Raw genomic sequence first — 288,358 nt, 5'->3', positions numbered from 1 at the left:
TCTAACACCCCCTCTGGCCTCAGAAGGCACTAGGCACACATGTGGTACACAGACATACGGGCAAACCAAACATTCATACACGTCAAGTAAAACGGAACATCTATTGTTGGCTTCTTCGGCACCCTGGTTGGCCACGTGCACACAGCATGCAGACAGCAGCCTCTACCTAATCCCTTGGGGGTGATGCCGCTGCGGTCCTGCGGATTCACTGCCCAGTAGTAGTACTTGAGTGTGTGCGTGATGAGCAGCACTGTCCCAACTCTCCGAATAGTGTTGTATATGTTGACTGTACCGATGAAGTCAGTGGACAGGTACGTGTAGAGCATCAGCTGAACCTACAGAAGCAAAATGCAGAGCACAGTCAAAGAAGGTCACTGGCACCTGTCCCACAGGCTGGGTTCTGGACTATAGTTATTCCAAAAAGTAAGATGCTGTGTTTGGTGACATCATATCAGACATCAAACCACACGAGCATACACACACAACTTATAAAGTAAACATCCAAAATATGGAACTTTCTGCTATATTATCCCATGGAAATAATTCTTTAATTCTTCTATCCCAATATAGTGAGCACCAACTTTTCACTAACATCTGTAAGTTTATAATAAATGTTTAAGCAATCGTTTTGTTTTGTGTGTTTTTCTAGGTCAACGGGTGGGTGGCTTTGTTTGTTTGTTTTAGACAGTCTCACTATGTTCCCCTGGCTGGTCTGGAACTCACTATGTACACCAGGCTGGCCTCAAACTCACAGGCATTCAACTGCCTCTATCCCCTGGGTCCTGAAATTTAAAACTTTAAGGGCCACCATGTCTGCCTTAAATAATTGCTTTGAGTATGTAGATGCTTTCAATATTTTACCAAAAAGTAGAAGCTGGGACAGGGAGAAGTCTTGGTGAGAAAGTGTGAGAAACTGCCTTTGGATCCCCAGAACCAATGTGCAGCCACACACAGTCTGTAATCAGCACGCCTACACAGGGGTGACATGGGAGGCTGAGAGGAGCCCAGACACCTGCAAGCTTGCGTGCACAGGAGCAGTAAACAAGAGACGCTATCTCAAAGGAAGCCAACTGTAAGCCTCATGCTGCAGAATGGCCTCTGGCTGCCACACGGGCTTACGGCACAAGGGCGCCCCGGTCACACAACAACATGCACGCACTTAGAGACATGCACATACAGGTTTTAAAAAGAAAAAGGCTGGTATGACTCAAAGAACAAAACACACAGAAATGTACGCATCTACATTCACTTCAAATGAAAGTTCTCACCGTATTAGAGAAAGTAAGAGCTTAGGTACTAACCCTCAGCACAGTTCATCTCCGCACAGTCTCAGCGACACCATGCTCTTCGGCAGCAGCTACCCTCAACACGTCCAGCAAAACCAGGACGACACTCGTTCTACTCCCACGCTGCACCCATCAACTCTTTATGTCTGGCTAGTGGGTGGATTTTATAAACTGAACAACTGCCGTCCAGCACACGCAATCTCCCCTAGACTAAGTCACATCCATGTGTTTGCAAGGGAGTGTTTACACTGCCTTCCTGGACACTAGGCATTTTATTTTCTTTTTTTAATTACTTTTTTGATTCACTTTACATCCTGACTGTAGCCCCACCCCGCTCCCCCTCCCAGCCCTTCCTCACCTTCCTCCTCCCCTATTCCTCAGAAAAGAGGAGCTCCCTTTCCCATCCACCCCAGCTCATCAAGCTACATCAGGACTGAGCATGACCTCTTCCCTTGTGGCCTGGCAAGGCAGTCCCACCAGGGGGAAATCATCTAAAAGCTGACAAATAAGTCTGTGTCCAATATTCCCTACTAGGGGACCCGCAGGGAGTATGAGCTGCTCATCTGCTACATCTCTGTAGAGGGACATAGGTCCAGTTCCTGCATGGTCCTTGGTTGATGCTTCAATCTCAGCATCTGGGCCCTGGCTAGTTGGCTGTTTGTCTTCTTGTGGAGCTCCTGTCACTTCCAGGTCCTTTTCTTTTTCCTCCCATTTTTCCACAAGACACCCAATGTTTGGCTGTGAGTCCTGGCACTGCTGGGTCGAGTCTCTCAGAGGACAACTCTGTCAGGCTCCTGTCTGCAAGCTTAGCAGAGTATCGTTCATAGTGTCAGGGGCTGTCTCTCCCCACGGGGTCGGTCCTGGGTTGGGCCAGGCACTGGCTGGGCATTCCCTCAATCTCTGCTCTTTCTCCCTGCCCAGCTCAGAGGCAGGGTGAATGTAGGGTTGAAGTTTTTGTGGCTGGGTTGGTGTTCCCCTCCCTTTACTGGAGGACTCGTCTGAAAAGGAGCCTCCTCAGTCTCTGCGGCCTCTGCGACTAGGAGTCCTTGAACCCCTCACGTCCTCCCAGGAGCCTGCCCTGGGAGTCTCCAGCTTGTCCCAGACGCCCCCACCCTCCGTTTCTCTCTTCTCTCCTGGGGACACAGAGAGTTAATATGGGGGAGAACAGACCTGGGGAAAGCAAGGGCAAGAGGACAGAAAGCATTTTTATTTTCAACTCTGTGCTGAGACTCACTGTTGCTGGGGAATTTGTCTAAACAAGCAAATACTAGGTCCAAATCCCTCGGATGCTCTATAAAGAACCAACCTTAAGCTCTAATCAGTAATCTCAGAGCAGATGTGCTAAAAACGGTGATGCTGAACCAGATAAAGCTGAGGTTTAGAAGACAACTGCACCCTAGAAAAGTCAAAACTATGCTGAGATTTCAGCTAGGCCGCTGCACGGTCACGTGTTTCTGTATTTGCTGATGTTAAAATGAGTGGCCTAAACTCTGTCACTAAAGCAAGACAATACTTCCTACAGCATCCTTCACATTCTTAAGCACTTTATGTCAGATCAGAAGTACTTCCCTGTACCTGTATCCACAGCACTGTGCTGTGGATTATAATGACACACACAGCCACCCCTCACACGAAAACACACTTAGAGATGAAAGGTACACAGCAATCCGAGCTATGAAAGCAGACATGAGCAGGCGTGGCAGGGTGGGCCAGCTGAGTAGTACGCCCTTGTGTGGCATGTGTGAAAGCACTGGGCTCAGTCACCAGCACCCTAAGGACACAACAACAACAAAAGGTCACAAAGCAAAACATAAGGAAGTGGCTCAGACTGCTGACATGGTGACTTCAGAGCCAGGAGCTTTGGAGATAAAGTGAGTCTGCAGGGAAAGCTCCATCAATCAGGAAGCATGAGGAAGACTTTGAAGGCAGGGAGCAGCGCAGGCAGACACCAGGAAAGGAAATTTCAACAAGAAAAACTGGTAGCTAAAAAGATGGTATCCTAGTTATGGAGCAGCCATTTTCCAAACTCACCTGTGCATGGAAGGACCCGAAAATCATTCTCTCTCTTTTTAATTATGAAGCATAAGTCATACTCCACACTCAAGAAACCGAAGTCTGCAGAGGACAGGGTAGGACTCTGCTGCACTTTTCTTTTTAAAGGCTTTTCTCCACTGACTGAGCAGCAGCCAAGACTGGGAACCACTGTGCCAGTGAATCCTTACAGCAACTGCTGTTGAACCAAGGATATCTGAATTCTACAAGACCTAGAGTTAGCAGAAAGGCTTAAAGCTCGCTGAAAGTCTAGCTCACTCTGAAAGTAACAGGAAAATGAGGTCTGAGAGACTGAGAAGGGCCCTGATGAGAATGGCCTGCCTGGAACATAAAGAACGTCCACTGTGGCGATGCTCACCTGTGATCCCAGAACTTGGGAGACAAAGGCAAGAGGATCCAGAGTCCAAGACTGGCAGGCCACAAAGAGAAACTGAGGCCAGTCAGGACTCACAGAGCTAGCTCTGTTTCAAAAACAACAACATATACAAGATTCCTTAAATAAAATTAAAATTAGATAGACAGTGGATAAAATCAGATAATATGAAGAATGACAGTATGGAAAGGAAAATGTGTTGGATTTAACAGCAACATACACTGATAAATGAAAGCACAGGCCTCCACATTAATTAGGAAGGAGCCTCCCTCACCTCTTCCACACATAACGCCATCGCCTGCCGGGCTCCCCACTCCACCCAGAACCACACAGTCACCCCGCAAACTCTTCGAATAAACAAAAGATTACTGCAGACCAAAGACTGACAGTTCCTTCAAGGCTACAGTGACATCACCTGGGAGCAGGTCTAAGGTGAGTGACACAAGAGGGCCTCGACCCCTGCCCGAGGCTAGCTCACACATCTGAGTCAGGAGCCAGAAGAGGGTCTCCTGACTCCAGGGAGGCCCACAGGCCCCTGCAAGCCGGCGTCTACATGCTCTGCCCCGAGCTTCCCAACAGCTCGCTGACCCCCCAAAAGCTTGCTGACCCCCCAACAGCTTGCTGACCCCCCAGCTACAGGGGCTGCCAGACAATCCGAGTGCGTCCATAACTGTGTTTACAACGGACTTAGAGCGAATAGAATTCCTTACGGACATGCCACGCAAACAGCTGACAGAGAGTGCTAACTTACGTCAATTATAAACTCTGAACAGGTATTTAAGGAGATTTAAAAGTATAAAAAAAAAGTGTGATAATAGTAGAAACATGGAGAAGCCATGTGATTATATTTAAAGTAAAAACCAGTCCTGTACAACTAGGTATGTAATGAGACACCACCTGACAACTTCAAAAGAGACACAAAGCCTTACAAATATGCTGGCTAGTAAGACAAAAAAAAAAAAATGTCTAGTAAAAGATTTTTAAAGTAACTTGAAACAATCTTTGAAAAGAAATAAGACTAAGGTCATGGAAAAGAAAGAGGTCAAATTTCACCTGGAGATAAAACGCTGCTGCCTCCAGCTGCCTCCTCTGATGATTTCCACATGGCAATCAGAGTCGGCAGCTGCGTTTCTCTTCACCGTTTGAAAAGACTGGCTGAAAATAAGATATTATGACCCGAGAAAAGAAAGTCTGCAGACATTTTTTCCTGACAATTAGAGTAAGTATGTGCTGTGATGGACACAGCAAGTGGGCAACGGGAGAGGGAAGTGGGAACTTGGGGTTAAAATAACACCATTTCTAACAAAAACTGGAAATTACACAACTTGGTAAAACTTTATTTCAAGTTAGGCTCAATATTAATTTTAGGACAACAGACCAGGGTTTGTTAAAGATTTTGTTCACAAACTCTGTAGTAACAAATCCACCTATGTTCAAATAGGAAGAGTCGCCTGTTGTCAAAGTACTACTAAGTTATTTGACAAACACATAAGAATTTTCTGTAAGTTAATGTTAAAACTAACATTTACTGAGACCACTATATTATGCCTTCAAGAAGAGGCAGCATTTCAGCTGTGGCTGTAAAATGACCCAGCAGCTCAGCACGCTGGCAGAAGCCCAGAGGAGGCAGACCACAGGAAGAAGGGGAGACGTGAGGAAATGGGGAGAAGAAGGAGAGAAAAAGGGAGGGAGAACATGTGTGTGTGTGTGTGTGTGTGTGTGTGCGCACACGACACTGTGCACACATTTACACCATGGCTCTATCAGTTCACAGCTAATAGAGAACTGTACATTGACTGGCAAATTTGCCTGAAAAGCATAACTACGCTTAATCAAAACTGGTCATCCACTGAAACCTTACCTATCATATGTAGAAGGAAAGACAATTCTCACACACAAAAGACTCAACAACAAAAGTAAAACGGGATCACTGTGCATCACCTTGGCTGGAGTGTGGATCCATATGGCGGGGTTGAGGAGAATGTGATCACACAGCTGTTTCAGGAGGGGCATGCCATTCTGCAGATTGCTCAAATACTTGGAAAACGCAAGGCAAAGTTCAAGTACTGCTCTGCTGACATGGGACTTGGAAGACTGTTGGGATTGAGGGGAGGAAAGAAGTTGAAAGGTTAGTACTAACTCAAAGGAAGGCAAGTAAATTACAAGCTGTCAGCACCAAAAGAGAAGTTGTCCACAAACTAGGCTCAAGGTTAAAGATGGCATTAGGCACTACCTCACTTCTGGAACAGAGGGCAGGAAGCAAGGGAAAACGCAACCACACTTTGACTTAAGTAAATTTCTATAGGCAAAGAAGACGTTCTTGCGGACAGAATTGGCTAACCACATAGAAGAACAAGGACATGGCCTGCAAACTAGTGAAGCTCTGGCATCACTTGCACTCACCTTCTCGAGGCTGCAGGACACCACTTGCACTCACCTTCTCAAGGCTGCAGGACATCACTTGCACTCACCTTCTCAAGGCTGCAGCCTATCACCAGGAAGCCCTTGCAAGCCAACATCTGCTCCTGCATGGCGAGGGAGCCCTTCAGCACCTCCATGACGAAAGCCAGCAAGGTCGTGCTAGAAAAGGACACAAGGCGACTGTCCGAGAAGGAACCCCGCAAGAAAATGTCACACTCAACACACTCATCTCAGCAAGACTTTCCTGGTCTCAGGCTGGGACGCAGCTCAGCAAGAGCGCTCACCTGGCAGGCACACTCCTTGGCTCAGTCAGGGGAAACACAGAGAAGCAAGTTCTACTGGTACTATCTCCAAGATGACTTCTGAACAAAGTACTGATTGCACGATCAAGGTTCACTCACTATTTCATGTATTTTATCACAAACATTAGTAACTTAGAAACAAACATGCAACATAGGAAAAAATGAACATTTGAAAACAAAAGATCTATGTGTCATGAAGGTATTAAGATCTTAACGAATATAGAGCTATAAAAAGGTAAAGGGGAAACTGGAATGATACGGAAAGGAATGGGAGGAACAGCACACCAGAGGCCTTCTGAAAAGCCTCATGGAAACCTGCTACTGAAGAAGCTTCCTAAAATGTGTACATACATGAAAGGAATTGAAATTAAGTCCCCATAAAAGGAAGACGACACTGCTCTAACTAGACATATTATGATGCCACCCAGCACCAGGAACGGCTTCTGTCTTGTTGAGTCACTGGCCATTGAGCCCTACCAAGGCTGGTGGTTACCTCTATAAGCTGACAGTAATGCCACATTGCTGGAAAAAACACAGATCACTAAACATGGAGAAATAAAGGGTCAACAAAGCTACAAAACCTGAGCCCAGGGTCCTGCAAAGACTGATGAACCAACCAAGGACCATGCATGGAGAGGACCTAGACCTCTCCTCAGATGTAGCCAATTGGCAGCTCAATGTTAATGTTGGTTCCTAATTATAGGGAGCAGGGGCTGCCTCTGACATGGCCTCAGTTGCCTGTTCTTTGATCACTCGCCCCTGGCGATTCGGTCTTGTTGGCCACAGAGGAAGAGGATCCAGGCAGTCCTGATGAGACTTGATAGGCTATGGGTAGATGGCAGGGGACGAGAACTCCCCATTTTAGTGGACTAGGGAAGGGGAGACGGGGGACGGGGGGAGATGAAGACAGGGTGGGACTGGGAGAAGTTGCGGGAGGGGGCTTCAATCAGGATATATAATGAATGAATTGTAAGAGTAAAAATAGCGATTAAAAAGATTCTTCAAAAGCTAGAGCCCGAGCAGAAGCCTCCCGACTACTCACTAGTACTCAGGGTGCTGGCAGGTACTCGCAGGCTGCCAGAAGAGATGCTGTCAGCACCATGTCACCAGTTACAGACCCTGCAGTTTACAACAGCACTCTGCCTGTAAGAGAGCCTCCTAAACAGCAGCACAAAGATTAGAAGAGGAACCAGCCACCTCTGAGATAGCCACTCCATGAGATGAACACTGCTAACGGGGCCAAGGACCTGAGACAGAGAAGTCCTGGCCTCGGAGGAACCTACTACTACTATTTTTGCTACGGGAACGTAAGAATAATGGCTTATTGTTATACCCAGAGATCAGAGCAGGACTCAGCACCCCCAGGCCGCTGGACATTGTGCAGAGAGTGACAGGCTTTGGCGAACTCAGCTCTGGATGAGCAGTCTTTATCAAACCCCTCCCCAAAGGCTCAGGGACCTACGTAGAGGAAGGAGGAGGTAGAAAGACTCTTAGAAGCCAGAGGTGGTGAATGATGGCAAGGAAACAGGGTCTTCCAGACACAGCAGGGGTGATAACACAGATAAACTCAGAGACACCATGACAGCATGCATAAGACCCACACAAACTGAAACCAGAAAAAAATCCCAGATGGAGAAAAATTGCATACAAAGTCCCACTCTAGATCAGGAAGCTTTTACAACTGATGGCTGGTGGAAAAGGGCACGTCAGTTTTCTCTAAGGGCACGTCACTGAGCAGAGTAGGCCCCATGCCCAGTGTTTGGCCAACAGAAAACAGACTCCATGGTTTTGGGTTGGTTTGGTTTTGCATTGGTTCGGTTTGTTTGTTTGTTTGTTTGTTTGCTTATCTCATTAAGGTTTTGTCTGTTTTCACTATCATTTTTTTGGTTCTTTGTTTTCCAAGAGAGAAAACATGAAGTGGGGTGAGTAGGGAGGTAGAGAGGATCTAGGGGGACTTGGGGAAGGGGAATGAGTATGATCATACTATATCCTATGAAAAAAAATTAAAGAAAGAGAAAAAATAAAAATTATTCTGAAATCAAAAAAGAAACATATGCATGTGTACAACCTTCAAAGAATCAATAAAAGTATTTTTAAAAAGGAATATGTGTAACAATATAATCAAGCATACTCATTTTTTCTAAGTTGGGGAGCAAAAGAAATTCAGAAGAGCAAGCAGGCCTTGCCAGCCCACAGGGAAAGAGGACGCACTCGGTCCGCTCAGTCCAGGTGCAGCCTGATGAGCCGGGCTGGCTGAGAAATGGGCTGCCCTTTTCTGAGGAAATGTAGAGAAAGGGAGGTGGTACTGGGAGGGGAGGAGGAATGGAACTACAACAATGATGTAAAGTAAATAAAAAATTATTAAAAAAAAAAAAAAAAAGAGCAAGCAGAATATGGTTTAAGTTCTCAAAATAAGCAGGGCTCCAGACTGGACAGAGTCTGCTCTTAGCAGGCATGGAGGTGCACACAGTTAATCCCAGCACCTGGGAGGCAGAGGCAGGAGGATTTCTGGGGGATGAAGGTCTACAGAGTGAGACTCTGTAGACCCAAAATTAAAAACTAAAACATAAACAATAAAAAAGTAGTTTGTTCCTCCTTTCCATAGGAAAGTCAAGATCCTTCAGTCTTGAATTTTAAAAGTGAACAGAGGACACAGCATTCTGCGCCACCCACAGCCCTTAGAAGCTCCCGAAAAGGCCAAACAGATGGAGGACTAGTGCCCACTGCTTTTTCAAGGGCTCCGAGGAGAGGCCACGGCAGACAGCAAGACCGGCCTTCGCCCTCAGAGCTGCGCGACACCGAAGACTCTGAAAGGATGGAAAAGGAAAACTAACCCTGCCGAAGCAATTACACTATGCTGAGTAATTAAATATTTTAAAGCCTGGTCAACACACCAGGTGCAGTGATGCACACATGCAATGGAAGGGGGGCATTTGTAAGTTCGAGGCCAGCCTGGGTAACACAGCAAATCCCCAAAAGACAAATAAATTATTTAACTTAATAGAGCTGGCAAATGCTAGATCTGATTCCAGCTTAGAAAAAAATCAGAAAACATTTGTTGCCTAAAAATCTGAAGACAACTGCCTCATCCTCAGTTCGGATACATGGGTCACAGATTTCAAGTCACATGTAGGAGAACTCAAAACAGAACAGAGAGCTCACTGAAATTTCTCAATAATGAATATAACCACGGACTATACATAACTTCACTGGACTATGCAGACACAAGAAATCCATTCATTCAGACAGCTCTCATCCTCTACAGTTTAACACAGACTTCACCTGCCTCTGCCTTTGTAACACTCAGCCCTAGAACACAGGAAATAAAATGTGCCAATTTACAACCTAATTTTTAAAAGAAGACAAAACCCCCTTGCCTACAACTAAAATTTTTAAGTTTCAATTATACAAATGGATGAGTAACAAACTAAAATATAAAAACCTTTATTCCTTGTCAAATAAAAATTTTTAGTATTTTAAAATTATATTAAACAGCGTGTGTGTGTGTGTGTGTGTGTGTGTGTGTTGTTTATTTTTTTCCATTTTTTACAGTAGGGTTTCTAAACAGCCCTTGCTGTCCCAGAACTCACTGTGTACGCAGGCTAAAATTCACGGTCATCTGCCTACTTCTTCCTCACAAGTGCGGGCCCTAAAGGCTTTGCCACCATGCCCAATCAAAATATACCACTCTGAATAAATCAACTATCACTATGTTGGCTTTATTTGGTAACATTTATTGTATTTTAGAGTTTCTCAATTTTTCTACTACTAAATTAGAATATATCAATAACAATATAATTCATGGAGATTTACAGTATTGTTTACACATAAATTTCTCTAGAATATTGTTACCCTACAACAAAATGAATGGCAAAGAAAACCCTATGCTTTTGCCATCATGAATAGGCCTGATGCTGCACACCTGTACTCCTGGCTTGTGAAAACAGAAAAGGTAGAAAGAGGGCAGGCTTGAGGTTATGTTGAGTTACAGGTGACCTGCAGGCCAGCAGGGTAAGGGACACACAGAAAAACCCTCTTAAAGACAACAATCAAAAAAAGAAGCCAAAACACTCACCAGATAGTCAGATCCACCTCATCAGATAAATATTGCTTATAATCCAGCTGTGCAAAAAGCGGAAACAAAACTTGCACTCCTCCAATTGAATGCATGGCACTTTGGATGGAATGTGTTAAAACTGCCTTTACATCCTGGGAAAACAAAACACAATAAAGGGTTCATGATTTCTCTTCTAAAGCCATTGAGAAGAAAATACAGTAGGAAATGTAGGAACACTAAAATATCGTATGCCGCATGTTTAACTCGCTGACACCCACTTGTATGTTATAAGGAGATCTGAGGAGTACCTGCAGCATGAGAGCGTGTGGAGAGTGAACAAAGATGGAAGGGTTGTCCTTGGGAGATGACTCGAGGCACAGCTGGGCATCTGTGGCCCTCGGATTATACGTGAAGGCGATGGCACTGGACAGCTTGCCATCGTACAATAAAAGTTTATGATGTTCAGCCAGGAAAAGGTCACTTTCTGCTTTAAATTTAAATGTACCCTGTTAATTTAAAAAGAAAAAAGAAAGTTAACATACACACTGCATAAGAAACTCTAAACACAAAGAACCCAACTACAAAATCTAACCCACCAGGTGAGCTGGCCACATCACGTGAGAACCCCCATGATTCGCCCTCCTGACACTGTTGCTGAATCACATCAAATTTCACTGTCCAGCTATCTCTTCGTCACCTGCTTCCACTCACTGATTGGTGAAGGGATTGCTGTCTAATCTCCACATGGAACAGATTTTTCCAAATTTTCTAGACTCATTTTATCAGTCACAAAAGTATATTCAGTGACTTCAATGCCTTCACTTACTGGCATGCTCTGTGGCCCAGCAGGCAGCCTGGCTTGAAGCCTCTCCCGTGCACTCCCAGGACGAATGTGCACTATGCTGCTGCCATAGTGCTCTGTACGGTGGTTCACCTGTTCTCCAGTTGTCCACATCCTGTTTTCTTGTGGACCTCAGTTACTGTTTGCTCTACCGACACTCAAAGTATACACTCAAGTTCCTACTATTATTGTATTGGCATCTGTGTGTTCCTTAGTGCAGTCAAAGATTACTTTATACAGTCACACATCACAAAACAATGTTTTGATCAGTGAAAGAAGGCATACAAGGGGCTGGAGAGATGGCCCAGTGCTTGAGAGCACTGGCTGCTCCTCCAGAAGCCCCAGGTTCAATTCCCAGCACCCACATTGCAGTTCATAACTGTGTATAACTCCAATTCCAGGAATCTGACCCCTCAAACAGACATACATGCAGGCAAAACACCAACCAATGCACATAAAATAAAAATAAACAAATCATTTTTTAGAAGCTAGAACGGCTCTACCCCAGTTATGTGAGTCGGGAATAGAAAAGAACCTGAAAAATGCCCAGAGAAAACGAAAAAAGAAAAAAAAGAGTTTGGGGGGGGTGGAACATTAGAGGATACTAATTGTCAACATCTATTCCAGCTCTTTAAAAAAAAAAAAAATCCCTTCTAGGTAATTTCTCAGGGTTCCGCTGCCTAATCACTGTGGTCCAACCACAGCTGTGACCATGGGAGGACACTGAAGAAGAAGAGGGTCCTCAAGCTCTTTACGAGGACACTACCTCATGTATGGGGATGAGCCTTCACGACCTAGTTACATCCCACAAATCTCAACTCTTGACATCACCTCCTTGAAAGTTAAGCTTCAATGAATTTTAGAGAAATACACAATCAGACCATACTACATAAGAGAGAAAAAAAATTAACCTTTACCTTACTTCATAAAAAAAGACAAATTCAAAATGAACCACAAAGTAACACAAAAATATTAAAATAATAAAACTAAGAAAATCTTTCTAATATTCTGGTCAAATATTTATAAGAACACAAAAAAGCAAAGAAAATGATTCTTGATAAAAATCAAACTCCTGAGCCAGGTATGGTAGAGCACACCTTTAATTCCAGTGCTTGGGAGGCAGAAGCAGGTGAATCTGAGTTCGAGGTCTACAGAGCTCCAGAACATCCAGAGCTACACAAAGAAACCCTGTCTCAAAAAAAAAAAAAAAAAAAAAAAAACCTCAGGAGAAATTTATAAAATTATGTTCACAATATTTACGGAACTCTTGAAACCCAGTAAGAATATCAATCACAAAAAAAGTGAAAACTCACAAATACATGGCTAGCACACAGCAGCACAGAGACCTTCAGTATGAAATCCAAATTACAACCACAGGGAGGCCAGCCACAGTGACAAACACCTATCATCCCTGTACTTGGGAGGTGGAGACAAGAGGACCAGGAATTCAAAGCCAGCATCAACTAGGTACAACTAGGTACAAGGCTGGCTTGGAATACTTAGGACCCTGTCTCAATAGAAGTGGGAGGAGGGAAGGAAAGCTATAAAAATTCCTCCAGTAGGAACAATCCCATTCCTGAGTATATATATCCAAGCAAATGAAACAATGATATCAAAGAGACACTTGCACTTCCATGATTATAACAACGTTATTCACAACTGCCATGAACTACAAATAAATACTTATTAGGAGATAAAAAAAATGGGCTGGGCACCATAGCACTTCCTTTAAATCCTTAACACTAGTGAGGCAGAAGTAGGAGGATCTCTGTGAGTTCAAAGCTAGCCTGGTCTGCACGCACGCACGCACGCACACACGCACAGAGAAAGAGGATGAAATACTATTTGGCCATTAAAATGAGTTAAATTATGTCAGTTTGACAATGTGGATAGAACTGGAAGACATATATTAAGTGAAATAACCCAAGACACAGGCAAATAATTGCCCCATGATCCCCTTCATACTAAGGGATCTAAGACTGTCAATATCTTACAAATTGGAAGCTGAACGATGGCCACTGGAGACCGAGGTGGTGGAGAGAATGGTCAATGGGTGCTAACTTACACAGACAAAAGAAAAAGTTGTAGTGCATGGCTGTACAGTGGAGTAACTATAAAAAGAATAATCTATATTTCAGAAAAGCAAAGGAAAAATAGGAACACTTTATCAAGAATGATAAATGCTTGAGGAGACAGATATGCTGATCCTGACTTAAACATAACACAATGCATACCTATATTTTGATATTACGACTATGCACAATTTCATGTCACCTTAAAGGAAGATTTGCCTTCGTTGAAGAAAAAGAGCATGAAGTAAAACTGAAAGTTGAGCTATAACTTTCCACACTCCCTCCCAGCAGCTTCAGGTATGCTGCAATCCTCTCAAAGTGTGAAGTACCCTTTGCCCCGTGCTCCCAGTGCCCTGGTATACACTATAACTGCTCAAGGTGCAGCTCCCTGGGTCTAAGCCAGCTTCAGATCCAGCCCAAACGGCTCTCAAACACCGAGCAGTGGACAGGAAGCTTGTACCTTGTACCCCAGGCCCAGCTGGTAAATGGCGAAGATCTGAGCAGCATTGAGAGCATCGCTGAAAAGGTAGACCGCAGTCATCTGACCACAGAACACCCGGTTGGCATCGGCCGTTTCTGATGAGCCCAGGAAGCACTTGTCAAAGGTCTATAAAAGAAAAGAGGCTTATTAAAGACAAACAGACAAACAAACAAAACATCATACACTCTAGGAGTGATAGACAGCACCTACAGAGGACAAAACACTCTCTGACCATTAAAATGAATTAAAAACTGTCATTTTGACAGTGTAGATAGAGCTGGGGTATATATTTTAAGTAAAAGAGCCAAGACACAGGCGGATAAATGCACATATGGATATCTGTGTTTCTAAACTATGTACGAAGAGAGTATAACAATTCATTTTGCACTTCACTCCTTCACACCTGAAGTGGGCATTGGGAACGGCATCTTGAAAATGGAAGAACACAAGTTTTCTAAGTTATCATAAATAAAACCTGTTAACAAGGAGACAACAGAAAGACTCAAACAAGCTGATGTGATACTAGTAGGTTAAACATCTCAGTTCAACAGAACGCTTCACATAGAGCAGGAAAATCATGAGTTTGGTTTGGGTCATGTGACCCTTCTCACTGCACCATTTTTACCATAAAAAGATTGGTGTTCCTCATTTACAAAGACTTGGAGACTAAGGAAGCTTATCTTGTCTCCCATCCCCACAGTGTCCTGTGATTCCATGTTTCATACTATTTTCAGGAGGAAAGTGAGCAAGATCATCCCTGAGGAGGTGAGAGACCAAGACTCAGAACCGCGTCTGACAGATCCCAAGCTCTTCAGGCTAACACTACCAACATTACAATGCTGGCTGAGTGGCACACTGTGAAGCAATTTCCTTAGTGGTTTTTACTGTTTCTATAAAAAGAAGGTTTGGATGAGAGAAATAAGATCATTGCTATTTCCATTCTAATCTCTGAATTCTAAAAACATAATAAAAACAATAGTATCAAAGCAGCTTTAAAGCGTATGCAAAGTGTGCGCATGCATCATCTAACTTATTACAAAATAATAATCTTTCCCTCTACCCAGAATATTTTAAGATAAAATATGAGAAATACCTTAGCTGATAAATCAACAAGTTCTATCAAAAAATTAACATAGTATAAAAATACATTATAGTGGTCAAAATGTATACGCAGATTTTAAAATATTCTCGTTTATAAATTTCATCTCTTCAAAATAATAGCTTTTCACAGTGTACTGATTAGTTCTGTCAGCACAAGCTGACGTCTGAAAGCTACCTCAGATGAGAAAATACCGTCAGGAGACTGGCCTGTAGACTGGCCTGTGCGGCAGTCTCTGGTCGATGATGGGCACGGAGGGTCCAGGCCTGTGAGCAGTACATGTGCCCAGGTATCCTGGGCTCTTGCAGGCTGAGCAAGGCCAGAGCCCCAAGCCAGGAGACAGTGGCCTCCATGGCCTGGCGTCAGTTCCTGCCCTGACTTCCTTCAATGATGAACAGTGACGTGGGAGTGCAAAGAACTTTCCCTGCCGAGCTGTTGTGGGTGCTTTACCTCAGCAATAGAAACCCTAAGAAGCACATCTTCAAAGTACTCACATCACTGGTGTTGACAAGCCATGTGATCTCCCCGTAGGACGCAAGCTCGCCGTTGACGTAACACCGAAGCTCGCTGTTCTTCCAGCGGTTGTAAATGTGCACTATAGTGACCATGTACCACTGAGCGAACAGAGACAGAGACTCCCTTAATACCACGGCCACCAAGGGTGGGGCTTTAATGAAACTTAGAAACAAAGTTGGAGTACTCTTACTAGTCCAACATTCAACCTCTAGAACAGCATTTATTCAGGGAAAACCTCAGCAGATTGATCCTAATCACTGATGATTTTTCCAAAGTAGCATTATGAAAATTTTGAAAGATAAACTGTCTTCTTTAAATGTTCACTATTTTCCCACCCTCGCTGAATACACCTGCGACCACCTTCTACAGACGTTAGTGCTGACTGACCTCTAACCTGCAGGGTGTACACACAGACAGCAGCGAAGCAGCTCTCTTTTTGCTCCTGGCATCTCTCATCAAATCTATAGATAACTGAATATTCAGTTATTCCACAACCCCAACCATGGAAGTTCACACTACCTTTCTAGGAAAGCGCCCACAGCCACAAAGCCAGCGGTTAACAGCACCTGGCAGGCTGCACAGCTTCTCAGAGGGGCAGGCTCAGGAGGTCACGTACCTTTTGTGGCTTGAAGTCAAACTTCACACAATGCTGAAAGCCTTTTCCTTTTGACTTTATTGATGTTATGATCAAACAGCCACCAACAAAGTGAGCAGAATAGCCGAGACCTTTGCTGGTTCTGAAACTATGAAGAGTAAGTTTTCATTTTACCTCTAAATGTTATCATTTTCAAAATAAGGTATTAGCACTAATCAATTCTACAGATACATACCAATACAAATATGGTTTATCCTTGTCAACATTAATATTATTTACAGGATCCATTCTAAGCCAGGTGTGAAATGTAAAGCCATTCTGGTAAGGCCATCTGGCTATAGGAGGTAGTGCAATAGCCTGAAGGAAAGAAATGTAGTCACTAACTTGCATGAAAAACTTTATTACTGAACTCATACAAATGAGACTTTACAATGCTATGTGTGTTTTGCCTGTCTTATGTTACTTTAAGTTATAAAAACATCTCAAAGCAGACTTTATTTGGAAGAAAACTTTTTTGCACTACTGAATTTTCCCAGATAAAAATTAGTAAATATTAATTAATAAAATGAAACATTCAGTGTAGCCTGCTGTGATCAAACGCATGTCTACTTCTTTTTTCACTACAGTCATAGCCAGAAAGATTCTAGTTTAAAGAAATAGTACTGAGATCAAACAAGAAATAAAAAAAAAGGACAGATGGAAAGAAGTTAAAAGGTTTAGTGTATGTTATTTCTGTAAACCACAAATATAAAACTAAACACGATTATTTCATACGTTTTTCAAAATGGTACTCATAGGCCACCTGAGACGGGGCTTTACCACTCAGTCTAAACGCTTTCAGCGCACCATCAACTGGGTGTGGCGGCACACGCCTTTAACCCGAGTACTCGAGAGGCATAAGCAAGTGCATCTCTGGAAGGTCAAGGCCAGCCTGGTCTACATGACGCGCGACAATTTAGTAAGGGCCACTACCGCAAATAAACCAACCAGACACTGAGGATGCTAAGGCAGAGGACTCTAAGCTGACCCTAAGTAGGACACTAGCTTGGGCAACAAGGTAAAATAAAAAATAAGATAAAATAAAAAGTCCCCAAACAACAAATCAAATATCACCAAAGTATTTAGTTTTGTTTTGTTTCATTTCCTCTTAATGAGACAGGGCCTCATGGAGCCCAAGCTGGCCTCAAATTCCCTAGGTAGCTGAAGATGACCTTGACCTACTGACCTTCCCACCTCCACTTCCACCTCCAAAATTTTTGAATTATAGGCATGAATCAACACACTACAAATGTCCTTCAAAAGTATATTCTTATCTTTTAGCAGACAGTGCCTAACTACACAACCAAAAAAGCAAGCAAGATTTTATAATTAGCAAAGTAATAAATGAATGAAAAACTAGCTCATAAAAAGAAAAGGTTGAAGACCGTCTAACAAACAATTTATTATAGACTGACTGATATAATAATGAATTGTTTGGAGACTCTACAAATAACACACCTACAGTACGTATTTGCACTCACAGCACGCTGCGGCACTGCAAGTGTCACTACCATGCATGGTGATCTTATTTATAAACAGGAACAGGGCAGACAAGGGGCTAAGGACGTGCCTCAGTGCCAGGCCTATTATGTACAGCTGTGGGGCATCCGGCTGAAAGCCCAGCACTGAAGAGGCGGGGCTTACTCAACAGACAGTAAGAGCTCCAGTCTGAGGCCAGCCTGGGCTATACCAAGAGTTTGTTATTAGCCTGAAACTGTACAGCAAGACCCTAGCTCAAAAAAATGTGTGCTAAAAAATATGTATATATATTTAGATTGAACCACCCACCAAAGAGCAGGCAGAAGCTGGACTTCGAACCCTACACATGTGTAGCGTGGTCATCATGTGGGTCCCCTAACAACAGAAGCAGGGGCTGTCTCTGACTCTGTGGCCTGCCTTTGGATCCTTTTCCCTTAGCTGCGTAGCCTTGCAAGGCCTCAGTGGGAGAGGATGCATTCAGTCCTGCTGTGACTGGAGGTGCCAGGGCGGGTTGGCACCCCTTGGGGGCCTCTCCTTCTCTGAGAAGTAGAAGAGAGGAAAATGAAGGAAGAGAGGCATGAAGGTATGACTGGGAGCAGAGGAGGGACAGGGTAGGATCAGGCTGTAAAGAGATTAAATAGAGGGCTAGAGAGATGGCTCAGTGCTTAAGAACACCCTCTGCTCTCCCAGAGGTTCTGAGTTCAATTCCCATCAACCATATTGGCTCACAACTATCTATACAGGGATCTGATACCCTCTTCTGGCATGCAAGTCTCTTACAGACAGAACAATCATATATGTAAAATAAATAAATCTAAAAAAAGAGATTAGATGATAGATAGATGGATAGATACATACATACATACATACATACATAAGTGGAAAAGAAAAGAATTCATTCCAAAGCAGGATTTTGAAGTGTTATTCTTTCTATATACCAGGAGTATTTAAAAAAGGCAAAAGAAATGATACATAAGGCTAAAAAAACAATTCAGAAAGACAGAAACTTACAGTGTTCCACATTACAGCTACAAAGATAAATTCACAGAATAGTGTAACTACAGATGAAAGGAAGGCTGTTATTCCTTTACTGAACCAAGCTTTGAGCAGGCAGCTTTCTCAAATGCTCTAAGCATCAATTTCTCTGTGTCGCAAACAGCGAGGAGAAAGGATTAAGTTCTAAGGATTAAGTAGACTCCTATGGAAAAGCCTCTGACTAACAGGGAACCTTGTGATGGCAGGGCTACACTTCCAGGAAGTATGGGAAGGGAGAGCTCGAGTGTGGGCCTCGTGCGTGTCTGTCTACTTACTGCAGCGCTCCGCCCTGGGAAGCTGAAGAAGGCATCAGGACCATCCTTCTGAGGCATATGCTTTAACACCGACAACAGCTTCCCAGCATGTGGAGGCTGTAAAATAATGGTTTATTAGTCACTCTGTTCTCCATGGAACAAACACACCCAAAGACAGTCACGCTTGAATATATACAAGAATGCCTGAATAATGCTATGAGCCAAAAGGTATAAGAGCAAACAATGCTATCTTCAAATAGCTTCACAATATAACGAATTCTGTGATTTTTTTTTCTGTAACAGTACACATTTGTTGTTAGTAAATATAATCTAATATTTTTCACACCTCAAATACTTCAAAAATTGAGCTTTAAAATTTACAAACTGTCACCAACTCTCTATACATCTTAACAAACACTAAATATGTTTCCATGCCAAAGGTGCTTTTAAAAAGTCACAATACTTCAACTTCACAAGCACCCTACATGGTGGCTGTGTTAACTCTCTGAGGCAGAGGCAGGCTTCGGGTCGTACAGTAACTGGTGGGGCCAGGGCGGAGCTCAGTCTGACTCTAGAGCCCGTGGTGTGGCCATGATGCTTTCAGCAGTTACATTTCGCCTTCACTCTCCTGTCTTTAGTAGAGACCACCTTTAAAATGGCCTGTCAGATCAGTCTGCATCTCCAACCTCATTTGGCTATCCTTGCCTCCTGGAAGCTACCCACATGCCTCCTCATAGAATCCTTCCCACAACACTGCCTTCATACAAGCTATTCCTTTTGTTTAAAACGTCCTCACTAAGCCTCCCTCACTCTACTGCCAACCAAGGAAATCCTTCAGACCCTTCAAAGCTTATCTTAAAGTCCACTTCATCAGGGCAGCCTTTTCTGCTTTCAAAGACGTGATTAAATTTCCCTAGCACATTTCATTTTACAATATGCCTCAAATACACAGCATATATAAAGAGCATATTATATTTCTTTCAATGTTTCTTTGACCCACAAAAATATTTAGTACATGAAACAATCAAGAACTAAAATAAAAATCTCATTAATATTTATAAGGTGAGCGAGGGGTAATCAGATACGTATTACCATCTTAATCAGTCTATAAGGAAATACAGTAAAAATATTTTAAAAAATAAGAACATTCACTCTTCTTTATTACAAGCTGAAAACAGTCTCAAACTACAGGTGAAATAATTGGTTTGCTCCCATCTTGTTTCGTTCACTATTCTAAGTTATTATTACTATGTAAAAGTTCAGTAGCCTTTTATCTTACTAGGAAATGGAAAAACTTCAATCTAAGAAATAATTTTAATCAACCACAAAAAGGTCTGCTTAATAAGAAGTAACTATAATCACAATCATTTTAAATATATTTCAAAGAAAAATAAACAAAAAAATAACTGCAACATCAAACACAACTAGAATATTATACCATTTCTATCAAAAAAAATCATTCCTCCAAATTCCCTTTCCTGTCAACAAATCAACAAAAGAACATAATGAGTTGATCCCACCCACAGACACTGTTGTAGCGTACCAGACTGGCAATCCTTTGAGGAAAAAAATGTTCTATTTCAAGATCCTTACAAATAGCCATGCTCATGAATGCCCTCATTCCACACGCACAATCGACAGTAAAAACCATAAGCGTGTGCGTGGACTTAGAAACAGGTCCTCTTCACTCTGCTCTCGCCATCAAAGCAGAAGCAGCTGCATGTGTGACTACAGAGAGCTGTGAGTGACTCTGTCAGTGGCGTCTCCTGGGCCTGCTCTACCCACTCACCGTGGACAGCTACCTCGACACATCTAGTTTGTCACGCAGTCTGTCCACAGGGTCTCTGAGCCTGTCAACAGGCTCAGCAGTTAAAGGTGCCACCACCAAGACTGACAACCAGGTTCAAGCCCAGAACACACATGGAAGGAGAGCCACCTCCTGCAGGCTGCCCTGTGCCTGGCAAACATCATAATGGCGCACGTGCTTGCACGCACACGCGCACACACGCGCACACAAATGTAAAAAAGTGTACTATTTTAGCATTTGAATGACTTTACATTACATATGTAATTCAGCTGATTCATTACTCTCTTCCTATACTTTCACATTGATTTATCTTTTCCATATAACATTTTTTTCCACACAATGTATTTTGACCATGTTTCCCCTCCCCCAACTTCTCCCTGGTCCTTTGCACCTCACTAACAACCTACGTCATGTGTTCTCAATGCCCCCATAACAAAAATCAAGAGAAAAAAAGTAAAATTAATAATAATAATAATGAAAATCAAAGCAAAAATAAACACCAAACTTCACACACACACAAAAGAGAGCTCGTCTTGTGCTAGCCACCTGCTCCTGGGTGTGGCGTCTCCCTGGAGCGTGCTGGCACACCCAGGGAGGGTCCTCTGGAGAAGCTTCCCTTCCCTTCCCCTTCCCAACAGACCTTCTCAGTGAGGGCGGCACTCCGCACCCCCCTCCTCTTTCCAGTTCTGTGCAGTGACTGTGAGCTGCTACACAGTATTTGACTCTGCATAACAGAGGGTCATGGGAGAAGCATGATCAGATCATATCATGTATGGAACTATTAAAGCGTAAGTGTTTGAAAATATCCAGTCCGGGCAGCCTGTCCTTGTGATGAGCATAGATCACAGATGCTGATGGTTCTCGGCTATCAAACTGGGGTTCTCAGGGGAAGGCGGGGGGTGTAGTGGAGGAAGTAAGATCAAAATACCTGGAATTAACATATTTTTTAAAAACAATGTTCAGATGAGCATCTTCATGTACATTTCCTTGTAGGACTATGGCTAGGCACTTAGAATTATTAATTCACTGGATACTGTATGTGACTGAGGCGTACCAGATTTCTCTTCACCCTTTACCCCACTTCAGTCCAAACACAACCACACAAAGTTTATCAACCATAGTTATCCAGCTGCTCATCACCACTGTATTTTAATAATACTATAGATAAAAGGTGACATGTCAATATTCTTTTTCATGAATATCCCATTAATTATCCTGGGTTCCTAGAGCTTCCATGTCTACAAATAAGTATCTGTCTATAACCTTTACGGTTTTTTTTATTTGCTTTTTTTATTAATCAGATATTCTAGATAAGTTATTTAAACAGTACAGGGCCTCTTCCTGACATAGCACAAACTGGGCCTACACTTAAAAACAGCACCAAAAACAAGATGAAAACGATACAATGTATGCAATAATCATTTTCAGACCTGAAGAAAGGCAGATTAACAATGCACCCTATCAGGAAAGAAAACACACTAACAGGCCTTTCTGAAGCCAACTCATCACTACACAGACAGGAACCCAAACAGCACATGAAGGAGTTACAGAGATTCAGAGAGAGAGCCCTGAGTGCAGCGAAAGCAGAGTGCCGCAGACTCTCTGGGGCTGTGCAGAGGAAAAGCCCAGATGCCTAGCTCAGCAACAGTGTCACAGCTAACAGGCAGAGAAGACACCGGCAGCTCCAAGTCAGAAGAGTCCTGACCTTCCCAGCTACAGACTCACAGTCCCCTCATGCTCCCCCGTCAGGCCCAGACTCTGGAACAGACAGGTTTCAGTAGTAAGGAGAACCAGCCCTAGTGCAACAAGCCATGCTACACCAGAAAGGGAAAAGGTAAAAAACAAAGGTTGTCCTGACGGAAGTCGCATGGGTGGCCTCACAAACGGTCTAATCACCTTAAGGAAACCAACAACATACACATCACTCTATCTTATCTAACTATGTCGTAAAAGGAACCTATAGCCAGGAAGAAACATCAATGTATAAAGTACTGTTCTGGAAAATGGTGAAAGTACAGAACCATAGAGATAAAAATACTTCTTGGGGCTGGAGAGATAGCTCAGCACATAAGAGCACTGTCTGCTCCTCCAGAGGTCCTGAGTTCAATTCCCAGCAACCACATGGTGGCTCACAACCATCTATAGTGAGATCTGGTACTCTCTTCAGATAGAGCACTCATACAAAATAAATAAATAAAATATTTTTTTAAAAAATAATTACTTGGTATTATCATTATCATCATTGTGATTTTTAACATTGTCAAGAAGCAAAATGAAAATATGAATATAAAAGAATGTTTAAGTGGAAGGAGGCTGGAGAGACAGGATAGTGAGGAAAGTGTTCAGAGCACAAGCACGGAGACCAGAGCTCAGGCCCCAGAATCCACATTTTAGAGGCAGGCATGGGGGCACACACCAGGCAGATTCCTGGGAGTTTGAGGCTAGCCTGGTCTACACAGTGAGTTTCAGGACTGCTACAATGAGACCTTGTCTTAAGAAAGTGAAGAGGGAGGGAGGGAGGAGGGAGGAAAGGAGGAAAAGAGAAAGGGAAGGAAGAAGGGAGGGGGAGGGAAGAAAGGAAAGGAGGGAGGGGGAGAGAAGGAAGGGAAGGAGGAAAGGAGAGAGAAGGAAGGGAAGGAGGGAGGGGGACAGAAGGAAGGGAAGGAGGGAGGGGGAGAGAAGGAAGAGAAGGAGGGAGGGGGACAGAAAGAAGGGAAGGAGGGAGGGGACAGAAGGAAGGGAAGGAGGGAGGGAGGGAGAAGGAGGGAGGGGGAGAGAAGGAAGGGAAGGAGGGAGGGGGAGAGAAGGAAGAGAAGGAGGGAGGGGGACAGAAAGAAGGGAAGGAGGGAGGGGACAGAAGGAAGGGAAGGAGGGAGGGGGAGAGAAGGAAGGGAAGGAGGGAGGGGGACAGAAGGAAGGGAAGGAGGGAGGGGGAGAGAAGGAAGGGAAGGAAGGAGGGGGAGAGAAGGAAGGAAGGAAGGAAGGAAGGAAGGAAGGAAGGAAGGAAGGAAGGAAGGAGAAAAGTGACCAGACCTCAGTGATCCGGGACAGTATCAAGAGATTTGACTTGGGCTCTAAAAATGTGCCAACATAGCTCATTAAAAAGGCACCTGTGTAAGCTATGGTCTTACACAATCCCAAGTAAAGACTATGAGGAAAAAAAAAGTTTCAAAAACATTTTTTAATTTAATAAAAACTAAAGTCACCTAAAGTTTGGTGCCCCAGATGAGGAGAAAAGGAAGAACAAAAGGAAGTAATATTGGGAAAAATAATGAATTTTTTTTCAAGATTTGATGAAAACTACAGAGTCACAAAGGAACAACTAGCAACGTAAATACATGCTAATCTACCCAGGACCATAACTAAGTGCATTTACCAGCCACAGGAAACATCTGGAGAGCACAGAGAGCTGGAGCTTACAAAATATCAGCTAAAAAATACAAATTTTAACATGACAAATTGCAGGGCACAAACATAAATTAAATTTGTAGATCTAAAAAATTATAAGGCAGCAGACTAAAGACAATAATCTCTGTAAGTCACTAATGGCTAGAAACAAAAATGGAACAAACATTTACTAGTATTCCTGTAAAAAAACAGCTAAGTGAAACTGCAAAAAGAAATGCTGTTGATAAGAGACCTGAGATTCAGGACAAGTTCACCAACACAAACTACAAAAACACCACCAAATTGCCCCTCAAGAGGAGAGCTCTAACCTGCAAAGGCTCTGCTCCCAGAATATGCTATCTCACTGAAGGGCCATTATCACTCAGAACAGAAGACTGGGTGCAACAGAACACATCCTGAACTCCAATAAATAACAAATATGTGGCTCTAAAGCACCAATTTAACAAGGATCAAATTACTAGTCTACCTAGCACACCCGAAACAACAACGCCCGCCCCTCAATCTGACATGTACCATGTGAACAGTGTCAGTCCCATTATAAGCTGCCAACGTGCCTGGGAGGGACCTTCAAATACCAGAGCATTTAGGGCTTGGGGTGTTTGTTTTCACTTGGTTTTTACCCAGTGTCCTTTATCTCCTTGAAGTTTGCTGAAGAAAAGCTTCAGTTCTCTAACTGTCAAATTATAGCTGGCCAGCACTCCCAACATGTCCACGAGAAGATCTGAGAAAAAGCAAACAATTGAATTGGTGAGAGATTAAATTTAGAGAGATGGAGAATTAAAACACATGTACGCACTTACATGTCTGGACACAAGAGGTACACACACATGCTATGAGGGCAAAGACACAGCTCAGTGGCTAAGAGCACATACAGCTCTTCCCAAGCACCTGAGCTAAGATAAACTCCAGCTCCAAGAATATTGCTACCTCTGCCTCTGCATGCATCACACTCCCTACAATCCTACACACACACACTCACAACTTTAAAATAATAAATAATTTTAAATAGATAATGTTATATAATCAAGTATTTGTTTTTTAAAAACATATTGCTAAGAGAATTTTTCAAATACTGTAAGAATCTCACTATTTCCTTTCACACATCTCTACAGAAAAGTCGTACCTGCAATCATACTGTCGGCTCTCTCTATCTTCCCAAGTACTCTCTCCACGAGGCCCACTTCTGCGCAGACGTAAAGGTTTCGGATGCTCTTCCTCAGAATGGCTGTGAACATGCTCCAGACCTCTGCCTGGCAAGTGATATCGCACTTCTCCAGTAAATCCAGCATGCAGACGACACTCTCACCTTCCTGGATGATGAAGTTCGTCTCCAGATCAAACTGGCCTCCCACCAGCTACCAGGGAAACAAACACAGTCCAAGACATCAGTCACCACCTGTTAACCACGGTTACTTCTCCTACACGTCAGATTAGCAATGACTTCCCATTGGCATCAGTCCCTAACCCCCAACAACAAAATGGTCAACTTTTAAAATAACAAATAGAGCGTAACTTAAGTAGACCACCATCAGCTGCATGAGGTGATAAGACAGTATTTTATAAATGTGAGAGGTGATGCTTTTCTCAGCTCTTAGGCCAGATGCCCGTAATCCCAGCGCTTGAGCAGTGGCAGGAAAATCAAGTGGTCGAGGGCAGGACTGGAGAGCTGGCTCTCAAGTGCAGAACCCTGTGTGCGGTCACAGAGGGTCTGGGCTGGGTCCCAGCACTCACAGGACAGCTTACACACAACCATCCTTAACTCCAAGTCAAAGCAATTCTCTTCTGGTCTGGGTTGGGTCCCCAGCACTCACAGGACAGCTTACACACAACCATCCTTAACTCCAATTGAAAGCAATTCTCTTCTGGTCTGGGCTGGGTCCCCAGCACTCACAGGACAGCTTACACACAACCATCCTTAACTCCAATTCAAAGCAATTCTCTTCTGGCCTCTGAGGGGACAAGGCACACACAGAGAATGCTTACATACATGCACATAAAAAACAGAAATAAACTAATTAAAAAAACAAAGAGCAGGCATGATGGTACAGCGCTATACCCTTCCAGCACCCAGAAGGAAGAGGCAGGCAGACCTCTGACCTAGCAAGCCCAGGCCAGCCAGACTCTAAAGTGAGACCCTATCTTTTTCTTGTCATTACTTTTCTTTTTTTTCTTTCTTTCTCTGTGTAGCCCTGGCTGTACTGGAATGCCACTCTCTAGACTCCCAGAGATCCTCCTGCCTCTGCCTCCAAAGTGCTGGGATTACTGGCGTATACCACCACCACCCAGTGAGACCCTATCTTTAAAAAAGAAGTTCAAGATGATCCATTGCTAAATAGTGAATTCAAAGCTAGCTTTGGGCCACTAGAGAACACAGGAAAAAAAAGATTTTGTTAAGATTTCTAGACTTCTCAAACTGAATTAATATAAATTAAAATTCTGAGCAGAGTCTATAGTTCACTGATAGAATGCTCACCCAGCATGTATAAGACTCTGAGCTTAAGCTTAAGTAATTAGGTGGAATAATTACTTCCGTAAGTAATTAAGTAATTAGGGAATTAAATGCATAAGCAAAAATATCATAAAATCAAAATATAATTATACACTAGAGAAAATAATTCATAATTCATAATATAAATAATTTCCTAAAAGAAAATTTAAAAAGTGATGTTTGGGACAAAGCAATGAATTTGACTCCAAATGACAACACAACATATGAAAACCTCAATTTTTTCACAAAATTAATATTAAAAACAAAAAATATATATATATACATCTTAAAAAATTCCAAATCCTTAATAATAATCAGATGCGCCATAGGCAAGGAGTGGAAACAGGTGTTCTCATACGTCAGTGTTGCTGAGGAAATGCGTATGGCATCTGCAGTAGTCCACACAGAGAGCAGAATGTAAAATTAGTAACTTCCTGATCATAGGAGTTTATTTTGATCAGAAAGTACTATACAGTTTCAGAAAGGCAGCAAATGAACAACAAATTTCCCCAGTCATAAAACACTAGTAACCCTATACAATGTTACATATAAGAACACATTACCCTAAAGTCACTGCTTAATGAGAGGAAAGCAGAAAGAGAAAAGGTTTTGTGAAAGTCCTTTCGACACACCAGTAAAGACAACTTCAGCAACATTTCCTATTAGGCACAAACTGAAAGTTTTCAACGGAGTCCAGAAAGGCACTGCCTCAAATGAACTCAAACATGCAGAAAAACCAACCAACATAAAGAAACAACTTGCTGCAAAAAAATAAATATGGAAAGAGTTCTAATACTGTGACATTTTCTTCAAAAATCATATGTCCTCTGGAAGAAATAACAGGATGAAAACCTCACTAACTGACTTGAGAGCCCTCACCTTCACCTTAACATTACCCACCTGCGTCCCTCATCCCGACCTGTATATCTGACCATCAGCAACCACCCTTCCAAGAAGCTACAGAATTAATTTGGAAAGTAATTTCCAAAAAGGCCCCAAATATTTTATCAGCTTCTAAACTGAGCTTATAGTGTGAAAGCAATATGCAGACAGGTGTTTTAAATGTTTTCCACTACATTAAATATTAGAAGATGCACCTCTCAAGAAGAAAATTGATGACTGAAATTTGTCCACATAAGTGTATGGCATATTTGATATACTGTATGCATGCATATCTGTTATATCTAAAAACCAAGCCAGGAGCCTACAGTGTCAGGTTAACCCTTTCTAATAGTTATTTGAAGCTGATCAACCTTCAAAACACAAATTTGTCTCCAACGACGGGGCTCACAGCCAGGCCAGGCATCGCGGGTTATTATCTGAGCGGCAGTAATGGCTCTGCACTCCAAAATGTAATCTTCCAAATGTCACAGGGAGTTATGAATATCTGAGCAGCCTAATGCACTTTACCAGCCATGAAATGTGAAAATGTAATCTTATTACCTTTTTATGGTTGTATTTTTTGAATAATGTAGCTTGGAAACTGATGTATAGTCTTTTCCTGCATTTTAGCATGATTTGGTCTCCTCTGCTATATAGAACGTTTTTCAAAACTCTCCATTTCAACATATTTTAGTCTTGCATGAACTTCATAAACAATTTTTATAGCAACCTTCAGGGTGGCATAACATGCATTACATAGGTCACAGTTTAATGTATATGATTATAGACTTTTTAAAGGATCTTATTCAAAGAATTCAAGTGAACCTTTACAACTTGTGCCTAGACCTTAATTTGAGCATGACAATTTCCTTCTTAATAGTTTTATTAATAAAGTGCCTTATCTTAAAATTGGTCACTAAACTGAGTCACTTACATGCTCAAAAAAAAAAATACAGGAACATGAAAAATAAGTCTCTTCTCTTGGAAAGATTTATAAAGCTGGAAGAGCATAAGTCAACACCCTGGGACCTGACAGGGGGCCGTGCTCACTCCGGACAACTCAATGTGAACTTGCTACGTTTCTCCTCAGACGAGACAAGAGCACCGCAGAGCAGGAAGCCTGGCAAAGTGTAAGCTCAGCTTCTACCACTAACCAGGTACTGCTGTTTCTCATGACATGTCCAAAAGTGCCCACACCACTTTTATCCTGAGTTTGTTTATATATAAAATGAACCCCCCAGAAAAGAGAAAATGAACTAATAAAATTTCTTCTCATGTAGAGTTACAGTCACACAGAAATGGGTCCTTGGGTAAAACTGAATACCTTGACATTAGCACTTTAAAAACCCGCCATATTTTTGAAAAGAGCAGGATGCCTAAAAAGACACTAACATGGTATAAACTCACTTATAAGTAGGTATTAGACATATAGGATAAACATACTAAAATCTGTTCACCTAAAGAAGCTAAGCAAGAAGGAAGACCCTGGGTAAGATGCTCAATCTTCATTCAGAAAAGCAAACGAGATGGACATCAGAAGAGGGAGAAAACAGGGGACTGGACAGGAGCCTACCATGGAGGGCCCTTGAAAGACTCTACCCAGCAGTGTGTCAAAGCAGATGCTGAGACTCATAGCCAAACTGCACAGAGTGCAGGGAATCTTAGGAAAATAGGGGGAGATAGAAAGACCTGGAGGGGACAGAAGCTCCACAAGGAGAGCAACAGAACCAAGAAATCTGGGCCCAGGGGTCTTTTCGGAGACTGATACTCCAAACAAGGACCATGCACGGAGATAACCTAGAAACCCTGCTCAGAAGTAGCCCATGGCAGCTCAGTGTCCAAGAGGGTTCCCCAATAATAGGAACAGGAACCATCTCTGACATGAACTCAGTGGCTGGCTCTTTGATCACCTCCCCTTGAGGGGAGAGCATCCTTACCAGGCCAGGGGAGGACAATGCAGCCAGTCCTGAGGAGACCTGATAAGCTAGGGTCAGATGGAAGGGGAGGAGGACCTCTCCTATGAGTGGACTGGGGGAGGGGCATGGGAAATAAGGGAGGGAGGGTGGTACTGGGAGAGGAGGGGGAGGGGGCTACAGTTGGGACACATAGTACATAAACTATAATTAATATTAAAAAAATACAATTTTTAAAAAGTATAACAGAAAAAGACACTAACAGAGTTAGGGAAAACAGAGTTCTAGCAAACACATTACTTTCCTAGGCTGACCTCAAAACCACAACCCTCCCAGCTAGGCCTTGGCATTATTCTTAGAAAATAAAATAGGAACGCTGGTCTTCCCGAATGTCCTCCTTCATGGTGCATAAGGTGCATGAACAGTGACAATAACTAGGGCCATCTCAGAGTAAGCACCAACCCATGGTGAAGATCCCGGCGCGACGACACACATGGACCCTGCGATGGAGTCTCTGCAGCCGGCTGCACGTCCCCCTCCAGAAGCCGCTGCTACAATGGCCTCTGCATTGTCCTGACTGAACTCGTCTGGTTCTAGTGAAGAGGGCCTACAGCTGAGAAAATAATCCCTGGAACTAGGTTTTATTAGGTTTTTTCACTCAGCGTGTACAGATTCATGGGTGCATGCACCAGGGACTCTAGGAAAAGTAACTGTCAGTAGAAATTAAAACACCTGACAATTTTTGCATCTTCCTTATATCAGAAATTCCTTCTAGATTGCTATTTGTTTTCAACCCTGAAAGGATGTTAGCTTTGGGGGAGGGAATTTTACGCAGTAATAGTTCTACAGAAAAAGTTCCAAGGACTCTAAGTGATGGCTATCCTGCCTGACTGACTTAGAAAAAGTTTTCTCTTTCTAAATCATATACTCACTGCACATTTCTAAAGAAAGCAAGTACATATTTTCTTGGAATCCAGAGGAGAAAGGGAGAGCATTTAATTTAAGAAGCTTTACAAGGCTGCTTCGTGGTCAACCCCACAATATTCTTTGACTTATTTGTCAGTAGCAAATCTTTGGGCTGCACTTTCTTCAAAATGTTTGCAGACAAAGCTCTAAGGAAAGCAGAGAGCTTCTGAATTGAAGGGAATGAATTTAGTTTAAGAGATTGTACTTGCAGATCTCTGTGAGTTCAAGGCCACAATAGTGTAGATAACAAGTCCAAATTACCCATGCCTACACAGTGAGAGCCTGTCTTTTAAAAACTGGGGGTGGGGACAGGGGATGTAGCTCCTCCAGAGGACCAGGCCCCATTCCTAACACTCACATGATGGCCTACCACCATGTGTAACTATAGTTCCAGGAGACCCATGCCTTCATGGGGCCCCAAAGGTGTACAGCATACACACAAGAAAAAGAGCCACACACATAAAAAGTTACTAATTTAAAAAGAGCTGCTGACTTCACAGGCTTACTCTGGGCTTCCGTGACAGGTTAACCTCAGATGCCACAACTACAATTAACCAGGACCGTCTGCCAGGAGAGAGCTGATGGCAGGGTGCAATCCTGGCACCTCATTCCTGAGGATGTAGGCTGAATGCCCAGACACACAGGTCAACTCACGACCGTCTGTAACTCCAGCTGCAGGGGTTCTGACCATGCCTGCCCTCTGCAGGCACTGCATACATGTGGTGCAGACAAAACCACCGTACACATATGATAAAAATAAATAAATCAAAAGATTTTAAGACATGAATATCTCAAAAATGTTCATTATCCTTAGCAGTAAGAGAAAAAAAAATCAAAATACCTTTGCTATTGCATCTTACTCCAAACAGAATGGCTAAGCTCAACAAAAAAACTGACAACATGCTGGAAGGGATATGAGGAAAGGGAATCCTTGTCATTGTTGATGTGACTGAAATGTGGTATAGCCGCTACTATGGAAATCAGTATGGAGAATTCTCAAAAGAAAGAAATCACGCATGCACGCACACAATTTAAATAAATTTATCTCATTTGGGATGAGAATGCTCCACCCAACAGCCATCGACTGACAAAACTGCAATATTAGGCATGAGAACCCCCTTTGGGGTTGCTGGTCAGGGAGTCCTGAGAGCTTCAAAGCGCACAGGCTGCTGGTGTTGCCCCTGGCTACCTCATAGGGGTTGAAGGTTAATCCTTTTGCTACTTCAGACAGGAGGCCTCAAGACAAATCTGACTTGAAAGCCTCCTCCCTGAACGCTCCCTTTCACAGTACTAGAACATGCCTCGCAAGCCAAGCACAGAGGTGCACCCTGTAATCCCAGCACTCGGGAGGCAGAGGCAGGTGGATCTCTGTGAGTTCTAGGCCACCCTGGTGTACAAAGTGAGTTCCAGCACAGCCAGGGCTACACAGAAAAACCCTGCCTCAAAAAAAAAGGGAAAAAAAAACGAATAAAGAAAGAAAAAAGTGCTAGGTAAGATTCCAAAGGAGGGGTTCAACCAATAGTCCTACCCAGCTGTGACACCACCAACTGCAACTACTGTATGGTTCAATAACCCTGAGAGGGCAAGAGTGGTCCTCATGTCTTGGTGGTAACCAACAGCTCTCTAACAAGACTTAAGACCCATTCAACGGGGGGGGGGGGGGGGGGGGGGGAATCATGCCTGGTACTGGAAACCTAGCCCAGTACCGAACCCAAACATTCCCTCATAGGAGAGAACCTGCTGCCACCTTATTAAACCAGCAGAATTCCTAACAGTGCTGTAATACCCAAAGATAAGTGTAACCATTGCCATTCTTCAAAGAAACTTCTCTCTGCCAGAGACCACCACAAAAACCCCACAACAGATACATATACAATGTAACTCCTGCCCCAAGGCTCAGAAAACATCATGGGGGGGCAACTGATTTTAAAAGCCAGAGGATCAGGAAATCGCTGTGAGAATATATCTCCTAGATACCTCAACAACATGGCTGCCTACACAAGGCCTGAAGAAGCACAGCATCAATGGAGAAGCCCCCCAGAAGAGAGAACCCTCATGGCCCCAGCCCTACAGCTGAAGAACGAGGGAATCCTGAGAGCATGAGAAAAAGTCTTCCCCAAGGATGAGGCGAGCCCCTAAACAGCTATGCAACACCCAGAGGTTGGCCCAAAACCATGCACACACACGTAACACTAAAGGGACTCAGGATTGAATATATTTAGGCATGTGTATATGTGTATGTGTCTGAGTGTGTCTGTGTGTGTCTATGTGTCTGTGTATTCATTTCTTGTGCTTTCTTTTTTTGTTAGTGTGACAGCTTTGTTTTATTCTAGGTTGTCTTTTTTATTTGCCTGTTTGAGAGAGAGAGACAGACGGAGTCACACACACACACAGAGGGAGGACGGGTCTGCAGAAATGACTCCGCAGTTAAGCACATGCACTGTTCTTATGAGGACCTGAGTTTGATTCCTAGCACCTACATCAGACAACTGACTGCTGCCTGGAACTCTAGCTGCAGGGAGCGAACACCTCTCTGACCTCCTTGACCCCTCATTGAGGGGCGAGGAGGTGGGGGGGATCTGGAGGAGATGAGAGAGGAAAAAATATGATCAAAATATATTGTATAAAAATAACTTTATTTTCAATTTTAAAAAAATGAAAACCTAGTTTTAAAAAAGGGAAAATTAGGCAGAAGAGAAAGAAGCAACAAAAGGTAAGAAATTAGCAAAGAACAGATACCAACACAACTGAAAGCAACAGAAAACTATCAGTGAAATAAAGAAAAAGTTATTGAATATACCAAAATAATTGAATAGCTTTGGCAAGATAAAGAAGCAAGCCAAAAATCACAAACTGCCAGTATCAGGAATGAAACAAGAGATTACTAAAACCTGTCTCAAAAACTTAAAAAATAAGGTGTGCTGGACAGGGGAGGGGCTTGAGAGAAAGAGTAAAATGGAATAACAAATTACTTCAAACACAGAATTTGACAATTTAGAGGGCATACATCAATTTACATAAAACAACAAGCTACCGTAACTTTCTCAACATAAAGCAGGAAATTTTAATAACCCTGTAATAGTATGGAAATATTTATAGCTTTAAACAAACAAAAAATGTTCTATGGCCACATAATTTCACTGGACGTCTATTAAGTGTTTGAAAATGAACGCTAATTTTATGCTTCTCAGCTCAAAGGTAGAAAAAAGATAAACTTGAGTCCAACCCACCAGCAACACACACGGGCTACCTCCCGTCAAACACCAGCATTATCAAAGCTAAGGTGTGACCTAGCGAGGTCAGAGGTGACAAGGACAAACACACAAGGCTTCAGACGTGGCTGCAGTGTCCTGTGCGTCAGCAGGTGGCAGACAGGAGGGAGGCTGTGCCTACACTTGCCACCTGTCAACATCTGTCAACACTCCCTGAAAAAGAGCCTGAGAAGACCACCAGGCTGGCACCACACAGGACGGGGGGGCAGACCACAGCCGAGATGGCCTTGCCAGGTACCATAACAACGGTGGGCAGAGAGCTCCTGAGACCACTCCTGACACTCAAGAGACCCCAGCACCGGCAGGATGAGCAGGTGGAGCAATGGAAGAGAGAGAAACAGAAGGGTGTGGGCACAATGGAGAGGGGCAGAACTGGAGACTCGAGGGTGGTGAGGAGCAGCCTGATGGGAATGGCCGTGGTGCCACCTGCAACCACAGTGGGGTCCTGGCCTGTGCTGCCGCCCGGAGCCACATCTGGTTTACAGCCCTGCAGCAGCAGGGGTCCGCTACCACCAAAGACCAGGTGGACGTCCCTGGTCTGGCTGCCATCTGACAGCTGTGCAGAACTGCCACACCTCTCCCCTGAGTGCTGTGGAGATCTGGCCCAGCCCTGACAGCAGCACCCTGCGGAGTGGACTGCTCACTGTGAGAGCTGCAGTGAGCCTGCCCAAAGGTGTGAGCGTGGCAGAGCTGGCACTACAGCTGGGCTACCATGCCACAGTATGGACAAGGGAGAGATGCCCTCTCCCCTCCCTCATCCCTTGCCATCGCTAGTCCCTGGGCCATGAAAATGGAGAACTGGCCCTGTCCCTCACCATCCATAATACTTGGGAGGGCCGGCCCTGCACCTCACCTGGGCAGCAGGGTAGATAGAGCTAGCCCGGGCTGCAGAGATTGCCGGTGAGAGCTGGCAGGCCGGCCAGCTCAGATACCTCGCAGGCCCAGGTCCAGGGCTTTGAATTGACCCACCCCAGCATCTACCCCATCGGTGAACTGCTGGAGTGCACGAAGCATCCGGTCCTACAGACCCAAAACTACAGGACCCCCATGACAGGACAACGGGATGTCCCAGAGGAGTCCCAGGGAGGCTCCCCTCTCGACAGAGCAGCCGAAGCCAGAGGCCTCACACCAGACCAAGGGGTCACTGCGGTGAACATCTGCAAGCACAGAGGTGTGGACAAAGGGTGCACTGTGGGACACACTGGGACACACTGCAGCCTCCACAGTGAGACTTTTTCCTCTGTTGGGGAGGACAAGGACGAGGGGAGGGGAGATGAGTGGGAGTGGGCGCATAATGTGAAATTCACAAAGAACTAATAACATTTACAAAAATAACAACTGACAATACAAGCAATGAAATCAAAGTGACAACACTTAATTGCTAGAAATACACAAACAATTTCACCACAAAAAACACCCAAATCCTGGAACTAGGGTGTTCAACCTCACTAAATGGAGAGCAGGTGTATGTTTATACAAGTCACCACTCCTCAAAAGTGATACAGATGCACCTACCAGTCGATCATAAACCCCGAAAGATCTCAACAGGTGGAGAAAATGATTATCGTAAGATTTATACAGAAGCAGCAAACGAACTATAACAGAAAAGCAATATTAAAAGGGAGGCAGTGGGAGGGATCTGCCTACCTAATTCGTGTTTCTCCACAGACACCGGGATCAAGACCGTGAGGAGCTAACAGGGCAGACACAGAAATCTGTGGGGCAGGACAGGGAGCGCAGGCACACACCCTCCACACTGATTGTGACAGCGATGCACAAAACCTCTTGGTGGTGACAGTCTCAGCACATGGCCTGCAGCAATCAGATCTCAATATGCAAAGAAATGAAAGCACACAGCGTCACACCTAATCCACAACAGCTCAATATGGATCACAGACTAAAACGTATGGTGTAAAACTTAGAAAGACAGCAACAGAAAATCCTCAGGGCTAATTTAAGAATTCTTAGACTTCACAACCAAAAGCAAATTCCAAAAGCAAAAAACTTATGAATTGGGCTTTATCAAAGATTACAAACTTTTGCTTACTAAAAAAAAAGAAAGACAACCTATATACAGACTGTATTTGTAAACCAAGTATTCGAGAAGAGGATATCTAAAATATACAAGGAATTCTCAAATACAAAAGCAGAAGAAAAACTAATTAGAAAATAAACCAAAGAGCAGAACACAGGTCACAAAAGAAGACACAACGAGCATATGGAAACAAATTCGGCATTCCTAGGTCTTAAGGAACCGCAAACCGCAGTAAGCAGTCAAATGGGTCAGTAAGAACAGTAGCAGCACTTCCCAGGGAGGCTGTGCTGAAGCTCCATCACTCAGATGCTGCTGTGTGAAATGACACGCCGCTGTAGAAAGAGTCTGGGAATTTCTTTCAAAAAGTAAACATGCCACTACTATTTGAACTAACAACTACACACCTTGCAATTTTCCCAAGTGAAAACAAAATAGCATGAATGTTTATAGGTACTTTCACAATAACAGCCTGAAAAAAGAAGAAGACCATCACCATACCCACTACGAAACAATAAGGATCAGACTACTCATGCGCACAACAATATAGATGACTCTTCAGAAAAGTATACTAGCCGGAAAACCCAGAAACTCATATACTATCCCATTTACCTAAAGTTCTTCAACTGGCAAAATAATGGGGAAAGACTGGTGGTTTCCGCTGTCCCCATGAGGAGCAGCAGAAGAAACAGGCTAGAAGGGCCTCGGGAGGCAGCCAGGGTGCTGGGAGTCTCCTCACCCTGACTTCATGGCTACCCACACCACAATGTTTCTGTCAATTTTTCGTATTAGAGGAAAGAAGGAGAAAACAAGAGTTCTCTTTTCAATTTCTTCAACTGCATGTGACTCTGTAAGGATCTAGAAAGAAGAGGTTTCATTTTAAAAGTGAGTGGATCTAGTTATGGTGCCTATGATCCTAGCCATGGTGGGGACAGGAGCCAAGTTCAAGGCAGCCTGGGCTCTCCACCACGGGCCTGCCTCAGAAGCCAACAAGCAGGCACAGACAGGCTATGTGGTAGGGGCACACCAGAGCCCCAGCAACTGGAATGACTGTCCTAAAAGAATAAATAAGAAGAAGCAACTGTGTGAAGTGAGAGCCTGGTAGAGGATTAGCTGTTCTGCTGGTGTTTTCCTATTGAGAGGAAAAACCATACTAAAAACTATATGAATTGCAACTTTGCAGGAAACAAAAAAAAAAAAAAAGAATCCAAGTTAAAGAGAAAGAAAGCTCATGTGAACACTAATTCTTAAGCCACTTAGAGACTACAATCTCCATTCCTTTAATTCTCCCTCAATCTCTATCCCAGAAAAAATAATAAGTGAGTGTATTTAATAACTTACCCTATGCATTTAAAAGGGTTGATATTGTAATACAACCTCAAAAATGTAAGCGATAGTATAATCAGAGTTTTACTATATATTCTATTGACTAAGCTCCAATACTTGCATTAAGAAAAAATATGCAAATTTAAACCTTCAAACAGGAAATGAAATTTTCTAAATCCGTTATATAACTTCAGACTCAGGAATGCATTGAAGGATAATAAATCATTTAAACCTTCATATACAGAACCTTTTTAAATTTGCATTTATCTACAGTAAATACAGCCATGTTCTTTAATAGATTACTGGTTCAATCTAGCAAACTAGTGATTTATAACTCTGTCATATTTTAAAAATCAGAAATCTGTCACTGGTGACAAGCAGTCAGAAGTCCACTGAACTTACATTAATGGACTGAAACACCACAGGATATGAGAGATAGCAAACGGCCATACACTGCATATTCAAATCAATCACCTCAGTAACTGTTTCTATGTGTTTACAACTGTAAAATTACATACTATTTACTATTCCTTTTGTTCAAGCATCCTACTTCTATTATCATTCCCTCAATACTTCCAAACCATTGTAAAATACATATTAAGTTTTCAGCTACTAATCTGGTCCTATTTTGAAGAACAGCAAGATTTGGAACACATAAAAGGATAACCTGTTCTCTCCACAAAGTATGAAGTGCTTTATGTTAGACTACAGACCCAAAATCAAATTACCTGGGGAAAACTAACGAATTAGACGTGATCAAAGTTACAAACTTTTAATACATGTAGTGTGTGTGTGTGTGTGTGTGTGTGTGTGTGTGTGTAAGTAAAATGGCAAACTACAGACTATATCTGAAAACCAAATATCTCACAAAAGGTTATCTACAGAGCTCTCAAATCCAAGTCAAGTAAAATCCTGTCTTAAGGAAAACAAAGAAAAACCTTGCCAACTTTGGTTTGATTGATCAAGAAAAAAAAAAAAAGACTCAAGGGGCTGAGATAGCTCAGTGGTTAAGAGCACTGTTTGCTCTTCCAGAGGTCCTGAGTTCAATTCCCAGCAACCACATAGTGGCTCACAACCATCTATAATGAGATCTGGTGCCCTTGTCTGTCACTTATATACATAAATTAAAAATATCTTAAAAAAAAAAAGAGAAGAGAAAAACTGTTCAAAGTCTTCCTTTAAAAAGGAATGAAGATGAGGCTGCAGGGATGCCTCTGTCAGTAAAATACCTGGGACCTGAGGTTTTTTTGTTTTTGTTTTTGTTTTTTTAAAAAGACTCAAATCATTAAAATGAGAAATGAAAGCACATTTCTACCAACCTTACAGAAAGAAAGAGATTACAAAGGAATACTCTAAACAGGGATACTCTGTCAATAACAAACAACTTTGATAAAAGGGACAAATTCTTAGAAAGCAATTTATTCCTGAAACTGGCTCTAGAAGAAAAAGTAAAGATAAACAGGCTAGAAACAATAAAGGGATAGTACTCAAATATCAACTCAAAAGCCAGGCACAGTGGCACACACCTATAATCTCAACACTCAGGGAGGTAGAGGCAGGCGGCAGGCGATCGCTATGAGTTGGAGGCCAGCCTGATGTACAAAGAGTCCAGGTCAGCCAAGGCCACAAAGAGAAACCCTGTCTCAAAAAAAAAACAAAAAAAAAAAACACTGAAGAGAACACTTCCCAACTCAGTCACTGAGGCCAGTGTTGCCTGTATTACACAAGCATGTAACAGAAAATATCACCTACATATGAAAACAAAAATATTAGCGAGATGTAGAAATCATCTTACCTAAAGCGAGTCAGATATACCCCAGAAACACAGGCTGGTCTAACACGGAGGTGTAAGCTGGACGGTGGGGCTGCACAAAGGCAGCCCCATACTCTGGAGACAGAGGCAGGCAGATCTCCGTGCATTCAAGGTCAATGTGGACAGGGCGTGTTCTGGGACACCCTGGGCTACGCAGAGAAACGAATGAATGAAGATGAGGCTGCAGGGATGCCTCCGTCAGTAAAATACCTGGGACCTGAGTTCAAGGAGCAGAACCCACCAAAGCCAAACAGTGGCGTCTGTTTTAGCGCCAGCCCTGGAGAAACAGACAACTGTATCCCTCAGGCTTGCAGCCCAGGCGGTCCAGGCTAGGAGAGTTCTAGGCCAGTGAGAGGGCATGGCTCAAAAAAAAACAAAACAGTAGACAGTGGATGCAAAACAACATATGAGGCTGAGTTCTGGCCTCCACATGCACACATGCACCTACACACACTCAGATACACAGGCACATGTACCCACAGCAAAAGCAAGAAATTGTATCACATGACCACCTCAATCAACACGGGGGAGCATCTGTCAAAATCTAACAGGCTTGAGGTGGATGCCACGCTCATGCTCTGATAGAATCCCAGCAAGTAACTCCTGACTACAAGGCTCCTAGGAACTTACAGGAGGATTATCTTTTGATGTTACACACAGATGCATGTGAACACGCACTCCAGTACACGAACCTGCAACTGGTATTGGCATGTGCAGCTCTGGCACTGGAAGCCACAGAGAACTAATGGTGTGCAGAGCACCAAAATGGCCGTTAAGTAGCACTTGTGACCAAAGAAAATCAGGGTTTCTTTTACCAACATCTGATCCAAGGCCTGGAGCCATGTATAACACTAATATCATCACATCAAGAGGTTCTGACAAAGAGGACTCGGGAATACCCTGCTGACCAATGACAAGGCAGTCTGTGGTTCACCGAGGAAAACAATGACAAGAAATCCACGTAAGCCCATCAGTTCATGAAACCTCTACAAATCCGCTGGTCTCCACTACAGTTCTCAACCCTCCTAAGGCTGAGACCCTTTAACCAATTTCTTATGTTGTGGTGACCCCCAAAGATAAAATTATCATTACTGCTTCATAACTGTAATTTTACTGTGATGAATCATAAAACAAATAAGTGATATTCAGTATTTTTGATGTGACCCTTGAGAACCACCGTTCTGGAAAGTGATAAAGCATAAATACTGCTACTGTGAAAATTAGTATATTAAAGGAAACAGTTATGCATTTATTTTGCCTTAGCACTAGGTAGCCAATTAATATTTCTTCATTGAAAGATCCCAGTTTAATACACACAAACAGCCCACAGTGAAAGAGAAAGACAGACACTCTCACCATTTTTATTGTTAGTTTTGTGTTTTGTTTTGTTTTGTTTTTCGATCTAAGCAAATAAATGCATTTAGATAATGAATACCAGGGCTGATAACATCACCCACAGAGAGAGGAGGCACAACTGCTTCCAGCGAAAGAACACAGCGCCACCTACAGCCTAGCCACAGAAACGGAGGCCGTCTGACCCCGCCTCCGGAATCTGCTGGAAGTGCAGGAAATGCAGAGGCCAAGGACGTGTCTAACTGCATCATGAGACTGCCGGGAACAAAGTCCAGACATGTTCCAGGTTCTTCCTAAGCAAATTCACCTGCTACTTTCAAGCACACTAGGCAAGGTGTGGTGGTAGACACCTGTAATTCTAGCACTTGGGAAGTCAGGGCAGAGGGAGCAGAACTTCAGGCCAGTCTCAGATACACAGCACGTTCAAGGCTACAATGGTACCTGTGTCAAAGAATCACATTAATTGGTTGGTTAATTAATTACAAACAAGCAAAAGCAAACTAAGCCAAGGATGTGTTGCTGTATGACAAAGAAATTTTTAATAGTTTTAAGACTACATTTAAGGAGGAAAAGCTGCAATTACAGAGACTCTAGGAAAGCTGAACATTGTACTGCTTCAACGGGATGACGATTTTCAGGCTACTCACCCTTCATTTTTATCTGTTTTGTTTCATGTTTATCTAACTTTATAAAAAACATTTTAATGTAAAGTGTGTTTTGACTGGTTAATTTATAGATTTAAAATACTCAAAATTTAATCACACGTTATACTATAAAACTGGCTTCTGTTGGTTTTAATTTTCAAATGTTTTAATTTTATGTGTACATTTGCCTGCGTGAGTACACGTGCACCAGAGCGTGACAGCTGCACACTCCAGCAAAGGGTGTCAGCACCCATGGAGCTCACTAGTCGACTGGGAGCCTCCACCGTGGGTGCTGAGGCCCAAGCCTGGGTCCTCTCCAAGAGCAACAAGGGATTTTAACCCCAGAGCCACCTCCCCTGTCTCCAGCTTCTTCACTAATATTCTTAACTATAAGGTAGTGAATAAATACCATAATTATTTCTTGCAATAATAGATTTTATTAGCTAATAAACTTTTAGTTCATTAATAAACTTTTGATGATTAGCCAGTCTCCACACTTCAGACACCTTAAATAACAACACTCACGGAATGCATTCTTGAATCGCTCTATACAATTTCTCTGATTAAAAAAAAAAAAAAGAGATGTCTCAAAATAATTCATATTTTCGGTCTTAGTCCTTTACCAAAAGTACTTAAAAATGCTCAGGAATAAGTATAACCTAGAAATATTGTTAAGATATTCATGATATCCCAAACATATTGGGATAGAACAGAAAGATAGTCTGTACAGGTCAATCAAGTTCATGACAAGAGACAAAAATTAGAAAAATAAATTGAGAAAGTATTAACTTCAAAAGAATTAGCAGTTACAGAAAATGAATTTAAAAAACAGAAAACACTATGTGTTTCTTTTAAAATTCTGCCTTTTTTCTTTCTATTGGAATTAGAAAAAAAAAATTCAATAGACCATCTTTGGAAAAAGTAACCAAACAAAAATGGCCAGGAAACATAAAAAAGAAACGATAGAAAAGAAGCTCTATCAGAAGATTAAACCATAATTCAAAACAGGCTTTTTTTTTTAAGTGTAATATCTACACATGAATGCCATCTAGACATTGATAACAATAGGAAATTCACAAAAAGACCAAAAGTAGAAAAAATTACCATAATAAAAGCCATTTTATTAATACTCTCTGTGTCAAGAACTAAGTTTGATATAGAAAGCAAGCTAGGAGGGCTCCTGGCTTTAAAGAAACATTGATTAAAATATGACAGATTGCAAGTAGAGTTACTTCTCAACTGGGCTTACCTAGCCTATCATCCGTCAACAATTATAAAACCATAAGCAATAATCCTCCTGCTATGACAATTGATAATAAGAACGCTAAAATATGAAACATTTATGGTCCATGGCATCTCTAAGGAGGAGCAGCCAATCTGCTGTTGATGTCAGAGAAAAGGGACCGGTCTCTTTAACCCATCTCTAAAGAATGAGTACTTTTAAAAACCATTAGTAAAATAAATATGGCAAAGGACATAGAATAATTCAATGAAAACATGTTGAATCTCAGTCAGAGAAAAGCAATCATCTTAGAAAGGAAAGAGAAGCGCTCTGCCACTGTTGCGGACACTAGGGAGGGAGAGGGTACTTCCCAGGGAAGACACTCAGGCGAGTCACTTGGCAATTCACATCCAACCTGTACACGGCTCCAATCTCTGACTCCTCGCTTCACTGCTAGGGCTTCAGCTCGTAGGCACAGCAACAAACGTGTGCGCTACATAAAGACGAGTTCACAGTGTTATTGCTAGTTACAAACGAATGGGAAGAAGCGCAATAAACAGCAGAGTCAGCCAAGGCCCATTCACACGATGAAAAAAGTCTGTGGCTTCTATGTTATAAAATAATAGAGCTATTTATGTTGCTTTCAAAAGACGCAGATGGAAAGCTAACAGTGAAGAAAAAGCAAGATGCAATTCTGAGGTAGAGTGTACCACCTCCTGTATGACAAAAGCATGGACTATGCAATAGCTACATCTGTTTATAAAAGCTTTAGGAAAATACAAAATTATATAGAAATGCTAATGACATTGTTTTCAGGGTTTCTTTATGTGTTAACTGTTGGGGGAGGTGGAGCAACAAGAAATACGGGTGCCTTGAAGACAGGGAGAAGAGAAGGACAGATACTACAGATGCTATTATTGTTTTTGAACTATGTTAATGCTTAATAAGGTATTAAATACATAAAAGCAGGAATATATATATATTTGATAGCCCAGAAAAATCCCAGAAAAGTACCACGCCATTGATCACTGACATTAGGTTGGAGATACAGATAACTATCAACAAAACGGTCTTTAGCAAATGATCCACTTCATTTTTTTGCCTTGTAAAGAATTATGTGGACTTTTTATGTCCAGAAAAGAGAAGTTATAACTTATAAAATAAATGCATTAAATAGAAGCAAAATATCTAAGCATTATTTTTATAGCCCCTTCTCTTAAGTGTCACTTTCCGCTGCTTATATTTTAATTCCCACTTCATTTTTGATTAGTCGAGCTAACTGAAAAGCACCAGGATGTTTCAGGATGGCTGGCTATAAAGCAGGACGACACCAAGCGTGGCAGCACATCCACAGCCCCAGCTCTTCAGGAGTCTGAGACGGAGAGGCTTGAGCCGCGGAGCTCAGGAGTGCAGCAGCAGCTGGTGGAGACAGTGGCAGACTTCCCACACAGGAGCACACTTAGGTCGGTGAGCCTGCAACACCTGGCGTCTGTCCTGCAAGTCCTGGGGTGGTTTGGTTGGTTGCTGTCTGTTTTGTGGTTTTGTGTACGTGTTGTGTTTCTGCATAGGGAGTATCAATTAATGTGGCTGGTGTCTCGTTGATGCATCTCTTGTGGATTTATCTGTGGCCAAGTGATGAACCCTGTGCTTCAGGCAGAGAAGACAGAGCACTGGGCTCTACCCCGACTCTAGAATGGATACTGATCTTCCTCAGAATCAGGAATCCCAAGCTAAGGCCCAGAGTGTAGCTCATGACCTTGAAATCTACACAAAATGGACACGGAGTCTTCATCAAAGCACTTTATTAGTGGAGATCTCCATGAAATTCCATGATCAACTAAGCACTTTCACTGAAAGACTGGCTTGATTTCAGTAACCAGGAGCTACCGTCAGTACGTCAAGGACTTAGGAAGCACTTGTCACTCACAAAGCCCCTGGTGAGTTCCAAACTGTAGGAGCTACACACCACTGCCAACACCAAAAGCTTCTCAAGGGCATTTCATCCCGGCATGATGTCCTGTGCCTTTAATCTCAGGACTGGGGAGGTAGAGGCAGGAGAATCTCAGTGAGCTCAAGGACGCTCTAGTCTACATTGTGAGTTCCGAAACAGCCAGGACTACCGAGAGAGATCCTAGCTTTAAGAAAAAAAAAATCATTTTATCTTCTTAGTGACCCCTATACCCACAGGTCCACATAACCTTCAGAACAAATGTCCCATCATTTGGTCCACTCTGCCACATCTATATTTATTTTAGTATTGGTATTTTATGCATCTGGGTGTTTAGCCAATGTATGTCTGAATATCATGTGTGTACCTAAAATCCACAGAAGTCAGTTCACCTAAAACTAGAATTACAGACCACTGTGAGCTGTCATGTGGTGCTGAAAATCAAGCCCAGGTCCTCTGTAAGAGCGGAAAGTGTTCTCCGGTGCTGAGGCCCCTCTGCAGGCTGCTGCCTCATTGTGGAACCCCTCACCTCCCATTTTCCCTCTATTCCTGACCCTTATCATGGTGTGGATATACAAGGGTCCCGGAGGCTGGTGTACAGAGGCTTGGTGATGCCTACTGGTGCTCTGACAGGGCATGGACCATACAGAAGTAAAGACTCTCCTCAACAGGTGGATAGGATTGAGGGATTAGTTAGAAGGCAGTTCTGACTGGAGGAAGTGTATCATCCATGACTCTATAGTGAACTGGAGAAGCCTAGACTACATGCGACCGGCACTTTAAGACAGAAAAAAGTGTTTAAGCAAAAAGAAGTATAATATTTCAGTCAATAGTCAAATAGCTTCAACAGATATTAGAGATATAAAATGATTCATGACTAAATCTAAACAATACAGAAGAGATAAGCGAGCAAACTGTCAAAAACAAACATACAAAGTGATATCACAATGCATCACAATAAAGTAGTGTGTATGTGTGTGTCACGATGAACAGAATATACATCACAATAAACCAGACTTTAAAAAACTTGGCATTTTTGAAAACTGTAAACCAACCCTTTCTCGTCATCAGTAACAGGTTGCCCACGGTTGGGGTAAGGGGCTCAGGCCACAAGTCAGGCCCTGGGTTGGGGAGCTGGACTATGGGGACCGAGACTTCGCCTTCTTCCTCTGGCAACTACGCAAAAGGATTTCTCACTCAAGAAAGGCCAAACACGCTTTTTTTTCTAGGTTCTCTACCCAGCCCCATTAAAATAAATGCATTTCCTAAAAGCAGTCATGTAAAATGTACTCAACTGGCCGCCACACACGGACAATGAAGCTCCTTCCTACCTGAAATTCTACCCAATCGCAACACACTCACAGAAACGTCTCCGTGTCATACTCTCCCTGGGCTTGGGTTACACGGATTCACTTTCCGTAAGTTAATAGTCTGACCAGGTATCTTTTTATAGTGTTAGGACTAACAAGCTTACAGAGCAAAAACTGCCATTCTAAGAAGATTGGTCAATAAATCTGTTTTGTTACCAAGTCAGATTTTCTTAGTGTAAACTCGTGTTTCAAAAGAATCAAAATATATAAGCCCATCATCGTTCTAGAAATGACAGGAATGGTTGGTGGCTAAAGTACTTACAGTGCAAACAGAAAGACAAATGTTCAGATCTCGAGCTCCTGTGTGCACACTGGGTGGGCGTGATGGGCCCTGTCTGTGCCAGCCACACTGCTGTGGTTAGTAGAGGGACTAACCACACTGCTGAGGGGGCTCGATCCAGAGACTCCGCCTCAAGGATAAGGCGGAAAGCAACCCAGGTGGGTTCTAGACATCAACCTCAGGCCTCTGCACCCAAGCAAACACACACACACACACACACACACACACGCAAACACGTCCAACATATATTACTATTTTTTAAAGGAAATTAAGTAATAGCTCATCTGGTGAATATTCAAACAAATTTTTATTTATAAATCTGTGAACATTTTGTTATTATTCTGTGTTGTGTGTGTCTGCATGATTTGTGATTGTGGACATGCATATGCCAGGGCATGTTTGTTGAGGTCAGAGGACAACTTTGTGACGTTGATTCTCTCTTCTCACTTTAAATGGGTTCTGGGGATCAGACTCAGCTTACCAGGCTAGTGTGACAAGAGCCTTTACTGTCTGAACAATTTTGTCTGCTCCTAGACACCCCTCCCTAGTTTCCATGTATATATGTATGTTTTCTTTGTGTATGTTTGCATGTTTGCATTTGTGGGTGCATATGTGTGTGTGCATGTGTGTGTGTGTGTGTGTCTGTGTGTGTGTGTGTGTATGGACTACGGTAAGGGTGTATATAGCACAGTGGTAGAGCATTTGCCTGCATATGCCAGGCCCTGGACTGCAGCCCAGTATCACAAAAATAAAAACAAACTCTCAGAAAAAAGAAAAGATGGAACACCTATCCTGCTCGTGCCTTCACTGAGTAGCCCAACGGCTCACTTGACAACACCTAGCCCACTGTGGAAAGAGACTGAGGGCGGAGACCATACCCTGAGTCGCACAATCATGTTCAGTTCGCTATCTGAAAGAACAACTCTATTGAAACTACACCGAGGACACAAGAAAATTTCATATTCGACTATAATGAACTGTATTTCAAAACTACAGCTTGTTTGTAAGAGTGATGAGTGGGGACTGGACAGGTGGCCCAGTGGTTAGGGACGCTTGTTGCTCTTCAGAGGACTCGGCTGCAGCACCCACACGAGACTCAGCTCTGGAACTCCAACTCCACAGGGTCTCACACCGTCCTCTGCCCTCCATGGGCAACCACGGCCAGACACATGGTACACACATACATGCAGGCAAAACTACTCACACAAATAAAATAAATAAAATAAAATAAAAATACTCACACAAATAAAATAAAATCATGCCTTTTTAAAAGAGTGGCTGACGATATTGTGGGTTAACTGTTTTGTTTGGAAAAGTCTTTATCCTTTAGAGACACACACTGACTGAAGTAGTCAGAAATAAAATAGAAGTGTAAGGAAAACACATTACTTATACATGACAACTAAGATACTTTAAAGGTAAAAATTAATAAAGACAAAGCCATGCTTTTTACCATTTTAAGTGAACATGAAACAAAATGTAAAAATATTACCAAGCTAATCAGGGCCACTAAGGAGAAGCCTAACCGTAAAATCCTTCACACAGCGCAATGTGACAGCTTTGACTAGTCTTTAATGGTACTAAATTAAAAATTAACCAAAATTACCTTTAGCCATCAATAGTGAAGAAAACGATAAAAGAGCAAATATGAGAGTGAATCACTGAGCCGGGCATGGTGGCGCACACCTGTAATCCCAGTGCTCAGGAGGCAGAGGCAGGTGGATCTCTGTGAATTCAAGCCCAGCCTGGTCTACAAAGAGAGTCCAGGACAGCCAAGGCTACACAGAGAAACCCTGTCTTGAGAAAAAAAAACAAAAAACCAGCAACTACAACCTACTACTTGCACAAGTGAATGAACTTCTATCAGGAGAACAATGTGTGCACATAGTGCAGATTTAAATATAACAGAGAACACAGACTAGGGAACGGAGGAATCATTGCACAAATCCCACTTTTTCATTCAAGAAAACAAGCGCTACCTCCTCAGAGCGAAAAGCGTGACGGGAAGTAAAGGGACACACTGAATTTTAAGCATCAGAATATCATAGTAGTTACGAAGTAAAAATAAATTTTGATCTTTGTGTAAAGGATTTTTTTTAAGCCAAATTATCGTTCAGTTCAATTTTCAAAACTTTGCCACTATTATAATTAGTAAACCTAAAGTCATTCAACCCACAAAGGGGGCGCAGCCCACAGGCTGACAACCATTGTTCAAGATACCACAGAAATTGTTACATTTTTTTCATTTTTGATGTTAAAACCATGCCCCAATTTTATTGACCCTTCTTTTTCTTAATATCTTCTTTATACAATTTCTAATAGAAAATATGTTAATTCCTCACCTGAAAAATATACAAGTAACTTTCCTAGGTGACAAAAATGTAAGTCTTATCATTACTCATTATATAATGAAGTACTTGAGTTTCCCAATTTATTCTAGATCCTGCAAACTATTTTATTCCCTACTGCAATTAGGCCAATTTAAAGTACTCAGAAGAGAGGTATCTGTAGGTCTGCAGGTCATCTCGTCCTGTTGCCTAAGGCTGGCCCTGGATCCCTGGGCTCAAATAATCTTCCCTTCCCATACTTAGAAAAGGCTAGGCCTCCAGGAGCACTCCACCACGTGTGAGAAGCACGTATGACCCTCTAGGCTTATTACTCCAAGTGTTCCAGGAAAGAAAGCTAGACAACAGGCTGAAAGAAGGAATGTCAAGATGAAGAGGCGGTCAGTAGCAGAGCGTGCGTCTGCACGCACAAGGTCCGTGCTGGCTAGTGCTTGGTCAACTTGATGCAAGCTGCCACAAATTCCAAAGAAAACACAAACAAAAATGGGGAGAAAGAAGGTAACATTACAGTCAATCTTGGGCTCAGAGTAGACTATAACTTCACCCTTAGGGAATCTCCTTCAGAATATAACACATGACGGGCTTGCCAGATTTTTCTTTACCAAAAGGTAAATGCACAGGATAAAAGCATATAGAAAGAGATTTCTTCGCCATTGCAGAATTCTTACCATCACATTTCCAGTTTGGGAAGGAGCAAGTAAGATCATCAAGATGGGTCAAATAAAGACTCTGGAAGACAAAAAGTGAACAAGCAGGCGACAGAATACAGAGCAGTGCCTGTCCAGTGGAAGCGGACGAATCAGGGGCTGGAGTGTAACCGAGTGCACTTGGACAGCTCGTCAGGCCGGGAGACAGCCTAAACGCCCACGATGCTACCTGTGCACTCGTGCAAAAGTGGGCTGCAAACCAGAAACTCTGAGAAAGTACCCCAGACCATTTCCCAAGAGCTATCCATTCTAAGGACTTTCTTCCACTTTGTTTTAAATGTTTCCATTTTGAATGTTGCTGGCACATGTGATTCTAAACTTTTTTTCTGTAAATGTCTTTGCTGAACCACCAATACAGAAACAGAACTGAAATGACATTGCCAATGAGTTTACTTCCAAATCAGCAAAAAATTAATTCTCCATAGGTGGATGCAGTATTGCCATATCTCAAAGTTCATTTCTAAGGTATTGAAAATTAAAATTTACAGTGTTACTCATTTTCTCTTTCCCATCAGGATGAAAATCATGTTCCAGGTGTGGCCAGGAACATCTATAACCCAGCATCTGGAGCCTGAGGGCGAAGAACTGCCACAACGCCTGGGCTACACAGTGAGACTGTCTCCACCCACAAAAGAGGCCTTTGGAGTGAGTACGGCCCTGCCCAACCTCAAAGTTAAACTTCCTTGGTACTAACAGCAGCGTGGGGACATTTTTTTTTTTTTAACCTCTAGAGTAAATAAATACTTCCCTGCCACTAACAAGACAACCTGAAAACAGCAGAGCTGAGAGGCAGGGTGAGGATCAGCCTGCACAGCACCAACCCATCAGGTTAGATATGGAGAATTTTAACAGGCCTTAGCCTTGACCAGCTACCCCAACCCAAACCTGGAGGATTACAATTTTATGGAATCTATAAAGAAGTGTAACTTTTTCCCAGCTCCCCTTCCTCATTCTTTCAATTTATGAGCACTTTCTGGCAGATACATACTAGTTTCTAAGGATATCAAGATTGTAAAACTGTGTCTTCAAGTGAAAACATGTAGACCTAAACGTATCCAAGTCCTCACACAGGACCACTCCACTAAACTGCTCTGTTATAGTCCTCTAAATTATGCCCTCCATCCTTCGCTATTCTTTGCCAGAGTTTTCAGAATATATAACCCCCAAGCCATACAATTTACCCTTGTAACATGTGCCATTCAAAGTTTTTGGTATAATCAACAGTGTGCAATCATCACCGTTACCTAAATTTGAGGTGTGTGTTTGTTTGTTTGTTTGTTTGTTTGTTTGTTTTTGAGGTAGGACCTAACTATGCAGCTTTGGCTAACCTGGAACTAGGTTCTGTCACTATGGATTTTCTTATTCTGAATATTTACTATAAAAGCTCATACAGACAGAATAAGCACAATGTCTTTGCAATGAGCTTTTTTCTTCACTTTGCATGTTTTCAAGCTTTGTTCGTGTGTCAATATTCTCCTTTTTATGCCAGTGTTTTCAGATAAAAGAAAACACTGGCATAAAACACTGCCATTCTACAGCATCAAATACTTTAGTACTCAAATCTGTATAGTTATCTTAGTCTTCAAAAAAAAAAATTAACAAGTCTAAAAAGTTAGTGTTTAAACTAGCAGCTTCTTAGTTCGACTTAGTTCTGTTGCTGTAATAAAAATAACCAAAAGCAACGTGGAGAAGGAAGAGGTTTGTTGGGCTTCCAGGGCACAGTTTACTATCAAAGGAAGCAGGAGGAGGGCTCAGCGCAGGAGCAGGGAGGCAAGAACTGAACCTGCTCGTCCTTCTAGATTGCACAACTACCTTTCTTACACAGCCCCACACACCTGCCCACAAAGGCAGGCAACGCCCATAGTGGGCAAGGCCTCACACCTCAATCAGCAATCAAGACAGCGCCCCACAGACTTGTCAAAGAACCAATCTGACAGATGCAATTTCCTCTCCTGAGAGTTCTCTTCCCAGATATACCTAGGTTTAAAATAAATATAACAATTAAATATGATTTTATGGATTATACTGATATAATTATATACAATATAGATTATATATTTTATGTTATATATACTATAAATATATAATTATATACATTAAAATAAATAATATAATTAATTTAAAATAAAAATTTAAGAATATAAAAGAAAATATTTCAGCCACATGTGATGGTGTACACCTTTAATCCCAGTACTTAGGAGGCAGAGGCAGGCTGATCTCTGAGTTTCAAGGCCAGCCTGGTCTACCAAGTGGGTTCCAGAACAGCCAGGGCTACTTAATGAGACCCTGTCTCAAAAACACTAAAAAAAAAAAAAAGGTGGGGGTGGCTCGTGGCTCTTTACTACTTCATATTTGCTCCAAGTAGTGACACCCAAGTCTGCAGAAATTTTTGAACTAGCAAACAAAATGTTGCAGCGTTGCAGCAAAAGGAATTTTAAAATCATGTGCAGGCCACCCAATAACAAACACTGACCCCAGCTGATCAAGACACCAGACACTGTCCGTCTAGGCGTGTCAAGGAGATTCTCCACACTAAAGATTTGTTCTAGATGCTCACGGCCTCCACTCAAAATCAGGTCAACTTACCACACTTCAGCAGATTACACTTTAATAGCCTTGCCTAACACAAAGAGCAGCATGAGAAAGTTGTCTGTGTGCATGTTTCAAAGATTCTTGCATGTGAGGAATCTGCCTGAACAAGCTCCACACGTGTGCTTTGGTGCCCACACTCCAGAAGAGGACATCAGTCCCAGTAGAACAGGCGTCACAGCCGGTTCTGAGCCACCAGGAAGGCGCTGGGAAGCAAACACAGGTTTCCCACAAATGCAGCAGTGCGCTTAACTGCTGAGCCTCCCGTCAGCCTCAGAAAGCGCTTCTCCACTCTTTTTTAAGCCTATACTTAGATCACTAATTTCTTGGAGGTGGCTAAGTAACAGAATGGCTGTCTGGTGAGACACAGGGTCCTGGCTTCCATCCTTAGACACACAAACACAACAAGAAAAGAATTAGAAATTTTTAATGTATCTTGTTTTTATCTGTATTCATTCATATTCATTCCCGTTCTTTCTCTCTCTCTCTCTCACTTCCTCTCTCTCCCTCTCTTTCTCTCCCCAAGTGGTCCTCCTATATCATTCTTTACAGGGTTTTTGAACATTAATTGAGGCTTTTTTTTTATCCTCATAAATTTCTTAACATCCTTTTGCTGGATATATATTTAACTAAATAGAGAGAAAAAGGGTTTTGCAAGCCTATGTTTTAAGTACATAGTCATGACTACCAGTGATAATAATAGTAATCATTTTCTTACTTCCTAATCTCAAGTATTATGGCCAAGACAATGCTGCATATCAGTATATATGCATATGAAAGTGTTTACAGAAGTGAGGCACTGTGAACTTAGTGAGCCTCCTGTCTCTGATTTACATCTTTAGGGCTCAGAGTAAGCATAGAGCATGGTTCACCCATGGAGAAGAGAGCACAGCTCTGTACATAAGCCATCTCGCCATCTCGCAATCTGCACCCGAGACATGACATGCAATAATATGGATGGGTCTGTAAAATCAGGAAGTGGTGAAAACAAAGGGGAAAGGTAGACTGGCAAAACAACTTCTTCCAAGCCGAGCCATAAAAATCACCAACGGTGCTGTAAGGGCTTCCGTTCCACTAGAGGCAGCATGAACAGTAGGAAAGCAAAACTGAGCCCTACCCACCAACCTGTTTAAACCTGAAAAGAGGGACTTTATAGCCTAGAAGACCACAGAGGCTTCCAGTTCCAAAAGAAGAGACTATAAAATTCAAGGGGGCAAAAAAAGGGAGCCCAGGGAACCACGCCTCCCTGCCCTAGGAAGACAAGGGGAAAGGAAATGTCAACCTGAGTTTAAAGCATAGCAAAATAATAATAATAATAATATAGGCTGTACCAATCAACTAACAATATACTCTGTGGAGGCAGAGAGCAGAGAAGCCAACTGAAAACATACTCATTAATCAAAATTTGACTTTCCTCAGGCAAAATTATCCTTCAAATTTTGATCTGTAGCAAGTTTTCACATTTTAATATTTATCTGGGACAGTTTTTTTTAATCCAGAATCAATCACATGGCATTTCCAAACAAATTAAGAACATAAAGATAGGGCTGGAGAGATGGCTCAGGGGTTAAGAGCACTGGCAGCTCTTTCAGAGGTCCTGAGTTCAATTCGCAGCAACCACATGGTGGCTCACAACCATCTACAATGAGATCTGGTGCCCTCTTCTGGCCTGCAGGCACACATGCAGGCAGAACACTTCATATATAATAGATAAGTTAAAAAAAAAAAAAAAAAAGAAGAAGAACATAAAGATTGTAACAGTTCTACCAATGTGCAGGCCAAGGCACTCTGATAGACTATAATTTGTGGTTAAAAGAATCTTTTACCCAGAATTCCAATGACAGGAGCTAAAACAAAAACACCGCAGTCCTTTCTCCAAACTAATAAAGTCTTAAGAAGCCTGTGTAAACACCTGTAGTGTCACAAAAGACAAGGAACTTACAGAATATACATGTAAGTCACAAGGTGGGACAAAAGCTCCCAACAAACAAGTTCACAAATCTGGTTAAAAGGTAACCGTGAGGCCATGGCAAATCAGCATCACAGATTATGGTTCCTATCAGACATGCAAGGTCAAACCCTATGTCTAAACCCACCTGGAGCAAGGAGACAAGCAAAACTCAGTAGATTGCTTGCCTAGGTATTCTAAACTGTACCCTGGATTACCATCATAAATAAGCCAGATGTGGGAGGATAAGGAGTTCAAGGCCATCCTCAGCTACACGGCAAGTTCAAGGCCAGGCTGGGAAACATGAGACCTTGAGAAAGAGAGTGAGTGAGAGTGAGAGAGTGACAGGCAATACAGGCAGAATGCTAAATTCTGGGTCATCCTCAGCTCTATGGCAAGCCTAGATTAACTAAGGAGCTCCAGGCCAGTAAGAGACCCTGTGTCAAAAAAACAACAGCTGAGTAACAATGCCCACGGTTGTCCTTTGGCCTTTACACACCCACCACCACGTCCTAGAGTTACTATGAGGATTAAACAATCTAAGGCTGGGAGTGCAGCATTCTAGTAAAGCACTTATGTGGCAGGCTGAAGCCCTGGGTTTAAGCTCCATCACTACAGGAGGGAGTGGGCGGGAGGGGTTAGCTGGTAGGTGAGAGGAGATATGAGTGAATCTCTATTTAGAGCACTCAGCACATCTACTCATCCAACATGTACTCACTTACTGAGCACTGCTCAGTGGTGGGTCGCTCTGCTGGGAATCTACAGTGAAATAACACAAGAGAAAGTCCCCATTCTCATAGAGCTTATGTGCCAACACAGAAAAATAAAGTACAGAAAAGTACAGTACAGTGAAGTACCTGAGGGAGTCACGCTAAGGACACAGAGAGAGCAACAAGAAGGGAACTGTTTTCATAGAAATAAAATATTCTTTACTAAGGGGACATCTGAACAAAAACTATAACAAAATGAAGGAGAGAATCAAATACAGAGAGCAAGGGGAAGAAGTCAGATCCATCTCTGACTTCTTACGGCACATTATATGTGCAGAAAAATGTTCACAATTCAAAACTCCAAAATTCCAGACGAGACCAGGCAAGGCTGAACCAAGGGACTGAAGTAAAAGGCCAACAGTTTTTACAGTGGGTGATGAGGAAGAAAGGACAGAGCTGGAGGCCTGGCAGGGTAAGCCACCTGAAGGCAACGTTCCCTGGGTGAACTAAAGTGAGAAAAGTACCAGCACACCTGGCATGGGAAGCATTTGGTACACTTGCTCTCAGGCCAACTGGAGAACAGAATCTAGAAACACTCAAACTGAAACTTCCGTTTCAAGGGTGTAAAAGACTGGAGCCCAACTGAGCAAACACCAATCCAGACAACAAGAACCCACTTTAAACTCATACCTCAAACCACATTCATAAATTAAAACCCATAGAACATGAACCCACAAGTTTCTTGTTTTGTACTAAAATCTATAGTCCTAAAGAAGCTAAACAACAAGGAGGACCCTAGGGAAGATGCTTAATCCTCACTCAGAAAGACTAACAGTATAGACGTCGAAAGTAGAAGACAGGGACCAAGACAGGAGCCTTCCACAGGGGGCCTCTAAAAGACTCTACCCATCAGGGTAACGAAGCAGATGCTGAGACTCACTGCCAAACTTTGAGCAGAGTACAGGAAATCTTATGGAAGAACAGGGAGAGAGAAAAACCTGGAGGGGACAAGAGCTCCACAAGGAGGGCAACAGAACCAAAAAAATCTGGGCCCAGGAGGGCCTGCAGAGACTGATGCTCCAAGCAAGGACCATGACCAAGAGAGGACCTAGATCCCTGCTCAGATGTGGACCTTATGTAGTTCGGTCTCCATGTGGGCTCCCTAGTAAGGGAAGCAGGGGCTGTCTCTGACATGGATAGACTCAGTGGCCAGCTCTTTGACCACCTCCCCCTGGTGAGGTATCCTAACTAGTCCACAGAGAAAGAGGATCCAGACAGTCCTGATGGGATCTGATAGGCTAGGGCCAGACAGTAGGGGAGGAGGACCGCCCCTATCAGTGGACTGGGGGAGGGACATAAGGGGAAAGAAAGAGGGTAGGACCAGGAGGAGATGAGGGAGGGGGCTACATGCAGGATACAAAGTGAATAAATTATAATTCATAATAATAATAAAAGTTTCTTGTTTTTTTTTTAAACTAGTAATTGAACTGGGAGCCACAAGTACAATGGAGCAACCCTCTAAGCCAGCGGTTTTCAAACTGTGAGTCATGACCCTTTGAGGTAGAAAGAGCCTTTTACAGGAGCCTAATATCAAATACCCTGCATATTTATTACATGTTTATATTATGATTCATAATAATAGCAAAATTACAGTTATGAAGTAGCAATGAAAATAATTTCATGGTTAGGGCCACCACACATGAAACTGTACGAAAGGGTCTCAGCGTTAGGAAGATTGAGAACCACCGCTCTAAGCCCGTACAGTCATAATGTTTTGTTTTGTTTAATTTCACAAAACAGGAGCCAGGTATGATGGCTGGTACCTATAATGGTAGTATTGGGGAGAATGAGGAAGGAGGATTGCCATGAGTATGTTCCAGAACGGCCTGGATTACACAGTTAAACATATAAACAAACAAACAAACAAGAAAAAGGCTCCCAAGAATGCACAGAGAGCGCCTTTCAGAAACTTACCTGTACAACTGAGGAACATAAAAATAATCAGACACCAAATATGCAAATGGGGGCTGGAGAGATGGCCCCTGTCTAGAGAATGCACAGCTCCAGGACTGGGGCTCCCAGCATCCACATGGTGGCTCACAACCATGCTCACCAGCTTCAGGGGGTCTGACACCCTCCTCTCGGGAACCAGGCACAAAACATACAATATACAATCAGGCAATACGTTTACAGACATTAAACAAATAAGACTAAAAGAACACATTTTAAATAAAACATGAAAATGTTAATATACTTTAAAAATAACATTAAAATGTGATTAAGAAAATGAAACTTAAAAACACAAAAATGAAAAATATCCAACCAAAGTTCTTGGTATAAAAATTGTAACCCAGAAAAAAAAAAAGATTGTAACCCACGCATGATGGCACACACCTTTAAGAGAGCAGAAGAGGCAGGCTGACCTCTGTGAGTTCAAGGCCAGCCTAGTCTACAGTGAGAGTTCCAGGAGAGCCAGGTCTACACAGAGAAACCCTGTCTCAAAAGAGTCACCCAAGAAAAAGTAACACATTTACATTTCTTAGTCTTTACAGCACATTTTGGTGTCTGAGAGACAGGAGTCTAAATGGGGCCTCAGAACAAACAATGTGCCCTGCTCTTCTTCCAGCAGAAAGAATCTTAGGCTGAAGTCGCAGTGCCAGGAAACGCCTTTGTAAGAACAAAGCTGCAAAGAAGGAAAACTATGTGAGTTAGAAGGTGAGTTTCCAGGGACAACCCTGGTCAGCAGCAGAGAGGTATCATTCTCCTGAACTGCCCCTTCATGGAGCAGACACCTCAAGATCCAGCACTGGTAATCAAGACATCCCCCAAAGCACTAGAAAATTCAAGACTGAAATAAGCATGTAAGGCTGGGCAGGGGCGGTACTCGCCTGGAATCCCAGCACTTGGGAGGCAGAAGAAGGCGAAGCTCTGTGAGTTTGAGGCCAGCCTGGTGTACAAAGGAAGTGCAGGATAGCCAAGGCTACACAGAGAAACCGTGTCTCGAAGAAAAAGAAAAGAAAACAAAACAACTTGGCCTTGTCAGGTGTGGTGGCACACCCCTCAATTCCAGCACTCCAGAGGCAGGTGACTCTGAGGGCAAAGGCAGCCTGGTCAGCATCGCACCTTCCAGCCTGGCCAGCATCACACCTTCCAAGCCAGCAGAAGAGTGAAGAGGCGGGGACACAAATAGTCAGATGTTCACTTTGGATAAAATACTCCAGGAACTAAATAAGCTTATTTGAAAGAAACTGAGACTCAAAGAGATGGAATAGGGGGAAAACAGTATTCTAAATGTACATGCAAAAAAAAAGAAAAAAAAGATTAAGTACCCAAACTAATACTGTATCACCAAAAATACACAGTGAAAATGTCTACTGAACAGTCAGCACTGTACACTGTACTTCCAAACACCAAATTTAAATTAATGACCCAGAGTCCCCACAGAAACAAAACACTGTGCTCAACACAGCAAAAGAGTGCAAAGCTTACAAGTAGAAAAAAAAAAAATGCACTAAAAATCCTTCCATATGGACTATCCCTACCAATGTAGGCAGAAAAAAATCAGAAACCAAACACCCCACAGAACTGCACTTAGACAAACACCCCACAGAACTGCACTTAAGACATTGGTACAAGAGTATCTGTGATGAGAACTTAGCTAGAGAAGAAGAATTCCTAATGAAAGATATATGAGGAACAGCACTGCATTCTCAGCCCTCAGTGTGGTCCCTAAACTAAAACTAAAAATAAAAACAAAAACCTAGTCTTCTATTTTCTAATGAACTCTAAAGACAGAAATAATAACTAGGTATATTTGTGAATTATTAGAAAACACATTGTGAGCCAAGTGTGGCGGCATTCACCTAGAATCCCATCACTTGGGAGGCAGAGGCAGGCAGATCTCTGTGAGTTCGAGGCCAGCCTGGTGTACAAAGTGAGTTCTAGGACAGCCAGGGCTACACAGAGAAACCCTATCTTAAAAAACCAAAACAAAAAAACCATGTGTTTGCTCAGAAAACAGCTGTTTTATAGTACTTGCTTAGCATACACTAGAGCCCGGGTTCAAGTACCACTACACACACACACATACACGCACGCACGCACACACACACACAGGAGAAGGTAAGAAAAGAAATCAAACCGAGGAATAGAGGCTATGGACTGAGTAGATGGGCTGCCTGGAAGCTAAACGATGTATGCTCTACGCTCCACACAGGCAAGCACCAAACTAACCTCGCTCATCGCTCCATCTCCTGCACCACTCTTCCCGTGACGGGCGCACACAACGGACATGTCTACTTGTTTCTTGAAACATAAAAAGAAAATCAAAGATCAAAACATAAACATTCTACTTTAAAATCTTTTTCACAGTTCATCCTTTGACTTCTTTTTTTTCTTTAGTTGTTTTGCTCTGTTTTGTTTGGGGTTGTTTGTTTTGTTTTTTGTTTTCTGAGACAGGGTTTCTCTGTGCAGCCTGTATGTCCTGGAACTGCCCTTGTAGACCAGGCTGGCCAGAACTAAACCAGAACTCACAGGGATCTGCCTGCCTCGGCCTCCCTGAGCGCGGGATTACAGCGGCCACATCCAGCTTCTTCCACTTCTTCAATTACTTCCCTGAACATTTAAATGCTGAATCCTGATTAAATCACATTCGAACCCAAAAGCACAATCCTGTGCACAAGACTGCACAGGTGTATCGTTCCTGAACAAATCCATCTAGACAGCCAGGGCTGCACAGAGAAACCCTGTCTCGGTGGGGAAACGGTGGGGAAAAAGTGAACCAGCCTCAAGGAGAGGCCATTTGGGTCATGGAGACCTATTTATGAGCTTCCAACAGTAACGGACACACACTATCTTCAACACCCGTCCTCTTCTGCTAATGTGCTCAACATGATCAACATATGAATTGTCATAAATTATTAGGGTTTCCCCCTTTGGTTTCCTGTGGTGCTTGAGCTCAAGCCCAGGTCTTCAAACATGCCAGGCAAATGCTTTGCCACTGAGCTTCATAGACCTCAGCTCAGATTCCATACTTACATGATGGACATTCAAGGTCATTTCAATACTGGAGGATAAATCTTTCCTTTTTCTAATTTGTGCTGGTGTTTTACCTGTATTTGTGCCTGGTGCCCTTGGAGACAAGAAAGAGTGTCAGATCCCCTACAATTTGAGCTACAGACAGTCCTGAGCTAAAATGTAGGTATTTGAGAACTGAGGATCCTCTGAAAAGAATAGCCAGTGCTCTTAACTGCTGGGCCATCTCTCCAGGCTTCTAACTAAATCCTAACCATAGAATAAAAGTCCAGGACTTGCACAATAATAAACTATATCACTGAGTCCACTCCATTGAAGTATTATATTCATTAAAACTACCCTTTTCCAAATACACATGCCTGAGTTCTTTAATGGAAAACCACTGACTGCTCAGACTACACCAGCCAAGTTAAACAACTTCGCTACCTTTCCAGACTCAACTGCAGAAGTCAGTTACATAATGAAGCACATGCTAAGCCCCTGTTAACATTCATGGTCTTACACACCACCAACGGCCGTGCTGAGAGCTCAGGTTCTTCATTTCTTTAATTTGAACCTCAAAGACTTGACTAGTATGATGGCTGAGTAAGAACGGCCCTCAGAGGCTCTTTTTTGAATGCTTTGTCATCAGAAAGCAGCACTGCTTGAGAAAGTTGGGCCTTGTTGGAGAAAGTGTGTCCCTTGGGGGGGGGGGTTTAGAGTTTCAGAAGCCCAGACTCAGTGGCTCTCTCTTCCTGCTGCCTCCAAGTCCAGATGGAGACATCTCAGCTGCTTCTCCAGCACCACGTCTGCCCGCCATGTGTCCAGTTATAAGGACAACTGAATAAAATGTCAGCCAGTCCCAATTAAACGCTTCCCTTTAAGCGGTGCCATGGCATGGTGTCTCTTCACAGCTACAGAACTGTGACGAAGACACCCAGAGACTTAGGTCACACTTGCTTTATGTCAGTTTCATCATGTATAAAGTGAATATGAAAATACAGTTTATAGCTTTGGTTTCAATTGCCTCCTACAGAACTATTAAAGAATAGTTTAACAGTGGCACACGCCTGTAGTCCCAGCACTCAGGGAAGAAGAGGCAGGAGGATATGTGAGTTCAAGGCCGGCCTGGTCTACAAACTCCAGATCTACAGAGTCTACATAAGTGAGTCCAGGACAGCTAAGGCTACACATTAAAAAGAGGAAGAAACAGAATAAAGCTGAGTGTGGTGGCACTTGTGTCGTGAGGAGGAGCAGAAGCTCAAGGTACTCCTCAGCTACACTGTGACCTCAACTCAGTCTGGGCTATGCAAGCCTTAGTAAAATGAAGAGCATAATGGGAATAATACAGCAGCGACATCAGGTCACACACAACGTCTAAGAAAACTCAGAGGAAAGCTACAGCCACAGATGAAGACCGTAAGAGACGAGAAACACAAAGCTGAGCAAGCAGCGCCTGCTTAAGCACTTCAAGAATCACCTTCCTTTCCTACTACATTAAGGGGTTACCTAGCTGCAACAGGCAAAGAAATTGTAACATTTCTTTTTGTACTTTGCTATACTAAACAAGTAAAGAATGCAGAAATCTATGCCTTAGATCAACTGTTCAGGACTAGTTTTCATTGTTTTGGTTTGGCTGCTGCTGTTTTTAATGCTCTCTAGCTGAAGCTAAAGAATGAGGTGTGAGCTCCAGGATGACTGTCACAGAAGTAAGGTAATGCCAAGGTGAACTCTCACTCGCACCCTTATCAGGATGGTTACTGAGCATCGTTGTCATTCTGGTTATAAAGTTCCACAGGTTTACAGTGGGCCAACCCAGTACTCTGCCCCAAAAGTTCTGGTATTTCAGCTCAATTGTGTAAAACACAGGGGTTAAGGTAGAAATATCAATATACATATCACTACAAAACTATAAGAAATAAAGCGAAATAATGCATGTGTCAAACAGATCACCACACACAGTAAACACTCACTAGATCTTAACCAGTGCGACTGTCTTAGCATCACAGTATCAACTTCAATTCAAAAGCACATCCGTCACCCAAATGCTTTTCTCTCACCCCAAGACCCACGAGAGTGCCTCACTACAAACTAGTGACCACAAGTTCACTACACGCCAGCAGCTCAAGCCACTCCCGCTGTAATCCCGGCTGTAGGCAATGACCACCACTGAAAGGAAACCACCAAATACAAGGAAATTTATTCTAAAGTTCTTTGGGTTTTCTGTCTATCTGAATATTAATTTCACAGTAATCGAAGAAAATGAGTTGGTGATAATATTAATATTTTCTAAGTAGCTTTTATCATCTTCACTAATGATTTGTAATTCTTTTGTGTTTTATGTTTTTGTTTGCGGTGTCAGCGTCTTGCTCCTGTAGCCCTGGCTAGCCTGGAATGTTACTGTGCAGAACCAGCTGATCTTGCCCTTGGACCTGCAACTATACTATGAAGAACAAGACTTGAACTTGGAGTGACTGACCTTCCTGCCTCTGCCTTTGCCTCTGTCTCCTGAAAGCTGGAACTGCCATCATGCCCAGGCTCTTGATCATCTTAAACACTAATGAACAACTTTAAATTAGTCCCTACTTTGTTTTTAAAACTATATGCTCACATCACATTTGAAATTGATTATCATATTATTATACATATTTCTTAATTTTTGAAAATTAACAGTACATCAGCAATTTTAAAAAAGATTTGTGCTTTAATGTTATATGTATTATGTATTACAAGCTCTGAGCTATTATTTAGGGTACTGAAACTCAAAGAACATAAAAACTGTAATATTTAATACATATATTACTTCATGAAAGAAGTATTTTTTTCGGTAGGAGAAAAACAAACATCTCATCAGTCTTATCAGAGGTAAAATTATTTTACATTTTTACAGCTTTACGAGACTCAATATAGTTTATAAGTAAAAGTGCCATCCCAATGAAGTCACTATGCGTTGAACAAAGATCTCTTTAGACAAGAGAACATCCTTTTCAGTTCCCAAACAACAGAACCACTCTAAAGAAACACAGTTGCCCAATGTGGTCACCCAGGCCAGCAATCCTACAGCTTGTGAGATAGAAGAAAGATCTGGAAGAGTTCAAGGGCATCCTTGGCTACAAAATGACTTAGAAATCAGTCTGAGCTACACAATACCCTGTCTGAACAAAATCAAACCATAAAATAAACTTATGAAATCATGAAATCATTCTCCCTTTTCTGTATGAACACACACATTCACACAAACAAATTATACATGGTGACACATGCCCTAGTAATGAGACAATAAATGGATGAATGAATGAATGAATAAATAAGCTTAGAAAAGGGAAAGACAGAAATACAGGGATAAAGCAGGGGAGAAAGAAAGAAGAGAAAAAAATATCAGTCCCTCGCCACTCTCTAAAACCAGGATTTCATACAAGAGACTGATGGGATATATCTGCTCAAGAGAAGCCTGAGAACCAAATGGAGACACCAAAGTGCAACAGGGACCACAAAATTACAGAACTAATATCACAGTCACAAAATCTTACAAGTCTCATGGTTCCTAACTTCATACGGAAAGTAAGAAATGCCCTATCAGGCGAGCACGTTCAACTACGTAAGTAAATTCTGGGTAAACACAATTACACACTTGAAAGAATCAAGAACAAAACGTACATCAGAAACAACCTTCATCTACAATAAATGTTTCAAGTCAATTGGAAATAATCTGAGGTAGGTGACAAGATGGTTAAGAGCACTTGCTGCTCTTTCAGGAAACCCAGCATCCACGTGATGGAGTCTTCTATAACTCCAGTTCCAGGGGGTTCAACACTTCCTTCCGATATATAGGGACTCCTGGCATGCATGTGGTGCACAAACGTACATACATACAATGTTTTAAATTAAAAAACAGTATCTCAAGAACTGGGGTACAGTTCAACGAGAAAGTTCTCTGCATATTCAAAGTCCCAGGCTCTGTCCCAAAAAAAAAAAAAAAAGGAGAGAGAATTTATATACTCTAGCACTTTTTTCTTTTTAACTTTTTACATGTAACTTCTAATTGACATGTTAGGACTGATAACTATACATTTATGGGGTACAGTGTGGCAATTCAATATGGATATGCAAAGCACAAGTATGAGACCACAGTTGAAAGCACTTCCATCTCAAGGGTCCTTCTGTTTTGGTTGGTTGGTTTTAGACAGGTGTCTGTACCTTTGGCTACTCCGGACCTTGCCATGTAGACCAGCTGGCCTCAAGCGCTGAGGTTCGCCTGGGTTAAGGGCACACAGCACCCTGCCTAGCTCTCTATCATTTGAAGTCTTCCTCAAGTTCTTCATAAAATACATAGTAATGAAGTCACCTTAACTCTAGAGCGCACTCCTACCTATCTCCTTAGGTCCACCTCCAGCCTGCACAACATGTTCGTATTTAATGGCATGATTAAACCCAGGTTTCTGAGTATGGTGGGTGAAGGAAAATAGTCCCCAGAGGCTCATATATTTGCAAGTTTAGTCCCCAGTTGATGAACTGTTTGGAAAGGATTAAGGGTGTGGCCTTGTTGGAGGAGGAGTGCACTGGGGACAGGCTGTGAGGCTTCTAAACCCACACCAGGCCCAGCGTCACACTCGCTCTCCCTGCGGCCTACGGATCAGATGCAAAGCTCTCAGCGACTGCTCCGGGTCCATGCCTGTCTTTTTCCTGCTACAGGCCAGACCCAATGAAACGCTTCCTTTTAAGAATTGCCTTGGTCATGGTGTCTCTTCACAGCAGTACAACAGTAACCAAGACAACCCCAGCTAGTCCGGAGGGGAAGGCTGAGGCACGAGAATGAGTCTGGGCAACTTAGGAAGACTCAGTATCAAAGCAGAATCAATGGGCTGGAGATAGCTCAGTCATGGGGAACTTACCTCCATACAAGAGGCCCCATGCTCAATACCAACCCCACCAACAATAAAAGGCAGGTTACAAGACTATTACAAGAAATTCATAAGATGCTGCAGAGACAGCTCAGCAGTGTAGAGCACGTGCTCTCTTGCAGAGGACCTAGGTTCAAGTCCCAGCACCCACACGGCTCACAACCATCCCTAACTCCAGTTCCAGAGATCTGACTCTCTCTTCTGAGCTCCACAGGCACCAGGCATGTACACAGTATACAAACAGGCTTGCAAACATTCACACACATAAATTAAATAAAGAAATAAAGCAACAGTTTTTTAAAGATAGCAAATTTGTGAAAATGCAAAAGGGATACTGAGATTACTCAAAGCTGTATGGTAACAAGCACGTCCGTGAGGCTAGCTAGTCAAGCACCTGCTGCACGAGCAGAACACTCTGAGCCTGGGTCCCCAGCACGCACGTCAGAGCACACACCAGTGTACAGCCCAGCACTGAGGAGGTGAAGGCAGGACACACCAGGCTTGCTGGCCAGCCACCCGGCCAAAGCGGCAAGTTCCAGCTTCCGTGAGAGGCCTTGCCTCAAAAAGTAAGATGGAAAGCCACAGAAAAACACACCTGCCATCAACATCAGCCTCCACACTTGCAGAAACAGGCAAGTGCACGCACGTGCACACACGTGCACACACTCATACACCTACACAATACGCACATATACACAAAAAACAAGTAAAATACATAGACAAGTGAATAAACACACCTAATAAAGCATTTTCATAAGGATGAGTTAGGCTTCTCAGTTCCTAGGTAAAAGGGCCAGTGTGGCATGGACTTGTAAGCCCAGTGCAAACGGGTGTAGAAACAGGAAGAGCCCTGGCGTTTACTGGCCAGCCAGTCCAGCTCAATAGTGAGCTCTAGGTCCCGTGACAGACTGTAAAGGTAGTTGAGGAAGACATGCATTGTCAACTTCCAGGACCCATGTGCACACAAACTCACACACAGGTACATACACAGACACACAAAAACACAACTGAACTACACGATGGTGCAAGCCCATAATACTAGTGCTAAGGAGGAGAAGGCAGCAGAAAAGTTGTGAGTTCAAGGCCTGCCTGGGCTACATAACAAAAGCCTGTTTTGAAAGGAAAAAATTAAGTCAGTGGTACACCATTTACCAGGCCAGAAAGTCCAGATCTCATGTGACAGAAGACACAAACAGGCAGGCAGAGAGGAGACAATTGGAGAGGGTGGAGAAAAACAGGGGAGGGAAGGAAGAGCAAGTTGCCCAATGAAATATAAAAGAAAAAACAAACATGCCTTGAGTTTTATTTACAGGACATAGCTTTTATATAAAAAGTAATAGGAACTAGACTCTCCAATGGTTACAGTTCATTTAATAAAAAGATTAAGACATCTGCATTTAGCCAAGACAAAGTCTGTATAGGTTGTCCAGGTGGCTGCAGTTTCCAGCCTCAAGGAATCAATCATCAAGCCTCACTCTCCTAAGCAAAGGGCACTAAGAGGCAGGCCGCACACAGCTTTAGCACACACTTTTAGAGGACGAAGCATTAGGAACATTTCTAGAGGCAAAGCCGAAACAATGTATGGTCCTCTGAAAGAGCTCTCAAACTGCTGGTGGTGACCTGGTGTCAAAAGACCCTTTCACAGGGGTCACCTAAGACCAGAAGATCTAATATCAGAAAACTCAACACTTACATTACAATTTATAACAGTACCAAAATTACAGTTATAAAGTAGCAATGAAAATAATTTTATGGTTGGGGGTCACCACAACATGAGAAATTGTATTAAAGAGTTGAAGCACTAGGAAGGTTAAGAATCACTGCTATATAATATTAGGAAAACAAAACTGTATTTAGGCACTTTTATTTCAAACATACAAAAACTACAGTGATTTTTTAAGGCCAGCCTAAACTATATGAGACAGACCAGAAAACCATGTAAATCTAAAAAGATTTTTTGTTGTTGTTTTTGTTTTTCAAAACAGGGTTTCTCTGTGTAGCCCTGGATGTCCTGGACTCACTTTGTATACCAGGCTGACCTTGAACTCACAGATATCTGCCTGTCCCTGCCTCCCTTAGTGCTGGGACTGAAAGCTTGTGCCACCACACCTGGCCTAAAAATATAGTCTATCAAACTTAAATATATTGGAACAGTCATCTAAATTAGTAAGAAAACTAAATTGCTTACGTACCTTTTCTGTTAACTATTTATTTATTTATTACAGTTTATTTACTCCGTATCCCAGCTGTAGCCCCCTCCCCATCACCTCTCAATCTCACCCTCCCTCCCTCTTCTTCTCCTATGCCCCTTCCCCAGTCCACCAATAGTGGAGGTTCTCCTCCCCTTCCCTCTGACACTAGCCTATCAGGTCTCATCAGGACTGGCTTCACTGTCTTCCTCTGTGGCCTGGTAAGGCTGCTCCTCCCTCAGGGGGAGGTAATCAAAGAGCTTGTCACTGAGTTCATATCAGAGACAGTCCCTGTTGCCCTTACTAGGGTACCCACTTGGATACTGAGCTGCCATGGGCTACATCTGTGCAGGAGTTCTAGGTTATATCCATGAATGGTCCTTGGTTGAAGTTAGGAAAGACCCCTGTGCCCAGATTTTTGGGTTCTGTTGCTCTCCTTGTGGAGCTCCTGCCCCCTCCAGGTCTTTCTATTTCTGTTAATTCTTAAACAGACAAAAATCCATTTTTAACTACCACAGTATTTCTCAGTTTAGAATAAAACAATTCAAGTAAGAACAAGGCTGCATATTTAAAAATGACTAAACTATCAAACAATTACATCTAGAAAATTATTAAAGTTTTTAAAGTGTCACCAATTTGCCATTTCACTTTTTTCAACATTAGCAATCACACGCTTGGACCTATTCTTCTTACAGAACTCTGAGTGCACAAAAATATCTGGAAACGGGACACAGTGGTACACATCTATAACCCAATATTCAGAAGGTTTCGGGGGACTACAAATCCGAAAACAAACAAATGAAAATTGCCAAGAGTCAGGAGAAGGCTCAATGGATAAACTGCTGTCTAAGAACCCACAAAAAGCCAAGTGCCCGCCCGCCTGTAATTCCAACTCTCCCTGGCTCAGAAGGCAGAGCCAAGCACTCTGCAGCAAGCTGGCCAGTTAGACTAGAAAACACAGAGACTCTGGGCTCTGAGTGAGACCCTATCTCAGTGAATGAGACAAAGAGCAAAAGAGATTGTCCATGTCAAGACCCAGACTGTACACATGGACAAATGCACCACACACACACACACACACACACACACACACACACACACACGCCAACAAATCACTACATGAAAGAAGAGATTAAAGAATGGAGACACTGTGCTCGTGCACTGAGCCAGCGTTCCTCACAGTGATCTAGAGGTTCAGCAGCCCCAACCAAGCCCCATGCTTGCTGGTGAGGGTAGTGGTGCACACCTTTAGTCCCAGTGCTCACGAAGCCAAGATAGATGGATCTCTGTGAGTTCAGGGCCAGCCTATGTCTACATGAGGTCCAGGACAGCCAGGGCTGTGTAGAGAGTGAGACCCTATCTCAGAACATGACAATTAAAAATTAAATTCCTGCTCAAATGTTCACAAACCTAATAACCTGAGCCTACAATTCACCTGGAAATGCAAAGAACCTAGAATGATTAAAATCATCTTGAAAATAGAGGAACACGGTAAGAGGTTGCATTCCCTCTTTCAAAACCTACTACAAAGCTGCAGTAATCAACAGTTTGGTAATAGTACAGAGAGACACACATATCCATGGGCATAAACTGAGGATGCAATTCAGTGATGTGGTCCACGGGTAGCACATGCACGGGCGCGCAAACACACACACATGCACACGCATAGCCCTGGGTTCCAGCTACAACTCTATACAATAGAAACATGAAATGTAGTGAGCCAGGCGAGAGCTCCATGGGTAAACTACTGTCCCTGTCCTAAGCATGCGGAACCGAGTACCGCCACCACCACCCGTGCCCATGTTAAAAAGCCATCAGCACCAGGGATGATGTGCATGGCTTATCCCAGCATTCCTGAGGTACAGGCAAGAGGATCTTTCTTGTTCAAGGCTAGCCTGGTCTACAGAGCAGTTCCAGGTCATCCGGTGGGACCCTGCCTAAAGGAAATGAATAAATCCCACATCTGTAAACTCATTCTGAGGAGCTTAAGAAAGGAAGGCCCCTAGGGCCTGCTTGCCAGCTAGTCTTGCCAAATGGGTTCAGTAAAAGCACATCTCAAAATATAAGGCGCCCACAGACATGTGTAACGTGTACCCTCGTCCAAGAAGCCTGTTTTCTCTGTGGACAGGTACTACAGAAAGCTGAAACCAGTCAAAGCACAGAGAACAACCAACTGTAGGGTACTCAGCTGCTGCTGATATATTTACACACAACCCTTACACCTGAGGCTCAGGGAACACTGCACCACTGGGTAGGGGAGTCTCAGAGCCCGAGGACCAGGCCATCTGCCACAAGAGGAATCCTCTAGGCACTACTAGGTACTAGGCACTAGGTAACTACTGCCATGAAATGGCAACAGTGTGGTGCTCAAACACACCAATGACAGCACCAGCTGACTGCCAACCTGACCGGAGTCATCACATGGGGTCCCACCCCTAGAAAGACCTTCAGGGAGTTAAAACCTGCTGAGAGTAGAGACCTGCTCTTCCCAGAGACAAGACCCTAAATGGTCATCCCATCCCAGCCACTCAGTCTCCTCCCAAAACGTCTTCACATATAACACTGCACACAATCCACAGGTCTCACCTGTGTGTGTGTGTGTGTGTGTGTGTGTGTGTGTTCACACACAGATATATATGTACAACAAAAACAAAGACTAAGACATGAATTTGAAAGGAAGCAAGGGGAAAAACATGAGAAGGCTTGGACAGAAGCAAAATGGGAGGGGAGGGCAAAAAATTAAATTTTAATTTAAAAAATGTTATCTGGAAAAAAAGGAGATCACAACGGATAGCAATGGAAGATAAGCAACCCTCAGCCTCTGACATCTGTGCACACACACAAGCACACATGCACGTCCCTGCACGCGCATGTACACACACAACTGTAACAAAAACAAAGAGTCAGGACAGTATTTACACTGACAGTCAACTAAGCTTCAGCAAAGGCACCAAGACAGAACAACACTGACAACAGCTTTTCAACAAGCAGCAATGAGGCAATCGGATAACCAAGGACAAACAAATCACACCCTACAACAGTTAACTCAGAACCACAGGTTAATTAAGAGGGAACCTATTTCAGTGTCTTGAACACAGAATGTAAATATTCCAAGATTAGATGAGAAAAATTACATAATAAGATTAAGCTGCAGCAGTGGCTGCAAAGCTCTATAAACTGACTTAAACGGAGTGAACTATGTAACGAGACATGCGTTTTGCTAATCAGCAGTGCATCGCACTGGCCAGTGATCCAGTTAGGTCAGAGCGTTCGGACAGACTCGCCACTAAAAGAATCATGACACAGTCCTTCCACTGCCGGCAACCATGCTACCACTGAGAGGAACACCAAGAGCTAAAGCGGGGAAAGCAAAGAGAAGCAAACGAAACTGCTACTCCAAGTCTCACCCACCTTTGACTCCAGGTAAGTAAGTCAATAAAGCCTTCTTCTTTTTTTTTTTTTTTCTTTTTTTGGTTTTATGGAAGACAGGGTTTGGCTATTTGGAACCCTCTCTGTAGACCACGCTGGCCTGAACTCAGAGATCTGCCTTCCCAGGGCTGGCATTACAGACCTACAGTTGAGTTTTGTCACTAACCAATTACAGAAAGATCATCAGCAAGAGCATTTCTAGAGCAGAGTACTCCCAATCCTTAAATGTATAGTTGCAGGTATTATGTAGGAGGTAACCTACATATTAACATGACAATAAACCCATTTGTTTACTGTGAGGCGGGACAACAGACTTCTCACCCAGATCTGTAAAGTAGGAAGACCTTTAATCCAGATATTTGTGGGGAGGGAGGAAGCTGGGAATACCCCCCTCTAATCTGGGCCACACCTTCCACTGGAAGCCTACATAAGGACGTGGAAAAGGCCGCTTTTGCTCTTTGCCGGCTTACCCGCACCTTGCTAGCAAGTCCACTCCTGCACTGGCATTAGAACGTACTTTTCCAGGATTCTGGCATAGAGTAAAGACCAGCTGAGACCCCCAGCCTCATGGACTGAACAGCTACTGCATTCTTGAACCTTCCACTTTATAGGCAGCCATTGCTGGATTAGCTGCACCAGTCATTCTAATCCATACACATATACATATATATGTGTGTACAGAGAGACTCATTCTATAAGCGCTGATACTCTAGAGAATCCTAATACAAAACCCTATCTCAAAAATAAATAAATAAATAAATAATTATTAAAACAAATCATGAAAACATATATTTGTCACTAGACCAAGAGAAACATTATTCAATTAAATACTACTAAATATCTTTACAAGAATAGTAGACATCATAAACTCTATAGCACATTCCTGAACTATGCCAAATATTAACTGTTCTGCATTCATAGTCTGATAAGTAAATGCAGCAATGAAGACAAAAGAAAATGGTTCTAAATTGCAACGTGAAAAATATAAAACCAGAGAAGTTTGAAATACTAGAATACACTACTATACTATTCATCAAGATTTAACTAAGAAACATACGCAAAAGAAAGTTCAAGAGACAGTAAATTTCAAATGAATTTATAACAGAATAGGTCAAGCTACATGAGCAAAGTTGGAAGGCAACAGTTTATGAAGTCCAACATCTGGCCTCGCATGGCCTCACCACTTACTATCTGGACAACTATGGAAAGACAGTTGTTTTTTAAGGTCAGAAACTTATTATATAAATTGACAAATGTTTACTCAGTTTTTAAAGGTTGTAGGACATGTTTTCAGCTGGTTACAGTGGCATGTGCCTTTAGTCATAGCTTCGGGGGAGGCTGGCACAGACCACTGTGAGTCCTGGAGAACGAGGCTAACCTGGACAACACATGGAGACCTACCTCATCCTCCCAAAACAGGGAAGAAAGAACGTATGTAGTCCTACTTTAATATGCCTGAAAATGGGACAGGTTATGATACCTGGCCTGGCAAGTCTTACTTGACTCAGGCTACAGTCACTGCAAAAGAGGGAGCCTCAACTAGAAAAAGATCCACAAGATCAGGCCACAGGCAGGACTGCAGGACAACTTACTCAGCGACCGAAGGGGAGGCCAGTCCACTGTGGGTGCTGCCTCCCAGGGCAGGCGGTTCTGAGTTCTGTAAAGAAGGAGGCTGAGCAAGCCATGGGGAGCAAGTCGGTCAGCAGCACTGCTCCAAGGTCCCTCCTGTGCTGGCTCCTGCCTCAGGCTCTTGCCTTGTTTGAGTTCATGTCTTGACTTCCTTCATTAATGAACAGTGATGTGTAAGCCAAATAAATAAGACCTTTCCCCCCAAAACTTGACCCTACCTAGAACAATACCCCAAAACACAGTTTACATTATTCGTGAAAACGCCACTAGCAACTAACTCTGCACAGATGAAGTTCACAGGGTTTACACTGCTAGAATGTCATGCCTTACGTATGTCTCATGCTCTGTTTCTTGCTTCCTAGTTTTCACAGTTTTGGAAGTTTAGTTTAACTCAAAGTACTGTTGAGAAAAGTTAGGCCCCGCTCATGGAGGTACACACCTACAATCCCAGCACGCAGAGGCAGAAGCAGGTGGATTTCAACACTTTTTCATCCCATCTGATCTACACAGAGAGACCCAGACCAGGTAGATATACATAATGAGGACCACCGAAAGAGAGAAAGAATGGGGGTGGGGGTGGGACTAGGGGTGATGTCTTTGCCAGCAACATGCTTGTCATGAAAGCATGAGAGTCAGACTTCAGTCCCCGACACCCACATGAAAGCATGTACCTTGAACCCCAGTTCTAAGAAGGTGGAGACACAAGGATCTCTGAGGCTTGCTAGCCAGCCAGCCTAGCTAAATCCATCAGTTCCAAGTTCAGTGACAGATCTGTCACTAAATAAATAAATAAGAGCGAGAAAGACAGACAGACAGACAGGTGCTGGTGGCCTTAATCCTAGTACTCAGAGGTTCTAGAAGCAGGTGGATCTCTAAGTTTGAGCCAGCATGGTCTACTTAGAGAAACCTGCCTCAAAAAACAAAAGCAAACAAACAAAAAACAAGATAGGGCCAGTCATATAGCTCACATGTCACTTGCTGACAATCTGGTTTCCATCTCCAGAATCCACACAAAGCCAGAGCTCTGACTCACAGCTGGAATCCCACTCCTTCAGCCAGACAGGGAGCACCCCACCGCTAGACTACCGTACCCAGCACAGCACAAACAACAAGAGAAACGGCCTCACCAAGGCGGAAGGAGAGAACACCCAAATCTGCCCCCGATCCCACACCCATGCCAGCACGCTCACCTGCACCGCACACTCACACAGACAAGAATAAACAAAAGAGCTTAGAGAAAAAGATGAGTTACTGAGGACAGCACTCAACATCAACCTCTGACCTACACATACATATAATGGTGCACACACACAAAATAAATAGAGAAAACAAAAGTTAACAGTCAACTTTCTGCAGGCTGAATACGAAAACAATTATGTGAACTAAAAATGCATTTCCCTTTTAAGGTCATTTTTAAGCAGTGTCGTGGAAAGCTTCTTGAAAGTTAGAGAAAGAAGAATCAAGTCCAGTGGTAGAGGTTTCAGCGTGAACATTTGTCAGTGATTGCTGTGTCCCTGAGGAGAGCAATGCCTAAGGCACAAACACCTGCTCAGAGATGAAAACCATTCCACGCAGACGTATTCACGAAAAGACTAATCCCAAATCAAACTGCAGCCGCTCTATCTACTTAACTTCTCCTACGCTGATTTCCTCATTTTTGAAATGGCCCGTCTGTGTTAGGAGAGTTAAATAATAAAGTTGCCTGGTCCATGGTTCCTCCTTGGAACAGAACTACAACTCTCACGATGTCCACAATACCAAGATGCAGTAACGGCAGCAATGAACCAGCTGCAGGACCTACTCTCTAGTTTCCGTAACTTCTTAGGCCCAAATTTAATCACCGCAGGTACGCTGAATGACAGTAGAGGAAAGCCGGTCACCCTCTCCTCCCAGCCACTCTGCCCACCCTACTCAAAGCGGAAATGCAGGTGAAAGGGAAGCGCAATGGGACAGGTTTCCCATCTTTCCCATCTTCCCCCCTGCCACTGACTACGCAGCAGACAAGCACTGTGACGGACCTAACCTTACAGTCCTTACAGGACTTCACGTCAACAAACCATTGGCACAGAGTTTAGATTTCCCCCTAACAATGAAAAGACAATGATTCCTGTTTGGCCATCCGCCCCAGCACACACAGAGAGGAGTCTGAATCTTCCTGCAAAGAAGCTGTTTTCGCAGACAAACAACGAAGTGTGGACCACACTACCTATTTCCATTTACTGTCCACAGTACATTAGGTTCTGAAAAAGGAACTTCCAAGCTCTTTGAGGTAAAGGAGTAGAGGACTTGTGTCTTATCTGGAAGCTCACTGCCGGAAGTTCCGAACATGCTGACGCTAGGTGATAGGCACCACAGGTCACCACACAGGTCACTACACTTAGCCTACATTTTTATGTATTTGGTCATTTCCATAACACATAGTTCCAAAATGTGTGTGTGCATATGTCTGTCAGAATTTATATCGAAAGCCACAGCACAATAATCTAGTAAAAAAATAAAATGATTTAAAGCTCTCATGCTTCAAAAGTAACTGATTTTCACCTACATACTTTGTCATTGCAGAATCTGTATCGGAATGAGCAGACTACCAGTAAAGGCCTAATGAAGGAAATAAGTGACTGCCTGCAGTTAAACAAGTCTAACCTTGAAAATACAGAGGCAAAAAGGATGGCTGCTGAGCAGTTATTACAACTATCACACTCTCACGCTTGGCAGCATGGCTTATCCTCTAACACTGGTGGAGGGAAAGCGAGGAACTGATTTTAAAGCCAAATTCCCTTTTGATTCTTTTAAATTGAGAAGCAACAGAGAATTAAAGTCTAAAAAGGCTCCACTAAAGATAATTTCTAACAACTGACTGGAGGAAAAAGTGTCTCCTATCACAGCCTACCACGGCAGAGCCACAACTTGCAATGATCAAGTCTGTTTCATTACTAAACATGAGTTTACCAAAGGACAGACTCACACTGGCTGCCTCGGGCCTTTCTCAGACGGCCATTCAATCACAAGATCACCTTAACTATAACCCTAAATTCACTCCACAACATAAGCTTGGCTAGTTAGTTCTAAACCTAAACTAGCTAAAACTAAAAGAAGGCAACGTTAGGCTTCTGTTAGCAGCATGGACAGGAAGTCCGTGCAACTAACTACGGCAAAACACAACTGAGGCAAAGATTCACAGTAGCTGTCAAGTCCAAAAGTCAGGTATTTAAGATGATACGGAGAAGCGCAGCGTGCCTTGCAGACACTCCAAAGGGGAACCATTACAGCCAAGTTCTCCGCTCAGCACCTGACCACACACACTCGCACTCACATCGTACTCCACATCAACACACAGGTCACCTCACATTCAAAACTCGAAGCGTCCCATCTTGCACAACTCTCTTTAAACTGAGATGCAAGCAACTGCTGCATTTAGGTCACGCAGCATTCTCTGTCCGCCCGCGGAAAAAGCCATTAGACTGAGTGAGGCACCTGACCCCGGCCTCTCACCGGGAAAAGTAGACGCTCGTGAAATATTCACGCACTCACCAGGTTGAACACGGTCTCCACGATGTCCCTGTTGGACACCTCTCCGACCTCCACCAGGCCCGCGAGCACGGCGAACTTCATTCGCACGCCCCTGATGGGGAGCCCCGGCCTCAGCGACAGCGCGCCCCCGTCGGGGCTCTCCCCGCCGCCGCCGTCGTCACCCGTCGGCGGCCGGGACGGGGCTCGGCCGTCGTCGCCGGCCATGGCTGGTTCGCGGGGGCTCCGGGCCGCGGGCGGCGCGAGCGCCGAGGGTCCCCGCCGCAGCTGCTGAGCGCGCCCCCGGCGCCGCCACCTCCTCCCCGGGAGCGCCCGTCCAGCCCTCCCGCAGGCCGACCGCAGCGCCGAAGCCTGAGGAAGAGAGACGAGGGTGAGGGCGCGGGGCCGCGGCTCCCCGGGGAGGACCGCGGAGGGACCGCGGGGACGGCGGGGCGAGCCGGCGGGGCCCGGGCGGGCGGCTCCCGGGGGCGGGCGCGGGCAGGTGCGCGGCGGGGAGGGCGCCCGGCAGAGGAGGGGGACGGGGACCGCGACGGCCGCGGCTGCTGCTCACCCCGACGCTCCGGCCTCGTCCTCCGCCCGCCGGGGCGCAGCGCGATCCAGGGCAGGAAAGGGCGGGAGCGGGGCGGGACCGTGCCCGGCGCTCGGCGCGGGGGGCGGAGCGGCACCTCGCGGGCACCTGAGCACGGTGAGGCGCGCGGGGGGCGTGTGCCGGCCGCGGGGGGCGGGCCCGGCGGGAGGGAGGGAGGGAGGGAGGGCCGCCCGGGGCTCCGCGCGCTCCTAGGCCGCCCGGGGCTCCGCGCGCTCGGCCCCCGCGGGAGCGGCTGCTGCGGGCGCCGGCGACGCCGCGACCCGGGCCGCGGCGGGGTGGGGCTGACGGGACGCTCCGGCCTCGGCTCGCCCGGCCGCGGCGCGCGGGACCGCCCCCGTGCGCCCGCTGAGGCCGCTCCCCGCGGCCGCCATGACAGCGCCGGGGGCCGCCGGGCGCGGCGTGCGCGTGCGCGAGCGGGCGGGGGCGCGCGGGCGGGCCCGGGCACCGCGGGGCGCCGGGGAGCCGGGCGCGCGCTTCCGGGAGGTGCCACGCGGGCGGGCGCCGCGGGAGCGCGCTGCTCAGGTGGCGCGGCGTTGCTCCCGCGCGCCTCCCGCCCCAAGTCGTCAAGGTGTCCTCCGGTAGGACTCGGACAGGACGCCTGAGGCAGCCGACGGCGTGGGGCGGTGGCGCCGCGGCCCCCAGGTCCCTGGCTGGGCCGCCGCCGGGAGCACCCAGCCTCGAGCTGCCGCCCGGGAGGCCCCCACGCTGCGGGGAACAGGATGCACGCGGGCCGCTGCACGCAGGAACCACGGGGAAGGGGTCCCTCTCGATTTTCCAGAGTGAAAGTTCGCCTCGCTGTCGGGTTGCCTCAAACAGAATAGACAGGTGTTGAAAGCAGCACAGATCGTCTGGTCATGTTGCTCCTCTGTCATTTTCTCCACGGCCACTGCTAAGGGCGAAGCGTTGATCCTGGTGCACCAGTTTAAAAAAAAATTAAAGGAGCATTTTCCACCTATTAGTATTCTCTGGGAGAAAGTACGTGTTTAAAATACCCCCGGGTTTCTGAAAATGAACGGGGTAAAGTAAAAGGAAGTACTCTTAGCTTGGCTTGAGAAATGAATGGTTCACTGAAAAATGAGTTATTTCAAACATCTTTGAAAAGTAGACAGTTTTAACTGTCTCACGGATATTGAGAAGCAAGAGTAAAAGATTCTAACAAAGAAGTGTCCTTAGAAGTAAACCTTTTTAAAATACTCGAAAAGCTGCTTTTTAAAGGGAATTCAGTTGCCTCAAAATGGGTGTACATATTCTAAAGATAAGGCAGACATTTCGCTGATTTTGTGACTTGCTGATTTGTGAACTTTTGGGTTAGAGGTAACATCTGTGGCCTGTTGCTGGAATCCCTGAAAAATATAACGAAACACCTCAGATCTCAGTAAGTCTGAAATAAGGGAGTGAAAGGCCCCTGCAGGATCAAGAGAACATTCACTTGGCCTTTCACCATCTCTGTTTTGAATGTGGGAGGCATGATTAAGCCACCCTGGTATCTCACTCTGGTAAGATCGTGCTTCCTTGGATTTAGACAGAGTTGAAGATAATACATCTAGTTTATAGGTACTAACAATTTGTTGGATAAATAGCTTCCAATAAGAGGCAGATGGCAAGAATGAAAATCCCTCACGGTATGGTCAGAGTCTAAAGGATTTAGGACATGGTTTGTGTCTTGTGCATTTTTTATGGAACCAAAAGTAGATACAAAACAACTAACTACTTAAAAACAAATTATACACTTTTTAAAATCTTTTTCTAGCATTTTTGCCACCTCCTGCTTTTATTTGGAAGTTTACTGCAGAAAGAAGCAGAATGAAAGCAGAAGAGGAAACTTGAGCTAGCCCAGCCCCGGCTAACGTGCAGCCCCTGTAGATTGCCTCGGAGATGTGCAGCATACTGAGGGTGCTTTGGGCTCTGCTGCCCATCGCTCCATAGACTGCTCAACAAAATATATACTGTAAACACTCTATGTACACGATACTGTGCAGATTATCAAACACTGACGTAAGCTGCTTTAATTCTTCCAGCCGGAAAGTCTTTGCTACCATTTGAAGTGAGGGAAATTCTGTATAAAGGATGCTTTGATGTGAGAAACAGTTTTATCAGTTATGTTTGATGTTATTAATGGAAGTTTGTCTAGTCAGAAGTCTTCATATGAGATATCAACAGCCAAGTTTATAGTACTGTTTGATTATAGTACTGTTTGAGCCGCATGGTACACACAAGGGAGGAAGGAAGAGGAGAGAAAATGGGAGAATGAAAAAGAGAAAATAGGCAGGGGAACTTAGCTTACCTTCTGTAAGTTCAAAGTCCAGCTTTTTATTGCCATCTAATTTATATCTGATATCAATGTCTTGGAATTAAGTCCAAAGATTATTTCTATCTTTTCTTAAGCATATATTGAAACCGTAGCAGTAAACAAAAGAGAGAGATTGGGTGTGGCGGCTCGAGCCTCTAATTTCACCTAAGAATGATCTCAAATTCAAGACCTACCTGGACAACTTAATGAAAGCCTATCTCAAAAATCTGTCTCAAAAACGGTATGTTGGTGTTGGAGGGGCTGGTGAGTTGACTCGGGAGTTAAAAACACCTGTTGCCCTTGTTGTTCCCAGTGTGACCATCTGTAACTCCAGTTCCAGGGATCTGACCCTCTTCTGACCTGTGTGGACACTGGGCAGGCATGTGATACATACATGCACTTCAGTCACTCACACAAAATAATATTTTTTTTGTTTTTTTAACAGTTGGGAATATATGTAGCTCAGTGGTAAAGAATGCTCGCCTAGCATGTGTGAGATCCTGGCTTCAGTCCCCAGTACAGAAAGAGAGGAGGGAGGCTGAATTCAGAACTCAGAACAGGAAGCTTTCTTCATAACTCAGAAAGAACTCAAGCAGAAAGAATGTAGTTTCATACTGAGATCAAGATTATCATCTATGAACTCTTACCTGCATACAAAGAAAACCTGAGAGCAGAGATGGGATGGAATTTTCTTTTATCAGGAAACAATCCACCCAATTGTAACTTGTTGGCATTTTTTTACAAATATAGGTTAAATGATAACCTATGGGAAAGTACAGCCTGTGTGATCAGCAGTGTACCAATGCATACCTCTGGAGCTTGAATTTTAACTCTTCTTTAGCACAGCTTATGAAAGCATGGGCTGAAAATTCAAGTCTCTAACTTGCCTCCTCTTGTATGAAAGTCAAACATTTTTCAAGTTACTTCTCACGGTTTTTCCAAACTTTCATACAGGAGTCCTGTATTTGCATCATTCCCACTCCCCTCTTCTTCCCAGCTCTACCTGTGCCTCCCACTCACTCCCTCTAAATCTGAGACCTTTTCTTCTGTAACTACAGCCGTGCCTGGAACTACTGCCCCATGTACTGTTGCTCACATGCACATACGTGTGGCTGACCCAGAGAAGCAGGATGAGTTTTCTCCAGGCCTGAAACCCCGGAAGGTCACACAGACATTATTTCTATTAGTAAAGAAAGCTTCAAAAGTTAGTAGTCCTGATTACTGACTCTGGCTGGTTGGGTGGGTTTTTTAAGACTTGTGAAACCTAAGCTGCCTAGAAACTCACTCTATAGCCCAAGCTGGTCCCAAGACTGTGTCAATCCTACCTCAGCCTCCTGAGTGTGGATTAAAGTACATGCTCCCACACCTACCTCCTGTTCTGTTCTTGAGTACTGTGTAAGCAGGCAGCTGCTATGTGCTGTTCCTTCTGCTCTAGTCTGCAATGAGATGTTCTCCTATGACACGGCACTCCAACACTACAGCCTTTATTCAGTGCTGCATTTGGAACTCAGGACAGTGAGCATGCTTCAGTCGAGAACTCTTGCTGAGCTACAAGCCGGTAACACTGCAGCTCACGCAAGTGCATACCACTGGAGACAGAAACTGCATCTGCCAGTTACAGTCTGAAATCCCTGTCCAGCTGAAGTCAGAAAGGGCAGGGCTTCCTCTGAAAGGACACATTTACTCTTCATACAAGGATCAAGACTGGGGAGTAGACTGTTTGAACTGCTTGCTAGTCTCCAAAGTAGAGGAGAAAGCTTGCTTCGGCATACAGTGGCATGCGTAGAGCAGGCTCTCCCAGGACCCAAGCTCTTTCAAGAAGCCACGGAGAAACCAATCAAGGCCTGTCAGCCAACATCAGCTGTTTGTCGGCCAACAGCTGTACCCACCCCCTGCCGTGTGCACAGAGCCAGCTTTAATGCTGGTCTCAGCCCAGAGACGACTACAGTCCCAGCCAACAGGTCTCAACACGCACCTAGAACCTGTTGACTCAGAGAACTTCCGAAATACGTTAGATACTTGTTGATTTAAGCAACTGTATTTTGAGTTATTTGTCATCTAGACGGAAGACCAAACATCAGGTAAAACAAATTCTCAAGTTTTGAGCTACCCTCACTTTGTCCAGAGGACAAACTTTCAAATCCTGCAGGTCACAGGCAGGCTGCATGTTAGCTATAACTGGGCCTGCATGTTGCCGAGGGCAGTGTCACTGTGTTTAGTCGTCACATTTGGGGTTATAAGGTGGAAGAGTGTGGCATTAGGACTTCCCTTCTTCCTAAGAAAGAGCTGGGATTAGTTGTATTAAAGAAACATGCCATTTCCTTACAAGCGCTCCAGGGTATTTTCTCTGCAAAGGAACACATGCGCATCTCAAATGCACTAAATGAACGTGAAGATGGCGTTGAGGGAGGGGAAGCATCTGCCGTGACTTACTGCGGATGCACACTGGCCACCAGCAGTCAGTCACACTGGCTGCACCTCACTCCTCAGGGCGCCCCCTGTAAGGCGGTGGCTTGCCAGCTCCCTAACGCTGCGGCCCTTCACACAGTTTTTCAGGTTTTCAGGACCCCCCCACACTACAAAATTATTTTGTTGCTACTTCATACCTGCAATTTTGCTGCTGTTCTTATAAATATCTGCTTGTAGGACATCTGATCTGTGACCCCCAAAGGGGTCACACTCACAGGCTGAGGGGGCTGCTGTGAGGGAGTGGGGCGAGGGCCGTAGTGGTCATGTAGCTTAGTGACACAGTGCTGTCCTAATAGGTGTGAGGAGCTAAATCAGGCGCTAACACATGCTCAGAAGCGAACCCAGGAAGAGCCAATTGTTTATTTGACCTGAAGCTAGCAGTGAAGCTAAAAAGATGGGGCAGACTGTGGTAAACTTGCTCCGGGACCAAGTTCTAGTCAGCCGTGAGAAGGTTTTGAGCCATAAGGAAACGGAATTTTCCTAGCCTCTTACAGTCACTAGACGCTTGCAACCCCCACCCATGCTTCAGGGACCGGCCACCGCGCGGAATTGGGGGGCTGCGGTCTCTTACTGTTTGTAAATCCCACGAGTGTGAGTAGGAAACACTGTGTGTAATGAAAGTGTCCGTTGGAGTTGGGCAATTAGTTTTACTCGGAATGTAGACAACATTAAGATAAAGTATCAATGCCATCTCCTCATAGAATCCTGGCACGATAGCTTTAAGAAGGAGTTTGGAAGCAGATACTGTTTAGCTGTAACCATATGTATGTATAACATATATACAGAAATAAGCTATTGCTGTATGCTGCACATAGCTCTTCAACAGTGGTCAGGCAATGAGTATGTCATCACCTTTGTTCCGTGAGCAGTTAACGTCAAGGATAGAAAACGCCATCTTGAGTTGTCGTAGCCTAGTTCAGTGGGTCTCAGTGATGGGTTTTACATTCACCTGGAACCTTTTTATTTTCCCCAATATGACATTTTTATTAATTATGTGGGAAATTTATAGAACTCACCAGATCACACTTGCTTCCCAGTCCTGCCAGGTCCACCCTCCCACATCTGTGCCCCCGACAAAGGGAAGAAAGGAAAGGAAGCACCGAGTCGTCTGTGTGGCCCGTGAGCTCACTGGAGCATGGTCAGTCCTGGCAGCGGCCCTTGAAGAGGCCCAAGGCCTTCGGCACTGCACCCCTCCAGAAGCCCGCTGTGGAAAGGCACTGCAGCATCTTCACTGCCGTTTCTAAGGGCTCCCTCCAGTGGCTTCGTGTCTGGACCCTTGTTTTGGGGTGGAGTGGCAGAGGTCATCAGCGTCTCTCCTTCTCAGTCACTGCAGTCTGTCACTGCATTCTCATTCTCAGTCACAGCACCCCCGCAAAGAAGCTTCCCCGCCCATCCTGCCCGTAGCACCATGGTCACAGACATCAACAGGGTTTCTGGTGGTGGCAGCACAGATCCTGGAAGTCTTTTGACCAAATGAACCATTCTTCATGTCAGAGCTTTTGTTGCTGCTCAGATTCAGGCTGGACATGACATGGGGCAGCGTGGGGTGGGGCAGGGTTGGGGGCAGAGGCGGCAGGACAGGAGGGAGCTCCACCCCTCACACTGTACTCCACATCGCCCTGCCCTCCCTGCTGGCCACCCTGCCAGCGCCCCAGGCACCTGCCGGGGTCATGACTACCAACAGCACACTCTGTCCAGCGCGGCTCCCGTGAACCTTTAACATCACCCAGAACCTTTATAAATCTCAGTGCCAGGCTGGAGAGATGGCTCACAGGTTACAAACACTGGCTGCTCTTCCAGATAGCCCCAGGTTCAGTTCCCAGCACCTACATACAGTCACACCTGTAACTCCAACATCTGACACCCTCACACTGACATACATGCAGGCAAAACATCAATGCAGTAAATAAGTTAAAACTTCAAAAAAAAAAAAAATCTCAGTGCCTAGACCCATTAAATCAAAATCATGAATAAGAACCAGACATCAAGATTTTATTATGACTCCCTTGGTGATTCTTTTGTTTGTTTTTTTTTTCTCTTAGTTCTGTTTCTTTTGTTGTGTTGTGTTGTGTTATATTGTGTTTCATTTGAGGCAGGGTCTCACAGTGTAGCCGTGGCTGGCCTGTAATTTGCTATGTAGACCAGACTGTCCTTGAACTCCGGATCTGCCTGCCTCTGACTCCCAAGTGCTGAGATTTCAGGCTTGAGCCACCACACTGCCTCTAGCTAATTCTTACATGAGACCAAGGCAATAACCACTAGGATCATTCATTTTTTTATTTGATTTCATGATGGTCCTTTGAGGACATCTGTAACAATGGGTCTAATGAGATTTATGCAGTTTGTGTGCAGTGGGTTTTGTTCATTTGTTATTTTTAGGCCAGCTCTTAGCATATAGATAGCTTGGCTTCAAGTTTTCCATTCTCCAGCAATGACCTCCCATGCCAGGGTAACAGGCACGTGCCACGGCTCTGGCTTTATGAGGACCTGCTGTTAGGGGTATCGGTTTATCAAACTGAAGTCCCGCTCTGTTGTCCAGGCAGGTCTTGAACCCCTGGCTTAAGCAACCCCCTTGCATCAACCTCCTGAGTGGGGACAGGAAGCAGGAGCCCTTCGCTGCTCCGGGCTAAGTCGAGTGTCACTTAAAATCAGCCCATATGAAGCTGGTGAGCACCACCTATAAGACTCCTGGAAATAGCACGGCGTTGCTGACTCTGGACAACCTGACAGTCTTCCTAAAGACATTAGCTCTCTAAATGAGGAGGAAAATACAAGAGCTCTATGTAAGGAAAGGAAAATACATTCATTAGATGTCATACTAATGACAACACCAGCCTGGGATAAAACTTTTAAACACTTGATTTCTAAAGCAAATGTAGATAATGAGCTAGAAATTACAATTTACATTATAACTATAATTTCCAGAGTATAATTGAGATTAACGGAACTACAGTAGAAGTGGTTGGGGAAGTTGTTGTGCGCTGTACAGTAAGGCTAGGAGGGCTTTGCTGCTCTGTGCGTTAGGGCTTTGCTGCTCTGTGCGTTAGACTTTCTTTAATGGAGGTTGTCAGTAGAGCTTTGTGTTTATGCCCCATAAAACGAATTTTGCTGATGTCATTTCACTTAGGTGAGAAAACACTAATACAGAAAGTAACACTTAGAAGTACTGAAGAGCCATTTCTAGTTACAGGAGTCAAAACGATAAAGCCTGAAAGAAAGAAACTTCTGTGAACTGAAATCCTGGGAAAGGAGGTGAGAGGAGCTGCAGTAGAACCCAGTCATCAGCTACCCCAAACAGTAACACACTCACTTCATTCTGTGTCCCCGTTACAGGGGGACGAGAACCAAGAAAAGATCTTCCTTTTCTGGCTTCTGGTTCTTCCATGGCCGTTGTTAGCCAAGGCTAGCAAGGTGGGCAGAGCAAGCCCACACGTGTGGGTGATTGTGCACGTGACATGATGTGTGGGTGGACACAACTGCCCGTCACGTCAGACGGACGGAAGACAGCTACAGGGGGCTGCTCTTCCCAGCCACAGTGGGGTTCAGGCAATTCAGCTCATCAGACTTTGCCCCCAGCTGGCCCCAAGCAAAAAGACTTTATTGTTCTTTAAGTTCCCAGATATAAGCCTGGTGTGGTGGTGCACTGGGGGAGGATCTCTGTGAGTTCGAAGCCTGGACTACATAGTGAGTTCCAGGACAGCCGACTTCGGAGCCCAGAAGTTTGAGAGCAGCCTGAGCAGGGCAGTAATGTTCCTGTCACTCACTAAGTGAGTGAAGGCAAGGATGTACAACAAGGCAGAAAGTAAAAAGGGGAAATTTCAAATACAGACATGTAGATAGTGTGGGTGAGGGCGCCTTGCAGATGTGTCTCGTAACATACATATCCATACATGTGTTCACACATTTGTGTTCATCTCAGCGGTGTGTGGAGGTCAGAGGTCAACCCTCTGCCTTCTTTGAGACAGGGTCAGCCTTGTCTGTGTGTGCTGGCCCATGAGCTGCTAGGGCTTTCCCTGTCTCTGCCTCCCACCATTTTAGAGCTTCTCTGAACTTTACAGTTAACACTGATTACTTGCTTTTTGTTTGTTTTGGTTTTTCCAAATAGTTTCACTCTATAGTGTGACCCGTGCATCTTACAGAGGAACGCAGGGTGGCTGATGCGGAAGCTGTTGCACCCAGGTTTGCTGGCCGCACAGTTTCTCATGCAGTGCTTGCCCACCGACCTTCCTCCCACCCCCTTAAGATTCCTCTTGATGCCAGCTACTAAGAGGGCGGACGCAGGGGCCGTGGCAGCTCAGGCCACCCGCCGAAACCGAGAATGAAAAGAAAAGTGTGCTCTGAAAATGCAATAGAGCAAACTAAATCCGATGCTTTCCTAAGGTATCCTGTGCAAGGGGGTGGAGCCAGGGAGGAAGCACACGGGGAGGAAAATGCCCAGGAAGTGGTTGTGCTCTGTCACGGTCCGGGAAGGGGTACTGACTGACAGAAAGTTATGAGGCGAATCTGCCTGCACCGACACGGCAGCCGCTTTCCTAGCTCCCTTCCCCATGAAATCTGCCATGAAATGACTGTGTGTCTGTTACTCTGCTTACTGTATTCCTCTCTTGTGCTTTACAAAACTAAGGCATGTGACTGCTGTGCAGCTGCAATCCCAGCTCTCAAAAGGCTTGAGGGCTGGAAGCCAGCCTAAGCTACGGAGTGTGACCCTATTTCTAAAAAAACAAAAGAAGCAGGCAGTGGTGATGCACGCCTTTAATCCCAGGGGTAGATGGATCTCCAAATTCAAGGCCAGCCTGGTCTCCAGAGGGAGTTCCAGGACAGCCGGGGCTACATAGAGAAACCCTGTCTCAATCCCCCACCAAAAATTAATGTTAACTGTGTAAAATTTTGAAAATTCAGAAAAGCTATGGAAGGAGGAGGAGAATGAGACCCCTATGCTCATCGTCTTGGTTAAGCTGGCATGGGCATGTGTTCTGTTTAAAGGGTGTATTATCAACAAGACTGTTCTGAAGAGACTCGAAGCGGCTTTTTTCCACTGGGAGCATGTGTCACTAACATCGCTGTTGCACTGGCCTCTAAGCATGACATTAGTAACCATAACCTGTTGCATTGGATTACTAAAGCATGGTTTTAGGCTATTGTCCATCTGACAAGATGTGGCCGCTACCATCAGCATCGTAAAGCTGTGTAACGGGTAACTACGAGCTTTACACAGGACACCTCATAGAAATGCTGCTTCGGCCACTGACTGCTGAATGCATTGGGGAAGAGATTTTTTTTTTTTTTTTTTTTTTTGCATAGGTTTTGTGGTTATTGTTGTTACTTTGATTTCTTAAGGAACAGTCGCATGTATGCCAGTCTGGCAGCTGAGAATGACCTTGGACTCTGAGTATAAGGTCTAGTTCCATGGTGAGTTTCCTACACTGCTTCTCAAGTGTTGGAATCACAGGCATGCCATTACAACTGCTCCTGTGAAATTATTGAATAAGTTATTGAACTTTGCCATTCTTCATCTGTAAAATGTTTATACCAAGAAGTTTCTAGTAAAGCTCTTAGCTTGGCAGGCTACAGCAATCAGTACCTAATAAGAGCAAGCCACTTTTACAATGTGTAAAGCATGATTACTTTAAAATTTTGGGGAAAATGCGAAAGCCATTTTCTGGAGCTTATCTGCTCAGTGTCTACGCTATCTGATGAGCATCTGTGACAGTCTTAGAAAGTTATATAAAGATCCTATTTATTTCTTAAAGCAGAAGAGGGCATATTTTCTTTATTTTGTTTCTTTTTCCCCTTCTGTTCTTTGTTTTCTCTGCTTCTATTGTTGCTTTAGAGGGACTAGGATGTTTGGTTTCATTTGAGACAGGGTCTCACTAAGTAACCCTGGCTGGCCTGGAAATCACTGTGTAGACCAGTCTGGATTCAAACTCACAGAGATCTGCCTCCAGATTGCCAAAATGAAAGGCCTGTCCAGCAGGTTTGGCTCCTGTTGTTCTCTGCAGAGATCATTCTTGACAGTGGGTTACTCTTTGCTCATGAGCTGTCCACCAAGTAAGATGACTAGGTGGAGTGATGATGTGCACAACAGATACTATATGAAAGAGGTGTACTGGATGGAGATGGAGAGAGAGAGAGAGAAGGAGAGAGGGAAACATGATAGAGGGAGGGCAGGGGGGCGCCCAGACAGAGAAAGGGAGAAAGCAAGAAAGAGAGCACAAGAGCGAGAGGGAGAGGTAAGAGGCAGGGGTCCTTTTACAGCTTCTGCTCAGCCGAACTGTGCCTGCCGGACAGTCTACGCGGTCTACCAGGTCTGTTTGGTGGCGACACATGATGACATCATAGCTTACTAGGCAACCCAGAAGCAGGCTGCCTAAATACTAACACTAGGACTCACAAACCAGAGCAAACTGGTGTCCGTTTCTGCTGCCTGATGAGGTCCCCAAGCTGTCGACTTCCTCTCTGCATTGGGGGGAAGAAGGCTACACAAAGTTCCCACCAGGCTACAGAGAACAGAGTTAGTGAATGCCATCCCACCTCCTGTAACACACCCATCACCCTGGGCCCTTCAGGGAACCCTTCAACTGCGCCTAGACTATCAAGTGCTCTTGATTTCCATCTCAATACATCCTTTGTCTCTGTGTTAGTAGTTTCACAGTGTTCTGACCTCTGTAGTTAGTTAACTGAGTTCTCAAATAAGTCCTGGTGACTTTTTATCAGTGAAATCTTTCAGGGCCTACATGGGAGCTCATAAAATCAAAAGTTTGGTCAGCATTGTCTGAAGACAAAAATAGCAGCAGCCTGGAGACATGGCTCAGCAGTTAAGAGGACTGACTCTTCTTCCAGAGGACCTGCTCAAATTCCCAGCACCCACAAGGCAGCCAACCAGTTCCAGGGGTATGTGAGACCCTCTCTGGCTTTGGAGGACACTGCACACACATGGTGCATAGACATACATACATGCAGGCAAACACATGGTGCATAGACATACATACATGCAGGCAAACACATGGTGCATAGACATACATACATGCAGGCAAACACATGGTGCATAGACATACATACATGCAGGCAAACACATGGTGCATAGACATACATACATGCAGGCAAACACACACACATAAAATAAAAAGTAAATCTTAAAAAATAAAAATAAAAAAGGCAGCAGCCTTCCTCACCTTATCCTGCCCGCCCTCCCTGAACAGGCAACCTATTCTGTGGGTTGTTAGCTGTCTGCCGAGATCTCATTCTACTAGGTTCAGTGCGACATAGAAACTAGAGAAAATGCAGGTACTTTATTTACCCAGCCTTCATTTCTGCTTAGAGAATTTCTTTGTGGCCTTTGCAAAGCTCCAGTCCATCCAGCACAACCCCGAACCCCCACAGTGGCCCCTGCCAACCCAACTCTAACCCTCGACCAACCAGCAGGAAGGTCCGAAACCAGCTTCTGATGGAAGAAGTGGGAGGGGCACCATCAAACTGGTTTGACTGCCTCAAGACTGATTACCCTAGTTTTAACAAGAAAAAAACTTACAGAATAACACCGTCCTGGACTTCCCAAAACTGAAAATGAATTTTGGAGCAATGAACAACTACCAATACACTTCACTCTTTGCAAACATATATGTTTCACTTACTGTAATAATGTTATTGCAGTGAGAGAGGTGCAGGCCGCAACGCGTGTGCACGGGTCAGACGATAACTTGCCAGTTCTGTGTCCCTGCCGCCTGCACCCCAGGGTCACACTAGGTCATCAGGCCTTTGCGTGGTCCTTCCCCCTTGGCCATCAGCTCTGTCTTTGTGTTCCTGCTGGAGACAAGTTCAAGCTAGCCTTGAACCCACTGTAGAGCAGAGGGTGAGCTTGAACTTCTGAGTGCGAGGACTACAGGTGTGACAGGGAAAGCCTGTTTGTGCAACGCTGGGATCAAACTCAAGGCCTGGTGCACACTAGTTAGCACTGCTGAGTGGGCGAGAGCCACAGCACCCCACCCCTTTGTGTACCGAAGGACTGATAGCGTCTAAATGGGCCACTTCTTGACGACGTGTGAATGTTACATTAAGGGGTTCACTTTCTAAATTAGCATGCACAGTGGCAGGCCTCCTTGTGGTCTTTTCACTCAGACTTTGTTTGCTTGGTCCTGCCACCCTTTCTCCGCTCTTCCGTTTTCTGGCGCGCTCTTCCTTGTACAGACTCGTCCTCACCCGAGGGCCGCTCTGTAGACACGGCTCTGGAGAGGTGGCGTGCCCCTCCCGGCTACACACGTTCTGTTGTGCCCTTCGGAATTAAAGGGTTGATGATCCCCAAGCTAACAGATTGTCCAGCCACATTGACAATGGAGCAAAGGAGAGTCTCCCAAGGGAAATAAAGGCACTGAGACCGGGGAGCTGTGTACCCCTTCAGGGACGTGCTAGTGTTTAGTAGAAACTGAAGGAAGGAATATACTTAAAAATAACATCTTCTGATAAGAAAAAAATAAAATTAAAAAAAAAAAATCTAGTCACTCGCTGTTTGTTTGTGTGCTGTGTGTTTCTGGTGTTTCGAGGCAAGCGCTGTATAGCTAAAGCCAGCCTTAAAGTGCCAATCCTCCTGTTTTCACCTCCCTGGCACTGTGTGTGTGTGTGTGTGTATACATACTATGTATGTATACTGTGTTACATACTGTGTAACATATATATATACATATATATACATATGTGTATGTATATATGTATAGTATGTAACATATATACATATATACACAAATATTCATGTGTGTGTGTGCATGTATACATGTATACTATGTAATATACATACATATATATGTATATATATACACATACATACACACACACCACTACACTTTGCTTTGCACATGGGTTCTGGGGACCACACTCATCTTCATCTTCTTCTGAATGTTCTGAATGTCTTCATCTTCTGAATGTTCGAATGAAGAAGCAAATGCTGAATAGAGAAACTTCCGGGAGCCTCACTGGTTCCGGCTGACAACCACGTCCCAGCTGGAACCCACTTTCTCTTGTCACTCGCGGAAGGCCGTGGGTGGAACTCAGGGGGCAGCGTGCCTGTCCTAGCACCCGAAGCTGCAGACTGGATCTCCAGCATAAACTGAGCATGGTGGTGGGAGGCTGACAGTCCAGCGCTTAGGGGAAGACACAGAAAGATCAGAAGTTCAAGGTCATCCTCAGGTACAGAGACAGTTTGAGACCTGCTGGGAAAGCATGAGACCCTATTACAAGCAAAGAGCAGAGAAGGGGCCCCGTGTGACATTTTGAGTAGTTCAGGCAGGGGGGTCTCAAATCCAAAGGAAGCCTGTGCTAGCCACAGGAAGAGCACCTAGCTATCATGGCACTGCTCACCGTCTGTAAGCTGTGGAACCAGTTTACCCGCTCATCAACAGGTGAATCTTAAAATGTTTTGCCCTGGTGTGGCAGCCATGCCTTTAACACCAACTCTCTGGAGGTAAAGGCGGATGGATCTAGGTGAGTTCAAGGCCAGTGGACTAAAATAATAAAGCCTTGTTATGAAAAAAAGAAAGGAAGGAAGGAAGAGAGGGAGGGAGGGAGAGAGGGATGAAGGGAGGGAGGGAGGGAGGGAGGAAGGGAGGGAAAGAAAACATACTATATATACACAATAAAGTGTTCTTAAGTCACACTCAGAAAGACAAGCCTCCATTTTCTCTCTTGCATAGACTGGGGAAGGAGGACTTAGGAAGTAAAATAGAGCACTGTTAGGAGAGAGGCAGGACATGCAGGAGGGAGAAAGGAAAGCTGCCCTTCCGTAGGACCCAACTAGGATTCTCAGCACCCACATCCGATCCCCTTTTCTTTGGTGCTGGAACTAGAAAACCAGGATCTTTCATGTGTCCACCTGTGAGCATCTCCAGCCCGTGTTGTTGTTTGTTTGTTTGTTGAGTTGGGGAGCTTAGGCTGGCCTGACCTTCTGATGCCTCTGCCTCTTCTTCCTCAAGCTGGGCAGTGGTGGCACGCTGCTTTAACCCCAGGTCTCTGGAGGCAGAGTCAAGTGGATCTCTGTAAATTCGAGGCCAGCCTGGTCCACAAAGCAAGTTCCAGGACAGCCAGAGCTACACAGAGAAACCCTGTCTCAAAATAAACAAAATCCAAACAAAGGAGTAGGGGAGAAGGAGAGGGAGAGAGGGAGAGAGAGACGGAGGAGGGAAGGAGAGCATATACAGGTGTTTTGTTTTGCTTTGTGAGCTATGGTTATCCAAGACTGGCCTCAAACTGGCCAAGAATGACCTTGAACTGCAGACACTGAGACTCCACCTCTCAAATGCCGAGTGTGGGAGTTTACAGATGGTCACAACCATACCTAGCTTAGAGCATGTTCTTTTAAAAACAAACACTTGGGTGAAAACAGAAGGAAGGACAATGATTTAGTGTTGGATGTCACTGGTGGTCGGGAAGGATGCTGGCTTCCTGACGGTTCCCACTGACCTTCCAGAGAAACGCTGCAGGGAAGTCACAGGAAAGCAGGTGAGTTAAGGCTGAAGTGGGGGAGGTGCTGACAAGCAGTGGTCATGGAGGGCACTTGCCCCTGGGACTCCCTCAGAGATGAACCGCACTAAGCATCCTCCACAGTCCTCGCTCCAACTGAGCAGGACGCCACAGCTGCCCCTTACACGCATGACAGCCATTCACAGCCCCTCTCCGGCCTTGCTCTTGGCATTCCCACATGATCTGAGAGCCTAGGGTCAAGTCTTTCCCTAACTGCTTCAGCTTCAAAAACCTTTATTCTACAGTAACATAGATGCTATCATCATTCTTCTGACACAAAACACGTCCTCAAACTCGGCGTGGATTAACGGTAGATTGGATATATGTTCCTGGAAGAAACAGATGTGAGAAGAAGATTTTAACAAATACTTGTACCCGGCATGACGGTACACACTTGCACTCCCAGCACTCAGGAGACTGAAGGCTGACCACACATTTGGGGCCAGCCTGGGCTACAGACTGTTTCTCAACCAATGAACAAGCCAAAACACTAAACCTTAATGTAAGGTGATGTCCATTCAACTATAAGGTGGATCCATGCCCAGAATCTGAGTCAGAAAACTTATGCCAAGAAGACTGGGGTAAGAGCTGGACTGATGCCCATGCCCTCCTCTGGCCTCCTTGAACACCCTGCACACGAGTATACAGACATACGTGTCAGCAGAACACCCATACACATAAAAAAAAAATAAAAAAAAAATAAAAAAAGCTGGGCGTGATGGCTCACGCCTGTAATCCCAGCACTCCGGGAGGCAGAGGCAGGCATATCTGGGTGAGCTTAAGACCAGCCTGGTCTACAGAGTGAGTTCCAGGACAGCCAGGGCTACAAGGGGAAATGCTGTCTCAAAACAAAACAAAACAAAAAAAACCTAACTTTGACAGACCACATTCAGTTCATTGGCCAGAGTTTGTAAACCGCAGTCCAGTAAGTGAGCAATTCACTCAGAGGCGTTCAGGTAACTTAGGCTCGGCAAGGCCCTGCAGTAACCACTGCTGTGGTGTTATCAGAGATAGTGCACGCACAAAAGATTAAGATACAGAGATCCAAACGGAGCCTAACATTCTAACTGGTCTAACGTTCTAACGGCGAAGAGCTTTCTCGTCGGAGCTGTGTCGAGGCGCAGGGCTCTGTGCATAATAAACTCTGTGTGCATGTTCGCTGTGTTTTTCTGGGAGAAACAGCTTTGTGTTGTCCGTGTTCCCACTTTAACTTTTTAAAGAGTGCATTTAACCCTTGCAAACAAGAAGCGTCTTGTTTTGTATATAAGACTCATCAAGCAGGCAGCGCTCTGTGAGTTGGAGACCAGCCTGGTCTACAAAGAGTCCCAGGACAGCCAGGGCTACACAGAGAATCTTGGCTGCAGGGGAGAGGAGGTACAAACAAACAAACAAACAGACCCATCAGGTTTTTGTTCTTTCTAATGAATAAACTAAGTAATATCCACCAAACCAAACCAAACATAATTCGAGGATGACTCCTGGTAAAATTTTCCACTGGAGTGGCCTTCCTCACCCAGCTGAAGCCAGTTTATTCCCCAGAAAACCCTGTCAGCTGGGGCTGCTAGTCGCACAGTCCCAGGGGAGCTGTTCACATGGAGTTCAGGGGGAGGGCACACCGGAATGGAGCGCACGCACGCCCTGGGCACTGGGGGAACTCTGATGATAAACAGCGGGCAGAGTGGTTGTCAGCTTGTGCTGTAATAACAGTGCCGGCTGTGAGGGCCCTGCGTGGTGGTGCCTGCCTGTCACCCAGGGAGCAGCAGTCTATGAGGGGAGGCGGCCTGAGCTGCTCAGCACAGCATATCCGGGGGCAGGAGACCGAATTATGTTGACAAATTCCATCTTGAAAAGAGAACAGAAGTCAGAGTAGAGACAGACCTTTCTTAGAGGCTTTGGGACTCACTAATAACAATATTTTACCTAATTGTGAATGTGCAGAGAGCCAGCAAGGAGCTGTAAGGAGGGGAAGGGCTTACCTAGACTTAGAGAAGGGACCTGGCTGATACAGGAAACCCTGCCAGGAGGAAACTGCATGAACCCTGCCGTCCAGAACCTGGGGCCTGAGCAAGCTGAACTGACACAGAAAAAAACACACATTTCTTTTTTCTCATATTGAGCTGAAATTTAAGATGTCCTATAATCACTAGTGCACGAAGTAAGCCCCAACATTAGCAATGTCTGGGTTGAGGATGTAACTTGGTGTAGACGGCTTGCCTATCGTGCCTGAGGCGTGGGTTACAGGAGGAGGAGGAGTGTGAAAACACAAGATCCTCATCACAGCAAAACATAAACAAAATAAAAGTCCCAGAATGGCGGCACATGCCTAAACCTCGGGTCCTCCGGAGGCGAGAAGTACAAGGAGGCGGAGCTCCAGGCCAGCCTGTGCTGCATAAATTTAAATCACTTGAAAATTAAAACAAACAATATGAGTTTACAATCATTAGCAATAAATATATTTGCCGGGTGTCGTGGCACACACCTGTGATCCCAGCACTGGAGGAGGCAGAGGGAGGTGGATCTCTGTGGGTTCATACACAGAGAAACCCTGTCTCAAAAAACCAAAAAATATTCAGTGTATTCTGGTTATTTCAGATAATTAAAAACACCATCTCTATTCTTACTGTGAAATTACGGTAGTTGATTACTTCATGTGTGTGCCTGGTGACCAAGGCCAAGAGAGGCGTCAGGTCCTGGCGCTCAGAGCCAAAGTCCGAGTGGCTGGGAGCCACGTTGTGGGTGTTAGGAATGGAACCCAGGTCCTCCTCAAGAGAAAGTGTTCTCTTCCACCGACCGATTCTCCAGCCTGAGAAATTACACAGTCATTACACCTACGACCACACTGTGTTACGGATGGGTGGATCGCACGTGCGTTTTAAGTGTCCCGATAAGCGTGCAACAAGATAATCCTCACGCCTCATTCACTCAAGGGCGTTATTCTGAGACAGGTTCGAGGGCTTTGGCAAGCGGCCCAGCGTGGGCTCGAAGAGACTTCTCCATCTCTGCAGTGGCCCCGGCTCCAGCTCGGGGTCTTTCTCCCCCTTCACTACCTCCTCCCGCCTGAGGAGGCCTTGCCCCTCTCCCCTGCCCCTTCCCCCGGCTACCCCCTGCTCCTGCAGGACCCTGAAATGCCAGGCAAAGCCGGTCACTGCGCCACACCAAACTGCAAGCTCTCTCCTGCATTCCGGTGGCAGCTGCTTTTACCCCAAACACAGTACTCCGAGAGGATCCAACACCCTGCAATTTAGCACTGGAGTTTTAAATACCACAAGGAGCCCTGAAACTCCAGGACACCTAGTAATTTGCCAGTCCACTGAGGCATGAAATAGCGTCGCTGCTTCTGGGACTGGAGTCAGTGAGCCGGCAGGGGCCTGACTACCCAGGATTCACGCTGCCGCGCGACGCCTTCTCAGGCTGATAACAAAGCTGACACGTTTTTACGTTAACCCCATTTCACAGATGAAGAATTAATGAAATTATAAGTTAGAGGAGACTTGAAGGGCCTAGAGATCTTAACTGACGGCTGCATCAGCTGTGAGCCAACGATTACAGAGTCAAGACTGTCTTCAGTCTGGCAGCCCTGGGCCCCGGCTGGCCCTGACGCTCAGCAGGTGCTGAGGGAGCCACTTCCTGCTTACGGAGAGCAGGGTGGTCAGTTCTGCCCTCACTTTCTGAAGAGGGATCTCTTGACGTCACGGCCTTACAGTGTTTCTCACTGAGCAGGGCATAGTGCCACACACACGTGATTCCAGCACTCAGGGAGGCAGAGGCAGGCGGATCTCTGCGAGTTCCAGGACAGCCTGGTCTACAAAATGAGTCCAGGACAGCCAAGGCTACACAGAGAAACCCTGTCTTGAAAAAGAAAAAGTTTCTCACTGAACCCCCAGCCCCTAGAGCAGCACCCAGACCATGCAAGATCTGCCTGCCCCTGCCTCCTGAGAGCTAGGATTAAAGGCGTTTGCCTGTGTGCCCCGGCCTGAACAGAGTTGTTTTGTTAGCCTGGGGAGGTTGAAGAGCGTCCTCGGGAGCCCAGGCCTTGCTCAGACTCACTATGCAGCTGAAGGTGACCTCGAACTCCTACTGTTCCTCGCTCCACCTCCCAAGTTCTGGGGCTACATTGTGTCCCAAGATCAGGCCACGTATGCATTTTAACTCAGTTCTATTTGAAATTTCCCCCTTCCCATGCTGAAAATGAAGTCCAGAGTTTCACACACACGCTAGGCAAGTGTGCCACCACGGAATGACACCCCCATCCCCAGGGCATGTTTTGGCAGCAGACAGATTTGCCGGTAGGACATGGATCAAAGGCCAGGTCTTTCTCTACATGCTAGAAGGTGTTAAATGTGAACGCAACACCTTCCGCCTGAAAAGGCACAACTACCTACATGAAACCGGAAGGTGATATGTTCATATTTCTTCTAAAAGGCTCTTTGCCTGTTTCCCTCATTACTCCTGACGCGCTTGCGCAGTCGGGATGACAGTGACCCATGTATGTTAGGAAGCCACCTTGGGGAGGTATTGCTTTTGCTTCCAAGTGTACAATGTAGCTAAGCATCTTGGCTGTTACAAAACTCCAGCGTTGTAACGCTAACCACTCTTTATTACCTTTTAGGTTTTCCTTTATTCTCCTTAATGACGAGTATGCTCTGTGGGTGTGTGCATGTGAGGGTGGGTTCCCACAGAAGTTAGAGGTGTTGGGGCCCCTGGAGAGAGAGTCACAGATGACTGTGGGCCACTCGACATAGGTGCTGGAAACTGCCTGCAAGTCCTGTGGAAGAGCAGACATTCTCCTGTGGAAGAGCAGACATTCTCCTGTGGAAGAGCAGACATTCTCCCAACAGCCGAGTCCCGGCTCCGGCCAGCGTTTCCACAGTTCATCTGGAAAGGACTCACAAAGGCACCTGGTGTGATGCCAGCTTGACGAGATGACGCCACAGGCTCCTGTGTTTGAACACCCGGCCTCCAGTTGCTGGGAATGTTTGGAAAGGTTAGGAGGCGTGGCCTTGTTAGAGGCGGAGTGTCACTGGGTGGGCCTCCCCTCTCGGTGGACTAGGGGAAGATAGGAGACGAAGAAGGGAGGGTGGGCTGGGAAGAAATGATGGAGAAGGCTACAACTGGGATACAAAGTGAATAAACTGATGATGATGATGATAATGAAAGAAGTCTCCCTGGACAAAGAGCATCCTGAGCCCAAAGACAGCCTCCAGGGCATCCTGCTCCAGCAGTCTTGCTAGGGAAGTTCTTCCCAGGTTCAGCAAAGCAGGCGCTCGGCAGAAGGGGCTCCACTCCTTCTCAGGCTGGCACCAGGAACACGGGTCATTGTGTGGTGCTAGACACAAGCCTTTCAGGGCCCTAGAGCCTCATGCCTGTATTCTAAAATGCGGCTGAGCCAAGCAAGGGATGTCAGGCAGGTTCAGGCTCTCCGAAAGAGCTCCTGAGTCAGCTGCCTACGAAGCCTCAGTTACAGAGGACACTCCACTGCACCAGAGATGCTGAAACCTTGGGATGTTCACAGAGGAAAGTCCTGAGAGGCACTGAGAGGGAGTTCACTTGTGCTCCAGGAAAGCAGTCTGGCTGGATTCCCAGGCCTCTCAGAGCCCAGCAATGTCACATCCCTAGCTGCCAGGCATGGAACTGAAAGCCTTGGTGTCTGAGTTTTGCTTTAGCTGCAGTTCCACCATTTCTCCCTTCCAGATCTTTACTCTGTTCTTTGTCAGGCATTCTGTCACAGAACAGCCTCTGACATTCTGCGCATTGAAAGGCTTGTGTTTTGACTTTATAGGGGCTCACAGTTAAGAGACTGTCAAAAATATTGGGAAAAGACTTTGGACTTTTGAACCATTTAAGAACTGTTCGAAGACCTTTAGGCAACAGAACCTACTAAAAGGAAGTTAGGGCATTGGGGAAGCGAAAGGTATGCTGGAATCTTGGCCACTTCCTCTCTCTTTGCTCCCCAACCCGGAGGTGAACACAAGTCTTTTGCCAGGCACTCCCACCATCACGTTCTGTGTCAGGACAGGCCCAGGACAAAGGAACCAGAGAGTGATAGACCAAAACCGAAATTATGAGCCAACATAAAACTATCCTCAGTAATTAGTTTATTTTCGGTATTTTATCACATTCATTAACATCTTCAAATTATAAAAAATACATTTCAAGGTATGATGGCACATAGCTCTGATACCAGTGCCAGAGGTATGGGGGTGAGGTAAGTTCAAGGCAATTCGGAGATATACAATAAGATCTTCCTAAGGGGAAACACACATAGACACACACACACATACATATGCAAATATATATATATATATATGCATGTGAGATAGATAAGTGATAGATGAAAGACTGATAGATGATAAACACATGCATGCATGTGAGATAGATAGGTGATAGATGATAGACAGATGATGATAAATAGATAGGTGACAGATAAATAGATTAAATAGATGATGAATAAGAGCAAGAGAAAGGAGAGAGAGAATAGAATTGGTGCCAGGCACAGTAACAAGCGTTTATAGTCCCAGCTACTCAGGAAGCTAAAAAAGGATGCTTGCTTGAGTCCAAGAGTTCCAGATGAGAATAGGCAAAATATATAGCAAGACTCTATCTGAAGAAAAATAGGAAAGAAAGAGAATTTTTAAAGTAGTACTAGGAGTCAAACACAGTGCCTAGACTGTGTTCACTACTGAGCTGCCATTTGAATGTTTTGTTCAATTATTATTATTGTTTTCTGATGGCATAAGATGTTCCGGCTGGTTTCTTAGGCCCCAGTGATCCTCCTACCCCAGCTTCCTGTGTGGCTGGGACTAAAGAAGATGCCATTGTGCCCTGTTCATCAGGAGAGAAGAAACAGAAGTGATTTCTGAAAGTAGTTTGTTTTTACTTGCTAAGTGGCATTGGAGCCAAGCCTCAGGAGTGGGCTTCTTAGGGAGAAGATACACCCCAACTTCCTCAAAGCATAAGAGAGTCAAACCAACAGATGCAAACCACAACACAGAAACATGGAACAGAAGGAAGCGTGACTCTCCCAAAGGACAACCCCTCAATCACTGACCTCAGCAAAGACGAGATAAGTAAAGCCCCACACGAATGTTTCAAAAGATTTCTATTAGAGTGGACAATGAGCTGGAAGAAACTGCAAACAAGTAGATGAATTCAATATAGGACTTGGAGAAGAAAGGCATCAACATAGGAGAAAAAGTCAGAAAAATGGACAAGAAAGTCAACCAACATGGTAGGAAAATTCAGCATTTAAATGAAATTTTGATTAAAAAAAAGCAAAACAGACATCTTAGAAATGAAAAACTCAATAAATCAAAGAAAAAAAACAGTGGGACTGAGCAAAAAGAAAAAAAGATGTCATGAGTAAAGCACAAGGCTGATGAGATACTGCATCAAACGGTAAGGAAAATTGAGTTAAATTCACAGGAGTACACATCTAAAACTGTGCAATATGATCTAGGAAGCAGATCCAGAAACCCATGAAAAAAAAATGAAGGAGCTGAAATGAAACTAAAGGCCCAAAAAACCAAAGGAAAAAAAAAATCCACAATTCTAGAGGGAAAATATAGACATTCAAATACAAAAGACATTGAGAACTCAGAGTATTTGTGAGCAAAGAAGAATCTCTTTATAACTTATTATTGTCAAGATGTCAAAAATGCAAAGCAAAGAACTATATTAAAAGCTGTAATTGAAAAATACCCAATCACCGACAAAGGTAGAAATGTCAGAATAACATCAGGTATCTTGTCAGCAGCTCTAAAGGCTGAGAAAGTACAAATGCCATATCTCAAGCCCTGAAAGTAATAACCACCAACTCATGTCTAAGAAAGCTACACTTTACATTTTATAAGAAAATAATCACCTGTCAATACCAGCACAAAGCAAGGGCATCCGTTACCGCTGAGCCAGCCTTGCAGAACTCTGTATTTAAAGCAGTAATGGACACCGAGGGATCTCAGCCACAAGATAACAGGGAAGAGTGACTTTATGGAGGAACACATGGGCAAGCAAGGACTCCATCATGTCAGCACAGTCAACCAGGAAATCCTTAACAGTAACGGGGAAGAAATTAAAACAAGCAATAATCCAGCCAGCCAGAAAAGCAATCATATTATGGGAATTAGTAAACACTTCTCAACAGTAACTTTAAAAGTAAATGGCCTCCACCCATCAAAAAAGAGACTGGCTGATGAGATTTGAAAATCAGAACCTATTCTTTATTGAGTCTAAGAAACTTACCTCACTGGTTAAAAAAAAAAAATCCACAGAATAAGAGTTAACGAATGAAAAATAATGTCAAGCAGATAGAAACCGAAAGCAAGCTGACACACCTATTCTCATCTCTGAGAAGAGACAGGAACCACAAAGAAGAAAAAACTACCACGTGAATAAAGGGGAAATTCATCAAGAATACATAGCCATTGTAAGTGCTTCCCTAATTAACATGGATGCAAAAATGTTTGTAAATCAAATTCCTTAACACTTTTAGCAATACCCACCTAACCCAGCCGGTTTCATTCCAGGCATGCAAATTCGGTTCAACATATGCAAATCAATAAGCACCTTAATAAATAGATTGGAGAGCAGAGATCACATGAGCATCATAGTCAATACAGAAAAGCCTTCAGCATCCCTTCAAGATAAAAAGCCCTGAAGAAACTAGAGGTAGGCTTGTCCAGAGCACTCCTGTCCACATTTTAAGTTTTGAACATATAAAACCTTGATTAAAACACGCCCAGAGATGTGTCTGCTCTCTCTCTTGAACTTTACGTTGAACATGCTGAATAATGTTTTTAACTGACACTGTTGGAGAATGTCCCCAGCCGAAAGGCGTTTTCCTGTGTGAATATGTTTGGGCTTCGTGGATAAAATCTCCATGCTTGCTTCATTCCAGGACAGCACTGTTTTGGAAACAGCTCCACACTGTCCTTGCCTGCTTCAGACAATCACTCTCCAGGCCTTGATGTCCTGGCTATATTTGTTTTGGAATTGTACCCTCCAAGATGAGCCCAGAGTGCTGGAGGCCAGTGGAGAGGTGGCTCGGCCAGAAAGACCACAGAAAGCTCTTCAGAAGAGCCAGGTTCCCACACAGCAGCTCACAGTCACCTGCAACTCCAGGGGATCAGGCACCCGACCTGTCCTCTGCAGCTCCAGGCCTGAAAGTGGTGCTCAGACATGCATGGTGACTTTCAGATGGATCTTGGTAACAGAATGAGAGCCTGTCTCCAAGACCAGCCAACAAACAAAACCGAGGAGGGATACTGGCAAGAAAGCAGGAGATGGCATGCTTCAGCCGGGCGTTGGCAGCAGACGTGTGAAGTGCTCAAGCTCTGGAGATGTGTATTTTGAATATGGGTCTTAAGCCTAAACATGAAAGGAAGGAGAGTTTCGGGCCTCAGCAGCTGAAAGAATTCAGTTGCTGTAACCGAGGTAGAAAGCCACGCCTGCCGTAAGCACACGCCCGCGGGTTCGCACGCCCGTGGGTTCGCACGCCCGCGGGTTCCCGGGTTCACACGCCCGTGGGTTCGCACGCCCGTGGGTTCGCACGCCCGTGGGTTCCCGGGTTCACACGCCCGCGGGCTCGCGCGTGGGCTTCGTTTCTGAACAGTGTTCCGTTAGTCCTCCGAGCGCTGGTCCCCGACCACAGTGAGGGCGGGAGCCCGCGGACAGCGGACTCAGTCCTGACGTGAAGCGGCCGCACTGCCCGCCTGGTTTCTTCAACCTGGATCACTTCAGGGAAGGTGCCGGCGCCCAGCGTGGGTAAACGGGCGCCCAAGTCGCGCTCTCAGCTCGGACGCAGCGGTTTAAAGCTTTCTGCTCGAGTTGAGTAGAACGTGGCTGTGGACGTGGGCCCGGGAAAGAGCCACGCTTCGCACCGATGGGCAATTATTTTCAACTCTGGGGCCTCTGTGTGTGGTTTCAAAGTGCTGGTAAATGAGAACCCTCCGCGGTGTCTGCAGCGCGGCAGTGTCAGCCCAGGGTGGTTTGCGGTCTTCACGCCTGCCGAGCTGTGTGTCCGGCCCCGGGGTGCGCTCCCGGCGATGCCTGCTGGCCGCACCCAGCAGAACCGCGGCTGCAGGCGGCTCTGCTGCCCAGCCGCCTTCTCCACAGAGCGTGTCCGTTATCCACTGCCCCGAGCCTGCTCCGCCACGGTAAACACACACACTCTCCCTCCACAGGAGTAGCTCACCCTCGCGTTCTCCGTTCTTCTCCTAGGAAGTGAAACTTTGTTGCTGCACTTGCTTTGTAGACCAGGCCAGCCTCGAACTCACAGAGATCTGTCTGTCTCTGCCTCCTGAGTGCTGGGATTAGAGGCCTGGGAACACCGGCAGGTGAGAAATAAGACCCTAGCTCTCAGGGCTTTACTCCTATCCCAGCCAGGGTTGGTAGCCCGCATCTTATTTTGGTTTTCTTTAATAGAAATGTATCATTGCATCTCTGTGAGTTATGTGCATGTGTTGTGTCTGTGTGTGTTGCATCTGTGTGTATGTACATCTGTGTATCTGTGTGTTGCCCCTCCCGTGCTTTTGAGACGAGGTCTTTCACGGAGCCGTGAGCATGCCGACTCGGTTTATCTGTCTAGCAAGCAAACCTCGGAAGCCTGTCTCCTCACCACTGTGGGAATACAGGCACAACGCTCTTCTTCTGTGTAAGTGCTGGAAACACGAACGCATGTTCTCAGGTTTGGACAGCACCGTGGGAGCCGTCTCCTCAGCGCTGAAGTGCACCAAGTCTACAGTGTCTGTTTGGACTTTAAGATCTCAGAATTCTGGAGGGGACACGCACTCCTGCTGTGTCTGCCTGCTGAGTTATTTTAGGTGTATGGGTATTTTGCCTGCATTTTTATCTGTGCGCCATGCACACGCCTGGTTTCTACAGGAGAGGGCACTGGGGTCTCTGAACTGGAGTTTCAGATAGTTGTGAGCTGTCTCGTAGGGGCTGGGAATCAAACCCAGGTCCTCTGGAAGAGCAGCAAGAGCTGTTCCCCTCCAGCCTGAGTCTGGGGTTCAGGACCACGTGCCGGAAGTAGAGAACCAGTTCCCACAAAGCTGCCCTCTGACCTGCACACCAAGGCGGTCACACACAGACATAAAATGTGTGTGTGTGTGTGTGTGTGTGTGAACAAGAAAGTGAAAGTCAATTTTTAAAAAAAAAAAATCATAAAATTCTGTTTTTACTGCCATACTGTTTTGTTTATTTTTGTTTTGTCACACTGTGAATGGAAGCCAAGGCTAAGCAAATGCTCTAGCCCCCCCCCACACACACACACTGCCTTTTAAACTGTGGAATGTTTTGCACTTTTGCAGGTCAGTTTAGTGCAGGGACATCTAATCTTCTCTGTCCTGTTTCAACCTAGTACACATGGTCTCCCTTTCCGGGAACAGCTCACGCTTCTAGGCAGGTTCGCTACCTCTGAGCAACGCCCCAGCCCTGAAACGGCCTTTTCCGTAGTATGCAGAGAGGCTTGGAGACTTTTCAGAGATTCATTTCTACTTCTGTGATTCATCACCCATGAGATTCCTATCTACACTTATCAAGGAATTGTAAAAAGTTCAAAAATGACAAAGTCAGTAGGGGCCTGAATCTCCTGAAATCCCTCATTTTTCAGCCTTTCTCTGGGGCGGAGGTAGAGACACGCCTTCAGAACGGCAATTTACATCAAGTTCCTGTTCCGAATGGTAGGTTTAGAGCACACTGGAAAGAGCAATTTTTCTCTTTTTGCATTCCACCCCCAGCCAACTGCAGCAGATTAGCTGTGCCTTAATTGTACCCTTCACCTCACGATGTCAGAGATGGCTGAGGTGGCCATTATTTCAGCAGGGAACAGTAAGAAAGCATGAAAGCACAAATCGGTGAGCTATCTGAAAAAGGAGAATGTGAATTTAGACACAGTTTGCCATTGCCGATTATTGCTCTTTATGTTTCGTTTCACATATTGTGCCAGAGTCTGTCTCCATGGATAGTGGAGGCTGGTTTGAAACTCTCAAGCCTTCTGCCTCAGTTTCCCCTGTGCTGGAATTACAGGTGTGAATTGTAATATATGCTCTACAGTTTGCCCTTGCGATGTGTGATATACAGTAGAACTCACTAGGACAGTCTTGCCTGGCATGGAAAGATCAGGGCTTTGGTCCCTAACACTGTAGAAAGAACTTACAATGCACGATGCACAGGGTTTAGCACAGTCAGAAGCAGCTACTCAGTCAGTTATCCACACAACTACTACCTGGTTCCGGAACATTTCAACAGCCCAAAGGTAAATACTCTACCCGCTAGCGTCATTCCTCATCCCTCACTCTCCTGGCCGACACTGTGTTCTGGCTGGACCACACAGACTTAGGTCTTTGGATGTGATCCCTTGCCAGAGCAGCCGTGTCGATGGATAGAATCCTGTGCAGTAGTGTGGTTTTAGTGATTAATACTTGTGTATCTTTTCCTGTGCTTAGTGGGCACGCATCTTTTAGAAAAAAGTGTCTGAATCCTTTGTTCTTATTAATTCATTTCTGGTGTTTTGTTTTGTTGAGACAGGGTCTTACTATGCAGCTCTGGCTGGCCTGGAACTTGGTATGTAGACCAGGCTGAACTCAAACTCCCTAAAATGCCCCTGCCTCTGCCTTCCAGTGCTGGGATTAAAGGTGTGTGCCACCACACCCAACTGTATTGAACTTTACACTGGGCCTAAATTCTTCCCTTCTGTCTTTTCCCCCTCAGACAGGGGTCATGTATCCCAGGCTGACCTCAGACCTGCCGTGTAGGCAAGGCTGAATTCTTACCTCTACCACCCAATGTTGTAGGCCTGTGCCATTGTGTATGCTCCTCTACTTGTTGTTTTAAAGGGTTAATAAGTTTTAAATAAGTGAAAAATTAAAATCCTTGGGGGTCTGATTGCTAGAGCAGTGCTTTCTAACACACACTGAACAGTTTCACAGAATTTTATAGCAAATAGGAAAGTAATTCAGGAGTGCATTCCAAGAAAAATAAGGAAAAAGTTGATAATAATTAAAAGAAAAAGTATTTCATGGGTAGAAAATTAAATTTCACATAGTTTCTATGTAAGAATAAGGAACCCATAATACATTTTGACTTCTTCTCATAGCTGTAAGTGCATATAGAGCAGATTGTTAGAGGTTATTGCATGAAGCCCAGCCGAAGAGAAGTCAGCCCACTGAAGCTGAGGGCCTGGAGGAAACCGCGGTCGATCACTCCGGCTAACGAGCTGGTGTCCAGAAGTGACAAACGGCCGCATTAAAGAGCTTATTACCTTGGTGTGTTGAATGATTGCCAGGAATGTTCAAAATAATAAGAGTGGCTCTTGAAATAAAGCTTTGTGTTCAGCTCCCCAGCCCTCTCTGAAATCTTTGGTGGTTGAAGCTGACTTCAGTATGATTCTGGAGCTTTTAGAGTTGTTCCTGGGAGCACCCTGAGCTACCGGTCTATAAATCCTTTACTTCACAGAGGAAGCGGCACCCCCACTGTGGTCATCCTGCTCAAAGTCTCCTGGGTCCTCTGGGCTGTTCATTTCCTCCTTCTAAACACACCACACTTACAGGAACACGGAGAGCCTTAAAGAAGAAACGGTTCCTGGTTGGCAGGTAAAGCCGAAATCTGAGAGCACTTGAAGGGAAGTTTGGGTCAGTAGGACAAGCAAGAAGAAAAGAAATATGGGGTCAGAAATCTATCAGGCAGGCACCTTGAAAGAATTCAGAGCTTAAGCAGAGTAAATAGCAGTGAGCCTCAGGACCTCACGCAATCCTGGCAAGCTCTTGCACTCAGCCACACCCCCAGCCACCTGGGGATTTTTATGTGCTTAAGGAAAGAGTTACATTCCCCAATGTGGCCTGAGTCTGCCGTGGAGGGCATGGAGAGCCAGCAACAAGAGCTTTCGATATAAACGGATCCTGATAAGATGCTGGAGCAGGACACCTTGGAGAGTGCTTGGAATCTGGAGCCTGTGTATTCTTCAGAGTCCTCCAACTGTTGAGTTGTTGAGGAAAATATTTTACCAGCATCTAGGGAAATCGGCATGCTGGACACTTTCCATCATTGTGACAGACTCCCCAAGAAAACAACAGGAGAGGAGCCATGTTAGAATTTTGGCTCACAGGCTCAGAGGTGTCATTGTGTTAAAGCTGGCCCTTCTGCTGTGTGTTTGTGCCAAGGCCAACTGGTACGATGCACAGTGACAGTGGGAGAAGGCTGCTTATCTAGTGGTAAACAGGAAGTAGGATACAAGCCCGCTAACTGCCTCTGCTACCTCCTGCTTCCTCCCACTCATTTGCCCCTTTGTGGCCTGTGACCTCAGCACCTCCTGCTGGGGGACATTTTAGAGTCAAGCCAGGATACAATGCTCTGGGTTGGTTACACTGGTCATATTGCTACAGCGGAGAGTGGAATTTGTGTAGGTGGAAGGAGATATGCCATTGTCTCCTCTCTCAGAAGTTAATCCTGCTGGGCAGGTCCCTGACCTGGTGAACAGGACTCCTGAAAAGAGGCTCCCCATGAGCCAGGTTCAAGAGGAGGGAGGAAAACCAAGCTGTTATGGAACAAAGCACTTTTCCTCGCACAGTCCTTCACAGGGCCATGCTGTTCTACCCATGCTCTCCCTAACACTTTGTGTTTCCTTACTCAAACCCCTTCCCTGCTGTGGCTGGCTGCCTCCATCAGCTGCTGTCCATTACTAACATAACTCAGTTGGCATTTTTCCCTTCTCTATTTTCTTCATCTGTGCAGTTTTGCCTGCCCGGGATTTTTCTTTTTAAACTCAAACAAAAGTATCCCCAAATTTCTATTTGAGTACATTCTTAAATCATTGTGTTAACTACATTAAGACCTCTAAAAGAGATCCTGATTGTTCTAGTCCAAGAGTACCCACACAAGCTACTCAGACTCTGGCTCACTTAGATATGGATGGTTTACCGAACACAGCACCGGATGACTGGTCAGTCCAGGGACACCAAAAAATACCCACTCGGGAGGTCTCACAGCAGGGTTCTTACAGAGACAAACAAACAAAGACTCAGGGAGGGCAGCAAACATTTTGGCTAACCATACAAAGTATTCTCAGCTGACCTTTAAGCGGATTGGTCCTGAGTGAGGTAAGTGAGGCGGGGCTTAGGGTCCTCTAGAGTACAGCCAGGTGTGCAGATAAGAAGGGTGCAACCAGAGGCTAGTCAAGTGTGTGGATAACAAAGTAGAAGCTATGACACCATTAAATCATAGTAAAATATAGGGTCAGGTCGACCCTCTGGCAGGGCCTGCTGGTATCAGCTATGAATAACAGCTTCTGGGAAGTAGAGTTGAAAAGTTTAAAAATTTGAACTTAATTTCACCTTAGAAACAAAATGGACACTGAATGCAAAGATGGCTGCAGCTACGTCAAAGAGCTGGCTTGGACACTGATTTCCTGCTATCATCTGTTGACCACATACGAACATCACAAAGTTTCCAGTAACAATAGGTACGGGATAAGTAGTAGAGAGTCAGCCATATTTAGCATGGTCTATGAGGGGGCAGGACAGCGCAGTGGTCCCTTCAGCTTGTATTCTTGCCGAGGCCGTTTCAGGGTTACCTGGAACCTGACCTCCGCGATGGAGAATTCCATGGAAAGTTACCCAGCTCTGCTCCAGGAACCCAAAGTCCAGATGCCACAGCTAACTTGGCTTAGCTGCTGTTACACAGGCGACTTGGTTAGGGCCCCTCTAGCCAGCTGGTCATCTTAGCAGCCAACCTCCCCTCCAGCTGGCCACTCAGCTTTCGTCAGGCTGCTTGCTTACACCAAGCCAGCATCCCTTGCAAAGAAAGCATGGCACACACGCGCACACACACACACACACACACACACAGGCACAGAGCAGCTGCCAAGAAAGATGCCAGGACATGGATTCTGCCTTCAAAAGCCCATGCTCTGGACACTCAGAGCTACACCTAGGTCCCCAAATACCTAAGCGTAGTCCTAGTCACAGAGTAAAGACTTTCATTGGCTGTGAACTGTGCTGTCTGACTGCCATCCCTGCTGGGCTCCTCACGGGTGGACTGTGCTGGTGGCCATCCCTGCTGGGCTCCCTCAGCAGTTCCACTTCTCCCTTGGTGGGATTTCCTTAGCTGTCTCTCTTTGGAACGTGTTACTGGCTGATAACACAAACAAGATGCCAGTATTCCATGCTCATGTTTTGATGCAGCTTGCCGGGTTTTTCCTCAAACCATCGTTGAGGTGCTATTACTCTTGTATAAAAACCAAAAAGGAAATGAGTATCTGAGTACTTGACAAAAAAAAAAAAAAAAAAAGCATAAACTGATGAAAAGGTCTGGGTCTAAATGAATTAACACGTGTGATTGCATGAATGGGCACGGCCCCCACAGACTCACGTCCCGCAGGGAGTGGACCTGTTGAGTGGGTGTGGCTTTGTTGGAGGAAGTGTGTCACTGTGGGGCGGGCCTTGAGGCTCCTCTTTGAGCAGGCCCAGGGCGGCAGGGCCTTGAGGCTCATCTTTGAGCAGGCCCAGGGCGGCAATGTCTCTTCCTGCTGCTCTGGGCATGACCGCTTGACTCCTTCAACACACGTCTGCCCGCGTGCTGCCACTCCTCCCGCCATGACAGAACCTGACTGAACCTCTGAGCTGTGAGCCAGCCCGTTAAATGCTTTCCCTCATAGGAGTTGCCGTGGCCGTGCCTCTTCATAGCAACGGAAACCCTAAACACGACAGCACGGCCTACGGCACACACGTGGGACAGTTCAGTCACATGTAACGCATAATTAACCACTCGGAACCAGTGACCGACTGCTTACCATCAGTGAACTCAAGACAGCAGCGTGGGTGAGGGGCAGACTGTGCTGTGAATTCCATGAAGTCCAATTATGGGACATAGGACAATACTTAAACCTTTTTAAAGGTAAAGAGGTTAAGGGACAAGATTCAGCCCAGCTGGCAGAGTGCTTGCACAGCATGTACGAGGCCCTGGATTCGATCCCAGGACCAAGTAAACGGGGCATGGCCGTACATGCCTGTAATCTCAGCCTAGGGGAAGGAGAGGCAACAGGAATTTCAGCAAATAACAGCTTTACAGCCAGCTTGGGCTTTCTGAGACCGTAGCTCAAAGAAATAGTCAGAAAGTAGCTGCGGGACTGGAGAAGCAGGTCAGGGTTCCCAATGCTTCCTGCTCAGTCCCAGGACCCAGAACTGCCGTAACTCCAGCTCCGAGGCAGCCGCCTGCCTCCGCTGTCGGAGACAGCATACTCATGCACATAATCAAAATAAAGCAAATCTTAAAACAAAATAGGACCAGCAAGACCGCTTAGCGGGTAAGAGCAATTGCAGAGGAGCGTGGAGACCTGGGTTTGAGCCCCAGAGGGAGGAGAGAGCCAGTCCCTCGGTGTCTTTGCTCTCCACAAGTACTCACTCACAAAGCAAATACATATTGGAGACAGGTTTCACTCAAACTCCGGAGTGGAATCTCCTTTTCCTGAGCCCTTGTACTTTTCCTGTGGTTTTCTACGGCCTCACTCTGACAGCCGTGGACTGGACATGGTGACTCATTGATGCCTCTGACTTGTAGTTTGTAGAGTGAGCACCATTCTAAGAGAAGGGCCAGCTGGCTCCCTGCCAGTGGGGAGCAGGGGAGCGCAGGGGAGCACAGGGGAGCAGGAGAGCCGCTGCCCTGATGACAGAGAACTGCCCAGGGAATCACAGTCAATGCCCATACCCCCAGGCTGGTCTCAAGGGGCCCGTCCCTCTAGCAACCTTTGGTTCAAGCTGAGAGCTCTAAGTCCCTAAGGCACAGCTAAGTTGGCCTGAAACAGTTCTGCTTTTCCCAAAGGAAAGGCAGCAGAGGGAAAGAAATGTGAACCTCTGGGTTTGTGAGGACACTCTCATTCGTCCTGAGGTGGTGCCTGGCCGTCTGCCTCTGAGCTGGACGGCCTTTCTTTTCCCTCCAGGAATGGAATGACTTCTTACCGAAGAGCAGAGAACCAGCCAGCCGCCTTCGCTTGCAGCCTCTGATTTCTGTTTACGCCCCCCTCTCAGAACTGTGAGCTTTCTTTTTGGTTTTATGTTTTTTGCAATACCACAAGCTCAACATTCTTAAAAGAAACATACATTTAAACAAAAGAAGAAGTTTTTATGGGACTCTCCAACATGCCAATTAAAATAATTACGTTTAAGCTTCTAGAAAGCTAATCGTTTATACTGGCCATTCTGTGTGAAGAGGCGGCTTAACGCAGCAGGGACGTGATCAGGACAGCAAAACACTGGTGTCCTAACTTTAATTTTGTTTTACAGACTGTCAGGGCTGGACAGGGGGCCCTGGGACTAAGAGCACTAGGTACGCTCTGGACCTCAGTCTACTCATTCATAAAGTGGGTACAAATCTTCAGAGGGTTGTGAAACAACAGTGAGTTATCAGAAGGTTCTCTATGATTTACTTAGGAAATGGTCAATAAAACACAAATACTGCTTTTCTTGGGCCAAAATAAGAAAGCAAATATTGTAAAGGCCTTGTTTGACCACAGCGACAACCAAAGGCTACCTGGTCTGCTCTGGTCGGACCCCCTTCCTGGGGACTGGGGTGTGCCCGGGTCTGGAATCCCCTGCTCTGTATGCTCTGGTAAGGGACTCTGTTAGGACTGTGAGCTCGGCTCCCGCGGTCTCTCTCCGTCCTGCCTCAGGGCTTTAACACAGGCCTCCAAGGAAACAGCTCGGTTCCCGTCCTGCAACACAACCGAAAGGGGGCAGGCAAAGGCGCATGCGCTCCTTAGCCAAGCCTGACTACCTGGTGGGCGGCTGCAACCCCAGGTCAGCTCACCGTCAGAGGAGGCAGGGACAAGAGGGCCCACCAGGAGTCCAGGCCAGCTGGCCTGAGCCTGCTGAAGACAGACCCCGCGACACCTGCTTTACAGAAGGTGGAAGGAAAGAACCAACTCCCCAAAAGTCGTCCTTTGACCCCTGCACCCCCAAGGTCAACATACACGTTCTACTCGCCAAAATAACTCATTAATTTAAAACAAAACTGAACAGCGAAAGACGCAACCAGAGCAAACCGAACGACCAGGGAAGTCAGGCCAATCAGAGTTTGAATTTGATGGTTTTGCCGGAGCCAGAGGCTGAACACCTGAGGCAGGAGAATCATTTGAGCTCAGTGGCCCCTACAATCTCCCTGGCCTCCAGAAAACAGAACAAGCCAGTTTCCCTTCAGCGGAGTTCTGATCGCCTCGCTTAGCCGATCAATAAACGTGGCTTCTCACGGCCTTCCAAATAATTCTCAGCTGTGCGTCCCGCAAGTGGTAGCTCATGAAATAAAGTGCCTCAGCTGCTTGTGTGGAAGAAAACAGGGCTGAGGGCCAAGGGCAGTGACCCAGAGTTCACTAGGCTCATGCTCCAGCCTCTCAAAATTAAAACATGAATACTGATTTTATTAATAACCACAAATTCGCTTTCATTGTTGAATTTGGTATACCATTCTTTGTACTTAAGTGCTTTATTTCTTTTTAATTTTTTTAGATTTATTTCATGTGTATGAACGTTTTGCTCACATATATGTATATATACCATGTGCGTGTCGGGTGTTCAAGGAGGCCAGAAAATGGATGGACAGTCTCATAGCACTGGACATAGGATGGTTGTGAGCCGCCGTGTGGGTGCTGGGAATCGAACCCGGGTCCTCTGGAAGAGCAGCCAGCGCTCTGGACTGCTGAGCCCGTTCTCAGCTCCCTAAATGATTTCTTAGGCTGAAATGTAGATGTGCTTGGTTTGTTTCAGTGGTGAAACGTGCAGAGCGTAAAAGTGATCACTACTGATGTCCCGTGTCTCCTCGGGGCTCTCGGAGGCATAGCTCAGGGGCAGAGCATGCGTGAAGACCTTGAGTTCCAGCGTTAGCACACCGTAAACAGTGGGTCTCGGCACCTGGATTCCTTCTCTGCTGGTCGCGTGTGTGTTAGTGGCCCTCCTCTTTGACGGCTGAAGGGTTCCCTACGTGAACATACCGCACATGCTCAGTCATCCTGTCACTGGCAAACATTTTAGGTTAACTCTTGTCTGTGTCAAACTGTGCTGCTGTGCATATTCGTGAACTAATCTGTGAACAAATCTGTCCCTACCTTTTCTCATCTAAGAGGAAGCACAAAGTGTCCAGAAAACACGCTTTAGAGAGGGATAGAAATGGCCATGAATTTGACATTTTTTAAATATAATTTTAATTTTTATTGAAAAAAATATTTCTCATGAAATATATTCTAATCATGGTTCCCTTCCCCCAACTTCTCCCAGCTCTCCCTACCACTCCACCCACTCAAATCCACCCCCTTCATACACACACACACACACACACACACACACACACACACTAGAAAACAAGCTGAGCTGTGATGGAGGCAGAGGCAGGTGGACAGAGGCCTGGTCTACAAAGTGAGCTGCAGAACAACCAGCGCTGTTACTCAAAGCCCACTCCCCCAAAAAAAGAAAGGAAGGAAGAAAGAAAGAAGGAAAGAAAGAAAGGAAGGAAGGAAACAAAAACAAATAGGTAACTGAAAACCAAACAAACAAGCCAGAACAGGACAAAACAAATAGGGAAAAAAAAAAAGCAAAAAGACAAAACACACAGACTCAGAGACACACACAACTGAACACAAAGTCCCATAAGAGAAAACAAAATTGAAAGTAATAAAATACACAAGCAAAAGACCTATAACAGAAACAAACAAAATACCCAGACAAGACGTAACAAGACAGAAACCCTTCCAAATGTCCACTGAGCTCATTTTGTGTGGCCACATACCGCTGTGCCTGGGGCCTGCCGTAAGTGTGGTTTGTATACCCAGTGAGATCCCTGGAGAAAACTGATTTTTCTGAAACAGGGTCCCTCTATATGACAGCCTTGGCTGTCCTGGAGCTCATTATGTAGACCAGAATGGCCTGGAACCCACAGAGATCTGCCTGCCTCTGCCTCTCAACATTAAAAAGAAAGGAAAAGTTCTGATGTATTCAGCAAGGAAGGAAATGAGACTGATGAAGGGTGGCAGCGGTGGCTCTGTGACTGCAGACTGCGGGATTTAGAAAGGAAAAGCGCGGCCTCTCACAGGAATGATTGTTCTTCCCGTCTTTTTTGCCTGGTTTAGGGTGACTCTGCCTCCTGAGGGAAGGCCTGTTAGTCAGGTGGTTGATCTGTAGAGTGTTAGGTGTCCTTCCCAGCCCCTGGGCTAGAGATTCCCAAAGGTTCCCTGTGGGAGCCTCTGCAGCAGCTCTGAGAGGTAACCCTAAAACCACACAGGAGGTGGGAGGGAATTGGGGGACGGAAACACTGGTTTCCACTGCACTGTGCAGCCTCCAGGCCCTGTGCTTTAGGTTTGGATGGGAAACCAGCTGCCTTCTCCCACAGAAGCAAGACATTTTGGGACTTTCGCTTTCCAGGTGCGTCCCTGCCCTGAGCTGGCCCATTCAGTTTCCATCCATTTTTCTCATTGGCATCTTAATATCATTTTCTGATTGTTATTGCTAATGTATAAAGATGTTTTTTAGAATTGCATCCGGCTGTACAACTTGTATCTTTGTTGCTGATGTTTTTGTTTAGTTGTTTGGTTTTTGTTGTTGTTTTCAAGACAGGGTTTCTCTGTATAGCCCTGGCTGTCCTGGACTCACTCTGTAGACCAGGCTGGCCGTGAACTCAGAGATCTGCCTGCCTCTGCCTTCTGAGAGCTGGGCTTGCAGGCGTGCGCCGCTGTGCCCAGCTTGTTGCTGATGATCTAATGTTTATAGTGGCTTGTAATTCTGTGTGTTTGTGAACCACATGTGTGCCTGGTGCCTAAAGAGGCCAGAGAGGACTGGAGTTACAAACAGTTGTGAGCTGCTATGTGTGTGCTCAAAACTGAAGCTGGTTCTCTGGAAGAGCAGCTGGTGCTTCTAACCACTGAACCATCTCTTCTGGTCATGACCCTGGCCAAAGCTTGCTTCAAATCTGGCTCAAAAATTGTGGTAGGGTCTTATTTTCACCTGGTTAGATTAACATATACCACCATATCTTGCTTAAATTAAAACATTTTTTAGTGCAGTCTGTACTGTATGTATGACTGCCTCTTCTGGAGTCACTTTTGGTGGTTAGTGCTTTAATAGGAATTTGTCCATTCTACCCATTCTTTCCCCTTGAGACGGGATCACATGTAGCCAAGGCTGGCTGGGAACTCTGCCTTCTTGTCTCCCAAGTAATGGGATCACAGACATTCATCACCTTGCTTGGCAATAAACTAACTGGTTCGTTCATTAGCACAGTTATCAGAGCCTTCTTTTAGACGTCTTTGTAGTTCTGTATGCCCATCAATAGCGCTTCCTAGTTCACTGTGGATTCTACTGTTAGGAGTTTCCTATTCTGCTTTGTGTCGGGGGCAGAGGCTTCCTCTGTAGCTTGGGCTAGCCTGGCACCCACATAGCCCAGGCTGGCCTCTAACTCACCATCCTCCCAAGCCATCTTTCAAATAGTAAGACTGTAGTCAGCAGTGTTAAAGCATTTTAAAATTTCCCTTTAACTGTTTTTTTTTTTTAAGTCATTGTACACATAGGACCGTGTTGATCAACTTCAATATATTTGTAAAGTTTCCTGCATTCTTTCTAGTGTTGGTTTTTCTTAGAAAATATACTTTATGGGCTGGAGAGATGACTCAACCGTTAAAGGCTGGGCTCACAACCATAAATATAAGAAAATATACTTTATTTTTTTAATTTTTAAAATTTATTTTTATTTTGCGTGTGTGAGTGTTTCATCTCTATGTGAGTCTCTGTGTCGCTGAGATCATGTGTGTGTGCCACCATGCCAGAATTCCTTCTCCTGTCACTCGCATGGTGACTCTCCTGTCTTCTCTGCTGCTTTTGGAGACAGGCTTTCCCTGCCTGTCCTGAAACTGATCATGTAGAGGAAGCTGGCCTCAAACTCACAGATATCTCCCTGTTTCTTGAGAGTTTGGGACTAAAGTCATAAGCTACCATGCCCGGCTATTTCTTCATTTTTTTTCCAACACAATCTTTTTATTGATTATTTGGGGATCTTCACTTAACACACCCCAGACACCTCACTTCCCGGTCACCTCCCACCTCACAGACCCCAAAGAAAAAGCCCGACATACGTCCCATTTGTGTTGCCCTCACACTGACTGTAGCATGGTCAAACTCCCAGTGGCCAGCCCGCTGAGGACAACTGGGTCCTTCCCCATCACACCCCAGCCGGAAGCTGCTAGCTGTGGAGAGCTATACTTCAGCATCCTTATTCCAGGACAGGGTTTCTCTGTGTAGTCCTGGACTCGCTCTGGAGACCAGGCTGGCCTGGAACTCACAGAGATCTGCCTGCCTCTGCCTCCCTGAGTGCTGGGATCACAGGCGTGTGCCATCGGGTTGTCACAGGAGCCTCCAATGACTCTCTCTCGCCTGTGGGTCTGCAGTCATCCCCGCCACTGCGAAGGCAGCTTCCTTGCCCTTCCCAGTCAGTGTGAGCACGGAGCACAGACGTGACGTCCACACGGTTTCTGGGAGCAGCACAGACCGCGCACATCCACAAGGCTCTGACACTGGCACGTGCCACGGCCCTCAGTGTGGTCTCCAGAGGCAGAACGGACCATGCACATCAATACAGCCCTCGGCTGAAGCAGGGATGAGGGACCACCATGGCTCTGCGGCATGGACATTAACCCGGGGTGGGCTGCACAGACCACGGGCATCTGCCTCGCATTCTGTGGTAACAAAGACAATGCACATCCTCACAGCCTCCACTGGCACCACAGACCTCAGCATGGGCTCTGATGCCTGCTCGGACCCCAGACACCAGTACGGCCTCCGGCTGCAGCAGGCACCATGGACGGCCTCGTGGCCCTTGGCAACAGCGCAGTTCACTGACATCCGCATGGCTTCAGGCAGCAGCACAGACCACTGTCGTGGATGTGAACGTGGGCTTGTGTTGGTCCCAGGTGGGGGATGTGGATGATTCGGGTCGTCCACAGCAACAGACTATTTGCCTCTTGCAGGCTCTGAGAGGGGCTCTTTGCCAGCTGCAGACAGTTTAATTCTGAGGAGTCTGGAGAGGGAATAAATGCTAGGCCCAGGGAGAAAAAGGGCTCTGAGGAAGAAGGCGGCTACTGCTTCCCCCTGCTGCTCCTGGTTGCTGTTGATGCAGTTGAGTGAGAAGTTGGAGATCTGAAACAAGGAACCCGACGACCCTAACCAGCAGGAAGTAGCTAAGAAAAACTACACCCTTCCCTCCACTAACGTTCCTTCTCTCCTACCTGGTGTTGGCATGTTGGAAGGGGTTGGGGTGCAGAAGGGAGGAAGAGATATTAAGAAATGAGAATAAAACAGATTTGAAAAGTACGCTAGCAGCCCACAGACATCCACCTGGCCTGTGCTGGCATGGCCACGGGGATCAATGCGGCTGCAGCAGAACCATGACCTCCCAATATGGTCCCGGTGCTTGCACTGCCCACGGGCTTCAACACGGCTTCAGGTGGCAACACTGCCTGCAGTGCGGACACAGGTCACAGACGTCAACATGGCCCTGGCTGCAGCAGGAGCACGGGCATCAACACAGCCTCATGTGGCTACACAGGCCACAGACAATAACACGCTCTGGCAGCAGCAGGGACATCTGCACGGCTTCAGGAGGTGGCACAGACCACGAGCCTCCGCGTGGCCTCGTGTGGCTACGCAGGCCACACACAGCAGCATGGTTCCCAGCTGTAGCAGGCCACAGGTCCCAATATATCCGTGGCCACAATATAGACCATAGCCATCACCTGGGCTCAGGCAGCAGTACAGGCCATGCCCAGCAAATGGCCTCTGGTGGCACCCCAGACCACAGACGCTAACATGGCCTCCTGCAGCAGCATGGACCACGGATGTGCACCTGGCCTCCAGTAGTGACACTGGCCTCAGACATGGACATGGCCACCAGCAGCAACCCAGGCCACAGACATCCACATGATGTCTTTAACATGACCTGGGCTGCATCAAGGCCCATGGATACTAACAGAGCCTCCTGGGGCTCCATCAAGGACACCATGGAGGTCTTTCAAGGAGGTCCAAGCATTCTTCATCTTGGATATCCCTTTGCTGCTCAGAGGTAGGGCGAGTGTGTGGCCGGGCAGCTTGTGATCAGGGACTGAGTCTACAAAGGCTCCAGGCTGCTGCATGCCTCTCAACCCTAGATGCCAGCTACCCCAAGGCTCAAGGGGCTTGACCTCTGTCTTGCAGCCTGCAGGCAGCGTCGCTGCCCTTGCTCCCATCTCCCAGCAAAGCCAGCAGCGCAGGCTGCAGCGCATCAGCTCCACGCTGGGGGCCAGTGAGCCTGGGAGCAGCCCCGTTCAGTACTGACATCTTTTGAGCCAGCATGGCCCCTCACACCGGCAACAGCTCATAGATAGAGTGGACGTTGGGGTGGACCAGCTCAAAGGGCTGGACCTGGGCCCAGAGGGCAGCCGGCTTGGTCAGCCTGGCTGCTGGACAGCGCGTGTTGCTTCATTCCTTTACTTCTGCTGCTACATTGGAATCTAGATATCACTCAGAGCCAGAGAGATGGTGCAGTGGTTAAGAGTACTTGCTGTTCTTGCAGAAGACCCAGGACTGGTTCCCGTCACGCCTCCTGTGGCTCACTGTCTCCACTCCAGTTCCAGGGAACACAACTTCCTCTTCTAGCATCCGGGCCCCAGGTGCTCACACATGTTGCCCACACATATATTCAGGCAAAATACTCACACACACAAAAAAAGTGAGATCTTAAATCAGTTCGTGTAAGGGATAAGTACATGCTACCCTTCCTGATCCAGTATGAAAATACCTTCACATTGGACTAGTTTATCCACTTGCCATCAATGGTATGAATGCTACTTTTTGTTGTTTCTGTTTTGCTTTTGAGACAGGGTTTCACTATGTAAACCTGTCTACCCTGAAACTCACGAAGTACATCAGGCTGGCCTAGAACTCGGAGGCCCAGAGTGCTGGGATTATAGCGTGTGCCACCAAAACCAGGCCGTGTGGCTCCGAGCTGAGCGTCTGTCCAGCCTGACCCATGCTTCTTCCCCGAAGGCTCTCCCTGGACGCCAGGATTCCAGGCATGGAGCACAGGTTTATGGAGGGCTGGGGCGTGAGGCCAGGGCTTTGTGCATTGGAGGCTCTCACGGCGTCAGCAGAGCTGCAGCTCTCAAACCTGAGGAGAGGCGCTCAAATCATCGTTTTCTCCTTTATGTGGTTTCCTCCTCCTCTTACTTTTTAGCACACACAAAAGTGTGTGTTTTCACAGAAGAAACCTGTATTGTTCCAAACCAATGCTCTTCATTTTCTTTCCTATGCTCTTTCTATAGCCTTTTATTTTATGTATACTTTTATATCCTGTTTAACATAGAAAAAACCTTTCTTGCTGGGACAAGATGCCCAATTGAAGCTAGCCAATTTTTAAAAATAGCAAAGAATCAGCATGCCTTTAACATGAAAAGTAATAGACAAAGCTCCCCTCTTCTCCCTGGCACTGTGTGACAGGGGGCCCATTCCCCTTGCTTCTGTCTTTACAGAGCGAGGTGAAAGGCCCGAAAACGCACCCTCAGAGTTTAGGGCACCCTGAAATGCTCTACGCAGCCTGACTTAAATTTTTTACTCTGCCCTGCTTAGCTGTGCTGTTGGTTCTCCATAGCTCTGTCACCTGGCCCAAGCCTGGCACTGGCCATTGTGGGGCAGCCAGTGAGCACCTCTCTAGAACCTCGGAGCAAATACTGCTTTCTTGTGCTTCCATCTCCTCTTGTAGCCCTGGACCGACCATCACGCCGAGAGAGAGAGAGCTGAGAAGAGGAAAAAGAGGACACTGAATGACAATTACAAGGTCCCCCACACGCTCAGAACAGACACCCTGAGGTCAGCAGCTCCAGAGAACCTCAATCTTTGTACCTAAACACTTGGCTCCACTTCCCCAACTGTGTGGTTGGGGGCAAATCACAAACCTCCCGATACTTTGAGTCACTCAGAGACTAAATGAGAGTGTGTAAATGGTTCTTCTACTGGCTCAGAGCTTCCTCAATGCTAATTTTCTTTCCTATTGGCAAAATACAAGAAAAACACCTAGGTTTTTCTTTGTTTTTATTTATTTATTTATTTTTGTTTTTTGTTTTGAAAATGTGTTTTTAGAGGGCTGGAGAGATGGCTCAGAGATTAAGAGCGCTGGCTGTTCTTCCAAAGGTCCTGAGTTCAATTCCCAGCACCCACATGGTGGCTCCCAACCACTATAATGAGATCTGGCGCCCTCTGATGGTCTGCAGGCGGAGTACTGTATACATAATACATAAATCTTAAAAAAAGGAATGTGTTTTAGTGTAAGTATCAGAGGTGTCAACTATTTAAAATGCTCCTCATTTTAGCAATTAGCAAGAAAGAGAGAGAAAACTGAGGTTATGTGGTAATTTCAGAAGGGAGGAATTCTGTCTGTATTCATTTTCAAGGTGCTCAGAGCTGACAATTGAAATACTACTTTACATTCTGCTGATATTGACTTTGATAATAAATCAATTCCGAAAATAAAATTAACTAAACCACCCCGGATGCTAGTGTATGCTTGAGGCTTGAACTGAAAAAAGCCTTTGGTCTGTGTATTTTCCACTTTTAATAATCCTTTGAGCAGGTGGAGCAATTATTATCCCCATTTTACAGGGACCTAAAAGTCCGGGATCAGGCGTCTTGTCTGTGATTACTAAGAAGCTGGTGAGGAAGCTGGAGCTTCCGTCAGGTCAATTAACTGCAAAGTCTCAGAGCTGTTGAGAAGATCTTAAAGTCTCTTCTTAGCGAATAAAGGTCTCTGCACACCTACATAACACTACTGAGAAATGCATATCTGATCGACCAGTGAAAACTCTTATTGTAATGAATACAAAGGCACAGATGCAAAAGATGTCATTTGAACAAGAAAAAGAATCCCACATTTAAAAAGAGTCTAAAACAGGCAGATGGCTCATGCTGATAAGCCCAGCACTTCGCACACACGAAGGCAGGAGGCTCAGGAGTTCAAGGCCTGCTTGAACATGTACAAAGTAAAGTTTGACTTTGACTCAGCTTAGACTCAAAAAACAAAACAAAACAAAAAACAGCAATATATAAATATGTATATGTACCTGGCCCTGTGTCTGTACCCACACAGTAGTAATGCACTGTCTTAATCAGAGTTTCTATTACTGTGCTGAAACACCACGGCCAAAAGCAACATGGGGAGGAGAGGGCTTATTTGGCTTCTGCTTCCGTATCTATTGTCCATCACTGAGGGAAGTGAGGGCCTCAAGCAGGATCCTGGATAAGAAACCATGTAGGGCCAGAAGGAAGGACTCTAACAATGGCCCAAATGAATAAACGCAAGTATTTGTAAGGTTATGGATGGAAGATGGGATGGTTAAAGAGGATGGCATTGGGTGGGCGCTGGGAGAGAGGTGGTGAGGACCCTGAGACAGCGTAGGTATAAATATCTGCCCGCCCGAGGTAAATAAGGCCATACTAAATCTAACAGGCGTGTGTGTCTTGTTATTTGTGACAGCGGGTTAGATAATGCCACTGTGACAGTCATAGGCTAATAATAAAAAACGCCCATAGCTCAGCACGGCCGGGTTTAAGTTACTACGCCGCTCTGCCCGCACTTGAAGTGCCGCTGACGAGGGAGAGGGCTTCTACCTGCCCTCTCGCGGCGGCCGAGCCTTTGTTGGTGCTGCCCTGGCGCTGTGGAGCACTGCACACTTCACCAAACTTCCAGTTGATCACATGTCAGGAAGATTAGAATTTTTTCTGAGAGCAAACCACTCCAAGGTGAGACTGAACTAAGACCCCACCTTCAGCTTCTGAAATGTTGCCGCCTCAAGGAAAGTTCCAGAACTTGTGCTTTTAGACAGGCCAAAGCAGCCTCAGGTCCCACGTGAAGGGAGCGGCCATGGCTGTGTGGGGAGTGAAGAAAGGCGGGTGCCCTGCCCAGACAGGCGTTCCTGTGGTAGCCAGGAGGGCAGAGAGCCTGGTGTGACTGGACCTCTGCCTTCTATGACCACGATAATATCTCCACGTACAGATTTAATCTCAGCTTCTTTTCTCCATTTTCTTGCTTTGTTTCCTGGAGTAAATTTTCTTCTTGTCTGCCAATCATAGCGAATCCCCTGGAGCCTGAGGTGGCCAGAGGCAATGCCTCCTGCAGAAGCCATCCTCCGCACTGCCAGGCTGGGGACAGACCCGAGGGCAGGGGTGTGAGTGGACAAGCGAGAGGAAGCTGCCCAGAGAACGAGCCTCACACTCCTCTTGGTGAGACAGAGAAGACAGCGTTAATGTTCCGGAGTGCCTACTGTATGCCAAGCTCTGAGGCAGGCTCCAGCATTCCTGTACTTTCCACTTCGTAGCGCTCAAAGGAGCTAGGTGTTATTCACGCTCACGGTGGAGAAAGCAGGGACAGTATGTCACACGGCTGTGAGTGAGCTGGCCCAAAGCCGTGTTCTCCCCAGCACACTTCATAACGTTTTCAAGTCCTTCCGACTTTTTCTCATTCTCAAATGCATTGCTCTTGGCTATATGGCAACGATGAGGCCTGTGCTGAGCATAGATTAGGCCGTGGGACTAGCAGAACATTTGCCAGGCCCAGGCTTGGGATAGAGCTCAGAGCTAAAGCGAGAGTCCAGCATGTGTGATGTCCATTGCTGCCAAAGAGAAGGAGAGGGCTGACGGGAGGAGAGGAAGGGAGGACTTGGGGCAGAGGGGAGAAGGACAGGGAGGGAATGAAGAGGAGACACTCCTCTCTGTTCTTCCATTCAGTTAGCATGTGAAAATTTTAAATCTCATTTTGAAAAGACCTAAGGGCTGGGTTGTTCCTTAAGGGGAAGGGGATGGGAAGGAAAAAGAAGGGGGGGGAGGAAGGAAGCCTTCAGGGTGTTTGTCAGTGCTACATAATATATTGTAGCACTCGGAATCCAGTTGCTCCTTTGGCTCAGTTTACAGTAATGGGGGAAAGAGCCAGTTGGTGACAAGATAAGGAATTTAAGCCAGAATGAAAGTGGCACACTCTTTTCTTTACAGAGAAAAGGCTTGGTATGCAGCAGGGAATGACAGCTGTGTTGAACAATGTGTCCAGTGTTCCCTACACAACTGGGCAGTTCCTACCTCTTGACTTATGGTCTGGATTTTTGCTAACTGTTGAGTTTTATTATAACCCCTTGGATGGACACTTCCTTTAACTGCTGCTCCCTCATCACCCTTCTGTCAGCCTTGAAGACCTTACCAAGAGATCAATGGGCCCAGACCCTAAAAGCAGTTCGGATGACCTCTGAAAGGAGTAATGACCCATGGGTCCTCCAGCTCTTCCTTACCGCTCAGGACACTGGGGGCTCAGAGCCAAACCATCTAGACTGAAGCCTTCCTTACAAGAGTTAACCTCTCGGTCTCACCATCTAGTCAGCTTAACATCCTTCAGGACCAGCCTGAGTCCTTGGCTGCTGCAGTGCTCCAAGATTAAAAAGGACCAGCTCTGACTGCTAGGGAGGGGACCCTGTCCTCCTTGATCACCGCTGCTTCCGCGCCAAAATAGCCCGTGAGGCTTAAAATGGGGCCTAAAGACTAGGGACCCGACAAAAGTCCCTCTGGCTCCCTCCCCCTCTGGCTCCTCCCCTCTGGTTCCCTCCCCCTCTGGCTCCTCCCCTCTGGCTCCTCCCCTCTGGTTCCCTCTCCTCTGGCTCCCTCCCCCTCTGGCTCCCCCTCTGGCTCCCAACCTCTGGCTCCTCTCCCTCTGGCTTCCCGCCCCCCCCCCCGTCTCCCCCTCTGGCTCCCCACCTCTGGCTCTCCCTCTGGTTCCCTCCCCTCTGGCTCCCCACCTCTGGCTCTCCCTCTGGTTCCCTCCCCTCTGGCTCCCCCCTGGTTCCCTCCCCTCTGGCTCCTCCCCTCTGGCTCCCCCTCTGGCTTCCCCTCTGGCTCCTCCCTCGACCACTGTTTCCTCCTCCTCACACCTGTGTCCCCCGTCCCTTAAACGGTTACTGAACTTCTCCCTAACCCACGCGGGCTCTCCCAGTGGCTCTTGCTGCCCAGGCGCCCTTCGTTCCGTTTGGTCCTGACACACCTGCAAAAAGACCTTGTGGTGGCCGTGGACCGCCTGGCCGCAGTGGCCTCATCCCTGTCACCCCGGGCAGACACAGCTCTGTGCCCCGTCCTCCGTTTTCGCCTGCTCCCTTCCCTGATCTCCGTGGCTCCGGGTGCTTCTGCTGGAGTCTGAGGACAGCCCGGCATGGCGTCCTACTGTCGGCCTGAATCAGCTCCAGGCTGTGTGACCAGAGGCCCCTCCTCAGCAGAAAGCAGCTAAAACCTCTGCCCTCTCAGACGGGAATGGCAGTCTCCTGCTGAAAGACTACGCTTCCCTTGCAGACCGCGGAAGGCAGCCTGCCCCTCGGAGGGGCCGAAGGCCATCTTCTTCTGCAGGCACTTTGGCTGTTCACACATGGGAGTGACAAATGGCTCCCTGCTGTGAGTGGACATGTGCCACGGACCGGCCCAGCCGGGCTCCCCTCGTCCGCGGGAGAACAAGGCTTTGGACAAGAAGACACGGTTTCGGTGAGGAATTGACAGACAGAGACACCTTGATGGTTTTGATTCTGCTGCAACTTTACTGAAGTCAAGCTAGTATTTTTATAGTGATCTCACAAGGAAGCACCTTAAAATTGGCATGCTTTCCAGAACATTCAGACTTTTACCAAGGATACAAAGTTTATGTTTTAACAGAGGGCAGTGCCCACGAGAAATCTTTGCCCAGAAACTTTCTGATCAACGCAAACAAGAAACAAAAACCTCAAACTATGTTTCCATTATCACTGACTAGTGAAGAGGAAAGTCAGGAGCTGTAATAGCCCTCCAGCCAAGTCGAATACCTGCCAAAGTCTAAACACACCTTTGTCAACCATCCTCCCTTATGTCCTGCTAAAGATTTATGATCTTCCCTAGGAACAAGACGCTGAAGGGAGGGGTAAACTTGTGCCAGCCATACTTCTCATGTTATTTTTTCTTAAGGAGCCTATTATTTTTTCACTATTCTTAATGCCTATTAATATTAAATTTAATTCATTACTTTCCTTAAACTTATTATTTTTATTAAAACCTTTAACAATCTACTAATGATAAATTTCTTTATAAAATTAGTTGTGCTGTTTTAGGTGTCACAGAGAAAGATCAAAGAATTCATTATTCCAGCCCCAGAGCCACAACTGAAGAAGCGTAGAAATCTCAGAACACGTCTCTTTTCCTAGTGGGATGGGTCTGCCAGGGACCTTCCAGGGGGCGAATTTCCGGAGAAAGCATATCCCCCGCCCTGTAGCTTATGCTACTATGGCGACACTGGCATAGGTGTTGGCAGACATGGTCCAGCCTAAGGTCAGAGCAAGCCTCTTTCTTTTCACCTTCTCTCCCTCCAGCTGCTTTGTTAACCTAACAATATCTGTGCTCACAGGAGCAAAATTGACTCAACAACCCGAATGCTAAACGGTTTATTCTTTTTCAGACAATCTACCCTTGAATTTTACGCCTTTCATTTTTGGGAGGAAGGTCTACACTGCCTTCCAGTTCACTCTAGCCAGCGACCACCTTCAACTCCTGACCTTCTAGCCCCCAGCTTGGAAGGGTTGGGGTCACAGGCTTGTGCTATCACATCAAAATCTTTGTCACAAAGACACTGAATTGGAGTTTTTGTCATTATCATTAGAACCTTGACTTTAATTTGCCGTCTTCGATGTAGTGACTTTGAGTTAAAAGCCCTGCACTACCAGCTTTAGCACATTATCCTCACAGGCAGCATTTCTACCGTGTTGAACGGTGGTCCTCACGTAGCTGCACATGCTGGCACACGGCTGCCTCACAGAGCCTGAGAACAATTCTCTGTAACAGTAATTTAACTAATAACTAACGTTCAGTGTTGGGAATTGAATTCAGGGCATGCAGGCATATGCTCTACTACTGAGCAACACCACAGTTAATTTTATTTGTTTATTTTTGAGAAAAGGGTCTTTGTAACCTAGAACTAGCTATCTAGACCAGGCTGGCCTTGAACTAAGAGACCCACCTGCCTCTGCCTCCTGGTGTATGTGTAAACTCACACACTATCATGGCCAGAGTATTTTATATAACTGTTTTTAATAATTTTGTACCTGGACAGAGTTTTGTTTTGTTTTTATACAGCATTCTGCCTGCATGTGTGCCTACACACCAGAAGAGGGCACCAGATCTCACTATAGATGGTTGTGAGCCACCATGTGGTTGCTGGGAATTGAACTCAGGACCTTTGGAAAAGAAGCCAGTGTTCTTATCCTCTGAGTCATTTCTCCAGCCCTCCTGGACGGAGTTTTAACATGTGGAATTTTCCACTTAAAACCTCTTATCTGGTCACACATTTCCATGTTTCCAGGTTAGAATCTATATTACCATGAAGCATTTTGAGGATTATCATCATTAAAAAGATACTAGAAATTTATAGGCTGTCGTTGAACTCAGAGATCTGCTTGCTTCTGCCTCCTGAGTGCTGGGATTAAAGGCATGCACCACCATGGCTGCTTTCTTAAAAGACAGAATTCTAAAAATGAAAATAATGACACAAGATTTTCTCAGATTTCTTTGTCTATAGGAGACAGTTCTATCTATTAACGAAATAAAATCACCTACTGAGCTGCAAGATCCTGGCCAAATTTTATTTAAAATGCTGTTATTTTAGAAAATGACATTTTCAAAAAGAAGGAAAAAAAGGAAGAGGCAAGATAAAGAAATGTCAAGCTGCTCTTGATCAGAGGGTGGCTACTTCTTGGTTCCAGAAATCACTACTTATTTTGGACTGCCATTCAGGATGACAGAGAAAATCCAGCCCTTGTCACAGAGCTGATAGCCCTCTTGCCAGCATGCAGCTTCATGCCTATGCTCCCAGCGCTCAGGGGCTGAGCAAGGAGGACTGCTAGAGCCACTGACAACTCCAGGCTACATGGTCAGTCTTGCTGAGCTACAGAGTGAGGCCCTGCCTGAAGGGGGCAGGGGGAAGAAAAGGAGAGAACAAAACAAACCAACAACAAGAAGACACAGCTGGCCTCACTAATGTCTCCCACTGTATTATTACTCTTGGAAAAAAGGAGAAAGTAAATTCAGTTTTCACTCTGGAGCATGCAGCCTGTGGGGAAGGGGGACCGATTATAAATCTTATTGGGAATTTTACAATAGTGAAATGCCAGCTATAAGGAAATCTGAGTCAAATTATTACTGATGGCTGGCTGTGTAACTCAGTGGCTGAGCACTGTGGTGAAGACATGAGGTTGTAGGTGGTCCTGGGTTCTATTTAACTGAAGAAGAAATGAGGGAGGGGGGGAGAGAGTGAGACAGGGAGAGAGAGGGAGAAAGACAGAGAGAGAGAGAGAGAGACTCTGCCAGTATAAAATACAAGAAGTATAATTATTTGCTTGCTGAGGATATACAGATAGCCGTGTATCTCAGGATGCCTGTGAACTGATTGTCCTGCCTCAGTCTCCCAGGATGCTCTGCTATGCCTAGCCCGCCAGAGGATTACAGTATTACGTCTGAAGGAACAAGCGCTGTCCACGGTCTCTAGTTTTTGCCAGTCTGTAATGACAGGAGATAAACAAGGTCTATGTAGTATAGCTGATAAAAAGCTTTGCCCATTCTGTAGGCTGCCACTTTGTGTGAGTGACAGTGTCATTTGCCATGTGGAAGCTTTTCAGCTTCATGAGAGACCCTGACTTTAAAAACAAATAACAAGGAAGCAAAACCAACACCCAGGATGATCAGTGCTAGAGCTGACTTCTTTCTTCACTGACTAGAACTAAATTTTTTATCAGGGGATATCTTATTTTTATTTGGGTAGTCAAAATTACAATCTTTAAAGGATTTATTTATCTATTTATTTATTTGATGTGTATGAGTGCTCTATCTGCATGTACACCTGCAGGCCAGAAGAGGACACCAGATCTCACTATAGATGGTTGTGATCCACCATATGGTTGGTGGGAATTGAACTCAGGACTTCTGGAAGAGCAGACAGTGCTCTTAACCTCTGAGCCATCTCTCCAGCCTGCAAATTATAAATTTCAAATGAAATGACATTACCAGGAAATGTCAGAGAAATGTGCCTGCTAGTGACGGGTGAAGGAAGCTTGTCTAGTTCAGGGCATTTTAAGCCATTTCCTGATGGCTGAAGTGTAATTCCTTTGTAGGAGTCAAGGCATGCTGAGGAAAAGCAGTGAGTGCGGGCAGCCAGGAGTATTTTCAGCTAAGCTCCTTAGTTGTGTTTCATTTGTGTGCCAGAGCTTGAACCCAGGGCTTTGTACATACTGTACAAGGAACTCTAGACCTCCCCAGTCCTGATTCTTCATTTCACTTTTTTTGTTGTTTGTTTTTAAAGTCAGGCTCTCTCATGACACTGAAAGCTTCCCTACGACAAATGACACCATGACTCAGGGAAAAGTGGCAGCCTACAAAATGGGGAAAGAGCTTTACCACTGATATCTCTGATAGAGGACAGGCAGGGTTCAGGAGAATGGCCCTGTAGGCTCATATATTTGCATACTTAGTCCCACAGTTGGTGAACTTTGTGAGAAGAATTAGAAGTCTTGTTGGAGTGGGTATGGCCTTGTTGGAGGAAGTGTGCATGGGGGCTTTGCCATTTTGAAAGCCCATGCCAGGCCTGCTATTGCTCTCTTTGCCTCCTGCCTACAGATCAGGATGTAGCTCTCAGCAACGCCAGCACCATGGCTCCTGCTGCCGTGCTCTCTGCCATGATAATGTGGACTAGCCTTTCGAGACTGTAATGAGCCTCCAGTTAAATATTTTCTTTTACAGGAGTTGTCTTGGTCATGGTAACTCTGCAATAAAATAGAGACTGAGACACAGGGTTAGAATCTAGAATACATAAAAACTAAAAACAAAACCCGAACATTAAGAAAACAAAGGACAGCCTGCCGTGGTGTCACCACATCTTTAATCCCAGCACTCGGGAGGCAGAGGCAGGTGGATTTCTGTGAGTTTGAGACCAGTCTGGTCTACAGAATGAGTCTGGAATAGCCAAAGCTACACAGAGAAACCCTGTCTTGAAAACCAAAAGAAAGAAAGAAAGAAAAAGAAAGAAAGAAAGAAAGAAAGAAAGAAAGAAAGAAATGACTCAAATAACAATAGAGTACAGAGTTTTCAAGAGTTGAAAGACAAAGGGCTGAGAAACACTTGAATAAACGTCCAACATTTTTAGTCATCAGGAAAATGCAAATTAAAACTCCTTTGAAATTTCATCTTACAGCAATCAGAATTGCTAATATCAATAAAATAAATGACAGCTCATGCTGGTGAGGATGCGTGGGGCTTATCCGTTGCTGGCGGGAACACGAACAGGTGTCGACACTATGTAAATCCGTGCGGCGGCTCCCCAGAAAGCTAGGAACCGACGTTCCACGAGATGCAGCTGTTAACTGTGTTCGTTGCTTCCTTGTTTGTAACAACCAGGAACCGGAAACAGCTCAGATGTGATGATTGGATGAATGGCTACTGAAAATGTGGGGCATCCACACAATTCAGCTGTTAAGGAAAAGAAAATGTGCAGGTGAATGGGTGGAGAGAGAAACAAAAATCTTCCTAAGTGGGATGACCCAGGCCAGCAAGGACAAATACTGTGTGCTCTCTCTTACATGAATGCTAGCTTTAAGCTTCAGAATAAGTGCTACAATCTGAGTGGCCCCGGCGTGCACTCAGGGAGTGAGTGGGGCTGGGGGGAGTCCCCCAAGGACAGAAAAACAGAATGTAGTAATATGGAGGGACGAAGGGGAGACAGAAAAGAGACTTAACTAAGGAAGACACGGGAGGGAAGGGTGAAGGAGGAGCAGAGGCCGTTTGGAAAAGCTTGTGGACCACTAGTGCACAAGCTCCCTAGGTACACACGCTTGTGAAGACATCTGAAGCCACCAAGTAAAACCTCCAGTGCCAGGAATAGGTTACATCTTGTTGAGTCATTGGCAAAGGGGGTTCCGTGAAAACCCCCAAACAACCCAGGCTGCGGCCAAGGCCATTGGCTGCTCTCTACAACCTGATGGCAAGACCCTGCTGAAGAGAAGGCTTCCTTAGATCACCAAGCATGGAGGGCAGGTGGTGCCCAGCGGTAGCTTTACCCCCCGCCCAGCACTGACGGTGCTGGCAGGTCCCTGCATGCTTCTGGAGAAAGGGGTGATCATCAGTGTCAGCTTGCTGGACACCTGCAGCCCGTGACGGTGACCTCCGTGCACAAGTGTTCCAGGAGTGACCAGCCACCTTTTGACTTAATGTCCGCTCTATGGGATGGAGCCCAGGCCTGACATTGCTAATGCAGCCAAGGGCCTGAGTCAGATAGGCCACAGGCTTAGGGGAACCCGAGTGTTTTTGCTCTGCTACAGGAACGTAGCAGTAAAATTACTCCCACGACATACCCACACACCCATAGATCCCTGTCCTCTCCACCGACATCAGAGAAGCTGCTTCCCAAAGGAAATGTGGATTCACAAGAGTCACAATTGTCAGTGCGCAGAGAACGAGAGACTTTGGAGCACCCAGTCCTAGATTCCTAACTGGGATAGTTCCATCCCCTGAAGGTCAGGGAACTATGTGAAAAGGACCAGAGATGTCGGGTGACCGTAAGGAAAGAGCCCGTTCCAGAGCCGACAGAACTGCCTCGTTATGAGAACTCAGGTATACACAGGAGCTGCGCAGGTTGAAGCCTGCAGAGTCCTGGCACTGAGGGGACCTGGACACAGACGGGGCCCGCCCAACCAAGAACCCATCACTGGGGACCAGCCACGCTCCAGGGCTCCCGTGCGCAAGGGTAGTTAGCCACACTAACTCACTGTTATTTTTGTGGACTTTTTGTTTCGTTTTGTTTTGTTTTGGCAATAGTCTTTTGCTTGTTTGTTTGATTTTCATTTTTTGTGGGTTTTTTAAAGATGGGTGAAAAAGAACATAAAGCTGGGTTGGGGGGAGACTAGAGGATGGGGGGTTCAGAGAGGGGAGACATGATCAAAATATGCGATATGGCTGGATAGCGGTGGTGACGCCTTTAATCCCGGCCCTCGGGGAGACAGCGGCAGGAGGAGCTCTGTGAGTTCCAGGTACCATCCTGGTCTACAAAGTGAGTCCAGGAGAGCCAAGGCTACACAGAGAAGCCCGTGTCCAAGGGAGAGAAAATAGAAGCCTGGAGAGTGGAGGCGGTGCTGTGGCTGTGAGGGTGTGCTGGGAATTAATGATTTCCATGCAGAGCCTACGCAGAGAAAAGCCCTCAGGGTGCACCCTCCAGTGTGCCTGCCAGGCAGGCCGTCACAGATGGGGGAGTTCAAGCACCTTTAACATGAGGGACTGAACAAAGATGGCCCCGTTAACACAGAAGAAAGTCATGATCCGCTTCCTTGCTGGGGGGGAAGCCCGTCCAGGTGACCGTATCTTGATGCTGTGTCTAGTGAGACTTCAGGTCCCAAGGACTTCTCACAGTGTTTGCTGAGATGTTAAACTACACAGGAGAGTTATGAAGGTCGGCACCGTCCGGCAGGGCTCAAGAGGGGGAGCCGGAAGGAGTGAGGCATCCATTCACAGAGAGGGGTGGACGGCTGGGAGAAGAGCTCCCACTGAGCCAGTCTCAGCTACACGACTTCACACACGCCCTTAACGACAGAGTCAAAAGACAAAAGACAGAGGAACCTCACGTTCCAGCGAGACGCCAGAAGAGCATGACTGGAATCCTAGATTCTTGGGAAGTTAGGTGGGAGGGTCCTCTCAGACAGGATCTGGGGAGAAGCCAATATAGAGAGAGACTCCATCTCAAGACAGCAACAGTAACAACAATTCCAGCCAAACACTCCTTGTTACTGCTTTGTGTGTTTCTATCAACACACGCGTACACACGCACATGCACACACAGACACACATTTCATTTGTGGTGCTGAAGAATGGACAGGTACCTTGTTCATGCTAGATTTCGCCGCCATTGAGCATCACCTCTAGCCCTAAGTGTTTGGAGGCAGAGAATCTGATCTCGGCATTCTGGAGGCTGGGTATCATCGGCCCTGGCTCCAGGATTTCCTTTAATGCTTCTGATGTGCCCTCAGCTACACAGCTTTTGCCTTCCTTGTATTTAGGCTCAGACATCTGGGTATATGTTGTCTTTATAATCAGACTAGAAATGGGATATTTTTGTCATTTCCCAAATACAGGGTAATATGACAGTAGCCCTCCTCTCAAACCAGAGTCAATATGTTCTTTTTTCAAAGAGTTTCCATGTGTGCATTTAGGTTGGTGGTTCAGTCTCTGTGAGCCCCACAGGCCCCCGTTAGCTGACTTTTGGTCTTCCTCTGGAGCTCTTGTCCCCTTTGGGTCCCTCTGTCCTTCCCCCAACTCTTCCACAAGACTCCCACATCTGCAGCTGATTCTGGCTGCGGGTCGCAGCTCTGTTTTGATCTGATGGCCAGCTTCAGCTTCACATGAGTCCCTTAGCAACTGGGTAGAGGCTGGCACATGGACACAGCTGCCTGCTATCAGATTACTGCCCCCAACTGGGGCAGTCCTCTTAGTGAAAGAGGACACATTTAGTCCTGACGCGGGATGGCAGGAGGCGGGACACACACACACACACACACACACACACACACACACACACCCTTCTCTGAAAAGAAGGGAAATGAGTAGTGGGGGAAGATGGTGGGAGGGTGGGAGAGTCGGAAGGGGGCTGAAATCAGTATGCAAAGTGAATAAATAACTAGATTTTAAAATAAAGTATGCTGTGAAAAAAAAAGTATTTCCTCTTGAATCATAATTAGACTTTATATTTGAAGAAAAGAAAACTGTTATATCTATTATTAAAAGCAACATGCAACCGATCTTCTATGCAAGAGGTTTATTAGATGGGTATGGAGGGAAGGGGGAGCAGGACATGATGGGAGAGAGAAAAGGGAAGGGGGCGGAGAGGGAGAGGAGAAAGAGAGGGAGAGGGAGAGGGAGAGAGACCACGTGTCAGGGTGCCCCTTTAAGACCATGTGCCCCTTTAAGGGGCAAGGTAACCACGCCTTCCAGGTGTGGCCACCTGGCCAGCGACACATGATTTATAAATTGCTAGGTAACCCAGGAGCAGGTTGTGTTGCAAAATACTAACAAAAACGATTTTAAAACGTCTTGGGAGCCTGGTGAATAGGGAGTTGGTTTCTGGCTTGGTCACCTTTGTTTTGGTTTTGGCTTTGGCAGAGAGGAAGTTAAAGAAGGGGACTCACTAAGCTGCTGAGCTGTCGGAATAGCAAACCTCACAGCCAGGTTTATAAGGCTACACTCCTGAGGGAGCTGGTGACACCTCACAGGTTGTGCTTTGCTAAGCTGGACGAGGCCCCGTGTCAGCAACCCCAGCCCTCAGGAGGCTGTGGCCTGAGGAGCGTGCCTTTGACGTCAGACCAAATGACTCGGCAAGGCTCTTGTCTTGAAACAAAACAAAATGAAGAAACACATAAAAATGGGAGAGGCTGGAGAGACTCAGCGGGTAGAGGCACTGTCTGCTCTCCAGAGGCCCTGGCTCAGTTCCCAGCTCACAGTTGTCTGTACCTCCCAAGGGATCTGGCACCTTCACACGGACATACATGCAGGCAAAACACCAGTACCCATGAAGTAGAAAGAAATCGTATTTTAAAATGCGGTGTTACATTAAGAAAATTGGTGGGCAGTTAGGTGCTGAAGGCCACTGTGCCTTTCTGGAGTGCTGGGGATGGAGTCCAGGGCCTCAGGCACGCGGAGGCTTTATCTCTAAGCACACTAGTCCCCACCCACTAAAACCCCCCAAGAGTTCCCCTCTGCTGCCTGGCTCAGCCGCTGGCAGCTGCAGAGGCCTGGCCTGAGTCCGGCCTTACCCACGTGGGGAAGAGGAGCACCAACTCCTGAGCGGGAGTACTCTGACCTCCACACACAGGCCGGGGGTGGGGGGGAGGCACGGGCACAACCACACTCAAACAAAGACACAGTTACAGATGTGTAGGCCTCATACTGGAAGTGGCCACACTGGGCAGGAGCCGGTGCTAGCAACGCCTTTGTTTGTGTGGGTAAGAAATGTATGGAGCCGGCGTGGTGGCGCACGCCTGTAATCCCAGCTCTCGGGAGGCAGAGGCAGGCGGAGCTCTGGGAGTTCGGGGCCAGCCTGGTCTCGCTAGGGGGGTCAGGCTGGTTTGGAACTCACCGTACTGTCCCCCCTCTTGCTCTCCTCCTGCTTCCGGAGCTCTGCGCTTGCAGACACGTGTTAGCACTCGTGGCTGAGCCTCCCTCTTCACGAACGTTCAGAAAGCAGCCCCAGCTGACACCCGTCAGCGCCGGAGCAGCACGCCCAGAGCCAGCCACGAAGCACACCGCATCGTTATTCCCGTTTTACACCTGAGGGGGCTGAAGGCTAAGTACTGTGCAAACCGCCACCTGAACACGGATTTGCTGTCTCTGATTCCAGAGGCCTGGGGAAGAAACACATCCTGCAAATGAGAACCTGAGAGCCTCGTTCGGAGACTCCCCACCCTCAGGGCCACGGAAACCGCAAGCACCAGATGTGAGCATCCCTGTCAGGTCCCGGCCGCGGCGCAGGCACCCAGCCAACCCGCGGCCCGCTGCGTGGCCTCCCGACACACGAGGGCGCTGCCGCCCGCCCGCGGCCCGCTGCACGGCCTCCCGACACACGAGGGCGCTGCCGCCCGCCCGCGGCCCGCTGCGCGGCCTCCCGACACACGAGGGCGCTGTGGAAGCATGCGGCTGGGCGCCAGCCCCTCCGTAGTCTCGCGAGACCATTAGAGCCGGAAGGGCGGAGGAGCAAAGGTCACGTAGTAGCGTTCCCCGCCCCGTTTGCGTAAGTTCTCGCGCGAGGTGTACTTCCGCCCTTTTGGCTCTCTGAGCAGCACCATGGCGGTCGGCAAGAACAAGCGCCTGACGAAAGGCGGCAAGAAGGGAGCCAAGAAGAAAGTGTAAGTGATGCATCTTGCGGACCCGGGCCTCTGGGTCCCGCAGGACTCGGTGGGCGGACTCTGCCGTGCAGTGTGCGGCGGATGGCCAGGATGCGGGGCGGATTGCCCGGTGCGCCCTGGGCGGCCGCCGCTGCCCGGCCCGGCCGCTGGTCGCGCGCCGCGTGGGAGCCCGCCTTCCGTCGCGCGTGCCGTGGGCTCGCGGTCACCGCGCTTGTGCGGGACCCCGCGGCGCCCCTGTGCCGGGCCTCGTGGAGCCTGGCAAGTCGGTGACGCTTGCTTAGCAGCCCGTGACTCCTCGGGACTGCGTCAGGGAGCAGCGGGGAAGGAATGGCTTCCGTCTCCCGGCTTGTCCGTTGGCAGCCGAGCCGGCCCTGCAAGTCCACGGCGGGGTCGTCATTCCGAGTTAGTGCAAGCCAGCTGAAGAGTAGTCTGCCGGCAGCAGCAGTGAGGATCGTGGGAGTTTGAAAGCTGGCCGTGGTAATCTCACGCTTGGCACAGAACGTTGAGGCTGTTTTTCTCAACTCCAGGGTCGATCCATTTTCTAAGAAAGACTGGTACGATGTGAAAGCCCCGGCTATGTTCAATATTAGGAACATTGGGAAAACACTAGTCACGAGGACTCAAGGAACCAGTGAGTACCGCGTCCCGCGTTCTCTACCTCGGGTGTTGAACATGTATTTACACATCCTGATGAACCGTTTGTCCTGTGATGGGGGCCTTGCGGAAATGTCGGCCCAGCCGTTGCAGGCTTGGCATTCGGGGCGCTTGTTTGGTACATTTGTGGCGGCAAGACACGGGTGAGGTGACGGGGTCTGTGGTTCTTTCCTAGAAATCGCCTCTGATGGCCTCAAGGGTCGTGTGTTTGAAGTGAGCCTTGCCGATCTCCAGAATGATGAAGTCGCATTTAGAAAATTCAAGCTAATTACTGAGGATGTTCAGGGCAAAAACTGTCTGACCAACTTCCACGGCATGGATCTTACCCGGGACAAGATGTGTTCCATGGTCAAAAAGTGGCAGGTGAGCCCCAAAACCATGGTGATGGTGCATGGGCAAGGGCATCTTGGTGGTGGCCAGGTCAGAACATCAGAACAGGAATGGAGTTAGATTTCATCTTGAACTGGTGGGCCTTTTTTTTTTTTTTTTTTATCACTGGGTTCTCCTGAGTTTTGACATCAGTGACATAAACTATTAAATTGTGTTCAAGTTCCTGCTTTTATTTTGTGCTAGCAGAACCCCGGGCTTTCCACATGTTAGGCATTCACTCCAAACATTGAGCCAAGTATTTGTTTGTTAACCTCACATAGGTGAGGCGGGCAGCTTTGCCAGGTTAGAGACTGTTTTAGGGCTGCCATCTTTACAGAATTTGTGGGGAAAAGGCCGCTCTAGCTAACTTGATTGTCTGACAGCGCACAGGCCTCTGGTGTGGGGCTAAAATCATAGCTGCTTCACCATTTGTTTTCTCTATGGAAAGTAGTAAGCTTGCGTTGGATTTTGGTTTCGTTTGTAAAATCAGCTCATTGAGTTGTGAAGTAACAGATAAATGGGCTTAGCAGTGACTAAGGCAGAAAACAGTAACCCATGTTTCAGGAAACAGCTGTTATGTGTCCAGGTAACAGTGTTGGCATGGTATATGGGAATGAATGATGACAAAGTGTTTCGGTCCCAGATGAGAACATACTGATTTTGCCGTTACATTTATTTCTGACATTCCCTTATACTTTATGCAATTTTGAAAATAAGTTGTTTAAAAAATAGATAACTTTTGTTTGTAGTGAAATGTCAAGATTTTATTTTTTGAGACTGTCTCCCTATGCCGCCCAGGTTGGCCTCAAACTCAGATCTACCTGCCTCTGCCTCCTGAGTGCTAGGATTGAAGGTGTGTGCCACCACTCATGACAAATAATAGCTGTATTTTAAAACTCAAGGTATGTAGTTTATGAATTCAAAGATTTAAATTATTTTGCAACTAAAAATGGTCTTTTAAAAGGTAATAATATGGTTCAGTTACAGGTTTTATTTAGATTTTACCTTAGGAATTATGTGTTTTAATTTTTAGCATGATTTAAGTTTGTAGTAAAAGGGATTGAATATAATATAGCAGAGCATTTTACTTTGCTTTCTTGGAGAAAGAATTTCTAACTGTTGTGATCTGGTGCTTTCTGTGCAGACCAAGCTGGCCTTGAGCTTGTGATCTGTCTGTGTATCCTGAGTGCAGGCATATCTGGCCTACTTTGTCTTTGGTTTTTTGGTGTCTTGAGATAGGGTCTCACTGTGTATCCTTGACTAGCATGGAACTTGCTGTATAGACCAGGTTGGTCTCAAATTCTTAGAGAGCCAACCTTATCTACCTCCTTAGAGTGCTGGAATTAGAGCACACACCTTTTTCTTTTTAAAAGATGAAAACAAACTTACAATCCATCCTGTCTACACTGCCTTATAGCATAACTTTCAAAGCTGTTCTGTTTGGGGGGTATTGATGCAGAAATAAAGGGCCTGGGTTCAGGTGATGACAGTGATGGTTTAGAGGTTAAGAGTGATTTTGGGTTCTTTGAATTTCACTTAAGGTAGCTGTGCAGACTGGATATTTATAGTTTATGTCATAATGGGTTGACGTTCAAGCTTTTAGCACTTAACATTGAAGCTGTTAAAAACTGTTGCGAAGGCTGCTAGAGGTGGTGTGCACAGACAGGAGGACTGAGTTCAAGGCTGCGTAGTGAGACCCTGTCTCAGCAAGCAACACACCCCAAAGCAAACTGTTAGTGCTGACAGTATCCTTTTCTCCCTAGACCATGATTGAAGCGCATGTCGATGTCAAGACGACTGATGGTTACTTGCTCCGTCTTTTTTGTGTTGGTTTCACTAAAAAACGCAACAACCAAATACGCAAGACATCCTATGCGCAGCACCAGCAGGTCCGCCAGATCCGGAAGAAAATGATGGAAATCATGACCCGAGAAGTGCAGACAAATGATCTGAAAGAAGTGGTTAATAAGTTGTACGTTTTTTTTTTTTTTTTCTTTAAAAACCATCCTGAATGCCTGTTGAGACATCCTTCTGTAGAAGACATGAGTCAAGGTGGAGTTGGACCTTAATTTAAATTAGTTTTTAATTAGCCTCAAAAGCTACCTTACAGGGGATAGCCATACACGCCTTAGTAACAGAATTCTCTGTGTGGGAACGTGTGATGAGAAAATGTTTCGGTCCCAGTTGATGTCCACTGATAATGCACATTTTTCTGATGTTCCCATGCACAATACAGATGGCTAAGAGGGAATTATGCAAAAAGTGTAAGACCTAGATAGTAATTTTCTTAGGTATTAACCATCTTTAATTAGGATGCCTGTGTTGCAAATTAGATATTTTCTAAGGTTTTTTTTTTTTTTTTAAATTTAAAGAAAGTTGCTTCTTGTGAGAAGCAAGACTTCAGTGTGTTTTTAAAAGTCTGCTTGTCTTGCAGAATTCCAGACAGCATCGGGAAAGACATAGAAAAGGCTTGCCAGTCCATTTATCCTCTTCATGATGTCTTCGTGAGGAAAGTAAAAATGCTGAAGAAGCCCAAGTTTGAATGTAAGTGAAATCATGATTCATGAGATAAAAGTTTCTGGTTGGTTTATGTGCATGGTTTATTTGCCTGCTCTGTGTACACCATGTGGGTTCCTGGGGACTTTGGACTTTGTTCAGAAAAGGGCTTTGGAGCCACCTGTGGATGCTGGGAACTGAACCCAGTGCCTCTTAGCCACTCCTCAGCCCTCTGCATGTAGGCTTTTAAGGGTAAAATAATGGCCTGTTTGCTTCCATCTATGTAGTAGAGACCATCTTAAGTAATGATACTTAACACGATTTTTTTTGTTTTTAAGTGGGAAAACTGATGGAGCTCCATGGAGAAGGTGGCAGTTCTGGGAAAGCGACTGGTGACGAGACGGGTGCTAAAGTTGAACGAGCTGATGGATATGAACCACCAGTCCAAGAATCTGTTTAAAAGCCAGATTTTTAATCGTGACAAATAAAAGGTTCTATTTGTGATGATGGTTTGCTTCTGGACATTGATTGCTTTAAAAATGGGACTTTGGTGATTCGGTGTGACCTGCTGAACTTGTGATCTTTTGTGTGGGTTTTATCCATTAAATTAGAAGGTGGTATGCATTTTCCTGAGCTAAATAAGTGAGACGTGGTCTTACTGCGTAGCTCTGTCCGGCCTCCAATGGGGGATTTGGATGTGTCTGATTTAAAGGCACATGCCACCACACCCTGTAAATAAATTGAAACCAGTATATTCCAGGGTTTTAGGTTTTCCTCCTTTTAAATAAAGGCTTGTGTAGCTAGGATTTTGTAGCATGGCACTATTACTCCTTAGCATTTGCTGGGTTGTGCCTTGCAGGACGTCACATGACAAGCTGGAGACTTTGCTTAACTTTGTGGACAATTTTTAAGCCAGTTGGCCTGTTTGTTCGGGTCTGTCCTTAGGTTTTGGTCGGAGTAGTGGCTGAGACCAGTTTGCATAGTCAAGTTCTCAGGCTGATGTCCAGAGCAGCGGTCTCAATCTGTGAGTGATGATCACTGGAAAACATTTCCAGTGGTCTCGGGAATGAAGTAGCTACAGTTGGAAGTGTCTGTCCTCTGAGCATTTTATATTTGACATCCTGAAATGGTTTTTGTTTTCAGTATTAACAGGTGCCTTGGACATGGTAGGAAGCAAACTCACAACTACCTTTCCAGCCTTAAAAGTGTTGAGACCAGGTCTTGGGGGTATGTAGCTCAGGCAAACCTACTGATGTCTCGGTAAAGAACACATAGTTCCTGCTGCTCCTTTGTTGGCTGAGTCACAAATAACCATTGTCCTTCTTCCTGGGGCAGCTACCAGGAACTGAATTTGTATAAAAGAAGGTTTTCCTGTTATGGTACTGTTCGGTGAGGTTTAGGCCTGCCTATAGGGCAGCTTGAAAGTCTTACGGTTTCACCTTCGTCTCAGGAAAAGCTTGTAATCAAGACGCAAACCTGAAAGCTTCCACTACCCTCAGTGTGGACCGAGCTGCCCTAAGGAGACTAATTTAGGATGCCTCAGGTGGTCACTGGTCTAGGTTGACCGCAGTTGCTCGGTTATCAGAAGCTTTAGCTGTATTCGTTGGGTTCTTGCATAATATTTCCATATACTTTGTATCTGGAAATTAAAAGATTGTGCGTACTGGAATGTATGTGTCAAGTGTGCAGGATCCTGCGGAGATGAGAGGCATCTCCTGGACATGGGATTGGAGTCTGTCCCACAACATGGCTTTACCGTAGCCCAGGCTGCCCTTTAAGTTACCCTCTTGTCACACCAGTGCCACCATGCACAGTTAAAACATTTTTTTAAAGTGGAACAAGCTACTGTCAAAGGGCTGCAAGTCAGTCACGGGTGTGCTGGAACTCCTGTCTCAGGGTTTTATTGCATGAAAGATGCCCTGTTGACAGGACTCGGGGCTCTACAGCCTCGCCCCAGCACGCTGCCAGCTGTGGAGGTGTGGCACAGACTAGTGAAGTTCATGGTTCAGCAACGGTCACTGGAGCAGCAGCCTTGGCCTCGTGTTGGTTACCGTAGGTATGTCAACAGAAAGCAGTGGCTTACTGGGACTCAGATTTGGCCAGCTGGTGATGGCACGGTGGGTACATCCTGGCAAGAGTGGCAGAGGGGCCCATTCACCTGACAGTGCAGTAGGCCAGAGACCACAGTCGCCAAGGGCAGGCTAGGACCTGAGACCTAGGCCCAGCTCCTGAAGGTGCTTCCCCTCCCAGTGGCTGCTTTGCCTGGGAATTCAGTCCTGCTCACATGCACCTCTGGGGCGGCCCTCTGCAGAGTAGACTAGGGCAAGTAGGCATAGCCTGGACTGTTGAGACCCGGGCGGAACTAGTCACAGCAGGCAAGAATTCAACCTCCTCATGGGTCCAGCCAGCCACTAGTTACTGGCCTAACTGCTCTGCCACTTGAGGGGCCACAAACAAGAGACCTTTCTGACTGAAAGCCAAGTGAACTGTGGCTGGGTCCTGTCGATTACTAACGGGCTACGTCATAACTGACCATGCCTGCACCATCAGACTGGCCACAGCGGCACCTCACCAACCCGGGACTACGCGCACAGTGAAGACTTTTCATGCACAGTTAGGTTGGAAATGCCTACAAATTTGAGCATTTGAGGGAGATCAGGTTCTATGCGTTCGGACAGGCTGGCTACATGGGACCTCACTGTTCTTGACATGCTTTTAGGATATGCTGCTGCTGTGTTCGTTTAAGACCATCAGGTACTTTTTGTCACAAAAGGTACACAGTTGAGTGAAAGGTGGCCGTATTTGATGGGTATTTCACGTTCCCTGCCATAATGACACTGCCTCTATAGTTTTTGCTTTTTGAGTCAGGATCTCTACCCCAGGCTGGCTTTACTCATGATCCTCAAGACCTCAGTCTTCCATGTCGTGGGATTGAAGGGAAAGATGGTCAGAGCACACCGGGAGGTGGAAGCCCAGCCTGAGGCCATGGAGAAGGGCAAACGGGGGCACTTGTTTGCTGGACTGTGGGTTCAACCTCTCACTGATGCTTTGCCCAGGCGGTTCACTAAGGAGGAGATGGCCCTCTACGGTGCAGGATATTTCAGCAGGGTCACTATCCACCCACTAGACGGATACTACTAGCACCCTCGTGAGAGCAACATCATTGGCGCTGCCCAGTATGCCGAAGGGCGGAACTTCAGTTGGAACCACTGTCTTTAGCCCCCCCCAATCAAACGGCATCGGCGGATCTGCTGTGCCTGCCGCCATCAACGCTGCCCACGTCTGAACACACACACAAAGCGGCCATGTGCTTTTTCACGTCCGAGCAGCCTGGGGTGGGAGTGCTTTGGCTCTGTAAGCTGCAGCTCCTTGTTATCTTTGCCCCTCCAGGACCTCCAGTGTTTGTCTGGGCCCTGGACCGTGGTGGGCCTGAGAGCAGCGAAGCTGGCTTCAGCTGCGCCTGTGAGGCGGCTCTGTGGACCCGAACCTTAGTGAAATGTCTGAGAGGATCTGGCTCTTGCCTCTGCTGGTCGGGACAACAGCAGCCTGCAGAATGGCTTAAGAAGTCAGGGTTGCCCGAGTGTGTCACAGGAGTGACTTGGGCAAGCGGCCACAAAGGCAAATCTTAAAATGTTCTTGTCCTGTTCCATAGCCGGGTACAACTGGCCCTCCTTAGGACTGAGGGCAACAGTGGAGCATGAACTTGAGCCATTACTGTGAGAGGCGAAGTCCTTGCTTTCTGATCCAGTAGCCTCATGTTTTCTACTAGTATTTATGAAACTACAGTAAACCCATACGTGTAAGCCTGAAGCCCCAAACATTTGTGAAGCAAATCTGACTTCAGAAGGAAACGTGGGGCAGGAGAGATGGCTCAGTGTAAGAGCACTGGCCGCTCTTCCAGAGGGCCCTCCTGTGCAGCAGTTCACGGTCGTTGATGGGTTCCGCCGATCTAGCGCCCCTGGGGACCAGGCATTCGTGGGACAAATACATGGCGGCAAAATACCCTTTCATTAGAAGTGTTTAAGGTTGCTTGACACCACTGCCTCTGTGCCTGCGTGACACAGCGTGCGGGTGCACACGCCCTCGCACACACACACACCAGGTCATTTGTGGAGGATGCTGCTAACTGCTTGGCAGCCAGGATGCAAAAGGCCGCAGGGCCCTGGTATCTACTACCGACCAGGTCTCTGACCCCCAGAGTGGGGCTAAAGGTGTGCACCACAGCTACCCTACCTTTTTCTAGGGATGGGAGCGGGAGGACAACCTCTCTGTCCTGTAACTCTGTAGACCTGGCCGGTCTTGAACGCACAGAAATCTGCTTGTCTGCCTCCCAGGTGGTGGAAATAAATGTGTGGGTCATTGTACCTGGACTAATTTTTATTTTATTTTTTTAGGGTTTCTCTGTGTAGCCATGGCTGGCCTCGAACTCACAGATATGCCTGCTTCTGCCTCCTGAGTGCTGGGATTACAGGCGTGCACCACTGTGCCCAGCTCCAATTTTATTCATTCTACTAAAAGCCTAGTAGACTGGGTAAACAAATTGTGATATTTGTATGTTTAAACGGCAGTAAAGATTTGATTCAGTATGGATTAATTACTCAAAAGGCAGAAGGAAAGAGAACCCGATGATTTTCTGAGTTAAGAGCTAACGTGTGTGGGAGACACCAGGACAGTGTCTGTGCGGTGCTGAGGGGTGTGGTGGCTGAGGGAGTGGGAGGAAGCGTGGTGTGGAGATGTTTCATACACTGACTGCAGATGGTGCCGATCCCGGTCTTTCCTTGATGAGCATGCAGCTCGGGTGAGGCCAGCCAGGTCACTGCTCTGTTGCATTTTGCAGCACTCTGGTCCCACTCGCTCTCCCACATTGAACTTACCTTTCACCCCACTCAGCCCTGGAATCAAGCCTAAAGACACTATTTCTCCTCTGTCACGGGTTTCTTAGTTTCCACACATGCAGGACTGGGGCCTGGGCACCAGGGTCACAGTGCTGGATCCGATCGTGCCTTCCAGCACCCCTGTTCAGGACCGGCATCCACTGTGGGCTGACAACACTGGTTCCTACCTCAGGGCTTGCTCTGGAGGATGCGGCCCTGACCCTCCCCCTCGCTGAGGTACTCAGTTTCCATTACCTCCTTTCCTGGTTCTCAAAAGCTTCTGTATGCACCTGCGAGGACACCTGCTAGACCCTGACGCCGTCTACTCCAGGAACAACCAACATCAGGATGGTCGACTCGAGTCATGTTTGCAGGGTTCAGAGTTGTTTTTCTGACGGGGTCTCTACACAGCTCGGGGTGTCCAGGAACCCACCAGCCCGCAACCCTGTAGACCAGGCCTCCTCTCAGACAGCTGCCTTCGCCTCCCAGCTGCTGGGATTAAAGGTGTGTGGCCCCACGCCCCACTTCCAGTCTGTCTTAGACAGGGCTGAGTTGTGTAGCTCTGGAGCTCACTACATTCACTAGGCTAGCTTCAGGTCCTGGGGTAGCCTGGGGTAGCCTGGGGTAGTCTCTGTCTTCTGAGGATTAAGGTGTGCCCTGTTTATTTCAGCTTCCCTAAGCTGTCACTGTGGGGTAGCTGGGCCTGCTCACGGTCAGGCAGAGTCCTGAGCAGCCTGTTTGAGGGTAACTGCATGGAGGCCTTGAAGAAGGAATGACTCTGGCCTTCAGCTGTTGGCCACATGGGGGCCTGGGAAACAGTGACAGGCTGCCGTGGGGGTCTTCAGATGACGGCTCCTAATAAAGTCTTCACCGTGATCGGAGGAATAAATGTAGATCTATTTCTTTATTGTTTCCCGAGACAGCATTTCTCTATAGCCTTGGCTGTCCTGGAACTCACTGTGACCAAGTGCTGGGATTAAAGGCATGTGCTACCACTGCCTGGCGATTCGGTGATTTATTTATTTATTTATTTTTATTTATTTATTAAATATAGTTTTATGCCTGTATTTATTCCTACATGCCAGGAGAGGGCGCCAGATCTCATTATAGGTAGTTGTGAGCCACCATGTGGAGGACTCGGGACCTTTGGAAGAACAGCCAGTGCTCTTAACCTCTGAGCCATCTCTCCAGCCCTTGCTTTGTTTTTGAGAGGCTTTGATTTTACTGTGTAGGAAGGATGACCCTGCACTCCTAATCCTCTCGCCTCTATCTACCAAGTGCTAGGATCATGGGGTATGCCACTATGCCGGACTCAAGAATTATTGAGGTTTCATTATACTGCTCAAGTTGGCTTCTCGTTCAAGTTTGAGTTTAAGCTTACTTGGGCTAAAGTGACCCTGCCCCTCCCAACCCCCCCAGGTAGACAAGAACAGGTGTGTCTTATTTGTTTCGTTTTTCAAGACATGGTTTCTTTAAAGTAGCCCTGGCCATCCTGGAATTCACTCTGTAGACCAGGCTGGCCTTGAACCAAGAGACCTGTCTGCCTCTGCTTCCTCAGGACTGGAACTAAAGGCATGTGCCACAACCTCCCAGCTTCCTTTCTCTTTCTCTCTCTCTCCTTCTTTCCTTCCTTCCTTTCTCTCCTTCACTCCCCAATCCCCTTTCTTGGTTTTTAGAGACAGGGCTTCTCTGTGTAGCCTTGGTTGTTCTAGACTCTCTTTGTAGACCAGGCTGGCCTCTAACTCACAGAGATCCACCAGCCTCTGGCCTCCCAAGTGCTGGGATTAGAGGCGTGGGTCACCACACCTGCCTTTTATTAAGAAAACAGAGTGATAATTTAGATCGCTGTTCAGCCAGGCCTGGGGCTAATTCAGTACTTGAGAGGCTCAGCAGGAGGAGCATGAGTTAGCTCAGCCCAGCACACATAGGGAGAGCCTGTTACAAACACCAAAAAGGCTGCTGCTTAAAAGAAATACAATTATTTAAGATCATCCAGAAGGTTCCCAGATTCCTCGTTTTTCCTTTATCTGACCTGTAGGTTGGAGAGGGCTTGTTTCCCAGGCTCACACCCACTCCAGACCTGAAGTTTCAGTCCTAGGGGAGGAGCTAGCTGTCTATTGTGGACATTTCTAACACTGCTACAGGTGTCTACTAAAGCAGGCGGACAGGACACCCAGCAACTGTCAGACCAGCGGCTCCCAGGCCACAAAGCACTGCTCACACTGCAGTTCACATCAGAGACACAATCACAGTTAAGGCGCGGCAACAAGATAATTCTGTGGTTGGGGGTCCCCACAACACGAGGAACTGCTAGTTAGGGGCCGCAGCACTGGAAGGTTGAGAACGCCGTCCTAGACCGTCTCATGGAGCCCAGGCTAGCTTTGGATTCTCTAAGCAGCCAAGTAACCTTTGACTCCTGACCTGCCTGCCTCTACCTTCCAAATGCTGGATTACAGGCACGCACCACCAGCCTGGCTAGGATTCTCTACTTGAAACACCACTTCAGAGGCTGGAGAGATGGCTCAGTGGTTAAGAACATGAGCTGTTCCTGCGGAGGACCCGAGTTCAATTCCCAGCATCCCATGCGATGGCTCACAACCATCTGTAATTCCAGTTCCAGGGTTCAACACTTTCTGAGCAAAACATTCACGCACACAAATGACTGCTTAGAGGAATTCTCCTAGCTTTAGTTTGTTCTATATAATCAATCCCTCCCACCCCTCCCCGCATCAGTCTCCTGATCTGGGCTCATAAGAACACCTGTGGGTTGCGCTATAGTAACGTTTATATGCTGAGAGATACTAAAACACTTTAAACATTTATTTTTATCCACGTCTTTGTGTCCGTAGGAGTGAGAGCCATCTGTATGCAGGTACTCGTGGAGTCTGGGAGTGGGTGCCACGTCCTCGGCAGCTGGGGTCAGAGGCAGTGGTGAGCTGCCTGTCGAAGGAGCTGGGAACCGAACCCCGGGTCCTCTGGAAGAGCAGGGTGTGCTCTTAACTGCTAAGCCATCCCTCCAGCCACACAGACAGTTTTAACAGCTAAAGAGAAACATCATCTCAGCATCTTCCACGGGAAGACTCTGGGTTGGCCACCAGCAGCACCAGCCTGTACTCCGGTTCCGCCTGTGGCAGCAGACACGCCCTGAAACCCTGGGGGCCTGCAGTCCCACACCTGTAATGAGAGGAGAGGCCCCTAGATGGAGGCGGTGCTCTGAGTGAGGCCACGGATTTTGTTCCACACAGTGAAGGGGTGGAATAAGGTGGAGAACGATTTCCCGTTAGTTCTGAGAGGAAATTTCTGAAAAGCTGAAAAAGGAATCGGCTTACGAACTCACTCCATGACGTTCACAATGACACCAAGTCATGGACATGTATGTGCATCTGACATTGGTTAAAAGACAACATTAATGTTCACAGCAAAGTGTGAACAATCCTGGCGGCTGGCCCATCCCTCCACCGCTGTCTTCTCAGGAGTCTGTACCTAAGGTTAGGAAACTAAATACAAACTGATTTTTAGGGACACTGACTCAGCGTCCTGTAAGGATCTTTTGAAATGCTAGTTCTAGTGATGCGTTTTGGTGAATACACTAATATTCTCTCTTCTGAATGTTACAGACTGATTTCCAACAGCAGCAAAAGAAGCCACGTTCCTCCTTCAGTTCCTCCTTCAGCCACTAGCCGAGGGCGGCTAAGGAAACATTGTCTTGCAGTGTTCACGGGATAACGCTCCGGCAGCGGGAAGGTGGCTCGGGAGTGCAGTGCTTGCCTTGAGTGCATCAGGACCTGGGCTCAGTCCCCACGCTGCAAACCCAGAAGAAAGGAGACCGGTCTGAACACGGCTTCTCCATTTTTCACCTAGACGAAAGAAACCTGAGATTGTGGAGGTCTGTATGATGTATGGTTTGGGTGTGACGGTGTCCCCAAAGCCTGGTCCCGAAAGGTTCTGCTCTCGATTAGAGGCACAGCAGATGGATGGGAGCCACTGGGGAATCCACGGCTGAGCGAGCTATCAGGAGCGGAGGAGGCTATTTGAAGCATTTCTTTGAAGAGTGAAAAGTGTGCCTGGCCCTCTCTTCTCTCTCTTCCTGTTCCTACCTTCCCCTTCCTTTTCTGCCTCTTCTCGCCTTCACAAAAACTCCCCACCATGACCTTGCTTCAGGTCCAGGCTGAAGGAGCCAGATGACCTTGAAAACTCTGTAGCCCAAACAAACACTTTCTCCTCTAAGTTGTTTATAACCAGTGTTTCAGCACAGCTACGAAAAGCTGGCTGGCAGAGATGAAGAGCAGCAAGCTTTCACCTAAACATTCGGAAGCAAACACAACAGCCCATTTTCACTTATTTCTTAAAAATTTCCTCCACATACAATTACTTTTCTTTGAACACTGCTAAGTTTTGCCTCAACTTGGGTCAATATATATAATAAGAATGAGCCTGTGGGAACCCACAGCCACACTTTGCTTCCTGTTCATCGAGAGAGAGACAAACAGCCAAACAGAGCATGGCAGAAGGAGATGACCAAATGTCAACAAGGAGCAAACGCATTGAGCAGACTCAAGATTGTGGAAGTCGTCCGTCTGTCTGTCCACCAAACCCACCCAGCAAACAGCCGCCTCACCCACCCGTGCAAACACGGGAGATACAAGGAGAAGAAGGACGCGTCCGTGTTTAAAGAACGCAGTAGAGCCTGGCTCAGGGACTGAAAAGTTCAGCTCAGGTTTATTGTAGTGTCAAGTGGATACACAGCCACTGCGGACAGAAGGCGGCATTTAAGAGGGTTTTCTTCAACGAATGCTGAGGCCCCGCAGGCGACGCAATCCATGCCCCGCTCCACGCCCCTGGCCCTGCTTGCTCCCGGATGGCTTGCTGAAAATGAGCAACACTTGAAGCAGTCCCATTCTCATGAAATTAATTTGAGTGAAACTTTACAGGAATTTTCCCGATACATTCTTAACCCCAAAAACATGTAGGACAAAGCCCAGGTCCTAATTTCCAAAGTCAAATGCAGTCACATGCCAGGGGTGGGAAACTGAGTCAAAGACAAGTAAATGCTACTTCCTTACAGAAGCCGCATGCTCAGGGAGCCACTGGCCGCCAGCTCTTGGATAACGGGGGTAGGGAGAACAGAAACCGAGAAGGGGGCCAGCACGCGGAGCTAACAGGAGAAGCCAGGAGCCCTGCTGGAAAGGTCTCACATTCCCGTGAAATGTTGACTCACCGATCTGTTAGGAAGATTGTCTTCAATCCATTTGGCTTTAGTTTGTAAACCGTAATCGATTCAGTCATGCAAGAGCCACTTTTTAAACTCAGAACGTGTGAGCTTGGACGCAGGAAAGTGGCTATGAAGAGATGAGTGTGTGGGGCGGGGCGGGGCGGGGCGGGGGCGGGGCGTGCCAGGTGTGGGGGGAGGGGAACCGCGTCAGGCCGTCAGTCCTCTTAAAGTACTTTTCCTTCTGATTATATTGAGAAGAAATGAGCGACAGGGGCTTGGTACTGTTTTTTGTCTTATCATTTGCTCTGTAACTCTAAGATTCTATCCATGATTCATAACGCACTACTATAACAAGACACAGCTTTTATGTATTACTGGGGTAATGCAAAGAAAATGAGTTTTCCTTTGGCTTCCAGTAATTGTCAGAGGAATGATTGCAGACTCAGAAAGTGTGCTTTACGACAACCCTGTTAACGTAATTCGCTGCGGCAGCTGAGGGCAGGTCTATGAAGAGTTAGCTGTATTAGTCTCAGGGATGGTGTTGCTTCTTTTGACCCCTTCAAGTCCCTGGACAAATGGGGAACGCTGGGAAACACCGGAATATCTGGGGGAACCTGAACTTATCTCCACTTGCGTGTAAATGTTCCACCAAACTGTCTGTCCCGAAGCAGGGACTGGCCTCGGGACTAAGACTACTGTGCTCAAGCTGTTAGAATTCATTTGAATATCAAAAACGAATGATTACCACCCGTGTCCTGACAGTTAGGCAGGACTGTCTAGACTGTCAACGTCCTCCTTTTACACTAACGTGGCAATGAAGAGCACGGTAAATTCCGTGTGCTGGTGGACAGGCGTGTGGGCCTGGGCGTGAGCCTCCCACGCCGGCACCAGGCGCTTCCCCCGGGAAGTGTGCCTCTGCCCGCCCTCCCCCTACCGCTTCCCGGCTGCTTCCCAAGCACGTGGAGAACGGACGCCTTTCTACAAGTTTTCTGCTCTCACAAATCCTAGGGTACCACATATGTCTTAGATGCTTCTCTTTCTGTTAAAAAAATAGTGCAAAATATCTGATAGTCAAAGTGAATGTTCAAGTGGGTTCTCCCGCCAAGGGACCGCCAGGCGGGACTTCAGCTGACTTGCAGAAACTGGACGTAGCTCCTGGGAAAGATGCCGGACCTTCCCTTGAGCTCTCCGCTCACCCAGGCCTCATCCACGGGCTCCAGCTCTGTGATTACATCTCCGGCCTGGAAGAAGACAGGAGGTGGAAGTAATTACTGCGTTCCTCGGGCAGCGTCGCCGAGCCCACCTGGAGAGCCCACCTGGAGCGGCGTCAATCGGCTCTGCACTAACTCATCTTGATTGGCAGAGAGGATGAATGCTAAGCCTCGCAGGGGAACCCCACCTGCCACTCTCCGCCTTGCTGACTTTCCTGCGAGTTTTATGCTCCCACGCTCACAATTCCTAATCCGAACCACTCTTTGATCAATAACAGTGTCAGCTACAGACACACAAACCCCTGTTTTCATCTGACACGTGTTTCCAGAGAGCCTACTGTGTGGCCGTCACTGGTGGCGCAGCGCGCAGGTGTAGGGCAGTAAACACCTGGAGAGCAGGAAGACAGACAAACGCAGAGGGACGGACAGTGTGGCTACGCTGCTCACGCCGCGGCCTAAGAGGAGCAGCTGGCTGTCCTGAATCCGTGAAGACTGAAGGACTGAGCTGTCTGCTTCCCATGTGCCTTGTCCTGGTCTATTCCTTACAAAAAAAACCAAACTTAACCACATTTCTAGAGGTGAGCAACATTTTATGGAAGGGCCTTTTCATGTTTTCTTGTGCTCTCTGCATGCGTGTGTGTTCTGTGGGTGGGCTCGTGTGTGCAGAAGCACATATGCATGAGTGTGTGCACACGGAAGCCGGAGGTTGATGCCAAGTGTCTTCCTGTATCCTTCTCCACCTCATGTGCTGAGGAACGGGCTCTAACTTAAACCCGGAACCCGCTGACTCGGCTAGCACAGCTGGCTAGTACAGCTTGCTTTTGTCTCCACTGGCTTGCGATGCCCTCCTGGGGTTCACGTGGGCCCTGGGCATCCAAGTCCTGGTCCTCAGATGGACAGCAGGTGCTTTACCCACTGGGCCAGCGCCCAGCTCGAGATTTCCTCGTTTCACAGACAAAGAATTGCATATGTCTTAGTTACAGTTTCTATTGTTGCAATGAAACTGCATGACCAAGAAGGAGTTGGGGAGGAAAGCATTCATTCCCCACCGTGGTCCGTCCCTGAAGGAGCCAGGGCAGGAGCTCAGAGCAGAGCTGGCGCTGAGCCGTGGAGGGGGCGGCTTAATGGCTTGCTCAGCCTGTGTCTTACAGAACGCAGGCCCACCAGCCCAGGTGAGCACCACCCACACGGGCCGGCCCTCCCCGCCCAACAGCTGGGTCTTATGCAGGTGTTTTCTCAAGTGATGTTCCCTCCTTCAGGATAACTCTAGTTTTTATCAAGTTGACATAAGATCGAGCAAGGGGTGGTGGCGCACACCTGCAATCCCAGCATCTGGGAGGCAGAGGCAGGTGGCGCTCGGAGTTCCAGGCCAGCCTGGTCTACAGAGTGAGTTCCAGTTCAGCGACATAGAGACCCTGTCTCTCGAAAACAACAAAGGAAACAAAACTGAACGTAGCTTGTCAGGAGTGTGCGTGTAATTAGGTAGGGCCAGAGTTCACACCTCAGCGTGTTTGTGTTCTAGGGCCACACTCTGAACAGGGCGCCGAGGCCACCCCAGCTGACAGCGGAAAGTCACTCCCTAACTGCCTTGTAGTAGCCTGAGCTGGTTCTTGCCCAGCGTTGGCTTATTCTAGCCTCTAGCCTCTCTGGCCTCAGCGCGGATTTCAAGGCCGCCCCATCTGAAGGGCTCTGCCCCGACACAGACTGCTGGGTTATCTCATCCAAATTAGCCACGGTGGCAGAGTGTCACATGTCCCAACCATGGCCCCTTTGCCAGACGAACACATAGGACTTTGTTCTTCATGGTGTCGGATAACTGCTTAGAGCCTGGACTTAAGTTCTAAAGGTTTAAGATGACGCTGGCTACTTTCAAAAGAGTATCTTTGCCAGGATAAACACGTTTCTCTGTAGTACTACTGCACAGCTCTCTCCAAAATTACGTGACTAAAGTCTTTCCTTATGAAGACTGGGATGAAAATACGCTAACTATCAGATGTCATTTATGTATTCTACTTCGCTTAACTCCGTAAAATTTTGGTAGTCACAATTTGTTACAAATAAATTTGCCCTAAATTATGATGGAATGAATAGCTCAAGCTCTCTTCCTAACCACGGTCATTTCCTGACTGCGAGGACCTGTAAGGTACCTGCCTACCAACAGGCACACTTGTATTTAATCATATTTAATAAAATATTAGCGACCAACACCACCGGAAACAGTAGAGGGTCCCTTAAAACTCCACAACTACTTGACTTAGGGACCAGCCACTTGTGGGGAGACAACCTGTCCCTGTGGGCACACTGTGAACCCACAGTGTACACCGTGGAACCCCCACACACACACGAAAGCCAAAACGACACCCTAAGGTTCGAACTCAAAGTCTTCACCTGCAACATTTTATCTGAAGACAAGGAATAGATTCTGAACTGTTGGCTTGCAAGACTGAGGAGGAACAAGGCAACAGATTCCGAACTTTTGGAGTTCGTGGATCAAGGCACTGGAAAAAGATTAGAATTACCAACTTCATTTCAAGCTGGCCTCACATACACGATCCTCCTGCCTCTGCTCCTGAGAGCTGGAGTTATAGACTGTTCCCCTGCCCGGCTCTGCAGCTCTGTCCACTCTCCCCTTACAGGGTCTGAGAGCTCAGGATCGGGTGAGGATCAATATTCCATTCATACATACACTGCGAAGTATGTAGGGCTAGTGAGGCGTAAAGAGACAGAAAAAGATTCCCATTCTGACCTTGAAAGAGAGCTCATCTTCGTTCTCCCCCAGGAAGTCGTACAGGGCTCTGGCCTTCCTCCCCTTCAGCGCTGCAGCAGCCACGCTTTTCGCCTCAGCTGCAAAGACGCACAACGTCAACCATGCAGGACCACAAGCCAAGAGCCCTGTCGCTCTCAACTTTTAAGTAGTTCTGAGTTAACTTGCAAAAGCATAAAGGATGTTCACTTAGCAGGAGAAAGTGTACAGAGTCTGTTTGTTAGTGGACTCCCGGTCACCTTTATCTTTCCCCTCGTTTAACTGCGGTAGTTCGGGTGACTTCAGCAGTCACCTCGTCCTGAGTAGCCAGGAAAGCGAGGTCAAGCGCGTGGGAGGTAGAGGGCTATGGACACCGAAAGCCTCGGCCGGCTCGCCGGGCCAGCTCGTGGGGTCGTACCTGGGCAGGGCTGCACGAAGGCTGCGGGGAAGATGCCCTCCCTGCCGTGCAGCCGGCCCCGGCACCAGTCAGAGTCCAGGCGCTCGAGGATCAGGATGCGGTCTCCGCGGCTGAGGGGCAGGTCCTCACTGGTCTCCGCCGCGAAGCTGTGAAGAGCTTTGCACCACTCCCCGGAAGGGCTGCTGTCCTGCTTCACAGAGGAGTCTGGTAAGGAGGGCTTATCCCAAACAGCTTCAAAGGTGATGAGGAACAGGGGCTAAGGGGCCGCGGGGGACGGCGGCCCAGCGGGTCAGACCTCGAGCTGCTGCTCCCGAAGACCAGATTTCACTGCCCAAGCGCCCATGTCAGGAGGCTCACAGCCACCGGTAACCCAACGCACGGGATCTAACACCCTCCTCTGGCCTCTGAGGCCATTCACACATATGTGTAAACATTACACAGAAATAAACATCAAAAAACAGCAAAGGGGTTGTAAGAGGTCAAAACTGATTTCTTCATATTACCGAATATTTTACTGCCACTGTTAGGTTTCAGAAATAAGTTTCCAATAACTTTTTCTTAAAAGTATAATTTTAATTGACAAGTGTAACAGAGTTTATGGTTTTGCTACTTTTCAGATTTATTTATTTATCTATTTATTTATTTATTTAATGTATATGAATGTTCTGACTGCATGTACACCCGCATGCCAGAAGGGGGCATCAGATCCCAACGTAGATGGTTGTGAGCCACCATGTGGTTGCCGGGAATTGAACTCAGAACCTCTGGTAGGGCAGACAGTGCTCTTAACCACTGGGCCATCTCTCCAGCTGGGTTTTGCTACTTTTAAGATACATATAATGTTTAATCAGAATTTTTTTCTTGTGATCTAATTTTTTGTTTTTTGTTTTGTTTTTCCAGAGTTTCTCTGTGTAGCCTTGGCTGTCCTGGACCCACTTTGTAGACCAGGCTAGCCTTGAACTCACAGAGGTCTGCCTGCCTCTGCCACCCAAGTTCTGGAATTCCAGGCCTGTGCTATCGCAGCCCAGCTTTTTTTTTTTTTAAAGATTTATTTATTATTTATACAACATTCTGCCTGCACATCAGATCTTACTGTAGATGGTTACGAGCCACCACGAGGTTGCTGGGAATTGAACTCAGGACCTTTGGAAGAACAGTGAGTGTTCTTATTCTCTGAGCCATCACTCCAGCCCATTTAAAACAGGGTTTTGTCTTTTTTTCCCCCAGAGCTGAGGACTGAACCCAGGGCCTTGCGATTGCTAGGCAAGTGCTCTACCACTGAGCTGCAGCCCAGCTTTTTTTGTGATGTATTCTAATCTGATAGGCTACTTCTAATTTTTCCATTAAGAACATGTTCTGTGGGGCTGCAGCGATGGCCCCACAGTTAAAAGAGCTTTACAGAGGACTTAGGTTTGGTTTCCAGCAAACATGACAACTTAAAACTGCCTCAAGTTCCAGGGAATAAGGCATTCACTTCTTACCTCTACAGGTTCCTGCACACACAGAGACACAAAGACAGACAGAAGACACACACTCAGGAAGCATGGGGCTGGAGAGATGGCTCAGTGGTTAAGAGCACTGGCTGCTCTTCCAGAGGACCTGGGCTTGATTCCCAGCACCCACATGGTGGTTCACAGGCCTTAACTCCAGTTCCAGGGGATCTGATGCCCTCTCCTGGCCTCCCAGGGCACTGCATGTTCATGATACACAGTATACACGCAACAAAACCAACCATCCACACACATTAAAAAAATTAAACAACAACAACAACAAAGTTTTAAGAAAAGAGCACCTATCCACCTGGCACTGACACACGCCTTTAATCCAGGCCCTTCGGCAGAGGCGGGCCCATCTCCAGAGTCTGCAGCCTGCCTGTCTACACAGCAAGACCGTGTCTTAGCTCCCGCCAGTGCATTAGAAGACTGTCCTGGCCTATGAAGAGGCAGCTCTTCCAAGCTGGGTGGGAACTCTGTTTTCGGAGCCTCTGGCAGGCAAACGCCTCTCAGCCAGGAAGGCATTCCAGACCTGGTGCTGCCATGTCCCGGCTACATGTGACACTACGCCACTGTGAGAGTCAGTGTCATTTCAGGGTTGCTCTGAGGGAGACGTGGCAGGACACAGAGGACAGTCCACAGGGCCTGGTATGCCTTTCCTTCCCAGTGACTAAAACACTAACACAAAAACGCAGGAACCCCTTACCTGCTGGGTTCAGTGGCTCCCACCTGCATCTCAGCACGGAGGAGGCCGAGGCAGGGGGCCAGCCATGCATTTGAGGTCAGCCAAACAACAGACTTGGAGCACATCCTTCTAATATCAGCACTGGGAGGCAGAGGCGGGGTAATAAGGAGTTCAAGGCCACCTGGGCAACACAAGCCCCCAACTTAACATTCCTCCCCTCAGACGACAGCAATGGACGGAATACTTGTGATATCAGAGGAGAATGGGGACTCTTTGGGAGGAAGAAGAACAGGTCACGGTGCCCGTTCCTTCACTTTCCATCAGGGCCTGCAGGTCCTAGGAATCTTACGTGCAGTATTGCATCTGCCATCTAATCTTCTAACCATTTCTACGCAACAGAGTGGCCCCGTGCTGTTTCCTCCATAGCTCTCAGCTCCCCGGGGTTAGGTGAGGCCGCCCCAACAGTTGCCCACTCAGGAGGCCCACCTCAGAACTGGAGCCGGGCTCTTCCTTTTTGGTCTTTGGTGGTACCTTTGTGCCTGCATTAAAAAAAAAAAAAAAAAAAAAAGTCAGATGAGAAGGCCACATAGCGACAGGGGAAAGTTGTTAGGTCGGGGTGTGAGCTGGGCCGGTGTTCCAGACCAGCCTCTTTAAGTGTTAGTCTCCCCGGGAATGAATAAAACCAGCTTCCCAGACAGATTACCCTTCCGTAAGCATACAGAAGCGCTCTCCAACCGGCTCATGAGTCAGGAAACACAGAAAGCACCCGCACTCCACACTCACTCAGAATGTCCGCACTGGGCGTGGGGGGGTCCTCAGCAAGTTCCACAAAGTTTAGGGGGAAGATCCCCGTTCGGTCTCGAATCTCTCCTCTCGCCCATTCCTCATTCACATACTCTTTCAGAATAATGACTTCTCCCTCCGAGAAGCTCAGCTCATCCTTCTGGTCGCCAATAAATTCAAACCGAGCAACACACCGTGGGCCCCTGAACAAAGAGCACGGTTACGGTTAAACAAGAACACGGACACGAGGCGAACCGCAGATGGCTGCGCTTTCAACTCTACCACTGGGCAACACTTTTTAAAGCTTTTTCTTTTTTAGGTTTCTTTGTGTAGGCCTGGCTGCCCTGGCCTCCCTCTGCCCTGGCCTCGAACCCACAGAGACCGCCTGCCTCTGCCTCCCAGCGTGCACTACTGTGCCCAGCAACACTTCTGAGAGCAAAATAAGGTGTTCTCTAGTGGCGACTTCAAGAAAGCTTCTCAACTTTGGTTCAGTCTTTCAGTAAGTGTCCTGCTTCCGAGGGCACGGGGCATATTTATGAAAAAGCCCTCCACGAGAAAGAGTAAGCATTTACACAGAAGGTCCGAGCCCAAGGCCAGAGACTTGAGGCCTCACCCTGATCAGCAGCCGCCTGGCTAGTGCACACTGCACACCTGCCTCCAGCCCTGCCGTCCTGTGACTACAGAGTCTCCCCAGGCTCCCTGGGTTTACGTCTTTGTGCCAAAGCAATCAATGGCCCTGTCTGCACCCTTTCAACCAGACACGCTGGGCCTGGGGGTGCTTCCCCTGACACTCTCAGGGCACAGCATCATATGTCTTGCTTCAGAATGAGGACAGCAGGCGAGGGGCACCTGCCCGACGGAGGATGCTCGCTATGCGCCAAGTCCGCCAGTGAGGGTGCAAGTGGGCCTGACAGTTACAAGGTCAAAGGAAACAGACACTGGCATCAGCTCTGCTGCTCAGTAAGCATTGTGTATCCCCTTTAGAAGCTGTATTCAGCCAGGCTGTGGTGGAGCACGCCTTTAATCCCAGCACTAGGAGGCAGAGGCAGGTGCATCTCTGAGTTGGAGGCCAGCCTGGTCTACAGAGAGAAATCCTGTCTCAAAAAACCAAATTAAAAAGTATAAGAGGAGCAAGAGCAGGAGGAGGCAGAGGAGGAGGAAGATGGAGGAAGAGGAGAAGGAGCAGGAGGAGGAGGAGGAAGAAGGAGGAGGAGCAGGAGGAGGAGGAGGAGGAGAAGGAGCAGGAGAAGGAGGAGGAGGAGGAGGAGGAGGAGGAGGAGGAGGAGGAGGTACATTCCTGAGATTTTGAGCTTCAACCCTTCCGTGATCTGCAATTTTGACTGAAAATAAGATACAAGCCGAGATAAAACTTGGTCTGTAGAAGGTCTGATGTAATACCAAATCTTTGATTTGAGACCCCAGAAAGGAAGTTTCAACAGCAGAGATCTAGAGAGAAAACAGCTGCCCATGAAGGACAGGCTGGCCCTTGCTGCAATCAAATTCTGATAAGTCGGGTCAGCGGATCCACGGCCGCCCAAGCCCACTGAAGCTCAGCCGCCCTCATGGTATCTGGGCTCAGGGCAGGAGTGAAACCTGAAGCGCAATCCGATGTCTCCACGCCTCAGCACTGAAAATCTCCTGTTTGCGGTAACCTTTGCATTTATCTTCTCCCGTCCCCTGGGAACGTCTCCTCATGTCTGACCTATTCCCAGACAGGTTTACAGTCTTCACCAGGTAGTGAATTGCACTAATTTGCTCACTTGATTGGAGTATAAAGCTGCACTGTGGCAGAGCTTTAAATCACACCAGAGTTACAGCGAAAAAAAAAAAAAAAAAAAGAGTTACAGCGAGGCATAAAAGGCACATAAATCCCTGGAAAGGTCTCCGGACACAGGGAGGTCCGTAGCTTAGCTCCTCCCTCACCGCTGCCTCCCCCTAGAAACAAAGCAATATGCAGAGTCTGCTAAGAGGCGCTTTCTTGTTTGCGTGGCTGGAAGCCAGGTGTGAAGCCAGCTCACAGCGGGTGTGCGTTCAGCCGCTGACCCGGGCCTGCCTCACTGGCCGGTCTTGGAGGATTCACATTTCTAGAAGACAGACATTTTCCGTGAGGAAGACAGCTGACATTTCTAAAAAACCAGAAGCCACAGGACAGCGCGCTGGGACAGAGCTTTCTGTGGGCCGAGGCTGGGCGAGGCCGGTGGAGCACGAGGCTTCGCTGCAGCCCAGGCCTGGGACGCGGCGCAGGGCCCACCAGCCTGCTGCACTTTCTTTGAAAACGTTTCTTTCTCTCTTTTTGCTGTTTTTTTTTCTTTCCAGAATTAAACTCACAAAACACAATACAGTTAGTGCAAGGAGGCTGAGCATGCGCCCAACCACCACCACTTCGAGCCTCAGTGAACGGCTGCAGTTAACTCTTTCATGGCCATTGGGAAGCAACAGAGCAGTGGAATAAGGGTCCACACTTGCTCTACCAATTACGCAGAGCCAATTTACATTTCTTCAGTTTGAGTTTCTTGATTAGATCAAGCCATTTGCAATTCTGCACTGCCGCAGCGCGTCGCTGAAACCCTGGAGGAGCCTGACATTGCTCTGGTTCTGGCACACTCCAGAAACTGCTTGATCTCGAGAGAGCAAGGCCCACGTGACTGCCGGCCCAGCAGCTGGCTTCCGAGGCTCCTGGTGGGTGATGCCAGGCCTTGCGGCTCAGCCTTGCCTCCTCCACTGAAGCCCCAGTGACGGCGTGCCCCAGGGTGTGCCCTCTGCAGAGCCCACAGCCACACCAGCGGCACTGGTCCTCATCCGGGCCACCAGGCTTGCTGCCGGGGTGCAGCTGCTGCTGGAGGCTGAGCTGCAGCTGCTCTTCTGGGAGCAGCCCTCCTCTGAGGGGCTGGCCGGAGGGAACGGGCTGGCCGGAGGGGCGCCCGGGAAGTGCGGCTTCGGCCGAGGCATCCGGCAAGCTAGTAGCTTTAGTCTTCAGAGATGACAAACTGCCGGTTTTTGAAGACGGTTTCTCTGTGTAGCCCTGGCTGTCCTGGAAACTGCCTCTGTACACCAGGCTGGCCTCAAACTCAAAGAGATGCACCTGCCTCTGCCTCCTGAGTGCTGGGACCCAAGGCGTGTGACACCACGGCCTGACAGCTTATTTTTGAAAAGGTTTTTTATTTTTATTTTTTAAGATTTACTTATTTACGTGTGTAAGTGTTTTGCATGACGTGTATACGCACACCACATGCATGCTTGGTGCTTACAGAGGTCAGAAGCAGTGAATGCCCTGAAGCCACAGATGCTGTGAGCCAATCCAGGTCCTCTGCGAGGGTAGCAACTTGCTCTTAATTGCTGAACCATTTCTTCAGCCTCTCTTTTAGTTTAAAAAAAAAAAAAAAAAAAAAGTGCACGCACACACCAGCAGAGGCCAGCAGATCCCCGGAACTGGAGTTGCGGGTGGTCTTAAGTTACCTAATCTAGGGGCCTTGCACTGAGCCTGCGTCCTCTGCAGGAGTGGGAGGCATCCTAACCCCGGATCCACACCTCCAGCCTCTCACTGTCACACCTAAGCACACAAAGTCTAGAACTAAAGACACTGAGAGGCTGTGTCATCGTGCAATGGAAATGATCAAGCTTAGATATTCTTCATTGCTACAGCGGGTGTAATGGCGCATCCCTTTAGCCCCAGCACTCAGGGAGGCTGAGGCAGGTGGATAGCTGTGAGTTCAAGGCCAGCCTGATCTACAAAATTGAGTCCAGGACAGCCAAGGCTACACAGAGAAACCTTGTCTCAAAAAAAAAAAAACAAGAAAAAAGAAATTCTTCATTGCTAACTCCTTTTTATTTTGTACAAAAAGGACACAGAGAAAACTTACTTAGCACAGTGAGATGAAAATGATTTTCTTTTTCCACTTCTTCCTTCTGGAATATCAACCTAGCAAAGATAAAATTATGTTAACACTTGGCTTTTTTTTCATAATTTGGTTAAGATAAATCTAACATCAAGTAGTTAAAAGTTTCGTGACTGAAATTGAAACACTGAGGCTAGCCGTTGAAAGTATTGGAGGTGCAGCTGCTAAAAACTAAGAAAAACAAAATGGGGTGCTGGAAAAAAACGGAGACTCTCCTGTGACGTCAGCACAGGGGTTGAGGCAGGAGGGTCAGAGGGGGAGGCTGGCCAGGGCTGCAGAGGCGAGGGAGAAGAGCTCTTGGCGCTGCCATCCTTGATGCTGCAATCACCTTCCGCCCTGTGAGCCGCCACGAGCACAGTGACGTCATCATAGCCTGACAGTCCTACACTTCATCCGGGGCACTTATGTCATCAGCCAGCAGGTCACAGGTACTGCTGTCGCCTGTTCCAACAAGGGCAGGGTTCTGCAACCCGTTCCTGGTCTCCACACGGAGCACTCGCTCAGGTTTGCCGTTCTTCCACTCACTGAAGAGAACAGGGTAAGAAGGAAGCAGTCTGCCGAGTGGGCATGTGCCGAGAGCCAGGCACGGCACCCATGCTCACCGACGCGGGAAATAGTAGATCCGGGATGGAACAAGATTCCTGGCCATCAGCATGCACTTAAGAAAACTGCTTAAGCGTCTGAAGTCCACGTTAGACCAGCACCCTTTCTGATAAATCCCGCTAGTTTGACATCTTAAAACAATTTTTTAGACTGTGGTCTTAGGAGTAACATTTATATGGATAATGTGGCCACCTGGCTGTGATGGATTCCAGTGTGGTAACTGCTTTTTAAAGCACCGTTAGGCTGGGCAGAAGAAAAATGAAGAGGACTGCTAAAACTAACATTACTCTCAATACTAATTTAGGGCTTGTGGTTGGAGCTCTCCAGAGAACCGGGCCACATCTGCACTGGACAGTTTCTAAGACCCTACATTTCAAATCCAACATGCTCAAACTTGTCTCTATTTGAAAAATACAGATTTCCTGTTACGCTTAGATTTCAAAGTTTCTGATGTAAAGGAAAATTACTGTTTTTTTTTCCCCCTTCAAAAGTAAGCTGTTAACTTTTAAGTTAGCTTTACTGATATTTCATAGTAACAGTGGGTTATATGGGGAGAGAGTCATATTTTTCTTATTAATAAGGAGTTCAAGGAGTGATCTTGCTTTGCCCTCTTTCACAGCTACCCAGGCTGAGCATAACATTCGACACTCTGGAGTGTGTTCACAAGTTAAGCTATTGGGGGCTATAAAACTGTGATGCTTCACTACTGTTTTCGCCAATCAGACTTGAAAATATTGCGTGAAAAACCATCAGTGGACCACGACCTCCAGTAGGAGTCCTGGTATTCTCAAAGTGACTCGGAACCATGCCCCCAAAGAACATCCTGTCAGAGCTGTTCAGCAGCATTTAACTCAGCTTCGCTCGGCTCCTCAAACAACCAAGGGTAAACCATCGGTCGGCTGATACCGCTTCTTCGGAGCATGGCGGGCCCAGCAAGGGGCACACAACTGAAGACACTGCTCCGCTCCCCTGGACTCCGTCAGACAGGTCAGCAGGCGGAGTCCTGTGAGCCCGTAGCCCTTCCATAGCTGACTACTGACAAAGCCAGTCTGTGAGGGAAGAACAGCCCAGCTGCCACATGATGAAGAGAAGACAGAGAGGGGAACTCAAGATTCCTGGCTCCTAGCTATCCCTTCCCATCTCTGAGTCTCACTGACTCACTGAACACGTGGCCAAATGAAATAAACACACCCGCTTACCACGACTCTGACGTGATTGGCAGGGAACAGGCCGGACTGCCCTCTGCATTTCCCTCTGTACCATTCTGTATCTATTTTTTCGAGAAGATAAACAGTTTCTCCAGATGTGAGGCTCAGATCATCGGCTTGCTCTGCAATACAGAATTAGCGGCCCTCAGATGCGCGTGTGGGTAAAGCCGAGAACAGAGCAGCACTTACTTCTGGCCACAGTGCAGTGCTCTCCAGGGACGCTGGCGGGCTAGATTAGACTGACCAAATTAGGTCTTTCATGCAATTTTATATAAAAAATTGATATTAGAGGTTCTCTTTTCTAGGACAAGATTAGATGTATTTACTAAGGGAAACAGCTTTTAAAACCACCACTGTCCTGGCCAGTGAGTCCTAATGTGCCAACGTTGAAAACACATTCAACACTGGAAGGCCTGTGGTGTGACACCCTTACCATTATTCCCAGGCACCATTAAAAGCCACTGCAACTTCAAATATTAGCTAAGGGAGTCCTGCAGCTCTTCAGGAAGAAACTTTATTTACATTAAAATAAAAATTAATCTTCCGGGTATACAAATATATAATAATGTATATATATATAAGTTGTAAATAATTAAAAGAAAACATTAAAATGATTACAAAAACATAATACTTTGATGTCCTAGGTAAGGGGTGGGCGAGACACATTATAATTAAAAAAACCCACTTTACTTATTAAATTAGAATTAACTTCATCACAATGCTAAGCAAGTAAACGATCTGTCTGGGCCTCCGAAGAATGTTATTTTGAGCTGAAACTTCACCACAAAGTTAAGGTTTGTAACTGGTAAGCAATGGCTATTTCTTTATTTGGATAGGGAGCCTCCCATCCCTTTCAAAGGACTGGCTTTCAGCTACGCTCTGTCAAGACTGGGGGCATGGCCCCTTCCTGAAGGTAGGGTTGATGGGTAAGATGCCCGCAGGCTCAGGCAGCGAGGAGAAAGGCTTTGAAAGGCGCCCGGGCTCCATTAGTTGTTACTTGTCCTCACCTGCTGGGAAGTCATGGAGAACCAGAGCGTGTGGAGCCCCGCTGTCAGCAGGCTTCTGAGTGTGGCCCGAGTCCTGGGGGAAACAGGGCTGTGAATGGAGGGCAGATAGACAAGGTTTCACTTCTCTCTCCGAGGCCACTGTTTTCTCATTGGAGCCCTCAAAGAGCTGCCCCAGAACACGAGCTGCAGCCCACACAGCGGAGCTAGACACGGAGCCATTCTCGCCTCAGAGGGAGCACGTGCTTGGAGGGGGCAAAGGGACAGATGTCAGCTGCACATCAGTGAGCTTGCTTTTCAGGGTTTCCCTACTGCATGCGTGTGGGTGTTCTGCCTGCGCCATGTCTGTGCACCACACAGCCTGGCACCCACACGGCCCAGAAGAAGGCTCCTGGGCTCCTTGGAACTGCAGTTACCCAGAACGAGCCTGTGTCCTCTACAAAGTGGAAGGAAGCCTTTCTCTTTTTTAAAGATTGATTTATTATGTATACAGTGTTCTGCCTGCATGTACACCCGCACCAGAAGAGGGCACCAGATCTCACTACAAATGGTCGTGAGCCACCATGTGGTTCTGGGAATTGAACCCAGGTCCTCCGGAAGAGCAGCCGGTGTGCCTAACCCTTGAGCCATCCCGTCAGCCCAGCAGTATTTTAACTTGTCATCTTTCCAGCCCAAATAAGCATTTTGGTTTTAAAGGAAAAAACTAAAACAAAACAGAACTGTTTAACTTAAAAACTTTGAAAGAAATAAAAACAAAACCCCATACCACTTACCCTGCCTCAAAGCTGTGGGATTTACCCACTTTGCCTGTCAGTGGTGCTTCCCCCTTCAACCGATCGACTTAACCCTGAAAGACAGCTTTCACATGGAAGCTCTTTATGAGGAAGAGAGAGAAGTTCTGGATTCGTGCTCTTGCTTTTTGCAATGAAAGCAGCTAATGACTCCCACAAAAGAAAAACCAGTTCACTTATTATCACCTGACTGAATACATCCTCCAGTCTGAAAGCAATGTTATTTCCCGTGCTTGCTTGGCCTTCCTATTTAACCCAAATGGCTTATTCAACAGCAATTCTACGTCAATTAGCAGACAGGACGCAGTACTCGTTCACTGGGTAAGCCTCGGCCTGGACTAGCTGTGGGCGGTTGAGGAGGAACGCTTCATTACTGACGGCTGCGGTCTCTTTGGTTTTACTGCTTCTCCTCCTCTTCCATCTGTGTCTTCTTCCTCCTCCTCTTCCTTCTCCTTTTTTCTTTTTCTTTTCTCTGTGTAGCCTTGACTGTCCTGGATTCACTTTGTAGGTCAGGCTGGTCTTGAACTCACGGAGATCCACCTGCCTTTGCCTCCCTAGTGCTGGGATCACAGGCGTGAGCCACTGCATCTGGCTCCTCCTCCTCCCACTCCTCCTGCTGCTGCTGTGTTATGGACCAGGCTGGCCTCAAACTCACAGAGATCCTCTTGCCTCTGCTGGGATTAAAGGCCCATGGCACCATGCCCTGCTTACTTTGTTTCTTGAGGCAGGGTCTCACTGTATCTCCAGGCAGGCCTGGAACTCACTATGTAGACTAGCATGGTTTCATAGACATGATGCTCCTGCCTCAGCATCCTGAGTGCTAAGATAATGGGCACATGACTCCACAGCCGGGCTCTCAAGTCTTTTCATATGAAGAAACAGCTTATCAATGACACCCTCCTTACCACCACCAATAACAACCTCCTCACCCCATCAATGACATCCTCCTCACCCCCATCAATGACACCCTCCTCACCACCACCAATGACACCCTCCTCACCCCCATCAATGACATCCTTCTCACCACACTCCTCACCACCAATGACACCCTCCTCACCACCACCAATGACACCCTCCTCACCACCACCAATGACATCCTCCTCACCCCATCAATGACATCCTCCTCACCCCCATCAATGACACCCTCCTCACCACCACCAATGACACCCTCCTCACCCCCATCAATGACATCCTTCTCACCACACTCCTCACCCCCATCAATGATATCCTTCTCACCACACTCCTCACCACCAATGACACCCTCCTCACCACCATCAATGACACCTTCCTCATCACCAATGACACCCTCCTCACCCCCATCAATGACACCCTCCTCACCACACTCCTCACGTCCATCAATGACACCCTCCTCACCACCCTCCTCACCACCATCAATGACACCCTCCTCACCACATCAATGACACCCTCCTCACCACCCCCCTCACCCCCATCAATGACATCCTCCTCACCCCATCAATGACACCTTCCTCACCACCACCATCAGTTAAAGGGTGCTGCTTCCTTTCCTCAATGGTGCTGGCAATCAAGGCCGGGGCCTTACTCACAGGGGAGGAAGTACTCAGCCTGGACCCTGGGGAGACGTTACTTAAATTCTTCAACACTAGCAACTTATGGAATAAATGAAGCTAGATGTTTTTGTGCTTTCTCTCTCTTTTTCAGTGACTCTTGACCCCTTAGCGATGTTCACCCTGTCCCTCCCACAGTCCCGGTGCACTGCCTTGATCACCGTGAGAAATGGCTGCTCTTCCCACCCCCAGCATTCTGTCAGCTCTTTCCTGAACCTCCTGCTCTTTTAACCAAAATGCAGCACAGGGGCAAACTGTCTATTCTTAATACAGGTAAGCAGAACTGTACTCAGCTCCGGACAACAGTGGCTGACGCAGCCCTTTAGATAAGCTTACTAAACAACAGTTTCCTAGCTCCTGCTTACTGCCTTTGTCTAAATGAGCAACACGGGAGTGTTGGTAATTGTGAGCTATTTTAGGTCTCCAGTGGCTTTAAAATTACCATTTATGTAATTAATTTTGTGTTTGTGCATTGTGTGCGTGTGTGTGCGTGCATGATTTTTATTTGTTCCTGGTTTATATCTGTAGGAAGAGGAATGCCTATTCAATAAACAGTATTAGGCTGGACGGCTACTGACTTGCAAATAATCAAGCTAGAGGCTCACCAGAGGGCACAGGCTCCACAGGATTGTCCACCAGGGGGCAGACAACCCAGGCCCTGCCTCCAGGGGGCGTGGCTGGCAGTAAGCGTGAGGCGGTTCAAAGGTCTTCCTCTATTACTGCTAAGAGATGATACTTTAACAGCAGGAATTAGTTGCTCACTTACTCAGTCACTGTGACAAACACCTCCATGCGCTAACATTCGCTCACTTAACTTGTTAACTTGTTATATACAATTCAAAATAAAACATCCATTTAGGATACTCATAGAATTGTGCAACTATCATTTTCATGATCTCTGCCCTTCCCTGCAGGACCTATGTAGGGGCCAGAGTTATGTTTTAAGTTTTAATTGCTGTGCTTAAGAGATCTAACCTGTAAGCCCAGGTGCCCTAGGACAGGTAACTTCCTGGAACATAAGACAACCAGCCGAGCATTTTCACTTCTGTTAATCAGGTTGGTTGCCCCAATCACACACAGGCTGGAGGTACCCAGAATGTACAACAGGATGTATGCTTGCCCCAGACTGGACAAAGCGGGGAAGTACACAGCCTGTGGGTCTTCCCTTGGTAAGCCTTCTCTGGGAATCCCTGCTACGGATCTGGCCACTGTCCATTGTCCTGGCCAGGATTTAACAAAGCTTGCTTCAAATTTGGCTCAAGAAATGGTGGCAGTGTTCTATTCTTCCGGAAATTAACAGCTGCTGCTGTGGAGTACTCCCCCTCTACCCTCCCTCAGCCCTCAGCGAACACTAACCTACTTTCTGTCTTAGGATTTACCTTTTCTGGGTTTCCAGACAGTACGTCAATTCTAAAAGCAACTCTGCTGGGTGTTACCATACCTTCCTCCCATGTGAAAACAAAACCATACAAAACCACAACCAGCTTTAGTGCAGTCTGTGGCCAGCCAGGGTGCTAGATGGAACATTTGGGGACAATTCTCCACTTTATGACCTTCAGATTCAAGCATAATCGGTATCTTCTGTTCACCAGCTTAGGGGAAGGTGTGACACAGCTTTAGACCTCCTCACTGCTTTTGGTGGTCTTGGGAATGAGCGCCAGTGCAGGCTAGATCAGTGCTGGGCCAGTGAGCTGCTCAAGCTGCGTTTTCTAAAGACTGTAACAGCCAGCACAAGCAATACCATGCCCTTGCAGGCCGGTTCTCTGAAAATCCACAGCCTGAGACCAAGAGGCAAGGTCCGAAGAGGTGAAATTTTGGTCTGTTACAATTTTTAATTTTTAAGTTAAAAATCTATTTATATATGAAAGGAAGATTTTTTTTTTTTATTTTTGGCAGAGAAAGTCCTGCCATTACCAAACAAGATGCTCTGAGAGAAAAATGGTGGCTACAGCAGATGGAAGACGCTGGACCCAGACAGAGAAGACGGGTAAGAAGTCATCCTGTGTGAACTAGTTAGATTTTCACATGCCAGCTGTGCGAGCTGAAGATTATCTCCTCTCCCTAAAATCAGAATTTTCAGCGTCTCAGAAAAACTTCAGAAGATAAACTGCCTTCCAAGAAGGAATGAGACTAGATTATGAAATCTGGGCAGAGTAACAAACTGTATTCGTTACTTGAGTTGAGTGACTGGTGGGCTGTGTTTTCATGTGTGTTACCTTGAGTAACAAAGAGTGAAGACTTAACTGACAAGTTTACAGTCTTCCATAAATACAGGCGACGGTGTGGCTCTGCCGTGGAACAGCTGCCTCCTGCACTGCTAAACAAACGTCTTAGGAATCTCTGTGTCTTAGGTCAGGCCCCACAAACTGCTGTCTGGCCTAAACTGTGACCTGAGGCACTGGATTATCCTTCATTATTTAATGAACTTATTAAATCAGAGAAACAAGGTTTCCAAGAAGCTTCCCTCCTAGGCCCAGACAGTGTCTCCTGCCACCAGGGCTGGCTCTGACACCCCCGCCCCCCCCACACCTGCTCCCCTGGCATCCAGGAAGAGAGCTTGGCCCCTCTGCCCCACTTCCTAAGCACTGGAATTACATGGGGAGCGCCCAGCACACCATGACAGACTAAGCTTGCTTTTTTGCTTTGTTTTTTTCAGACAGGATCTCTCTAAATTCCCTGGCTCTCAGTAGAGCAGGCTGGCCTGGAATTCACAAAGATCCACCTGCCCCTGCCTCCGAGTGCTGGGATTAAAGGCATCACCACCACTGCAGGGCTAAGCTTGCATTTTAAAGGTATCTTTTACGTCAGATTTAGCATTTGCAGGATTCCTTTTAACGTAATCGATTCATCCTACTTATAAAAACAAAACCTCTGGTGCTAAACAGGTTCACAGCTGGGTGGAGGCAGAGGCAGAGGCAGAGGCAGGCGGGTATCTATGAGTTCGAGGCCAGCCTGGTCTACAGAGCCAGTTCCAGGATAGCCAGGGCCACACAGAGAAACCCTGTCTGAGAAAACAAAACAAACAAAAAGAAACAAACAAAAAAGATAACGGGTTCTTCTTGTTTAAAGGGGTAGCGCTCTCAGCTGAAACTCGCGAGTCCTGGCTCCCACAGCCACCGACGCGGTGGCAGAACACGGCGCCCCGTGATCACGGTCATTTCCTCCAGCGCGGGGGCCATGACCTTTTCCTGCGCACAGTGGCCTGCGCCCTCCCCGCGCTGCCGCCCTATCCACGCCCGTGCCTTCCCCACGCCCGCGCCCTCCCCACGCCCGGGCCCTCTCCACGCCCGCGCCCTCCCCACGGCGGCGCCCCGGAGCTGTCCCTGCGCTGTAAGGGCCGCCGCCCTCTGAGCCACGCAGGGTCGTGCAGGGTGGATCCGCGCGGCAGGGGCGGGGAGCGGCGCGTACCTTGCAGGGTTGCTCCGCGGGGCTCGGGGAGGCAGCGTCTTCGCTGGCCAGGCCGCGGGGCACCGACAGCTTAAACAGAAAGGAAGACGTTAGGATGTGCACGCGTGCGAAGGTGCAAACGCTCGAGCACGCGAGGGCAGTGCGGCCCCTTCCCGCAGGCCTGAGGCCGAGGCCAGCTCTCTGGGGCTCCGCAGGTGCTCCCTGGTGCTCCCCGCTGCCCGCACTCTCCTCCTGCTCCCATCCAGCGCCATCCTACTACGGCTTTGTGCCCGGGCCCCAGGCCCGAGGCTCTGCTCCTGCCTTGGTAAATTTTGGCTGGTGAGTGCTCGTGCGCGTTCTGTGTGACACTCTGAAGGCGTGGGGTTGCAAGCGCAGAGAAGGAGGGGCGGCCTAGTCGGCCTCTTCCCCAAGGGCCAGGCACCCATGCTAGACTCCCAGAGTGCGGCCTGGGAGGTGAACTTAATCCTTCACCAGGAGACACACGGCTCTAGGGGGACCAGCATTTTGAGTTCTGGATTCGCTTGAATTCCGTCAGTGTTCTGACTCTGTACAACTGTGCGCAGCCAAGGGAAGCCCGGTCCGCTGAGCAGACGATCTTGGCCCAGGATGACCAAAGCCCACAGAAGCCACACGGCCAGCTAACTCCCGGCGGAGGGTGGACTCCAAGCCGGACTCCAAGCCGGTTGCTCTGGGCTGAAGTTCTGCTTTCCCTGCCTTTCTCTCTGTCCTGCTCTCATTTTCCTTGTTTGTGTAATGGAGATAACAACAGTATCTAAGCTAGGAGGTTGGTTTGGAATAGTGCCTAGCTCGTAACTAGTTCTCAACACACACCAGTCACTGTTCACCTCATTAAATCATCTGTCCCAAAGACTGTCCCTCGGGTCGAGTAGTTTCACTGGTTCATACTTTATCTGAGCAGACAGAGCGAGCGTGAGAGAGAGCAGGATAAAGTTACTAACACTGCCATCCAGCACTGCCGTACAATTGCTCCCAAACCACGGCTGCCCCGCCCACTCCTAAGTGAATTTCCATGCTTTTCTGGGTTGACCTGACCACACAGAGAGCAAATCAATTCTGTCAGTTGTGGAAACACACGCAAAAGTCATCTGATGAAGAACATCCAACGAGAACAAAATTAATATTCAACTATCCCAATTACTGATAAGAACTTTTAACTAGTAGCTATTAAATGGGCCATGGTAATTATGCTTGCAGAATGGGGAAAATCTGTAAGAACGTCCATTGATCTTAATAAAAGCTTAATTTCTACTCATTTGGATGCTACTCCCTTAGTGTGCTAAGCAGCTGGAAAGCACAAACTACCACAGGAGATGGAGCGTCCGCCAGGTCCTCCGCCTCAGCTCCTCCTGCGTCAGTGAGAATTCCTGCCTGCCTGCTTTCCCTTCTGGGCGCTTCTCCTAACCCCCACACCCTGTCTGGAAAACCCGGGTTTTCTTGTTCTGTTTTTTTAAAGCTATGTTTGTTTTATGTGTATGACTATTTCGCCGGCATGTATGTGTGTGCATCACATGTGTTCTGGAAGCAGAGTGAGGGAACTCTGGGTGATAGGAACCACAGCGGGTGTCCACAAGAACAAGTGCTCTAAAGCACTGAGCCCCCCGCCCCGGAAGTTGAGGTTTTGTGGCCTCTGCAGCCTCTACAGCTTCCCGTGTCAGGGACAAGTCCACGCTTGCTTTTATCACCCTCCCGAGGACTGAGGTCTCTCTCTCTCTCTCCTGGCACAAACCCTTAAGCGCCGACACTTAACGCCCGGGCTTACCATGTACTTCCTGTAGAGAGGGTGTCCCGGTTTAGGGCGAGGGGGTAGCACCGGATCTTGGTTTTTAAAGACCTGACTCTTGGCTTTTGGGAGTCCAGACGCCAGGGGGCCCTGCTTTTTCGGAAGATCCATGTCGGACGAGGACCGACTGAAAGGCAGGTTTTTGCTTGATTTGGCTGCAGAGAGTTTAGGGGGCGGTGGTCTCTCAGGGGCCCCCTTGGGAGGCCTCCAAACTGGAATGACTTTCCCATGCTCAGGTCTGAAAGGCAAAGGGGAGCCATGATCAGCATTTTGATCTCATCTGGGTTCTGTTCCATCCTTTCTTGCACACACACACACACACACACACACACACACACACACACACACACAGCCTGGCGCAGGCATGAAGAACCTTTTTGCTAGCGGGATACAATTTACTGAAACCTGCAGGGTATGCTATTTTGAGCAAATGACTGTTGCATTAAACATTATATTAGAGGAAATACCATGATGCTCCAGCTTCCTCTTATCTTGCACTAGAGATTCATTAGTTCAAGACAAACAAGCATTTACTGTCATGAGCTCTCTAAGGCCCCAACTGCTCCTAAACCCACTGACTATATCAGGAAGCTAAGTACTTTCTACCACAGTCTGAGACAAAAGCTTATTCATGTGCCAATATCAGGTTTATGTGCTCGGGCCTTTGCGTGATTAGAAAAAGGAACGTCAAAGTCCCGACGTTCACATTGCAGGCCTTAATTCAGATCAGCATAAACAAAGTCCTGAAAATGGAACAGGACAGCTACTACTTTGAAAACCTTTTTCCTAATCTCTAAATGCAAATAAATTTCAGCATGGCAATGCTTTCTGAAAGCATGACAGCCTTTGTTCAAACACCTCCAGAGCTGAGGGGCCAGGCCACCTTTGAGCTCCCTTCAGCGGTGCTGAGAAACAGGCCTGCCTCTCCTAACAGGGGGTTGTTTATGAGCAGATTCCAGAGTTTGGAAAAAGTCTGTGCTCTGTAGGTTTTTGGATCTTGTTAAAAGAAAAAGAGATCAGAGAGTCCCCAAACCTGCTGTCACACGCAGCCTGGGCCGGCAGCCTGGGCAGACTCAGGAGGTTCTTTCCAAGACAAGATCTAAGGCTCACAGCCTGCATCTGGACAGCAAACAAGAGCCAGCTGCAAGGCGTTCACGCCCCTCCACTGTCCCCGTCACCTACCTTGGTGGCAGCCTGGGCGGGCCTTGTACCAAGCCTGATTCACTCGCTTGCTCCAGTCCCTACAAACATCACAGAACGCTTTTCAGTCAAGACTAACCGAAAACCAGAGTTTGCAAGAACTGAGACCAACTTTTCAGGTGAGTCTCTAAGTAGAAAAGCCGTGAAGTCACAGAGGACAGCCGAGAGGGACTCTCAGTGTTACACATATACACATAAATACGCACATACATTCAATCTATTTATTTATTTATTTTTGAGACAATGTCTTACTTTGCTGGCCTGAACTATAGAACTATATATAGACCAGGCTGGCCTCGCGCTCACAGAGGACCCACCTGCCTCTGTCTTTAGAGTACTGGGATTAAAGGCGTGCTCTATGACGCCCAGCCGCAAAGCAATATTTAAATAAGACTTTTTTATGCGTCTGACTGTTTGGCCTACACATATGTCTGTACGCCATGTGTGTCTGGTACCCTCTGAGGACAGAGGGGTGTGGGGGGGGATCCTAGGTGGTGGTCTTCTCCTTTCCTGCTAGAGACTGCTTGTTTCAGCTTTAACCCATTTCTTCATCTCAGTTAGGGTGGAAACGAGCGTCCTGAGCTTAAACCGAGAGTGAAGCCGTTTTTAACAGTCGGCTCTCACCCCCTTGCTGCAGAGCTCCAAAGCAATGGGTTTTGAACTAAAGTTGAGGATGTCAAAAAGAACTGGAAGTGTGGCCTCCCAGGAAGGTGGGAGAGGAGAGATAGGGGGCAGGAGGGAAGGGGCTTCTCCAGACAGCAGGCAGGCCGCCTGGTTGCCAACAGCTTTGTGGGGAGCAGGGGAGTGCCTGGAAAGCACAGACATGTCAGCGTGCCCTCTGCAGCCTAATGGTGGACGGGAGAATTTGGAGGAGGGTGAAGGGAGATTTCTCTAGAACAGGCATGGCCCATTCTGCTTCAAAGGTTTTCAGAACATGTCATAGGCCGAGAATTCTGTCAGCGAGAAACTGAAAGACCTCACAGCCCAAACAGGCCTTTCTATTCTTTCCTTTTGGAACTATCCTAACTAAATTGTTCCCTTATTTTTTTCAATTGAAAAACTGAAAGAATTTACCAGTAAGACCAACTTTCCCTTTCCTGCTTTTGAAGACCTCAGCATACACCATGAAACACTGTCTCCAAGATCTTAAGGGAACATTTTCTAGGCCTTTAAAATTACTCTGAATTAACAATTACTTAGTTATTGCTAAAGAATCTTTGGGTAAATTCAAATGGTTTAATCCTTATAACAAATGACTTGAAACTTCTTTCCATGACTCTTAAACTCATGCTATTTATAACATTTCCTTAAATACCAAGTGATTAATCGCCAATAACTCATTTTTTAAAAAACAAATTAAGCCCTTAAAACCTGGTTTCACTAATGAGTTCAGTTAATGTGGCGAAGCAGGCCACCAGCTCATAAACCCTGCAATATTCCGGAGTATAACCCAGGCCTCTTAAAGCGTGCTGCTGCGGTAATTCTCCCCGACAATACTGCTCTGATAAAATGCGTTTCTTCCTCGGCCCCCTTCACAGTTAAAGCAAACACACCTTAGCAGGGAAGGAGAGCTTTTTATTGGTTTTCCTCAAAATTGGTTGTGGGATGTGCCTTAATAGCTAAGGAAGATCTCAGCAAAAATATTAACGTGCTACTCTGATAGAGAAGGGTTTCTATCGCATGGCGTATGACAGAGAGTGGCTGTGCCATCCTGGAGTGCAGATTTCCTTCTCTCATTTACCTTCAGCAAGGCTTTACCACAACTGAGCCATGTCCTACCTGTGTAGCTTTTTTTAGTTACTTATTATACGTAGGAGTGCTCTAACTGCATGTACACCTGCACACCAGAAGAGGGCGCCAGATCCCAGCATAGATGGTTGTGAGCCGCCATGTGGGTGCTGGGCGTTGTGCCCAGGCCCTCTGGAAGAGCAGACAGTGCTCTTAACTGCTGAGCCATCTCTCCAGGCCTGAAATATTTTTTGATCTCTCATTTTTGACAAACTTTACGTTGAACAAGAAAGGCGTACCCTGGAAGGCGCTGACACCCTGAGACAGGCAGGCAGGTACCCTCGTGCTGCAGCTGCCTTGGTGTTTGCCGAGTCTGGGCTGGTGCCCAGGTTCTGCCAACAGTCCTCGGAGACTGTGGTGAGAGTCCCCCTCTTCAGCACCCCACATATGCTGTGAAGCCTTTCTGTATCTTCTCAGGTTTTTCCGGTTCTGATACCCTGAAACTCTGTCCCTGAGATGATGGCTGAGTTCCTGGCCGAGCGTCTTTCTGTTCAAAGCGCTTCCACAGATGCCATCTTTTCACCATCTGCATTAGAACCACACTTTAAGTTTAGAAAAATTCCTTTTTTCTTCATTGCTTTTGAGACCGGATTTTGCTGCACAGCCTGCCCGGCAGGGGCGCTCACCATCTTCCCTCAGCGTCTCCAGGGGCTCCCGGGTTCTTGTGGCACCTTAAAAAGGTAGATATTTCTCCTTCCAAGCCGGCGTGCGTGTCACGTGTGTTGGAACTGGGAGCAGCTGGCTTAGGTGTGTTTGGGGAGTTGGCACTCCCTCTTCCAGCAGGGCTTCCATCAGCTTGTCCTCGGCACAGACCCTGCCGTGCGGTGGGCCTGGCCTGAGCCATGCAGGGCAGGCAGTGCGGGGATGTGTAACGGGAGCACGCAGCCCCAGCACCCCCACCGCCAACCCCCCCCCCCCCCGGCGCCATCGCTTAAGCAACAGAAGTGAGGTCTGGCAACTGCCGCCGCCAGAGCTGATGAGAAGGTCCTGGTACTCCGGCAAGAGAACAGCCGAGTTTGGTGCAGTGGCCAGCTTTTGTGAAAAGGGGCAGTTGGAAAGGCACTGACACTTTGTTGAGGCTTCCCCTTCACTCCAGTCCTACGGCCGCTGACCTGGATCAACTCGGTAGCTACAACTCTCCAACAAAGTTTTCAGACACCTGTTTGGTGTTAGTCTATAGAAATCACACTTTTTTCTTTCTTTTTTTGATTATTCGGCTCAGACAGTGAGAAAGATGGTTTATTGTACACGAGTTACACTTGGCCACAAGCGAACAGAACTAGTCCAGAATGACAAAGGTCCAGGGCAGAAGGCGAGCGGGGCTGTTCCGGTTGTAGGGAAGGCAGCCTGCTTTTCGGGTGGTCTCGGCGAGAGGGTGTTCCAGAGGCCATCGGAGGCGGTATCGCCGACAGGGGCTAACAGTCCCAGGCCGACAGCTTGCACCAGCGTCCTGGACTTCAGCATCCTTCACTTCTGCAGCCTTCGTGGTGCCAAGTCTATTTACTTGGACCTCGGCCTCATCTTTCTTCTCTTGCGCTTGAGCCTGCGCATCGCTTCTTCCACCACTTCGCTCTCAGGGCGGCAGGAGTTTCAAAGAGGATTGGCGCTGAGGCTGAGGGCACTTGTTTGTTTGTTTGTTCTTTTTGAAACAGGGTTTCTCTGTAGCCTTGACTGTCCTGGACTCACTGTGTAGACCAGGCTGGCCTCAAACTCACAGAGATCCACCTGCCTCTGCCTCCCGAGTGCTAGGATTACAGGCGTGCGCCACCACAACCATAGAAATCACACTTGTGACTTCAGGCAAATCACTGAATTTATAACGTTTCCTCATGCCCTTCTCTTCAGGCTCACTGTGTCTATTATGGTCTGCACACATTAGCACACAGCAGCCCTGACTCCCTCTGAGCGGGGCGCAGGGCAGGATTTCCTCACGTTCATGTGAGGCTGAGATGTAGTGATGAACATGGCAGCTCTCCGTGTGGCTTAGTTTATCTTTAGTTAAACTTCTTTTTTTTTAATTTTAATTTTTTCACAATTTATTCATTCTATGTTCTGATTGAAGTCTCCTCCCAGTCCCACCCTTCTTCCTCCCTCTCCCCTTTCGCTAGTCCACTGAAAGGGGGAGTTCTCCTCCCCTGCCATCTGCCCAGAGCTTATCAAGTCTCATCAGGACTGCCTGGATCCTCTTCCTCTGTGGCCTGGCAAGACCGCATCATCAGGGGCGAGTGATCAGAGAGCAGTTAACTGAGTCCATGTCAGAGACAGCCCCTGTCCGCTCACTCAGAGACCCACATGGAGACTGAGCTGCCAATTGGCCACATCTGAGCAGGGGTCTAGGTCCTCTCCACACACAGTCCTCCATTGGTGCATCAGTCCCGCAGGACCCCTGGGCTCAGACATCCAAGCTTCTTAATGTGTGCATTCTCTCGGACTGTTTGACACAGAGGAGACAAGCCCAGTGTTTGAGTGATTGTTATTCACAGGACAGTGTGCCTGGCTCATCTCATCCTCACTCCTTTCAGTAAGTGAGAGCCGAAGCCCAGACCTTTGCAAGCAGCTTTTCCTCCATACAAGTTTGGGACCACAGTACATCAGGGCCCTACTATCTTCTGCTTTTGGGCTTCCTTGGCCCAGTTTTAATAAAAATTTATTATCAAGTACTTTGAAGATACAAATGATCACTAAATTTTAATTCATTCTACAGAAGACTCTCATTAACTTGGTCCTGGCTAATTTAATTTAATGTCTTTTTCGGAGGAATCCCTCTTGAGTGGATGATTAGATGGGCTTGCCTGTATGATGAGCACAGGGCAAAGCTTTTATAAAAATTGAACTGAATTGGTTTAAAGACTTTAAGAATTGATTTCTCTTGAAACAAGCTATGAAGATAGCCTACCAGGAGGAAATTTTAAAGAATACACAAGGGAACAGTATTAAGTTGGAAATTCAAGATACATCTATAAAAGGTCCCAAGCATGTTAACAAACGCACAACAAAGCATTGCATTTTAATTAAAAAATTTTCTTAAATTTCAGAAGAAAAAAACCTTAGGGTAGTTATTGTAAATTATTATGTTAAAAATAAAAACAGATTTGAGTGCTTTAAAAAAAATACTAACAATTTGACTAATTTATTTCTACACATATTAAAGTTTTTTTGGGGAAGTTTTAATAACCTCATTACCACAGTATCATATAAAAGACATGTCGTTATACTGGTACAGGGGAATTATTTTATAATGAAGTACAAAGAATGGACTCAGTCCTTCTATAGGGACTTGTAAAGTATTGAACATAACATTAAGCAAGTACATGAAGCTTAGCAACTGGGTCCCGATAAAATATTTCTAAAAACCTAGCTGATGGTAAGACCACTTAAGCAGCCACTGCACATCTAGAATTGGCTAAGAACTCTGTCCTGGGCCTGACAGTGTCTCAGTTTCCCTTACCGGGTTTCTAGCTCTGTCAGGGTGACTGCGCTTTCCAGGCACTGTACTGCAAGTATTCCCAACAGGCTTCTCAGCAGGAAGAGGAGGTGGGCTTGGTGAGTCCTCTTGCAAACCTAGGGAAAAGACGGGAGACAGAAGTCACCAGCTGGCCCAGGGCCTAGCATGAATGGACCGTGGCTGGCCTCTAGGAGAATGGCAGCGGAGATCACACCCGGAAGCAGACAGCGGAGGGACGAGCCCTCCCCGGACCTCAGCGAGCTGATGGCGTTTGCTAAGAACAAGGAGCCGGCCTTAGCATTAACGCAGGCCCTCCCACAGCCAGCATCCACCTTAGATCCATCTGCTCTGCCGTAGCTGGTCCCTGCACGTGAAAGTGTCGCTGTAAATCTTACTGCAAATGAAATAAAGCCAAAATATTTCTTCTTGGGCTGGAGAGATGGCTCGGAGGTTAAGAGCACTGTTCCTCCAGAGGTCCTGAGTTCAATTCCCAGCAACCACATGGTGGCTCACAACCATCTACAGTGAGATCTGGTGCCCTCTTCTGGTGCGCAAGCACACATACAGGCATACAGTTAATAAATAAACAAACCTTAAAAAAATTGTTCTTTAGTTGTGCTGGGCACATTTCCGGCAGCCAGTTTCCACGGGGGAGGGCGGCTACCATGGTGGCCAGACAGACACAGTAATCCAAAGAGGTCACACTAGACAATCTGCTGCCATTTCACAGACACGGGAACTGGGAGAACTGTAAGTGAGCTCTAACTTATCCATGTCAGCAGCTGTCAGGTTTGTTTGTTTGAACCGTCCAGCGAGACGTGGTCCTTGTAAGGTGGAGCATGCAAGGCCCTCCCACTCTCGAATAGTTAAGTGTTGCTGGTAACTTAGGCTAATGGCACCGTCAGCCTCGTTACAGACATGACACCTTTCCACCCACACCACACACGAAGCTCAGTGATACTCCCAGCTCACGTTAAAGAAAGAAACAGGTGATTAGGTTTTTTTGCCAGCTAATTCTGCTCTGTGTGCAGGGAGACTTCATGACAGCGTGGCTGCCACCCGTAGCCAGAGGGTGGTGCAGCCACTGGAAGTGTGCAAAGCTGAGGGATGAGTTCAGCAGGGCGGGAGCGGCTCCAGAACCCAGACTCTCTCTCTCTCTCCCTCTCTCTCTCCCACTCTCTCCCTCTCTCTCTAGCTCACCGTGTAGCCAGAGATGAGCGTGAACCCCTGGTCCCTGCCTTAACCTCTGGGTGCTGGATGCCGGAGCGCACCTTTTCTGCAGCTGTCTGACACCTGCAGCAACGGACCCGGGGCTGGTGGCATGCCAGGAGCCCCACTCCTGGCCCTAACATGGCCATTCTTAGGACGCACCACTAAAGCTGACAGAAAACTTCATCCACTGCGTGAGTAAAGAAAGGCCACGAAGGAAGTACACAAGAGCCCAGTGCACACTGACTTTAAAATGGACTTATTTTACGAATGAGTCATTCTGAGACTGAGGACTAACAGATGTTCCCACAGCTTTGTGGGTGCAGTTCTCTGAACAGTCCACACACGGCCGTACGAAGACGGAGCTGACAACAATATTCCCCTGAGGGACATATAGAATAACTCCATTTGCTATGGTCTCATTGCTTCGCCACCGTCTCTACGGAAGGCTCTGACACGAGGCTGTTCTCAGATCACAGTCTCCTTTTCTCCTTGTTTAAAGGAAAATAACTCAAACTTTCAGGGATAATTCTCCAAAGGAAACAGAGAGAGCACCCTGCTCTGGCGATGTCCGTGACCATGAATAATGAATGGCCGGTTACACACGACTTCAAAAGCGGACACTGAGAAGTTAATCCAGATTTCTCCTAGGTCTTATTAGGAAGGAGGAGGAGCAAATTAGGAAGATGAGAGAGCTTACATTTTCCTGGTTTGGCTGGGATTCGGATTACAGTAGGCTTCCTGGTGGGCGCTGCTGCTTGAACGGCTCTTTCTTTCGCTGGTTCCACTTTTGTGGGGAGCTGAAAGGGATCTAATGAAAAACATAGTTTATTCTGCATGTTTTAGTTAACACAGATTCAAACAAAAAAGCCTCATTCATAATTTAAGAGTCATATTTTTCATGCCCCAGGGAAAACTATTCATGGATAAACAAAATCTCAGTTTGCAGAGACAAAAACAAAGTTGGAGCTCATAAAAGGAAATACTTCAGTAGCATGTAAAGAATTCAGACGGCTTCCCTTCCTCTCTGACGAGGGACCCAGGGCCACCCTGGATTACGTAGAAGCTGGCTTTCAGAGGAGTGCAATCCTTTCACAAACGTCTGTCTGCAGGTGAGGGCCGACAAGCAGTGTTTGCACACAGACCCCGGCCCACACTCATGCAAGGCGGCTAATCAGGCCCACTGCGCCCACCCTCGGCCTCACCCTCCCCGTCAGGACACCGCACGGCCAGCTGCCTCCCGTCAGTTCAGTGGAAGCAAAAAGGACTTTACTCCAGAAATAAAACACCTTCCTTCAAATACTTAACTCAGGGCAAAGACACGCCTTAGCATCTCCCGATCATCATCAATTTATTCTGAGTACATCAGACACACCCACGGTCAGTATTTCAAATCAAACCCAACTATAAACCCATTTTTAAACAGAAAGAAGTGAACTTTAATGTGAATGCTCTTTTCATTACTTCAGAAATGTCTCTAAACTGTTCGTGTGTGGAGCTGGAGACGGCTCAGCGGTTAACAGTGCCGCCTTGCAGACAGTTTAAGTTCCCAGCGCCCTCCTCGGTCCTGTGACTCCAGTTCCGGGGACCCACGCCTCCTCTGACCTCCGTGAGCACCAGGCACACATGTGGTGCGTAAGTGTTCACGGAGGTGCCCCTCCCCCATATAAATAAGTCTTTAAAAATGTAAGTGTGGTGTGTGCACCTGTGTGTGTGTGTGTGCACCTGTGTGTGTGTGCACCTGTGTGTGTGTGTGCACCTGTGTGTGTGTGTGTGCACCTGTGTGTATATGTGCACCTGTGTGTGTGCACCTGTATGTGTGTGTGCACCTGTGTGTGTGTGTGTGCACCTGTGTGTGTGTGTGCACCTGTGTGTGTGTGTGCACCTGTGTGTATATGTGCACCTGTGTGTGCACCTGTGTGTGTGTGCACCTGTGTGTGTGTGTGCACCTGTGTGTGTGTGTGTGCACCTGTGTGTGTGTGTGCACCTGTGTGTGTGTGTGTGCACCTGTGTGTGTGTGCACCTGTGTGTGTGTGTGTGTGTGCACCTGTGTGTATGTTCAGTGAGACACCCCGTGAAAGGAGAAAAGGGGAGAGCAACAAGAGAAGACCCTTGGTGTCAGCCTCTGGACTGTGCAAGTATACCGATGTGTGCACCGCAGACAGACACACACACACACAGACACACACAGACAAACACACACACACACACAAACACACAGACACAGACACAGACACAGACACACACACACAGACACACACAAACACACACACACAGACACACACACACACAGACACACACACAGACACACACACACACAGACACACACACACAGACACACACACACACAGACACACACACACACAGACACACACACACACAGACACACACACACCCTACGAAACCAATTAAAAACAAGAAAGTTGGGGACCTGAAAATAAATAGACCAGCAAAAACGAAATGCAGCCTCCTCTGTCTGCCACGCCCTCCTGACCGCCTCAGTGCTGCTCCATGGCGGGCTCGCAAAACGACCAGGGTCAACAGTCAGCAGCGTGGCCAGCTGCCGCTGTGCATTTCTCCCGTGAACGCTGCTTCTGGCATCTCTAACTGTTGGTTATCGGTACAGTTTCTGGCCAATGATGTCTGCTGGCTAAGTTTGGAGGGAGAAGAAAATGCTGGGCGTGAAATGCCTGAAACTGGATTCTGGGCCAATGTGCGACTTACACATTTTACCTTCTGGAATGGGTGTGTGCGTGGCAAGGGTCAGGATGGTGGTGGGTGGAGAAAGGCCAGCAGGCACTGAGGAGGCTGGCACAGGGTCATCCAGCTTGCTGGAGAGGCTGCAGACCCACCCCAGATCGTGCGGTCTGCAGGGGGCAGACGGCAACAGCTGTCAAAGGGCCCGCAGCCTTGTCTTCACCAGGGTTTAAACCCGGGAAGCTACAGGTGAGAGCCAACTGCTCAGTGTCCCCGCTGCCCCACCTCTTCCTCTCCTTTTTCACTCACTAGCTGTTCTTAAGCAACTGACTCCTGCAATCAATCTGCTACCCGAGCGTTGGTGAAAGAGTGCACCGCTGCAGACTCCAGGAACAGTCAGTGCTCACTGAGCCAGGGCCGTCCACAGGCAGTGCTGGGCTGGGCGCCAGGGGCAGGCCAGGGCCAGGGCCAAGGGCAGGGGCAGGGGCAGGCCAGGGCCATCCACAGGCAATGCTGGGCTGAGTGCCAGGGGGCAGGCCAGCAGGGGGCAGGCCAGGGCCAGGGCCAGGCCAGCAGGGGGCAGGCCAGGGGCAGGGACAGGGTCAGGCCAGGGCCGTCCACAGGCAGTGCTGGGCTGGGCGCCAGGGGCAGGCCAGGGCCAGGGCCAGGGCCAGGGGCAGGGGCAGGCCAGGGCCATCCACAGGCAATGCTGGGCTGAGTGCCAGGGGGCAGGCCAGCAGGGGGCAGGCCAGGGCCAGGGCCAGGCCAGCAGGGGGCAGGCCAGGGCCAGGGCCAGGGCCAGGCCAGCGCCAGCGGGGACGAACTGCGCTGGCCCGTCCCAATCACGGAGAAGGAAGGAGGACCAAAGTCCTGGGCTCTGTCCCCACGATGGTGGAAGCAAGCACGCCAGGCACGCCCCCCTCAGGTGAGCCACACCCTTGGGTGCTGAAGCTTCCTGGTTTTCCTGAGTGTGGGCAACACACACAGCCAACATGGCACCTCCCTTGGCATTGTGGCCTGGAAGAAGGCACGTTCCTCGACCTGTTCAGACCTTTGGTCCTTATTTTAGAAATTTACTCCAGAAACAAAAAACACTGGAAGTGAATTTTATGGGAGTATATATTATTTTTTTTTCTAGAAATGAAACAAAAGCAAAACCCAGGGGAAACAATGGGAGAAAGCCCGAGTAAACTGTAAAATACTTTTATTATTAAAAAAAAAGATGGCAAATATTTTTAATATACTGTAAGAAAGAGCCTTTGTTGTTCTTCGAGACAGGGTTTCTCTGTGTAGCTTTGTAGACCAGGCTGGCCTTAAACTCACAGAGATCCCCCTGCCTCTGCCTCCTGAGTGCTGGGATTTCAGGTGTGCACCACCACGCCTGGCTCAGTTTTTTTTTTTTTTTTTTTTTAAGTATCATGTATTTTTCAATGGTTTGGAAAATGACTATAGTTTTAGAGGTGAAGCTATTAGATAATATATTAGACTATTAATATGAAGAGATTTTGTCAGGAAATCTCATTGCTTTCCCGAGGCAACAGTAATGTTAATAAACAATGATAAGCTCTAAAAAATAAAAACTACTGGGCACCTTGGGGAATTCATGTGCATGTACACACAGCTCAGACCCGATGAACAGAAGTTAAGGAAGAAAAGGTGGTTGTGAGGGACACGGGGCATATTCTGTGATTCCAGCAGCTGTGAGGTGAGGCAGGAGGATGGCAAGTTTGATGGCAGCCTGAGCTACATAAGGAAAAAGTCCTGACGGAAAAAGAAGAAAAGAGAAAAAGACAAGTAAAGATGAGCCGCTTTGCTAAGGGTAGCACTTGCGAAATTTAAACGGCTCTTAACACAGAATGAATTGCAGGCCTTCCACCCAGCTCCTGTTATTCTCAGAGTCCTTCCAGACTTTAACACGGCCAGTAACTAAATACCAGGAACAGCAGTCTCACCTTTAAGCCTTGAGATGGGGTCTTAGTGTCTGGGGAGTGCTAACAGTGATGCACAGTTTAATGTACTGCGATACATCTTCTGAACTGAAGGGTGGCCCTGACCTCCACACCCTCCCGTTCCTTCTGAGTGCTGAATCACAGCACATGCCAGCCCGTCAGGTTTAAACAACACTGCGTGTACTCCATGCAAGCTAGACAAGCACTCTCCGGGCTCAGATATGTCCCCATGCCCTGTGTAGTAAAAGAAATGAATAAAATTTGTGAAGGTTGGCCATACCAGGGAACAACAGGTCTGTCTGCTGTCTAGGTGCTATATGGCATTCTGCTGTATTGTGTCACGCCATAAGTCATGTAAGCAGCCCACAGAAAGTTGTCTCCCGCATCCTCTGTGTGTGAACATCTGTGCTGGTTTGAGTGACAATGACCATCATGGGCTCATATATTTGAATATTTGATCCCCAGTTGGTGGAACTGTTTGGGAAGGACTGGGGGTGTGGTCTTGTTAAGGAGGTGTGTCACTGGGGCCGGGCTTTCCGGTTTCAAAGTAGCCATTCCCAGTGTGTATGTATGCCTCTCTGCCTCCCACTTTCGGGCTAAGACTGGGCTCCTGTCGCTGCTCCAGCACCATGCCTGCCTGCTGCCATGCTCCGTGCCATGATCGTCATGGACCCTAACCCTCCAAAACCATAAGACCAAATAAATTCTTTCCTCTGCAAGTTGCCTTTTTGGCCATAGTGTTTTGTCACAGCAACAGGAAAGTAACACCTATGTGCGTGCTAACACATATGCGCACGCTAACACACATGTCACACATCATCCGTAACGCTCTTATGAGCGTGATCATAAGCCCAGGCATGATCCTGACATGCTGAACTGTGCCTCAAGCTGTCTGTACATGAGCTGATGGACACCTCAGCAGATAAGAGACTCACAGTTTGCCTCCGGGTCTCAGATCCTGTGATCTACACGTGGTTAACCAGCTCCTGGTGATTCTACCAGAGACTGCTCACGCGTCGCCAGACAAGAGCACTGTCCAAACCTAGGGATGTCGACGGCACTTTCCTGCATTTTTACTTGCAGGGTTCATTCTGCCTTTTTACTTTCTCATATCAACACCAATCATGCAACACATGGGCCAAACAAGCAGAGCCCTTCACACGCAGGCACAGTCTTCACCACTGGGCTGACGAAACCCTGAGGCTACAGAACTCTTCCATGCATACCTGTCTGCAGGAAAATGTTCGTAACAAATTAGCTCCCAGTCCCTGGCTGTCATTTCTCTCCCTGGAGTTCTGTTCAGAGCAGAGATTCACCGCTGAACTATTATTCCAGTCTGTGTAATGAAGTTGACAGAAGCATTCTGCCCCCTCCCCCCCCTTTTTTTTTTGACGACTGGGTATGATTTGTAAGGGTGTGAAGTGGAATCACTACCACTTCTTGGCTTTATTACCTTAACCTGAAGGCATTCTACCTATGAAGTGAATCCAATATTAAACTGTTTGCTTTATGAGTTTTCCTTTAATCATTTTTCTAATCTTTATAGTGTTTCCATAGTGTCAGTATTTTCTGATCTATATTTCCTGAGATTAATAAGGCAACTTCATTTAATGAACACTTTTATTGTTTTTTTCATTATTTTTGAGGGAAGACAAAGAGTTGCAAAGATGTATTTCTGAGTTGTCTTCTGTGTTCCGCTCCCAGTTTCTGGCTGACGCCTGGACCAATTAGGTAAGGGTTCCCAGAGATCATAAACCAAACCTTTCTTATAATGACAGTGCCACCGAAATGCCAGGAAAATGTCACTGCTTTATGATACAGAAGAAATTCTCGCATCTTAACCAGGTTTCCATCCCCACGGCACTAAGCGGGTTCTAAAAAGGCGACCTCTGTTGGTTTGGCTTGTTCCTGCCCTTCTCTGGCCCTTGTTACACAAGAAGGTTTAGATAAGAAAGTGATACTAGCAATAATATTAAGGTTTGCTTTGTTTAGGGAGTCCTGAAATGTTGGGTATCAAACATACTGTGAAAAGCAAACAAGACTTAGAATAAAATGACTGTATTTGGGGCCTGGGAATGTAGATCAGTTGCTAGCATGATGAACGAAACCTTGGGCTTGACCCCCAATGATACACAAACAAAAACAGACACACACATACACAGTCACACACACCATGAGCCTCAGCCGGGGAAAGTTTTATGACAGGAGGCATTGATAGTCCTTCAGTCTGTTTACTTCATCTGCGAAGTGAGGCCAATGGCACCACACAAAGGGTCTCTGTATTAAACCAAAGTAGTCCGCGTTGTATACATAAACAGACAGGGTTCAGCCGAGTCCGGATCTTCAGCGGAAGCAGAGTGTGGTCTATCATTTCCCTTCTGCTTTTATGGATATGAGACGTTTTTTGCTTTATATGCCACAGGCAGTTAGGATGTTTTGTACATAATAAATATTTAACAAATATGTCTGTTTCCATGTACAATAAACATGGTATACAAGATTTTTTTGTTTGTTTGTTTGAGACAATTCTCAGGTGTAGCCCAGGTTGTTCCTGAACTTGTGATCTTCCTAAATCAGCCTTGACCCTAGGGGGCCGAGTAGTTCTCATTCAGAGGGGCAAACAGAACAGAGACCGAAAGTAGGAGAAGACAGGGAACAGGACGAGAGCCTTCCATAGATGTCCTCTAAAATACTTTCCTCAGCAGGAGACCAAAGCAGATGCTGAGACTCACAGCCAAACTTTGGGCAGAGCACAGGGAATCTTATGGAAGAAGGGAGAGATAGAAAGACCTGGAGGGGACAGGAGCTCCACAAGGAGAAAAACAAAGCCAACAAATCTGGGTCCACGGGGCCTGCAGAGACTGATGTATTAACCAAGGACCTAGACCCCCTGCTCAGATGTAGCCCATGGTAGCTCAGTCTCCATGTGGGTACCCTAGTAAGGGGAGCAGGGGCTGCCTCTGACATGGACTCTGGTGCCAGCAACTTGATCACTTCTCCTGGGCAGACCCTTCGTGCCAGGCCAGAGGAAGAGGACGCAGGCAGTCCTGAAGAGACTTGAGAGTCTGTGGCCAGTCGGTCAGAGAGGAGTGCTCTCCCTTTCTGAGAACTAGGCGAGAAGGATGGGTTGGAAGAGGAAGGGAGGGTGGGACCCAGAGGAGCCTACGACCAGGATGTAAAGTGAATAAATTAAAAAAAAAAAAAATCAGCCTTGAGTGCTGTGAATTTCCTGCTTTCCTGCTTTGGCTTTGAGAACACGTGTTCTATGCCATTCTGAGGCATGCTAATATTTATAAGAGAGCAGTTAAAATCTGGAAAACACTATTAAATTTCATCCAAGTAAGTAAACAACAGTAGAAAGGACTTTTATCAGTGACGTGTGGATCGGCTTGATGGAGAAATCTTGATATAAAGATAAACTTTACCTCACAGACAAGATAAGCCTTGCTGTCTTCAGTGTGAGGAAAGAAAACATTTCCCGCCTCTGGGGAATGTCATTATCCTGGCTGCACACTACAATTGCCGAGTTTTATTTATGGACATCTGCATCGTCAAGATGTTCTCAGGAGTATGGGAAAGTGTTGCGGCTGCGCGGGCCCTGCTCTGACACACTCTTGAAGGATCCCTACCTGGGCTGGCCCTCCCCCTGGCTCGGGCTAGGACCCCTGTGGGCCCAGCAAATGAGTCCCCACCGAGAGACAGCTCCATCTCACCCTCCTCCCGCTGTGTCCCCAGATCCTGTCAAGGCGAGGCCTGAAGTCCAAGCTGCTGACTGGGAAAGCCAGCCCACCCCAGGCTGGTCCCCAGCTTCCGCTGCCTCCCTTTGGGCCACGCAATAAAAGCCACTGTTCTAGCACCTGTTCTCCCCGCGGTCTCCACCTCCCAGCCCACGCGCTCCCTCTCCTGTCTCCAGGAGCGAGTACTGCATGCCTCTTCCCTCGCTACCATCTTGAAACATGTGCACACACCTCTGCGCGCACCTGTGTGGTGTACACACACCTCTGCATGCACAGACCTCTGCGCGCGCACACCTGTGTGTGATGTACACACACCTCTGCGCGCCCAGCTCTGCGCGCACACCGCAGTTTTACTCACCGAGGAGCGCGTCAGGGGCAGCGGGCCCCTCGGCGGGGCTGGCCGGGGCGGGCAGGACGTCGTCGTCGAAGCTGATGAGGTCCACGTCCGCCAGGGCCGGAGCCGGGGGGCTGGGCGGCGCCTCCCCGGAGACCCGGGGCGCTCTGGCCGGCGAGGCGGCGGGGGGCCGGGCCGGGGCCGCGGGGGCGTCGGGGGGTCTCCGGGGCGGCAGGGGCCGCGGGGCGGGGGTGGGGACCTTCCTCCCCGCCGGCTCTCGGCTCCGCGGGGCTGACGTCTTTGGCAATTCGGGCTTGGTTACCGGGGCGCCTGCGGCGTCCTGCGGCGAGCACGCGGGGAGCCCGGGCCGGGCCCACGAGTCCCACTCCCCCGCGGCTCCGTGCGCGGCGGCGGCTCCGTGCGCGGCCGGCTTGGGCGCCACCACCGGCTTCCCGGCGGGCGCCGCGGGCCTCGGGGGCACCGTGCGCGGGACAGCCTCGGGTCTCCGGGGCGGCCCCGGGCCCTCGGTGCTGGTCTGGCCCTCCAGGGCTTTGATCCTGGAAACGACACTGCTTTGGCTTTGCTCGGCGTCCATCGCGCTCCTCACGGCCGGGCCATCCACGCCGCGGGGGCCGTCCAGCAGACTCGCGGGCGGCCAGTCCTCCCCGGGCGGCGCGGGGCTCGTCCGGGCCCCCCGCTCCTTACTGTGGGCGTCCCTCGCGACTGGCCTGAGGTTGCTCTTCGATCTTGGCCTTGGCACTGGACATCTCGCCGCAGTGGGGGCGTCGGGGCAGTTCTGCTCCTCAGAGATCTCGAAGACTATTAACGGGGCCACGCTTGCGGGGAGGTCGCCAGGGGCTGCTGGCGAGGGCTGGAGGGGCGTGAGAGGCGCCGGGAGGGCTGCAGGACAGAGGGACAGAGCGAAGGACGGCGTCATCCTCAGAGAAGCCGAGCCGCGAACCGGAGGGCACCCACACACCGGGCGGCTCCCACACACCGGGCGGCACCCACACACCGGGCGGCTCCCGCACACCGGGCGGCACCCACACACCGGGCGGCTCCCGCACACCGGGCGGCACCCACACACCGGGCGGCTCCCGCACACCGGGCGGCACCCACACACCGGGCGGCTCCCGCACACCGGGCGGCTCCCGCACACCGGGCGGCTCCCGCACACCGGGCGGCTCCCGCACACCGGGCGGCACCCGCACACCGGGCGGCACCCGCACACCGGGCGCCGGCCACACGGTGCAGCGGTCGGCGCACGCGTCCTTAGGACACGGCCTGTGTGTTAGAACACCCCCGACCCCTGGCTCTCGCCGACGTCCCACGCGCCGCAGCGTCAACGCTCTACCTTCCGCGTCGCTCATCCCTGTCACTCTCCGAAGCCCAGAGAACTATCTGCCCCAGCACCTCACCAAGCTGCTCTGGCTAAGACTAAACTTCCCACCAGAACAAGGGACCCACGCGGAGCCCGCTCTGAGTTTCGGGGGGACAGGGGAGGCGCTGGGCTGCAGAGGGCCTATTGCCGCAGTCGCTGCACCCCCAAAGGAAGAGTGCAGGGAGCAAGGCTCGCTAAACGCGTTACCCTGCAGGGAGGCGGCTGCGGCCCTAGGACCGCCCGGGTCTGGGGAGACGGCCACCTGCACCTACCTAGGACCGCCCGGGTCTGGGGAGACGGCCACCTGCACCTACCTAGGACCGCCCGGGTCTGGGGAGACGGCCACCTGCACCTACCTGGAGGCAGGCCGCAGTCTATCTCCTCCGCAAAGTCGGTCTGGGTGGCAGAGGTGATGGTGCTCCTCGGGAGGGCGGCGGCATTGTTGTTGTTGGTCGTGTTAACCTGAACCTGGTGGATTTCTTTTATCACTTGCTCGTAGGAGGGCGGGAGCTGGAAAGGAGAGGGCGAAAGCTGCCTTCATCTGTGGGCAAAGCCGGCTCGGTACCCGGGAAGAACCTTTGTAACTGACGAACAAACCCACCTCGGCAGGAACCAGGTCACTGGGTCTCCAGGGGCCCGCGACAGGCGTGGCGGGGAAGCCCAGGCCCCGCGGCGGAGCTCCCGGGAACCACGAGGCCGGCCTCAGCGGCTCTGCTGCCACGATGGTGATCTCGGGGCGCCTGGAAGGCAGAGCCGGGTCCTCAGGCCGGAGCACCGCCTGTCGGTCACGCTCGCTCAGGCAGACCACCACCTCCCAAACCCAGCACCCGGGTCTGCCAGGAGCCTCAGGGTGACCTATCTGGTCCTGGGGGCCGCAGCACAGCCGGGCGCCATCCTCCATGGACCACCACGACTCCCGACCACTACAGGCGGGGCCCTGAATGACCCTACAGGCCGGGCCTTGCCCTGCTTTGGTTGATAGGACAGCGCTACTTCAGGCCGCCAGCTTCATGCCACAGCCCTGCTGTAGGCCGGCAGATGGCACAAATGTGTGGCCGAAGGCAGAAAGTGCTCCTGGCCAGGGCACTTGTTTGGCTTTCCGCGACGAGAAAGTATACGCAGAATGAGTTACCATGTGACAGACAACAGCTCTCACTGCCTCTGCCCCACCTCGAGGCCCTGGTGTGCACACGTACAACCCTGGTCAAGGCTGTCCAAGCCTGACGGCTCGTCTAGAACACCCGCGGCACCGTAGCTCAGGAAAACCTTCCTGGCTTACTCCCAGTCTGCTTTTTTTGGGGGTGGGGTGGGGGTGTGGAGTGTGGGGAGTTGGTTTTTTCAAGACAGGGTTTCTCTGTGTAGCCTGGGCTGTCCTGGACTCTCTGTAGACTGGGCTGGCCTTGAACTCCTGCCTCTCCTCCCGAGTGCTGGGATTAAAGGCGTGCGCCACTACGCCTGGCTTCTGAGTCCACACTTTATGTTTAATTTTCAACCTGCTTTTCCAGCAAACTCCAACTGTGAGACCCTGAGAAAGTTAGTCTCTGAACTTCAGCTTCTTATCTAACAGGAATAACGATGCTTGTTTTGTCTATAGCCCTCTACGAAAATCTAAAACACGTTACCAGAGCTGGGTCTACTACACATTCTCTCGCTGCTTGTGATAACCTTATCAATAACGGAGCTGGAACTGCATTCCCTAAACCCACCCACAGCCTTTTCTAACTACCAAAAATCACTGCTTAATGCTGAGCAGGAGAAATACAGTCGGGCCCCTCAGCTGAGGAGGCTGTGGGAGCCACACCGTGGAGAGAGGGACATTTGAGCGGCGGGACAGGAGCTCGTCCAGGGCCGGCGGGGGCAGTCTGGTCAGGATTTGAGCGCCATCCTGTCCCTGCCGCAAGGCCTTTCTCTGCTGGTGGCTCAGCAGTGGGTGGGCTGCAGCAGGGGACTGCAGCAAGGCTGAGGCTTGCCGAGCCTGCACGGCGAGTTCCCGACCAGCCTGGGTTGCCGAGGGGGCTGGCCACTCTCCGCTGCTGCGAACAGCCCAAGTTCTTCATGATTCTTTACAGAGGCTGAAAGTGGGGCTGACGACTCAGAAAACTATCCATTCATTTATCTGCCTGTCCATCCTTCTATCTGTCTATCTGCGTATCTATCTATCTATCTATCTATCTATCTATCTATCTATCTATGTATCTATCCATCCTTTTCTCTCTTCTCTTCCCCCACTCCTGCCAATCAACCCTCTCCCATGTATCTGTCCACATATCAATCTAGCCTGCCTCTTCGTTTATCTTTCCAACCCATTTTCTACCCTGCCCTCCATCCATATATCGTGGCAATGTTTATTAAGTACTTATAAGGAAAAGTTATTTCTCTAAGTCATTATGACAACATTTTACATGTAATAGTTGCTTAATAACTACTTTAAAATTGAATTCAGCAAACACAGAAGAATCTGCTAAGGCCTGTGTCACTTCTCTCAAGAAAAACCTTCATTTCTTAGAGATGAACTCAGAGCTGGGTTGACGAGGCAGACGTCACGCAGCTCTGCGTGGAAGATGAACGCACCCAACGACCGAGGGTGCTTTAATTTACATATCGGAACATCCCCTGTTACACATGCAGCCATACCTCCTATCCCGAGGAAGGTCGCTCTGGGTACAGGTCCTGGAGGCTGTGAAGGAATAAACCAGTGCGGCACCATGTAAGTAAAGTCAGTCAGGATTGCGCTTCTATAGTCTATACAATCAGAAGTTAGCCTATACAGGACGCTACAGAAGGTGTTGCTTTTAATACCAGCAAACAGACCAATCAAAGTAATCTCTAAAGGCGGCACAGTTAATTATAATCATGTATTTGTATTGCAAAAGAACATGATAAGATTTCAAATACCGTCTAAAATATCATCCAGAGTTCTGAGAATCACAGTGTGAAGACTGAACAGAGAAAAGAGTTATTAGATAGAAACTGCATGGCGGGGGCATTGACATTATGATGCAGAATAACAATGGGAAGAAAAAAATTAAATTTTATCTACAGGACTACCCTGATACAGTAGTTTATATTACTATTGTAAACAGTGTAGACTAAAACTTCTATCTATTTTCTAACTTCTCTGACTTCCCACTAGCTTTACTCATTAAAGAAATAACGATCAGGTATTCCCAACACTTTCATGACTTTCACAAAAATGTGTGTGAAACAATGACTTTCCCTCAAGTCTCAAACATAAAAGTCTCCTCAGCAGCCAGGCATGGTGGCACACGCCTTTAACCCCAGTGCGGAGGCAGAGGTAGGCAGGTCTCGGTGAGGTCAGGGCTAGCCTGGTCTACACACTGAGTTCCAGGCTGGTCAGGGCTACATAGTGAGACCGCCTCCTCATGTGGCCCAAATGAAAGTTCTATGGCTTAAGTTTTTCCTGAATTTACTTATAAGTCAAATCAATTCAGTAGACAACGGGGCGAATGTCACATTTGGAGACCCATTTTAAGGTACCGGAATCTTTTCTCTATTCCCAAAGTTTTCTTTAGCGGGTGGGATTGGGTCTCTACTGTAGACTTGTGCCCAGGAGCGCTTGCTGGGGAGACAGACTCCTGGAACGCTGGCTCTCACCACCTCTCCTCACACTTTCCGAGTGTGGAAAGATCGGAAGCAGGCATCTCTTTCTCATTTCCCAGCTCTTCCCTGAGCGTGGCTGCCAGAGCTGAGCGCCACCAGTGAAGGCGGGAACAGAATGGCCCCTCAGAGCGGGGACAGCAGAACCTACGCCGGGCTGCACAGACTCAAGCCCCAGCATCGGAAATCCAAACCCCCAGATGCAGCCTGACTTGGAGAATGCTCGCGGCGTCATCCGGCCCCACCGGATACGTCAAGGCCGAGCCGCACTGAGGAAGTGTCTACTAGCACAGGGAGGCGTCTGATTGGTAGGAAGGGCGTATGGCCAGAACCACGCGTGTGCCACCGACACCCCACCGGCACCCTACAGCTGGGATCAGCAGACAGCACCTTCCGAGCCTTAGGTCTCGCTGGCGTGAACATACCTCTTCCACCGGGCATTGTGACCGTGCACTAGTCATGAGTGCTGAGGGAGAGAAAGAAGGGGTTACAGAGAGGAAGGGGAGAGGGCCAGCCAGCTGCCTGAGGCAGGGGTGCGCGGGGAGAGGGCCAGCCAGCTGCCTGTGCTCCACCGGGGCTTCAGCAACCCCTGCCATGACGATGGGGCACTGCCTCCACTCTCAAGGAGCCCGTTCTAAAGCTCCCTCTGCGGGGAAACCTCCAGGTTTCCCACCACCCTGCACACTTGAATGAAAAGGAAAAGCTGACGAAGTCGAGATGCTGATTTGTAATGTCACCACCAACCCGAGCCCTCTAAGTTTTAGTCGGATCATAAGCCTGGACAGGCCATCTTTGATCCTGCTCAAACCACAGGTCAGCAAGCCCACGCAGCTCCGACGGTCGGCAGGGCCGGGAGCAGTCTGTTTCCCCAAACAGTTTGGCTCCTTGTGGAACTGGGCTGTTGGATGTTAGTCCTGATCCTAAATAATTTAAAATTATCTATTAAATTATTAGTTTCCTCTGATAATTTGTAGAGGGACTTTTATATTCTAAATGTCCTTAGCACGGAACCACTCTCCTGGTAAAAGTCACAGTATAGAAAGCTCTACGGCTACATTCTGGGCAGGGCATGAGTGGGGAGGTGCCTGACATAGAGGGCACCCGGCTCACCGCTACATTCTGGGCAGGGCATGAGTGGGGAGGTGCCTGACATAGAGGGCACCCGGCTCCCAGCCACAGCCTGCTCTGCCTTGTGAGCTGTTAGCCTCCCTGCTCCAGCTTCCATCAGCTCTGCACAGGTTAGCTCACAATCTGCTCCCTAGTGTTGGGGAAATCTGAATTCTAGGGATCTATTTGTCTAAAAAGTTAACGAAAGGTCATGGCACACACCTATAATCTCAGCTCTTGGAGGCAGGGGAATCACTGTAAGTTCAAGGCCAGCCTGCTGTACACCCTGAGTTTCAGGCTAGCCTGAGATATGTAAAAAAACAAAACAAAAACAAAAAACCGTGACTTTAAAAAGCCAAGGTGAACAAATAAACAGCAAAAAGAAATATTAGCTATATCTAATTAGCACATATAAAAAACTTTAAAAATATTTAGAACTCATAAGAATGAATGCCTGGAAAATGCCCACAAAAGCCTGGAACCAGAACCAATATTAACGAGTCTGAAAAGCAAGCGGCTGTGAGCTATTGCTTTAAGAGAGTAGTGCAGGCTGTCTTCTTTCCACGGTTAGACCATCGATCCACGACAGAAAAACAGACATCAGTCACTGTGTGCATGGATGGTTTGCTGCATGTATGTCTGTACTCTGTGCCTGGGGCCCACAGATGTTTGTGAGCTGCCGTGTGAATGCCGGGACTACAGCTGGGGACACACATGTTGTGAGCTGCCATGTGAATGCCGGGACTACAGCTGGGGACACACATGTTGTGAGCTGCCGTGTGAATGCCGGGACTCACACCCAGGATCTGGAAGAACGTCCAGCTCTTAAGCTGGACACAGCTTAAACACAGACACACGCAGTCTTTACGATGTGAGCGAAGATAGGAAGTAAAAGACAGATCAGTCATTAGAACTCAAAGCGTAGCTTGGTTTCTCTGCTTCATGTCCACCTGTCTCCCTCGGCTAGGGCCTCTGGGGCAGCCTCCTCTCCTGAGTGACTGCTCATCCTCAGCAGCCTACAAGTAGGTCCTCTCTGCTTGGCTCTGTTGGCCTCTCACACACCAGCCCCCGCTTTTTTTAACTTCATCCCGTCCACTGTTTAAATGTTCTGTGGTCTCTGCTGTCTCCACTGACCCCCAGGCCTGGCGCCCTTGGCCTGTCCTCTGCCAGCTTTGGCCTGGCCTTGCGGCTGCCCTGTAAAGAGCCCACGCTTCCACGGCAGACTCCATCAGCCCCATGGTGGCTGCCTCCTGGCCTCAGCCCCCCGGTGACCGCCTCCTGGTCTCCCCGCTGCTCTGGCCTCGCTCTTTCAGTTTGTCCTGCCTCTTTCTCCTCAGCTGTCTTCTCTAAACCTTTCACAGTCTGAGCGGACTCCATCGTGGGGAGCCTATGGGGTTTGGAACTCCTGGCAGAGTCCTCACGTGCGGGAAGGAGGGGAGCAGGCCAGGCCGGGCAGCCCTGCCCTGTCCTCGGCAGCCGAGGATTCACATAGCACCACACACGTCGGCTACCACCCCTCAGCCGTGAGAGACAGCGTTGCCGTCTCCCAGCCACGCGAGCGCTGGGGACAGAAGCCGTTCCCCCGAAAGGGTGCCGGGGCCTTCAATCCCTGACCTTCTCTCTGCCCCCAAATGACGTGTTTTTATGAACTGCCACCGATCAACTTCTCACCGTAACTGGTCAAATCCATATTCTCCGTGACGTGCAGACGCTTTAAACTCATATATAATATTAAATGCCGTATTCCCCAAAATAGGGCATCTTCTTTTTTGTGTGGTAATCTACACTCGAATACTGGGAAAAACATCTAAAAATCTCATCTTTTTCTATAATAATCTGTTTAAATTAAGGACCTTTTCAGAGCCTCTATTTACAAAATGTTAAAATCCTGTACCAACGGAAAATTACAAAGCACCAGCTAAGAGGTAAAGATAGAAACTATAAATGTTAAGTCTGGAGAGAATATTACTTCTGTTTTCATATGAGAAGCATGAGCCTAGTCCCCCTCCCCCCAAGACAGGGTTTCTCTGTGTAGCCCTGGCTGTCCTGGACTCACTCTGTAGACCAGGCTGGCCTCAAACTCACAGAGCTCCGCCTGCCTCTGCCTACAGGAGTGCTGGGATTACAGGCGTGCATCATCAACCGGTGAGCCTGTCTTTATAGGCATTTATATAACTTTCTCCCCCTTTATTTTTCTCTTTTAGTTTTTTGAGACAGGGTTTCTCTGTGTAGTTCTGGCTATTCTGGACTCGCTTTGTAGACCAGGCTGGTCTACCCCTCCCAAGTGCTGGCATTAAAGACATGTGCCACCATATAGCTTTAAAAAATTTCATGAAGAGACCAAATTAACCAAAAAAGACAGGATATAATATTCTTTTTGTTTTTTGTTCTTATGAATTTTGCTGGCCTGTGTGTCTGGGCACCGTGTGAGTCCAGCAGAGGGCGCTGTATGTACTGGAACTGGAGTTACAGATGGGTGTGAGCACTGAATACAACCAGTGATATGAAACCCTCAGTCATTTCTCTAGTCCAGGGCATGATTTTTTAAACTCAGCAGACAGATATCTCTTACTTTAGACAAATTATTACACAAAATTCTATCTGATCATAGATAGTGCGCTGCCAGATTTAGGGTTCTGTTTTTGTTTTTTAAGACAGGGTCTCATGTAGCCCAGGCTGGCCTCAACTTCCTCATGAACTCCGGATTCTCCCCTTCCACCTCCCAAGTGCTAGGATTATAGGCATGTCCACCATGCCCAGCTCCAGACTTTGCTTTAAGTTGCTTGATTCTACGAGGGAAATGTATAATTCTGAGATACTAGCTTATCAACCAACGACAGGTGAAAAAGTAGCTGCCGAAGTATGTTCCTGCCTCTTGGGAGAAGAAGCTTCACTTGTTGGGTCCTTTGCAGATTCATCATATACAGTCACTTGCTGGAATCTAAGCCATCGTTTATAAATGACTACGAGGAAAACACAGAAGAGAAAACAAACTTACATCTCTTGATTACTGCTCGAATGGACGACAAGGCTCCTTGGCTAGAAAGAGAGAGAGAGAATGCGTTACATCAGACTTGTGGAGAGTGGCTTTTTACAATGCAATGTCATTTGAGGGCATAAGACACTAGTTACTAGCCTCTTTGCAGAACAAAAATTAATGAAAAACTTAAAATTGCCTTTTATATCATGATGCCTTAAAATCGCTTTCACAGAAACCTACGGATTACATCTCCCAGTGACAATCTGGGCACGCCCCCTCAGCAGAGTGTGCTGTTACAGAAGCTCAAAGTTCTCCTGTAACCTTCCCGCAGACCCAAGTGCCTGATCTGAATCCATTTGACCTAGGGCCAGCAGCGTCTTCCTCAGACCAGGCTATAAGGAACCTCAGGCGGACAAAGCAATCCCCTGCTTTCTTCAGGTACTGTTTAGCAGCTGGCTGCGGCCTCCTGCTGTCTTTGTGCTGTTCTTCCAGTGAGCTCATTCGGTGGCTATGATTCTCTAGCTACAAAGTGTTTCATGTTAATGTTGTCTTTACTCAAATCAAATGGTGTTTGGAACCATTAAAAAAAAAAACAAAACAAGACAACATTAAACATGAAAGGATTTAGGGGAAAACAACAAAGAATTTGTTTATGATATTTCTTACTCTTTTAGAATGTTCTTTAAAAATTACACTTGCTGTGGTGGTTTGAACGAAAATGTCCCCCATGAGCTCAAGTATTTGAATGATTCGCCACCAGAGCATGGAACTGTTTAAGAAGGACTGGAAGGGTTAGGGGGTGTGTCCTTGTTGGAGGAGGTGTGTTGTGAGGGGTGGGCTTTGAGGTTTCAAAAGCCAGTATCAGGCCCAGTGTTTGTCTGTCTGTCTCTCTGGTCATGGTGTCTCCTCACAGCAACTAAGTAACTAACATACTTGTAAAAATTTATGTTTTTTCAAAATTCACCCTGTTTCCCAAGTAGGTGAGCTGAAACATCAGTTCACTGAACGGAGAGGTCTTTAAGAATAAACTTGTATGGTTTAAGCACGTCTCCCACAAAACATGCAACCAGAGGCTTAACTCCTGGGGGCCATCACTGGGAGGACCTAATTAGGGGCGATGAGGTGCCACCAAGCAGACAGCAGTGAATTCACTGTAGAAGAGCAGAGCTTGGTCCCGTTCACACACACTCTGTCACCTGACCCTCTGCCTTCCACAAAGAGGCCAGTTCCTATGCTGTGGATACTCCCAGCTCGAGGAGAACCAGGAGCCAGTAAATCTCTACTCATTATAAATGACCTGGTGTGTGGCACCTGTCAGGACAGCACAAAGTGACTGAGACGGCGGTTCTCGGCCTGTGGGTCGAGACCCCTTTTGGGTCATGTATCAGATGTCCTGCATATCAGATGTTTACATTACGAGTCTCAACAGTAAAGCTTACAGTTATGGAGTAGCAACAAAAGTGTTATGGTTGGGGTTCACCACCACACGAGGAACTGTTAAGAGGCCGCAGCATAGGAAGGCTGAGGACCACTGAACTAAGATAACGTGCTGCCTCAGAAGGGAGAGGCGAGCTCTAGAGGCTCGTGACAGCCAGGAGCAAGAGCGGTTTTGGCGCTCTTCACTTCTGGTTGCACATGCAAATGGAGAGAGGACTTCCTAAAGGCCTCCTACAGAACAAGTCCTGAAAAGCACATATCTTATGTTCCAGAAAACCAATAAGCAAGAAACAAAACAGGTTCCACTATGGCATTTTAATATAGGCACATTATAGACTTTAATCATACTGCGATCCCATTCTCTTCCTTTTCCCACACTCCAAATTTTATTCCCTGACTACAAATATGATCTACTCCATTTCAGAAACTTGTGATTTTAGAAACAGAGCTGTGGTCAGTCTGCTTTGCATCCTCCAAGAGAAAGCAAGTGAGCTGTGGACAAGCTCGTGCTTTTGTTTGTGTATATGGGATGTAACAGAAAGCATCATGTCTTAACTTTTTAACTTAAGGGATGTAGAATGTAAGAGAGAGAAGGAAGCACTGTTCTGTAAGTGTTCTGTTCCACAAATAGGAAGGGATAATGGTATTTTAGTAGTCTAAATTAACACCATATCACAATATGCTAGGCTAGATGTAACACTGAAAAGCAGAAAAAAGTGTAGCTGAGTGACATGAGTCCCACAGTTCTGAGATCTGGGTAAGCTTCAGACCTGAGGTGGGGAACAGGGACCTGTAAAGGGGAGCCAGGACAGACTGGGCAGAGCGCTGCTCAGCACACTTGATTTCTAGCACCAAACAGCGGACGCGGGCACAGGCCTGTGACCCATCTCTCGGGAAGTGGAAACAGAGCAGCTTCAAGCTCACCCTCAGCCAACTTGGGCTGTACGAGACCCCACATAAAAAACAAAACACAAACAAACGACCCCCCCAACAACAAAAACAAAGCAAAGAAAACTAATTGTAGACTGGAGAGGTGTCTCAGGGTTTAAGGGCGCTGGCTGCTCTTCCAGAGGTCCTGAGTTCAATTCCCAGCATCCTCCACACGGTGGTGAGATCTGGTGCCCTCTTCTGGCGTGCAGGTCTGCATGCAGACAGGACACTATACATAATACATAAATCTTAAAAAAAAAACCCAGCAACAACAAAACCCACAACTAACTGTGCTCCAGCTGGAGTGACTTTCCGGGAGCGGCACTGGCCACACCTAAGGGGGTAACACGCGTCACGTGCTCACCCACAAGCCACCACGGAGCTCCATCTCAGCCTCACTAAAACTAAAAACTGCGACCAAACAAAAAAGAAATTTTGACCTGGGCGTGATGGGCACACTTAAACTCGCAGCCCTGGCTGGTGCGCCTGAGGCGAGTTCTTAGCTACAGGTCCCTTCAGCTGCTTGGCAAGCTTGTCTCAACAGCAAGCAAACCAAGCAAAACACCAAAGCGAAGCAAAAACAAACACCCCTCCCCCAACCAAACCTCTGAAATCTACAAGGAAAAGTTTTGTGAGCTCAGATCCCCTCACTTTGATCACCTCGGGCCAGTTTCTAAAGCTCAGACAATGCACGGGTCTCAGTGGGCTATATAAAGAGGAGCAGGGTGCTAAGGGCCGCGCTGAGGTCCGGGGTGCGGGGCGCTGCATGGGTAGGATCAAGATACAGCGCATACATGTATGGAATTGTCAAAGAATAAGTAAGAATATTCTCACAAAAGATCAAAATACAACACCAAGTTTCACCAGACACTTTCTAATCTTCTTCAAAGACAGATAAGCATGGTAAAGGGTGGGTACAACTAATTTTAATGAGCTGTTTTCCTCTGCTACGTGTCTGTGGGAGACAAGGCTGGCAGGATGTGCTATCAGTGGCGAGAAAGGTACAAACCCCACAGCTGGCTAGAGACGTACTTCCGTTCTGTGAGCAGCCCTGTCTGTTTACTCCCTGTTGCTCTTTTGCCTGTGAGATGAACATACGATGTCTAACTTCCTGGCTGCCACGATTTAAAGGAAAACAAATATAAAAATATCTTTGCACACAGCTGGCACATGTCAGACTTAAACATTGCATTTCCTTCCCAACTTCCCGATGTTGGGATTTCTGTAGTTCATAATAAAAGTGGCCGAAATTTTGTTTTGTTTTTGAGCTAGAATCTCACGTGTTCTGGGCTGGCCTCGAACTAATCCTGTGGTTGAGGGTGACCTTGAACTTCTGGTCCTCCTGCCTCCACCGCTGGACTGCTGGGATTACAGGTGCCTGCCCCATGCTGGACGACCCGCTGCTGTGGCGGCACTCAGGGCTTCCCCTGCGACAGGCAAGTGTTCCCATGTGCTCCTCGCCCGGCCAGCGGGGTCTTCAGAGCTGCCGGGACCCCGTGTGGCTGCTAGAGCTGCCACCATCCCATCTTGAAAACAGAAATGTTTTGCCTTCCAGTTGGAGTCTCCACTCCCGTCCACTGCCCTTTCGCACACACAAAGCCTCGTTCTTGGAGCGGCGCCTCTTCCGGAGTCCAGAGCCCCGAGGACCGCGCGGGCTGCAGGGCTGCAGGGCTGCAGGGCTGCAGGGCTGCAGGGCTGCAGGCGTCCGGGCGTTCCCACAGCACACACCGCCCTGGCAGGTCACCCCCAGCTGCGCCCCGCAAGACGGCTGCGCCCAAGTGGCTCTGCAGGCTTAGCTTCATATTGTCTAAGTCTTTAAAAAGAAATTCTATAAAAAGTTCAAAGATGGTGGAGAAGGCTTTCGGCTGTTCTAACTACAGAACACTGGAACTGGGGTGCGCCGCCCTGTCCTCGAATCCTCTCTGACACACACGTGCCTGCCCCGACTTCCTCCTTAGACCCGGTTTTCTCCCTGTCTTCCCGGGGCAGCGGGCTGCACCGCGTGCTCCCGAGCCTGAGCCGAGGCGCACGCGACCCCCCACAGCCCCCTCGGCGCACACAGCGCGATCTGCCGCTGTGCTGTCGGTGCCAGCAGTGACGCCTGGTCACACGCACGCCTGCCCGCGGTGTCTGCGTCTACGAACAGGCACCGCAGAGAAGAGCGCGTGGTACTCCCTGGAGGGCTGAGTCACCAACAGCGGAGGGAAGTGTGGCAAGGAGGCTGCTTTGGGCTCCAGCATCTCACTGGTGGCAGACGCGAGCACCTGGGTGTCTGTGCAGGGAGTTTCAGAAGCGAGTGCTTTACGCCTGTTTTCGTTTCTCGGCTGCACGTTATTTTCAAGAGCCGGACCCTGGCAGCTCCCAGGGAACCCAGCACAAGCTGGGCGCTGCTGGCTTCACACTACAGGTAAACGGCGACACACCGTGATGTCATCACATCAGGCGGGTCCGGCTTGCCCTATGACGGGGAGCAGGCGCTGCTGGAAGGGCAAGGAGCGGTCTGGCATGATGTCTGGCCGGCAGAGAAGGGCAGCATTTATTGCAATTGTGCGGTATGAGCTCCGGCCTCTTCAAATGTAAACATTGAAAGAACTACGAGTCTGGTGTATGACTGTGTTCAATAAACACCTATTGAGCAAGCCAAGGAATTAAGTTACATAATGGTGTCTGTTGATTCTCTCTACAGCTAACCTACAGTAAAGAAAGTTTCTAAAGGAAATGTAAAAAGGAGGAGCTCTGACTGAGCTGTAGAATGCCTACTGAGCGTGCATGAGGCCTGGGCACAGAAGAGGAAGAAGGAAAGAGGAGCCTGTAAGGAAGCGGCTCAGACCCAGCCCTCTGCCTTTTAGACGGGCAGCAATTAGCAGAGTTGCTTACTGGCAGAAGCACAAAAAGGACAGCAGATTCTGGAGGGTGTCTGTTATATGGGCGAGGCGATTTTATCAGATAATACACGGCAAGTTCCTTTTGACTTTAGTTTATAAACCCCTCCTTCCTTTGTCCTACCTTCCCCTCAAGGCAAAGGACAACTGACACTTAGCTGTTAGAGTATTAGAAGTAATTTAATTTCAGCCAAGAAATGTAGAACCATGCTAATTGAGGCATTACGGCAAGTACCAGAGCGACAAGTCAAATCCAGCTAGGACACGACCGTCCCTGCCCCACAAGGCGTCCTCCAGAGAGACCCCGACAGACGAGGGAGGCTTTCGAACTTTTATTTTTCTTTTCTTCAAAGCAAAACTTAGAACTGGATTAAAGCTTCAATCTCATTTTTACCACGCATCTGAGATTTTTTTTTGTATGCCATTTTCTTTATCAGACCATAAACTTTCTTAAGCCTTATACATCATAACACACACACACACACACACACACACACACACACACACACACACGCACGCACGCACACACACCATATACACGTATGTGTCTATTCCAACATATTGGAATGGTGTTGCCAAAAATCTTAAACTGAAAACATGTTACCGCAAGCTTTAAAAGTCTCATCATATTGAATCCTCACACTAAAACCAAACCAAACCAAAACACCCCAAAAACCTATGTAAACAAACCTCATCAACACACACCCTACCTAACAATATCTAAGAGGCTGTGAAAAGGACTTTACAAACAGAAAATGAAGTGTTCTAGGCCTGGAGAGATGGCTCAGTGGTTAAGAGCACCTGATGCCCTTGCAGAGGACCTGGGTTCAGTTCCCAGCACCCCCCTGGCAGCTCACAACCATCCATGACTTCCATTCCCAGGGACCTGGTGCCCTTTCCTGGCCTCTGTGGCCCCAGGCATGCACGAAGACAAACACATAACATAAACATAAAGTTTTTAAAAAAAGAACACTGTTCCCTGATATCTGTCATTCTGGCTTCAGGAACTATCACGTACTGGTGTGACACACCCCTGAACCCTTCTTTATGGATCTGGGAGATGTGTGTTAGCTCCTGTGATGGATGAGCAGGTCCTGGCTGCCCAGAGAAACCAAGGGCTGGAGAACCAGGAAACAGCCGTGTCCTCGGAATAAAAGACAAAGCGTTAAAGGCAGACGTTCCTCCCATCACACCTCCGTCCTTCCAGCTCCGCAGTCACAGCCCTGGCCGCGCTGCCAGAGGAAGAAAGCTGCCGGCAGCCTCACGGTGGCCCAACCAGACACAACTCCAGTCCCGGGGAGCCGGCGCCCTCTCCCGGCCCCCGTGGGCAGCGTCTAACGTGGGACAGACAGTATGCTCACAGAGCGCCCACGCGTATTAAAATTTTTTAAAAAAGATATGAGCGCCTGGAGGTTACTCCAAGGTTAAAACTCAAGCATCGAGCACGGGACGCGGCACCCCGCTTGTAACCCAGGGCTCACAGGCAGCGACTGACTAGCTAGAGCAGGCCTGAGTGACCTGGTGTTCAGGGGAGAGCCGCCGCCTCAGCGAGAGAGCTGGAAAGTGACCGAGACAAGACCTTGACTTGTTTCCACACACGGGGCCACTCATGTGCAAGAGCATCTCTCACCACGTGTGCGCCACATGTACATGAGCACAATTTACACACCAACATACACCACACACATATGTGTGAAAAAAGGATGTAGGGGAAAGCAAGAACGAGAGGAAGATACAAATAAACCCCTATTCACCCCCCCATGCCTTCAGTATATTTGGCTTTCCTTTTGATGCTGTTTCTGACTCATTTTGAAGTGTCAATATTAAAATCTAGGAAACACAAATTCCTTACACAGGCCTCTGATGATGTGGCAGAAAAAAAAAATCAGTAACAGAACTTGAAGTTTCAGAAACAGCTGACATTCAGGATTGGGCTAGCAACAAAACAGATCACAGAAGGGCGTGCCTGTGCCTGGGGGCTTTAGGGAGGGGCCTCGACTTAAGCAGCCACGCTGTTCAGACAAGACTAGAGTCGCCTAGTTAACCAGGACAGGATTCTACAGGAAAAAAAATAAAAAAATCAAACCTTACAACAAATACAAAGTGACTCAAAAGTCAGAAAACAGCAGGGAAAGAAAAGAGGTGAGAAACACGATTTTATGTTTCCTTTTTCTTTAAGAGACTAAGACAAAACCGCCCAGAGGGATAGACATCGTTTTGTTTTTTCTTAAAGTCTAGACAAATGCATATTTTAAACATTTGGGATTGATCAAAATATTAATTGATGCTTCTGAAAAGTAGGGGAGATAATAGGCCACTTTAAATGTGGGCTTTACCCAACACAATGAGACAGATAGTTTTTTTTACACTTCAGGTGCTAAAGAAGGTATAGGCTGGCCAAGGCAGCTATGACTATTACTATGTTACTTGGATATACTTACGACTATCACTCAGTACTTGGGAAGCGGCACCAGGAGGGTGGCTAGCTCAGGCTAGCCTGGGCTACATAGGAGTATGCCTCAGAATTACTGCTATCTCCAAACAAAAGGAGTATTTCTCACGCCTTTTCCTTTTTTATCTGTTCTTCTCTCACCCTGATGGAGTTCCCCTCCCCCTCTCCTTCCCTGAAGTGTTAGAGCTGGAGAGATGGCTCAGTGGTTAAGAGCACTGGCTGCTCTTCCAGAGGGCTAGGGCTCAGCTCCTGGCACAGACGGTGGTTCATAACCGGCTGTAACTGCAGTTTTGGGGGATCTGGTGCCGTCTTCTGGCCCAGGCCACTGTAGACATGGTGTACAGACACGGGGCATACACATAAGACACAAACGAGTGACCTTAGCGACTGCAAGCGAGCACACTGACTGAGCGTGACTATTAACTCTGTCTTATTTTCATGCTGCAGCAGCATGGTTCAGGAAATAGATCATTTTCTTTTTGTAAACAGCTTTGACGATGCATACAGGCCCTGAGTCATTTTATTATTCAATTTCTGATCCAGGGGACCTTCTCTCCTATAATGGTAAACAAATCTGACCTCCGGCTGCTAATTTCACATGGTGATTGATCGGATGATGGTTTAAATATAACGTTCATTATTCAAAGGTGTTGAAATTGACATGAGCCAATTGATTTATTTTGTTTTGCTTTTTGCCACCGCAAGTTATTTTAAAATAATTCACAGGGCTGACAAGATGGCTCAGCGGATAAAAATATTTGCTTTGAAGCTTTGTGATCTGAGTTTGGTCCCCGAACTCACATAATCCCTGGCCTCTACACACATGCCCACATATGTACACATTTTAAACACACACGCTGATAAGCAGAGTAATTTACAAATGACACAGAGCACTGTGCTCACTGTATCAGCACTACAGTGGCCCGGGTAGAAGCGCAGAATCACTGCTGTTGCCGGCACTGGGGCAGGGAGGGTTGCGTGCCGTCGCGTGCTGGACCGCCAGTGCGGTTTACAGCTATGAGATGGCCGTGCTTGCACGGACGCCGGCTTTCCATGCATTGTCAGCGGCATTAACAACATCTTCGCTGACGCAGCCATTTCCAAACGTAGGGAGAATGCGCCACTCATCTTCCCGTGGTTGCGTCAACGCTCTTCCCTGCTGGTGCACAGCTCAGGTGCTGGGTGCGCCAGGCCCAGGCTCCCCCCGGACGCGCACCACAGCCTTCCCTGATGCTGTCGGTATGCACGCAGGTTAAACCTGCATCGCTCGCTTTTTCTATCAGCTAAGTGCAGACAGTGATTCAAATGTTAAGTGGGCCCCGGCCGCCCGTGTTTCTGGACAAACATTCCCCCGCTGCTGTCCACGCCGCGGTGCGCCAGCTCTCGGAAGACGTGCACACCGCGCATCTGGTTGAGCAAAATTAAAACGGCAGGAGACGGTGTTCTGAGCACGCGCATTCGCTGAGATTTGTTCCACTGCGCGTTAGAGCCACGCACAGGACTCGATGCCTGTGATCTCAACACGCGAGAGGCCGAGGAAGAAGGCTGTCTTCAGTTCAAGTCAGCCTGGCTCCAGTCGGGCTCGTCCGCGCCAACGAAGGACACTCTGAAGTAAAGTGACCGAACCAACCAAAGAAGCCAGAAGATAAAAACTGTGAGTTAATACAACTTGAATTTTAGTATCGCCAGTATCTAACAGCAAATTTGTCAGCTCTCGTCTACGTGTGTCTGTGTGTCTATGTGTGTGTGTGTGTCTGTGTGTGTGTGTGTCTGTGTGTGATCAATTCATTCAGGCCGCCTCAACAAAAGCACCACAGACTTACAGGTTTATTATAATGAATGGATTTCTCTCTCTCACAGATTTGGAAGCTGGGAAGGTCACGACCAAGGTGACAACAAGAAATGCGTATCTGGGAGGACCTGCTTCGTGGCTCAGACAGCACCGCGAGGGTGTGCCGAGGACCTCCCACGAGGATGCTGCCTCACGACCTCGTCCCAGCTTAAAGGCTCTACCTTGGGGCTTCGGGTAAAGTGCTTCATGCGCACATAGGGACCTGAGTTTGTGTGTGAAAGCAGGATGCTGCAGGTCGCCGCTGCGATCCTGGCTTCCCCGGGAGATGATGGAAGATGGAGAAGGGAGAATCTACACGCCAGCCCGTGGAGCAGAGCAACAAGAAAAGACCTCGTCTGTGTGCATTGTGAGGACCGCACCCAAGTGTGTCTGAATGCGCACACCCACACACAAAAGACACAATAGTTAAAAACTTAAAACAGAGAGCCAAGAATGGCCTCACTGCAAAGGCCACGATCACAGAGGATCAGGCTTCATCATAAGGAACTCCGGCGAGGCACAAACAGTCAGGCTTTTGAAGCGAGACTTAAAGAGTGATTCATACTGAATAATGAATAATCTGTCTACCTTTCAGAAGTGTCATTTGGGGCTGGAGAGATAGCTCAGCAGTTAAGGGCACTGTCTGCTCTTACAGAGGACCTGAGTTCAATTCCCAGCAACCACATGGTGACTCACAACCATCTATGGTGAGATCTGGTGCCCTCTTCTGGTGTGTATTCACCTACATTAAACCAATCAACCAACCAACCAACCAACCAACCAACCAACCAACGAATCTTTAAAAAAACAAACCCAAACCAAAAACCCAAACAGAAGTATCATTTAGTCCTGGGTGTTCTGCTTCAGCATCCGTAGACTGGGGCTGGGTCCATTGCACTGTGCTGCTGGGAGAACAGCTGCAGGTGCCCCAGCATGGGATGGGAGGGGCGCACCACGCAGCAAGCCGCCTGCTTCAGAGCCGCCAGAGGGCGCTCGTCATTCAGGCAGAGGCTGACCTTGTGCACACTTGCCTGCTGTCCCCGGGGTTCTGCCCTGGGCTTTCTCCTACCTTCCGTGCTTCTTCCTGGCTCTTCTTGATGCTTTTAAACATCCCACTGCATAAGAACGCGTATTTGGAGGCCATCTTACTATCTGCAGTCTTACTTAACAGTCATTAGCCGTGAATGAAGATCCTCTTATCCCAAAGCTTGCTCTTCTCTGGCCACCCAAGTCTGAGGTCATGCCATGGAGCTAGCTGTGGTCATCATTTTAAAGGACTCCAATGTCCTTTAGCTACCAGATGTGCGCTTGGTTTTTCCAGCGGCTTTACAAGGAATAAAAATTAGCTGATGGGAGTCCTGGCAGTCTTACTTACGTAAAGGAGACATTTCTAAATATTGGCACACAAGTTTTGTGCCTCCACATTGCTGGAGTTTGAGTTGATAGAAGGAATTCCCTGTTGCCATGCTTCATGTGCATGAAAAAAAAAGCTACCAGTGAGAGGAACCTTCTCAAGAGATTTCCATGTTTCAAGGGCATGGTTCAATTCATTTTCAAATGTATTTTATTAGTAAAACAAAGGCTCTGGGGGGGTCTCTACCATAAAAAATTACGTTGATGAGCTTTTGTGGTTTTGTGTCTGCTGCTTCGTTATTTTCTCAGGCTGTGGTTCAGCTCCTTTTATCCTGGTTTAGGTGCCGCCGAGTATTTGCTAAGAAGATATTCGACAGTTCTCCGCGTTTTATTCCTGTTGTTGATGGATGACAGCACTAAAGCACCTTTCCAAAACACCACGGCTGCTGTGGCAACGCTGCGTCCCACAGACAGGGCCTGCAGAAACCCAGGCCAGGCCGTTCCACAGCCTTACTGTGTGTGTGGAGCCATGCAGGGGGCACTTCCTTCTCCCCACCGCCAGGAAGAGGAGGAAGGTGTGTGTGTGTGTGTGTGTGTGTGTGTAAGGGTACAGTGAACTGCCCATGGGGGGGTTAGATTCTAAGTCTCACTACCATCTCTCCTTCACAGTCTCTCTGATTCCCACAGGCCACAACTCAGGCAGCCAGGGTCAGCCTCCACGACCAGCAGAGCTGGCAGCCTCCCAGGAAGTACCAGAGGAGATGAGCACACACTGTGCATCAGTGACTGTAAGCTGAGTGACGGGTCCTCGAGGCGGCTCCATGGGGAAAGCCTGTGTCAAGCCTGGGGACCCAGGTCCTGCTCTAGGACCTATGGCCAAGGGAGAGGATGGACTCCTCAAGTGAAGTGGAATGAAAATGTTTAAGGCCAAGCGACAAATTTGCTCCTCAGGGCATTAAAACCTTTATCAAATCCCAGGGATTTTCAAGATGAAGTCACAACCACCTTGGGGAGCAAAATTATTATGGAGATTTTTTTTTAAGATCACATGTCTTAATATTTAGGATGAATTATCTCATTACTTAGAAAAATGCTATCACATACAGTCATTGTTTTTGGCACAGAGTCTCACTATGTATTCTTCGCTGGCTTGGCACTTGTTATGTAGACCAGGTTGGCCTCAAACTCAAAGCAATCCTCCTGCCTCTGCCTCACAAGTAAGTAATTATTTTTTAATATATGTGAATTCCACTTTCAATATACCATTGTTCTGGAATTCCAATACATCTATATAATATCAAATTAGTGTTTCCTGAAATTAAGTGTTGAGATATGTATGAATTTCTGCTTTTAGTGCTCTGTTTTCATATGCAACAGGCATGGTCCCAGTTCTCAAGACCTGGAACCAACAGCACCTGGGCAGCTCTAAACACAGGAAGTGAAAAAGAGACTGTCGCTTACCAAGGGCCCCTGCTCCACTTTTTTTGTCTTTAGTATCTTTATCTAACTGGAGTCAAAGACGTATGTTAAAATATAGTTCTGATCAAATCTACATGAAATTATGGGTGAAGAAAGATACGTTCATCTCAATGAAGCTTTAAGAAAACAACAAACTATACTCTTCGATGCTCACACACAAGAGCCCAGCATAGCTGTCCTCTGAGAGCCTTCATCTAACAGCTGACAGAAACGGATGTAGAGACCCACAGCCCAACAACAGGCGGAGTTCAGGGAATTTGTGGAAGAGTGGGAGGAAGGATTGAGGGAGCCAAAGGAGTCAAGGACGCCACAAGAAACCCACAGAGTCCACTCACCTGAGCCCACGGGAGCTCACAGAGACTGAACCAGCAGCCTAAGGCATGAGCTGGACCTAGACCTCCTGCACATATGTAACAGATGTGCAGCCTGGTCATCACGTGGGTCCCCTAACAACTGGAGCAGGGGCTGCCATACAGGCGGGGGTGGAGTGCTTGCAGGATCGCGGGTTTAGAACTCAGCACCACAGACTGAGCATGGCACAGGGATGCGGAGGCAGGAGGATCTGACCTCTGGGGTTGTTAAAATGATAGAAGACGTCAAGGAGAGTTATAAAATATAATGAATACCTGGAAATGCATAGATCTGGCTGCACTTTGTTTTAGGAAATCCTAATGAAAAATATTTTTAAGGTTTAAGAAAACAAAACAACAGAGGCGGCCATTGCTCACTGAGGCCCAAGTCTGCTGCATGAGGCAGGCAATGCATTTCCTCCAGTCATCAGGAGACGGGGGGGGGATGGGGAACTGCAGGCTTTCCTCCAGTCATGCAGGAATCCCCACTACCACATGCACACAACAACCATGGCTTGCCATAAAGTTATAAGACAGTAAGATAGTGTGGGGTTACTGAAAGAGCAAACAAAGAGAACAATGTAAAACAGAGCCCAGCTGGAGAGATGACTCAGCAGTTAATGGGGACCTGACGCCCTCTTTTGGACTCTGAGAGCATCTGCACTCACAGGCACATACTGTCGTGAAGACAAACACACATATACATAAATAATGGGGGGACCTGCAGGCAATGCATTTCCTCAGTCATGCAGAGACACGGCCACCCGTTCTGTTGTTTCCTAATGTATTCATGGCATCCACATCCACTTTAGGTGAAAACTATGGTCTGGGAATCTTGCAGCCAGTATTAAGGGCTCTGGGAATGTGGCTCTCAGGTCTAAGTTGCGATATTGCTGCTGTTGCTTCTTTTAGTGGAATCATATTATTCTGGGCTGAAACAGCGCATAACCTCCTTAAGCTCCAAGGAAATGAGGAGTTTTGTTCTGAGCATGCAAAGCCTGTCTCTAGCTCTTAGACACACAGGGCAGCACTGGTGGGAGCAAGCCTTTCTGCTCCCTGCTGTCAGGGTCACTGCTCTCAGGTTTATGCCGAACTCTGCTGCACCAGCAAACCCCAAATCCAAAAACCTGACGCTCCGGCTCTTCCAGCTTAACCTGCCCAGCAGTTACGTGGGGCAAAGTGGTATGGGATCACGGGGAAGCTAGCTCAAGGCGCCGGCGCTTCTGCTGGGCCTGGGGACCCGGGAAGGAAGCTGTCTTCAGAGACGCAGGCTACACGGTGGCTGCCATCGCCACTACCCATCACCACTACCCATCGCCGTTACCCATCACCGTTATCCATCGCCGCTACCCATCACCGCTACCACTGGCTGCGCAAAACCATGGGCACACTCTCCTGCGCACAGGCTGGAGGACACATGGGTCATTCCCAGAGGGACCCTGAGAGCCAGGAAGTATCTCGGCAACGCCCACCAGGCGTCAGCGTCTTCTCTTCTTCTCCCGGGTGTGGGTGTGTGGAGGAGTCATTCTGTTGTAGGCTGAGTGACGGTGGGGTTATTTCCTAAGAAGGGGCCTGATTGCACAGAAATCGGCACTAACTGAAGCACAAGCCAAATCTCGCACTCTCCACCACCAGCCGGAGGCAGCATATTCTCCTGATGTGAGACGTCAGGTTCCTGCAGCCCCAGGCCCTCCCACCCCACTGCAGCGGGCGCAGCCACAAGCCTGTCCCGAGCTGAGGGGAGCAGGGCTGAGGCGTGCATTTGTCTTCTGGTTGTGCTTCCCACACGACTCTTAGCACGAGCTGTCTCAAAGGACGGCGCTGTCCGGGACCACAACCAGTGGTCTGTGCTGCTCTTTACAACAACGGCGAACACATACAAAAGCATGGAGGCCTCCTGGGTTAGAGGGATTCAGAGTCCTGACCTTGCAAAGCAGTGATTGCAGTGGGCTTAGTCTGGCTATCCAGGGTCCCAAGAGACCGTCGGTGTCAGTGTGGCTGTGGTCCTCAGGGTCCACACCTGGACTCTGGAGGCATCATGTGGATGTGTTAATACTGAGTTAGCCTTAAACAGATCCAAGTGGGCCTGGTTCAGTCAGCAGAGCTGAGGCTTCCACCATGGGCAGCACCCAGATAGCCGCCTCAGTCTGTGTGCCAGAGTGCCAGCCTGCTTCCCTCCTGTCCATCCTTCTTCCCTCCTCCTGTCCAACCTGCTTCCTCCCGACCATCCTGCTCCCTCCTGTCCATCCTGCTTCCCTCCAGACCATCCTGTTCCCTCCTGTCCATCCTGATCCCTCCTCCTGACCATCCTGCTCCCTCTTCCTGACCATCCTGCTCCCTCCTCCTGACCATCCTGCTCCCTCCTCCTGTCCATCCTGCTCCCTCCTCCTGTCCATCCTGCTCCCTCCTGACCATCCTGCTTCCCTTCTCCTGTCTTGACTTAGTCAGTTCCTACACCCCCGTGAGCAGGTCTCTGCATTCTCTGTCTCTTTATAAAAACAGACTTATTCTATTGTTAATCTGAGTATGCACACAGCAGTGGGCGCTTGAGTGCTGCTGCTGTCAGGGGCCAGGGGCGTCTGATCTGGCTTTCGGGGGCACGTGAGCCGCCCAGCGTGGGTGCTGGGAACTGCACTCTGTCCTCTGCAAGAGCCTCCAGCTTTCCAGCACGTCTGTTAACACAGCTTATTTACCGCTGCTCTGCTTTGCTGACAGATATGGCAACTAAGGAAGGAGCCCGGATGAAGCGATGGCGCCCGTCACCAGCCCTGTTTGCAGAAGAACCTGAAGTAAAGAGAGACCACTCTTGGCGACGGAACCCAGCTGCTGGCTGGCGAGGTAGGGTGTGAACTCACGCAGCCTGAACAGTGGCGGGCGTGCTCCCCTCTGCAGCCCCGGAGAATGGCTCTGCCACTGGGCAGCTCCACCCAGCTGCCACACGGCCTCCACACTCATTTTCAGAACACCTGGAGCTTCTCCAGCCTGAACACACACGGTTCCTGTTTCCGGCACAGGCTGCAGAGTACTGACTGGGCTGAGGCAACACTCACAGGGTAGCAGAAGTGGGTCTGAGTGTTCCAGTGAAAAACGTGAGCTACACTGAAAGCTACAATGCGAGAGATCAAATCCACAGCCTTTCAAAGTGCGTGTCAGTGTTCTGCCCCTGAGCTACACCCTTACCAGACCAATACTCCTGCTATTTCTTCCGCTACACCCATAAACAATTCAGGGCAAAGGACGAGCTGTAAAACAAACAGATGTTGCAGAGTAAGCGAGAACCAACTTTTGGAACGCCTTTGGCAGGATGGTGCTCCCTGACTGCAACAGGCCCCGTCCACAAAGCCACTGCATGGGGAAATTCCCACGTGCTGAGAACGCCTTTAAAACAGCTGAGCGGCCGGGCGAGATGGCTCGTGGGGAAGTAAACCCCAGTTCAAATCCCCAGAGCCCATGTGAAGACGGTGTGACAGTGAACATCTGTAATCCTGGGCTCCTATGGGGAGGAGGAGGCAGAGACAGGAGAGTCCCCAGGAGCTCGTGGACAGTTAGCATGGGTTGTCCTCCGACTGATCTCTACATGCACACACAGGCGCACACACACATACACAGACACACTCACACCCACAGACACACATACTCACACACACATACAGACAAACACACACAGACACAGATACAGACTCTCACACACACACAGACATACACACACACAGAAACACACACACAGAAACACAGATCTCCCCCCCCTTCTAACCTATTGAATATCACTGCTTGGCCTTGTCTAAAAGTTTAAATCAAATCATTATATCAAAGATCACTTACACACATCAAGTCCTAACCTGTTCATCTGTATTTTTTGTTCTTAGTTTCACTACGAAGCATTTATCTTGAGGTTTATCTTGAAGCTGATAAAAAGCAAATACAAGAATGTTCCCAGCAGGACACAGGACAGTGCTCAGGAGGCAGAGGCAGAGGCAGGAAGACTGAGCTTGAGGCTACGCAGTGAAGGAAGGAAGGCGGGAGGGGAACTGAACTCTGGGTCACTGGTAGATGGAATACTACCAAAGAGCAGGCTATGTGGACATGCTTACGGGTTATTGTTCTGTGAAGAATGATGTTAATAAATATATAAAATGCAGGCCATCAGCAGACTAACATTGCCTACCACTGAACTGTTAGTGATGTTTTTTCCGATGTATTTAGAGACTTTCTACATTTTTAAATATTTTAGTAAAAATTTAAGCATTACCTTTAAGAATATTTATTGAAATGGGAAATTTTTCATGAACTAATGAAATAAAAGCAACGATTTAAACACAACATACTCATGAACCTCTGTCCATATTAAATCATAATCCATTTGAAAAGATAAAATCAGAAAAATTACATGAAACATAATAATAATGGCTGCAGAGCTGTCTACCACCTAGAACAAGACGGGCCACGGCCACGGCCACGGAGCAGAGATGAACGCTCTGGAGCGCTATGTACAGAATTCTCCCGGCAGCCAGAGAGCCCAGTCTACGTCCAGAGAGCCCAGTCTACGTCCAGAGAGCCCAGTCTACGTCCAGAGAGCCCAGTCTACGTCCAGAGAGCCCAGTCTACGTCCAGAGAGCCCAGTCTACGTCCAGAGAGCCCAGTCTACGTCCAGAGAGCCCAGTCTACGTCCAGAGAGCCCAGTCTACGTCCAGTGAGCTCCAGTCCTAGGTCCAGTGAGCTCCGGTCCTAGGTCCAGTGAGCTCCAGTCCTAGGTCCAGTGAGCTCCAGTCCTAGGTCCAGTGAGCTCCAGTCCTAGGTCCAGTGAGCTCCAGTCCTAGGTCCAGTGAGCTCCAGTCTACGTCCAGTGAGCTCCAGTCTACGTCCAGTGAGCTCCAGTCCTAGGTCCAGTGAGCTCCAGTCCTAGGTCCAGTGAGCTCCAGTCCTAGGTCCAGTGAGCTCCAGTCCTAGGTCCAGTGAGCTCCAGTCTACGTCCAGTGAGCTCCAGTCCTAGGTCCAGTGAGCTCCAGTCCTAGGTCCAGTGAGCTCCAGTCCTAGGTCCAGTGAGCTCCAGTCTACGTCCAGTGAGCTCCAGTCCTAGGTCCAGTGAGCTCCAGTCCTAGGTCCAGTGAGCTCCAGTCCTAGGTCCAGTGAGCTCCAGTCCTAGGTCCAGTGAGCTCCAGTCCTAGGTCCAGTGAGCTACAGTCCTAGGTCCAGTGAGCTCCAGTCCTGCATCCAGTTGGCTCCAGCCCTGACCTCTGGGCTTAACCAGGTTTTAGCTACGAGAAAGCACAGCTTCTTTCTGAGCAGCAGCTGTTGACTGTCAACGAGATGGAGGTCTGAGGTTGAGGCCTACTCAATGTTTTTGTTTTTAACCACCTGTCTACTGAGATTCTCCAGGAATTCGTTTGCTTTTGTACTTTATCGCCCTAACTAATATACTAAAAAAAAAAAGTGGTCTGTGGCCAGTAAGGGGCGTATTTAGATAAACTTTAGAGCCACATTTTACAGGGGCATTTGTTAGTCGGGACAAACCCTAACCCAAGAACAGACTGAGCCACAGGCCGTACACCAAGCTCACTCAACCAATGCCTCTGTGATACTGACTTTACAGAGCTGTAAATAACTGCTTCTAAATTATAGTGCAGAAGGTAAAGAACAAATATAAAATACAACCCAAGGGAAAGAGAGTTAAGAATTAAAGGGTCAGGAGTCCCATGTGTTCCCTGGACTGCTGAAAAATGGTGGCCATACGGGCCTGTCTTAAGGGAACATAAATACAAGCCAGCTGTCTCAAAGCTAGCTGCCTGCTGCTTAATTTGCAACTTCAGAAAAGCTCCCTGGGAAGCCTGACGGCAGCAGCAGGTCAGCTGATGAAAAGCTTCAGTTATCCACAGACACAATATAAACGTTTCATTTTCATTCCCATCACACCACAGGGAATTGCTAAAGTCCCATTTCTTAAAACTACAGTAAAACAGCACAATTCATATTATCACAACTCCCTCTGAAAACAGGTTTTTTTTTCTTTCAAAAAACCCATATGCACTTTAATTTTTCACCTTGTTTCAAACTTCATAGATACTACAGCAAAAGTAATGTTTCTGTTACAGCTCACAAAACATAACGCCAAGAAGTAATTACGCACAGGCTATAGTTTATAGAGGTACAGAAATCAAAACATATGGGAAGAGAAATGCTACAGAATGCAGTAGTTAAACGGAGCCCAGAAGAGCATGATGATTTAATAGACATAGTTAGAAGGAGAAAAGCATAACACAAGGTACATCATTTGTTCACATATTCTATTTCAAACCATAATGAGAAGACGGTGATAGGCCAAAGAGAAACCTCATCATCAGCAATGGGTACCAATGCCTATGACCAATATCGACAGCAGGTACCAATGCCATGAACCATGATCAATGACAAGTACCAATGCAGAGAACCATCATTGACAGGTACCAATGCAGAGAACCATCATTGACAGGTACCAATGTTTAGAACCATGATCAGTAACAGGTACCAATGCTGAGAACCATCAAGGACAGGAACCAATGCTGAGAACCATGATCAAGGACAGGTACCAATGCAGAGAACCATCAATGACAGAGACCAATGCTGAGAATCATGATCAATGACAAGTACCAATGCCATGAACCATGATCAAGGACAGGTACCAATGCAGAGAACCATCATTGACAGGTACCAATGCAGAGAACCATCATTGACAGGTACCAATGCAGAGAACCATCATTGACAGGTACCAATGCAGAGAACCATCATTGACAGGTACCAATGCAGAGAACCATCACTGACAGGTACCAATGCAGAGAACCATCATTGACAGTTACCAATGAAGAGAACCATCATTGACAGGTACCAATGTTTAGAACCATGATCAGTAACAGGTACCAATGCTGAGAACCATCAAGGACAGGAACCAATGCTGAGAACCATGATCAAGGACATGGACCAATGCTGAGAACCATGATCAAGGACATGGACCAATGCTGAGAACCATGATCAAGGACAGGTACCGATGCTGAGAACCATCAAGGACATGGACCAATGAGAGAACCATGATCAAGGACAGGTACCAATTCAGAGAACCATTAATGACAGGGACCAATGCCGAGAATCATGATCAAGAACAGGGACCAATGCTGAGAACCATGATCAGTAACAGGTACCAACGTTGAGGACCATCAAGGACAGGAACCAATGCTGAGAACCAGGAGCCTTTGAAACTCTTAACGCTGAGGTGCTTGCCGTGACGTTTACACCGTCAGCTCTTCCTTCTGAGTTTACTAAACTCTGTGCTACAATTCTTAGAGTTGCACTGGAGCCCTTCCTGGGCACCACCGTGGAAGTCCCTGACATTTTGGAGGTAGACACGTTAACCATGTGAAAATTTCATATGAATGACCATCAAAGAGGAATGGGAAAAGAGCGGGTCTACCTGGGAAGAAACCAAAGGTTTCACAGATCTCCACACGAGATGCCACAGCTGGACAACTCCTAACTGCAAGACCTGAAAACAAGCTAAACTTGATGAAAAGGAACTGGCTGAGTCAACGATGCAAAGCTACGCCAACGGTTTTATACAGTCATTACCGGAAGGAATCTGTCTGCGTGTTCCTCTGGAACTACGTGCCACATACATACACGCATACCGAGATGCACTTATTTTAAATATTATTCGCATATACCAAACATATGCATAGACAGTAGGCTAGGACAGATGTGAACCAGATTCTTTACCAGTTATCTACGAGATCATTGCAAATACCACAATTTCTAGACTATTAAAAAGTGACACGTTACTGTGACCCTGTTTCTTTTTATTTTATTTTATTATTTTATGTGTTAAGTGGTTGCTTGCATGTATGCTCCCGACCTCCATGCCATGACTGCAAATAGCAATGAGTGTTCAAAGCCAAGTTCGAACTCTCCATTGCCAGAGCTCCCTGCAGTGGTGAGTTAAGCTGTCCTCACTGCTGAGCCAAGCTACACCCTTTTAGATGCGGCTGGCACCCTCCGTCTCTGAGCTTTCCATGTCATCCCAACAGAAGTGACGTGCTATCTTATTACCTGCACCCCAACCGCACCTGAACCCAGCGCTACTGCATGCCAGGAAATACAACATGCTGAGCTGAGCCAACCCAAACTATGACCCTCCCTGCCTGCCTGCCTGCCTCCCTCTCTCTGCTTCTCCTTCCCTCCTTCCCTTCATTCCTCCTTCCTTCCTTTCTCCCCCCTCCCTCTGCTTCTCCTTCCCTCCTTCCCTTCATTCCTCCTTCCTTCCTTTCTCCCTCCCTCCCTCCCTTTCTTTCTTCTTTCCCTTTCAAGACAGGGTTTCTCTGTGTAGCCCTTGCTGTCCTGGAGCCCCCTCTAAAGATCAGGCTAGCCTCAAACTCACAGAGATCTGCCTGCCTTTGCCTCCCAACTGCTGGTATTAAAGGTGTGTGCTACCAAAGCCTGGCTTAAATATTTTTCTTTCTTTCTTTCACTTATTTATTTTTGTTTTCAAAACAGGGTTTCTCTATTCATGTATGTATGTATGTATGTATGTATGTATGTATGTATGTATGTTTTTTTCAGACAGGGTTTCTTTGTGTAGCCTTGGCTGTCCTAGACTCTCTTTGTAGACCAGGCTGGCCTTGAACTCACAGTGGTCCGCCTGCCTCTGCATCCCTGAGTGCTGGGATTGGCTTAAATATTTTTTCTTAAGTACTTAAATTTCATCTTTGTGAATTCCTTGACACCAGAAAGCCAAAAGAGTTGTCTTTTCTTTTCCTTTTTTTCTGAGGGACATTTTTAATTCACCTTGGACACTAACCTTTGTCACTTCTGTGTATAACATGGCTACATTTTCCTTTTCATGTTTTTCTGACATAGTCAGTTACCTAAATTAAATTTTTTATCCAGTCCAATTTACCAGTCTCTTTATGGCTTGTGCTTGTCGAGTTTAACAACCTCACTGTGATGACTGGAGAGATGGCTCAGTGGTTAAGAGCCCTGGCTGCTCTTCCAGAAAACCCGGGTTCAAGCCTCAGCACCCACATGGCAGCCCACAACTGTCTGTAACTTCTTCTGGCCAGACATATATGCAGACAACACTCGAGCACACACACACACACACACACACACACACACACACTCTTATTTAGTTACAGCAAAGCTCCCTGTGTACCCTTAAGTCGCACAGACTTACACATTTCTTCACACACTGCAGTCTGACCTTGTACTTTGGGGGGCTGGAGGCTCACCTCGTAGGGCTACGCATGGATGTTTAACACCCGGACGGCAGCCGTTTGCTGGCAGCCGGTTCTTTCACTGGAGGGCCACCTCTGTCCCATCGCACAGACCCCGAACACAATCCCGTCTGCGGGTGCTTCCCGTCCTGTCCCAGCCAGCGACCTAACTGTTGACAGGGCACGTCTTTGCGTCTGTCAGCCATCTGCCTGCCTCCCCGACTCTCCAAATCTCCTTGGCTACTTCTCCTCATTATACACCCTCGAATCCCTTCACGTTTCCTAGTGTTCTGCGTGATTTTAAACGAATATCGTTGGCTTTCCTGAATGGGACTGTGACAGGCGATTGTAACTGGGCTTCAGGAGTATCAAGATTCACGTGATAATTTCTGAAAAGTAAGGGTTTTGTTTCGCTGCCTCTTCACTGCTGTAAATTACTTTTTTGTAGAAGATAAAGTATTTGAGATGAAATATCTAGTTATTCAGTCTCCGTAAGTCACTGAAATATGTAATTTAAGGCTTATAGGGTAGTAAAAAGAGCTCCTGATCTTCTATTCATGGCAAGGATTGCCACAGGACTTAACATCCGTTATTATCTTTGCTTCCTCCTTCCATCTAATTAGTCTCTCCGACACTATGTCACAGCGCTTCTTTCTAGATGTTATTAATAGCCATGTCTGGGGCAGAAAGTTACAAATTCAAATAAAATTTTAATCTGGCTTACGCTAGAGCTCTCACTAGGAGTTTTATAAAGTACTTTATATGCTTCAAATGCTTTCATTAGTATTTGAGGATGTTTTTCTGCTTCAAATGCTTTCATTAGTAGTTGAGGGTGTTTTTCTACTAAGTTTTTGCTCCGAGATGGTTGCTGGGTGTGGGCACTCCAGCCCTGTCCACAGGGACAGCGGACTGGCTTTCGTTTCTTGACACCTACAAAGTGAGCAACATTTGCCAGTGACTTAGAGCCACACTTGTGAAGAGACTGACCCATCGGAGAGAAAAGGTGAATCTTAATTTTAAAGAGACACGGGCTAATCTTCGCCAGGAGATGAATGAAATGAGGCCTTCCCTACCGCCTTACTGTAAATAAGGGGCCTTTCGAAACTGGCCTCCGTCCTTAGAAAGGGCCATTCAAATTCTTATTGTGTGTGTGTGTGTGTATGTAAGTGTATGTATATGCATGTATATGCATGTATGTATGTGTGTATGTGTATATGTGTTTATATGTATGTATGTGTATGTGTGTGTATGTGTCCATGTGCTTCTCTGTGTGGGCATGTGCACATGAGTCAAGTGCCTACACGGGTCAGGAGAGGGCGCCAGATCTGGAGCCGGCATTACAGGCAGTTGTGGGGGCCCTGTGTGCACTGGGAGCCACTCGCACAACCCCTGAAAGTACAGGGATGCCATCTCTCCAGCCCCAACCAGGTCCTTTTGGCATGTGTGAGGGGACTGCGTGTCGCTTCTGGGTCAGACGCCCTGCCTCCGTACGTGAGAAAACCAGGCTGGGGTTAAGGGTGTGCCCCGGCATGCCAGCTGGGTGAGTACACACCGGGAGTCTCAAATCCTAGTGCTGAGGAGGCATCTCTGTGCAGGGGGCGGGGCTGCCTGAGGGGAAGAGCACCAGCGGCCTAACACTTCCACTTCCGTAGAGCTGCTGGGGGGCTGCTGTCTGTGTGGCCTTAACAGACCACCACACACATACACACACACACACACATACATACACACACATACATGCACACACACATATACATGCACATACATACACACACACACACACGCACGCACGCACGCACGCACGCACGCACGCGCACACCCACACAGTATACATACAGATACACAAGAGTGTGGTGGTAACTTGTCGGGACCAGCCACGGATACAGTGAGTTTCAGTGTGCAGGTCACACCTGAAGAAAGGCCACATGACAGCTGCCCAACCTCTCCCTTCAGGCGCGCTCACCGAGGTTCCACTCCCAACTGTTGAAAACACACGTGCTCGGCTAGGGAGCTTTCAGAGACCTCACACTGACCCATGAGTGCACGCAGGTTAGGATGCGAGCCGTGAGCAAGCTAGGGTACAGCTGCCAGGACCGGCCAGCACACGGTCACCGCATCAGCCGCGCCACACCAGGGGTGAAGAAATGACGGGAGGACGGCTTTGGGGAGGGGCAGGGAGGAGGAGGGACGGCTGTGGGGAGGGACAAGGAGGAGGGATGGGGAGGAGGGGCGGCTGTGGGGAGGGACAGGGAGGAGAGCAGGGGGAAGAGGGAAGGCTGTGGGGAGGAGGAGGAGGGACGGCTGTGGGGAGAATGGAAGGCTTTGGGAAGGAGGAGAATGGAAGGCTTCGGGAAGGAGGGACAGGGAAGAGGGACGGCTGTGGGGAGGAGGAAAGGCTGTGGGGAGGGACGGGGAGGAGGGGTGGGGAGGAGAAAAGGCTGTGGGGAGGGACACGGCGGAGGGGCGGCTGTGCAGAGCCTGATTGAAAACATCTGGATCAGCCGCTGGCTCACTGAAAGGTGCCGGCTCCAGCCTCTCCAAGTTGAAAGTGTGTGTGTGTGTGTTTAATACTTTGTAGTCTGAGAAGTTAAGCTGGGTGTGGTGCACTCACACAGGGGGATGGGAGCAGGCCGTCTGTAAATCTCACCATTTTACAACTAACGTTTCACCGAGGCATGTGAACAGCTAAGACACAGCTCCTACCTTGAAGAGCGGTGCTCCGGCTTCCGCCGCTCGCTGCGATCTGTGGAGAGAGAAGACACACCATGTCAGCCCGAGCTCTGTGAGGACAGAGCACACAGTCAGCCCGAGCTCTGTGAGGACAGAGCACACTCCCCCGCAGCCAGGGAAGGCGGCTGTGCATGCTGGGCCCAGGCTGGGGGCTCCCTGTTCGCTGCAGCCAGCAGGCCTGGCACGGGCGTGGAAAGCACAGGACTAATCCCCACTGTGCCTGGTTCCGTGTCGTGTCGAGCTTCCCGGCTGCCAGGCGACGGAGGGGGAGGGGAACAGCAGCTGGCCACATCTGCAAACAGCAGAGGCCAGTGCAGCCTCCGGCCACACACTCGGGAGCATACACCACTTGGAGTGTGCCCTAAGCGTGCCGGCTGTCACACACATGAAAGACGGGCTGCCCGAACTGTGAGGAAGTGCAGGCCGTGCAGGAGGGCAGGCCTCCCGCTCACGGCCATTGCCCAGTGGTGAGAAAAGCGGGGCGACGGGAAACCTTCCCCTGCCCAAGAGCACAGAACAGCCTGCTCACGCCAGCCCAGCAACACCGGCTCCCGACTGCGTGCTTCCAGCTGAGGAGAGGGCTCTGAGAGCTCGGCCTGCACACTTACACACACCACAGAAGTGAGGAAGGGCATGGAGAGCTCGGCCTGCACACTTACACACACCACAGAAGTGAGGAAGGGCATGGAGAGCTCGGCCTGCACACTTACACACACCACAGAAGTGAGGAAGGGCATGGAGAACTCGGCCTGCACACTTACACACACCACAGAAGTGAGGAAGGGCATGGAGAGCTCGGCCTGCACACTTACACACACCACAGGGAGAGGAAGGGCTCTGAGAGCTCGGCCTGCACACTTACACACACCACAGAAGTGAGGAAGGGCATGGAGAGCTCGGCCTGCACACTTACACACACCACAGGGAGAGGAAGGGCTCTGAGAGCTCGGCCTGCACGCTTACACACACCACAGGGAGAGGAAGGGCTCTGAGAGCTCGGCCTGCATGCTTACACACACCACAGGGAGAGGAAGGGCATGGGGAGCTCGGCCTGCACACTTACACAGCCATGACGCAGCCCCACGGCTTAAAGGGAGCCTCGGTAACTCCAGCAGACACACTTGTGCCGCCCCTCTCCAACAGTGTGAACACGGGAGAATTAAAGAGCGAGTGGAGACTGGACAGGGGCGAGACGGAGAGCACCACAGGCTGAGCAAGACACACCCAGGGCACAGTGGTCGCCTTCTCCACGGGCTGAGAGGAAGAATGCTTCATTTATTCATGTAGTGTGTGTGTGTGTGTGTGTGTGTTTGTGTGTATGTATGTGTGCGTGTGTGTGTGTGTGTTTGTGTGTATGTATGTGTGCGTGTGTGTGTGTGTGTGTGTGTGTGCATGTGTGGTGTGTCTGTGCACACATAACTTTCACAGGCATGCGCCCCCCCTTCCACTGCGGGCTGCAGGGACCAGACAGGCAGGTCAGCCTCGGAGAACTCACCCCTTGGCACTTGTCCTGAGCGGCCACCCACCCGACAAAGCCTTCTTAAGCCGAACACTAGTGCACGCTGAGGCCCTGTTCTGCACAAGCAGGAAGGAGGCGCACGGCCAACGTGTCTGCTTGCACGCCCTCCCTCCCTCCCTCGCAGCCCTGGTGTGTCAGCCTCCCTCTGCTCACCCAGGGCTCCCTCACACTCCTCCGCACGCACTCGCCTGAGCCTCCTCACTTTGCTGCCCTCTGACACTCGGCGCTCCAGGTGGCACACTTGGGCTAGCTCAGGTCTCAGGAAGCACCCCCTCGGCTCGGCGTGTTCCCGGCTGGCCGGGGGGCGCCCGGCTCACTCCTGTATGCGTGTGCAGGCCTCACTCATCCTCCTAGGCCACAGTGGGAGGAGGCGCAGTCCTGAGCGTGTAAACAAGCCCCAGCAGCCAGGGCTTCCCGGGGCCGCTCTGATTGGCAGATGTGCTGTGAGCAGTCTGCACATCTGGACTGCGGCCACGCAGGGAGCCACGGCTCTCCTCCATCCCAGCTCAAGCAGGAAGTGACGAGCGCTCAGTCCTGTCTGCCCCAACTCCCGCAGCTCGCTTGGAGCGGAGCGAGTGCACATGCAGCGTTTGTGCTGTGTTCCTCGGGGACGGGAGGACAAGGAGAGTTACCCGAGGCTACAAGAGCCCCAGACCCGCCACCTTCCACAGCAGCAACAAACTGAAGCTCACGTCATCACCTCGACTTTTCCCCGAAGGATGCAGATAAACACGCTTCACACAAGAGATGGCGTCATCTTTTATCTGGAGTGCAGATAAAGTGGACACCCCCCCCCGACACACAGACACAGACAGAGACACAGACAGACAGACAGAGAGTGCTGTCTGTGTCGTCTGTTTATACTTGAGGAAAACTCTGACAGTTTATACACTTCTATTTTAAGCAATGCAATATTCGCAATAGGGAAAAATATTGTGCAACTGTCAAGAAATACATTGTGATTACTTCCGTCCAAAAGCCAAGACTGAACAAAATGGGTCACCGAGGGAAGAAGATTCAGGCTCTACTCTCGCCAGCAACAGAAATTAGCTGGATAAGTCCTTAAGAGGAACGTGAACAGACTGACAGCGAACACAGAAATTTTATCTTGGCCTTACAGAAAGCCAAAAAAAAAAAAAAAAAAAAAAAAGAGTATGGATTTTATTTATTTCAAACCAAATCCTTTCTAATATTTCCTTTAAAAACCTCAGTTTTGAGTAATTAGAGGAGAGTGCGTGCAGGGCTCTGGAGTGCTGTACTCTTAGCGATAATACGGATTACTCAGCTCCGCGGCTGCCACGGAAGACGCACTAACGCTAAAGAGGCCCAAAGTTACCCCTCAGACAGCGCGTAACGGGCTTAGGTTCAGCACAACGCACACCAGCTCGGCATCGGCCACCACTGGCCTGTGGGGCCGCAGGTCAGCAGGCAGCTGAAGTGTGACAACAAGGGGACACTGAGCCTCGGAGTTAGCGGGTGAAGCATAAAGGAGGGGGTGGGGCGGCTGCGGCACCGCCCGGGCACGCTGGGCACGCGCCTGGGCACACGTGCGTGGTTAGGGCAGGGGCCGGCCGGGCTGGGAACACGGGCGTGCTTGACCAGGCGGCCAGAGGCAGATGCCCGGGCGGGCTGGACTCCGGGGTCGCAGCTCCCGGGGCCTTGAACTTGGTTCCTCCCCGTGATTAAACGGTGTCTGAAAAGGGAAGCACGGGGAGCCGCGGGGAGCACGGGGAGCCGCGAGGCAGGACGGGTAATCGGCCGGTGCGGGAGGCCCTCAGCTCTGAGAGCGCAAGGCCGGTTCTGGCCACTTCCCTTCACCCGCGCCCGTCACTCTCCGCCCCGGGATGCTCACCACGACCACGCCGGGGCGGCCGGAGGGCGAGCATGAGCCCTTGGCGGGGCGCAGGGGGCGCGCGCGTGCTGGGCAGGAGCGGGCAGCGGACCGTGGGGCTCAACGCCAGTGCCACGCGGCCCCCGTGAGCCTCACGCCCACCCCCGCGCAGGCCTCACCCTCACCATGCCCCCCTCGGCGCAGGCCTCACCCTCACCATGCCCCCTCGGCGCAGACCTCACCCCCACCATGCCCCCCTCGGCGCAGGCCTCACCCCCCACCATGCCCCCCTCGGCGCAGGCCTCACCCTCACCATGCCCCCCTCGGCGCAGGCCTCACCCCCCACCATGCCCCACTCGGCGCAGGCCTCACCCTCACCATGCCCCACTCGGCGCAGGCCTCACCCTCACCATGCCCCCCTCGGCGCAGGCCTCACCCTCACCATGCCCCCCTCGGCGCAGGCCTCCCTCACCCTCACCATGCCCCTCTCGGCGCAGGCCTCACTCTCACCATGCCCCCCTCGGCGCAGGCCTCACTCTCACCATGCCCCCCTCGGCGCAGGCCTCACCCTCACCATGCCCCCCTCGGCGCAGGCCTCACCCCCACCCTCCCGAAGGCTTCCGTTACCTGGGACCACGCATCCTAACAGAGCGCCTGCACGTGCCCGCGGGGCGCCCTCATCCACCCCACCCGGTGCCACCCGGGGGCGGTGTGTTCACAGGGGACGCCGAGCGTGCCCACTGTGACAGGGGCGGCTCTGGCGAGCACAGACCCTGCTCACAGCTCTGACGACACACACATGGAAACGAAGGTGACCCAGACCCAAGCGCCATCAGGTGTTGCCTTGGCTGACACAGAAGAAGAACAGCCGGGCACGCGCGTGTGTGGCCCCCCTCTCGGCGTGTGTGGCCCCCCTCTTGGCGTGTGCGGCCCCCTCCTGGCGTGTGCGGCCCCCTCCTGGCGTGTGCGGCCCCCTCTTGGCGTGTGCGGCCCCCTCCTGGCATGTGCGGCCCGGTGCCCGGGCGCTGGTCACTTACTCCACAGGGAAAGCTAAGCGCAGGCGCAGGCCGCCTGCCTCCCTGACGGCAGAGCCGGGCCCTGGCTGTTCTCAGCTTAGGGGACACTCGGCCTCCGGAGTGAATGCGGGGACTCATGCCACAGCGGAGCAGTGCCAAGGGAACCCGGCTGCGCCTCACACTGCAGCATCAAATGTCCCCTGTGACAGGGAAAACCCTCAGACCTGTCGGTATCACACCTAAGTACAACAGTCAAGTTCTGGCTTGGGTGTGTGTGTTTGGGTTTACATTTTGTTAGTGTTTGCCTGTGTGTTTTGGGCAGGCTCTCCCTGTCCGGCTCTGGCTATCTGGGCCTGTCTGGAGGCCCGGGCATCCGAGGACGGGGACCTTGTCTCCACCCCGAGTCACTGCCCCTTCTCACCCTTTGCTGCCCTCTGTTTCTTGAAGTATTTTTGTTCCTTAGCGTGTGCGTGTGGCTTCTTCCTCCAACAGTTTAGGGTCTGTAGATGTGTGTGTACATGTGTGTGTATGTACATGTGTATACACACGTGTGTGCGTGTGTACGTGTGTGCGTCCATGTGCATGGAGGCCACAGGTTGACACTGAGTGTATGCTCTACTGTAGTCCACCTTGCTTTTTCTATGTTTTTATATGTATAACTGTTTCTTCCCACCCTGAGTCCTGAGACTGGGACACATGCTGTCAGGCCTGGGGGCGGGAACCTTCTGAGCCATCGCACCGATCCCTTCTCCATTTATTTGATTTTATTTTTTAATGTTTTTCGAGGCAGGGTCTCTCTGTGTAGCCCTGGCTGTCCTGGAACTCACTCTGTAGAGCAGGCTGGCCTTGAACTCAGAGATCCTCCTGCCTCCCGAGAGATGGACTAAAGGCATATGTCACCATGTCCAGCTAATCTCTAAAGCTTTGCTGGTGTGCTCTGCTTTCGTGCGCACCAGCAGAGGGCACCAGATCCCAGTACAGAGGTCGTGAGCCCGGCGTGGCTGCTGGGAGTTGAACTCTGGTCCTCCGGAAGAGCAGCTGGCATCTCAACCACCAAGCCACCTCTCCAGCCCCCACTTCTTTTCTTGACTTGATACAGGCCCCCTCATGGAATTTGGGGTTCAGCAGTCTAGGCTGCTGAGCTCCTTGGCGCTGCCCAAGGCTACCTAGTGACACGATGATGCAGGCCCCTGTGTGCGGCTCTGGAGACCAGTCAGACCCTCACGCTTTTGGAGAGAGCAGTGGAAGGAGAGAGCAGTGGAAGGAGAGAGCAGTGGATGGAGAGAGCAGTGGATAGAGCAGTGGAAGGAGAGAGCAGTGGAAGGAGAGGGCAGTGGATGAAGGAGAGAGCAGTGGAAGGAGAGAGCAGTGGATGAAGGAGAGAGCAGTGGATGAAGGAGAGAGCAGGGGAAATAGAGAGCAGTGGATGAAGGAGAGAGCAGTGGAAGGAGAGAGCAGTAGATGAAGGAGAGAGCAGTGGATGGAGAGCAGTGGATGAAGGAGAGAGCAGTGGATAGAGCAGTGGATGAAGGAGAGGGCGGTGGATGAAGGAGAGCAGTGGATGGAGAGCAGTGGATGAAGGAGAGAGCAGTGGAAGGAGAGAGCAGTGGATGAAGGAGAGAGCAGTGGATGAAGGAGAGAGCAGTGGATGGAGAGCAGTGGATGAAGGAGAGAGCAGTGGATGGAGAGAGCAGTGGAAGGAGAGAGCTGTGGATGACTGAGCCATTGCCCCGCCCAGGGCAGCATCTTAAAACCTCTTTCTGACTCCGGCTTCTCTCCCACCTCTACTTCTGTCTTTGACCACTTGGTCTCATTCCTTTATAAGAAGGCCGACTGGTCAGCGGCATCGATCCTCCTTTGCTAAGGACAGAGACACTCCACCGTGACCTCTGCTGGCCTTTCTGAGACATGTTAACTTAATCTGTTTGTATATTGATTAAATACTGCAAGAAGACCTGGTTTCCATTCCATTTGTTTCTGGGAGGAAATCGAGAAGGGAGGAGACAGTGATTTTGGTGAGATTTACAAACCAACAGTCTCCCTGGGAAAAGGGGCCCTCCCTCAGTGTCAGCCAGCAGAAAGTCCCCTGGAGACCGGCTCCGCCCGCTTTCCTGACTCTCAGCAAGTGTGCCCAGGCTTGGGACCAGTCCCACAACAGTCCCGCGTGTTTTCTGTAAACCTCACAGTGCTCTGGGCTGAGTTAGCTGTAACCTGTCGAATTCAAATGTAACTGGACCACTCTGCACTGACCCCGCCCGGCCCTGAGCCTGTCCCTCACCTGAGCCTCTCCCTCACCTGAGCCTCTTCCTCAGATCTGGAATGCTTTCAGCTAGGGAAGGAACAAGGAAGAGAAGGGCTGAAAAGATACATGGCTTGAAAAGACCAGATCACCACCCTCACAACAGGTAAAAATAGTAAGTTTTTCTGGTGCTGTTTCATTTATGTTTTTAGGAAAACTAAATTCTTCACCAGGTTAAAACAGCTAGAGCCTCTGCTGCAAAGGTTAACTGTCGCGGACATCACAGAAAACATAAATGTGAAGAGGAAACCCAGGTGGCTTCCTGGAGTGGTGCTGCCAACTGTCCTCTGAGCCTCAGGCATCCTGAGGGACTCTGAGTTACAGCTGCGCATCTGTCCCCAGAGAACTGGAAAATCGCCTCAGTCTAGGGCTAGCAAATGTCCCCCTTAGACAAGGCCTTAGTCATCTTTCCACTCATGAACCCTCTCACCTGAGAAATTTTTATGCAAGTCCAGATACACAGGTATAGAAAATAAGTACACAAATCATTTACTGACAGTAAATCACAAAGTAATTTACTTTAAAGAATTCTTTGGTGTACACGTGAGCTTATTACTCAGTAAAGACAAAAGGCAACTTTAAATATTAATGATAGGAGTGCTGGCTTAATCCTGTGTGAGCCGCTAAATGCTGGCTGGCAGGACGCTGAAGGGCAGAGCGTCGTCACAGTTTGCAGAACTGATTGCTGCTTTGATTTAAATCGTCAGTGCTGCCTGTGTCCCTGCAAGTCAGTGTGCTACGGCGTGGCGCAAACACAGTTAGGGGCATTTCTGAGAGGGGAAACTATGTCCTAATCACAAGACGAAGCTCATTTAACAGTCTGTAAGATGAAACTCCAGTTTCTGGGGCTGGGGGGATGGCTCAGCGGGTAAGAGCACCGTTAGCTCTTCTGGAGGACCCAGGTTCAATTCCCAGAACCCACATGGCTGACACTCCATCACCAGTTCCAGGGGAGCCGAAGCCTTCAGAACTCTGCAGACACTGAGCACACAAGCGTGCACAGGCCGCACGCTGGCAAACACCATACACATTAAATAACAGAAAATAAGTGAAAATCTTACTTAAGTAAAATAAAACGTTGTAACCCAATACCATCCAAAGACATACTACCCCATGACTTACATGCTGAAGCATGCTGGCATGGAAACATTGTCCTCGCTTTTCATAATTACTACGATTCTAAAGAGCAGAACACTTTGTATGTACAGCAAAACCCTGCAGTTCTTAAAGTACCACGGGCCTGACTCTCAGCTGAGGTATTTCAGGCCACCCTCGCTGGAGCCACACGGCGCCATGGCACGGGAAGCACCGCCAAAAAGCTCAGATCATTACACGTTTGGTCTTGAGCTAAGTTTTGGTCACTGACTTTACAAGGTTCACATTTTTCAAGACTCCTACACTCATTCAGTTCCTGGGTCTCTTATGATATCATGACACATGATTTAAGAAACGGGGCCCAAGACCACCTTCCTGAAGCGTGAACTGGAGACCAGAGGAAAGCAAAGGGCCATTTAAATAAAGCAGGGAGAGGAGACTCCCTCCGAAGGTAAGGTGGGCACAGAGAGAGCAAAGAACTTGGTGTCTCCAGGCTTTGTGACTTTTACGGAGACGGGCATAAAAACTGCTCTGCCAGAGGGGTCAAAACTGCACACAACGTCCTTTGGCTGGGTCAAGGAAGAAGTCATTAGCTGAATTACAGTACTGTTGGTTTTAACTCTGCAGACTGTTAGAAGGCTGTTCTTGATGGACCAAAACCCAGGCTCGAGATAGCGGGTAGCTAAACAAACGTATTACCTTCTGTTAGCTTTGAGACAGGAAGGCGCAGTTAACTGTTGGTGGGACCGGCTGGCCCTTTATCTCTGTGGCCAGTGAGGCCCAAGCTGACCCTTACGTTCCCTAAGAGACTAGCAGTGTGAGAAGTGTCTGCTGAAATGTTAGCATCTGAAGCCGTAGGCTGCCTCGAGACTCTCTGCCCCCCCATCCTCTAGCTCCTAGCCTGCTCTAGCTTATCCTGTACGCAACTGAATATATGGAAAGTGATGCTATTTCAATAATAACGCCCAATGCTGGTGCAAACGGTCCAGATATGGGCATTTTCCCTACCCATCGCAGAAATTGGTACAGATCTTCCGACCAGAGCAATTTGGTACTTTTTAAAAGTTTGGAGCTTTCCCCCACAAGAGTTCAGGTTCTAAAAATCGTGTCTCCAGAAAGAAAAGGACACTGAAGATTTCCAGGAAGCTTCCCACTGGACTATTCTACTTATTTTATGTGCATTGGTGTCAGGCCTGGAGTTACAGACAGTTGTGAGCTGTCATGTGGGTGCTGGGGTTTGAACTTGGGTCCTTAGGAAGAGCAAACAGTGCTCTTAACCACAGAGCCATCTCTCCAGCCCCCTGGATGAGAGTATGAAAAAAGTGTAGCTGTTTCTGAAATGGACAAAGAGTTTTCATCCAAAATATTCAGGAACGTAGTACTTAGGAATGAGCAGAGCTGACTAAATACATTTCTGGTTAGCACCGAAGAGAGACCTCCCTAATTAGGAAGTATTTCTGTCATTTGACTTCCGATCCTTGTTTCAAAGCTCTCTCCACACAGCAGGAGTGTAAGGGAAAAGATTAAACTTAATTTAATGAGAAAATATTTTTACATGTTCGAACATGCAGAATCAAGGCAGTAGCATTTTTTAGATCTAAAATTACTAGGAAAAAGCTGCTTTGAGCATTAAGAAATTCTTCCAATGACATAGATCAACAGGGAAGAAACACTGGCAAAGTGCAAAAAAAGCAAAAACAAAAACAAAAAACAAAAAACATACAGTTAAAAAAATTGCAGACAGGGTTCAAATCTCAGGATGGTCACTAGTTTGTCTGTCTCTTATCTCTCTTTCCCTCTCCCTCCCATCTCCCCTTCTCTCCTCTATCTGCCAGTCCCTTAACTCTCCAAAAAATGTGAATAAAACACTTCAGGGGAAAAATAGTTCCAAGATTTCCTTACTGTGAGTTTATTCTGACTCAAAAGTTTTTTATTCAGCAACTAAATTAGGTTTTCCCCTCGTCACCACAATATCCTTGTTGGCCATCTGCTAGCCCTCCTATTATCGTCCGCTCAAACACAGAGCGTTCCCTTGCAGGATAGTTCCGAGATTCACAGATGTGTGCTCACACCAGCCCTCCTTCCTGAAGCACTCCAGGGAAACGAGTGTGCTGACGAGTCAAGTCAAAACACGGGCACCCACGGCGCCGTCACACGGGAACTGGCTTTTCCCACTCATCCCAGGCACACGCTCGCTCTGTCCCTACAACTCACAACGTTTATAAACATTTTCTTCATTAAATAAAAGAAAAATATTACACTTGGCTCTTCTGGTTTAAAACCAAACACTGTTTTCTGAAAAATTAGTTTTCAGACCATAATAAAAAATATGATTTCAGTGGACTAAGCACACATTTAAGATTCTCATAAAGCAGTCATGGGAAATGGGAAAAATCTTACAACGTCTAAATCTATGTTATCACCTCAGACACATGCACACGCCTTCTAAAATGGTCAAAGTTTAAAGATCTGAAAACCTGGTTACTGATTAAAGAAAAAATTTCCAGTGTAGTCATTAGAAACTCGTAAGCCTGATGGATCTGATGGTTACCCCAGGACCCACGAACTGCACAGGCTTGCTGAAGAGAGTGATGGCTTCCACACTCATCTCCCCTTCTCCTTTTTCTCTAGGACAGGTCCAGCTAGATGGCACAAGCCGACCTTGGTCTTGTGACCATGCTCCTGCCTCAGCTTTCCAGGAACCACTATGTTCTGCTCATCATTTCTTTATTAGGAAACTGGTTATGGCCATCTGAGTTTAAAGTGAATGTAGCCAAGGCTGCCCTTTTAGCTAGTGCTGCCGGCGGGCCATTCTCCAGCTCGTAATTGTGAGCCCAGGAGAAACATGTTAGTTATGTAACCTTGACTAGGGCAGCATCCTGCAGTTTTCCTCTTTCTTTCTTCTTTCAAACGAAAGCCACAGGAAATTCTAAACCCTAAAGGCGGCAGAATGAAATATGCAGACAAGGCCTTTTTCTGTCTGCTCTACAACAGGTCCTGGCATCTAGCCCGGGAGCCACAGGTCGGACTGCTGGGTGAAAGAGCAGTGCTCTCAGGAGCCTTCTGTAGCATGGAGGGCTGCTTCCAAACAGTTTGAATCTATAATATTTTTAATATATTAAAAATATTAATATTCACCCAGGGTAAAGGTGGCGTACGCCTGTAATCCCAGCGCACTCAGGAGGAAGAGGCAGGCACATCTCCGTGAGTTTGAGGCCAGTGTGGTCTACAAAGTGAGTCCAGGACAGCCAAGGCTACACAGAGAAACTGACTAAAAAAGCAAACCCAAAACAATAACAATAAAAACAACAAAACAAAAAACCACTGAGTTTGATCACATTAAACTGTTTAGAATCATTTTCAAATCTCTAGGCAACAGTTTATTGTTAGAGGGGATATTTGGTTTATAAACCAAAAGGACAACTTTGACAACAACAAAAGATTGCAGCTGCCTTCTTTTCTCCAGTGTTCATAATTGTCTCCATATAAATTGTACATATTCACATCTTATAAATTCCATCCTCTGGGTGCTATGGGCAAAATTGTTTTTGCTCTCTATTCTGAGGTCTTGGTGCTTCCTTTCTGTTCCTTTGATACTTCTGTCCTTCCCACAGGCCTTCCTGCAGTCCCCAACCAGCAAAGCTGAAATGTGCCCCCACACAGGCAGAAGGAGGACCCTGCTCCTCAGGACGGCTATGCCAGACAGCCTGCGGGCACAGCCCTTTCACAGGGGCCGCATACGACCCCCAAAAAACACAGATATTTACACTACAATCAGTAGCAAAACTTCAGCTATGAAGTGCAAAGCAAGGATTGTACGGTGGGCCCGGGAAGGCTGAGAGCCACAGTCTAGAGAGCCTGGGGTGCACAGCGGGGCAGAGGCTTCTGGGGCGGCCGAGCAGGCCTGAGTTCTACTTGAGTTTCCAGTTCTGTCACCAGGAAGGTGAGCACCTCAATTAGGTTAGTGTCTCCTCACAGACATTCGGGCGAAGTGATGGTGCCAGCCCTATGAAGAGGCCATCTTAAGAACGCACTGCGTAGCATTTAATCAGCGCACTTCGGGTGATACTGGGGCAGACGCACTGAATTTCATTACAAAGCAAAGAAAAGCATCTCCTGACTGAACAGCACATTCGCCATCTTCAGGTCAGAACCGGTGTAAACCTGTCATTTAATGCACTGGCCTCGAGGAACGCCCAGTTCTCAACTGCAATCCTTGTTACATTACAACGCTATCCTTGATTCTTGGAAAATATAACCCTCCCTCTCTCCCCCCATGGGCCTTCCAACCCTGAACGTTTTTCTTGTTTTCCTGACGGTTTCCTGTGCCGCGCACTGAGCCTCCCATCCACCCAGCAGCGGCTTCTTCTTAGAAGGTCGTAATCAGCGCCTGCTCAGTAGTGAGGTTACACCTAACAGGACGGAGCGTTCTCGGAGCCAAGGAGGCAGCCAACGTGGCTGGACAGCCCCCCCCCTGCTGTCACTCCCTTTCCCAGCTCTCTCTGCTGTTTCAACAAACGTACATTCTGGCCAAACCCTGGGAGCTGTTTCTCCCTCCCAGGCAGCCCCTCCCACCGTCCCCTCTGCAGTCCCGTTAGCTACAAACCCCGTCTTTATTTAGCCCAGCACCCTGGACGTTACAAAGACCCGAAAGACCCGGTGGCCAAGGAGCGCAGAGTGGGGTGTTCGGGGCGCATCGGGCGGAGGCGGAGGACACTAGCCGGCTCGGCAGCGCGGGTCCTCGCCATTTGCTGTCAGGAACCGCTCTCGGGGCCCAGGCCTGGCACTGCCATTCCCGGCTTTTCGTGATTCCAGTCTCTGGCCTGGTCTAGGCTACCTACTCCCAGGGACGTGCAGGCCTCCGCGAGAGGACGTCTCCTCCCCCTCCATCTGATGGTCCACAAGTCCAGCGGAGTGTGACCTGCTGGCGCTGTGGACGTGCGGCCACTTCTGCTGGGGACCTCGGGCGAGCCCACGCCTGGGCAGGGAAAGAGGCCGCCGCCCAGGACCTGTGACCTGCCTATGCAGACCGGGTCTAGCTTCGCTCTCCTTCCGTAGGCAGAGGAAGAACAAAGCTCCTGGAGTGTGGTGGCTCAGGCAGCAGCAAGCGCCTAGGGGGCGGTCGGGGCAGGGAGCAGGCAGCCTGGGGGCGGCGGGGCTCCCGCCGTGGTCCTCACTCCAGGCCCATCGCAGGGCAGTGAGTGGCCTCAGCGGCCAGCAGCGTCAAGTCTGCTCACGTCTCGGAGGTGCGTGCCGACAGGAGAGAGGGTGAGAGCTGCTTGCGGCCTCCCTGGAGCCCGCACTTCCTGTCCTGGCTCTCAGCTAAATGCAGCCACTCCCTGACCTCAGCGACAATCACATCACCAGCAAGGGGCTCCTCCACATACAATCGCCCACCTGCGTACGTCCCCTGGGAGGCCTCCCCTGGGCAGACCTCTGTCTCCGGCCAGCTCCTTGGAGGTATACCCAGAATCCTCTTCCCTCATTCACCTGTTGTGGCTTAAATGTCACTCATGCCTTCTAATTCTCCAACACGGCTCTGGCTCCTTGGGGCCCTGCGTTAGAAAGCCAGCATACACGCTAAAGGGGCGCAGAGCGGCTCTCACTGGCCAGCAGACATGAAGGGATTACTGTCAAGGTGAAACCGTGTGCACAGAACTGCACATCATAAGGAAAAGCAGTGCAGTCCTTGTACCCAAGCCCAGCAGTCAGTGGAAAAGTCATTTACTTCCCTTCCCTCCACCTCCAGGCCAACTCCCCTCTCTTCCCCAGGACTTCAGAAAGAAACCCCAGGAGTGTCAAGGTGACAATTTCTGGGTCCCAGAATGAGGGAGAGCCTGGGCTCAAACCATATCTGCACATATGAGCCCACAGCACAGCACATCTGCACACACATGAGCAAGCCCACAGCATAGCACATCTGCACACACTAGCCCACAGGATAGCACAGCACATCTGCACACATGAGCCCACAGCACAGCACATCTGCACACATGAGCCCACAGCACAGCACATCTGCACACATGAGCCCACAGTATAGCACATCTGTACACACGAGCCCACAGTATAGCACATCTGCACACACGAGCCCACAGTATAGCACATCTGCACACATGAGCCCACAGCATAGCACATCTGCACACACTAGCCCACAGGATAGCACATCTGCACACATGAGCCCACAGGATAGCACATCTGCACACATGAGCCCACAAACATCCGTTTCTACAAACCTGCTTCCTGCTACCCCCCCCTTTCTGGGCTCCCCTGTTAAGTTTCTTGCCTCTGATTTTCTGGGGCCACTTTTACAGGTGAGCTCAGTCTGGCCAGAAAGAAGCAATTGCAAAAGAAGGACAAACGGCAAATTTTAGAAGCTGAGAATTCGGATAGAGTTCTGCCAGCCTGAAAGTCCAGCCTGAAAGTCTTCCCTGCTTGCTGCCATTCTCTGCCTGTCTACGAGGCCTGAGTCCTGGAGCGAATCCTTGACAACCCCGACCCCAACACCTTAGGTCGGTCACTGCATCTAAGGGCGCCCAAACATACTATGGCCCAGGAGGTTGTCCAGCTAACAACTGCTTACTCTAACAGTTCTCACACTCATTCTTGTGAGGAACCTGCGGCAGAGCTCGGGAAGAAACTTAGAAGCACAGAACTTCAATGCTGAAAGGAAACCAGAAACCACCCAGCCCAACCTCTCTCCACATTCAGTAGGAAAAAAAAAAAGCTAGGGTTAGCCTGCTCCAGGCTGAATTCAAGAAGAAAACCACCCACCCTAAGACTTAGGCTCGGTTCTGAAGGAAAGGGACGAATACCAAAGATCAAATGGCTTCAGGTAACGCAGGTCAGGCTAGAAGAGCCCACACTGAGCGTTAGTCATTTACACAGATGACCTCCAACCCTGAGCCCCGGGTCAGTGACTGGAAGGGGGGTGTGGAGGCTCAGGGTCTCTCATGGACTCTTGGCTACTTTCCACATTCGTTTCTTAGCTCCCGCACCTGCAGGCTGGCCTCCACCAGCCTGCTCACTCTTACCCATTCAGTGACCTCTCTCCAGAACTGCCTCAGTGAAAATGGTTTCCCAAGAGCGAGCGCCGAAGAAAGAGCGAAGGCAAGAGTCCTTTCATAACCTGCTTTCATGCCAGTCACTTCACTACTTCCTGCTGTATTCTCCAGTCATGAGTCAACAAGGTGAGACTCTCAAGGGGCAAAGACTGGATGACTTAGTCACTTTTTATTACTGTAAAGAGACTCCACAGCCAAGGCGACTTTTATAGAAGAAGTTTATTGAGGGCTGACATGGCAGGGAGCATGACAGCCAGCGGGCAGAGAGAGCTGAGGGGTGATGCTTGGGCTTTCAATGCCTCAAGCCCCACCCCCAGAGACACACTTTCTCCAAAAAGGCCACACTGCCTAACCCCTCCCAACCAGTCCACCAATTAGGGACTAAGAACTTAAATATATGAGCCAATGAGGGTCATTCTCATTCAAACCAGGGGGCACATTACAGACTAGTTTTCTCATTGAGAAGCTAAGGGACTCGGGGTGTGAAGGCCCCAGGCAAAACTGGGGAGGTGTGAAGGCCCCAGGCAAGGCTGGGGAGGTGTGAAGGCTCCTCAAGGCTGGCTGTGCCCAGTGCTCGAGCATCAAACAGAAGAACACAGGCAGAACTTCTGTGGGCCTCTCCTTAGCCCATCCACAGAGAGTACTTCACAGATGCCCTCGGGTGCTGGAACAGACGGTGTTCTAAAGAGATAGCCAGTGTGGACACAGTGTCTAAAAGCACCGCTCACAGAACAAAGAGCAAGGCTGTTTCACTGTTCTTTTGCTAACCTCTGGCATAACAAGAGAAGTGGTTAAAAGCATGGGACACATACCGGCCAGGGCTAGGCCCCCCCCAATAAAAGCCTAAAAGTATCACATGACAGGTGAGAGTAAAGCCCAGTTACTGGAAGGAGTTCTGGCATGAAGTTGAATGAACAACATGAAGCAAACATCCCAGATTTTATTAAATACCAAAGAGGAAAAAAATCACTACTGAAAATTATAGCTTTCATTAACAGCAACAAAATAAGGTAATTACACACTAGTAAGTGAACTAAATCAGGGCCATGATAAACCCTTCCCGGGGTGGAGACATGACTCAGCAGCTGGAAGCACCGGCTGCCCTCCCAGAAGACCCGGGTTCAATCTCCAGCACCCACATGGTGGCTCAAACTGTCTGCAATTCCACTCCTGGGGGGTCTGGTGGCCTCTTCTCCATCTATGGACACCAGGAACACACACAGGGCACAGACATACATGCAGATAAAACCCTAGATACATAAAAATTTTACAAGCACAGGAACTGCTAAGAAATTTGGAGGAAAAAAAAAAAACCCAAATGAAAAATCACACAAATTATAATCAAGATTTGAAGAATGATTATAATTTATTCTCAAAGTGACTCTATATCAATAAGATCTGGGAACAATTCTTTTTAGATGACACTAATGTCAAGAATTACTTGACATCAGAAAAATGCTCAAGTATAAGAAAGAGATGCCAAATAGGTAGAAAATATAAAACAATGTGAAAGAAGCTATGTATGATGTTAGAGGAAAAAATAAAACCAGACAAGTAGATAAAAGATTGTCACAGAATCACAAAACAGTTGAAGGTACTTTACAAATGAACTCCTACCTTCAGGGACAAGTTTGCGTTTTAGCAGACACAACAGAACGGATACTTATTAACACAGCAAAGTCAGAGGTCAAGTGTAGACTGTTGAGAAGCTGTGATCACTGGCCAGCTCATCAGACCCTGTATTCCAGATCTCTCTCTTTCCTCCTACACTAACAGATCGTGCATGTGTGTATGTACGTATGTGCACGAATGCCAGGCAAGTGTTCTAGCACTGAACCACAACCCAGCCCTGCCACCCATGCAACCTTTTAAAACTAAAACTTAAAATATAAAACATAACAGGTGAGATATAATGATGGAGTTACACATAAAAAAAAACACAAAAGATCCCTGTAAATATATTCCTGATAAATTATAGAGATAAAGTAAACTTGAGGATAATTTCAAGGCAACATACTTTGAATGAGATCATTTATAGGAAAAGTTAATTATTGCCCACAATATTAAACAGTGACTGGAAAAAAATCAGGTAGTTAACGTGGACTCTAAGACGGGAAGTCAGTTAACTGTATGTGTTCATCAGACCTTTGGCCTCTGAGGGAGGGGACCCTGGGTCTGGACAGAGGCATTGTGGCTTCTCAGAAAAACATACCGTGCTCTGGAGAGGAGATCTCATGCAGTTTTTGTAACTACACTTAGTTTGTAAAAATATTTCATCCTAGTACATCAAAGGCCACCACCACTTGCTCCCTGCTCAGGCTCTTAAACTACACCCACCTCCTCACGTGGCTTCCCTGCACATCATCAGGAAGAGGGGCATGGTAGGGAAAGTAAAAAGTTCTAAAGAATGAGGAAATAATGCCCCCCCCCATGGTAACTCTACTTTCTATGGAAGTCTAAAATGTAATAAATTGGCTCTTCTGTGGTGCTCCTGACAAGCTCTGAATTCCAGAAGCCAAAAAGACAACCCTAGGACCAAGGCTGAGATGGGCCCAGCCCAGTCATCTATTAAAGACCTGCTTCCGAGGACCCTGAAGGCGACTCCCCCTATCTCCTAACCAGACCTGCCTCTGAGGACCCTGCAGGAGACGCGGCATCCTAGTCTTCACTTACATCTGCCTCAGGGTTCCTAGGCATCAGATGCTGCATTGTTCACCTTCAGTAACATTATTTGGCTCACAAATGACAACCACGGAGCCGGTAGTAACAAATTTATCCAGACTCAAGAAACATGGCTGCTTCCGTCCGAAGTCACTTCCATTCACTGTTGAAAGCCTTGTCAAAGGTTCTTCCTTCTGCTCTCTCAGAATGACTCTGCCCTCTGCCCCGGTATTGTTCATCTGAAAGGAGTCAAAGTCTCCATTTGTTGCCGTTTATCCTCCTCTTGAGTAGCACACAGGAGAGAAGAAACAAAGTTACCTTCTTGACCTAACAGCTCTAACAAAGGGACCTGTCCAGGATGGGAACTTGTTTCATTGAACTCTCCATGTTCTGAGGATGACCCTCCTGCTTCCACCTCGCTGGCCCGGGGTGACAGGCACCTGCTTTGCTTCAAGCTCTACTCACTGTAGAAACCCAACTGTTAAAACCAGGAAGAAGGGCTCTTCAGGGCGAGCAGAAGCCTAACTTTCAAAGCGGAAGTAGGTTTTCTTTAGGAATGGAACTTCACAGACCCCTCCGATAAGGCAAGCGGGGCTGATCTGCTTGGTCAGTCTCCGTCAGGGATACCCGCAGACCGGCTAAGGAAACGGAGAGCCGAGAAGAGGCCTGTCCGGGTGTGGGCGTGATACGGACGTGCAATATGACACAGATCGGCTAGGTCTGTGATTTCCTGTAGTGAAGCTAAAATTTTGACTTGACTAAAATTTTCTTGTCCAGCTTCAAGAACTAAGACCAGACTAGGCCTTTTAAATTTGCTTTATTTATTTATTATTAGTGGTGATAGTGACAGTGAACACGAGTGTGCGTGTACTTGTGTGTGTGTGTGTGTGTGTGTGTGTGTGTGCGCACGCGCGTGTCAGCACCTGTGTGAGGGTCAGAGGAGAGCCTGAGGGAGTTAGTCCTCTTTAGGCTCCGGGACTGAACCTGGCTTGGCAGACTTCCAAGCTGCTCTTTGCCAGTCAAGCCACCTTGCCAGCCCGGGCTGGGTCTTCCGGTAGAGGGCACAGGTATCTTTGCTGACAGCACCACACACGGCCACAGCCAAGGCCTGCTGCACACATGCTACAGAACTCAGCTGTCCTTTAGGGAGGGGTGGAGGTGGACCGTGCTCATTTCCAGTGTGATGGACTAATCTGATGGGCTGAATTAAGGAAGACAGAGCAATGCAGATAAGTCTGCAAGTCCATTTTGTCCCTGTTTTATCTTCAGGGTACCCATGAGAAAAATCAATTGCTAGCGAACCAGGGGGTGGTGGCACAGGCCTTTAATCCCAGGACTTGGGAGGCAGAGGCAGGCAGATGTCTGTAAGATCAAGGCCAGCCAGGTCTAGAGTAAGTTCCAGAACAGCCAGGGCTACACAGAGAAACCCTGTCTCAAAAAACCGACGATGATGATGATGATGATGATGATGATGAAGAAATTCCTAATGTAGCATCCTTACTCTGTGACAGGCTTCTCAAAACCTACTGGCTGTGACCCCAGGGATACGGCGACTGGTAATAGTCCATTCGGAACGCTCTTTAACACAACTGGTAAGGCAGCCGCCCCGCTGCCAGGAATCATCTGATGCCAAAGGCCACCGAAGCCAAGGCTGGACATCAGCCTGCAGCGTCCACCGCCACAACTCTAAGCTGTCACCAAGGGGACGTCTGCTGAGAACTGCACTGAGAGCAGCGGCTGCCTCATAACCTGCTGAAAGAGACTCCAAGCTGGCCCTGCACTAAATCATGATTCAGCGGTCCTCGTGAAGAGCCACTCGTGTGTTATTTATTCCCAATCTGCAAAGGTAAAGAGGCAAAGTTGTCCGCCCACGGCAGGTGACGGAGTTCTCACTCCTCTCACCACCTCGCCATTTCCCGGTCGCCATTTCCCGGTCGGCAGCTGGGGTACAGCAGAAGCAGCCGACAGCGCCCTGACTGCCCCACCTGGGCCAGGGCGCCAGCGCCCTCACAGGACACGGGAGGGGCGGCAGGGAGGGCGCTCCTGGGGGTGAAGGTCCTGCAATTCCTCGGCGCTTCCTTACATTGGAACAGTCAGGGAAACAGTAAAGGGCCTAGTGTTGATTGCTGAACCGAAATGAAGTCGTCCGCAGAGGGAGCAGAAGCAGCAAAGGATGAAAGAGGCAAAGCAACCAGCGTTCCGTTTATAGGCGATCTTTGCGACCACCAGTTGGTCCCGTCTTGGCCCAGCAGGACGCTGGAGAAAGGTGAAGGTGATTTGTTCAAGGCCACCAAGCCCTACCTGTGAAAACAACAGTGCCGCAAACTAAAAACCACCAGAGCATTCTCCAGAATGACAGAACGAATCCAGCTCGGATTTACAGAGGACTCCTGGGTTCCCTATTCTCTCTTTGAAAATATATATATATATATTTCCCTCCATAACCCAATGTCATTGCCACACCTCCCAAGAAAACGTCACCTGTCCCATACCCAGCTTTAGCAACCTTCCTTCCTTCCTTCCTTCCTGAAAAGGGACTTGTTAGAGCGGGCGTGTTAAATCGAATCCAAGTGGGAGAACACTCTCGCACCCCTCTCTGGAGAACACACTCGCACCCCTCTCTAACGTGTCCCACCCAGCGGTCTCCCCTCCCCCAACAGGCTGCTGCACACAGAAACCAGGTTAGGGCTTCAGCAACACCCCGTGGGCCTCCTTACTTCCTCGTGTTGTAATCTAGCTGGTCCTTTCATCCCCTGTATTTTTGGCAAATGGAGGTAGCTTTAGCACTCAGGTCTCTTTTTTCCTGATGAGAGCGCTACCTGGGTGTGTGTGCGTGCGTGTGCTTCATATCCAAGACATCAAGAGGCACATGGCTGCCTCGTCCCACTTCTTGCCTTGCCGCACTTGATCAGAGGGCTCAGAGGCGCCAGCCTAAGACTGAGTCCACCTTTCAACTAAGGCTCCAGCTGCTCGTGGCCAGTCTCCCAATCAATTTTCATGATGCGTTGTAAATGGCGACTTTCCAATTTTCTAAACTTTCTGCTAGTCCAAACACATTTATTAGCCAGACCCTGTTCCTCGCCACTGAGCCCAATTGGTTTCTGTGAACTGTAATTTGTACAAGAAAAGCAGGACAGCTCTTTTTTCTTTACTCTCCAATTTTTAGAACAAGAAGCTGGTGCCCTCATTACGTCCTATAGAGCCTGCTTTCAACAAAATTTAACAGACGGCAGCAGCAAAATACACTTCCATAGGACATTTTAACAAAAGAGAGAAAGGCACTCTGTGCAACCCAACTAAATTATAAACGGGCTGGTGAGAACTTCACGTTAGGACAGTGAGATCAGAAGCGCAGAACCCGGGAGAGTCACGGGACCCGCAAACCTTTACTCAAACCTTTACTCCTGATGAAGCAAAGGCCTGTCCAGTGCCCAAGGACCTGCAAGATGACGCGGGAGCTACCTGTTCTCCAGAATCGACTCAGGCAAATGTCAAATGAAGAGCATGTCTTTCCGCAGGCTCGGGGCAGGGCTCTGTGCACGCTCGGCAAACACGCTGCAGATTCCCAGCTCCCTGACCTTAAAAGCTACATTCACAGTCAGACTTGTCTGTGAGCGCCACAAAGTGCCGCAAAGGTGGTTGTGATTAAAACAACAACAAAAATAAATAAGATGAAAAGCCAGAAGCCATAAATTGTAAGATGATGCCATCACAGCAGTTGGTGCTGCGCCAGCGTGAACGGGGACGGCTCAGACAGAGGAGCGAAGGGCCAGGGAAGCCAGCGAGTTACCGCTGGAGACAGCCGAAGACGGTGGCTGAGCACAGACCTGCCGGCAGGTCAGGGCAGTGGGGTGGGGACACTCGGAGGCCTGGTTTGTTCAAATGTTCGTTTCTAAACGCGCCTTTGAAATGTAGTTCTTACATAAAGTAGGCAGTGATCTCTTGGGAAGATCACTTTTATTGAGGCCAGCCTGGGACTCTGTCTCTCTCTCTCTCTCTCTCTCTCTCTCTCTCACACACACACACACATGTACACACACGCACACACAACACGCTTACACCGTAAACGTCTTCATGACAGCAGGGGAGTCAGGCTGAGGGCAACCGCACTGGAAAGCTGCTGGCCTGCCCTGACACGTTCCTGGAGCCCCACCGCCCTCGCTTTAGGTAAGGAGATCTACCTGAGAGATTTAATCCAGCCGTGAGGACCTGGGGCTGCTGGATCACTGCGTCAGGAAAGCCTCTAGGAGCTGAAACTGAACAGGGCAGGAAGGGAGCCGGGCCACCCTAACCGATCACGGCCAGGAAGCTGAGCGGAGACACCCAGAAATCCTGCTCCAACTCTCAGGAGTCCAGGCCCGGCTCTGAGGCCTGCCCTGGCTGCCCCAGGCACTGCCACATGCCCCCCTGGCTCCCCACGCACCCCCACTGTCAACGCACTACCACGCTGTCCCGAGCTCATTTTCCAGGAAGCCTGACTTGCGGAAACAAACGGATTCAACTCAGCGACCGGGCCATGTCCTCCTCCCGATCCAAATCCTGCCCCCTCCCATGTTCTTGCTGCAGACAGAAAAGCCCCAGCAAAAACCCCAGCCGTGGGCTCCCCCGAGGCAGCAGGGGGCGCTGCAGGTCCCCTCGCTCCCGTCCCCCGGCGCCGTCTACGGGGACAGGCCGGCGCGGCCTCCCCGGGGCCTCCGGGGCCTGCGCAGGAGGCCGGGTGCTGCACCAGGACAGAGGCATGGGCCCCGCTGGCCTCCTGGTCCCGCTGCTGCTCACGCTGGGTGAGCCCTGGGCCAGAGCCTCGAGGGGAGAAAGCAGCGGTGTTCCGTAGGGTAACGGACGGAGGTCACCAGTCACCTCCGCGGCCGGGGACGGCGGTAAACCAACCTCAGGCCTCGTCTCCGCGGGACTTACAGTCAGTGCACACACGGACAATGTGAACTACAGCGCACATGAGCGGGCAGTAAACGTCACGAACAGAAAAGGGCACCCGAAGTTCGGGGGCAACACAGGCCTGGTAACCCCAACACTGGGGAGAGCGGAGAAGGGCATCACACGTTCCAGTCACACCGGGCTACCCCCGGGGGGTTCTAGGCACACCTAGCCCACGTACCACAAAGCAACCACAGAACAGCTTGGCCTGCAACGGCCTCTCCAGCAAGGAATCCTCTGGGCGGATAGGTGAAGGAGGGGCAGTGGCGCATTGGGCCATCACGCTCCAGCCCCAACAGCACAAGGGGTCGCCCTGGTGCCGCTCCAGGGGTTCACCTGGCTGGGGCCGTGAGAACTGAGGCAGCACACACGGACACACAGAAAAGCTGGGGTAGGGCGAGCGGGGCTCTGATGAAGACGCTATAGCACCCCAGAAGCTCCGCGTGGTCGTTACATACAGCTGAGCAAGAGGATGGGGATCTTACACGCAGGACAGCAGAGGGCCGGGGGGACGGCCTCAGCTGGAGTCAGGCTTAGCTAATCTCTGTGGGAGCTGCCTTTGTTGGGGAGCAGCCTGCAGGCCTGCTCTGGTGGGCGAAAGCCAGTGGACATTTTCTGCTCCTAATGTCGGCGTGAACCAGAGGCTTTGCCAGCCCCTGGAGCCTCACCCCAAGAGATGAGCCTTTGCTCACCTTTGCCTTTGCCATTTTCCCAAGGTCTGAGCCCGGAGGCCTTGGCAAGGCTGTGCCCATGTCAACAGTATTGGTGGACTCATTCACTCGGGGCATTCTCTGCTCCCTACGGGGAGGAAGGCACCCCAGGCCCAGGAAAACCGCATTTCAGGCAAAGGAAACTGGCATGCTTCTGGCATGATAAATAACTTGTTTAGTTACTTCTCTGGCCCACAGTGGATTATAGGAAGGGAATGCTGTCAGCAGCAAAGAGCAAAGAAGTAGCAAAAAAGATAAAAATTGCAAAATGACAATTCAGTTAAAGAAAACAACATAAAGAATAAACAGCCTGTAAATTTCAAAAGCATCTCAGGGCATCACTGTTACAAGAAAACACACTGATGTTCTGATGAGGGAAAGGTAAACTTCAGTTTCTAATGGCAGTTACGCAATTATCCAGAGCCTCGCTCATGGGCAGCTATTTGTAAATTTCCGCCTTACCACCTATCTGGAAAGCTTTCTGTGCAGTGAGCTCAAATATAAGATGTGTTACTACATGTTAATGACACTGTGTTTTCTGTAGGGTCTTACCAGTGCTCTTTTGCCAAAAAGGAAGATTTGCAGTCAGGTGAGTAGCGTCCACCCTGGCTTAGGATTGCTGGATCTGAAAATTGGGAGGCTGGAGGCATGGCTCAGCGGTTAAGATCACTGCCTGTTCTTCCAGAGGTCCTGAGTTCAATTCCCGGCGCCTACACGGTGGCTCACAAGTGTCTATAACCATAGTCTTATGGGATTCGATGTGCTCTTCTGGTGTGCAGACATACACGCAAAGCATTCATACAGAGTATACAGAAATAAACCTTAAAAACAAAGCCCTGGAATTGGGAAGGGTAATGAGCCAGGGCTTACATCCTGGAAAGGGCTGAGATGGGAGTTTGGGGACAGGAGGCTCCATCTGCACCCCTCTTCTTTGCCCAGTGTGTGGACGCCCTGTATACTCTGGCCGCATCCTGGGTGGCCACAGTGCTGCTGCAGGCCGCTGGCCGTGGCAGGTCAGCCTGCAGTTTGACCAGGCCCACACCTGTGGAGGCTCCCTCCTCAGCGAGCGCTGGGTACTGACGGCAGCACACTGCATAAAAAGGTGAGTTGTGGGGCTGGAGAGATGGCTCAGAGGTTAAGAGAGCCGGCTGCTCTTCCAGAGGTCCTGGGTGCAATTCCCAGCACCCACATGGTGGCTCCCAACTTCTATAGTGAGATCTGGTGCCCTCTTCAAGTGTACATGCAGGCAGAACATTGTATACACAATAAACCAATTCTTTAAAAAGTGAGTTGTAGGTGGGAGCTGACACACAGAGGCTTCTCCAGAAATGTTTGCATGGCATCATGGGAGCCAAGAGATCAACGCCAGCCAGATCTGTGGGGCAACAGGGAACCCACATCCCCTTGGAGTGAATGCAACCAGGGGTCAGGGTGCAGACAGCTCATGTCTGAAATGCCAGCCAGGGTTTGTCTCACGAACCCGGGCTGAGCTTTCCCAGAACCGCTCTGTGGGAGCGAGCTGCCACGTGGTGAGCACTCTAAGGCAGCATGATGGGGCTAGAAACAGACCCCAGCCCTGAGCCCCTGCAGCTCATGATGGGAGCTCCGGGCACCAGCAGGGTCAACCTGACCCCACCTCAAGAATCTCAGACACAAGCATCTTTTTTCTTTTACACCACAACATCGTAGCAACTAACTGTGAAACAACAGACAATTAATATGCACAGAAGTCAAAATGACAGGCTTTTCTGTTCACCACAGAAACTCAGGAAAATGGTGCATGACTTCAAAATGCTGAGGGACGGTGTCTTTTTGGCCCAGAACTGTCTATTTTGCCCATATCCAAACTATGAATCAATAGGATACAAGCACAGACTTTAACAGATACACAGAGCCACAAAAATGTGCACACCCATGTGTGGGGGCACGGAGGAAAACACGGATCTAGACAAGATGGTGGGCATCTGTTTAACACACGAGAATTCTCAAGAAAGTCAATCATTCAATATTCTCAAGAAATACTGAAAGGTTAGTCCAAGATGGAACCGACGAGAACAAGAGGGCAGAGGGCCCAAGAGGGTGTGAGTGAGTGAGTGTGTGTGTGTGTGTGTGTAGGGGGTGGGTGACAGGCACCCAACAGGCCTGGATGTACTGAGGACTGTTTCTAGCAGAGTTTGGGGACAGTGACAGGCTTAGGAAGGGCATACAGAAACTAAGAAAACAGAACGAGGCAACATTCTTAACTTCGGGACGAGCACAGGGTTTTCTGAGAAATGCAGTCACAAGGTCCAATCTCAGCTGTAGTGCAGGAAGTTTACACAGTGATAAGAAAACATTGAGCTAACAAAGTGACAGCCACGGCGCCGGGAAGAGGAGCGCCGGCCACGCAGGAGGCCTGTCCCAGTTGTCTTCTGTGAAGACCACGGCTCCATCAACCCAGTGAGGACAGGGTTAGCCCGCTCCCAGCTGTCACCGTGCAGTGAAACAGGACAGGGGCGAGGCCTCGGAGGAGCCTGCCTACCGGCTAGCCCCCAGCTCGCTCGGCCTGCCTCTTAACCCCCCACCCCAGCCCTGCGGGGGGGGCGGTGCACTCCTCGTGGGCTGGGCGGGGGTGTCAAGAAAGCAATATACACTGTTTCTTAAAAATAATAGGGAAATCATTAAGGGCTAAAAGAACGGAGAGTGACCGACTGCGCTCGCTCTCTCTCTCTCCCACCCACACACACCCATAGAGAACGGAAGGGCTAAATGAGAGCAGCAGTGACAGTATGGAGGCACTCTGGCCACCAGCATGCAAGGGGAGAACACAGGAAGAGAGGCCAGGGCAGGGCACAGGAGCGAGAAGGGACAGCAGCTCGGCTCAGCCCGAGCTTAGCTGGTGGGAAGGTCCTATTCAGGACAGGCTGGAGAAAGGCAGTGTCCTGGTCTGCTGAGGGCCAGCACGTCACTTTACCCTTTCTCTCATCTCCTCTTAGGACTTGGTTCACATTTTTATACAGTGTGTGGCTTGGATCCATTGACATAGACCACTCGAGTACAGGCAAGGAATACTATGTGTCCAGAATCGTCATCCTTCCCAGACACGACGGCTTGGACGGAGACCTCGCCCTGCTGAGGCTGTCTTCCCCCGTCACCTTCACAGCCACCATCCTGCCCGTCTGCCTGCCCAATGTCTCAGCTCAGCTCACGGTCCCAGCGTCTTGCTGGGTGACTGGGTGGGGACAAAAGGAGGAAGGTACAGCAAAGAGGGCACAGACAGGGTCTTGGAGTGGCCCAGGCGGGCCCTGAACTTGCTCGGTAGCCAAGGCTAGCCTGGACCTCATGCCCCTCTTATCTCACTCTCCTGGAATTACAGTGTACGCTACCACACCTGGCTCTAGCTAGGGTTTTTCTTTCTTTCTTTTTTTAAGATTGTATTTATTTTATGTGTGAGTGCTCTACCTGCATGTACACCTGCAGGCCGGGAGAGGGCATCAGATTTCAGTATAGATGGTTGTGAGCCACGTGTGGTTGCTGGGAAATGAACTCAGGACCTCTGGAAGAGCAGACAGTGCTCTTATCTGCTGAGCCCTCTCTCTAGCTCCTAGCTAAGGTTTTTCAACTAGATCAAATCAACCTCTAAGTCTTCAAATAAAATATCTTTTCACACTTACATGTTTATTTACTCCTGTGTCTTGCCTCCAGTCTGGTTATAACTGAGAGAAAAAGACCAACAATTTAAACACATGATAATCTTGACTTAATATTTGGAAAGTCACTTTGTTTTGGTGTGTGTATGTTAATGTGTTTACAAAATGTTATGTCAACATTTTCCAGAATGAAGTAGAGAGATGACAGGAATTTATCTGGAAGCAGAAAAAAACGAGAAAGAGAACAATTTTAGAATAATTTAGAACACCTACATTTTGACTTAATCGAAAGTTAACAGAATATTCTTTATTTTGAATGCTGGCACAAGTGAAAATCCTCAAACACAAACAATGCCCGTGTATTAGTTTTTTAAAATTTAACCACCTCAGAAGATCTTTCCACAGCAGGTACAGCTGGAAGGTGGCCGACTCCAGCTGTTGCCCTGGTCGCTTCCCAGGCCGATCAGTCCTCTTTCCTGTCTTCCTCTGCAGGCCACTACCCCTCCACCCTCCAGGAAGCTGAAGTTCCCGTCATCACCAGCGAGGCATGTGAGCAACTGTACAACCCGATCGGCTCCTTCGTGCCACAGGTGGAGCCAGTCATCAAGGAAGACATGCTGTGTGCCGGTGACACTCGGGGGGTGAAGAACAGCTGCAAGGTTAGCACTTGCTCTTGAGCCGGTCCACGTGCCTGCCCTCCCTCCCTCCCTCCTTCCTTCCCGTCTTCCCTCCCTCCTTCCTTCCTGCTTTCCTTCCTGTCTGCCTGCCCTCCCTCCTTCCTTCCTACTCTCCTTCCTTCCTGTCTTCCCTCCCTCCTTCCTTCCTTTTTTTCTTCTTCCTTCCCTCCTTCCTGCCTGCCTGCCTTCTTTCCTGCCTTCCAGATCTCAAGGTGGATCTAAGTTGTTTTATCTGTAAATAAATTACAAACTAAGAAATGATGGTTCTGACAATAATTCTCGAGGTATGCTGGACAGATCAACTGACCTATATCAATACTTAAATTTACTTTTTATTTTTGAGATTATAATTACATTACTTCCCCTTTCATTTCCTCCCTCCAACCCTCCAATGTCCTGATCCCTGACCTCAAATTCCTATCTAGATTCCCAAATACATACACAATCTGCTCCGTCTGTATAATGCTACTTGTAGGCTTGTTTCCAGGCTGACCACTTGGTATCAGGTAGCCAGCTGGTGCGCTCTTCCCTGGGGAAGGCCGTTTCTCCCCCTCAGCATCCCTTCCTGGTCTGCAGTTCCTCGTGCAGGCCTGAGGCCTGGTGGTCTTTCCCCGCCCCCTTTGGCTAGTCTGTGGTGGAGACGTCTCCCAGCGAACCCCCAACCCGCTGGCTCGACCATCTTTCAGGCTCTCTTCCACAAGGCCCCCTGAGCCTTAGCTGTGGGGCTGCACTGTAGACCTACCCCTTGGCACTAGGTTGTGATTTCTGTAATGCTGACCGACGTCAGTTTAACTCCTTCAAACAAAAGACTTTTGCTGTGAACCAGTGGCTCTCAACCGCCCTAATGCTGCGACCCTTTAATGCAGTTCCTCATGTTTGCTGACCCAACCATAAAATTATTTTAATTGCTACTTCATAACTGTAATTTTGTCACTGTTATGAATTATAATGTTAATATCTGATATGTGGGTGCCATGAAAGGTCATCCAATCCCCAAAGGGGTCATGACCCACAGGGTGAGAACCACTGATTAGGCCAATGTAGTGTGACCTGTTATTACATTTTAAAACCTATAATTTTTCATAAATATACTGACATAAACACACAATTGCCCACTTTTAATTTTTCTTAAGACTATTTCATCATATACTTTTCAAATGTCATCTGGAATTCCCTGATCAACTGTCAGTCATCAGGGTTTGGGAGTGTTACGCACTGGTGGAGACCTACCTTCCATCCGTGAGGCCTTGGGTTTGCTTCCCAGCGCCACAAAAAGAAACCAACAACCCAGCCACTGGCTTTTCCCTCATTCCACACGGTACACGTTGTGTTGCTGTGCTTGAATCCAGACTCTGCTCCTCTCCCTCTCTCTTGCCCAGCATTTCTCCGTTCATGTCCTAACTGCTGTGGTGGCTGTGAGCTCTGTCCTCTCATCTCCTGCCAGGAGACTGTGGGTTTCTATTCAAGTTCTGGTGACCAGATATGCTAGGATAGGGCTATTTCAGAGAAAACCCCTTAAAGACAAAGTGTTATTCTTTTTCTTCTGAGGATTAACTCCAGTTTCTGTCTGCTCTTGTTGAGGTGGCTTCCTCGAGGGGGCTTAACAGGTCACCTGTAGCCCAGCTGCTCTGAGAGCTGCAGCAAAGATTACAATATACCCTAGGTGCACACGGAACATCCCCGTGCACACTGAAGGACCTTGCCCAAGGCTTCAAGCTAAGCCGGAACATAGTCAGAGGATTGAAGTCATAAACAAAGCAGGATAAGCGAACAGAATAAAATTAGAAATGGATAACAGAAAATACGAAGCGCTCAGATCTGTGGAAGTTATCAATATATTCTTAAATAACCGATGAGCCAAAAAAGAAACCACGACATAAGATAGGAAACAGTTTGATAGAAATGAAGTAAAGACACCTTACAGGTGGCACTCAAGCAGGGGACAGAGAGAAACCATCGTAAATGTCAGCTCTATGAGCAAGAATGTCTCAGTGAAGAAACTAATTTCTGTATTAAGACCCTGGGCAAGGAGGCTGGTGTGCAAGGTAGTTGCACAGACCTGCCCAGTCTGTGCAAGGCCCTGGTTAGTATGATCACTGAACAGGGGGAAGGAAGGGAGAAAGGCAGCCACAAGAGAGAGACAGACAGAGAGAGGGCACGAGGGAGGGGCGCAGGGAGCACACTAGACCTGGAAAAATAACAACAGGAAGAAGGATTTTATTTACTTTAGCTAGAATAGAAAGACAATAAAAAAGTCAACAAAGGCAAAAGTTTGTTTTAAAATAAAACTGAAAAAAGCTAGACTGTGAAATTAATACGCTAATATTAAAACTCATGAAAATTCAAGTGGCCATAAACAGTCTTGAAAAAGGAGAAGAGAGCTGGAAGACTCAAACTTTCTGATTCCAAAGCTTCCTACAAAGGACAGTAATGCAAACAGCGTGGATAAGCCACGTGGGCTGCGGACAGCTCCCATCTTCCAGTACAAAGAAAGAAGAAAACAGGCAAGCTCCTCATGGCTGTCATGATCACTCTACAGAGACATGAGCACCTAACACAAAGTCAGTAAACCTACGGAAAGAGCAAGGGCAGCGATTACATTAAGTCTCATTTTGGAGTGAGAAACTTAAAAAGAAACATCACATTAATTGTACTTTGCTTTTTCATGGTGAAAAAGCATGAACTTAGATGAACTTAGAAATGGCTCATGTATTTTTCTAAGGTCCTTGCCATTTCTTTCCTTCTTTCTTTCTTTTTCTTTCTTTTTTCTTTCTTTCTCTCTCTCTCTTTCCTTTTTTTTTTTTTGGTTTTTCAAAATAGAGTTTCTCTACGTAGCCTTGGCTGTCCTGGATTTGTAGAGTAGGCTGGCTGTGAATTCCCAGAGATCCACCTGCCTCTGCCTCCTGAGTGCTGGAATTATAGGCATACGCCACTGTGCCCAGCTCCTGCCAATTTCAAACGCTTTGATTCCAGAACTCCTGCAAGCTCTTCCTGAAGCAGTGGGAAGCTGCACAGCTCAGGGTCCAGGCCTGGTTCTGAAGAACTCTCCATCACCGAGGACGGAGTCCCCTCACCTCCCAGGCCTTCTCACTGCTGAGCTCAGATCTTTCTGTCTCCCTTAGGGCGATTCTGGAGGGCCTCTGTCGTGTCACATTGATGGTATCTGGACCCAGATAGGTGTGGTAAGCTGGGGATTGTCGTGTGGTGAAAATCTTCCTGGAGTCTACACCAATGTGACCTACTACCAAGAATGGATCCGTGCCGTCATCTCCAGGGCTGGGGGCCGGGGGCCGGGGCGGCAGCTGCAGTTCCGTGACCTCCCATGCCTGGCTGTGCTACCTTCTCTGGTTCTCCTGGGCCTCCTGACCCTTGGTCTAACATGAGACCAAGACCATCCAAGAGCTGCTGCTGCTGCTGGGAACCAGTGGGGAAGGGGTGTGGAGAGTAAGGCCTTGGCAGGGAGCACTGAGAGGCCCTGGCTTTCCGAGCTCTGTTCCCAAGGTTCTTCATTTTGTAATAAATGAATAAGGCTACCCCTTCTGTGTGTGATACAGTTTTTTCTGTCCAAGAATAATATATCTTATGAGGGAGGAGGGGTGCTTTGTATGAATAAATATTTGTGAATGTGAGTTAAATTAAAAAAAAAAATCAAGATGGAGGAAGGGAGAATCCTCAAGGAACTCCCTAAAGGGTCTATTTTGAACCTTGGTTGCATCGTGGATTTCTTACCTATTCCGTGTGTGTGTGTGTGTGTGTGTGTGTGTGTGTGTGTGTGTCTTGCCTTCTCTACTGTCCTTTGTTTCCCTACTAACCCTCTTGTACCCCTCCATCTGTGACAAGGAGTGCAGAGAAGTAGCTTTTAAAATTCCAGAGTGATTTCTTGTTAGGTGCGGTAGCACAGTCTGTAATCACAGCACCTGGGAGGCAGAGGCCAGCAAGCCTGAGGCCAGCCTGTGCTACACAGTGTGTCTGAGGCCAGCCTGGGTTACAAAGAGAGACCCTGTCTAAAAAACAGGCACCAACCAGCTAACTAGACTAATGTTGTGAGCTCAAGCACCGAGGTCCTGGGTGTAAATAATCTTAACCCAACGAGGTTCTACAGCGTCTTTTCTATAATAAAGGACTCTTAAGTGTCCAGACCAAGGAAGAGACCTCTGCGCTTGGAGAGCAGGAGCTCGGAGTGAAGGCCTGTGTGGACCACAGTCATTATCTTTCGCCTTGATTTTCTGGTGCAATTTCATTTATATGCCTTTGAGACATCCTTTATTCTCATTTGACTTGTTTATTGCATCTGAGCCTTTCATGGTAAATCAGCTTCCAAAAATAATGTTTTGATAAGTAAGTACAGTAAATAGAAAGTGAGTGTAAAAGCCAGGTATGGCACATGCTTGGAACCCCAGCTCTAAGGCCAGAGTCCCAGGCCAGTGCAGGCTAGAGAGAAGAAGAGCAAGCAGGACAGTGAGGACAGCCTTGGAAACTTAAGATCCGAGCCAGCTGCCGCCTGGAGACCTGAGCTCAACCCTCGGGGCTGCTGGGTAGAAAGAAAGAACCAGTTCTCAGGAGATGACCTCTGACCTGCACACACAGCCCAAGCACATGGCTCCCATGTACTGACACTGAACTGATATCTGGCATCGAGACAGCCAGGGAAGTCCTCCGACCCATCACCCCACGGCCTTACTGCGTCTGCCCTCCATCCTAAAATACCCTTCTTTTGTACACCTCAATGCACTTATTTCTGTCCACTGCTTAGAAAAGAAAACAAAGAACACTGACAGAACACATTAAAGGCACCGCAGGAAATGGTTTTTTAAAGCTGGGGTTTGGGGTGTGGCTTAGAACACTTGCCATGCTAGGCAAAGCGCCCTGGCCCCAACAGCTGGAGAGAAGAATTACCAGGTAAGGGTGAATTGCACAGAACGCAACTTCCTGAAAACAAACAGGGGAGTTGTGTCTTCTGCTCAACTTAAATATCGACTTGTGTGTGATATATTTGGGGCGCTCAGAAGATCTGACAACTTCAAAACAAGACTCAAAGTAAGTATACACACTCTGTATTTCAGATGCTAAAACACAAAGTGGAAACTATAACCCCAGCGTGGGATACGGCACTTGCTAAGACATTACTGAGGGGGAAAATCAATAGACATTTGTATTCACAGAACTAAAATGTCGAGCAGCTACTGGTGACCACTGCTGTCAGGCTCTCACGCTGTCAGGGAGGATACAAACAAGGGTGCCTTTATTCCCGCCTTGGAGGACTCAATACAGCACTTCTGATTTAAAATCAATTTTAATTTGCAGAATATGCTGCTTCTTGGAGCACCTCACTTTCATATGCTCTACCTTCCATTTTCAGGGTCTTGAGAAATTTTAATTAAGGCAGCATTTTAACAAAAACTGCTGAAAATCTAGTAAACAGCATTTTCTGTAAAAGTGGGAGGAGGGAAATCTATACACAGTGATAGCCACTTTTTTCCCTCTGTGACAGAGTGAATTGGGTAATGACCTAGCCCCCCCACCCCCCGCCATTTCATCAGCCCACACGGCAGTCTCACACACATGGGGACACGGGTCCCCAGGGCGATGGAAGCCTGCATGTCGCTGTTTCATTGGTGGCACCTCACTTTTCAGACGTCTTGTGTCTTGCTTTGTGGATACTATGGCAATCTCCCCAACAGCTCTGACAAAACCCAGTTTATTTACATAATAGAAATGAGTCATCTGCAACTTTTTAAAACACATTCTTTCTTCAGGACCTGGAGGGGAAGACTCAGCACGTCAGAGCCCAAGTTCACTCTCTCCAGTAATCGAGAGGAAACATTCCATCCGGGGAACAGAAGGATAATTGTCTTTAACCAAACCCGGATTCCCTCCAGTGTCTTCTGGGATGTGAGACACTCCCTCTCCACATGGCTGGGAAGCACCTGAGATCTGGCCCTGGGACACTGTGCCTGCCTCTTAGCCTCCACGGTGTTGCCCTGAATTAACTCAAAAGACCCAAGCGTGAAAGGATGGGGCCAGCCCGGTCGCCAGGATGCTTTAAGACGTCCATTCTGTGCTTAGCAGAAATTGATGAAGAGGATGAAACTGGATATAGCTGGATGGTAGCAACAAGTCAACACCAGACCGGCTTTGGCTGTATCTGGAAGTGAGTGGGCGTGACGCTGAGGCAGGAGGATGGGAGAGATCAAGAATGCCTAGGCTCACAGGTCTCTGGTCTCAGTGAGGAAGGAGGAAGAGTGCATTCACTGTGCTATCAATTAGGCGAAGGGATAAATAATGCCCTGCAGGGACTCCCATACCTAATCCCCACAGCCTGTAAATATGTTCTCATACACAGGGAGGAATATTTGCACCAAGATCAGGCACCAGAGTGGGGAACTGTCCTGGGCTATGTAGGTAACCCTGTGTAAGCACAGTGTCTACTGACATGGTTGAGGGAGGAGTCAGACACAGGCGCTCGGGCACAGAAGATGTAGTCAGCAGGGAGGCAGAGGAACTAGAGAAGCAAAGAGCTCGTGCTGGAGAGGAAGCCCGAGACTGTACGCCGAGGAATATACATGGCTCCTAAAACCTGCAAGGTCCAATCTCCGGGTATGGCAGTGCACACCTAATCCCAGCACTGCGGAGGTGAGGCAGGGGGATCTCTGTGACTTCGAGGCAGCCTGGACTACAGAGTGAGTTTCAGGCCAGTCAGGCTACACAGAGACCCTGCCTCTAAATAAACAAAAAGTAAAGCCATGACCTATCCGTGTGGCCTACAGACACTCTTCTGAGCACTTGAGAGATTTTAGACTTTGAACCTCTGAACTATATACACTCTTAACTGCATGTTGTTTTAAGCCTTTAATTTGTAAATCCTTACAAAAGCAATAGGAAACTAATACAGATATGTTCGCTTTGGAAGACCTTTTAGTTATCCAAGTAGATATGATGCCGCTCAAGAGGAAGGGCAGAAAAATAAGAGGATCCTTTCCAGTATGGACTATCTTCTCCACATTGCCAGCACAAATACAAAATAATGCACATTCACATATTATCATTTTCAAAATATTCAAGAACCCCTACAAGTACAGAGGTCTATCAGCGATGCCAAAGGAGTCTGTTCTGACGTCATGAGCCTCTAATGTGAAGTCATGGGGAGAGTCAAGGAACATTTAACCTAAAAAAGAATCATTTTCCCGCATTCTGGCTGCTGAAAGAAGAGCAAACATCACAGATGTGACCCACGTGGAAGGTTCAAACCCGCTGTGGCACCATGGCAGTCTCACCGTCGCCTGAGCTGGCTTAGGGTCTTGGCTGTGGCGCCACAACTCCCTTTGAAATGTTGGAGCAAACACTGCTCACCTTCTCGAGCTAAGTTTTTAAAATTAGCAGGACAGAAATGTGTGCTGTGACAACTAGAAAGCTTCCGAGTTGATTCATATTACTAAAAATTCCATGCCAGTAGGCAAGGTAAAGAGCAGTGACAGCGGCTGTTTGAGCAATGGCATTCTGTTAGCTGCATTTAGAATAATAAAAATATTTTGGCCTTGGGAACTGCGTCAGAGGGCAGCATCTGGATCTCAGGAGGCATCTCCCACCCTACGAGTGCAGCGAAGCTTTTTTTTTTTAAAAAACGTGAATGTGTTTTATTTTAATTTTTTGTTTTCTTAAATTTATTTATTATTTATTACAATTTATTCACTTTGTACTCCAGCTGTAGCCCCCTCCCTTGAAGTGAAGCTATTTTAATTCGGAAAGGCCACAAAGAAAATAAATGCACCCTTGCTCTGAGACTAAGTCAGCACCACACAAAGAAGAAGACGTGAATCCATTCGAAGAGCCTCAGCCAGTAACCAAGCAGTTTGGATGCCCCGATCTAAAGCCTTCATATTGTCACTTTAAACTTCTCAAAACACTGCGCTTGGAGTAAGCAGGTTACAAAAACTAGCATAGTCCAAAAGCTCACTGGGCCGATTTCTAGTGACTTCTGAACCCCAGGGTCACGAACACCACCACAGGGATCCCCAAACCGGTTTCTGCCATCAGCTTCAGCTCCCCAAACCAGCAAAGCTTAAGCAGGCCTGGAAGATGTCTATTCCTCTGCCTGTCACTGTGCCCTGGAAATGGATTCCCACAGGAGGACGCAGCCACCCGGTGCCAAAGAAAGGTGTGCACCGGCCCCCGAGGCCTCACACAGGGCTTCAGACGCTGGCACTCAGTGTGCGCCTGCTGCTTCACAGCCAGGACCCCGGGCTGTGGACCCCGGGCTGTGCACACCTCCCCAGCTGAACACGACGGCGAGAGTTAAAGCTTGTTTTAACCACAGCATTAGTGACAGGTTATGTCGGGCTCATGGCTAACAGATAACTGCATAATTTATGGTGTCTCCCCTCTTCCGGTTGAGTCTCTGTAGTAACTCACCGAGAAGGGGCTGGTGAGGACACTGGCCTATATATCCAAATCCAGAACCAAGACGGTAAAGCCTGAAAGCAAACCTGATAAACAGGAACTGGAAAATTTTTCCTCTAAAGGGAGGGCAGCAAGCTGTGTGTCAATAAAACTTTATTTATAACCGTCATGAACTTGGGGCCTGGGTCCATAACCTTCGGATTTGTCATTGAAGATTCTGAGAGTGAGTCACGGAGTAAAGTTGGTATTCTAGTTTCCTTTCTGTGGTTATTTTTCTCTTTTATGTGTATGGGTACCTTGTGTGCACACACACTGTGCATGCAGAGCCCCCAGGGGCCAGAAGAAGGTATTGGATCCCCTGGAACTGAGTCGCACATGGTTGTGAGCTGCCATGTGGTTGCTGGGCATTGAGCCTGGGTCCTCGGAAGAACAGCCAGCGCTCCTAACTGCTGAGTGATCTCTCTTGCCCCTTAATTTTCTTTCTGTTACTGTATAAAACGCTGACCAAAACCATCTTCAGGGAGAAAAGGATTTATTCGGCTTACACTTCAGGTCACAGCCCATCTCTGAGGGACACCATGCAGGAACAAGCTGGAGCTGGAAGCAGAGGCCAGGAGGAAGGAAGCTGGAGCTTGTGCCTGGCTAGCTCACTGTCAAAGGCCCTACACACAGAAGTGGGTCTTCCCACACCTGCTGCCCGAGCACCTGGGCAGCAGAGTAACCAGACAAAAGCCGTTATCCACGTGGTACTCTTTGCGCGTCCTGCAGGTGGTTCTAGGCTTTGTCACGTTGATTGACAGCTAATGTTAACTAACCAGGACAGCTAGTCAGCAGGAAGTTGAACATTTGGTTTAGTTTTGTTCTGATTTTGGTTTTTTGAGACAGGGTCTCTCTGTGTAATCCAGGCTGTCCTGGAACTCACAGAGATCAGCCTGCCTCTGCCTCTGCTCAGATTAAAGGTGTGCTCCATTCCCCCGGTCAAGGCTGAGCATTTAGAATGCTGTTTCCTGAGTCAGTCCTCAGAAGTTCTCCTAGGTCACAAGAAAAATAGGAAACACACACAAAACTAAAGCAGAAAACACTTGGGGTTTTAAATTATGTTAAGCAAGCGAAAGTTTGATTATAAATGAGGCTTTGCTTTTCAAGTGATTATAGCGTTTGTGAAAACAAGTAAATAGCATCAGACCAAACTCATGAACAAATGATAAATTAGCCAGCGTTTTGAAAAATGAGCTTCAGTGGAAACCCAATTACACGCTCCCTTCCCGCCATCATCGGCCTGACAGTTTATCAATCATTTCCTTTATCAGCAGGACAGCGTTTGCTGTTGTTTCTACAGTAACTCATCTCGGCGGAGAAGAGCATTTTAAAAATATCATAATATGAACAAGTACACGAGGGCAGCTGGCGAGTGCGCCTCAGGTTTCTCTCTGTTGTTTCTGTTCTGAAGACAAACTCATTGAAGCCTGAGCTGCCGCAGACATGGCCTCACCCTTCCTGTTTGAAATCTGTTTTCCTTTCTTTAACTTTCAAAAATAGTAAGCTCTCACCGAGAGCAAACAGTGCAGGATTATAAAGTGAGATGCCCGGGCCTCCTCCAGTCCACTGTCCGGGCGTGTGCCGGGCCTTCCCTATAACACCACTTACAGCCGTGTTTGTGCAACTCTGCAAGGTCACTTTTTCCAGTCGCTTTGACGAAGAAGAATATGGAGTTCTGTTGGCCAGATATTTCCGGGAAATCATGTTTTAAAATGCAACGAAGAAAAATCAGTCAATCAATCAAACAAACAAATGCCGAGCAGTGGGGGTGGGCGGCCTTTTGTGGGCTGAGCAAAGTGGACCGCCCAGAGAGTCCGCAGGAGGCATGGCTGCTCAGCTGAGTAGTGCTCCTTTTTAAATGTTCCTCTTTTAATTGCTTCTTTTGCCTGCATGTCCGTCTGTGCAGCACACCCGTGGCCGCTGCCTGCAGAAGCTGGAGGGCAGCGCTGAGAACCATGTGGGCGCTGAGAACCCAGCCCGGGCCTGGTGGAAGTGCAGCTGCTTCACCACCGAGCTGTCGCTACAGCTCAAGACTCGTCTGTTTGCTTTTAGTTTATTACTCCTTTATTTATTTACTGTGAGCTCGGGGCTGAACGCTCACATCAGGAACGAGGAGTTCCACTGCAGAGTGCAGGGGTAGGAGCCTGGCCTCAGTTATTCAGGAGGCTGATGCAGCAAGAGGATCCCTTGAGTGCGGGAGTTCAAGACCACCCTGGGGAACAGTAAAACCCCATCACAGAGGGAAGGGAGAGGGAAGAGGACAGGAGGAAAGGGCGAGCGGTAGAGGAGAAGGGAAGGAAATCTTGACCTGCGTTCTAGCAGGTTCTAGCAGATCTGTGGACAATGAGATCTGAGACACCCTGCAGTCTTCCTGCTGCTACAGAAATAGGGAAAATCCCTACACGGTGAGGTGTTTATACGAAAAAAAATAGCACAGGGTAGAAGATAAAATTATGTTTGTGATAATAAGGCATTTCACATCAAGCATCCAATTAAAAGTCAAATGTAAGCCGGGCACAGTGTCACACACCTTTAAGCCGGGCACTTAGGAGGCAGAGGCAGAGGCAAGTGGATCTCTGTGAGTTCAAGGCTCGCCTGTTCTACAGAGTGAGTTACAGGAGAGCCAGGGCTGCAGAGAAACCTTGTTTCAAAAAAAAAAAAAAGAAAATCTAACATAAGCGCACATTTTAAAGCTACCAACCACACTCCTTAGTCCAGCAGAATCCACTCAGACCACGAGAGCATATCTTCGACTGCGGCAGCAATATTGCGTAACAGAAATCTGCCCCGGGACCTCCAGAGAGCTCGGGTCTCCCCGCTCTGTGACGAGCCTTCATGAAGAAGCCAACAGCAAGGGGTATGGTCTCAGGAGAAGAAGCAATCTCGGGCACTGGGGTCACTTAGAAAAGGACCACTTAGGAAAGGTAATACTGTTCAAAGACAATGAATCTTCTACATCTTGCACAAACATTCTCTCTGTACCCTGGCGCTCATCAGGTCCCAGAGGGGAAAAAACATCAACAATCTTGCAATACAATGACTCTTCGGTTAACGGAACTTCTGGAAACAAGCCTCTCTGCAACGGAAGCAGCCGTACTGAAACTGGCAAACTCCAGAGCCCACCAGCAGCAGTCCAGGATGGCATTGTGGTCTCCTTTAGCACTGCATCGACAGCCTGTTCAAACACCTGAGGAAAAGCAGCACCTCTGCCCATGGCTGCTGCTCACTTCTTCTGAGTTACACTGACACTAGGAAAATGCCAAATCCAGAAGAAGCAGTTTCCACACTCTAGGGGCTTCCTTCTCCCGGCTCGCCCAAAGGTAGCCGGGACTCCGTAACTACACATTGTGCACGTGAGTGCCAAACTTGTGAGTATGCTCACCACTGTCAGCGTCTCGAATTCCCAGCCACCACGGAAGGCGTAATGGCGACACTAGTAGACAGGTGCCCCCAGTCCCGCTGCCACCATCCCTAACCTTCAGCAGGTCGCCCCTGTGCAGGTCTTGGGCCTCCCCCATAAATGAGGAGAGTCACACCCTCTCCACAGGACTCACGCCAGGGTTAAAGGAGAAAACTGCATGTGAAACACCTAGAACACGGCCTGGCACCTGGTGCCCACAGACAGTAACTCATCACCTGAGCATCACAGCCCAGTGGTGGTCCACAGGGGCGCTGCTCCCTGGCGCCCCTCCACTTCAAACCCAGAAAGGGGTGTGCATTCGTCATCACACCTGCTGATAGTGCGCCGTGGTGCCAGTGATTCTTAGCTGCTATGGGGCACCTCGGTCGGTGGGAGCCTCACAGCCTTCCCTTTACACTAGGGCATGAAATGACATAGAGACTTAAGGTGGAAGAACTGAGGTTCTCCGCAACCAAAGTAAATCCCATTGAGCTGAAGAGCCAAAGCTACCCGGGGGGGGGGGCAGAAAAGAGCGAGCTCAGGGCCAGGAGTGCTGTCGGTTGGCAGGAGGCTTGCCTAGCAGGCGTGGGGCCTCTGAGCTTGGTTCCCAGAACTGTGAGATCTGGGAATGTTGGCAGCGGCCTATAATTCCAGCCCTCTAAAGATGTTGGCAGAGGGATCACAAGTTCAAGGTCATTCTTGGCTAAGTAGCAATCTCGAGGCTAGCCTGAAAGAAAAAGAAAATACCAAAACGGTCTCTCGTGCAGCAGAATTCTTTTTAACCTGTGGAGATGCTTATGCTGAGAGATCTATCAGCGTCTTGCTCTGCCGGCGTGCCTTGCACGGTGACAGTACAGGAGCTGTGGGGAGCTGAGGTATGGAGACCTGGCAGCTCCTCCCAAAGTCAGCAACCACAAGGGGAAGCAATGAATAGCACATCCCTGAGAGTGGACAGAGATGCCGATTCGCATGGCCTCCTGGCCGAGCCTGAGCTGTAGAAAAACCACAGGGCGAGGAGATGGCGTGGGAAAGGACCACAGACTGGTGCTCAGAAGCACATGAGAAGGTGGGTGAGACAGCGCAGTGAGAGACGGCAGAGGCAGGACAGTTACCCAGAAGCTCACAGGAAAGTGGGAGCAAGCCCACAAGGCACAGCACAGCTGCGCCTTCTCACACAGCAAAAACATGAAGGAATAACTAAGTGGCTTCTCAAACTCTAAAACAGCGCAGACAAATCCCAGTACACACACAGCACAAAATACCTGACCAGCATTCCTCAAAAACATCAAAGGCAGGAAAACCAAGAAACCCGGAGCTGCCACAGGGAGCCTGAAGGAGAGTGAGCGTAAGTGCAGGCTGCTCTGCCAGGCGGCTCCACAACAGAAGGGCCGGAAGTGGGGACTGGGGAGCTGCCTGGGCCAGCATGTGCCAGGCCCGGCTCCTCAGGAGCCTCTACCCACAAAATCGGAGAGCAAAGGCGGGAAGACACTGCGCACACCTCTGCGGCCACAGGCTGGCTGAGACGCAGAGCTGAGCCTCTGGCTGAGAACAGAACACCTAGTGTGTGCTCTCCAGAACGCGACAGGCGGATAAAGTCCCAGCAGGGCCCAGGGCTAAGGGACACACACCCTCACAGAAGCAGCTGGCGTGAGTCGGCAGGAGTACAGGCTGCACACCTGCGACCCCGCGCCTGGGAGACTGACACTGCACCCCATTCCGAGGTCAGCTCGGGCCCCAAGGCCAGGCCTGTGCTCCTTATGCCACCCCTAAGGGTCACGGGAGCGCTCTCTGTGACGGTGTGGCAGGGTGCAAACATTTACAGCTCCTAGCGTTCACTTCAGGTTGGCTTTCTGATGTTTCTGTTTACATATCTGGAGAAGATTTACCGCTCCTGCAGAGGATCCGGGTTCCATTCCCAACACCCACACGGGCACTTACAAGCCAGTGACTGCAGGTCGGGAGACCCGGTACCGCTCTGGCCTCTGCATGCAGGCACCAGGCATGTACATGGTACACATACACACACACACACACACACACGCACACACTAAAGGGAGAACTGTGTATTGTCAAATGTAAAAATAAAACTGTCAGCTCTTTTAGCTTAAAAATAAATTTCACAAAAGAAGAAGAAAGGAAAGAGAGCAGGGACAGTCCTGGTTTGATCCCCAAGGCTGAGGGAGGAGGAGGAAGGAAACTGTTCGCTTCTGATTGGTGGAAATTAAGTCATGAGAACAAACTTCACCGTGACAAGACTGGAAGCTGACCAGCACTGTTGGCCACTTACACAGGGTCTACACAGGGCGGGCCTGGCTCACAGCTGGGAGCACTGTAGCTCTCGCAGAGCACCCAGGATCTTTCCAGGACCCACAAAAGGCCTCACGACCGTCTGGACCTTCGGACCCTTTGCTGACCTGTGTGGGCACCAGGCACGTGGCACACAGACCTCCATGCAGGCCTCTGCTGGCTTCCGGAACGCCCAGATGAAGAGCTGGCCTCGTGCTCTGGAGTCTAGTGGGACTAGGGCATTTTCAACACAAGCTTGTGTTTCCCAGATGTGGTCACACTATGTTCCTGCTCCTTCTTCTGCTGGTATAAAACCCACAAGTAGCCTGGCACGGTGGCGCACGCCTGTAATCCCTGCACGCGGGAGGCAGAGGCAGGTGGACCTCTGTGAGTTCGAGGCCAGCCTGGTCTACAGAGCAAGTCTAGGACAGCCAGGGCTACACAGAGGAACCCTGTCTCAAAAAACCAACCAACCAAACAAAGCATTTCCTGCATTTTGTCTTGGGCTTGGGCCAGAATTTCCAACCGCGAGTGAGCACCAAGCGTCTCCCGCCACCTGAGCTACGTGATGTCTGTGAGCACCGACAAGCTCAAATCCAAGTACCCACATCCCTGAAAAACACTGACGGTGCTCCAGCGCCAGCACAGCGCTGACACTTCTGCCACGACCCAACACTTACAGAACGCACCCACCCGAGGAGGAGCGCGCCAATTTGCTTTTCTTCTTTACTAAGTGGGGAAATTACTCGTACATCAAAGAATTGTAAGATAAAATTCTTTATGATTTCTTATCAGTTAATGTTTTTACAGGCCTGTCCATCAGAGGTATACGAAAATTTTCTGGTCCCAAAAGGGTGTAAAGTGAAAGAACATTGAAGAAGGGCCGTTCCACAGGACGGGCTAACTACCCCCGCGGCCTGCGCTGTTACGGAGCTCGCAAACAATGCTGAGAACCGCGATGCCCACTCTGACATAAGCAAGCTTGTCAGCCAGCTTCCTCCTCCTCTCCCTCCGAGGTCAGCGAAGCTGCCACCTTGGCCCTGCTGAGCCGGGTTGAGCCCTGACGCATTAGCACTTTGGGGTTTCCCGGGACAGGGAGCGGTTTAAAAGTGAGGGCAGTCTCAGGAAGGCTGGAAGGAACTGGACACTCAGCTTCCTCCTCCCCTGGCCTCCACGGGGTTGACGTCACCAGCCCTCACCAGCGTGACACGGCGATGGACACAGTAGCCTCAGCTGTACGGATGGCCAATGACAAAACAGAAGAAGTCAAGAACAGAGAACGGTGCTGACGCCCGGGGCTGGCCACACAGACCAACCTGGAGTCCTTCAGGCTGCCAGGAACCCAGAAGAAAAACAAGCTTTGTGCCAGCCTGGGCTCTTCCCCCGTGCACCTCGCTGTTCAGCTGATCTGTCCCCAGGAACTTCCGAAGGAACCGGAGCAGCAAAGCGTCTGGAGCACGCTCCGGACAGTCTCGGATCTGGCCCGGTGAGGGTGCCCAGTGGACACGGGTGACTGCCGACGATGCCAACCCGAGACCCACACGGTGGAAGGAGAGAAGGCCCCAGCCAGCTGTCCTGTGCCACACACACAAAACAAACCAACAAATGGTAATTTTCTGAAGAAAGAATATTTTCAGGCCTAATCCCAAAGCCAGTGGGGATCCTTGAGAGGGCAGCCAGCAATCTGTGTTTGCACAACCCCCATAAGGCAATCTGGGTTCACAAGGAAAAAGCTGGAGAAACCCTTGATCCTCACACACATCTGTCTGCCCTGCTCGAGACTGACACTTAATGGGTAAGATGGGCTGAGAATTAAAATGTATCTGGCTTTTACATTTTAACTGTCGTCAGGCGAGGCAACCAAGGATCTGTATCACACATCAACAAGGAACAGCTCGTGTGGCACAGGATTGACCTCCAGGGCATCCGCTAGCACGCCTGCATCGGAATCTGGGCAGCGGGCACCTCCCCGCTCCCTACTGCTCGTAAAGTCGGTCCACTAGGCTGCTGCTCCAAGCCTGCCAATTTTCAACTGGTTTTTTCTTCTTCCTCATCCCTTCATCCTTGTTTTCTTTCTCTCTTTTAATCTCACCCTCTCTCGGAACTTTGTCTACGTGGTTCTCTTAATCACGAAGAGAAAACTGAAAACCCAAAGAAGCAATGGGTGGAGAGGGGGAGAAATAGAATTTTAAAAGTCATCAAAATATGAAGAACTAGCCCATTTGGCACCCTTAGTAAGATCTTGGAATTTTAAAAATAAATTAAAAAAATATATATAGGGCTCTGGGTTTGCTCTCCAGCGTGTCCCCTGCTCCACAAACAAAAACTTGACAGATGTTAGGATGTAAGAACCAAATCTCAGCCTCCTCCTACATGGACGACGATGAAATGATGGTTAACATCGCTTTCGCCTTCTAAGGATGCCCCACACCTGTCTGCTGAGAAACGACGGGGAAAAGTGTGACATTTAGAACAAAGTGTCGTCTGGGGCTGCACACGCGAGCCCAGCATTTAGGAGGCCCAGGCCCAGGGAGCACTGACCAGCCCAGAGCTCTGGGTTACAGAGCGCGAGCTTGGAAAAAAGGATGCATTCTGGATGGTTCTAACCAAGCGAGGTGTGACCGTCAACACTGCAGGGGAATGTGGCTGTGGCTGTTAAAACTGTGAAGACAAAAGGAGAAATGGGCTCAAAAAGCCTTTTTTTTTTACGTAGTAAGTGGTAGAACACTTGCCTAGTCCACACAATGGCCTGAGTTCCATCCCTAGACACACACACACACACACACACAGGAAGAGAGAGAGAGAGAGAGTTTTTAATGGTTAACTACACAGAGAGAGGGCCGTATCTGGGGAGAGAGAAGCACGGCTGTAAGAACTGACATTCTTTTGCTCTGGCATTCTAAGGCGCCCTCGCGTTCTAACTTACAAAGCGGCTCACAGTTCATTATATGATGCGTATTGTAGCTGCCTTTATGCCGGCACTCAGGGCAGCAAGGTGAGGCGGCTCACTGTTTCCCGTCTACAGCCTCGGGGTTCAGAGATTAAAGAGAAGGACGGTCCTCAGAAGGAAACCTTCAACTGGAGGGCGGCAGGGGAAACACCAGAGGCAAGCATCTAGGGTAAGGAGCAGAGGGACTTGGACCTCCAGCGAGCGTGCCCTCTTGGAAGAGGGCACCAGACAAGCGCCTCAGCTAATGCCCAAGCTTGGTAAGGAATGCAAAACGTGTTTGAAAAACACGTTAATAAATTTGGCGGGAGGAGCTCCACCTATAAAGCATGTCGACCAGCAAACAATTTACTCCCAAGGCAACAAAACCTAAAAATTACAAGCGTGACCCTCTTATGCGCATCATGGAATGGCGGAATCCTGGCCGCCTCACGAAGGCCGTACTGAGGATAGAGAAAGCAGAAAACACCTATTTCTGGATGCAGAAACTACACCCCAGCACATCTTGGCAAAGTGTTCTCGCAGAACCCAGCCCAGGCCCCGCAGCCTTTGGACACCACGGAAGTAGGAAAAAGTTACAAAAACGCATTTGTGCTGGCCTTGGAGAATGCTGAGCGCGTATCTGGGTCGTATTTGGTTCAAATTCCAAGAGTTCTCCACAGCGCACTCCTTCGCAAGAGGGAGGCTTCTCGTGGAAAGGTGCGGGAAGCCAGCCCAGACCCGCACTTCCTCAATCGTTCAGCAGCTGAGGCGCAACCTGGGATTCTCGAGTTATTTACTCGACAATAGGTGTTGCTTCACTTGGGTCTACGCCGGATAGACGTGCCAATCCTTGTCAGCCTGCGTTCAAGGTGACAGTCTAGTGGCTTAGTCTCAGGTTTAACCTCAGGCGCAGGAAGTGGTTTCCGAGGTCCCGGACTTCCGCTGGGGGTATGCTGTCCTGATGAGCGTCTCTTTCCCTTGACGCGGCTCCCCCAGGGCCACACAGCAGAGCCTCTGCACAGCCACTGTGTGAGGGGACTCCAGGACGGCACTCCGGCGCCCCAGACCGTCCCCTCCGTGAAGGGGTGAAGCCTTCGCTCCAGGCTCGGGTTACCCGGCTGAGGCCGGCGCGGCAGCCTCAGGGCCACCCCGGGGAAAGGCGGGTGTCGAGCGTACACTCCCCCCAAGCTGCATGTGCGCCCAAACACGGTCAGAACGCTAACTTCAGGCCCCCAAACGCGCCCCCGGCCAGACGAACGCCTCCCCCCAACAGACAGGGGGGTAGTTCAACACAGCTCTCCGGCAGAGGTCCGAGGTTCACCTGCTGCCGAGCAAGCCCCGGCTCGGGATCAGCACGTGGCGTGCCCGGGCAGAGGTGGCGCAGGCGACCCCGCAGGGAGGGGCCGCTGTGCACCGGCCGGGCAGAGGTGGGGCGCTCTCCCTGGCCTCTGACTCACCCGGCGATAAGGAATCGCCCGGCCACCCGCTCGGCCGGCGCCCTGGGCTGAGTTTGCACGGAAATTTTGGAGTTTCGGCTCCAGGTAGAGAGGCCAACGGGATCCCCTAGGCCCGAAACGGGGACTCGGGATGGAAAAGGCCACTTGTCCCGCCCTGTGCCTCCGCAGGTCAAAGGTGCCAGACTCGTCCCGACTCAGCGGGCGGCCGCCGAGCGCAGAGGGCCGGCTCCTGGGTGTCCCCGCGCGCCCCCCTGACCCCCGCGCGCCCCCTGACCCCGCGCGCCCCCAGCCCCCCGCGCGCCCCCGGACCCTCGCGCGCCCCGTGACCCCCGCGCGCCCCCCGACCCCTTGCGCGCCCCCTGACCCCTCGCGCGCCCCCGGTCCTCTGCGCGCCTCCTTACACCCCGCGCGCCCCCCGACCCCTTGCGCGCCCCCGGCCCCGCGCGTCCCCGCTCCCCCGCGCCTCACCTGCAGCGGCGTGGCCCGGGAGCGCGCGGCCCCGGGCACGGCGCGGGCCCCCGAGCTCGCGGCGCTCCCGCAGCTCTTCCTCCTCGTCCTCCCGCCGCCGGCCCTCAGCCATGGGCGAGGCGCCGCCGCGCAGCCCGGGCACGGCGGGCACGGCGGGCACGGCAGGCCGCGGGAAGGCGCTGGGGCGCGGGCCGGGCCGAGCTCCCGCCTCCGGCTCGCGGCGGCGCCGGCAGCTCCCGCCTCCTGCCCGCCCCGCCCGGGCCAGCCTGGGGTCGGGCGGGCTCCCGCCGGCCTCGCCTCCTCGGGGAGGGGTTTCGGCTGCCGAGGCCGCCCTGCGCACGCAGGCTGCGAACACCCCAGAACCCAAACAGACGAGCACGAAATAGATAAAGGGCGTGGGGAGAAGAGAGACCAGGAGGCCTGGCCCCTTCCTGCCCTTTCGCGGGATTCCGGAGTCAACAGGAAACCCATTCGCTTGACACTTAACAAAAGGGGGAGGAACCGGTTCCTGGGCCAGTCTTGGGGAGGTGTGCCCGCTGGGCGAGGCTGAGCTTCGCTGGGGCACACCACCTGGAGTAGATCTGTTTCCATCTGTCTGTCTCCGTGTCTCTGTCTGTCTGTCTCTATGTCTCTGTGTCTCTGTCTGTCTCTCGCTCTCTCTCTTGGACATGTGGCTTAAGTTGGCTTCGAACTCCTCATCATGCTACTCCCGCCTCCTAAGTGGTGAGATCACGGTGTCTCCACGTCGGACCTGTGCTCCTTTTATCACCCGCTAAACGGGGAGCAGGTCTTTGGCCGTTGGCTTTTCCTCTTCTAGTGATGAAACTGCTCTATGATGCATGTCCTTATAAACTGGTCCCCAAGCACAGAGCGCGCCACAGCCAGGAGGAGCCTCCCTGCGCTCCGGACTTGGAGGGTGAGAGAGGTGAACCTTGTGTCACAGTTGAATTTATCGACTGTAACAAATGTGAGGAGGGACGCTGCGTGTGGGGACCGAGGGGAGCATTTGTACTTTCATTCAGTTTTACTGAGAACACAATACCTGTGGCTGGAAAGGGGGCAGAACCCCCCCCCCCCAGGCTTGCCTCTGCCTCTGTAAAAACTTAAATAAAATACATCATGAGCAAAGGCCCTCCCCCACGTCCCGGCTGGTTGCGGGTGAGGAAGAGGCCACCACCGCAGAAGCCCAGGAAGAGAACGTTTGGGAGTCCTGAACCCGATTGTGGCGGGAGAGCGGCCCCCAAGCCAGAGGCTGAAGTTTGAGGCCTCCGCGGTGGGACCCGCCCCTAACCACTGCTCCAGAGCAGGGTGCAATGTGACAACAGGCATTGTGTGTGCCTGGGACACACTTACGTCATCGCACACAGAGGGGCAGATTCTGGAATGTCACAGAAAGATACCAGAACAACGGGCAGGGACGCTCCCGTGGGAACGGGCTGCGTGGACGAACAGGCCCTTATCTGCGGCTTGTGAGAGCTCCCAGTGTTCCCGTCCTGGAAAAAGAAAGGGAGGGACAGAGGCTCACCAGAGGAGGCAGGCAGAAAGGCCGGAGCGGGGAGTCTGTGCTGAGGAAAGTATTTCTATTTTTAGGCAGTTAAAAACAAAATTCAGGGGCTGGAGAGATGGCTCAGTGGTTAAAAGAACTGTCTGTTCTTCCAAACGACCCGGGTTCAATTCCCAGCACCCACATGGCAGCTCACAACTGTCTGTAACTCCAGTTCCAAGGGATCTGACACCTTCATGATGATGCACATAAAGTAAAATAAAATTAAAAAAACAACAAAACTTAGTTTTAAGAATTTAGGCCAGATCCACAAGTTAAAACCCCACTACTGCAGCGCAGTTAACTGCGTGGACGCTTGGCTCACTGAAGAGTCAAACGGGCTAGAATTCTGAGCCCACAGGCTTCTTCTCGGTGTCTGGGTGCCCTTTCAGTGGCACTGGGCCTGTCTTTGGCCTTCAGGAATGGGGAATAATTTGGAGGTCCCTCCCCGACAGCAGCCGAAGAGTTGGGGTCAATCTTCAATTATCCAAACCCTTAGTTTGGGAATCACTGAAAATTGTTCTGATCTCCCATGCAACCAGAAAGATGGTTGTAGAGGCTGCCCTCTAAGCTTGCCACTATTCCGGGAACTGTGCCAGGAGGGCCATTGTTGTGGCCCATGGGGGTCACAGCTGTGCTGGACTTGTGGTCGCTTCTCTCCTTTGGAAGTTTTTATGGCGCCTTCTGGTACCGTGAGAGCTAGACCTCAGGTCCTCAGGGAGGAGGCCTTCAGGTCAGAGCCAGCTTTAGCGGGTGGGTTCATGGGACTTTGGAGGACCATGATCTCCCTTTTCTCAAGCAGCACAATCCCTGCCTGCGCTCTAAGTGTTTATCCCGATGCTCGTCCGTCCTCCAGGGAGCTTCCATTATGCAGGTGGAGACAGAAAATCCTGAAAATCCTGCTCCCCTCCTGAAGAGCAGAAAATCACAAGTGATCGAAGTGCAGAGTTGTAAAAGCCAATCCCAACTGATAAGGTCTACCACAGCTCCTGTGCTGGGGCCCAGGGAGTCAGGAAGAGGAGACGGAAGAGTCTAAGAGCCAGAGGATCACAGTTTGCTGTGAGATTGCATCTCCCTGGAATGTCAGAGGCTGACCCATAAAGCCTCACCAACGAGCTGTCTGACCTGAGCGAGTAGGACAGTAGTGGGCATGCTAACACAGGCAGGACACACTCACAAGGCCTCAGCCGAGACAGAGTGACAGACAGCTAAGGAATACTGAGGAGGGAGAAGAGGGGACTGGCTAACCAATACCAGAAGGTCAACCCTGAAAACATGCAAACACAGGTAACATTACACACTGAGCATGTTGTACTTACGTACTAGGAACACACACACACACACACACACACACACACACACACACGTAACAATAAAGAAAAAGAGCCCATGAATTTGAAGGAGAGCAAGGGGATATATGTGGAAGGCTTTAGACGGGAGGAGAAAAGAAGGGAGAATGATGTAATTATATTATAATCTCAAAAAATAAATCTAACTTATTTTTAAGCTATAGGTAAGGACTAAAATTTTAAAACACATCAAAGAGAACACAGCATTGCTGGACACGGTGGTATGTGCTTTAATTGCAATACCTGGGGGCAGAGGCAGGCTGATTTTCAGGAGTTAGAGGCTAACCTATTTAAACCTATTCAAACATAGTGAGCTCCAGGCCGGCAAGGGATACATAGTAAGACCTTGTCTTAAAAACAAACAAACAAACAAAAACAGAAAAAGAAAATACAGTATGAAACCCCAGTGACCTTGGGGCTGGAGAGATTGTTTGGTGTAAGGAAAAGTATTGGCTCAGACCCCCAAGACCAAGTTCTCAGCACAAAGGAGATTTATTTGACCCAGAGGGACAAAAGACAGAGGTACAAAACTCCTATCTCCAAAGATAGAAGATAGAGGATGAGGGAGAAGGGACAGGGAAGGGAGATTTGACCCTGGGGACAAAGGACAACCCCTGGATAGAGAGGAGACAGACATGGCCCATAGGCATAGGGCAGTCTATAAAGGAGCAAAGGGAATCCCTGAGTTAGCATGAGGCATTTAATTTTGATTGGACAGATGAGCCAAGGGGAGCCTGTGGTTGCTTGACTTCAATACTTTCATAGCTGGGCCTTGGAGAGTCAGCACCAGAAGGAAGAAGTGGCCAAGTGAGGGACTAGACCTCAGGGGCTAGCTTTAGGGGTGTAATCTAAGGGTTTAGCAAGGCAGAGGGGGCGGGGAGAAGAGCAAGGTCTGCCGGAGCCGTGCTGGCCACACTGCTGCCCTGAGTCCCTTCATTCAGTGGTCAAAAACACTTGTTGCTCTTGCAGAGGACCTGGGTTCGATTCCCAGCACCCATATGGAGATTCACAACTGTCTACACATCCAGCACCAGGCATATGATGCCCTCTCGCTCCAGCACCAGGCACGCGTGTGTTACACAGACATACCACGCAGGCAAAACACCTGTTACATAAAACAAACACGCTTTAAATGAAGCCGCTTTTTCGGCTCCCGGGGAAATTTGGAAGCACTCAGGGTGTGGCTCAGCAGCTGACAAGCTGCTGCAGGCTTTTCTGCGCGTGACCTCCAGCAATACCAGAAGCTCTGGTAACAGGGTTGTTTGCCTTTATACCAGGAAGGTTGGGAAATCACCAAAAATCACCGAAACGCTATGTGCCCAGGTGGACTTCGAGGGGTTCATCTGTGAGACCCAAAGTCCTCGTGAGAGTTTCCAAAAGGGGAAACCGTCAAATTAGCCACGCCTCTAGGCCCCACCCACTCACGTGTATCAGGCCAAGCATGCTCCCCTCCTGAAGAGCAGAAGACTGAGAACGTGGAAGGCATTAGCAGGGGGTCATGAGGCTTCATCAAAATTATGCAGTTAGTGGTTTTTTGTTGTTGTTGTTTTGTTTAAGTAGTAAAAATCAAGACTTGTCTGTGGGGAAAAAAGTTAAAAGATGGGATAAAATATTTTCAACTCGTGTATTTGATAAATAAAATCAGAATCTGAGCCTGGAGGAAGATGGCTCAGTCATCAGAGCCGTGGCAACAGATCAGGGGGTCCTACCACCCAGGTAAAAAGCTGGCACAGAGGTGCCAGCCTAGGACCACAGCACGGGGAGAGCTCAAAGCAAAGAACAGGAAGACGCACAGTGCTCACCTCTGGCCTCCATGAGCTATGCATACATGTGAACACACACACTCACACTCACACACACACTGACACACACACACTCACACACACTCACACACACACACACACACACACTCACACACACACACACACACACACACTCACACACACTCTCACACACACACTCACACACTCACACTCTCACACACATACACTCACACACACACATACTCACACATTCACACTCTCACACACACTCTCTCACACACACACACACACACACACACTCACATACACACACACTCACACACACACACTCACACACACACACTCACATACACACCGAATAGAAGAGTCTCTAAAGAACTTAACCTATCAATTTAAAAAGTCCAGTTGAAAAACTGACATTTCCAAACTGACTGGAGAGACAACGCAGTGGGTAAGGATGCTGATGGCTGGGTGCAGCAGCGCACACCTGTGATCCCAGCACTCAAGGACGCAGAGGCAGGTGGATCTCTGTGAGTTTGAGGCCAGCCTGGTCTGCAAAAGTGAGTCCAGGACAGAGAAAGCCTGTCTTGAAAAACAAACAAACAAACAACAGTGCTTGCTGTTCTTGAGGAGGAGTTTGTTACCCAGGGCCCTTGTCAGGTGACCCACAGCTGCCTGTAACTTCACTTCCAGGGCATCCCACAGCTCTTGTGGCTTACAAGGGTGCTTGCATTCACATGCACACACCACACACAAAACACTAAAAACTGTAAATTAGTCTAATTTGGATGAGCCGACATGATGGAATGAGGAAATCAGCTCTCAGAAGTTGTCCTCCGATTCCATACCTGTCCTGGTATTCACACCCACACACAGGTGTGCAACAAACACATGAGAAATTAAAAACAAAAGACCGTTAAGGCCTTTAAATGCCATTCTCCAAGTTCTCAAAGAAAGGCGAAGACACAAAAGGAGCCAGGCACATTAGCACATACCTATAGTCCCAGCACTCAGAAGTGGAGGCAGGAGGATTGTGAGTTCAAGACCAGCCTGGGCTATATAGCAAGACCTCATCAAGAGAGGGAAGGAGAGACAGCGACAAAAAGGAGGAAGGGAAAGGGAGCAAGCACAGATGCCTAATCTAATTTGTTCCTAGGAAAATATCAATTAAAAATTATGTGACAACTACTCCAACTGCTAACGTTTAAACACCGCACTGTAAAGGGTGGTGCGGTGTCCCCCAGGGCAGTTTGAAATTCCTCAAAAAGTGAAGCCTAACGTAGCACTTAACACGGCAATTACCCTTCTCAGTGACCACCTTTGAGACACAGAGGATTGTCATTACAGACCCTCACAGCGTTGGACATAAACACTCTCAGTGGCTTTTCTCAATTCCTTAAAAGCAGACACAGCTAAACTCTCACCAGCTGGTGGGTAGGTAAACAAAATGTAGTATACGCAGAATCCTTCAGCCACAAAAGCTGGAGAAGGGGTAGGTGCTACCCCATCTATGGACCTTGAAGACAAGATTCCTGTGAAATGTGAATTACATTAAACCTCCGGAGCAGCTGTTCTACAGAGACCAAAGACAGCTTAGTGGTTCCCGGCAGCAGGCAGGGGTACAGATGTGACCTTACGGTTCTTGTTGGCTGTGATGAAGTGCAACGATCGAGGTAAAGGAAGAAGGGCTTGCTCTGCTCACACTTGTGTGGCCCAGGCCACACCGAGCCTCCCCTGCACAGAGCGGGCAGCGGAGGGCCTTCCCTCCCATCCCTTCCCTCCCTTCTGTGTACCCCGAGCTCCCAGAGGGTGCCATGGGCATTGGCGTGGTCTTCCTCACTGAAGCGTCTCAGGAAAAGCCTGCACAGACGTGCCTGCCTCCAATTCAGTCAGCTGAGCATTAGTCATGACAGGGAGTGGTAGGGTGTGGCTTGAACATAAAATGTCTCCGCAGGTCTGTGTGTTTGAACGCGTGGGTGCCAGCTGGTGGCACTAGGGAGGAGTTGGGGCCTTGAGACATGGGGCCTGGCCATGTAGGTCACTAGAGGAAAACCCTGAGAGTCAGTCAGAATGACCCCACTTCTGGTGAGCCGTCTGCTTTCTAACCCACCAAGATGTTTATTTCTAAAATAAAAACATTAAATTTATGATTTGTTAGATATACTGAAAGACAACTTTCTTTGTATACAGATACGTAATTCAATAAAGCTATTTAAAATTAAAGATAACCACCCACCACAAAAATACAGGAAACAGAAACAACAACAAAAAGCACGTAAGAGTTACAAGCAAGAGCACTGCGACTGTATGCAAGGAGAGCAAAGGTGAGGCCATGCAGCCGCCCGGATGGCTGCTCTTGGTTGTCGCCTTGACTACATTTAGAATGAACAAAACCCGGGAGGCAGGGTCACCTGGGTGGGGGTTCCTTTGTTAGATCATTTGGAGTGGGAAGACCCACTTTTAATCCAGGTCTTTTGAGCAGGAAAGACCCTTTAGCCTGGGCCACACGTGCTGGCAGCCTCTATGAAGGAAGGAAGCGTGCTCTCGCTCCGCCTGCCTGCTCTCGCTGGCAAGGCCATTCCTTCACTGGCTTCCAGCCTGCTTCTTTAGGATTCCAGGGCGCACTGAAGACCAGTTGAGAGATCCAGGCTCGAGGACTGATCAACTACTAGATTCTTGGACCTTCGATGCTAAGCTGGACTAGTGTCTAATTATTGTTTTAAATATATGCATAGATAACATATTAACTAACATATGTATTTCTATACGTTATATATTAACTTCTATAATGAATACATGTGTGAATACATATTCATCATATCAGTTCTGTTCCTCTAGAGAACCCTGATTGGTATAGACTTTGGTTCTAGAGCAACAGAAGTACCAGAATAAATTCTGTAAGGCTCTGAATAGTTTCCAAATTTGCCAACACCTGCAGGTAACGCTCTCTGCTCCCTGAGGCCTCTCCCAGAGCTCAGAGCCTGAGGTCATTGAAAGCCCATGGGGTGAACTATTTTCCAAACTTAAGGAGAAAAATGCACTTGATTATCCCAATTCACCCTTTGTGAGAGGCAACAAACAGATTTGGTGAGTTGATATACAAACTTTAACAATTTGTGGAAAAATCAGGAGAATGGAGGTGCTGAATGATTGCTCAGGCAAGTCTGGATGAATTGAGCAAGAAAGCAAATGAGCTCCCTGATGAGCTTAACCAACTCCAGCGTCTCTGAACACAGTCAAGGATGACAAGAGCTCAGTGATAAAATGGCCAGCTGCGCAAGCACAGTCTAAGGTTTCTTAGTGTGCCCTGGAAGAGAAAGCGATTCACTCTACAAGGCCCGCTCTTCTCGAGAACCCCGACTAACCCTGACCCAAGTTCATAAGAGCCCACGCACAGAAGCAGAACTGCAGGAAACATGAATGACACAGACGGGAACACGATTCACCTTCAAAACTGTAAAGTATTGAAAACATAAGTGTTTCCTTTGAAACTCTTGTGCATGCATGTGTGTGTGTGTGTGTGTGTGTGTGTGCTCACAGAGGTCTGGACCCTCCCACATCAATCACTAATTGAGAAAATGCCTACAGGCCAACCCGGTGTGGGCACAATCTCAATCCCTTTTCCAAAATGGCTCCATGTGTGTCACGCTGCCATGAAACCATCCAGGACAGCTATACACACCCACACCTGCCTTGCAGCGTTGGGCAGACAGAAACACAGTGGACATTCGTTTAATGACTGGGAGAACACACATTTTTCCCCCTGAAAGTATGACTCTTTAAGTCTTTTACTTAAATATAAAATAACTGGAATTAAAAGCTTATTGCTGGAGATTTCAAAGAAGAAAAAGTAAGAACGGGCAGACTATATCGGTAAATTTAGAAGGATGGAATGGGGTAGAGAGATGGCGCAGTGACTGTTCTTCCAGATGGTCCTGGGTTCAAATCCCAGCACCCACATGGCAGCTCACAACTGTCTGTAACCCCAAGATCTGACATTCTCACATAGACATACATTCAGGCAAAACACCAATGCACATAAATTTAAGGTAAATCAATTAAAGATCAAAGTATGGCGTCTTCAGAACTTGGCTCTTAACACAGCAGGACTTTTAGCGTGAGCAGCCTCGGATGGTGGGCTCATGAGTGTGTCCTAGTTGCTTTTTGTTGTTGCCACCACAATACCTGATAGAACAATTTAGGGGGTTCTTTCCTGTTGCTGTGACAATGCACCATGACCAAGGCAGCTTGTAAAAGTGTTTTACGTGGAGCTCCTGGCTCCAGAGGGTTAGAGTCCATGGCCTTTGCTGTGGATTAGTAAGGAGGCCCCCAGGCTCAGAAATCTGAACACTTAGTCACCAGGGAGACGCTGTGTTAGAAAGCGTTAGGACGTGTGGCCTTGTTGGAGTTCCTGTGGGTTCTTTGGAGGAAGTGTGTCACTAAGGGTGGGCTTTCAAGTTTCAAGAAGGCCAGGGTCTGTCTCCAGGTGGAGACTCTCAGCTGCCTCTCCAGTGCCACATCCGCCTGCTGCCGTGGGCCACCGTGATAATGGACTCGCCTCTGCACCTGTAAGCCAGCCCGGATGAAAGGCTTTCTTTAAGAAGGTCATGGTGTCTGTTCACAGCCGTAGAACACTAAGACAGTCACAGCATGAAGCATAGCAGTAGGAAGGCACAGTGCTGAAGCAGCAGCTCACATCTCTGTCCACAAGCACTTGGCAGAGAGAGAGACTGGGAATGGCATGGGCTTTATTTAATTTTTTTGAGGTGTGTGTGTGTATGTGTGTGTGTGTGTAGTGTAGTGTAGCCTTGGGTGTCCTGGAAATAGCTCTGAAGATCAGCCTAACCTTGAACTCACAGAGATCCACCTGCTTCTGCCTCACAAGTATGGAGATTAAAGGCTTGTGCCACTACTAGGCTGGCATGGACCTTTGAATCCGCACAAGCCTTTAATCTCCACACTTGTGAGGCAGAACACACCTCTTCTAACAATACCACACCTTCTAACCCTTTCCAAGCAGTAGCACCAGCTGGGATCAGGTATTCAGATTTGTGGATCTATGGGGCCATTTTCATTCAGGCCACCATAGGGAAACATGGTTTATTTTAGCTTACGGTTTCAGAGACGCTCAATCCAGCATAGCAGGACCACACAGCAGTTGCGGGGACTGTGGTAGGTGTCTTAGTCAGGGTTTCTGTTGTTGTGAAGAGACACACAAGCATGACAACTCTTGTAAAATAAAGCATTTAACTGGGGCTGGCTCACAGTTGCAGAGGTTTAGTCCATTACATCATGGCGGGAAGCATGGCAGCGTGCAGGCAGACAGGGGGCTGGAGAAGGAGCTGAGAGTTCTCCATCTTGACCCACAGGCAGCAGAAGGAGACTGTGTGCCACACTGGGCGTGGCTTGAGCTTAGAGACCTCAAAGCCCGCCCCACAGTGACACACTTCCTCTAACAAGGCCGCACCTCCCAATAGCAGCACCCACTATGGCCAAACATTTATACACATGAGTCTATGGGGGCTGAACCTATTCAGACTGTCACAGTGGAGGCCCTGCACATCACAGTGGGACAGGAAGACCTGGGGACCGGGAACCAGGTATTACTTCGTAAAGGTCCACCTCCTGAACTCCTTATGCTTAACTGACACGGTGCTGTGTTGGCAAGCAGGACGCCCTACCTGGGTTTGATCCCTAGAAATACAGAAGCTGGGCTTGGTGGTGCACACCCTAAGTCCCAGCACCAGGAGGATCAGAAGTTCAAGGTCATCCTATGCTGCATGTCAAACTCAAGGCCAGCGTGGGACACCTGAGACCCTGTGTGAACAAACAGAACAAAAATTCCAAAAGCAAACCAGATAGGCAGACATGTGCCAAGGGGTCAGGGAGAGTAGCAACATAGTAAGCAGAGATGAGTCTAATTTCCGTTCACCTCTGCAGTCCGTTTCACTTCAGGGAATTCTCCCCACAGTACATCAGAGCAAGACATTCCTCGCTTCCTATGCCTCCCTCCAAATTAACTTTCACACCTTCTGTTAATTTCCACAGTTGAGAATAAAACCCCTACCACAATTTTTGAGCCAAATTTGAAGCAAGTTTTAATTAAATACTGGCCAGACTAGGGTGATGGCTAGGTCCAGCCCTGAGTTCCCGGAAAATGGCGATGAGACGCAGTTTGCAGAAGCTTATAAAGACAAACCCATAAGATAACTCTGTTCCCATCCGGTCTAAGCAGGGGCAAGAATAGATTGTGACCTTCCTCCTGCCTACTCCCCTCCCGCCTATTTCCAGCCAGGCCTGTGCACATTTTGATGTACTTTTTGCCTTCGTACCTACCACAGGAGACCAAACAAAGCCAGCGCAGCTGAGTCAAACAAACTGTTTAGGGAAGCAGAAACTTGGGCCTGTTATCTTAGATAAACAGCCTCCAGCATTTCAGCAAGTGGCTATAGGCTAGGGGCATTCCTGTTTCATAGATTCCTTAGGCACAGTAATTAAAACTTAAACATAGCTTTGGTGCTCACGCTTCTATCGAGACACGGTTTCCACAAAGCTGAGGTAGCCATGAGCTTTGCGTCAGCCATGAGAACTCAGCAGACCGTGCTGCAAGAACTCAAGTCAGACCTCTTGAGGCCTTGCTTGCTTCAACTTGTTCTCCTGGAAGTCCAGGTGAGCTAGCGAGGTGAGTCTATGGCTGAATGAGACACTGTGGGTGAGGAGGACTTCCTGTCCAGGTGAGGCCTGGAGACCAGCCCGCGTTGGCTGGCAAACACATCGGATAACCCAGGCAATGCTTACTTAGGACCCACAACTGGCCACAGACTCCTGAGTGACACAGCTCAGATCACCACTGCCTCAGCTGGCTGGCGAACTCACAGCCAGGTTTCATGTTCCTTAGGGTTTGTGGCTGTTTTTGATAGGGAGCTGCCTGGGCTTGCACTCTCCCTGACTAACCGGTCAGTGAAACAGGAGAGCAGCAGCGTCGTGAGAGGAGGAGCTGCGGAAGAGCCAAGCAGCACTCTAGTTATCTGTGCACCGGGCAGGACTTCGCTTACTCCACCGCAAGCCCTGCACTCCACACTCCACTCTGAGCACGCGTGGACCATCCCTGAGTCCCTGCTGGGCTCAGCGGGCTGAGCTTGCAAGCTGAGGCCCTCAGGGCTGCCGGCGGCCTCCAGCACAGACTGTGCCTGTGAAAATGGCCCTTTTTCTTTTCAAGACAATGTTCTTGTTTTGTTTTCTCCCTGAAAGGTCTTATCATGTAGCTGGGCTGACCTTTAGCTTGCTACATGGGCCAGGTTAAGAACAAACACACAGCTGGTGTGATGGAGCCTTTAATCCCAGCACTCAGGAGGCAGAGGCAGGCGAATCTCCAGCTAAACTGCAGGGCAGCCAGAGCTACCTAGAGAAACGCTGCCTGAACAAACGCAAACAGACAAACTCAGGACCCTTCTGTCTCAGACGCCAGCATACCAGGTGTGCAGGGACGAGCTTCCCATCCCTTATTTGCTGCTCCTTATTTGCCTTCTAAAGCTACGGGTTGAATCCAGGGCCTCAGGCAGGCTAAGCCCCGCCCTGGGAACCATACATTTTTACTTAAGGACTTTCACTTGTAATTCTTTCCAAGGCTCGTGGGGTCATTTTAGTCCTCTAAAACTTGAGACGAGCTTTAAGATTTTAAGATTGCCCCGATCTCCTGGTGTCCAGTCAGCCGGACTACACCTGGAGACAGAGTGATCATCCGTCAATCCAGAGTTCTGGCGTAGCCTGCTTCAGCTCCCCCAAGGGCAAACTTCCTGGTGGTTAGCAACACAGAAGGGGGCCATGCAAATTAGCTAGGCACATGTGTAGTGCTCCGCACATCTAGGCAAGCACCACGGGAACCTGAGACACGACTCAAGCCTTGTTTCAGATGGAACGCTATTAGAAAATCACACACGGCCCCACTGTGCTTGCACAGGACTGTCCAGTCTGGCAGCGGGCAGCAGACTGGGAGTGTCGTTACTTGGCTCTTTGGAAGAGCCTGGCTCTGCAGCCCAGGCTGACCTGGAACTCATGGTAATCTCCCTGCCTCAGCCTCGCAAGTGCTGGGGTCATGGCAGGTGCTGTCCTGCCTGCCGCTGTAAGTCGTTCCCAGAAGGCTGATCACTCAAAGGGACTGGGAGGAAAGCTGGTGGGTAGTGTGTGTGTGTGTGTGTGTGTGTGTGTGTGTGGGGCTGTGTCCATGACTGTTGAGAAAGAGTTCCTAACTTGAAAATGACCAAGTGAGCCTTGAGGGGAGATGTGGGTGGTACGGTGTTTGTCAAATTAGCAAACCCACTTTTTGGTGTGGGTTTAGGGAAGAGCACTCAGGGAGTATGGTATCCGACATCCACCCTCGGTCCCTTTCGTCCTCAGCTCCGGAATCTGCTAGTCACAGCGGCTTACCTACCGGGATTTAGCTCATTCATGACTGGGGCTTGTTACCCTGGTGAACGCTCCTTCTTGGGCTGGGCCGCTGTGCTTTCTCTTTGAAGTCACGTTTGTCAGTGGGAAGCCAGGAAGCGAGAGGCAGTGGATACCCCTCAGTCTACTCTTAGTGCTGCTGGTCCGCTGTGTCAGAGCAGCCTCACTGCCCGCCCACCACCACCCCGAGACATCATGGCTCGCCAGCAAGGCCCTGGTTAGGGGATTGCCCGGATGGCAGCTATGGTTTTAATTCAACAAGTGCCTTCTGTATGCTTTGGTTAAAATATACAGTTCTGTTGAGAACAGAACCTCTAGCATATATAGACCACAAGACAAAGTGTCCCAGGAAGCGCGTCCATCGCTCCTTCACCCCTAGATCTGTGCAGATGTCTGCTTGATGCTACGGAACCAAGTGAAGGTCTCTGCCTCCCAGGAGACTGGGCCCATCGCTACCGTGTATGGCCTCTGACTTTGCACTTCAGCCATGTCCTGTGTGTGCTTCTCCTGTGTATGTTCACGCATGCATAACTCAAATATATACAAATTTGCATATATGTATATATATATATATATATGTGTGTGTGTGTGTGAGTGTATACTTGACCCTTGCTGTAAAACATACAATAGGAAACTTTTAAAAATGAGTGTTAGCTCATGTATGAAAAGCAAACCTACAGAACACGAGCATAAAACCAAAATCTTGCAAAGTAATGCTCTCGAACAAGTGATCGTTTTTAGTTCTTCTCTGCAAATAATAACGAAGCCGATCTTGCCAAATCAAGACCAGGATTTTAGAAACTATGGCTTCAGGTTCAAAATATAACAAAGTATTTTCAGGTATTAAAAAGGAGGGAGCTTTCCTGAGAGAAGGTCATTCTTTATTCAGAAACTTCAAACATCTGCAGCTGAAAATGTTGCTCGTCTATATATAGTAAACCCCAGCTTCTGTCGCTCTTTGGGAAGGCCACATTAAAATCCTTGTCCTTTGATTCCTCCTCTGCATTCCAGCCCACACTGTGACCTTCCAAACATTTCCCTCCTTCCCCCTTGAGCTTGCTCCAATCTCTTTCTCATTCTTTTTCGCTGTCCCTGTGGGTTTCTTGACTGCTGCATTCCCAGCTTTGACATCTGTGAAATGGGAGAAGTTGTTGAGAGTAAAGCGAGTGAACGGTTGTGGAAGGCTGCTGTGGTTGAGATTAAAGAGATTAAAGCGAGTGAACAGTTGTGGAAGGCTGCTGTGGTTGCTAGAACAGACGATGGCAGTGGGAGGGGCTTGAACAACGGAAACTCGCTGCCTCACAATCGAGAAGTCTGGGTGTCTGCTCATTGAGTGGCACTAAGACGTTAGCAGGGGTTTAGGGAGACTCAGCTCAGCACAGTCCATCCATAAACAGCCAGGACGTCTGCTAGCCAGAGCAGCACCGTGTTCATCTCCGCTCTCCTCTGAGCACCCTGCGGTAGTGTGGACCTGCTATGTCCCTCAAGCCTGCCGACTTTCAGCTTGGTCCCTGGAACACGGGGCTGGTGGGTGGAGCTTACCGGAAGTTAGGTCACCTGGGACAGGCCACCAAGGACTCTCCTGCCACTCCCGACTCTCAGCTAAGCCACCGAGAGGTGAGCACTCTGTCACACATTCCAGTCAGGAGGTACCGTGTTGTCATAGGCCAAAGAAAGCTGGCTGACCAGGGACTGCAATTTCTGAGACCCGGGGCTAAAACGCTCGTATTTATTTTCTTGAGCATTTGTAGCAGTAAATCAGACGTAGGCCTGTTCCTCACTGAGCCATGAGAAAGGGCGACCAGCTGTCCCACTCTCCTCAGGACGAGCAATGTGTGGGGTAAGAGGCGTTGGGTCAGAATCTTGAGTAGCATGGAGAAGTCCCATTGGAAGGGCTAGTCACTTCCCTCAAGGTAGACGAGACGGGGAGGATGAGGGGTCCTCACGGCACCACAGAGAAGCACTGAGGCAAAGATCCCCTATGTCTGTTTTCTCCTTGTTGGATGTTCGTGAATAAGCAGCATGAGTGTTCTCACTTCAGCACTCCGAAGGGTGAGGCAGAAGGATTGCAAACTTATGGCTAGCCTAGGCCATATAATAAGAACCTGTTTATAAATAAACATTTTCAACACCCTGTGACATCACAGATAGTTATATGACTAAGCTCTGGCTAATAAGAAATTGTGTACATGATTTCTAGAGAAATGTATCTAGTGGAGGAAACACACTCTTCCTCATCTCCTACAGTGACTTGTGCTTGCATGTAATGGCTGGACTAGAGCAGCCATCTTGAATCACAAGATGGAAGCCAGAGTTTAAGGAAGTAAAGAAGCCTGGACCCTCAAGTAGCATGGAGAAGATGCACATTTGCCAGAGACTTCATCCTTCCATACTTCAGTACTGTTGTATGAGAAAGAAACTTCTACTTTTGAAAGCTGTGGTTCTTTAGGGCTCTCATGTATGTAATACAGATCAAACCAGTCCACACATTTCAGTCTATCTCAAAAGGGTCGTGAAAGGTGTTACCTGTGCAAAGAAAATATTCTGAACAGAAAACATTCACGTCACAGCTTGCAACGGAAGGAGGAAAAGCTTCTGATTTCAGTAGAGTAGATAAATTATTATAAAATATTCCTAACGAGTTAAAGAAAACACCACAGGCTAAAAGGAATAAGGAGTTGCAACCTGAGAGCTAAAAATAGCTGACACGCAGATGCTGCTGGTCCGAATGTTTACACAGCTCATTCTTTCCTCACAATCAGCCTACAGGATGTCCCCTCACTTCACAGAAAAGCCAACGGACTCAAAGCCTGCAGAAGAGGAAATGACAAGATACAGTGGGTAGCCAGCTAGAATTATAGACAGGACAGGAGGGAAGACACCTGAGAAGACAGGCTGATTGGGGAAGCGTTCGCTTGGCATGATGGCACCCTGGTTTATCCTCAGCAGAGAGATGATGGGAGATGGCTCAGGAGCTTTCAGGTTAACGAAGTGACAAGTATCAATTTGACATCTAAGCTACTGATACAGACATAGTAGGTAAGAATCCTGAGGATCTCAGGGCTGACACTCTCCTGTCAGCTGCAGCACAGGGGGCCTCGACATCCACCCCACGGTGACACACTTCCTTTCACAAGGCCAGACCTCCTCATAGTGCCACCTCTCTCTGGGCTCTCACATTTACACAGAGCCCTAGACCACGCCCCTCCTGTGGAAGTCCGTTACCAGCTGGCAAAGACCAGGCACTGAACGAGACAGTTATCAGCTGTGGACAAACTAAAGCCCACTAAAATCCCACACTTGGGATTAAAGCAAAAACATAACATAAATGAGCTCACAGAGGACCCGAAACTTTCGTTACACCTGTCATATTTCAGCTTGGAAAAGCTGTTACTTGGACCTTTCCGCACAATCCCTTCTGCCCTTCAAGCCAGCGCCGACATCTTGTAGCCTCCTTTGCTTCTCTAAGTCTCTGGCTTCTTCCGCAAGCAGCCAGAGAAAAGTCTGCTTTTAGAAGCTTCATGCCATGTTCCATCCCGCCAGAATGACCTTCACATCACAGCAGTGAGATTCCCTACACTCCCAGGCTCTGTCCATGCTGAAAAGGATGAGGGTCATTGGGGACAATCCCAGAATTCTCTCTATCATGGGCGTTATCTCATGTCCCTTTAAAACGACCTAAGAGAAGACTGTTCATCAGTTGAAAAAGTTGTTTGTTTGTTTTTGAGGCAGGGTTTCTCTGTGTAGCCCTGGCTGTCCTGGACTCACTTTGTGGGTCAGGCTGCCCTCAAACTCACAGAGATCTGCCTGCAGCTGCCTCCCTGAGTGCTGGGATTACAAACGTGTGCACCTGACTTTTCTTTAAGATTCATTTATTTAGTTTTGTATATGAGTGCCCTTTCTTCATGTACACTTGCAGAAGAGGGCATCAGATCCCAGTATAGATGGTTGTGAGCCATCACATAGTTGCTGGGAATTGAACTCAGAACCTCTTGGACAGCAGACAGTGCTCTTAACCGCTGAGCCATCTTTCTAGCCCCGAAAAGGTTCTTCAATCTAAAAACTTTCTCTAATAGAGTTAGCGATTTTTAAACTTGCAATGTCTTCAAAGTCAGTGAAATAAGATTATACAAAATTTGTATTTAAAACTCAGCCAGGGCTGGGGAAATCGCTTGGTGGCCCATGTGTTTACTATCTTATGCACAAGGCCTTGTTTCAACCCCCAATACCAAGTCCTCCCCTAGCTCACCGAAATCTAAAAACCCCGGGTTCCAGGTGGCTACGAGACACAACCCAGGCTAGCACCCAGCTTCTAGGGAAGCTGAAGCAGGAGGATTGCTTGAGGCCATAGTTCAGGGCCAGGCTGGGAAACGGCAGGATGCCATCTCGAGAATAACCGTGTGAGGACGTGGGGCCAACACTGGCATGCAGCTCAGGCTCCTCCTCCTTCTCTCTGACCATCTTTGCCTTTGGTCTCTGCTTCAGTCAGACTTCCAAAGCCGGGAGACAAAGCAGGGGGCAGGCAGTCAGCCCCCAGGGCCTCACACTCTGAAGGAGTCCACAGGGCCTTACAGGGACTCCTGTGCCAAAGGGACCCAAGAAAGGACCTATGCACAGCTCACCAAAAGTGATCCCAGGGCCAGTGAGAGAACTCTGTTAACAAATATCTTGCCAGAAAATGAAACCCGGAAAGGCCTGGCTAGAGAAAGACAGAAAACAGTGAGCTGGTAAGAAGCTGGGGAGTTGTAGCGTCAGTGATGAGCTGGGGAGCTGGAACCCAGACGGCCGGGGACTGGGCACAGAGCCCTCCACCAGGAACCAAGGTGCTGTCTGTGCTATGTGTCCACAGAATGTGAGTATGAGGGCCGGACGTGTAGGTCTGTGGCAGAGTGCCTCAGGGGCATGCTTGAGGCCATCGGCTCCGCCCTGCTACAGACAGACAGCATGCACCCGCACACGCTTTTCTAGAACTCCTTAACACAAGCCTGGCTGCTGCCTCCCCTGGTTGTTCCCAGCCACCTTTTATTTCTCTGTGGATTAACATTTAGCATTCCAGCTGTGAGCAAAGGCGCTCACTCATCCATGTGTTGTTCCAGCGAAAAAGGCTGATCTTATTCTGTGCCTTGTATCATAATATTATATCTTAAAGCCTTTGTGTGTGTGCGTGTGGGCGTGCGTGCGTGTGTCCATGTGCGTGCGTGTGGAGGCCAAAGGCAACCTCACGTGTCATCCTGCAGTGCAGCCCGCTCTGTGTCGTGTGTGCCCGCTCTGTGGGGACCCCTTCCGATGAGGTAATAGTTTTCATCCTGTGGTGTAACTGTAGTTACGTAGTTTTGTGGTATTATTAATTAGGCTGTAAAATATATCATGACTGTATTGTTAATTATATTCCTAGTGTCTGACACCAATTTGGGCATGTACTAGGCCATCAATAAAAACTGGTAAAATGTGTAAATAAATATTGACAGAAAGCATTTAGGATTTTATTAAGGGAACAAGAAGATGAGTATTGAAATGCCCTCTTTGGGTCTGCAGTGGTAACATTTTTAAGCATATCAGATTAACTGAGTATTAGTAATTTTCTGCAATTGTACTTAATCAAAACTCAATGCTAATGTTTTTCCTGTTGTATTAAAATCAATACTAAATGTATTTTTTAAAAATAACTCAGCAGAGAGTTAGAAGCCACATTGAGCTATAGAGCAAGATCTTGTCTTAAAAAAACCAAAATTAAAACCTAAGCAGAAATTAATTTCCCATCCCCACCCTAGAACGCCACACACTTCCAGCTCTCTTAATCCAGAGTGGATGTTTTCCAGTGGCATGAAGGTCCAGGCTCTCATCCCTGGTGCTTGCTGGCCAGTCAGCCTAGCTGAATAGGTGAGCTCCGGGTTTGGTGTGTGTGTGTGTGTGTGTGTGTGTGTGTGTGTGTGTGTGTGTGCGTGCGAGAGAGAGAGAGAGAGAGACAGATAGACAGAGAGAGAGAGAGACAGAGACAGACAGAGACACACACAGAGAGACAGACACTATCTTAGAAAACACAATGGAAAGTGACAGAGGACACCTGGCTTTGACTTCCGGCTCCCCTCCCCCACACCTGACATTGACTCCCCCCCCACACACACACACCTCACGCACACGTGCATCTGAATATTGTGTTGAATAGCCCTTGCTTCAAACAGGTCCATGGGCCTCGAGAACACCCAGACACATGACTGAGGGTTTTGATTCTCGCTTTGTGAGGTAGGGTCTCGCAGCCCAGGCTGGCCTTGGACTCATTGCAGCTGAGGCTGGCGGAGAGAGCTCCCCCTCCTCTGCCTCTGCCGCCCGAGTGCTACGACTGTGCTCCTAGGCCAACACGCCCGGCGAGTCTGAAGAACTTGCGCTTGGTCCACTTCCACTCTATTTCCTAAAGTTCTACTTGAGCTGGTGTTTACCCGCGAAGAACATGTTAATTATGACGTCTTGAATTACCGCACCGCTCCCAAAGTTTGCATATGGGAAGAAAACATTTTGCTGATTTTCATTTTCATGGCCTCTCCACAGCAATTGTCAGAACCCACCACATTGACCTTCGCAAGACCAAAAATGTCTCACACAGAGCGGGCCTTATCCAGGCCCAAAGAGAATGCTCGGCCTCAGCGGTTCCTGCAGTTTAAATGGCAGGAGCAGATCAGGATGCTGACACTGTTACAGTCTTAGGAGGCCCCACACAGTCTGGCCGTCACCCCTGTCTTCTGCTCTCCTCTCCACACCCATGGCTCCCGGACACCCTTCTCTTTAATGTCTCCACCTGGGGACATGGGCGGGCGAGGGGGGGGTTGCTGCCAGGATCCCAGGGACAGCAGCAATGAAAGGAGAAGACGTGCTTTTGGGGAAAAATATTTTTCTACTCAGTGATTTTTTTTTTTAATAATAATGTATTTTCTGTTGGTTGATTAGAAAAATAAGAGCAATTGCTAGTGTCTAAAGTTATTGGATAACTTCAGGGAAATAACAGTAATAAATGATGTTTCAATAATGTTTCATACCTATGCTAAGTGTTTATAGGATAACGTGATTCTTTTTTTGTATTTTTTGAAACAAAGTTTCTCTGTAGTCTTGGTTATCCTGAACTTGATTGGTAGACCAGGCTAGCCTTGAACTCGCAGTGATCCACTTTCCTCTGCCTCCCTGAGTGCTAGGATCACAGGCGTGGGCCGCCCTGCTGAGCTGGCTTGATTCTTTTAATCAGCAAATCCCTGCCTTTTCAGCCACGGCTGTGAAAGGATAGGGTGAGGGGGGTGTTTGTTTTGAGACAGGGTCTCACTATAGCTCTGGCTGGCCCGAAACTGCTGGATAGACCAGATTGGCTTTGAATTCAGAGATCTGCTTGGATCCAAACTGCTGGATTTAAGGTGTGCACCATCCTGGCTCAAAAGGTGCAACTGAAAAAACATAGAGCTATCTTTTAATTTTTTAAATATATTTTTAGTTTTGGGAGATGATCTCATGTTGCTTAGGCTGGCCCTGAACATTACTGGCCTTTCCATGTTCACCTCATAAGTTCTGGGATTACAGGTGAGTGACAGCATACTCAGCAGGCAAAACGCACAGGAAACACAAGAAAAACACGTTGTCTCATACAAGCAAACACGTTGTCTCACATACCAAATCGTTACGTTCCTCAAAAGGAAGTCATGTTTTTATTGAAGCAGGCCTGAGAAGGAAACACCCAGCACGAATACTTCACGGGTTGGCAGTGCGATGGCAGGGTGTGCTTTGGGCTGAGTCTTCACTGTCACCTGGTCTCCCAAATCTCAAGGGTTCAGCTAGTACAAATCCATGCCTTGCAGAATTATTTTGAAGATTAGATAGTAATGTTCCTTCTAAAGACAGAGTAAACACTAGGTGAAAGAAGTCAGTGTGAACAGCAACCTACAATCAACTATTCGATAGTAAAGACAGGCAAATCATGGAGATGATGAAAGTTTTTATTACTCAGGATTTATACCCAAAGGAATCTAAATTAGAATACCTCAGAGATGTTTGAAAATCAATATTTATTGCTGAGCCATTCATAATGGCCAAGATAGGGAACAAGTTAGATGCCTGTCAACAGACAGTGGATAAGCGCGCGCACACACACACACACACACACACACACACACACACACACACGCTCACAGGGTTATTATAGTGTGTGTGCGTGATATGCGTTTGGGTGCACACATGTTATTACGCGCTTGCGAACGTCAAAGCACACTCTGCACAGTTTTCTCTCCTGCCTTCCTGTGGGCTCTGGGGGTTGAACTTGGTTCGCACCAGGCTCAGGCAGCAGTGCTTGCTGGCCAACAATGGAGTTCAGTCAGCAGTTTTATTAAAAGGAAATCATTTCATTTGTTTGGACATGGCTGGAACTTTGGATTGATCTAGAGAGTTAAATGAGCCAGAGCCAGGAGGACAAATTTTCCTGTCTTATCTCTGATGCACAATAGAGACACAAAGACAGAAGGAGGGGTATTTGGGGGAAGGAAAGGGACCAGTGAAGTGGGGGGAGGGAGGAAGGGCAGAGAGAGAGAGAACATTAACACAGCACGATGGTACACACAAACCCACTTCTTATCCATTAAAGTTCATTTTGAAGGATCGGTGTTTTGCAGGGATGGTGTGGGGAGGAAGGTAGGGAGACGACTAATCAGTACAGAGAATTTAAGTCAGCAGAAGTAGTCAGTATGATACAACTGTAACTCAAATCCATAGGATGTATAGCACAAAGGGCATGCTAGAGGGCCATACAGACGTAAGCTACTCCTAACATAGGAGTGCCTGCTTGGTAAAAACTTCAAACTATTAGTGACGGGGGAGACTGGGAGTGAGGCCGGGGTACACAGACCTCTCCCTTAGCACTTCCTTCACAGAAGACTGCTCTTTTCTGAAGTAAGATGTTTGAGCGCAAGTATGTCTCTGGGTGAGGGTTGGTGAACACAAGCGGTATCCAAAGATGGCAGAGGTGCAGGGTCCCTGGGATTGTAGGGTGAGGGTCCCCTGGCATTCCAGTTACAAGCTGTTGTGAGCCATCCCACGGGTGCTTGTAATTAAACCCCAAGAGCAGTTCATGTTCCTAAGTGCTGAGGAATCTTTCCAGTTCCTAAAACTATTCTTAAAAATAAAATCTACTAATTATTTTTAAAATAAAAAGTGATATAAACTGAATAGTTTTTCAGCGCATCATGGGCTTTGGAAGAATTATAGTCATAAACATTACTTAATTCCTAGTCTGGGCTGGACACTGGGGTTGCACCAGGAAGACTTCGTCTCTACCATGGAAATCTTCAAGGCCTATGCAGACACCGAGCGGTGCAGGGGTAATTTTCACTGTGGTGAAACATGCACGGACATGCTCAAAGGCTTCTAACCGGTGTGGGAATGTGCCACGGGGAAGGGCAGGGACATCCTGATGAAGGCGGGGCCAGCGGAAGAACTGTACACAGCATTTGGCAGCCCCTCCGACCTCATCAGACCTTTATTCTTTGCGTAGTTACCATCCGTCAGGTGTCCTTTTCCTGGCAAGGGACCGCCGCTGGCAGAAAGAGCCAGCACAGGTGGGTGGGCCGGGAGGTGGTGAGGTGAAGTCAGAGAGTAGGTGCTTTCTCTGCTCTCTATGGCCCAGTGAGGTTGCTTTCCTATCACACAGACTCCTTCCAGGTCTGACTCAGGACAGTGAATCCCAGGACAGGAGTACCTGGGACAGGCAAGGAGCGATGATAAGCTCAGCAGCAGGAAAGGTTTGTTTTGGCTCTTGGTTTCAAAGCTGCCAGTCCCTGCCCCCTGGCCCTGCTGCTGTGGGCTGTGGTAACACGGTGTGCTGCGTTATGGGAGAGCTCATTGTAGAGGAGACCTCTTCACCTCCTGGTGGGTGAGAAGAGAGGGAAGAAGGCCAGGAAGGAGATGCCGGGAGCCGGGGGCGAGGAGAGGCCAATAGCTCCTTCAGGATAGCCTAGCCTGGCTCCCTTGCCGTTTCCTGGGGCGGGCTGGGTGCAAGGCTCACGGCACGGGAGCTTTCGGAAGGTAGTCAACGCCTAAACACGTGTTGCCTCAGCTATGTAGAAGACTGAGGCAAGAAGAGCCCAGGTTGGGGGCTAGCCTGGGCAACTCTGTGAGGCTGTCGCAAAAGAAAAAAAAAAATCAGTGGTAGAGCCCAAAGTGTAAGAGTCCGTCCAGGAACAAAACTACCATTTACCGCCACTTCCGCTGCTGCTGCTACTAACAGCAGAGAGATTTCACACGCTGTTATGAACGCTCTCCTGCGCACCAGCCAGGCTGGACAGGGAAAGCAGGAGACACCTTCAAGCAGGATTACTAAGAAGAAAGCCTAAAGTAACTTCAAGCCGCCCTGGGCAAATCTGTGGGCATGGTGACGGAGGGCACTGAGAAACAGAGTGCCAGCTGCCAGGGTGCCGAGGGGAGCTCGGACATCTGCAGGACTGCGGTGAGGGGCGTTCTGCGCCGTCTCCCTTGTCTGCATGTTACCAGCCCCAACACCCAGTTCTGGAGTGGCCAGAGCAGAAATCCAAGGTGTGGGTTAATGGTCCTCAGCTTCTGCAGGCAGCAATGCTGGGGTCAGGGACAGTGCGTGGGAGCTGAGAACGTCCACCAGAAGACAGACTGCAATTCAAGCACAACGGCTTCCACCAGGCCTCAGCTGCCCCAGCGTCAGATTTTAGACACTGGGCAGAAGGGCAGAAGGGCAGTAGTGAGAGCCACCTCAGCGAATCCTTCCTCTGGAGTCACGCTCTGCACTTTGGACTTACTGCTCCCCACACCTGAGATACCTCCTCCACCTTTATCACGAGGGCCCTGTTGCCTCAGCTGGAACTCATACCTCCTGCTTTGCATCACCAAGCTCCTTTTTGAGCTTAGCAAGGGCTGGGTGCCAGCACTCGCACTGTTGTCTTTGTCCTTGATGTATAACTTGGATGGGTCCAGCACTCTAGATTGGAAATTATTTTGCTCAGAAAATCTGAGGCCACATTCCACTGTCCTTTCACTTTGGGTTGTCTTTACTCTTCATTTTTATTATTAT

General features: G+C 48.2%; 4 protein-coding genes, 1 long non-coding RNA gene and 2 other non-coding genes across 12 annotated transcripts in view; 4 read left to right on the top strand and 3 right to left on the bottom strand.

Moving 5' to 3' along the window:
* Positions 1–74,821, bottom strand: part of Lrba (LPS responsive beige-like anchor protein) — a 495,461-nt gene extending 420,640 nt beyond the window's left edge. For 2 of the 3 annotated variants that reach the window (XM_060378522.1, XM_060378523.1), the window contains exons 1-13: positions 74,618–74,821; positions 25,241–25,472; positions 24,738–24,838; positions 18,924–19,019; positions 16,331–16,452; positions 16,117–16,243; positions 15,479–15,598; positions 13,865–14,011; positions 10,800–10,997; positions 10,510–10,643; positions 6,183–6,291; positions 5,653–5,805; positions 167–335 (exon numbers count right to left, since the gene is read on the bottom strand). In XM_060378522.1, coding sequence (XP_060234505.1) covers positions 167–335; positions 5,653–5,805; positions 6,183–6,291; positions 10,510–10,643; positions 10,800–10,997; positions 13,865–14,011; positions 15,479–15,598; positions 16,117–16,243; positions 16,331–16,452; positions 18,924–19,019; positions 24,738–24,838; positions 25,241–25,472; positions 74,618–74,821 — 1,912 coding nt within the window. Of the gene's footprint in view, positions 1–166; positions 336–5,652; positions 5,806–6,148; positions 6,292–10,509; positions 10,644–10,799; positions 10,998–13,864; positions 14,012–15,478; positions 15,599–16,116; positions 16,244–16,330; positions 16,453–18,923; positions 19,020–24,737; positions 24,839–25,240; positions 25,473–74,617 lie in introns of those variants that run through there. The other variant, XM_060378524.1, reaches the window with a different exon arrangement.
* A 51,591-nt stretch (positions 74,822–126,412) lies between these two features.
* LOC132652494 (uncharacterized) lies at positions 126,413–132,081 on the bottom strand. Its single transcript, XR_009590137.1, has 2 exons — positions 131,665–132,081; positions 126,413–127,016 (listed from the first exon to the last, which is right to left on the bottom strand). It is a non-coding gene; the product is annotated as an uncharacterized LOC132652494 (long non-coding RNA).
* Positions 132,082–132,277: 196 nt separating this feature from the next.
* Positions 132,278–136,453, top strand: LOC110558176 (small ribosomal subunit protein eS1). Its single transcript, XM_021652953.2, has 6 exons — positions 132,278–132,430; positions 132,958–133,061; positions 133,260–133,447; positions 135,217–135,425; positions 135,888–135,997; positions 136,288–136,453. Exons 1-6 carry the CDS (start codon positions 132,369–132,371, stop codon positions 136,407–136,409), a joined length of 795 nt encoding a protein of 264 aa, XP_021508628.1. The 5' UTR covers positions 132,278–132,368; the 3' UTR covers positions 136,410–136,453.
* LOC132652569 (small nucleolar RNA SNORD73) lies at positions 134,066–134,139 on the top strand. The gene has a single exon (XR_009590170.1). It is a non-coding gene; the product is annotated as a small nucleolar RNA SNORD73 (small nucleolar RNA).
* LOC132652570 (small nucleolar RNA SNORD73) lies at positions 135,607–135,673 on the top strand. Its single transcript, XR_009590171.1, has one exon. It is a non-coding gene; the product is annotated as a small nucleolar RNA SNORD73 (small nucleolar RNA).
* Positions 136,454–145,515: 9,062 nt separating the features above from the next.
* Positions 145,516–264,878, bottom strand: Sh3d19 (SH3 domain containing 19). 4 transcript variants are annotated; one of them, XM_060378518.1, is made up of 20 exons: positions 264,194–264,878; positions 217,761–217,800; positions 193,129–193,169; positions 188,040–188,082; positions 186,007–186,145; positions 185,762–185,915; positions 184,049–184,924; positions 176,008–176,118; positions 174,102–174,214; positions 168,848–168,906; positions 167,645–167,903; positions 165,865–165,933; positions 160,083–160,170; positions 159,067–159,197; positions 157,229–157,287; positions 153,369–153,571; positions 153,072–153,124; positions 150,408–150,594; positions 149,993–150,090; positions 145,516–147,276 (listed from the first exon to the last, which is right to left on the bottom strand). In XM_060378518.1, the coding sequence occupies exons 1-20, from the start codon at positions 264,861–264,863 to the stop codon at positions 147,160–147,162; spliced, it is 3,510 nt and encodes a 1,169-aa protein (XP_060234501.1). In that variant the 5' UTR covers positions 264,864–264,878; the 3' UTR covers positions 145,516–147,159. The 4 variants fall into 4 exon arrangements, with proteins under 4 accessions (XP_060234501.1, XP_060234502.1, XP_060234503.1 ...); XM_060378519.1 differs by having other exon boundaries at positions 160,083–160,155; XM_060378520.1 differs by lacking the exon at positions 264,194–264,878 and adding an exon at positions 232,579–232,649.
* Prss48 (serine protease 48) lies at positions 239,953–248,745 on the top strand. The gene is made up of 6 exons (XM_021652495.2): positions 239,953–240,050; positions 241,456–241,500; positions 241,851–242,013; positions 243,887–244,146; positions 245,033–245,199; positions 248,340–248,745. The coding sequence occupies exons 1-6, from the start codon at positions 240,008–240,010 to the stop codon at positions 248,598–248,600; spliced, it is 939 nt and encodes a 312-aa protein (XP_021508170.2). The 5' UTR covers positions 239,953–240,007; the 3' UTR covers positions 248,601–248,745.
* Positions 264,879–288,358: the final 23,480 nt, after the last annotated feature.

The sequence above is a fragment of the Meriones unguiculatus genome, chromosome 2 (assembly GCF_030254825.1).
Source record: "Meriones unguiculatus strain TT.TT164.6M chromosome 2, Bangor_MerUng_6.1, whole genome shotgun sequence".
Taxonomy (NCBI): Eukaryota; Metazoa; Chordata; class Mammalia; order Rodentia; family Muridae; genus Meriones; species Meriones unguiculatus.
The sequence above is the reverse complement of the archived record's forward strand: the minus strand, read 5'-3'. Positions and strand labels throughout refer to the sequence as shown.

Excerpts from the sequence above, each read along its gene's own strand:
- LOC110558176 (XM_021652953.2), top strand. The coding sequence starts at position 132,369 with ATGGCGGTCGGCAAGAACAAGCGCCTGACGAAAGGCGGCAAGAAGGGA. Across the intron at positions 133,448-135,216 it reads CCATGGTCAAAAAGTGGCAG|ACCATGATTGAAGCGCATGT; the intron begins GTGAGCCCCAAA and ends TTTTCTCCCTAG. Across the intron at positions 135,426-135,887 it reads AAAGAAGTGGTTAATAAGTT|AATTCCAGACAGCATCGGGA; the intron begins GTACGTTTTTTT and ends CTTGTCTTGCAG.
- Prss48 (XM_021652495.2), top strand. The coding sequence starts at position 240,008 with ATGGGCCCCGCTGGCCTCCTGGTCCCGCTGCTGCTCACGCTGG. Across the intron at positions 241,501-241,850 it reads AAAGGAAGATTTGCAGTCAG|TGTGTGGACGCCCTGTATAC; the intron begins GTGAGTAGCGTC and ends TTCTTTGCCCAG. Across the intron at positions 244,147-245,032 it reads GTGGGGACAAAAGGAGGAAG|GCCACTACCCCTCCACCCTC; the intron begins GTACAGCAAAGA and ends CTTCCTCTGCAG.
- Sh3d19 (XM_060378518.1), bottom strand. The coding sequence starts at position 264,863 with ATGTCCAAGAGAGAGAGCGAGAGACAGACAGAGACACAGAGACATAGA. Across the intron at positions 186,146-188,039 it reads GACCTTCCTCGGGATAGGAG|GCGCCCCGAGATCACCATCG; the intron begins GTATGGCTGCAT and ends TCTGCCTTCCAG. Across the intron at positions 159,198-160,082 it reads TCTCCATGACTTCCCAGCAG|AGCAAGCCGATGATCTGAGC; the intron begins GTGAGGACAAGT and ends TCTGTATTGCAG.